This window comes from Dryobates pubescens, chromosome 11 (assembly GCF_014839835.1).
Source record: "Dryobates pubescens isolate bDryPub1 chromosome 11, bDryPub1.pri, whole genome shotgun sequence".
Classification (NCBI taxonomy): domain Eukaryota; kingdom Metazoa; phylum Chordata; class Aves; order Piciformes; family Picidae; genus Dryobates; species Dryobates pubescens.
Genome location: NC_071622.1, coordinates 23166363 through 23454720, shown reverse-complemented (window position 1 = coordinate 23454720; position 288358 = coordinate 23166363). Strand labels below are relative to the sequence as shown.

The 288358-nt window shown below is 38.9% G+C and overlaps 4 protein-coding genes across 5 annotated transcripts; 1 reads left to right on the top strand and 3 right to left on the bottom strand.

Moving 5' to 3' along the window:
• Window positions 1–3048: 3048 nt before the first annotated feature.
• LOC104309716 (pancreatic alpha-amylase) lies at window positions 3049–7681 on the bottom strand. Its single transcript, XM_009911069.2, has 10 exons — window positions 7514–7681; window positions 6772–6918; window positions 6369–6566; window positions 5021–5251; window positions 4500–4633; window positions 4290–4412; window positions 4081–4180; window positions 3778–3899; window positions 3545–3670; window positions 3049–3253 (listed from the first exon to the last, which is right to left on the bottom strand). Exons 1-10 carry the CDS (start codon window positions 7679–7681, stop codon window positions 3064–3066), a joined length of 1539 nt encoding a protein of 512 aa, XP_009909371.2. The 3' UTR covers window positions 3049–3063.
• A 4337-nt stretch (window positions 7682–12018) lies between these two features.
• LOC104309715 (pancreatic alpha-amylase) lies at window positions 12019–20788 on the bottom strand. Its single transcript, XM_009911068.2, has 10 exons — window positions 20568–20788; window positions 18904–19050; window positions 17091–17288; window positions 15200–15430; window positions 14610–14743; window positions 14400–14522; window positions 14191–14290; window positions 13888–14009; window positions 13658–13783; window positions 12019–12528 (listed from the first exon to the last, which is right to left on the bottom strand). The coding sequence occupies exons 1-10, from the start codon at window positions 20733–20735 to the stop codon at window positions 12339–12341; spliced, it is 1539 nt and encodes a 512-aa protein (XP_009909370.2). The 5' UTR covers window positions 20736–20788; the 3' UTR covers window positions 12019–12338.
• Window positions 20789–23736: 2948 nt separating this feature from the next.
• Window positions 23737–38296, bottom strand: RNPC3 (RNA binding region (RNP1, RRM) containing 3). The gene is made up of 15 exons (XM_054165368.1): window positions 38031–38296; window positions 36936–36983; window positions 35827–35945; window positions 34897–34977; window positions 34052–34163; window positions 33531–33599; window positions 32807–32952; window positions 31551–31676; window positions 30522–30655; window positions 29550–29711; window positions 29283–29377; window positions 29150–29208; window positions 28547–28679; window positions 27523–27595; window positions 23737–24477 (listed from the first exon to the last, which is right to left on the bottom strand). The coding sequence occupies exons 1-14, from the start codon at window positions 38250–38252 to the stop codon at window positions 27536–27538; spliced, it is 1566 nt and encodes a 521-aa protein (XP_054021343.1). The 5' UTR covers window positions 38253–38296; the 3' UTR covers window positions 23737–24477; window positions 27523–27535.
• Window positions 38297–137415: 99119 nt separating this feature from the next.
• Window positions 137416–266752, top strand: COL11A1 (collagen type XI alpha 1 chain). Of its 2 annotated transcripts, XM_054165093.1 has the most exons (67): window positions 137416–137831; window positions 150467–150634; window positions 154586–154799; window positions 156527–156689; window positions 168459–168587; window positions 178165–178281; window positions 178892–178987; window positions 181204–181449; window positions 183347–183409; window positions 184860–184901; window positions 185236–185298; window positions 186625–186699; window positions 189258–189341; window positions 189600–189656; window positions 192075–192128; window positions 193541–193594; window positions 193708–193761; window positions 194329–194382; window positions 197607–197660; window positions 197774–197818; window positions 199138–199191; window positions 199279–199323; window positions 199766–199819; window positions 200287–200331; window positions 201599–201652; window positions 202763–202807; window positions 204321–204374; window positions 204457–204501; window positions 205984–206037; window positions 206931–207038; window positions 207253–207306; window positions 209137–209190; window positions 211163–211207; window positions 211333–211386; window positions 211472–211516; window positions 215187–215240; window positions 216033–216086; window positions 220071–220124; window positions 220907–221014; window positions 221758–221847; window positions 224648–224701; window positions 231002–231109; window positions 231567–231674; window positions 232684–232737; window positions 235822–235875; window positions 236014–236121; window positions 238888–238941; window positions 240168–240221; window positions 240319–240372; window positions 245676–245729; window positions 246201–246308; window positions 246495–246548; window positions 246813–246866; window positions 247742–247795; window positions 254085–254138; window positions 254525–254632; window positions 254715–254768; window positions 256887–256940; window positions 257800–257907; window positions 258479–258532; window positions 258622–258657; window positions 258746–258799; window positions 259610–259859; window positions 261996–262108; window positions 262920–262988; window positions 263594–263827; window positions 265987–266752. In XM_054165093.1, the coding sequence occupies exons 1-67, from the start codon at window positions 137717–137719 to the stop codon at window positions 266131–266133; spliced, it is 5424 nt and encodes a 1807-aa protein (XP_054021068.1). In that variant the 5' UTR covers window positions 137416–137716; the 3' UTR covers window positions 266134–266752. The 2 variants fall into 2 exon arrangements, with proteins under 2 accessions (XP_054021068.1, XP_054021069.1); XM_054165094.1 differs by lacking the exon at window positions 178165–178281.
• The last annotated feature ends 21606 nt before the right edge of the window (window positions 266753–288358 follow it).

Genomic DNA, 288358 nt, shown 5'->3' with positions numbered 1-288358 from the left:
TAGAAAAAAAAAAAAAAAATTAAAATTGTTCAAACAGTGGGGGTGAGAATGCCCCTCATGAAGGCTGCAACATTTCATATGCTTGAATCACCATTCCTGGAGGTGTTTAAAAGACGCAGAGATGTGTTGCTAAGGGACAGGATTTAACACCAGACTTGGCAGCGTTAGATAATGGTTGGACTCAGATCTTAAAGGTCTTTTTCAATTGAAATGATTCTATGATTCTGTGATATGGGTTTCTCACAAACTAAACAAACACGAAGAGCACTCCCACTTCACAGCTGCCTGAATCTAACACAGCTCCTCCAAGCTTTTCAAAGAGCACAAAGGAAGAGCCAATTAGGAGCTAAATGGCACTTGGTGTGTGACAGAAGAGGCAAAAGGGCAAGAAAAGAAGAATTGCAGCGAAAGTGTGGGGAAGTATAGTAGAAGAGAGGACAGTTGGACCTCCCCAAACCAGAGATGAAAGTAAAAGAAAAGAAAGGTGGAAACTGAATGGCTCTTCATAACCCAGAACCTGCATTCATCACAGATCACAGGATGTTATGGGTTAGAAGGGACTGCCGAAGATCATCAAGTCCAACCCCCTGCCAGAGCAGGACCATAGAATCTAGCGCAGGTTGCACAGGAGCACATCCAGATGGGTCTTGAAAGTCTCCAGAGAAGGAGACTCCACAATCTCTCTGGGGAGCCTGTTCTAGTGCTCTGTGATTCTCACAGTGAAGTTCTTCCTCATGTTGAAATGGAACCTCCTGTGTTTATATCCATTATCCCTCTTCCTGCCACAAGTGCTCTCGTGCACTGAGGAAACTGAAAAGGATATTGCATAACAGAGCTAGTTAAAGTTTCTGATCCCAATGCAAAAACAATCTATTGCTACCCATCACCTTTCAGATTCTTATCTGAAGGTAATGTCTAAACAATAGCTAGCTTAGAATCACAGTTTCTGAGGGTAAGAGCTGAATTCATGGCTGTAACAGAGAATCCATTGCAAAGGAGTATGAGGTCTCCCTGAGCTGACCCTGCAGACAAATGACAGATTTGCCAGAGTTGTTAACACCCTGCCACATGGGTGTCTCATTCTTTGACGCCACTCCAGTGAGTAGATTCAGGAGCTACATCTTGCCAGCAGGTTCCCTGCCTTCAGCAAGGCAGCACTGACCCCAGTGAACAGCGGGGGATACACAGCAGGTCCATCCTCTGGGCCAGGGACACTACCTGGCCCCTTCCTCCCACACCATGACTGCCTTACCAGACACTCCAAGCCCTTGGGGATGTGGAGACTCCCCCATCACGCATGCACTTTTTCTTCTGCCACAAAAGGAAAGAGCCATTAGAAGTACACCTTCACCTCAAAAATTATAATTCCACACATTCCTCTTGCTTCTGCCCCTCCAGGCTGGGTCATAAAAAATACTTCTGGCCACGCAGACATTTTGACTTAAAAGAAGGGCTGCACTCAACTTTATGTCAGCATCTTCTCACAGTTGACAACAAAATTGGGAAAGCCTGTGTAACTCTCTGAGATGTCCACAGAATCACAGGATTGCCTGGACTGGAAAAGCCCCTTAAGATCATTGAGTCCAATCATTAACCTAACACTGACAAGTCCTTGACTAAACCATATCCCTAACACTACATCTACACAACTCTTAAATACCTCCAGGGATGAGGACTCTAACACCTCCCTAGGCAGCCTGTTCCAACACCTGATAACTCCTTCACTGAAGAAATTCTTCCTAACACCCAACCTAAACGTCTTTTGGCACAAGGGAATAAGTACATGATAGAATTAGCAAGCCTAATGCACAACAAAGGCAAGAACAGGCTGTGCATCAGCTATTGTCAAGAGGGCCGAGTAATGGCTGGATATACATTGTGCTTGTCAGACACCTGGAAGGTTGACCAGGAGCCAGCAATGTGGTCTTGTGGCCAAGAAGGCCAATGGTATCCTGGGTTGTATTAGAAGGGCTGTGGTCAGTAAGAGAGGTTCTCCTCCCTCTCTGCCCTGGTGAGGCCACATCTGGAATGTTGTGTCCAGTTCTGGGCCCCTCAGTTCAGGAAGAAGCTCAGGGAACTGCTTGAAAGAGTTCAGCACAGAGCCACAAAAATGATTAAGGGAGTGTAACATCTTCCTTATGAGGAGAAACTGAGGACCTTGGAGGAGACTAAGGGGTGACCTCATTTGTGTTTATAAATATGAAAAGCATGAGTGTCAAGAGGGTGGAGCTCTGCTCGGTGATGCCTAATGACAGGACAAGGGGCAAAGGGTCATGTTGAGGCATAGAAAGTTCCATGGAAACGGGAGGAAGAATTATATCACTGTGAAGGTGACAGAACACTGGAACAGGCTGCCCAGATGGGTTGTGGAGTCTCCCTCTCTGGAGATATTCAAGACCCACCTGATTACATCCCTGTGTAACCTGGTATAGATGATCCTGCTCTGGGCAGTGAGGTTGGACTGGATGATCTCTCATGGTCCCTTCCAGTCCCTAACATTCTGTGACCTTTAGAATAGCCATGGTGAACATTGATTTGCCAAAAGCAGCTGGGGCTAACAACGGAAGATCCATGGCTTTGATTTGCACAGGCACAAGCTGACTGTGAACCAGGCAACCTGTTGGCTTGGCTTTTGTGGTAGGCTCGAATAACTGATTGGCACTGCCCCGCTTCCTCTACTCACCCCCACACTGTCTCTGTGTGTAGTCACTGCTCACAGCTGGCAGCCCACAATAGCTCTGGGATACAAATGTGTGTGCATGTGTTTTAATTTAGCCAGCTGTTGGGTTGGGTTCTTTTTATTCATTCTGGTTTCTGCCATGTTTCTGTGATATGGGAAATTTTAAGTTCCATAGCCTTAAAACCTGCCACTGCATTGCCACTAGCTATGCTGGGATAAAGTCACTAACCAATTCATTAAGGGAAAATGCATTACTCTTCAACTTGATTGACATTTATTATTCACGAGTTACAGAGAATCACACATGCTTGGATATCAGGGCATCATAGAGAGGGGAAAGAGTAAATGGGCAGGTCAACAGGGGAAGCATCTTTTCAAGTGAGTTACAACTTGGCATCCACATGAATCGCAATGAATGGATCTTCATCAGTGTTACTAATCTGGAAACTGGCCATTCCATCACCAGACACATACAGGACTTTCCCAGTACATTTGTCACCCTCCTTTTGTCCAGAAATAATATCACAATATGTCCCAGCAGGTAGTCCAGTTTGCAAATAGACATTCATGTACCTATGTGAAAATAAGTGAACGCTGTTTAGCCATTGTTTTGAAAACACATATCAAACAAGGCACAGAATTTTTGAAACTGATGCTACTCCTTTACTTTCAAAGGCAAGATAAAGGGTGTGCTTTCTGATCCTAGTCCTGCTTCAATCCCTGTGCTCCCTTGTGGCTTTCAAGACCTGCCAATGACTCTAGCCTAAACTGCAGTCTTTAATTTCATCAGAAAAAGAGGACATTCCCCTGCTCATCACTATCGCTATGCTTCTATCTAGGAACACAACTTCTGCACTGACTTACCAGTCATCATTATTAAAAACGATGAAGCCTTTGTTCCCACGGCCAAAAGCTACTTGATTGCTGCCATTGTCCCACCAGTTCGAGAAAGGTTCACCATCCACCACATTACGGAAGATAACCATGTTCCTGCAAAAGCAAGCAACAGCTGTCACCAGGCCTGAAAGAGCCAGAAAGCTACAAGGAACAGCAAGCAAAAGCAACTGCTTTGACTTAGCTTTGCTCCAGGGTCCTACCTGATTTGTCGCCAGCGATGTTCGCACACCCAGTCATTGCCACAGGTAGTGTCTGCATTGATTGTAACAGGCTTGATGGAGCCATCCGCATTGCTTGGGGGCCCAACCCAGTCATTGATATCCTACAATGGAAAAACAAGTTTAAAATGTCTCACTAAAAATGCAGAGAGCCTCTCTGTGTTGCAAAGAGATGCAACATGGGACTGAGAGAACTCCAAACAAATTTAAATGCACTGGACTGCTTGCTTTGGCCTCTGCAGAGCCTCGTTCACCATGAACGTCCCTTCAGCACTCCCAGCTTACCCGGCCGTCTACGAAATATCTGGGCCAGCGGAAGCTTGACATCACACGTGTGACCCCGTAAGGGTGGGCAAGCATGAAACCAACTGCCATCTTGTAAAGCCTGTGCCACAGACAGAAGCAGCAATGAGGCAGGGAAAGGAAAACTCTGTCAGAAAACAGAGAAACGAGCAAAAGGAAGAGGCATCACCCAAACAGAAGCAATCCCTTACCTGGAATCCCAGAAGGTTAGAATGGAAGCTCCACCAGCCCCATGCCCTCGCTGGTTGTCGTGGTTATCCACAAAGACCAGGGCTCTGTCAGAAGGTACGAAGCCCCAGCCTTCTCCCCAGTTCCTAGTCAAAAACACAAAGACTTGAGGCTACCCTGTCAACCCCTGGGCCCAGCCTGTCCCGGCTGGCTCCCCACATCTCCACCCTTACTTTAAGTAGGCCATCTTCTCTCCGTTCCACTTGCGGATCACCGTCCCCAGCTTTGCACCGTATTTGAATTCTGTCACCCGACCGTTCCCAAAGTAGTCACTGCCTTTGATGGGCTCTCCACCCAAGTCAATCACCTGGGACACAAAGCAGAAACTCTGTATTTTTTCTCCTCTCTCAGAGACAAAAAAAATTGCAATATATAGCCCTCAACATTAGGTCTTGCTTTATACTGAGAATAAACAATATTCCAGTATGTTTGTTTCCGCTAGGTAGATCAACCCAAGATCAATATAATGATGGACAACTGCAAAAACACAATTGAAGAAAGGAAAGGTAAAGCTGAATGACAATCTGTTGTGGAGGCACTTTTATAAAGCAAAAACTGCTTGAGTCTTCACAGTTCCTCCATAGCAATGGCTAGCTGGCCCTTCCTGCCAGCAAATTGAATGAAGATGCATTACTGCCACCTGACTAAAGGACGAAGTTAAAGACAAACTTAAAGGAAATGCTGTGGAGATTACCTCCTGGTAAATGAAAGGTTTTGTTCCTGGAGAAAACCATTTAGTGTTTAGATCATTCAGCTTGTCCAGAAATGCTCTTATGTCCCCAGGCCACATGTGCTTTGCAGCATCAATCCGGAAGCCTGCTACGCCAATATCAATGAGGTGGTTCATGTACTCGGCAACCTTGGAGCGCACGTAGTCCTTCTCCAGGGCCAGGTCCAGCAGGCTAACCAAGCGGCAGTCCCGCACCTGTGCCATCAAAAAAAAGTGTCGAAGTGCCAATTTGTCAGCTTGTGGAACCTTTCAGGTTGCATGTTTCAAACTGCAAAATCAATTCTACTTGGATGTCTAATATGCTAAGTCAAAGGTTTCTCTGCTTTTCACACCACCCCACCAGCAAGCAGGCTGAGAGTACACAGTGAAGCTGGGACACAGCCAGGACAGCTGACCCCAAGTGACCAAAGGTGTAATAGATACTGTAGGACAAGATGCTCAGCATATGAAGCTAAGGGGAAAAGGAGGAAGTGGGGGACATTTGAAGTGATCGCATTTGTCTTCCCAAGTAACTGTACAGGTGCTAGAACCCTGCCTTCCTGGATATGGCTGAACACCTGCCTGCTGATAGCAAGTGTTGAATGATTCTTCCTTTTGCTTTGCTTGTTCAGACAGCTTTTGCTTTACCTGTTAAACTGCCTTTAGCTCAATCCACTAGTTTTCTCACTTTCACTCTTCCAGTTCTCTCTCCCATCCTGCCATGAGAGCAGTGAGTGAGAAGCTGTGGTGGTCCTTAGTTACCTGCTGGGTTTAGTCCACAATAGTCTGCACCTAGACATAGGTAAATTTACTATGCAGCTCAATTAAAAAAAGTAAAAGTTAGGAGAGCTGGCAAAGGATATCACCTTCCTGTGCAGATCCCATCAGAACTGAGGCTAAGAAATGGCATGGTGTAGTGCTGCAAAATGGCCAAAGAAGAGCTGTAAACTTGAGAAAGAACTGCCACACACTCTATCTAAAAAAAATAACAATTCACTTGCACTTCTGTATTTTCCAAAGGGGCTCCTGGTCAAGATCAGCTGACTTTACAAGATGTAAGAGCAAGCTCAGTGGCTGAGCTTGAGTACACTGGGCTCAGCTTAGAAGCAAATTCCTGCTCATGCCCATGTGAAACATGCAGGAAGGGTTCTTGATGTCTCAGTACTCAGAATATTTTGCACAAGTGTCTCTCCTGTACCTTCATTCGTTCGGCGTGACTAAGCACAAGTTGTGTGAGAAACTACTCCCTTTATTTGGCCTTATTGTAATGTGTACACAACAGGTTAAAAATCAAACATACAATAAAAATGTCAGAGTTTTGCCAGAGAGTTACCTGATAGATATCACCATAATTCTCAATATCTCCACTTCCAGTTCGACATTTGCCATCATTGAAATCCCAGCCAGAGTATGGCACAGCCGGAAAATCTCTGTTCCCAGCATTAAAATAGCTTCCACAGGTAGAATGTGTGCCTGCACCACCTGCACTACTACACATGTGGTTGACAACAGCATCCACATAAATACGAACCTGGAAAAGCAGCAAATGTATTTCAGTACATTTTGCAATGAAGGGGAAGTGACAGGCAGAGCTTTTGCACATCACTGTTCACTTGATCTTTATTTCCCCTTTAGGTTAGTCTCAGTTTATGCCTCCTTTCAGGACAGCAGCAGTAACTTCCCTCCGCTGATACAGCAGTTCCTGCTGTTTCAGACACAGATTTGTCAACACTTACTCCAACATTGTTGCACCTGGTCACCATGTCTCTGAATTCATCTTCATTTCCTGACCGAGTGCAGATCTTGTAACTCACAGGCTGGTATCTTTCCCACCAAGGTCTGTTTGGGTTAGTAACGACAATATTTTCATTTGGAGGTGAAACCTGCAGATTAAATGATGTACTTTGATAAGAAATCAGTTTGGTTTATTTCAATATTTATTGGCAAACTCTGCACTCAGTACCTCTTGCCTTCAGAAGCAGGCTAGCACCCAAACCAATCTATCTCCCATAACGTAAGCTCATGCATGCGAGATGTCCACCTTGTAGACTGGCAAGGAAGCAGTCTTCTCTTATTCCTGCGAGCTGCGAGGTCCAACATGGGCCTGCTTTCAAGGACATGCATGTGGGAGGGCTGAAGCCACAGGACTGCTGTTCACTGGAATAATGATGTTCTTAGGAAAAATAAAATTCAGTGCTTATGCACTTCCCTCAGAATGAGGTAAAGAGAAAAACTTAGCCTTGGAGGGGAAGCATTTCGGAGGGGAAGCATTTCAGAGGAGAGCATGCCCCTTTGACACTGATCTGCTAGAAACATTAACAGGCCCTGCAGGCTCTAAGGTTGCATCTAACAGCACTCACTGCTTCTATCCCCTCACTTTCCAGCATCAAAGTTACTTGAAGCTGGCTGTTTCCAATTCAGGCATTTTGATTTATTAATCAATGCCATTTTCCTGCCTACTCAGAGGAAGCAACTTACCTGAACTCCTCCAAAACCATTAGGAGCTAAATACCGCTCGCACTCCAGAGCAATATCTGCCCAGCGCCATTCAAAGAGGTGCACAATAGATGTCCTCCCAGGGAGCGTATTGGGGGTGTACTGCCCCCAGCAAAGCCCTACAGCCACGAGCAGGAGGAGGACTTGCATGATGCCTTCAGCAGAAGGCTGTTGTCCACTGGGAATTTATACTCCTGCAAGATGACAAAGTTCCTATCACAGCTGTCAAAATTCACACAGATCAATGCTGCGAGTTACTTTTTGCCAAGCTGGCTTGGTATCACTCTTCTGTTTTGTCTTTCCCTGGGTTGTCCACCACCTGAAGATAAAATACCTTTTCACAATGGTTATGCATTATCATAAACCAAGCTGTCTGTGAGCAGTGCACCAGAGTTCAGAATTGTATTCTTTTTAATCATGTAAACAAAGATCCTTTATCAAAAGCATTCCAAAATATAAAACAGAGACTTTCAAAGGTGGCTCTGGAAGGTAAAAGGAAAGGGAGATGATTAAAAGGCAACTGGAAATCTAACATCTCTAGGACAGTAAGTTTGCCAGGACTCAGAGATGTCTACCTCTCAGAATTAGTATGAGCTCAAACCAGGGCAGCTATCTGGTCAGCCACTCAGCAAATAACAGATGTATCACACAAAACACCGAGTTTTCACCACAGGAAACACAATGGCAACTAGAAACTGACCTCTTTTCAAGCCTGAAAATTTTCTGGTGTCCTTGCTCAGTCCCTGCTAGGAACTGCTGCCAGTATTCATCACACAGTCCGGCAGAGCAGCTGTTGCTCTACCTGACTGAAAGTGATCAGAGCTGCAAATATTTTCCTCTTCCCTGGAGACTCTCCATAAGGTTTCACCTCACTTTAAATGACCAATGATTCTTCTGAGTCCAGGAAGGAAGCCCAAAATCAGATGTAAGGTGATGCTGCAGGTGGATTTTAGCTGCCTGACAGAAAACTGGATTTGAAAACCAGAACTGTTGCCCAGGTCCATTCTGCCTTTTCGTATGATTTTCTTCTTCAAAAAACCCTTCTGATTTTTGCTCTTGACATAATTTGAGGTATTTATTTGGAACTGACTTACAAGATCAATGTCTCAGTAACAACACTCCATGAATAGTCTTGAGTCACACCAGCAATAGAATGCTATGAGAGAATACATAGACCAGAAAATCCCTGACATTTGTTGAATGTAAGAAAAACAAAAAGTCCACAAAATGGCACATCAACTGCAAGAGCAATGTCAATGCCCTTTACACCTGAACTGCCTCTAGTGTGTTCTTTCTGAACTTGACCATGTCATTGAATGTCACACACACCCTTCCAATTCCCAGAATTTGTGTTTAAGGACAAAAAGCAAAAGCAGGTCGCATTTGCTCACCTGTTCATTTTCATACCACAGACCTTATTGAAGGTCACTTTTTCCACAGAAATAGTAAATACTGTAGATGACCTTGTCTGCTTGCTAACAGCAAGGAATCAGTGAGATGACTGCACCTTGTGATTACCAGTTGGGTGAGAAGAGAGCCTTTCCATTCCAAATGCACTTGAAGTGAGTTTTGACATCACCATTGCCCATGGAGTTGCACTGCTGTGATGGCACATCACTGTACAACATTCAGGCCAACATGTTCTTGTCTCCTTCTGCTTCTGCAAAGAGGTAGTTCTCTCATGGAGCCCCTGAATTAAACCCTTATTAGGAGAGGCTTAGGTAACTGGGACTCTGTAGCTTGGAGAAAAGGAAACTGAGGGGTGACCTCACTCATGTTTATAAATATGTAAAGGGTGAGTGCTGAGAGGATGGAGTCAGTCTCTGCTCAGTGATGCTCAATGACAGGACAAGGGGCAATAGGTGGAAGCTGAAGCAAACATGAGGAAAATTTTTTTCACTGTGAGGGTGACAGGACACTGGAGTGAGCTGCCCAGGGGGAGATACTCAAAACCCACCTGGATGCATTCCTGTGTGAGCTGGTAGAGGTGATCCTGCTCTGGCCAGGGGGTTGGACTGGATGATCTTCCAAGGTCCCTTCCAACCTCTAACATTCTGTGATTTTGTGAAAATATTGAAGAACTGAGTAGTTGGTTGGCAAAAGCACTTGAATTTTATTTTGCTTACCCTGCGCAGCAAAAATTAGATATATAGGAAATGAGGGGGGAAAAAAATAAAAAGAGATAGTAACCACCAAAGATGAAATGATGTCTCACCAATCCTGAAGGCTGCAGTGGTGGAGGTCCAGACTTCCCTATTACCTTACAGGTTTTATACCTTTTCCAGTCCCACACATGGTCACAGTCCCCCATTCAGTTGTCATGGTTATAGCACATTTGAGTGGTGTAAGCCCCAGCGCCACAGTAACTTAAATTGTGTCAGCCCCAGTCCCGTGGTAAGTTGGATGCTCTTTTGGCTCTGAACTGCTACATCAGTCACTTAGGAAGGTCCTCTCCATCAAAAGACCAATAAAACTGTCACAGTGAGCCCCAGCTTGCATCCCAACACTCTTGAACATGGAACCTGTGGCCTTGCCTGGTTATCAGCTGCTATAATCACAGAGCCTGTGGTCTTGTAGACAAACAGCTATCTTCCTGGGACAACGGTGTGGAAACACCTCAGGACAAACAATGTTGAGGCAACATGAAACAGACAAAATTTCTTACAGTTTTCCAGTGAAATACACTATCAGATAAAGAGATTAAGGACCAATCTCCTTAACAGCCTGATGCAATAGACAGCCAACCAGATGTTGTGGGTTTTAGACACCCTTTTATTAGCAAGCTTTCACACTGCAAACTTAGAAAAGCAGGCTTGCTCTTGCGTGTCCTTGTGCGGTCATAGTAAAGTTCTGTCAAACACACCACTGACATCATGCTGCACCAGTAGCATTTCCCCAATACACTGCTGTAGTGTCAACACAAGACCTGCCAGCATGCAACTGACCAACAAACCCTTCCAAATTAAGAAGGCTCAGAGGGGACGGGCAAGAGTGACTTGCCCATGAAGCTCAAGGTATAATGCAGGCTGCGACAGTCCACAGGTATTGCAAAGAATGCCTTTAACACAAAGAGGCCTGGAGGGTAGCTTTTATTTTAGCTAAACAGCTGTCAGTTGAGTGCATCAGCCTGAAGTGTGCTTATCCCTAGCTTAAATAAGAGTGTGAATGTCTCCTTGGTTTATCCAGGCCAGCACAAGGGGTGTACAGATCATTTAGCACAACAGAGATTATTTAAAATTAAAAAAAAGGCTTTTGAAGATAGTCATGAGCTTTAGCTGTTTCATACCACATATTGTTTCCCAGTGACTGAAGATGCCCAGCATCCTAATGACAAGGGTATTAAAGACACCACTAATGGAGCTCATGTCCATACTGTGCTTGAGCCATATATTGCAAGTGTTATATTTTGCTAACTCACATTTGTATTGTGGCTTTAGTATATTTTTTATCCCTGTGCTAAGCGAGAAAAAGTATCCAGCATCAATGATCTAAAAGTAAGTAGATTGGTGTTAAACATTACACACTCCATGTGCAAAATATCTAAAGGCAGCTGGTCAGAGAGCATTTGCCTCTGACAGCCATAGCCATTGCAATGCAGTTGTCTGCCTCACTGTTATTTGGTTTGACCAAATGAAGAGAAGACTGAGAGGGGATCTGATCAATGTCTATAAATATCTGAGGGGTGGGTGTCAAGTGGAGGGGACCAAGATCTTTTTGGTGGTGCACAATAATAAGACAAGGAACAATGGCTACAAGCTTGAACATAGAAGATTTCACCTCAACACAAGGAGAAACTTCTTTACAGTGAGGGTGACAGAACACTGGAACAGACTGCCCAGGGAGTCTCCTTCTCTGGACACATTCAAAATCCACCTGGATGCGTTCCTGTGTGGACTACCCTAGGTGATCCTGCTTGGCAGGGCAGTTGGACCCAATGATCTCTGGAGGTCCCTTCCAACCTCTAATGTTCTGTGATTCTGTGACTAACAGTATCATTGGACTCTGCCCTAACAGTGGCTTGAAGGGTATGAGAGGCCTGTGACACTCAGTGATGTGCACTGTTCAGAGCTGACTGCCCACAATGTGGCTGCTCTGAGATACAAATGTGTGCCTAAGATTTGGCCTTGAAAATACTGCATTTTAACTTATCCAGCTGTTGGCTTGGGTTCTTTTCATTTATTCTATTTTCTGCCACTTTGTGACGTGGGAAATGATCTGCTGCATAATCTTAAAACCTGCTACTGCATTATGACATGATAAAATCCCAAACCAGTTCATTAAGGGAAAAAGAGTTATTCATCCATTTGAACACCATTTATTGTTCTCTAGACAGAGAGCAAATCAGGGAAATCACATCTTGGGGAAACGTTATGTACCCAAACGTACAGATCAACAGAGGCTGGGCAGAAGCTACAACATACCCTGTTTCGGCCAAAGGTGATTTTTGGATATGGTGTTAGTTCTCAGTCCAGACTCCCCACAAAGCGAACTACATTTCCACTTCTGCACAGTGCTGCACAATTTAAATTTAAGTCACTTCAATGTTGTTCTTCCATTTTTTATTAGTACTTTTAACCAAATAAAGCACATTTACAAAGGCAAACAGGCATATACCTCCTCTTCTAGATCTGCACTAGCACCACAGGCTCCTGTCTCTGTATAGCAGCTATTCAGTATCTCATTCCATACAAGCTAATGCACTCTGCTCTTTTATGATGCATTTGGTGCTGGAAAGCCAAGACAATCAGCTTACCTTGCATGCTATTAGCAAAACTACAGAAGAAACATAAGCGCACAGCAGCTCTGGTTACAGTTTAGCATCAGCATGAATTGCAATGAATGAGTCCTCATCCTTGTTACTGATCAGAAAGCTGGCCATTCCATCAGCAGCAACGTGGACTTCAGCTGCTGTACAGGAGCCATCTTCCTTTTGCCCAGAAATGACATCGCAGTAAGTGCCAGCAGGCAGACCAGTCTGCAGAGTTACATTCAAAGACCTTTGGAAAATAGTGAAAGGCAGTAAGGATTATTTGGACTCTCAATTCATTCTAACAATTCATGCTAGAGACTTTCTCAGATGTTAAGTGATTCTGGAGTTGTCACTGTGCAGCACTTCTCTGGACACTCCAGAATCCATTCACCTACTAAACAACGATACTGTAGGACTCCTGAGTGAATAGCTAAGGAAAACAGCAAAGGTGCCTGAGCACAGCACGAACCATAAGGCTGCTTCCAGACACACTAGTTAAAATTATTTTTCACGTGACCTTATTTACATTATGAGCATTTAAAGGAATTTGTTTCTGTTTCACACAGAATTACACTCCTTTACAAAAAGGAAAAGTAATTGCATACCTAAATTAACTAATATAGAAATATTTAAGTATTTAGCAGCAATGACAAGAAGCCTGAGTGTTCTCAGTCTTCAGGAACTTTAGGACTTGGAACACAAGAACTTCAAATTGCACTCTAGTGCAATTTGCATTTTTCCCTATCAAACCCCTGTTAACTTTTTTGGATCATCTTGGAAATGCCTCATATAATGCCCTTTATGTAGATTCAAAATACTTGAGAAATGTCAGATTCCTTACAGATACTGTACTCCTGACACCACAGTAGCCTAAAAGAACATATCAAAATAGCCTAAAAAGATGTTAGCCCTCACAGAACTCAAGTCTTTGCAGGATGTCCAAAAGGAACTGTTGTGATGGCCTGCCCAGGAGGCTGGAAGACACAGTTTACCAACTCAACCACTCCATCCTCCAAATGGCTCATCACCCTAACCCATTTCTAATGATTACTGACCTAATAGATTCCCATTCTTTTAAATCATCTCAGTCTTGCAGAAAAGATTACAACACTTTTTGAAACTGTCTCTTTCAGACCATATCTCTGAGACAAGTTACCTCATTTCTACAAGTTCAGAAGGCCAGCACCGGGAACTGGGAAGTACTAAAAGCACAGTAAAAGGCCTAGCTCAGACCAGAAAGTGTGTTCCTGGTAGGGTGGAGAATGCCAAGTTTAAACTGCCAACAACTGAGACAGACTAAGCAACTGTTTGGAGCTCACAACACTTTAAAACCTTTCTAGGCTACCTAGAAGAACTGTAATTTATTCCTCACTTACCAGTCATCATTATTAAAAACAATGAAGCCTTTGTTCCCACGGCCAAAAGCCACTTGATTGCTGCCATTGTCCCACCAGTTCGAGAAAGGTTCACCATCCACCACATTACGGAAGATAACCATGTTCCTGAAAACGCAAACAGCTGTCACCAGGCCTGAAAGAGCCAGAAAGCTACAAGGAACAGCAAGCAAAAGCAACTGCTTTGACTTAGCTTTGCTCCAGGGTCCTACCTGATTTGTCGCCAGCGATGTTCGCACACCCAGTCATTGCCACAGGTAGTGTCTGCATTGATTGTAACAGGCTTGATGGAGCCATCCGCATTGCTTGGGGGCCCAACCCAGTCATTGATATCCTACAATGGAAAAACAAGTTTAAAATGTCTCACTAAAAATGCAGAGAGCCTCTCTGTGTTGCAAAGAGATGCAACATGGGACTGAGAGAACTCCAAACAAATTTAAATGCACTGGACTGCTTGCTTTGGCCTCTGCAGAGCCTCATTCACCATGAACATCCCTTCAGCACTCCCAGCTTACCCGGCCGTCTACGAAATATCTGGGCCAGCGGAAGCTTGACATCACACGTGTGACCCCGTAAGGGTGGGCAAGCATGAAACCAACTGCCATCTTGTAAAGCCTGTGCCACAGACAGAAGCAGCAATGAGGCAGGGAAAGGAAAACTCTGTCAGAAAACAGAGAAACGAGCAAAAGGAAGAGGCATCACCCAAACAGAAGCAATCCCTTACCTGGAATCCCAGAAGGTTAAAATGGAAGCTCCACCAGCCCCATGCCCTCGCTGGTTGTCGTGGTTATCCACAAAGACCAGGGCTCTGTCAGAAGGTACGAAGCCCCAGCCTTCTCCCCAGTTCCTAGTCAAAAACACAAAGACTTGAGGCTACCCTGTCAACCCCTGGGCCCAGCCTGTCCCGGCTGGCTCCCCACATCTCCACCCTTACTTTAAGTAGGCCATCTTCTCTCCGTTCCACTTGCGGATCACCGTCCCCAGCTTTGCACCGTATTTGAATTCCGTCACCCGACCGTTCCCAAAGTAGTCACTGCCTTTGATGGGCTCTCCACCCAAGTCAATCACCTGGGACACAAAGCAGAAACTGTGTATTTTTTCTCCTCTCTCAGAGACAAAAAAATGCAGCATACAGGCAACACAGAGCAATTTTTCTACTTAAAACAGGTATTGTCTAAGACACTGTTTTAAGGAAGTGTCACTAAGTATACTTTTTGGCTTACAACATTTGATTTAAAGTAATTTTCCTCATATTCTCTCAGTGTATCTAAGAACTTGTCTTCTGTCTCCTTTCTCAATCTCCTTATACCTCCTTATATCTAATGTCCAAAACAACTCTTGTATTTTGCATGTCAATTAACATTTATGGGCAAATGAGATACTTGTAAATTACAGTTATTAAATCATGATGATTTCTACAGATCTTGGGCATGAAAGCTGCTTGGGCATTGCTTCCAATATGCAACTGAGTGTATTGTGTGCCAGCAAGAAACAGGTTTTTTAAGTACAATTGAAAAAGATCACCTCCTGGTAAATGAAAGGTTTCGTTCCTTCAGGAAACCATTTAGTGTTTAGCTCTTTCAGTTTGTCTAATGTCGCCCTCAGATCCCCAGGCCACATGTGTTTGGCAGCATCAATCCGGAAGCCTGCTACGCCAATATCAATGAGGTGGTTCATGTACTCAGCGACCTTGGAGCGCACATAGTCCTTCTCCAGGGCCAGGTCCAGCAGGCTAACCAAGCGGCAGTTCCGCACCTAGATAAACATTCTGCAATGAAACATTTTTCATCTAATAAGGTAAATGTGGTATTCCACATACATTCTGAATGTTGCTACATGCATTACAATACCAAACAAAACCTTTGCCAGCCATTTTTCACCATGCCTGTCTTTGCATCGGACAGTGGCCTTGGACAGTCATACACACAGAAAGAACATGAAGCAGCCTGCATTCACCCAGCTTACACAGATCTGGATACTTAAAAGATTGCAACAGACAGTCAAACCATTAACCTATAAACACCTTTTTAATACAAGTATAGGGGAAATATGTGAGCAAATATTTTTACTCCAGTATATAAAGGAACAGGTCCATTACTATCGCAAGTGCACTCATTTCTTCTCTGCTACAGGGAAGATTACTAGAAAATGTATTTCTAAATCTTATAAAATTCTTGAGTTGTTATGGCCATATAAAACACCAAGCTCTTGCTTTCTGATGTCCCCTTTTTGCCTGTTTCCTGTAAATACAAAACTATAGGCATTGATTTTTATCAAAAGAATCCTTTAAGCACAGACTATATACTGAAATGCTTTTTTTAATTACTCTGATGATGGGTTTCCATGGCTATGCACATCTGCCTGGGGAGATCAAGGTACATCACCCTATGTTGCAAACTGTGCTAAAGAATTTGCTATAAAAATGCTCCTTTAGAACTGCTCAAAAATTCAAGGACTTTCAAAGTCTCCTCCTCTTCTGCTAGTTCCCTGCAACCCTTCTCCCCTGAGCTTAGATTCAAGAAAGATCAAATGCAGTTGAAAGGCATAAGGCATTCTTCAAAAAAGATAGGTATTTATCTTTATAAAATAGTTTTTCATTCTGTAGTACTTTTGAAGTCCTGACCTCATAATCTGATCCAGAGGAATAGATAAAGACACCTCAGAAATCTCTAAATGGAAGGTTGACTTCCAAGATATTAGCATTACTCTATTTCTTTCAGAAATCCTCATCTCTCTTCTGAAACTGAGACAACACTCCAATTAACAATAAAAGGCAAATAATAACTCTTACTTCTCAAAAAAAAACAACCAAACAAAACCCCACAAACACAAGAAACCCTCACAAGATGATCCTTAAATAGATTTTATGAGCTTTAAAGATGCTTTTATAAAGCACACTTTTCTAAATCTGAAATGGAATCACTGGCTCAAGTTGAGCGATCCCTTTAAGAAGTGGTATTTGTGATAGCAACACTAACCTCTGTTACCAACTGGGATGGTTTTTCATGAGGATTTTTGTTTTATTCTTTACTGTATCACACCAAATCATAGAATTATTGAGGCTGGAATAGACCTCTGAGATCATCAAGGCCAGCCTATGACCTAACACCACCCCATCGACTAGACCACGTCACTGAATGCCACATCCAATCTTTCCTTAAACACCTCCAGGGATAGTGACTCCACCACCTCCCTGGGCAGTCCACTCCAGTGTCTAATTACCCTTTCCATGAGGAAGTGCTTCCTGACATCCAACCTAAACCTCCCCAGGCACAGCTTCAGGCCATGCCCTCTCCACCTTGTCACACGTTGCAACAAAACAATGTCTGACAGCAAAGGGGAACAAATAAACCACAGTCAAGGAACTGAACAGTCATGATCTATGTAAAAAACATCTTTGTTTTACCAGGTTTACCTGAGATACATCATGATAATTCTCAATGTCTCCACTTCTAGATTTACATTTACCATCATTAAAGTCCCAGCCAGAATAGGGCACAGCTGGAAAGTCTTCAGCCTTTGCATTGAAATAGCTTCCACAAGTAGCATGGTCACCAGCACCAGCATTAGCTCCACACATATGGTTGATTACCGCATCCACATAAATATGTACCTAGAGCACAGGATCCATATTTTAGTCTGAGAAAGCCATTTCCCACAGCACCACTAATTAATATTATTTCTCTCTTACCTCCTGCCCTATCCCCCTATTTTCTCTTGCTTGCTTCTCCCAACATTTTATTAAAACCATTTCTCTGTTATTACCGTACAGCAACAGTGACCCAACCTGCATCCCAGCAGATAGGCAGGCAACATTACACTCATTTATAAGTAGGGTAGAAAGGAGGACCCTGGGAACTACTGACTTGTCCACATCACTTCTGGGTCTGGGAAGGTCATGGAACAGATCTACTTTCAAGCTATGCTAAAGCACATGGAAGACAGAGTGGTGATTCCAGACAGTCAGCACACCTTCATCTAGAGGTCTCCTTTGATGGAGCAAACAAGGGAAGAACTACCTAAGAACTACTAACTGGACTTCTGGAAGGCCTTTGATACCTTCTCCCACAACGTTCTTCTCTCTATACTGGAGAGAGAGAGAGATATTTTATGGGTGGATTGTTCAGCTGATAAAGAATTGGTTGGATGGTCACATTCAGAGGGCAGCGGTCAATGGCTCAACGTCCAGGTGGAGATTGTGACAAGCAGTGTCCCTCAGGGGGTCTGTACTGTTCCAGTACAGTACTGTACCAGTATTGTTCAGTGTGCTTGTTAATGACATAGTGCAATTGAGTGTGCTCTCAGCACCTCTGCTGACCACACTAACTTGTGTGGTGCAGCTAGCAAGACTGACTGACAGGACCTGGACAGGTTCAAGAAGTGGGATCCCTTGAACCTTAAGAAGTTCAATAAGGCCAAATGCAAGATCCTGCACAGGGATCAGGGCAACTCCTGATATCAATACGGGCTGAGAGATGAAGGCACGGAAAGCAGCCCTGCAAAGAAGGACTTGAGGGTGAAAAGCTGGACCCAAGGAAACAACGTGCACTCATAGACCAGTAGGCCAACTATATCCTGGGATGCATCAAAAGAAGCATGGCTAGCAGGTCAAGGGAGGCGATTCTGGCACTCCACTCTTGTGAGACCTCACCTAGAGTACTGTATCCAGTTTTGGCTTGCTCTGCACAAGGACATGAACCTGTTGGGAACAAGTCCAGGGGAGGGCCACCAAAAAAGTCAGAAGGCTGGAAGGCCTCTCCTATGAGGAAGGGCTGAGAGTGTTTGGTTTGTTTAGCTCCAAGGAGAACTTATGGCTGCCTTTCAGTATTTAAAGGAGACCTATAAGAAAGACTGAGACAATCTTTTTAGCAAGGCCTGCTGTGACAAGACAAGGGGTAATGGTTTTACACAGAGAGATTTAGATTAGATGAGGAAGAATTTTTTTCCACTTAGGGTGGTAAAATACTGGCACAGGTTGCCCAGAGAGGTGGTAGAAGCCTCATCTCCGACAACATTCCAGGCTGGGCAGGGCTCTGAGCAATGGGACTGAGTTAAACACGTCCCTACTCATTGCAGGGTGATCTTTAAAGGTCCATTCCAACCTTAACTATTCTATCAATCTATTCAAAAGAAATTCCATCTTCAGCCCAGGGTTACCATGTTTTCCCTTATAAATTACTGGTTGTCTGTATCCTTTGTTAACACCAGAACATTTTCAAAGCACTTACTCCAACATTGTTGCACCTGGTCACCGTATCTCTAAATTCAGTTTCATTTCCAGATCGAGTGCACAGCTTGTAGCTGACAGGCTGGTATCTTTCCCACCATGGCTGCCAAGGGTCAGTAATGATAACATTTTCATTTGGAGGTGAAATCTGCAAATAAGAAGGTGACTCTTAGTAACAGGACATTGCTAACAGTTTCTTTGTTTGCACAGTATTGTTAGAGGGAAAAAAAACCAAACAACATAAAAATAGAAAATCAGGTGGCTTTAATGAAAGATTCCTACAATACCAAACTCTTGAAGATCCTCAGTGTCCTCTGCTTATGCTGGAGTGGGCTGGAAATAAAAGACTTAGTCCTGGACCTTCAGCAGGTTTAAACAAATTATAAAAATGAAGTGTATGGACATAGTGTCCTAATTATCTCTGTGAATGCAAGCCTCAAAAGATCAAAGGAAGAGTCTGAAATCTGAAGGATTAGGTCAGCAGAGATAGCCCTGAATCAGGAAAGAACTGACTGAAGAACAACTACCTGCCCTTGAAATTGATCTGACTTCCCATTTTTGTAATGTTTTGGATAAAAGCATTCTTGACACAAGACTTGTCACAGTTTTGAGATAGCTATACCTCTTCCCTTTCTAAGATACTTTTCAGGCAACAAGCTTTTCCTGCTACTTCAAGTCTGGGAATAACCACCTGATCCCACCATTTCTTACAAAGACCCTTAGGCTGCAGCCTATTTTGCTGCCACACTTTTGTGACCCGCTCAGCAAGTCTGCATTTGAAAAAAACTGAGTCTCTGACAGCATGGATTAAAAAGATATCCAAGCATATACCATATTCTGATCAGTTTAGGATCAATCAGGCCTGTATGAATGTAAAGAAGGTTGCAGAGAAAAGATACTGTTACTTAAAAATTATGGAGAAGGTCTCATGTAGGCCAACTTGCCAGCTCCTGGGCTACAAAGAGACAGGCAGTCATTTCTCACTGATTTTTCCTGAGCACCCTGACAAACTGAAATAGTTTAATAGGTGACTGCTCTCCAGTCATACTACCCCACCCATCTGACACTACTGGTTCCACCGGAATATGTATCTCTTGTTCAGGCAGAACAGATTCATATTGATACATCTCCATCAGAACCTCTGTCCAGTTCATTTCTGCCTGCTCACACCAGGTTTCCACAAAGAAGGGTCTCTGAATGGCTCACTCTGACACTAGAATTTTACAGAGAGCAACTTGCCAGTTTGGGTGAATAGTAAGCAGCCTTTTCCATTTACTTATTCAAAGTCTTCAGCACTCTGGTATTCTCTTTAGGAGTCATTTTCTTCAGTCATCGTTTCATTTCATGTTTACTTACTTAAATAATATCAAGCAGATAAATGTAGGCTGCTCTTCACAGCAGAAAAAAAAAAATACTTAGTCAGTGATACGCAATTCTAATTCATCTAAATGAAACAGCAGAGTGCAAAACATGCACTTTGGAGCAACGAAATAAATTTATGGTTACATGATGTTGGCTGAAGAATACATTTGTCAGCATTTACTACTTCCATTACCAATTTCTATTTTTCTTTCTCAGTACCTGTCCTTCACTGAAGGTTTTCTCTGAAAAATAAATCATCGTCTAGGCAGCAATTTTACTACCTACTGATAGAAACAGACATACCTGAACTCCTCCAAATCCATTAGGAGCTAAATAGCGCTCACACTCCAGAGCGACATCTGCCCAGCGCCATTCAAAGAGATGTACAATAGAAGTCCTCCCAGGGAGAGTATTGGGGGTGTATTGCCCCCAGCAAAGCCCTGCAATTAGCAGAAGAAAATAGATACCCATTCTGTGCTCTGGGATCGGCTGTGCTCCTCTTACTGCCTATTTACATCCCTGCAAGAGGGTAAAGTACATGTTACAAAATACATATTTAAAGTAAATCCCCATTTCTGGCATCACACTTATTTAACTTTAGTTGACTGTCATTTTCAGAACTGGATTCTTTCTGAACTATATACCAACCTCACATATTAGTATTAACTTTTTTTTTAAGAATCAAATGTTGTCTACTACAAGCTGTCTCTAGTGTGCAAAAGTTGTTGTTTTATTTGTATAAATACAAAAACAACCACAAAAGGCAAAGCAGTACATATATGGACTGAAATAAGCATTTAATTTCTCATTTTCATGTATACTATTTCCCCTTTCTTAGGTGCTGTCATAACGGACACCATACTTCAGTGAAGGTTTTAAACATGAACACAGGGGTCTTCAGGTTTGCTACACCCTGTACCCTTTCCCTATTTAATACATATTGGGGAACGCATTGCTGGAAAAAACCAACCTGAGACGATATCTAAACAGAAGCTTATAAAGAATCTCACACAATTTCTACAAAACCAGCCTGATCTTTATTTCAAGGAAAGGATGGTCCTGCCCAGCTTCCTCAGCACGCATAGGCAATGAACACACCGAACGCACCAAGCACAACTCCGTACGTACGTTCACAGGCTGCCCGACCCCTCTTCTCAGCGGGCACCAGCAGTCATGCCACCACCCGAGCAGCTGGGAAGTCCCGCCCCTTCCGCTGGGGCGGGGCGGGCAGGGAGCGCCGGCCGGCGGCGGACGGGCACGGGTACGGAGCCTGCTAGCCCCGCGCCACCGTTGCAAGCGAGGAATGGATGCGGGCCAAAAAACCCAGGCTCTCCAAAAGCTTTCTATTACACGCGATTATGTGGAGTCACGATAAACTTATATTCTGAAAGTGTATTTGCTCTCGAGATTTCAGAAAGGCAACCGCTCTGCGTATACCTTGATCTCATTTTGGGGAGGGGTTTAAAGCGCTTTTGTCTTTCAGTATAGCACCACCTTGCCGTTTCCCTTCCTCACTGTTTTGAACATTTACTTTAAGCTAGCCTTTCATGCAGTGCTGTAAAGCCTTGGTTCTGTACTTGTAACTCAGCCCAGCCGTTAGAATGTATCGCCTGTCCCTTCTATTACATCATTAAAATTTCTCATGAGGCGTGCAATTCACTTATATATAGAAAATAAATCTGGCTTAGCTTCTGCAATCAGAAGATTTTGATTTTTTGCTACATAAGGAGACAATTTATACAGGTGCACTATAGGAAAATTCATTATTGTTAGATTGAGAGAGTCAGTCTCTCCTTGGAAATCACAGTGAAGAGTCTCACTGTATTTGAAAGTTTAATAAAATGCTGGTGTGTGTCTAGGTCATTAGCTAATTAAGGGTGTGAAATGAGCCTGCATTCACTGCTTCTGTACTATCTCAGAAGCCAGCTCGTTAACAACAACAAAAAAAAAGGGGTCATTTGACTTGAAATATCAAAGAGAATAAAGTTCTGAGGGAAAGAAAAGACACAGCAAGACCCAACCAGCAGCAACTGGTATCGAAAAACCCAGTTGATTCAAGGGAAAGAAATAAGAAATCTGCCTTCTGACTTAAAAGTTCTCTCAATTGGACTGAAAAATTGATAGATTATCAGTATAGTAGGGAGTTATATTTGTTCTCTAATAATATAAACCCACAAAGTACACAGCTTAGCACAGAGCATTCAAAATCTTTTAAACCACTTTTTTCTTTTCTAGGCATATAAACCCTTCAGAAGTTCTCATAAAACTTCCCCTCTCAGTGCAGTTTTCCTGGAATACTACTCAAAATACAGGCAAGATACACCAGTGAACCAGACAGCCAATAGGCTACAAAGAATTCCAGTAAAAGCATTTTAAAGTAATCTGCTAAGTCAGCTCATATAGAAAAAACAGCAAAGATACATTTAGTTTAGTCCAGCATTCAATAGCAGTGATTTAGGCTGTTTGCAGCTGGAATGAGTAAGCCAAAGTCTGTATGCCAGCCTGTTACCACACCATCAACTATTAATTTATATTGTATGGAGGATATTTTTCCTTAAATCCACTGGATTCTCACCACATAAACATTATTGCAATGTTTCCCATGTGGTTTTTGAACTCAACATGAACCTTCCTAGCATGTAACAAATCTTGTTACGTGACCTCTGCAGTTATCAAATGGGGTTCAACATGGCAAGGACCACACCTTCCCTGGTCTAACACTGTTTTAACTGATACTTGTTTCAATGACTTCAGCCTCCCTGATGATATCCTTCCAAGATGTGGATGAACAAGGAAAGCTAATTACTGAGGAAAAAACCAATGCCTAACTTCACAGTACAGATTTATGCCAGTGTACAGTCCTCCTGATTAGTCTCCAAGATAAGAAAAGGATTTACACCAAAATGATGCTGGTTTTAGATTTTCTTATCTTTTTACTCTGAACCATTGACAGCTAAACATCATCAGGAGGTGCATATGAATACATACTCTTGAATCATATAGAACATGCTGCAGTTGCCACCACATTGTTCAGCTTTTAAAAAAAAGATCTTCCCCCTCATGATCACTCCCAAACCTCAAAATGAAAATCAAAAATGAAGAGAAAAAGGCAAAATGCAGAGATGGGAAATAATTTATTAGAGATTTCACAAGCAAACTAACATACATTTAAGTTTTGTGACAGTTTAAAGGTAACTGAAATCTTTAGGATGAGAAAATTTATACTCTGCCTTAAATACTTTAGAAATGCTACTACGCACAGTTCAAGAGTCCCGATGATTACACTGCTTCTCCCCTCAGGCTGATAATACTTGAAAGAGATGGAACACAAAAGGGACCTGGAACATCACAAAGGCATGTTAAAAGTAAGAACAACCAAGAAACAGTAGCGTTATGCTTTCTTTTGACAACTAAATTCAAAGAAGCTTAATATTTAGAAAAGTGATGAATATCTTAAAAAAACCAAACTACTTAAATATAGACTACATCACTTACTGCAAGTGAAACAACAATGTAACATGAAACCCATAAGAGAAAGGTAAGTCACTGGGAGTAATACTACCTCAGTGCAGAAAGCAATCCAAAACAAAATAAACCAACAAAGATTAACAGTGATTAACAGGTGCTTAATATGTCATAATGAAGTATTAGGAATTGAACTATGGGTTTTCTATTTCTTCCACTCAAAAAAAGAAAATGTAAGGAATGTACAAGCAAAGTCAGCTAGAGATTGTTTCCCATATATCAGGACAACAGTAATCATCAAGTAATCTAAAATAATGGTCAACTTATAATACTATAAAGAAATGTTCCACAACATATTTTAACCAATAAATAATTAACAAGACGACATCCTCAATGTGAGCTCAACACAGCTCCCACACATCAGTGAAACACTTCTCACTCATACAAGCTAAGGAAGAAGCCAGAGGAAGAGGTCTATCTCTGAAGACTAGCAACCTTTGTTATGTCTATTCACACAACACAGAAAACTCATTGATTTATTTCCTTTTCCCCCTGAAAAAGTGCCCTTCGTTTTTAAAATTACCAGGTTAGTTCAAGCTCTAAACCACCAACTCCTCCCCATATCTACTCTATATGAAAACTTAGATGTAGTCAAGTGCTGCAGGAAACATTGCACAACAAAAGGATACAACAAGAAAGGATACACTCTGCATGACAGTATTACTGCAGTATTTACGCAGGAATGTTTCTAAAGAAGAACAGCAGAATGTGTTTTAATTTTATTTGATTTCAGTATTGCATACACATAACTTTAAACTACCTATCAAAAGCAAATGTGCCTCTGATAAAACACAGTTTTGACCCTTTACGAGATTTAATGAGGGCTGATGGGTACACCAACAGTAAACTGCATAATCAAAAGTAAATAGATGTTTTGGTTACTTAAACTACTAGGACAACACCAAATTCTTCTGTCTCATTAATTCTCCTTCAGGTCGTTGCCATTTTACAGACTCACTTTTTCCAACAGGTCCAAAACCCAACCATGTTTCAATTCAATGCAGGCATTCAAGTCCCTTCTTCCTTATGAAGAACCTGAGGACCTCTCAGTATCAGTTTCTTCTACATAACCTTTCTCCCAAAAAAATGTATTTCAGCTACAGAAAAAATAGTCACCCCACATACTAACTGAAATCAGCTTCCTTCTGTTTCAAAATAATCACAAGTTTAACTTACATCAATGTAGTCATTAGAGAAAAAAAGAACAATACTGAGACACAAGATACAGATCAAATTTGAAGTCCCTCAAATGTTTGCATAAACTTGGTTGTATGCATAGTTATCCCTCAAATGAGATTCTGACACTGTTCTTCCTTACAGACTCAGATTTCTACCATGGAATTTCGCATCATAAATCAACATCAGACTATTTCAGCAGGAACAGGAAAACATAGTAATGGGTTCAGTTTCATCATGAGTTGGGAAAAGAAGTATTTTTAGTTAAACCTGACGGAACCTTAGAAATCTAGCTGTGGCACATTCTGTGATCTTTACATACCAAAGGTCAAGGTAAGGCAGAAGTTCTGCCCATGATAAACCAATGACACCAAGGCAACACCATGTGAGACTTTCCAGTGCACAAATAACTCTTGCATAAGTACATGTTTGCTTACTCTTAAGAAAAGCTTCCAAGCTGACCATCAAGCTGATTAATAACCAAGTAAGCATCTTGTTATTTTCTTTATGTAATTCAAGTATTATTTAGTATGTTTAGTGAAGTGAGAATTAGATTTCATGTACAAAATTAAATGAAAAGATATGGAATTCCTAAAACAGTAAGTGTTCAGATTTCATTTATAATGTTTTCCACTAGCTAGAATGCTTTAAGTTTCTTCATGGCATTTAAAGGAATCTTAGTAGTTTTCTTCTTGTTAGACAATGAATAAAATATGATTTTTATTTTCCTATCAAGAGTAAGGAACAAGACTGAAACATTCCCACAAACCCTTATTCCTAAAAGAGTACTTTAGTCAAGGCTCATTTGTCTCTTTTCAATGACCAGTGCAGAAGAATGCCTGTAAAAAAAAATTCTCTTTGACAAAATAAAATTCAAATTTTGCAAATAAAAAAAAAATCAGTAACTCAAAACAGGAACTGGCAAATAGCATCTTCAAAATGAGGAAAACAAGCCTCAATGTAACTTGATGAAAAAAAAAAAAATCCTTAGACAACTGACAGAACTAGAAACCTACCATATTTTAAATAGAAATACAAGCTTCAAAAATAACCATAGTGTGGGGTCTCCAACCAATTTTTACAAGTCAAAACCAGCTGTTCAGGGCTTTTTCCAAAGCAACAATAATAAAATCATCCACATAAAAACAAACAAACAAAAAACCCACCACACTAATAAACAAACACCCCAAGACATCACAAATTAAGTAAAATGTTTCAGAAGCATTCAGCCTAAGATTTTAATTCATTTGGTCTTAGGTGAATGCATAACCAGAGTGATGCTCAACTGTAACCTGCAATTAAGTCAAATGCACTTTAAATTTGTGCCAGCTGATCAGAGGGTACAGACTGCTTCCCATTCCTGCACCAATTACTTCACAAGCTAATTCAAGATTTCACTACTCAAGCATAGATAGTTTCAGGCCATGAAACCCCTCAGAGTTAAATTAGAGCTGATTTTGCTTGAGTTACCCTCACATAAAGCAAATATTTAGAGTAAGAAGTAGTGAAGTAGAGCTACATGGTAGGAAATTAAGTTGAATAGTGATAACTTTGTTAAAAGTTACTTTCCCATCATGTTTTGAGAACAATGCCAAAAACCAGGACCTATGCATTCCACAATAAAGGAAGTCTTGGTCAGTGCAACATTAAGTTATGCTTTTGGACACCATATCCTTTCCTAAATCAAACAAGTAAAAAGGACACTGCAAAAGCACTAAGATTTCATTTTCCGAGCACAAGCCCTACAAGGAGAGGCTGAGGGAGCTGGGATTGTTTAGCCTGGAGAAGAGGCTCAGGGGAGACCTTATTGCTGTCTACAACTACCTGAAGGGTAGTTGTAGCCAGGAGGGGGTTGGTCTCTTCTCCCAGGCAACCAGCACCAGAACATGAGGACACAGTCTCAAGCTGCGCCAGGGGAAGTTTAGGCTCGAGGCGAGGAGAAAGTTCTTCACTGAGAGAGTCATTAGCCATTGGAATGGGCTGCCCAGGGAGGTGGTGGAGTTGCCATCCCTGGAGGTGTTCAAGAGGGGACTGGACGTGGCACTTGGCGCCATGGTTTAGTCATGAGTCTGGGGTGACAGGTTGGACTTTATGATCTTTGAGGTCTCTTCCAACCTTGGTGATTCTGTGATTCCAAAGTTAGCAAAGCCAAAGGTCCTTAACAGAGCTGGAATAAATGAGTTTATTGCTGGAAACAGTTATGAGGACCACTTTACAGGGACAGGGACGGAAGGGAGCGAGCAAAGATGCAAATATTTTTGAAGCCAAAACCCCAGAAAACTGCGAAAATATATGTGGACCAATTCCACAGAATTATTCTCCTTACCTGCCCAGATTAAGGATCAGAGAAACTGTTAACTACTGACAGTCTCCGAGTTTCTAAACTGAGGAAGAAGCAACATTTTGAACTTACAACTGTATACCTTGCATTGTATGGAACATTTTCCCCTCCATCATCACTACTCCTAAAGAAGCCCTTAAAAAGATAGTATAATAAAAGCAAACAAAACCTTCCTGATAATTTTTAAATTTTTATTTCCAGACATAGAATCCATACCTTGTGCAGTGTTCTACTTTTTCCTTTTCCCTTCATTGGCATCCTGCTTTGGTCTAGCTGAACGAGCAAATTGCTGAAATTCTGTTAAGGACTACAAGAGTCAATGATAAAGAGAAGCCAACCAAGAAGCAAGAAAAGTAGTAGTATTATTTCAGCAAAAGATAGTTTAAAAAGTGGCCTTTATCTGTAAACAAATTCTACTATAACATTTAAGTTTTTAATACAGCAGGCAAAGAATAGGACCTCATTGATGCACAGCACACTAAAAAATTAAGAGAGCCTGTTCAAGAGTTCACAATACTAAGCAGAAAAGGATGAGTAGCTGGGAATGGGTTAGGGGCAAACAGCTTAGCTACAACAGGATAGATGTTTGTTATTTTGAATCTTCCATTCTAGCAGGCCAATTTCATAACTTTGGGAGGAAAAAAGCCACAAAGAACAAAGGTTGGGGGTGAACAAGAATACAAAGAAAAGGAAATAAACTATGAAAAATTTAAGTGACAAATAATGAAGGACTTCTAGACAAAAACAAACAAACAAAAAACCCAAACATGCCAACAAACAGGACAATGCAATCAAAAAGGTTAGAAATCCTAACACATTACACAAGCCCAAAAAGTAACTGACAGTTCCAGTTTGAGAAGGAGTCCAAGCAGAGACCACTTAACCCAAACAGGGACATTTTTCTCTGTTTGCAATTTTGTGAACATGATTAACCAAGTCAAAAAGCCTACTAAAGACAATGGTCATACAAGCTATATTATCTTCTGTATTGTGTTTGCAAAATCAAAGAGCTGAGACCAGAAAAGACAATTTTATTGTCTTAAATAAAGCACATTTACTTCGCTATTTCAGAAGGGGTGCCTCTGTATTTTTATCACAAAATTAACAGTCCACTAGGCTATGCTGCCTGGTTTTCTTAATGCATTTCTGCTTTCCATAGATTTCTAATAAGCAGAACACTGTGACAGCAAAAGTGAGGACTGTATACAAATCTAATGTATTAAGGCAAGGAAAAGGATACAACCACCATGGGTTTTTCAAATAAGACATATCCATTTGCTTCTTTTAAAGCTTTAGCAGCTGCTTTTTCATTAGGAAGTCCAATGAAAGCTTGTCCCTTCATACGGCCTTCTTTCATCAAACGTATATCAAACCTAGAGGTGAAATTAAGAATTGGGAGTTACTCATGTTTAACCACACTTTCATATTTACCACTAGAAAAATTATCATGCTTCAAGCTGAAGATACAGCAGAAATGGGAGCAGAGCCTACAAAGACTCGTATCACTGGAGACCATCCTAAGCCTGGGGCAAGCATTTAGCAGAAAGTGACATTAGACTGCAGGACAGCAAACTGGTGTGCAACGGTAGTAAATATGACATATGCCAAAGGATCAGACACACACAATCATCTACACTGTTCGCACTGTGTTGCTCAGCCAATAAACAGCAAATTTGGTAGTCAAAACACAAAAACAAAGTAGCAGGGTCTTCAGACAGTGGTCATATGCAGAAGCATAAAGAAAAATCACAAATGGCTAGCTAGTTTTTAAATCACAATTTTCAATAGTATTGTAGAAGTTAACAGAAGAGAGTCATTTTAATCAGGTACTAAATTAACTTACATGTTTCGTTCCACTTCTGATTGGAAGTCCACATATCTTCCAAAAATGAACTTGAGATCCTGAAATTAAAGGCTCAGCGTAAAATGAAAGTTTATAAAAAGCCCTTTGGTAAATACTTAATTTGTTTACCTACCTTTTCTTGAACTTGTTTAGCTAAATTCTTCACATATATCCTGCAGTTTGGATCACCTGGCTCATAGTTTTTGAAAACAGAGAATTTTTCCATTTCTTGAAGAAGACAGAAAAATGGACATTTTAGCTTATTTCCTTACTTTGTATTTTTTGCTCAGTTTAAAATAACTGAATTTTATATATAATCAATTAATTAAGGAAATTGTTATTTAAACCAATTTATTGCATGGAATCAGAGTCATTAGATATTTTATTCTCACAGTTGTACCTTCTCTAGAAAGCCTGTTTTTTTCTAGATCCCTTCTAGAAATAAATTCTGATGGTATTTCATCCTCCTCCTCTTCAGTTTCCATTTTATCATTTGAGCTAGGAGCTGGGAAAATCCTTCCAAAGCCTGTGTTATTGATTTCCTCTGCAGCTGCATAAAGGTCTGAAATTTCAACACATTATGTAAATGATAAGTGGGTTTTATGTTTATTCACCAAACGATCAACAGCAAGAAAAAAAGGACACTCCTTTCAGTAACATTTTAATGTGGCATGCTTTAATTTGTAAAGCAATTTGAACAAATTCTTAAAAAAATGCATCTTAACCCCGGTTTGACAAAAATGCCTACTCTATATAGGCCTACAAAATTAACTGTACTACAAATAAAAGTCATGGCACATGCCTGTTAAGGTAACCAGCCTTGCTGTTGAAGCCTGTTATCCCTATCTATGGTTTATCTAATTTTCATTCCAAGAACCTGGGTATTACTGTAATGTATTAGAAACACAGATTGATCATAGCCCTGTAAGGAGCCATCATGTCTCACTGCTATTATCACCCAGCATTTTAACAGCTGTGCATCACAGAGGAGCTTGCAATCACTTGAATGCTGCTAAGAGCTGGAAAAGGAAAATCTGAAATTAGTCTGTTCCATTCAATTACACTATGTAGTACCAAGAATGCATTTACATCTTTCCTAGAACACCTTAACATTTACAATAGTGCTATTCACCATAGCCCTAGGAGAGACTTTTCAAACCTCTAAACCCTTTACAGTAGAAAAGCAGAGTTCTGTGATTTAACACGGGGGAAAAAAAACAGCAAATGCAGACAAACTGCTGCAGTATTTATAAAAGCTTCAATACAAAAGAACAAACAAACAAAAAATTCCCTGGCCTAAACTTCAGCAGCTTTCTACACACTGAAACCACAAAAATTTAATATTAAATACATTTGGAGTTTGAACTCTTACCATTTTTTTCCTTTTCAGAGTTGTTCTGAAGAACAGCTGGGATGTCTGTAGTAATATGGAATTCAATTTTCTTATGACCTACATGCTGTGGCTGCTCAAAGACATCTGAAGGTGACAGCGTAGGGTGCAAATTACTGTTTAAAACAACATATTAAAGATTCAGACACTGATAAATGCACAAACATAAGATTTATTCCAGAAAGATTTTATGTTATTGTTCTTAATTTCATAAATGTCACCCAATACAGTTCAAGTTTGTCAAAATACTACAGTACAGTAGGTATGGCTGGCAGCAGGAGTAAAACCAAGAATGACATGCCACATTATTGCCTAGACAGGCACTTCTGGAAAACTTTACCAGCAACTTAAATATGAAAAGTAAGTGGTCTTGATGCAGCTCTCCGTGTATAAAATACACACATTTACAAAAAATACAGCCAACCACTTAGACGGAGGCGGCAGTTATTAATAAAAATGCATCCACAACTGATCAGCACTACATCTAAATACCACACTGGTGTGTACTATGACGTAATACTGCCATTTCCAAATCCAAGCTTGGTTCCTAAACCAAACCAGTCTTTATTCTTCAAGGTTTTTAGGGTTGGTTGGTTGGTTTGGGTTTTTTGGGGTTTTTTGTTTGTTTGTGGTTTTGTTGGTTTGGTTTGTTGTTTTTCAATGTTTATCTTAAAAGTATTCCCAGACTATTTCAGGTTGCTTCTGTTAGAGCTGCGATACAAAATTATCGTTTCTTTTTTATATAACAGGATTTTTACTAGTTTGATAACAAGGCATAACACAGCTTTAACACAGGCTGTTGAGCAGACTTCATATTACATGAAAATCTGGACCTTTAAGAGCAATAAAACTAAAGATGAAGATAAGGAAAGACCAACTCTACTACCAAATTTACATATCAGTGAAGAATGCTTGGTCTGAAACAGCAACACTAAGGCAAACATGATACAGAAAAAAAATGGTAAAAGGAAGAATGTAAAAAATTGCAGAAATCACAAAAATACTACAAACCTGTGGGGAGCACACACGGGAACATTCAGTAAGTCTTTAATTCTTTGCTTTTTTCTAACACCACGCTTCTTCATGTTTATTGGTCTTTTAGGCTGAAGGTTTGCTAATTCCATCAATTTGGTCATTCTATTTTAAACAAAATTTTAAAAAGAATTGATGTGGTTTACAGCTTATTTCAAAACACTCCTTTTGAAACCCCTTCCCCCTTCCTTAAAGCCCTTGAAATACAACTTTTCAGAATATGATTATAAACCTAGCTACCCTGACACCAAAACTGTATTAATAAACTATAGTACACAGCAAATTGATATACAGAGTACTTAAGTCATTGATCTAGAGTAGTGAGTTCAGTATGCCTCTTCCTTCCCTTGCTTACATACTGTGGTGGATTCTGAAGGATACATACACCCTACATACTATAGGATACTGAAGCTGTAGAAATGCCAAGAAGCCCCAAGCAGAACCTTTTCTTTTTTTAATAATACTATTTCCACTCAACAGGAATGCCTTTTTCCAAATATATGTATTTTTCTTCACACAGCATAGGGACTTTCTGATTGACTATTCAGGTTGAATAGCAAATAAAGAAAACTGCTTCTTTACTTATTATTAAAAACATTCAGCTGTGACATAATTCAGTCCCAAAACTGTGAAAGATCTTCAGCACACACAATTTCATACACATTATTATTACTCCTAACAATTCACATTGTACAAAGAATGTTTTGGAAGTCGGAGTGAACATATGATTCAGGTTGTGTCATGTAATCAGTAGTAAAGCTTCCATTTAAAACCAGGTTAAGTGCTTCATGAGGTTACCCAGGGAGGTTGTGGATGCCCCCTCCCTAGAGGTGTTCAAGGCCAGGTTAAATGAAGCCTTGGGCCTTGAAGTGTAGTGGAGGGTGTCCCTGCCCATAGCTGGGAGGTTGGAACTAGATGATCTTTAAGGTCTCTTCCAACCCGAATCATTCCATGAATCTATTAAGAAGATGTAGAACAATGAATAATCCAGAGAACAAATTAATTGTTGCTGCTTTATGTCTGCGCTCTTTTGTGAGGTTTTTCTTTTGTTGGGTTTTTGGTTCTTTCACATGGGACCAAATGATTACTTGCATACCATGTCCTTAAGCATCTGGAAAGATTATCTATATGATGCAAACATTAACAGATTCCACCACTTGCAAAACTATAAAGCAGAAAAGTAAAAAATACTTTAAAAGATCCCAAAAGTTTGCAAATGACTGTAAAATGCATACCTCTCCTTTTCCTCCTCATTATCACTTTCATATTCTGATTCATCTCCACTAGATAGTGGCTCTTCCTCTTCAGGCAAAGGAGGTTCTTCAGGAGGCAAAGGTGGGATTGGGGGAGGTGGCACAGGCACTGGTAAATACTCTTCATACTGATAATGGGAAAAAGTTAAAAACAAAGGAAAATAATCCCTAACTGATAGTCGGTTAAATCACTATCACAGCAACACAGAAGTAAGATAAAGAGCTGGTATTTCTATTCCCCAAGAGTAATTGCTTCCTCTAAGCCTCTGTCAGTTCTCCCCAACCCTGCCTCTTTCAAAAAACATCCTGCAGATAGAGCAAGCTAAATCCAAAATGCTGTATGATGTCATTAGCAACCTGAATCCAGTCAGAACTCCAAAGAAACACAAGGATCAAGGAACTTAACACATCTGTGTAAGCCACTGAGCTAATGATACACTTTCTATTCTGTACCTGTAATATGATGCATAATCTCTTTTTTTATATTCTGTCTGCAATCTTCCATTGCTAGTGTCATGCAAATATGTAACTTCCATCTAAGTATTAACATAAACATCTTACTGCTGCATTTCATTGGGTATTTGCAAACCTATAGAGATTTCTCCAACATTTAGAAGTCTGAACTGAGATTTCTTACCATGTGGCTAACATTTAAAATTTTGAATCAATTTTACAATACTTTAAAAAAATACATTTAAAAAGTTACCATAGGAGGGCGAGCAGTAATTGGTCCAAAAGGTGGAGGAAGATTCATTTTATTCATAAGATGAAGTACCTGATAGGATGCAAGATAAGCAAGTTTTCCTTTAAATAAATTAAAACAGTTTCTTGCTAGCTATCGTAGCCTGGCAGGTGTAAAGCAGCACAGTTTTAATGAAGACACAACTACATTTGTTATTAAAAAAAGCAAAAGCTTGCATCTGAGATCCAACACTAATGGTAACTACAACCAACACCCTAAAAAGACTAATCAGAAAAAGCTAAGCATTGCCTCAGAATTAAATTCCAAGTACTCAAATCACATCTAATCAGAAAAAGCCTACCTACTTAAGACTTCAGTGTCAATGAAGTTAGTTACTTCTGATCAATGAAATCTTATTTTCTCAACATAGTAAGAAATTAACACTGGTTAGCATCTTCGCTAAATTATTCACAGAGATAATTTTTGTCATAGTAAATATTAAGATATTTTAATACTTTCCTTTTTTGCTGTTGTACTTTACTTACCTGGACATAAAATTTGGGCACACTTGCCAAGGCATTTGCTATATTTGCTAGAATTGTACTTGAAGGTGGTGGATACAAATATTTGAGGCAAGAATTGATGGGAAAGGTGAGGCTGAGGAGAAAAAGATTAAAAACCAATCTCAGCACCATTGCCACATAAAGACTGATAATAATTAATGATACTAGAGGTGTAACTATTCATTACATCTGAATTATCACTGAAATATTATTTCCCCTAGAACAGTTTGGGCCACTTACATGTCTTTAATGTGAAGATGCAGTTCCCTAAAGCAAGGCAGATCTACTGAGCTTGAGGACAATGAAAGTACTAATACATGCAGAAAGCCAAAAGCAGATACAGCTAATCAATATGTCCAAACCCAAAAGCACAGCATAGCAAGCTGTACAAATACCTTCACATGCAAATGCTGTGTTTACTAGCCCCAAAAGAAATTTTTCACATACACAAGTCGGGGGGGGGGGAGGGCAACCAAACCCAGAACAAGTAACCTCTGATAAAACTAAAGTCAACAGTACTCTGCTGTTAACACTGGGACAAGCTACCCAGTCCTTAAACTCTTCCTCATAAAACAATACATAAGGCTAGAAGGCTATTAAGCAATCCATAATTTCGTGGCCCAAAGCACCAGTCACTACTCAACTGTGAGGATTCAAAACTTGAATAATTGCCATTTCATCTGTATAACAATTCCAACAGCTATATATGAAGAACAGCAGCTTACTATGAAACAAAACAGCACACTGCATTCTGTCTCCTGCTTAACACTTGTTTCAAAATAAACTTCAACAGGGAGAAACAATTAAGACCAAAAAAAACCACTAACCCATGGTTAGGTGCAATTCCACTTTCTATTTTAACACAGGTTGGTTCTTTCTTCTCTTCTTCTTTTACTGGTTCTTCTGAACTAAAAATTAATTTAGTATTAATTAAAATGGCAAAATTTAAGTGCCTTACATAATATGAGAGATGTTTAACCTAATCTATAAAAAAAAGACAGATTAGTATAGTAGAGGGTAGAATAAGTAACTTCAAATCTCTACAGCTGATGCTAATTAAGCACTATCACATATCTTTTATCAGTACAAAAGTAAACATGGAAGTCTAACTTTGCAACTTACTTCTTCAACCAAGTACTTAGCAGACAATTGAAACCCAAACTATCACAGCTGCTGGTCACACTAGCATTACAATTCATAGACATTTTAAATTGTTTTAAGATATGACTTTAACTACTACAAGAGACAGCTAGGACAGTTTTATGTTTGGTCTCCTCATGCTTCAAGCTCAGATCAGCTTAGAAGCCTGTGGCTGTAATAGCACAGTCTTTAATGCTAGCAGGTGTCAGCTCTGACTCTTGAAGAGAAAGAACATCAGGAAAGTACTGCATGTATTGTGTAACAGCAAAAGAAAATCACAATCCTGACACAAAAGAAGTCTTTTTTAAACACAGGGAACCTGTGCAACACAGAGGTCAGCTTAAGCAGGCTGGAGTTTTGCTCTATAAATGAGAACAGGACCATCTGCTCATTCAAGACAGTAATAACTACAAGATGAGAATTACTTCCTGATTATATTGAATTGAATAATATTAATGGGAGGAATGCAGTAATTTTTTACAGATCTGAACCTGCCTGTTTACACTTCTACATGTTTACAATTTACACTTGGATTTCACAGCACTACATAAATAAAATGAATATGGAATTTCCATTCCTAGACCATAAACATAGAAACTAAATTATTACACACATACCTTTTACATTTCTCTGAGACAGAAGGTTGGCTAAGTACTTGCACACTATCTTGCTCCTTCGCAAATTCAACCACTAAGGTGTGACCCAAAAGTTTCAGCTGATGTAGTCTTGACAAAGCCTTCAAAGAATTATAATGAAAAGAAAGAAAGAACAGGAAACATAAGAATCATTTCAAAGCATAACAGTTTTTTATTTGGTTGGTAAACTAGCCATAGGATGCAGTTCCAACTGCTTTTACCTATGTCTGTGCCATTTCAGGCACAGGTATCTCTGTACCATTCCTGCCTTCATAGGCCTGCCTTAGCAGCCACTATCCTGCTAGCAGGAAGGAAAACAACAAGATTATGAGACAATGACACTTATTACACAGCCTAGTAAGTCTCTGTGATTTCAAGTAACCAACCAATACAAGCATGCTTAAGTCCACTAGTAACAGCTGGGATCTTCTTTAAAAAGAAGATCCAGCATTCTACAAATACAGGTTCTGACAAAACATCAACAACTGACACAAAGCAATCTAGATTGACAACTGTTCACCTCACATAGTCTTCCTAACATTTTTGAGCAGTACTTTACAGCATGGCCTAAAAAAATTAAAAGGCAGCATAAAAAAAAAAAACAAACCACACCAAAAAAACCAGGCCTGAGGGAAACTCCTGGCACTTTTTTTTTTAACTAGATTCACATTTAAAAGTCATTATTAGTATTACCTTTTTGGCATTACTATTAAATTTTTTTAACATGGTAGTTTTCTTTTTCTTATCAAAGTTGGGCATTCATGCAAGTCTTGAATTTTGTACATCATTACTTCTAAGTTTTATGGCAACTACACAATTATGCAGGAGGTAAGCAAAAGATATTTGGTTATAGTTTATATATAAATGGACTCCTAGAGCATGCTCTAAGTGACAGGCTGGACTAGAGGCAAGCCCCTTCCAATCCTTTCTTATGATTACAGAAGTGTTCTTTTTATCAAATCCTCCAACCACCTCCTGAAACAGAACTCTAACATTACATTGGTCTGCATTTTTTTTACCCATTTTAGAGCACAACTGCCAACTCATTGAAGTGCTTTGCTAAAACACCCAGTAACAAACACAATACAAACCTTCACAGCTGCATTTTCACTGGGAAAGGTAGCAAAAGCAGTATGTTTCTAGAAAGCAAACAAGACAAATTGTCATGCTGAATGCAAAGTCAAGAAATTACATGTAAAATATATAGCTGCAAGTTCAATTCATCAGTTCAAGCTTACATGTTTGAAAGCTTCCTGGTAGTAGTCATCTAATTCCCACATGAGGCAAAGGTGAAGGACTAGAGAACATTTACTCAGTAAGAATTTAGGACAAGCAGCTCAGGCAGTGAAAAATTAAGATAGGAATACAGGAACACTGTATGTTTCTTTCCTCCCCTAGTGAACAAAAGCCATCCTAAGTTAAGTCTTCTCAAAATAGAGAAACTATTTCAGCAGAACATTTTCATCAAAACACCTCCTAAAATTAGTATTTCTCATGCTACAAAAGTCATAACTATTGTGTGAAAGTTTAAATGGTTTCCAACTAACATTTTGCCTTTTTCTTTTAAAAAGAGTTAAGATTTACAAATCCTCACAGAATACACAGTTCATGTTTAATTTAACTGACTTCATTATTAACCTTGCCACTACACAGTGTTAAAACTTTAATATTTTAATCCTGTTATAATGGCAGTTATCAGTAAATTAATTGTAACCAAGGCAGCATTTTTGATACCATATAGGAAAAAGCCTAACTCTGACACCAGACATGGCATTAATAATCTGCAGTTCTCTAGAACACAAAGCTTTTTCCAAACAGCATTCATGAGTAAACTGGTTTTGTATTTTGTAGGAAGAATAAAGACTACAAGAGGCATCCCTACATCTAGCAACATGCTCTTCTGCCCCGCTTTTCCACAGCCTAAATTTCAAACAACAAACGAGGCCGAGGACACGGGACTTGCAGCAGGCGGGGAGATCAGACCCGTCAGGCGCCCTCTCAACCGCCCCGCCTCGGCCCAGCGGCGCACTCCTGGCGCTCAGAACCTCCGTGCTGCTTCCTATCGAGCGGGAAGAGCCCTGACCCGCACACCACGCTCCTTCCTCTCCCTGCGGCCCCCGCTGCAGCCCTGAGGCGTAGAAGGCCCAAGGCGGCAACAGGTCTCTCCCCGTACCCCCGGCCCTCACCAGACGCCCGTGGTCCGACAGGACGCGCACAGCCACCGCCCCGAAGTGCTTCAGCAGATCTTCCTTCTCCATCGCCGTCAGCTCGGCGGGCAGGTGCCGCACCAGCAGCGTCCGACCTCGCCGCCGTGCCACGCCGGGGTGAGGCGGAACGCCGGGGTGAGGCGGGCCGGCACCTAGCCCCACGCCAGCCGCCCGCGCCTCCTCACAGCCCGGCGCCGCCATAGCAGGGCTCCCGGCGGCAGCGACACCCGCGCGCACCGGGAAGCTCTGGGACAAATCGCGCGAGAGCAGGGGCGGGGAGATGAGCCCTGAGTCTCGCGAGTCCGGCGGCACAGTGAGGTGGGCCAGAGGGAATCCGGCTGTGAGGCGGGCGTTGGGTCGCGGCAGGGCGTGCGGAAGCTCCGCCCTGGGTTGGCTCCTGCACTGATGAGCAGCCGGAGCAGCCGCTGCTGCCCTTCCACCTCGGTCTCGCTGTCACAGCAGATTTTTTTTATGTAGCGGGTCTGCAAAACTTGTAGGCAAACGAAACTTGTTTCCCTTGCAGCTCTCCAGCGCATTTCAGTTTGCATGTCAGTCCCAAGATGCTGAAATAATGGTATCACTTCTCATATGTTTTCCTCGCTGAACTAAGAAGCAGTGTTTTCAGTTCCAGTTAGGGTAGGCTAAGTGAAACAGGTATTTTCTAGTAAACCCTAAAGTGACAAGGTCAGTTTCACTGGAAACAGTATCTCATGGATGCTCAGTCCCTCTCGGCTCAAAATCTCCTCTCAAAAGACAGAGGAAAAATGTTTTAAAGTCTTTTTTTCCCTGATGGACCAGGCCACTGAAGCTGAACATGTCTAGGTTTAACAGAGTATCATGTAAGCCAAGGCAATAAAAATGTGCAGGGTTTTGTTGGGGGGTTTTTTGTTTGTTTTAAGATGCAGAAACCAAAATCTTTTTTGCACCTCTCTCTCCTCATCCCCACATTCAAAACAGATCACTAATGTGGGTTGTTTGGGTTTTGTGGGTTGTTTTGTCTTTTTTTTTTTCTCCACTTTCCCAGATGGCAAATTTGTAGATACTTGAACAAAAAAAGCATCATGATTTTGTGTGGACATTCTAGGTTTAGAAGTTTTTTGTTTATACAGAGAGAAATTTCAATTTAGTAATCACAGTATCACAGTAACTAAGGTTGGAAGAGACCCCAAGGATCATCAAGTCCAACCTGTTCCAACAGACCTCACAACTAGACCATGGCACCAAGTGCCACATCCAATCTCCCCTTGAACACCTCCAGGGACGGCGACTCCACCACCTCCCTGGGCAGCCCATTCCAATGATGAATGACTCGCTCAGTGAAGAACTTTTTCCTCACCTCGAGTCTAAACCTCCCCTGGCACAGCTTGAGACTGTGTCCCCTTGTTCTGGTGCTGGTTGCCTGGGAGAAGAGACCAACCCCCTCCTGTCTACGACCACCTTTCAGGTAGTTGTAGAGAACAATGAGGTCACCCCTGATCCTTCTCTTCTCCAGGCTAAACAATCCCAGCTCCCTCAGCCTCTCCTCATAGGGCTTGTGCTCAAGGCCTCTCACCAGCCTTGTTGCCCTTCTCTGGACACGTTCAAGTGTCTCGATGTCCTTCCTAAACTGAGGGGCCCAGAACTGGACACAGTACTCAAGGTGTGGCCTAACCAATGCAGAGTACAGGGGCACAATGACCTCCCTGCTCCTGCTGGCCACACTATTCCTAATACAGGCCAGGATGCCATTGGCCCTCTTGGCCACCTGGGCACACTGCTGGCTCATGTTTAGGCAGGTGTCAATCAGCACTCCCAGGTCCAGGTGAGACAGGAGTACAGACTCAATCAGTTAAGAAAGGAAGGAGATCCTTTTGTGGAGATCTCTAGTCCAGCCTCCTACTCAAAGCAGGGTCAACACTGAATTCCAACTACATCACTTAGGACTTTCTCCAGCCTGGTCTCAAAAGACCCTGAGGGTGAAGATTCTACAGCCTGCACAGACAAGTTTTGCACTACTAAAATAACCTCTTGGTGATTTGCACCCACCCCCACCCCCCTTTTGTCCATTTTGCAGTGACTATATTAGTATAAATGTGTGGTAACTTCATAAAGGTAAAATTTAAAATTCCTCATTAAAATTTCTTGAGTTGATAAGAAATACATATTTGAAAGGGAAAAAAAAAAAAAAAGAGGTAGCTTTGCAGTCATAAAAAAGCTGTGTATTTGTTGCAAATGTAAATAAACCCTGTCATTTGTGCATCTGACTGCTTAAATGCAACTGGACATACAGCAAACTGGGCTGTTTCATGCATCTGGTATCAAACCTGTAATCACAGGAAACTGCATTGCTATTTGTGCATCCAACTGCTCCCTTTGAAGGGAACTAGAGCTACAGCAAAACATGAGCTGTATTTTGTTCGGTGCTATTGTATTGAGTTTGCTTGGCAAGGTTTGGGGGTGGGGAAAAGGAGCTACAGAGATGGCTTCTGGGAAAAGCTGCTAGAAGCTTCCCTTGTGTCTGATAGAGCCAATGCTAGCTGTAGCCAAGAGGGAGCCACCAGGGACAAGGCTGAGCCCAACAGCAGCATAGTAGCTCTGTAATGACACATTCAAGAAGTGGAAAAAAAACCACAGGAATTGCAGCCATATAGAGGAGTGAATATGCAAGAAACAACTCTGCATATACCTAGGTCAGTGTTGGAGGGTGAGGACATACTCCATGCATCAGAGCAGAGATTCCCTTGCAACCCATGATGAAGACCACAGTGAGGCAGGTTGTCCCACTGCAGCCAGTGGGGCTTAATGATGGAGCAGTTACCCACATCCAGTCCATGTAGAACCACACACCTGAGCAAGTGGATGCCTGAAGGATGCTGTGACCACATGGGAAGCCCATGCTGGTGCAGTCTCCTGGTAGGACCCACAGAAAGAGGAACCCACACTGGAGGAGGTTTTTCTGGCAGGACTTGTGCCTCCACAGGGGGCTCACACTGGAGCGGTTCATGAGAACTGCAGCCTGTGGGAAGGGGTTAGTTTGGAGAAGTTTGTGGAGGACTGTCTTCCATGGGAGGGGCCTCACACTGGAGCAGGGGAAGTGTGTGGTAAGTCTTCTCCCAGAGAAGTGGCAGAGACAATAGAAGATGAAGTGACTGCAATTCCCATTCCTCTGCATCACTCAAGGAGAGGAGGTAGAGAAAATCAGAAGTATAGTTAAGCCCAGGAAGAAAAGGAGGGGTAAACATGTTTTTTAAGATTCGGTTTTAATTCTCATAAATTAAATTTACTTCTCAATAAATTAAACTAATTTTCCCAAGTCTCTTATGCCTGTGACAACAACTGGGGAGACCTCTCCCTGTCCTTATCTCAACCCGTGAGCTTTTCATTATATTTTCTTTTCCCTGTCCAGAGGAAAAGGGGAAGTTAGAGAGCAGCATTGGTGGGCACCTGGCATCCGGCCAGGGTCAACACACCACATCTATGTGAGCATAATCATAACTTCAAAAAGACTGCAAAATGTCTACTAATGATTTTATTTCCATTTAGAGCATATCTGAATACAGTTAAAAGCAGGTAAGGCTACTTGGTGTCTCCTCTATTAAAAACTAAATGTAATAAAGCACACTATGAAAAGAGAAAATGCATTTAATATCTACTAACTCAGGAAACTACTTTCCTGGACTTTGTTTACAATGCTTTCAGAAATGCAAGTAGACATTTTCTTCATGCTTTTAGTACTTTTGTCTGAATAAAGTACCACAACAATGGATAATTCACTTAGAATTCTGCTTTTCATATTTGGCCACCAGATGATGCTGTCAGTTAACAGCAAATAATGCTGGACTGTGGTTACTCTTCATTTTATAGAATTCCACAGTGTTTTCATATGAAAAATGGTAATGATCTTTCTTGTTCTTAAATACATAATGTAGACTAGTTCTATTTCATATAAATCCATAGAGATGACACATCTTAGCAGTAGGTCTGACAGCATTGAATTTCACATGATTCTAGAAGCCAATGTAGACTGCTCTGAATAAAGATTGCAAAAAGAGAAAATTATGCTGAGAAGAGATTTAATGTTTAATTAATATTTATTGATATTTATATCTCATTCTGTCTGTCCTACATAATTAGTTAGAATTTAGTTTCAATTCTTGTATTTATTTTTCTATGCTGTAACTGCATGTAGAATTAAAGAGGATGTTTCTATTTTGCAGCTATTGCTAAATTATGAGGTAGTCTTATTTGTTTCCAATATCTCTTGCCATAAGTCATTTCCTCTTTTTATATTAAAAAGTGCAGTGATTTGATCCATACTTCTAGGTCTCTTAGCCAAGAACTCCCTTAGACTTTCAAAGGTGGCACAAATTTACTGATGATCTTCTCAAAGTCATACAAATGAAGAGCATTCTGTCACACAAGCTCACTGTTTTTCACCATTTGCCATTTCTGTGAAGTCCTACAAACTTTAATTTCTGCAGGAATTCTTCCTTTTTTTAAATGGGAAATGTTATCTACAATAAGGTTGAAATAAATTGCAGCAGGCAAAGCACAGACACTCAGCTAGCTACCTCCTGTACAGGAGTGTTAACGCACAGCTTGATTCAGGTGATCCCCATGTGTCAAAAACTGCACAGGAATAAAAAACACTTACATGATTCAGAACAGCTCATAAGCTAGGCCTGTCAGTTCCAGCACAAAAGAGGTCTGGAACTAGCTTATTATCAGCCTTTCCCACTCTTTGACATGCATGTAGTACAATTCTGCCAGAGATCTGGATCATATTTTCAACATGTAAGCACGGAAATGAGACTTTGAGAGCTAAGTAGTACATGAAGCCTATTTTGCCATCATAGGATCTAACTGAGAAGTGGCTGCATTGCACTACAGGGCCAGCTTCACCTTGGCATTGTTATATTCACAGTAGGCTCTGAGCTGAGGTAGAATTCATTAATTTTAAAAGTGAGTTTCCTTTTTGCAAACTCATTATCAATTACACTGAACCTGAGCCTTGTTACATCAGTGTGCTAAGTCTTATTCTGGTGTATTTCTTTATTAATTTACCTTGAGGTAGGCTTATATAAAGGACACCAAGTTGCAGTAGTATATATAGGATGTTACTAATTTTACTTTCAGGTATAAGCTTAAAGGCACCTTTAAAGACATGTAAATTTGCCTTCCAAAAAAAGTCATTGTATACTCAAAGGCAACAAGTACATGAAGTAGAAGTCCTTAAGTGAAATATTTGCCATTAACATTTGTTGAAAATGACAGTGTTAGAGACCTTTTATCCACAGAGCATACTTGCAGCTGTGCATGCAGTAACACATCTGACAAGACCGCATGTCAGAGAATCATAAAGCTTTCTTCAGGTTTAACCAAAGGCAGACCTAGAGCAGACTGAAAGCCACTGTTTTTCTTCTTCTACCCTGTTACCAGGCAATTTAGACCCTTGTTTCACTCACAGTCTCACTATTATCCATGTACAGCATGAAGTATTTATTCAGTATTAGTAAAGATACCAGCAGTATTAGTAAAGATACCAGCATTCTACCCGAACCTAGATGCTAGTAGGTATATCCCTTTCTACTTTGGTAGAACTTCATTGATCAGAAGAAGCTTCCTTGCTGAAAAGAAGATTTTTCTTTGATAACTTAAGCTCACCTGGAGGTTTATTGACTTACAGCAGCTTACTTATCACTAAGGCTTTGTGTAAACCACAGAAAAGGATGACAAATTTCATGCATTTTCACTGATAAAAAGAAGAGCTCAAAGAATCATTACTACTAGATGTATAGATCTACTTTATACGTTGGCTGAAATTGGAGTCAGGTCATATTTTAAAAGAGGCACAAGGAAGTATGAGGACAGTATCTTAAGCCAGACTGTAAAATGCATAGTCATTAGTGGGTAATTTCTGTTTAGTGCAGAGTGTCTATAAAAGTTCTTTTGCACCTCTGCTTCTTTAAAGACATGACTATAAAAGGCTGCATTTCCCCTTAGGTTCTTCTTGTTGTACCCTAATTAGAAGTTTTTATCTAGTGTGTTGTTCTGATTCTACTGAAGAAGAGCATGACTATTGTGGAAGGTTTTCAAGTGCACAATCAAGTCTACTTGGGATGTTTTGGCTTTTATAAGGCAAATGATGTTTTAAACAAAAACATTTAAGTGTTAGAACAAAAAATTTGTCTGAAGGGGAAAACTTTCTGTACAGTAGTTAAAGCTGTGGGGCTAACACAGTATTTTGTACACTTAGAATGATATTTTTGTAGTGTAACTTTGATACAAATTAGCTGAGCATAACAGAGCCAGCCTCACCAGCCAGGGTCCAACCCCAGAGTACCTGAGCGAGGTAAGTAGGGACCACCATGTCCAACCAAAACTCCAGGTCACAAGACAAGTTCATTATGATGATGCAGATCTGAAATCAAGGGAGACAGTCAATCCATGCACATCAACATCAGTGGTTACCAAGCAGGCCCAAAGCAGCTTCATAGTCAATCGTGAAGCCAAGAGGCCAGTTTGCAGGGAAGGAAAAAGCTCAACAGCCAAGCATAGGTATGATTACCATTACATTGAGACAAGTACTCCTTCAGCAGTGTGGCACAGGCTATTGAAAGACCAATGCTGAGCTTAAACAAAGCTCCTGGGCCAATAGACAAGGGATGTGAGTGGAGGCTCCAGATCAGGATGGTCATGGCCATTAAAGCCTTGAAGGCTCTGAGTAGGCAAGTCTTTTTTCTCTAAAGAGAGTATGGTGACAGTAAAGAGTAGAAGAGTAAAGCTGACCGAGTTGTAACTCTACGCAGTAATGGAAAGCTGTAGTGTTGACTAGGAACTGCTTCTGACATATTTTCTACATTCCCTTTCATGAACTGCAGGTGAATTCAGTGCAAATATCATGTATGAAGTTTTGGAAGGAAATTTCATGAAGGGAAAACCCCTTAAAATTGTGGTAATGTCCTTTTATACCTATTTACTTCTCGTTTTCTTTTTGTTGTTTGGGTTTTTTTTCCCTTGATAATTTTGTAAAAAATTTTTGTAAAAAAATTATCAAAGAGGGAAATGGTAGAGGCATGGTAAGGAAGGAAGGAATGGGAAAAATAACCTTTGTTGTTGTGCGTTGTTTTGTGTTGACTTGCTCAGATGGAATCTTTCCCTTGCTTTTGTTTCTGTGTTCTAGTACTAAGTTATATCCACTTTTTCTTTAGATTATTTTTTTTAATCTACTCAGTCGTGAGGTAGCTTATTTCCTTAAAACTGTACATACTGGGATTACACTGGTTGTATTTTCCCTTGCAGTGGTTTATGCTACTTCCTCCTGATGGTCACTCAGACATGCATAATCCTAAATTTTCTGTGGTATTTTCTTCTTCGTGGTCTGCTTCGTGGTCTGCTTTTTTGTGTGTGGTTTATGAGACAGATTATGAGGCTTTTTCTTTTGAGTCAACCCAAACCACAGACTGTTTTCAGTATCATTGGTAAATACTTGCACATTGCTATCTTATGCAAACTTCTCATGATATTTGTGTATATGCTCTCAGAGGCCAATACTGATACCATACATGCAAATCAGACTTTTAAATGGATGAAAGGTCTGACAGCTGTTAAACATTTTTGTTGTTTGGTGTTTGTAATGATTCGACATTCCAGACTATAACCATCTTTGAGCCATATTTCGAGCCTTGAACTGAAATGCGCAAACTGTTGATGGTGAGATAAATGGATCACTTAATACAGTAAAATACATGTCTCTGCAAGCTTAATGCACCCAGCAGAGGAAAGAATAGATAGAACTGAGGAGCTGGTCTGGAGTGGATACATATTATGGGGAAGGGTCATACCATCTGCATAAACTGAAGAGGTGTTGGGCAGACATCTATAAAGAGGTCTTTTCTATTGTCATGATTTAAGCCTGGCCAGCAACCAGACACCATGCAGCCAGAAAGGAAGTGAAATTCCCACCAGCAAGAGAATTTTTTCTGGTTCAGAATGTGGTGTTTTCTTCTTGAGTACCGAAATCAGCATGTTCAAGTATTTGGAGGAGACAAAGTAGATCAAATGAAAAAGGTCACAAGTTGCAATAGAGAAGCAGAACTGGTATGGTGGTGTTTGGTTATATAATATACCTATATTGGAATGCTGTACAAAATAACTCTTGGCCCCTTAATGATAATAGATTGAAAAAATAGCATGACCCTCAGTTAATGATGAAATCTGACAGCTTTTCTAAAGGTTATTCAAATTCTTTTTTAAATCTATGTTTTAAATTTCAAGCAACATTCCTGCTAGAGAAAGATTGATTTAAAGTGACATAGCATAACCAAGCTCCTGAGTCACGCTTCTGCTGTTAAGAAATAAACTTAGTTTCTTTCTCTTTCTATATAGAGTCTTGTAACATCAAAGGTAAATTTCTATTTAAAAATCCTGTTTCAGAGAGAGCTGTAACATCTCCAGGAAAGCATGTTCTGCTGCCCAAACTGACTTTGATCAATAAAAAGCTACAGTGACCTTGACATTTGTAAGTCCTTTAAAATGCACCATCTATTCTCAGGATATGAAAATCCATCCTAGAACTAATTATTATGTTTGGCACCAATAGACACTACTCTAGCCAATTTAAAATTAATTTGGTGTGCAGCAAGAATGCTTCAAAGCATCCTAAAAAAAATGGAGTACATAACAAATTACATTGAAATTAAGATATTGCTAACTGAAACCACATACAAGCACAAGGTTTGCTGTTTTCTTTTATGTCTTCATGCACTTCACAAGTATCTCACTGAAAGCTGAAGACTTCACTCCTCACTCAGGCAGTATTTCCACTGAGGTCACATAATGACAGTGGAACTAGACCTGAAATGTGTAGATCTAGGGCAAACATATTTCTTAATGTTTTCTGAATCTGAATCTGATTATTTAATTCTAAATGCTCAGGTATTTGGGCTAGATGGTCATCATAGGTCCCTTCCAACTGAAGTATTTTATTCTATTCTGCAGGCTTTATAAACAAAAGGAATGCAAAACTCGTGGCCAGGTGTTCAGCCTGTACTATATGCTGTTCTTCCAGGAACTAAGGACTGCCACTAGCCCCAGGTGGTCTCCCTGGGGAAAGTGAAAGACAGTTTGACTTTACATCCCGTGTCTTTGACAAATAGCAAAAAAACCCCAACAACAACAACAAAGCAGAACCAAAGTAAGTCCTTCGTCCAGATCCTAGGGAGCAGATAACTGAACTCTACACAGAAGGATGAACTGAGAAACTGCCTCATTTGCCTGAAATGCTGCAGCACCTTTTGACAAGGTAGATTGAGCCCGGAAGTTGTATGACTAAAAGCACTTTATCAGCCACTGTGATAAAAAAAACTTGCATTAAATAAAGCATTTCAAACCTGAAATATGACGAAAGCAAATGTAGAATTAAAAAGTGTTGAAAGCCCTAAGACTGTTTTTCCCAAAGTTCTGGGTGAGCTCAGCTGAGTTTCAGCCCACCTTCAAAGATGTAATTAGATAACTATGGGCAGGCTCTTAAGAGGCTATGAAAAACTGTGTATTTCATTTGCAGTTCATATGTTTTCTACTATCCATTTAATTCCCTTGTTTTGAGCAGAAGACATAATGATATTTATGAGGGAGAGTTCATTTGTTTGGACACTGATTAGGCCTCAGGAATAGAAAACTAAAAGGTGGGGGGGGTTTTACCATTATTTTTTTTTAAAGTATGTTAATTTTTTGTTTTCTTTCTTTTGTTTTAACCTTGAGTAGCTGTTAGGAATGCCCAACTAAGTTTCCCCAATATTTTTATCACAAGGTTTGCATTCTAAGATCATACCTTTTTTTTCCTCTTGCTTTTTCTTAAACATTAATAAAGGTCATATGGCTGCATGCTGAATCAACTATAAATATTTCCTGTGAGTTGGATTTTATTTCCAAAGTTGCTGACCTGACTTCTGTATGTGACAGTGTATCAGATGACCATCTGGGAGACATCTGTTAAGCTGTAGTATCTCCCAGGCAAAGGAACATAACCTACAGTACAAATGTAAAAAGCTGAGGTAACCTTCCAGCTCTCTACAAGTGTTCTTTAATGAACTGGAAACTGATGAAGTTGCTTGGATTCTGTTCATATCTATGGATAAGACCCACTTAGGAATTTAGTGACCTTGTATTTGATTACAAAACAAAATAGATCAACATTTTTGTTGTACAGCTATCTAACTTTCTTATAGCACTGTGCCCTCTTAGCTTAAAAAAAACCAACCTAAACCCATAGTTCACATTGCAAACTGAGTTGTCTCATTGCTTTCAGCTATTCCAACAGGCTTGAAGAGATTATTTCAGAAAGTGACTATATTGATTTGACCATATATAGCCAATGTGTTTGCTGTTTCTCCAGATGTATTTTTACAAGTTATATTATGATAAAATAAAATCTTGGAGCAATACATGCATAATACAAGCAAAAAAAAAAAAATCTCAGGGAGATAAAGGCTGCATATCCATAAATGATGAGTTTCAGAAAAATATCCAGTGAAAAATGTCTCTGTTAGCTGTATATTTACTGTATGGCAATAGGCAAATTCATGCCTATCCATCAAGAACTGATTGGTTTGGTGTGGTTTATTTTAGCATTATAACAAAGCAATCTAGGTGGTAAAAAACAAAAAGCTTACAATACCACAGCCATTGTAAGCCTTGGAATAAGTTGTGTTACTGTCTTTTGTATTTGAAAAGTCAAACAGTGGGTTCCAAAAGCAGCAAAGTTGTGTTTTCCTTGAGGAGTATAATACATCTTATGACATTATCTAGTTAGTACCAGCTTTATCTTGTTCATTAACATGGCACAATAGTCTTTCTGCATTTAAATCCTTCACTACTGAGTAGAGTAATTCCCAGTGAATATCATTGCACTAGAGTAATCCCCTGTATATTACACAGTGAAATAAATCTGCCATTGGCACTTAACACTGTAGTTAAGCAGGAATGGACTTGCTAACTACAGATGTTACTACTGAACACAATTTAATAAATATAACATGTTTACTTGGCTTGCTAAGAAAATATAGAAATGAGTTACAGGTTTTGGGTTGTTGGGGTTTTGGTTTTGTTTTTTGGGAGTTTGGTGGCGGTTGTTCTTTGAGGGTTTGTTTGTGGGGTTTGGGTGGGTTTTTTTAGTAATTTTACTTTCATATTATTATGTTTAAATAAAATCCAAAGTTATGATCTTTCAACTAGTTTGATATCTGAAAGTACTTTTTCTGTACACACTGCAAATTCATTCACAGATGACAGGAAAAAAAACAATTTGTAGAAACCTGATAGTGTGTTAAAAATGGCATAGTTCCCTATTCTTTTATGGAGGGAGATCTGGTATTAGAGAAAATTAAAGAAGGAGTATAGAAATCATTATGTCTCATGATAGTGCTATATTACTAGAAAACAGGGGAACAGATATAATTTGTTTTCCTACTTTGTAATACTCCCTTCTGCTTCCTGGTTACTGTTTAGCTGGAAAATGCGAGGACAAGAGTGTGAACATGATTACCCCTCAGCCAGCAATGACCTGCCCATAGACTAGACTGATTATGCTGCCAATCTGCTAAGATTTTCTTAATTGTCTTGGACAGCTGTGCTTTCCCTGATCATTAGGTCGTGCTAAGCTGTTCTCTTGTACAGTGTCGAGTACAGTCTGTACTTTTATTATTTAATTTTAAAACTCAGAGAAGCCTCTGTTCCCATTGTTCAGCAACATCTCTCTACATCTAATGTTACCAGAAGTAAAGTCTGTTGTAAGTCTTCATCTTGCTTTAGTATAGGATTGAATTGTTACTGAACTTTTCGGCTTTTACATCAAAAAAATCCAAATGAAACAGTATTTTTCTATTCCATCCAGGGAAAAAAATGGTTTTTCTTTCCTTTATGCAGCAGGCATCCAGAAATGACAGGATATTAGGTCTGTGGGCTTGCCTAAACTAAAGTCACATCTAAGACCTGAAGAAAGCATCAGGAAGCAGTTATCTGAGTGAAACCAGACGTAACAGATACCATTTTCGGAAATGTAGCATCAGCTAAAAAGTCTGCTAAGAAACCTGTGACTTGCTGAGCTTCTCTTGCTTTCATACATCGCAACAAAGACTGAAGATGACTTAGCATTCCTGACAGTTTCTGCAAATAAAGCTCACCCATCAAATCCAATGCAGTTTAAGCCAGTTGGCACTGGGGCAAGTACACAGAGGGCAAGACAGCAGGGGATCACAGGTGCAAGACAACTAAGCTTGTAACAGATCCACTTAGTCTGTGGCAGGCACCCTCACTAAGCATCAGCAAATCCATGGGCAGGTAGCTAAGTCTGGTGCTATCACTAATTGATCTTATTTGCATAGAAATGTAAAAATGCCTGACCTGTAAATCCTATAAATTCTATTTACATCTAGTCCTCGTAGTTTTATTTTCTTACCAGACCTCCTCTCTGTTTTGTTTACCTTGCCAGTTTGCAATACCACATCTGAAATTAAGTCCTGCCATCAGAAGAGCACAGAGGCAGACCATTTAGGGAGTGTGAGACTGAAGGTCCTCAGCCTCATCCACTGTTTGTTGAGGTATAAAAAGTTCCTTCAAATAATTTTAATGAATTCCAGAAAAGTTATGTGTGTTTTAAATTTTCTCTTACACTATGTTTCTGTAGGATTTGTTACAGAGAGTTACAGTCTGAAGGTACTGCTTTGAGACAAGTGAAGAGTCTGATGTAAAGGAAGCTTAAAGCTGAGGCTGTCAATATTGACTGTACACAGCAGTGTCCAGTCTAATCCAGAATCAAGATAATATGAATACATCAAATCAAACTTTGGGGAAGTCCTGAACAAAGCAAAACAAACAAACAGGTTGTTGTGAACATTTCATGCAATTTTTTTTCCTGAGAAAATCTTAGCTTATCTTAAATAAATCTGCCAGTGGTGCAGTAGGACTTCCTGTATCTTTGAAATTAATTATGTATTGAAGAGATATTATATACGCTTAATGAGATTGTATGTGTGTGCATTGACTTGTCTTTGGTTCAAAATAGAGTGTATAACTCCATCCTGTAGAGTGATGAAGATGTATTAGTCTTTACTGTGATGGTTTTTCATCACTTGAGCCAACAGCTCAATGGAACCGCTGATGGAAAACGAAATTAATTATCTTCTGAGGGATTCGGTTTAACTGCTAAAACCCTTGATCTATTTAGTAATATTTTAATACTGTTTACATTAATCTCACTGACCTTTATTTAATACTGTTCTACCTCTGAAAATGACATACAAAATCCAGAACATATTCCAGTTTCAGAACCTGATTTTTAATGGTAATACAGATCCAAAAATAAATCCAGGAAGGATTAATTTGTTAACCCTAGACAGCAAAATTGGACATATAAAGGTGGACATAGACTCAAAGAATGGTTTGGGTATATATCAGTTACTGGCATAAATCTTGATTGTCTGACTTATCAAGATGATTATTTAGGGCAGACTTGCACAGCCAAAGTACTTCATGAGCTGATCTTTCGGTCTCATTGGAAAGACAGCAGTCAGGGTCCCTTGGCATGCAGGCATTAAATGGTGCTACATGGAGCGGCATATTCCAAATGACTTCCTGAAATAAATTATGTTGTATCAAGGTGTAATTACAACCTTTAATGAAGCAGGTCTAATGATACTGCAGAGTGTGTAGGAAAGAATGTACTGTATCCTACTGCAAAACTTGGGAAACTGAGAAAGATAGAGATGGATGGAATTTCAGAGCATTTTTGATTAATTAAATGCATCATGTCACCCAAATTAGAGGTGAGCTGGACTATGCTTTAACAGCTTCATTCACTTGCCCTAAAAGAGATCCATTGCATCATTTGGGTCCCAGACTTCTGCTTACAGCAGGTGCTGGCACTGGTGTTGCATGCCAGCAAGGAAGAGAAGTACAAAGGGGAGCAATGCACACAGAAAAGGGGAAGAGAAGGTGACAATAGGGTGGTGTAGTTTTGAGAGTTCTCAGCAGCTTTCCCAGTTTGTCTCTGTTCTCACAGAGAACAGAATCCTGTCTCTGCAGGATTCACGCCGTAGAATCCTGCATCATTTGTTTAGCTTCACTTACACGTTCAGGCTCGTTATCAGTCTGTCTTGGATACAATCTTTCACAAGGGTATACACATGCATCATATATGTGTCCATATTCACGTTCACCCATATTTACAAAGCTTAAAGCTTCTGCAGTTAGAACTGAGCAATAAAGTTTTAAAAGAGAAACAACATTCTGCATTTTAATGATGGATTTAAAACATCAGACTATCTGCAGTCATCTGAGCAGATGACATAACAATGTTTGTCTGTGCTCATTTTGCTTGACAAAGAAATAAGCATTGCTTCCAGTGATGAAATCTTCCACTCCTTTATAGAGAAACACACAGAAATGTATGCTATAATTTATATCTTCCAGCTCTCTCTTATTAAGGGTCACATCACCTATCATTGATAGCATGAGAGCAATCCAGCCTGTTAGGGAAAATTGTAGTAATCTTCCCATTTTATGCTATTAAATTCAATAGAGTAGAACTTTGAGAACAGCAGAATATAATTTTCCTGCCAAATGACAAAAGAGAAATTAAGTTTCCTTACCTAGAGTATTTGGGGTGACAAGTTGTCAGAACCGGTTTCCCTGATGCGAAAATGAGAGGCTTATTGTCGTGAAGGAGACAGACAAAGCAGGTAACAGCCACTGATTGATTACCATTAAATCTGCTCTCCTTCCAACGCAAAACTACAGGTTGGAATGTCGACTGGGGAAATGGTGTTGCACAACTAATTAAACTATTAAACTAATTGGAAATGTGAGCCAAAATGTGCACACAACTCACTCATAAAAGGACAATCTCCCACGGATACCCAGGAGGTATAGATGTGTGTGTGTGTGTGTGTGTGTGTGTGTGTGTGTGTATCTGTACTCACCGAAGGCGGTGAAGTTCCTTAGGTTTCACTCCAAAGGGGAGCAGTTCCAAGCTGCAAAGGCTGCTTCTAGGGAGCAAGAGCCCTCCTCTCTGTAGCAGAACTCCATTTATACCCCTGTCGATTTGGCTGTGGTTAATTGATCAATTAGTTGGTTCTTCAAGCAAACAAAAGGACCTTAGAATAAGGGACACTAGAAACAAAAAGCCGATAAAGATCAGCTCCTCACAAACCTCACCTCGAGGTTTCTCCTGCCTGGGGCAGGGGGTGGTTGCAACTGTCACACTTACAGACCACTGAATAAGAAAATAATCTTTGAGTTTTCAGGTCTTGAATGAACTCCTTACTTTTGGTAGCATCAAATCATGGCGATTTGATATTGCATTTATTATGAGGAAGCAATATTTTTTAGATCTTATTCTTCTCATTTTAACATTTCCTGGCACAGTGCTAATCTTCCTATAACTGGCCTGGCTTTGCTGCATTTGGTGATATTCATATCTAAGTAACAGAGTTTATAGATAGATTTACATAGAGGAAATATTCTTATTATTGGTTAACGAGCTTTCTTTTTCTTCCATGTACAAGATGTAAAATTAGGCAGATTTCCACTGCAATGTATTGTCTCTGTTATTTTTAAGCCTGCAAAAGTTTAGGCATTGCATGAAAAAGAGGACCAAGGACTTTATTTGTATAACTAAAAAAAAGACCTGATTTCCATCCAAAATCCTTGTGTTTTCCCAGTTTGCTTGGCAAAATCAACTCATTAGGCAGGAAATTATAAGAATGTGTTGTTGAAATGTTCTTAAAATGTTTGTCTGTTTAAGGTATTACAAAAACCTAACATATCATTGGGAAGATGTAAATGTAATTTCTAAATAGCAATTTGGCAAGCTACCAGTGGCATCTACTGGCAAAGTGGAATGTGCAGAAAGGGGCGAATAAAAGCAAATTACAGAAGGTAAGTTGATGGGCATGTGAGGAAATCACAAGCCAGTTATAAGCCAACAGCAAGTTTTCATTTTAATGAGGGCTCTGTACAAAATAGGATTATGATGCTAATAAATGCTTCATGATTATTATGTAGGGGGAAAAAAAAGCAGCTATTGAGCACATTGGTACACGAATTCTCAGCCCTGAAATTTCCTCTCTAGTGTGTCGTAAGTGGAGAGTAAATGTGGAGGAGCACATCAGGATTGCCCATGTTGCAGGGTTTGCCCAAAGCATGTCTAACTGAGTCATACCAGCAAGATATGCCAGTCAGAACAAGCAAACAAAAAGCATGACACAACTAGGAGGCTCAGTCCTACCGTTCAGTGACAGACAATTTAATACAGCCTGCGGAGGATGTGTAGAATGGAAAACATCTGTGCTCACTGATATATTTAGACTGCTCTCATGTTTAAAATAAGTATTTCAGACTACGAAAACACCCAAGAATTATGTGAAGAGAAATGCTCCCTAGGGAAGAACTTGCATTATTAGAGGCAGACTTTGGGACCATTGTCACAATCAGCTATGTATGCATGTTAAACACTTAATATTGGGAGCTTAGGACTCTTTGTAGGCAACAAAATAAAAAGTAATTTTTCCAGGTCAGATATGACTGCTATTCCATAGGAAAGCTAACATCTGAAATAGCATCTAAGTAGGCTGATTAAAACAAGCTGGTATGAATAAGCCTGTGTTGGCCACAGTCTGCCCCATATGAATAGGATGAGCAATGAATTTTTATAGGATTTCTAAGTGAATAATTTAAGATGTGTACATGTGTTGCAGTAGGTAAGGTGCTCTAGTCAAGTATGCACCGGGAATACAGAGTCCTTACAAAACCAGCTCTTGAGAGTCAGGCTAGGCAAGGCATGTAACCTTTTTCTGAGCTAGTCTCTTTCACCTTTTTGAAGTAAAACTTGGTTACCAATTCCAGTGTGTACTGCCGAGAAGCAAGAGTCTTCTGACAAAGCTCTGCTTATAAATAGCAGATGTTGAGAGCCTTCTGGAGGCAGGACAATCTTTTTTTCTTTATGTTAAGTTTGTATAGTCCTAAGAATGGAACTATTCCTCTAAGTATGAACATTCACTCAAAATAAAATTTTAACAGAAGAAATAACAGCAATCACTAACTATAAACTACTGCAGTATGATAGAAAATTATATTTGTCACATGCCATTTCCTCTTTCATATTTCTTTTTTCACTGTGGATTGTATTAGACCACTGGCCAGGCACACTACATGAGACACTGAACTGGAGAGATATGCCCAGACACTGTGAGCAGCCTGTGCTGGTGCAGTAAACTGTGCTGATTCACTGGAACTCTTATCCTCTAAAGGTAGCTTGCAAAAGTAACTAAAATCCATGCAAATTACTGGATGAGAAACTGTGACTTCCAATGACACAGTGAAATCCCCACTTATTCTCATAAGTGTCTAACACCAAAGATAATCCGTTTAGGCCAGCTCAAACAGTTCTGCAGCTGTCACCAGGAGCTGGGTCAGGCACAGTGCCCAGAAACTTGATGCAGAGATTAGTAAGACATATTCTTTAGCCTTTATCATATTTGTAGTTGGGAGCATAATCTTATTTTCTGCCCCAAACCCAGAAGGCAATTTGCTTGGAATCTCAGCAATCTCAGAGCAAAGCTATGCTTTAGCTTTCCTGTTTTGCCAGGCTGGCACGAAAGTTCAGTGATGGGCAGTGCTCCAGCTACAATGCTGGGACAGCAGCTTTAAAGGATTGTCACACATTATGCTCATTTAATTCATGCCCATGTTACTGCCTGGATTAGAAATGGGAGCAAGGAAATTATTTTTGCTGTAGCTCTCTTCATGCTCAGTTTTGGTTGAATAATAGGAAGTGCCATAACATTGCTCCAGTCCTGACAGGATTTAATCTAGAGAGAGTACCTCATTAAAACAATTGGGGTTTTTTAAGTTCTCCTCACACCATTTATTATGAAGGAGCTCACACTCCACGACATAATCATTTCACTTTGTGTGATAGCTACTCAGCTGCGCTTGTTGGAATGGGAGACTGAGATTCCTGAAGAACTGTGTGAACAAGTCAAAGAAACTGAAGGGGAAAAAAAACCCTCAAATTATTGACTTTATGTGACTATGACAAATGTTCCACACAGTCTTTGTCAGGAACTGGCTTTCTATCAACCAAGCTCTTCCTGGTTTTTAGAGTTTCTTTTTTTCCCCCCCTCAGTTTGTCAGTTTTCTCAACTGACAGACCTGTTCTTATCCCTAGTCATTGATCATATCTTTCATATTGTACACAGGTTCAGTCCTACCCAAGTTTCAGTTCTATCCAGGGCTCAGACAAGGAGTCTTTTCTCCTTTGGTGTTTTTCTTCATACACAAATATTTCTACTCTCACACTCTTCATACATAAATATATCTACTCTCTGTGGCCTCCACAGTGAAAGTTATGCTTTTTTTCTGGGGCATGGATGGACCCTGATAATAATCTTAGTAGTTCACAGAATCTCATACCTGCACTGACTGCGCTAAAAATGCAAACAGACCATTAGCCTGCTATTTCCTGAAGCCTGCATTACTTAACAGCTATATAATCACATTTTTTAGATATAAATTTCTTGGAATATCAAATGCATATTTTTTTATTTCTTTGAATAATTTCCTTCCTGATATATTACTTTCATTTCACCATGAGTTTAAATTTTCTTTTTCATTTGTCTGAATAAACATAAGCTTTATGCAAAGCTCTCTCAGTCCTCAGTATAATAACTTTAGTGAGTTTTGATTCTTAAAGGAATTTTTTTAAAGTAAATGATCATAGTGTTTAAAGAAGTTCTTTCTTGTTTTGATTTTAATAAATATTTTCTTAAATCTTAGTGGATAATTAACTATTATACAGTTAATAGCAATATTTTTAAGTTCCAGTATCTTATGACACTCATTATCAGTTATATCACAAATTTACTGTATTTATTTACTGTATTTATTGTATTTGTACGTAAACCAGTGGTTATCTACAAAATACTGATCTCAATCAGAGACTTTATAAGACTTGCCATACAAACCTAAATAAAACCCCAAACAACTCAATGAAAGCATTTAGGAAAACAAAAAACAAACAAACAAAAAACCACCAAAACAAAACAAAACAAAACAAACAACCAAGAAACACTCTGCTGGGTCAAACAAATAGTCCATCTGGTCCAAAGTCTGCTCTTAGTAGCAGCAGTAGGACATGTTAATTAGGGAGACTATTGTAATCTGGCCATTAACTGCAATTTATTCCTTTTGTAACTTGCCAGGAATGCCTGGACTGGGAACAGGTACTAGTGGATACATAATTCCTTTAGTGTCCATTTACTATTGTACCACCCCTGAACTTGTCTACACCCTTTCTGAACCTGTCCATAGTGTCTACCTCCTTGAATGTCTATGGTAGCAAGTTCCACAAGTTGCTACTTGCTACCTTAAGAAGTGGTTTCTGTAGTTTGCTGCATCTTTTACCATGGATTGTAGCATTTGGTTAAAAAACAGTTCTTCATTCACTTTATTTAGCATTTTCATAGCCTTGCAAACCTTGTTAATGCTCCCTCAGCTTTACATTCTGCATACTGAGGAGCTGCAGCTCTGTTAGCATTTCAGTTCTCATGTAGTATCTGCTGACTTCTCCTTGATTGCTTTGGATGCCTCTCTCTGTACCTTCTTAGCTCCCTCATGCCTCTCTGGAGTAGACACAAGGTCTTCACACACTACCCAAGATGCAGATGCAACAAGGGTTTACACAGAGCCAAAATAAATCTGTCTTGTTCAAAGTGATGCCAGCATTTATAGACTGTTCGCTCACACTGGGCCAGTAATTTCAGACAGCTGACAATGGTAACTGAGAATTTTTTCCCAAGCTGTAATTACCATTTCTGCAATCAGCAACCCGTAGACACAGTTTATTTTTTCTTTACCTCCCATTTGCACACATTGAAGCTTATCTGCTATCTTTTTATCCATGCAATCACTTCAGTGGGGTCTGCACAGAGCACAGCATGCTATCATCTACAGATGTGGAGACTCAGTTGTGCACTCTCCTTTGATCATCAATAAAGACATCAGATAGAACTGGTGTCAGCAGTAATCCATGGAAAAGTCCACTACTGACTTAGCAAGTGACCATCAAGCCTTTCCTACCCACATTAGCATCTACAAAAGAACCTTCCTCCTTCCTGTGGCAACTTAATTTCCTAATAATCAGTGTCAATGAACCTTGTCAAAAAATTTCTGAAAATCAGAATGGTTTACCACCACTGGATCTCCTTTGTGTATATGTCTTTTGACACTGTCATTGAACAGTAGCAGGACACTGCAGCAGAAGACATGCTGACTTACCCCAACAGACTGTGTTAATCTGCATGTTCTCTGGTCCTATTCCTCATAATTGACTTGCCACTTCACCAGGGAGACAACCAGACTCATCTGTCTGTAGTTGCAAACCTTTCAAGTGCACTTTCTGCAGATGGAAGTTCTACTGGCAGCCTTCCAATCCTCTGATGTGGTGGCAATTTTTAACAAGTTCTGCACTTGGTCAGCTGTTCTTCAGTTACATACCTGGATTCCTTCAACAGTCCAACGTGAGTGCCATTTAGTCCTGGTTATCCATCAACATACAACCTTACATATTTGCTCTTGTATTATTTGCTTCAAAATGATCTTCAATTGCAACAAAGCTATGGAAATCTTTCTAGCACCTCCAGGAGTAGAGTAACATCACATAGTGTGCCTTACACCCTTGCCATCAAGCTAGGTTTTCTGGATGACCTACTGCTTCCATGCATTAAGAGTCTTTTACTATTGGAACACCTTTTGCAAAATGTTTTTCAAATCGTTTTGTAAGCCTTTTCAGGCTCTTGTTTACATTTTTACTTCTCTTTTAGGTGAGCTTTCTATTTTTTTAGATGCCAAAGTTTTCCTACATTAGCTGCCTTTAATTTTCTGTTGATCAATATGATAAGGGGAAAGTTTGATCTGTTTGATATCCCCTTGACTTTAGTAACATGTTTTACCTGGTCTTCTAATACAATATTTTGAACAGCACCAGAACAAGGGGACATAGTCTCAAGCTGCACCAGGGGAGGTTTAGACTTGAAGTGAGGAGAAAGTTCTTCACCGAGCGAGTCGTTCGCCATTGGAATGGGCTGCCCAGGGAGGTGGTGGAGTCACCGTCCCTGGAGGTGTTCAAGAGGGGATTGGACGTGGCACTTGGTGCCATGGTCTAGTCATGAGGTCTGTCGAGACAGGTTGGACCATCAAGATCCTTGTGGTCTCTTCCAGCCTTAGTTATACTGAGATACTGTGATACTGTGATCAGTGCTGGGCCCCTCAGTTTAGGAAGGATGTTGACTTGCTGTCCAGAGAAGGGCAACAAAGTTGGTGAGGGGTTTGGAGTACAAGCCCTATGAGGAGAGACTGAGGGAGCTGGGGTTGCTTAGCCTGGAGAAAAGGAGGCTCAGGGCAGACCTTATTGCTCTCTACAACTACCTGAAGGGAGGTTGTAGACAGGTGGGGGCTGGTCTCTTCTCCCAGGCAACCAGCACCAGAACAAGAGGACACAGCCTCAAGCTGCACCAGGGGAGGTTTAGACTGGATGTTAGGAAGTGTGGTAGGTTGAGAGAGGGCCTAGCTCTCTCTCCCCCACAGAGTGAGAAACCCCAGCTAACTCAGTTGGAGAAAAGCAGACTATATTTATAAGCATATATGGAAAGCAGGTTATATATAACACAATATATGCAGGTATTTACAATATATACACAGAAATATACAGCAAAGAGAAGTAACACAACAAAAATCCCTCCCCGAGGAGGGATTCCCTCCCTGTAACCCCCTCTCTCCCCCCCTACCTCCCTTTTTCCCCAAAAAGGGGTTAGAGAGAAAGAAAGGCAAGTTATTAAGGAAAAGAATCATTATAAAGCTTTCAAAAGCCCATGCAGGATTAGTTTTTGCTTATCTCAAGGCCAACTCCAGGTAGTTCGCAGAGAAGCAGGCAGGGAGAACAGGCTGAAACCCAAACTCCCAAACTCCCAAACCAAACTCCCCAAAAAATTCCAACTGCTCTACAATTTAAAGTTGCATTTTGTTCATCCACCAATGAAATTCATTTAGAATATCAGAATGTTTTTGTTCTAGTACTGAAAACATTTAGCCAGTGTTCCAGTACTGTTCCTTTTCTTAAAGGCACAGCATCAAACGGTCACAGGAAGAAATTCTTCATAGAGAGAGTGATTGACCATTGGAATGGGCTGCCTGGGGAGGTGGTAGAGTCACCATCACTGGAGGTGCTTAGGAGGAGACTTGATGGGGTGCTTGGTGCCATGGTTTAGTTGATTAGATGGTGTTGGATGATGGGTTGGATGTGATGATCTTGAAGGTCTCTTCCAACCTGGTCTATTCTATTCCATTCCATTCTATTCCATTCTATTCTATTCTATTCTAAAATGAGTGTTAAAAAAAAATCCCTCGGGCCGTTATGCTCCAGGAAACCAGTTCAGCTCTACAGAAGATAATGGACTAAATAAACTGACCAAAAAAAAGGTAAAGATCAATTTTCTGCATACAGTCTCAGCTTTCATATGATCTAGCATCCAGTGAAATAATTTGAAGCACTCTAAAGAGTTTCACTGCATTTTAAAACAGGCCCCAGGCAACTCATCAGTGCTTCTTTGACTTCACTTGCAGACTTGACTAATGGCAAACGAGTGTAAGAAATGTCTAACAAGAGCAGGCTAATTGTTCCATCTTGTTCACTACTTTGTACTCAGCTAATGACAGGTCTTGAAGGAAAAGTAGCAAGCATTAGGTTGTATAACACTGTTTCTCTGCAAGGGAAAAAATATATTCCTTAAAGCTCCATGATTGACAGATCTTATTATAAGTTTTGTCCTGGCTACTGCTATTGCAAGTGTTATCCCTGTTAAGCTGGATTGTTAATCAGCTTTTGTGTCTGTCAGAATAGGAGCCTGCGCCAGTCAGTTTCATAGGTTAATTACAGGTTGGGCACAAGAATTTATTAGTCTTTACAATATTTGAAAATCAAAGGCCAGATCCTTTTTCTGGGCTATTAACTACATTGATGGTAAGCAAATGTATAGTAAAGAGAGCTTTATTTCTTCAGAGACAGAGAGACCTAAAACAATTTGTCATTACCCAGAGTGACATTAATGTAGCTACCCTGATTCACACATTCAGGATCAAGCTCATAAACTCACATACACACTTTATTTACTGATTTTTCCAGTCAGCCAGGATGTCCTATATTAATCATTGGAGAGTTAATCCCACTTTTCTTGAGTTAACTCCTGATGGAATGTATCTTTGCAAGAGCAAATATTGTATATAACTGGTTTTTGAATTCTGAGTGCCTCTGTATTGGGAACCAACAGCTTTGCCCTTTCCTGTGCTTTCAAGAAGGAGCTTGTTAATAGCTCTGTGAGTTTACACAAGGTATATTATTTCTGTCACAAGATTCATGCATAAATATGCACTTTTTACGAGACTGCAGTAAGAATGCTGTTTGATTGTTAATGTTTGCTTTTGACCCAAGCATTGCATAAGCACAGACTGAAGAGACTTTGGCCTTACTGCTGCCACCTTCACCTTTATGAAGTTTTTCCCAATGCGTTTCTGCCCCCTCTACACTATATCATCCCATGGTTCAGTAAAGTGAGGTCCATTCAGTATGAGAAAGCAGTACATCTGTCACTACACCTTGACATTGGTGGTGTTATGTGGGGTAAGTTTTCTTTCAAATCCTTCAGATAAAGAGTTTTGGCTATTGCATGTGTTTCTGTTACTCACTTCAAGTCAGCTGCTTGTATGAATACCAAGGAAACTCACTTTCTGTCACAGAAAGTAGATGAAGAATGGCTGAGGGCACGGCCAAAGAGAATTTATTGTGAATTAATAACTTCTCAGATGTTTCAGGGGTTTTAAAGCTGTAGTTCATAAGAAGTAGAAACACTTTCATAAATACTTGACCCAATTCTGGAAAACTAAAAGTAATGCTGAAAAAAAAAATTCATTAAGATCTACCCAAACTCTTTTTCCCCCCCTTCATTTTTGTAAAACCAGAATAATTTAACATTTATGAGAAGATCTGCATTGAATTTGCACTGTAGAGAGAGAACTTCCTGTCCCTGTGCCCCTACTCCTTTCTTCTTTGTGCTAATTTTGGGAATGGGTTCTTTCTTAATATTGTTACGATGGAGATATTACTGGTCTCTAAAATATTCTTAGATTGTACTAATAGCATATTTCAACATGATAATCTAAAGCAGGCAGCACGATGAATCACCTGGTTGCAAGTCAAGCCTCAGAATCTGGAAAAGACAAATCTCACTAAAAGGCATCATGGCAACATTTGCCAATCAAGAGACATTCAAAGCACCATAGCTTAGAAGATATTTGTCAGGGATATTCATACCTCCTGAGTCTCCTTTAGGGTATTTTGGTATTGATCATATCCGCCTGATTTATTCGTGTCTGAGTTTCTGGAATGCCATCACTTCGTTAGCTCTCTCCTGATACTGAAAATCATAGAGGTGAAAGAAAGAATTGGTTTGGGTATATTTTGGATTAAATCAAATAAAGTGTCAGATGAGACAGCATTAATAATGCCTTCCAAATAAACAGTAAGTGCACAGCATCATCTCTAATCTTTTTTGTCAGCAGTTACTTCAAGAGTCAACTAATCCATCTGCATCAAAAGCAAAAGAAACACCATTTTAAATTGTTATCTCACCTCTGTGAAGGAGGAAGAAACAGGCACGTGAACTCCGTGAGTCAGCATTAGAATTACTCTCAAATTAATCTGAGACTCTAGAAGTTAACAGATCCTAGTTAAATGTGAAAGGAACAAAACTATTTTTTAATATATCAGGAAAACCAGGGATGGTCGCTCTCTAGCTTTGGAAGGTGTAACAAGGCGTCAAGCAGTTTTGCAGTCCCGTCTCGAAAACCAAAGGCTGCGTTGCAAAAGCACAGCGTCTGTTCTACGGGGCGAACACCGTTCCGTCCCTTCCCAGTCAGAGCCCCATGATGTTCAGTCAGGCAGCCGTTAGAGGTCACTGTTAACAGGGAAATGCGAGGCGTCCCCCAGAGCACCGACAGGCTGATCTGGGGCCGGGCTGGGGGGTTGGGCTCCGCGCTGGGGGTGCGGCGCGGAGCAGGCAGCCGAAAGGAGGCCAGGACCAGTCTCTCCCAGCGCCTCGCCGCCGGCAGCCGCGGGGCGCGGGGGGCTCAGGGGGCTCGGAGCCGCATCACCCGCGGCACCGTTAGCTCGTTAGGTGGGGGTTATTTTAATGTCAATAGGAAAAAAAAAGGAATTTACTCCCAGTACTTGATTTGGATTAACCTTTTGACTGTACTCTCAGACACTGCCTTTGTGATTATCTGAGCAAATTGACACAGGCAGGGGAGCAGCAAAGATGAGTTCTTGGGGGTTTGTATTGTTTGTTCTTCTGCTTTCTCATATTCAATGTTTGAATCTGCAATTTTGAAGGATTTTAACTTTGCGAGTCAGTCAGTTGCTCTTCTCTGTGTAAATTTGCACAGCTCATGCAATCCATGAGGTTAGGAGTATCACTGCTCTGAAACAACGAGAAAAGTGGGGAGGGGAGGAAAGAAAAAAGCAATTGGAGGAACAAAGAACTCATCTTTAGGGCTTCACGCAGCTGAAGAGGTGGTAGTGGGGACCTCCTTTACCATTAACATTACTAAACTATTTTAACACTAAAGGCAATCTGTCATTTTGTGTAAATTCTCTTCTGCTTCTATAAACACAGCCGTAATCAATTAAAGACCTACTTGTGAAGGAGCTATTGTGTGCCGTTCCATTCAGACATTGCTGAGTTGTCTTTTAGACAGCCTGTGGGGAAACACTGGTAAGGTGATGGGAAAGTTCAAAGTGCCTAACTTTTCAATGTGGATTTTGTTATTGAGACTTTTTTCTTTCTCTATTTTTTTTTTTAAATCATACTGCTTATCATAACCAGGGTGGAAAATGGGTGATATCTCTGTATGCATTTATAACGCCTTCTGCTTGGGAGGTTTTGCAAAGACTTTAAATTATTCCCTAATGTAATTCCCTGGGGTACTTATGCATGACAGCAAATCAATTACTGATTTAGAAATACAGAAAGAACAAACAAACCCTATAGAAATTGTATATACATACATTTATATGTATTTAAAATTTGGCACATGGGCCCAGTGCCTAACTATACATCAGTCCAATGCAATTTTGTGCAGTGAAACAGAACCTGATTTACAGTCGTGTGAAGATGAGAATGAATTTGTCTGACACAAGCCCTTTGAAAAGCCAGAGTTCAATTTTGTTTTGAAAGAAACAAATAGATCATTCCAATGATCACTTAATTTTTTAATTATCTCTCATTCATTTGATCACCTCTGCCTGTAGAGTCCATGAATGTTACCAATCTTTGCCAAAGCAGTCAAACCAGAAAACTTGAGCTTAACCTTAGTTACTTAACTTCCTTTCGTCTTTCTCAATGAGGGAAAAGGTAAGGTTAAACAGAAAAGGGTGTATAAGGAGAACAAACTCTTACACTTGTTTTATTAGTTGTGTTTTTTGTGTTGTGGTTTTTTTTTTCCCTGAAAAAAACAGGGAGGACAGGAAAACGGAAATAAAAATTGAGTCTAAATATTTTCCCATTTCATTGTATTTGCATTAAAAATATATATGCAATGACATTTTTAAAATAGGCATTATTTAAAAAAAAAAAAAAAGAAAAAAGAAAGTAAAGATTTAGAGATACTCAGAAAATAAAAGAACAGGCAGATTGTACCTGTAGAACCTGTATCGTACCTGGATTTCTTTGGGCTTTTTGATGCCTTTGCTTTTCAATCCATTGTCAGTCTTCACTGTTTATTCAGGTAAGGGTAAGAGTTTCACAGAAAGGTATCACTCTGGAAATTCATAAACATACTGCTTGGGAACTCAAGAATGACAGTGCCTTATTCCAAGGTAAGCCATTTAAAATCATCATTAGCAGTCTTTTTGGCATGGCTTATATTATTTTGAAGGCATGGTGGAAAAAAGGAAAGGGTGAAGACCAAAAAGAAGTTATCCTCCTTAAAAATTCACCATAGGTTATGATGAAATGTACTTCTCCTATCGTGCCTTAGCATCCACCAGTTAAAAGGCAAACAGTAGCTTTTTCTAGGGCACTCACGGCAGACTGAAACCCAGTCGTGTGCTGCACTAGTGCTAGCCAGCAAACTTTCTAGGCTTCATTTTTCTTTGAATGACAGCTTTTTGGAAGTTATACAGGAGAACCTTCGTGCACATACCAGGCACTCTGTAGATGAGTCAGGACACCTTAACTAAATCCATTCATTACCCTGTCCCCACTGGGACAGGCAAAAGCTGCCAATTTGATGTTGGTAACATGGATGCTGCATTAGGGAATTGGCTAAGCCTGCCAGATTTCATTCCTGAACTTTAGCAGCCACAAAAGAGTATTTCTCTGTCGTCTGTAATTGATTCAGAGCCAGGTCCCAAAAGGACAAGCTTTCTTTTGTGCGCCATCTATACCAGGGTCTAAGGACACACAGAGCTACAACTTCTTCATTTTTTTGTAATTTTTTTTTTTAGTAAGATCACAGGAAATGCCTTTAAAAAGAAATAAAATGCAAAATGTCATAATTTAAACCCCTGAGCTTTCTATGATACATTATTTAGTAGCTTTAATATTACATTCTGGTCCATGCTTTCAGAACACAGTCACAGTCAGTTTATTATTTAATGTCAATAGAGTGTTACCTTTTGGAGATTAAATGAGGTCTGAAACCAAAACAGAGAAGAAATATATTTATACAAAAAAATAAAATTTCAAGCGCTTCAGCTCCCTAAGCACAGTGCTTATTATCATCAGTTCATATTCAGGTCAGATTCCTCCTTCCTTTAAAAAAGAGGCTGAAAAACCCTTTGAAGACTTCTCCCATCTTCCCCTTTTCCACCTGGTTACAAATTTACTGATATTATTCATTACTCTGTGATTCATATTTGCATGTTCTGTATTTACTGCAGAATGCATTAAAGATTTCACAGCAGTAGATCAAATGCTTCTAACAAGCATTGTGAAACATTATATACCTTATCAGTATCAGTCCATCCTGATAACATTCTCAACTCATTCTCTAGAAAATATCCTAGAAATTCAAAAAGTGGCACACTTGGATATTAAAACTATTGGCCAGTCCCAATATATGCTTGTAAGTGGTTTGTACATATGCATGTGTTTCAAATGGTTTTAAAAATACTAGAGTGTTCTCCCAGCTTCTGTGCTTAGTTTTCACCCTATAAGTGACTTCTGTTGAAGCAGGCATCATCTCTCTGCACTTGAATACATTCACTGTATCTTCTCTTTGTATTCAAGCACAAGAATATTCTATTAGAAATGTTTTTGAAAGTGCTTATTGAACATACAGCCTTATTCACATGGAAGCACACAAGTGCTGTAAATGTTTAAGATAGAGGCAGGAACAGAGAAACCTGTGTGTAGAGAGCTAATCATAGTTCAAACCCAATGGTTTTGGTGGTGAAGCTTTCCTTCTTCCCACCCACTCAGCAGGGGTAAGCAAAAGAACTCAGAAAGGGTGAGGCCCAGCCATTATAAATGTTCAGATGTTTAATGAATGTGCCATAGCCTTCACCTACTAACTGCAAGACCTTCTCAAGCAGACTCCAAATTCCTGATGAAATGAAGACTTTCTTTCCTGGACTAGGCCTGGCATTCCTGGGAAACAATGGCCCTTTTCAAGTCCTCTCTGAAATTTCACAGGTGAAGGGAACAGGGCAGTTATTCGATCCCATCCACCAGGAGCCTGTTAGCATTTTAAAAAGTGAGGACAGAGTCTATCATGGAAGCACTGGCACAAACTGGTTAGTGACAGAAAAAGGAACCTAGACCCACAGCTCTGGAGACCTCTGTGAAGCATAGATCTGTTTGTCTTTTATGTCATGCTAAAACTTCTCAATTTTTTTTTTTGAAGCATGAGCTACACAGCCCACAGAGCTCAGGAAAGAAGTCTCCAAGTTGTATCACAAGCTTTGAAGTGGCTTTTATGCTTTCTTTAGCCAGAACTTCACTCTGAGAATGTGCAAGCTAAAGGAAGCATATGGAGAAGACTTTCAAGTAATGCACTAATCCAGGTTCTTGAAATGTTCTTTAGTGGCTTTATTTCAGAAATACAAGAACATCATAGTAATACCAGTGGATTGGTTATCACAATATAATCAAGTTAATTAGAAAACCTTCAGAAGTAGATTTAGAAGACTTTGGAATGGGATGCTGCAAATGTGACCTGTGCATTCCTAACACAGTGCACTCAGGGCATAAAAAGGTTAGATTTGCAGGTGCTGTTTACACCAAACATCCAAATATGATGTTCTGAAGGGGAACACAGGCTCTCAGTTCTGTGAAAAAAAATTGCAGTATGACAGAAGCCTCCAATATTATTTGAGGGATAGGAGGTAAATATTCAGAATTGGCAGTTCTTGAGATGGAATGTATCACCAATTAATTTTATTCCCAACTCACTTTCATTTAGTAATTGTTATATTGAGAACTATTTTGCCTCTGAATGTCATAGGGAATGTTGTGCTTATTAATCTTTTTTAGGAGAACTTAAACGTTACATAAGTACTGAAACTCATTAGGGAGGTCAAATTTGAGCTGCTTTCTAAAGGAAGACCTGAGCAAATGAACCAGGTCATTTGATAACCAACAGTACCAGCAAGAAGTCAATGTGAATGCTTGAGACAAGCTAAACAGTAGCTGGATAGGGATAGTAAGTAAGAGACCAGTATTTCATACATGCCTCTAATCAAACTCATTCAGGCAGCAGGAAGTTGCCTTGGGTTTGTTCAATGTTTATTTTGAACCAGCTACTTCTAGTATTACAAAGGGAAACTTGCTTCAGTGTTTTCTTCACTTTCTGTGTACCATAATGAAGACTAGTGTTCCATTGTTTTTCTCCCACAAAAAGTATCTAACTTCCAGGAAACATATTCTTGTTTAACCTTTTTTTTTTTTTTTTTTAGTGAGAATCGATGAAGAAACCCATTTTCTCATGTTTCAAGGACAGTGAAAAACAATTAGCTTAACTAAAAGCCATCTTAACAGTACAGCCAACCTGCATTTCCATCTCGAGTCCAGATTTTGCATTAGACAAAATAAAGGCCTTCCTCTGCATTTTTCCAGTCCATATCACTAACAAAAGAATTATGTAGCCATTTCAATGAGATGCTCAAACCAAAGTGGACTGTAACCACTCAGAAGAAATTCTGAAGGGAAGCAAACCTTCTATAACTTACTCTGCTATCTCTGTCCTTCATTTCCTCTTCTCTTGAAGCATGCATGCATATGGCCTTCTTTGATGCTTTTAGGCAAAGTCACCAGGAAAGAGATGTTCATTTGTCCTCATTCCTGTGTAAAGAGTATACCTTTCATTAAACATGGATGGGCATACTTCCTGTAATGGGTTAAACCAAACCAGCGGGTTAACCTCTCTGTTCCCCCAACAAAGAAGTGAGGGAAAAAAACAGCACACAAAAGAACTCTGGGTTGAGGCGAAAAGAGTGAGATAAGATAAGAGCTTACTGAGCAAATCAGATAATCAAAATACAAATGCACAATTACCTTAGCCTTTCTGCAGAAAAAAAAAAAAAAAAGCACAGCAGAAAGCAGGAGCCAGAAAGCTAAAAGTCCAAGCTGGAAAGCTACTCCTGAACCCTTCCCTGTTGCGCTGCCATCTCAGCAGAAGAGCCAACACCCAAAACCCTAGAACACAAAAGCAGCAACCAAAAGCAGGACCCAGAACAGGAAACCTCTCATGTTACAACCTGAACTTCAAGCCCCATCATACTTTGCTGCAGCCAACACTTTCCTTTTGAAGCTGGCATGAGTTGGGATGGTTTGAATAACAGCAGAGGAAAACTCAGCCTGTGACACTGCCCAACTTCAGACTGATAGGTACAAGTTAGAATACAGCCAGGCCTGCACTTAGCAGTTAGTTTTGCTGTTGTAAAGATACCAGCAGCATCATCATGAGGATGAACTTCTTCACTGTGAGGGTCATCGAGCACTGGAACAGACTCCCCAGAGAGGTTCTGGAGTCTCCTTCTCCAGAGACTTTCAAGACCCATCTGGATGCATTCCTGTGCTACCTATGCTAGCTTCTATGGTACTGCTCTGTCAGGGGGCTTGGACTTGATGATCTTCGGAGGTCCCTTCCAACCCCTAACATCCTGTGATCCTGTGATGCTTATGTCACCATTGCTGAAGACCTGGACAATGTCTGTATTTGGATTGTATTCCTTGAGATCTTCCCAGCATCCTTTGCCATTACTGGAAAAATATATCTATCTCCCTCCCTAATTTCTCAGACACCAAAAAGCTGAAAATTACACCCTGGGTTTCTTTCCCCATTACTGGCACCTGCCTCTACATCATTAAGCTTGGTAGCAGCACACTCAGGAGGATTCCCTGAAAGGCAGTCCATGCAGGCAAGATGAAGCACAGAGGGAGGCTGCTAAGGAGTTGTTTCTTGGGTGACCAGGGAACAAGGGAGCTCTGGAATGTGCGCACAGGACTTAGGCCAAGGTACTTTCCAAAGAAAGTGAGTCAGTCATGCCACCCTTACAATGAATGGTACAGCCTCCCACAGGGAGAAGATTGCTTTCTGTGGGCTCTCCACCCATACTGGCAGAGAAGCAGGGCTTATTAGCAAAGTGAAGGACTAGTTGGTGTTCAGCTTTCCTTAGGGCAAGTCTGACTGAAAAGGCTGAAAGCACTTGCAGAGGTATGTGAGGCAAACAATGGTCTTAGACTACTTTTCCTTTTCTCCCTCCCCTCACCCCCCTTTTTAAAAAAAAATTTTCTGTAGCATTGAATTTAATAACTACAATGTCAAGTAACACAAAAGGCTTTCAAATGACCTGAGTAGCTCTTTTGGCAACCGTGGTCTTGCTTTACTACAAGAAATCCTGAAGATCTTTCCATCACTGTCACACCTTGGAGTTCCCTTTCAGTTTTTTGAACAGTTGATGGCTTGTGACTCTGAAGAAAGCAGAAGGAGGAGTACCTTACTATTTAGGGTATCGTTAGTCCCATTCACTTTCTTTATTTGTACGTGTGGAGGCTGGCTTTTGCTCATTTACTGGAACACTCTCACCACCACACTGCTGTTTGAGTTGGCAGCATTGTGCTTTTTATTAGAACAAACATATGTGCAGAAATTGATGAAACAGAAGGTTCCCTGTAGTCTACTCCTTCCAGGGAAAATAAACATCATAGGAAGCTTAAAAAAAAAAACCAAAAACCCTATGATATATCTTCCTGATTAGCAGCTTAAATCTAAATGTCTCTTTCTTACAGGCAAGACTATCCAGAAAGTTTATACTGAGCTTTGCTTAAAGGAACCTATTTATCTCTCTATTTTTTATTATTTTCATAAGCTCCCACTGCTTCAGAAGCATGGAATTGATTATGTATCTTGCTTTAATGTTTTGTGTTTCTGTAAGGCTCATCAGTTAGCAAATTAAACCCTCAGGATCTTAGAAAGCAGCTTCCTGCAAGCAGCTTTCCTTTTCCTTTTTCCTTCCTTTACAGTAATGGAAAAGAGTGGAAGGGTTTGTTTGCTTGTTTGTTTTTCCATAAAAGAAGGAAAAATAGTTTTAAACAATGAGAAGGATATGTTCATAGTTTTGAAGGAATTACATCTAGCAAGAGTATGACAAATACAATGACTGACTTTGGCAGAATGTACTGTCTGTTAGTGTTCTTGGTGAGACACAGTGTCTTGTCTGTTAGCAGATACTTTGGATAGTTTCCTTCACTGGGCTACCCAAAATCATCTATTCTCACTTTGGAGTGCAAACCACTGGAGATGGGCTAAATTTGTAGTACCCATTGCCTGTGAAGAGTACCAAAATAGCCACATGAAACATGACCCACACAGAACCTCAAAACACCAGGGCTAAACGTTTGCTGGTCAGATCTTAAATGCGCCCTCTCTTCCCCAGCTCCCACTCCAGCTCTCCCCAAGTTCTGGAGGAGTAAATAGGGCCTTTCATACAACAGCAACAGAGAAAGAATTTTGAAAGTTATAAAAGACTCCCAGTATGTAGTGATACCTCCTACCGTGCTAACCACCATCCTAATGATGAAAAAGGTACACCCTGCATGTGCAAACTGGCATCCTTTTTTTACTGTTTATTGCTTTTTATCCTTCTGTGAGGCTTCAAGCTAGTTCTAAAACTCCCATTGGATCTAGTTGTCTTTAGACATCTCTGATTCTGTTTTAGAGCTGAAAAATACACAGGCATTGTTCAAACAAAGCATTATATAGTCCATCAGTACACTCCACTGTATTTGTCCCTCTGCCTTTCTCTTTGTGCATTATTTAAGGTATTACTCTAAAGGCCCTTGGGGCCATGGGACAGTGTCTCTCTGTACATGTATGTAGGCAGAGCTAGCCTGAGTGTGAAAAACATTCAAAATCTGAAGAATGCTGTCTTGCAGAAGTGTCTAGTCTAAGATTATATCGATCAAAGCCCTTTATTCTATGCACATGTGGGGTTTTGGGGGCTGCTATGAATAAACAGAAAAGTGTTCTGTTCACAAGACCTGTGCTCTTCCTACTGAGATGCTTTAAAGTTTAAAATACTTTTCTATTTTTCTCTTTTCCTATCCCCATTCTTTTCTTCCTTTCCTCATTGGAAGCCATGCAAGAAACCAATGCTGATGATAGGTCAGGGAGCACAGTAATTTAGGTCCTATTAACTTTTGCCAGTATCTTCAACTCTTGCAAACTGGAATCTAGATGATCTGTGGCAGAACACACAGGACTGAAGGTTTTCTTTCAGAGTCACTGGCAAGTGATATTAGTTCCCTCCCCAGAAGATTCTGCGATTGTAACCCCATATGGTAACATGTGGGAGAGGTAACAAAGTGTATGGTGTCTCCTTGGGGGGATGCTAAAGGAATCAAGTGAAGTGCTCATTAGCATGGAAGGGAGAAGGGGAGGCAAATGCTTCCTTTTGTCACACCCCCGGCATGGACCTAGGGTAGATGTTATCAAGCACATACAGGTTTGCATTTCGTCAGAAGTGAGTATTTTTGCCTTGTTGGCTAAGTTCCTTTCAAATTTGTATTGATACCCAACAAGTGGATTCCTATCTCATAGGTTAGGACTAGACGTGAAGCATTGCAAAAACAACCCCCTCAGAAAACAACAAGATGGAAAGAAAAGGTATGGGGACAAAAGCATTTGTTAATTCTGAGGTTTTGGTAGCCATTACACCTTGCTTAAAATGTAGGGCTAGAAAGAACTAGCAGGATGAGGCAGAATTGCAGAATGATTTTCATTAGTTCCAAGTAAACAACATCATATTAAAATCCTCTTAGCCCTCTGCAGGAATAAAATACATAAACAATCTCTCAATCAATTTAAGATGTAAACTAGTCTCACTTTATTAAAAAAGCCCAGGGTCATTTTGACTAAACTTCACTCTTTGCCAACAGCAGAAACTGCCTCATAATTAGTTAAGTACTGGAGCCTCTCTTTTTTCAAAATAGCTGGTACAAATTTTAATGATAATGAAACTACAAGCAAAGTTGCATTCCTCTCCAAGAAAACACAATTTAGAATTGTTATTCTCCCACCGGTAATGTTTTTAATAGGAATTTACTTGAGTTGCTTAGTAAATGACAAATCCAATGTTTCTTGCTAGCTTCACAGAAATAGTAATATATATTCCAAAGGTACATTATTGTGTAGTATTAATGGGATCTGACATGATGAGCAGTAGAGCACTGGCTAATAGAGATCTGCGATTTCCAGCATGCTAATGGTCAGTATGGTCATTGAATAAATTTGTGATAGAGTCTGTGTAGCACCCCTGGTTAATAATTTGAGGATGTAAATAGGAGTGACAATGTCTTAATTTAAATTTATGCTTAAACAGTAACTCTGTCCTTCAAGAAGGTTTGATGAACCTTCAGTAAAATAGTGAGGGTGGCAATTTGTTTTGATCCACTCTTGAAAATGAAAGAAGATGCATTCAGAATGTTCAGATAAGTATTTTTCTGTGCAGTATATTTGTTCCCTGGAGTTTCCACCATAATTATTCTTTTCATGGGATCTCAGCTGTTTTCTATGATACAGGATGTTAAATGAAGGACATCAGCTATAAACAGTTAACACTGCTCTTGACTGGTTGTTATTAACATACTTGGAAGGTTGCTCTAGTTATCTAGTCACAAATGATACCTTTTAAAGGAACCATGTTGAGGGGTGGACAGTTAGGACAACTCTGGAATTTATCTTCTTACATCCTGCAGAGTTCTTTCTGATTCACATCAGCCTCATTTTGATCATATTATTTCTCAACACACATCCTCCATATTAATGAAGTTTGGTAACTGATTTCTAATGATGTACATACAAAACAATTTTTTACAAAGATCCTAATCCAAAATTTGCTGTCCCACTGGGGCCTTTCTTTTGATTCAAGCCAAGATGTCCTTAGAGGATGGATTACATCTATTACCAGCTGTGAGAATGGCAAAGAACTGAATAGCCTAGTGTATGGCAAGTAAAAACTGAAGTAAAAGAAACAGAGAGGCTACAGCATGACACATTTAAAAGCAAACACATTATTGTTCTAACATTATGAGCACATTTATGCCCCCCATCACTGGTGAAAACACCTGTAACTCTTTTTGGAAAACATACTGTCAGTAGAATTGGAAGTACACCACCAGTGTGGAACTGAACTGGAAATGGAGTAATGCCCCTTTATTGCCGTTTCCCTGGCTGACTCTTTAAACTATCCTATATTGTTCTCTGAAAAAGGCATTTTAAGCATGCATTTAACTTTTGTACCTCAGAAAAGATGGTATTTTACTAAAGTGATGGAATTTTTGGGATCATGGCTTTGTTTCACCTTAAGAACCATTGAAAACTGCAGATCACATGCCCAAAATATTTGATGTCCTTCACTGTGGAAACTGGCAAAGGCAACAGTGTCCAACTGAAAACAAGAAGGAAGTAAGTACAACAAATAAAACAAGTAGGAAGCAAGTGGGATTGTTGGCTCAAATCCTTTAAGTACAAGATTATGCAACAAATACCAGGCAATACATTTTAGTAGAGTGAGGACTATAGACTTTTGGGCAACCTGTTATTCATTCCTTTTCTCTCCTCTTCTTCACACGTGTGATGATCTTGAAGGTCTCTTCCAACCTGGTTTATTCTATATGTATTCTATATGTATATGTATTCTCTCATCTTGTGAGGGAAAGCTAAAACCTACTTTTCTAAAACTGTAGCATGATTCATAGAATAATAGAATAATCCAGGCTGGATGGGACATCCAAACGTCTTCTAGTCTGATTCTCCCAGCCTACCCAGATTTTGAAAAGCCCCTTCAGAAATCTTTCTCAAAGGTCCACCAAAATGTGAAATTAAATAAGCTTTGCTCTTCTCCAAACTTGTAGAGAAAAATAGATAGAATGCCCTGGGAACCATTACTTTATGATGTATGCCATTCATTATGGAATTCCCTTTCAGGGAGCACTCTGTGGGGAGCCTGAGTTGTAGAAAAACTTAGACACTTTTCCTTCACCAGGTTAACAGCTGGTCTTATAGAGGACTCTATGATGACTGCAGCAAAACTACGCCAACTTCTGGTACCTGGGATATAGGAGTGTTGATTGACATAGATGAGGTCAGAAAACTCCCTTCCACTTTTGTCCCCTCCTTCATTTAATTCAGTTTCTGAAAGTCATAGGCCTAAATTAAAGAACCCCCAGATTCCACTATGCAGTGTAATAAAAGGCTTAACTGAGCACAATCTACTTGTCTCTCCATGAAGTGTGGAAGTGCAAATGCAACTCTGCTAACAGAGATGGTATCTCTGTAACTCCATCTTTGAGATTCAGCTACTTTTACTGTTAGAATTAAAAAGTGAAAGTGGTGTACTTTAGTGAGACTTTCAAAAGAAAAATCTACCAAGAGTTCAGAGAATATTGTGATTAAAAAAAGGAACACCTAGAAAAAAATCAGTCAGAAGAGGTTGGACAGCAGAAGACACTGCAAGGACCTTTTCTCTATGTGCTCTGGGTCTTTAGGCACCCGTTGCAGGCATGGTATGGGTGCCTGATCCAAAACTTTCTTTGATGTGGCCAGAAGATTTGAGTTCATTTCAAGGGGCATGTTTGAAGAATCCTCAATAAATGTTAAAAATCACTGATGTCTGACAAGTCGTTTTAAGTCTGCTTCCTAGCTAGAAGATATGCACATGAATAAACCTCGATTTGCATGCTTGTTAAGCTATTTTAATTGTCATTTCCATACCTTGTCAATCTTTGTTATTTTAAAGACTGAGGAAGTATCTTGAAACAAATTGAATTGAAACAAATTCCATGTAGATGAGGCATGCCCTTCTGTCCAAATGTATGAGAGCATACAGTGGATGTCACTCTGTTCATCTGCCAACTCTCCACGTCATTTTTTGTTATTTGAATGCAGCGGTAAAAATACAGCAGCACTAAAAGGCTTCAACAAAAGTTCATTTGTGCAGCTTACCAGCCCAATATACCTTTGCAAGAGCTATGTAGGCTTGTAAAACATCAGTGCTGGAAGAGAATATATGTAATTGTGAGAACAAGATTTGCTATGAAAATAAGTTAATGTAAGGTCCTTGTAGTCTGTCTTCAGCTATGCCTGCTTTGATTTTCGTCTTTATCAGCTAACACACACTTGTCAGTGCACATGCACACACATGCATAAACACCCCCTCCTTGAGTGGATGCTAAATAAACAGCCCTATAGGGAGGGAGCACTATATTTCACTGACTGTAAAATAAAGTCCAGCTTTATTGGCAGACTTCAGTGATGTTGGACAATAAAACATTTGTAAGTTTTGCTGCAGACAGTCTGGCTGGCAGTTTCAGCAGCTCTAATTTATTGTGAATAAATAATTTTCTGGAATCTCTGAGGAGACATTTTAATGCTTCAAAAAAAATTAAAATAATCTGGCATGCCATTAAATTTGGTTTCCCTTGTTTTGAACAAAAAATACCCCAAATGAAAGATTTTTTCAAAAACCCCAAAACACCCTGATTTCAAAGACAGTTCTTTGTAAATATCAAATCTCCCAATCTCACACTGGTTTTACGCATCAATAATTTGTATTTCCTTCATCTTTATATTTAAAGGCATGACAAATGCCATCTGTTTGCAATTTCTTTTTTGTGTGTTATTTCTCAGTTCCAGGCAGAGAAACTGTTAAAGAACTCCCAGATTTCTGCTGAGTGTATTCAGACTCTGGGTTTCTGTCGGATCGTAAATTGATTGTTACTTGCAGCATGACAGCGATCAGACCATTTTCAAAGTCAATGTATTCTTGAAACAGAAACCCAAAAACATGGTGTAAAAAACAACTTAAAAATATTTCAGAAGTCAACTGTAAAATATAGACGGAGTCAAATAGTTGATTCAGTTTTGCAGCCATTAGGGAAAATTTAGTTTGCACAGTTGCTGAGTACCTTTTTTTTTCCCATGAGACAATTCACAGTTGCTGCCAGTGGACTAATATATATGTACCTATTGCACTTCTACTCAATTCATATTGCCTTGGTATATCCAAAAGATTCCAAAAAAGAAACTGCATTAATAAAAGGAATAAACTTTTATCACCAATATCTACATCATCAATCCAGAGACTTTTCATTTTGTTCATACTCAACATAAATCTCCAGACAATCCATAGAAATACAATCAAGCTAATTCCCTGGAGATGGGGCCCCAACCACCTCCCCGGGCAACCTGTTCCAGTGTTCCACTACCCTCACAGTGCACAACTTGTTTCTAACATCCAATCTAAATCTACTCTTCTCTTGTTTGAAGCCATTGCCCCTCATCCTATCACTACAGGCCTTTGTAAACAGTCTTTCTCCATCTTTGTAGGCTGTCTTCAGGTACTGGATGTTCTCAGTAAACTAGGTAATGCTATTGGTTAAGATATTGGTTCCTGATGTTGCATTAAACACTTTTACCAGCAATGGACAAAAAGATAGTTAATGACTAATCAGTTTCAATGGAAGATTTTGGTTAGATATTGAGGAAAAGCATTCAAATCATAAGTACTTGGAGAAATACTGTATTTCCACCATAAGGAATCAGTTAGATGAGCATTCTTCAGCAATGAAATATATATTCAATCTCTTTTACATTCTTCCAGCCTTGTGGTAAACTTCCACATTGAGACTAGAGGGACAGGAAATATTGAGAAAAATTAGAAGTCATCAGCACAGAATGATCTTCTCTACTTCTTTGTGTAGGTGCTTATAGAATTTTAACACATACAATATTTTCCTTAGAGGAATTAATTCAGGGAGCTTTTCTGGCCTTTTTATGGAGTGAGACAGACCAGATAAATCAAAGACTTCCTTGTGGCTTTATAAACTGTAACATCCTCTTGAGTGCAAAAATGCTATAGGCAGATTCTCAGCTATTTAATTGAAAAGGATGATGTGTCTTTAAACTGCAGGTCTCTGAACTGAACCCCCACTTCCCACTGTCCTAATCAAGGCCTTAACTGAAGATGTTCTGTCCTCAACCCAAAATGCACAGTAAACAAATCCCCAGTGAAAATAAACTGGGTAATAGATGTTAGCAAGTATAAAACGTATACATTAGCTAGCAGACCATAGCAGGCACTTTGTTGGGTTATTAGATTTACTGAAATACACTGTGCCTGACCTGCAACCTGAGGCTGTGCCCAGTGTGTTTAGCAGCACTGATACTTGTCACTCAGCAAGAGAAACTGGGATCATGGTAAGATCTGGCTCCAGCTGGATTTTATTGCAGTGACGTAAAGAGCTGACGGAAAGAGTTCTGAAGCTGGAAATTTCAACCCACAGGAATTAGGGGATTTAAAAAACCCTGGTGAGATGTAACATTTCTTAAGAACAATAGATTACAACATTTTTATTCCGTACTGCTTTGGATAATTACTTGAATAAGTATGGGGCTTTTGTCTGGCGTGCGTTTAATAAATTAATATGCATTTTGTTTCCTTATTCATTGAGTCTTTAAATTGAGCAGATCAAAATCTCATTCCTTGAGAAAATACACTTGATTATAGATGACTGCCAGTGAAAAGCAAGCAGCCAGCTCCAATGAAGAAACGTGCTGAAAGCTAATACCTTTTGAACTCGGATTCTTTATTTCCACTCTTTATGGAAATACACACATTTATGGCTTGTTTATTGCTTGCAGACAGAAAACTTGTTCATCCTCCTCCCCTCTAACCCTTTCATTTGCTGATCTAGCTACCAAGTGGAGTATAATCTCATAATATCTGTGTATACCAAGCAGATGTTCACTGGTAACAGAAAAGCAGTGTCTGGCATGCAGTTATACTGGGTTTTCAGACTACGCTGAGCACACATACTTGAAAAGCAATGTTTTGTGTCACTATATCTGTATTTCATAATAAAGAACAAGTGCTCACTTCAAGTTATGCATCACCTCTATTGTCATTCCATAGCAATGTGTTTTACAGATGTCTGCAAATGAATTTCAGGCTGAACTCCCTTTGCTTCTGGACCATAAGGAAGTATGATATGCTATCTGTCTGGTATTTAGATATTAAATTTTGTTTGAAGAGCAGCTAGAGTCCCCTTGAATTTGTTTAAAAACTCCTGTATAAAACAAGACCTCTGGCAGTTCAAGTCGGCCAGGTTTTCAGCACATTACCTCCTGCTGCTGGTGATGTACTAACAGCACTTTATTTCCTATGAAGCCAACAGCGAGGTCTTAACTCCATGTGAGAATTTAGATAGGGCTTATCAGTACCTTATCATGGGGTTTATCATGGCACTCTGATGTTCTTAGGTTTATGGTCTCTATCAGTTATTATTGAGAGGGACAGTAATGAAAAAACACCAGCACCAGGAGCTCATCCTTTCAGATTCCATGTAAGCCAAGCTCAGTGAAGCAGAAGGAGAAGAAAATCAAGGAGATAGCTGTGCTCCCTACTTTTCCATTCTTCCAAGTTTTGGACATGGTAGTGCAACCTGTGGGCTGCTCTAATCTCTGACAGCTGGCAAAACTTCCTAAGAGACAGCCAGCCAGTGAGGGTAGCTATAAACCATCCTGGTATCTCTACTTGTGTCTCTACCATGACATATCTGCATTGCCTGTGATGGGAGGGCTGGTAGCAGGAGGCACTATCACACTGACAGCAATGAAGGAGCCTTTCCCAATACTGGGCCAATTGTCAGCATGGGGAAATAGGACCTGCACCAGCTCTGTGTTCACCATTACAAATGGTATCAAAGCTGAGATACACATGCCAAGTTTCATTCTGTTTTTCTGGAGAAACTTGGAAAAAAAGTAAGAAGCTTAAATCCAAGCATTTTTGTCATAGAAATTCTTTACCATGTTTGTTGCAAACAGAAACACTGTGTTCTTCCACACTAATTCCAATGAGCTACCCTTTCAAACTACAGACCACCTCCATTTTATCTTCTGCATTAGAACAGAGTACTTTGTCAGCCACAAAATGAAACAAAACAAAACAACGCAACCAAAAAACCTAAACCAAACAACCAAGAGAGAGATCAACAGACAAGCAGAAGAGCAATATATGGAAATAAAAATCTGCAATAACAAACATGTTGAATTCATATTTTAAAACCTGTGTTACTGGGCTATCTACCCAACTGCAGATGATGCAAAATTCATTCATACTAGAGATAGGTAAAGAGATAGTCTTCTGAAAGTTGTCTAGCACTATTATGCACAAGTGCACATAGGATCTTCAACTGAAATAACCAGATGGGAACTGCCAATTTACACATGCAACCTTAACCAGAGGTTCTGTATGCAAGTGGATAGCAATGTGTGGATACTCGAGCTATGAATATACTCTTGTTCCTACCACAAAACGCAGAAAATTCATTTCAGATAGAACTTAGCGACTGGAAATAGGAATGCCATATGCTAAATTTCTTCAGTCATTGCCAGACTAGTTGCTTAGTGAGCATGGGTCTTCCCTATTGCCAGTGCTTCTTAAAATGAGACAGTTACACTGATTCTTCAGCAACCAGGCTTAAATGTCAGCTCTGCCAAGCTCTTATTCATCATATCTAAGTGGTATCACAGAAAACAGTACTTTGGATCAGCTTGATCTCTTTCAGTAATGTGATATATATTCTGGCCCAAATATTTTCTTCCCCTTCAGTCTAAGCTCCCAAATGCCTTTTGCAGTGGGCAGGGTAAGCAATGAGAATAACAGCTGGCATAAACTAACTTCATGCTGTCCACAGCTTACCCTAGAAAATCCTCAATTTCCCTGTTAGGAATATGTTAGGCTGAACATATTAATCAAAAAGGATTCCACTTTGAGCCAAGGGACTTGTTTTAGTACAACCACTGTCTTATACTTACTGAGGCAGTATGGTAGACACTGGATCTATTTACTCATATCAAGTATCAAGGATAACATTGTTTTGTACAAGTGTCTTAAAACAGTAGCAATGCTTTGTATTGGTGAACCTAACAATAGCTGCTACCTTCCTGTTCTTCTTAGCAGATATTTTAGAAAGATTGGTGGGAAATGACCATTCTTGCTTTGACTCTATTTCATGCAGTCAAACTGTAGAAGGATAAACTGTCATCTACTTTGTATTTGTATCATGATGCTCCAGTTTAAATTAAGCCTTCAAGTTACACCAACAGCTGGTGTTACAATTAAGTACAGTGGTCAACAAGAAACTAAAGGAAAACATGCTACTACTCAGTCTTCATTTAAGTCTTTTTTCAGTCACATGGAATTTCAGAGAAGTGAGAAGTAAATCTCAAAAGGGGGAAAAAAAGTACTGAAGTACTTAATTCAGAATTATTACTGTTAAAGTAGCACATTGTAATAGGACAGTGTGGAAAAGCCTGCTGTAAAATTAAACAGCTGTCTTTTTTTCTCATATTCTTTTTCCACCTTGGCTGCCAATCCCAATTTGAGTGCCTCAGATTGTTTGTTTTATATCTGGCATATTTTAGGAACATTATAGGCATAAAGAGAGTTATTGCTATTACAGTGTAGGACATCCTTGGCTTCTCTCTGACAAAACAGCAGTTCTGTGACAGTCACTACTTCATGGCTGGCCTATAATAGGACCAGAAGGGTTTCCATTAGTTTAAATGACAAAGATCTTGGGAGAGCTTAAGTGGAAAGTTGGCTTTACCATTTTGCAGTTACACATAGGAAATTTCTGCCAGGCTGTATGTTGCACCACTGAAATGGGGTCTGTGCAGCCAAGGAATCTCTTCACCTCATCCCTCCACTTACCACATGCAGATTGCCATCCTGACTGACTAATACTGTGCTGGCCCTGTAAGGCAGCCTTGCTCTTCACCAGAGTTGTTACACTTTAGTCGTTATAAGTGTCTTTGACAAGTGTCAGAACTAATGACAGGTTATAAATGCTCTATTTTGGTTTGTTTCAGGAGTCCATCTTAGTGTTTTTATCCAAGATGTAAATCAAAGTTATAAGACAAGCTTTAGCCAGGATCCTTTTGCCCTGTCTTCTCCATCAACATCCCTGATTTCTCTTTTCAGCACCAATGACTCATAAACCAAACATCACTAGGTATAAGATTAGTCCAGACAACTCTTATCTGTTCAGTGTCTTACTTCACCTCTCTCTTTTACCTAGTTGTTCAGTTTTATAATCCATTGGGAAAAAAGAAAATCTTCTGACTGTTGTCTTTGTTAATGTTCTTGTTTCTCTGTGCTATTTCTAACAGTTGTGCATGGATTTTCCTTCTACCATCTTGCTGTTCAGGGCTTGGAAAAGGTTAATGAAGCCCTCTTTCACCCCTGGTTTCCCTCCAGTCCCAGGTGCGCCTCAGATGAATTAGCTAGGTAAAGCCAGAAACTCAGAAACGCACACCATGTTCTGCTTGCACTAATATCCCTGTTTAATTCACATCACACAATGACACAGAATTCAGGCAGAACACTGAACTTCTATGCAATATTATCATTGAAATTGTTTGCTATGTTGCAGGACACCTTTTATAAATTCACTACCAAGGGAATAAAGTTCAAGTACAGGTAGTACTTTGATATTAAAGGAGCATCTCATAATTTAACAATTTACATTATTGCCCTCTAATTATGATTTATTAGAAATGCATACAGTAAGGTCTTACACTTGTGTTGACAATAAAATTGTTAAGTTACCAAGGAACAAAACTTTTACCTGAAAGCTGAGCAATATAATAAATTAAGTCTGATCTTATAAAGACTGTGGTTTGAAATAGATCATCAAGAATGTTATTCCACTGTGTCTCAATTAAGACAATTTTCAGCTTGTGTCTGTCGCAGTCAGTCTGGATATTCTAGGGCTCCATCTGATGCTGAGAAATAGGCAAGTGCAAAAAGGGACATTTTTTTTCCATAGAAAAGCAGACTTGAATGCAAAGCAGTAAATAATGCAAAGTGTATATACAGCGTATGGAGAGATGATCCAACAGACATAGCTGCCGAAGCCAGAGTTTTCTGAAAACTTGCTATTAACTTCCTCTAATCATACGATGATCCAAGAGAACATTTGAAAAGAAGAATAAATCCTTCACTGACAGCCCAGTTCAAATATATGAATATAGCACATGGGACAACAATTAGTGAACAGAGTCACTATTATCCTCTGCAATCATTTCCAAACAAATGAAGAAAGAAGGCTGCAAAGGCATATGGTACATATATTATAAAGTAACCTGTTCCATTCTTTAGACTTACTATTACTGCTTTTGACACAGCTACAGGAAATAAAAAAGCTACTGGAATGCAGACTGGGAAAATGTATTCCCAGAAGGCTTTGCAAAACTAGAGGCTGGAATCCTTGTGAGTGGAAACAGACTTTGCAAAGCAGCCTACCATTCTCTGCAGCTTGGAGGATCTGCTCAAATGTACTATACATTCAAATGTAGCCACGTTTAGTAGCTGTGCTTTTAGGATACTTATGGAAAGAAAGTAAAAGAAAAGAAAAAAAAGAAAAAGACATATAAAAAGAGGAAGTTTCCTCATGAACAATCCACATGGCTTACTGGTTTGTGCTTTAGAACCGTTGTTCAGGCAAAGTACTGGACAGCATTATGACTTTGAGTCTGGTAAATCTGCTCACTAGCAAATGAAAGTGGTGTCTTCTCTTTTCTGAGATTCAGCGCCATGTTTCTGACAGCTCTGGCAAAAATATCAATACCAACAATATAAAAATATATAACAATACTAACAATATAAAATAACCTTTCAGACCTTTTGTCCAACAAGTGGCATACACACAAAAGAAAATCATAACCAGCAGGGTTTAAAGTTCCTTGGGTATTTAAGCACCCAAATATATGGGGAAGGAATATCTTCAAAGTATAGTATCTTGGGGTTTATTGTGTTTCTTTTCCCATCTTTCACGTATTGTACTGTCTCGCCAGCTATATTTAGGTAGCTGGACATTTTAGAGAAATACTATGTCCACTGAAAAAAAACATATCTGATGATGACTTTGTATCATATGATTCATCTTATCTGCCTAGGTTTAGGTATCTATTTCTTTTTTAGCAAACCAAGTGATGGAAAATGTATTGCTGACACTTGATACTCAAACAACGTTACATAGAGGCTTTTTAAATTTCTTCGAATTCCATCATGCAAGACTGCCTTTCCCGGATCAGCCTCCACACAGGAGAAATTCAAATGACATAAAAGCTTCTGGGGCTAATGTGGATCCATGTAAATACAGAAGACATTATTCTTTAGTAAAAATCCAGATTTATGCTTTTATTAATAAATAAACCCTCTTTTGGTTGTACCTCAGTGCTTCATGGACGTGGAAACAAAGAACCAGACAAGTATATGTTTCTTTCAGTTATTTGCTCAATTTCCAATAAGACAAATGCATTTAGGTTTGCTATTTGTTCAAAGGAATGAAATGTCATTGTATTCACAACAAAACTACAGTCTGCAAAAAAAGATGGTGAAATTTCACTCGATTAAAATTGAGGAATGATGGTGGTAATGTTACATTTTTGCAACTGTTTCAAAGTTAGTAGGTTAGAATAATTGTTACTGTCACCCATATTTCTTCCCTTATTTTAGCCTCTGTGGTTGCAAAGATGTCAAATCAGCCCTTCTGACTAAAACTTCAAAGCAGGGAAGAAACAAAAACTAGAAAATCTTACAGCTAATAATAAATGCCTTAGGTCTAATCCTACAAACATGCATGTAAAGTAATTTTACTTGCATAGCGGATCCCCCTTACTTGTTGGGGATTATTTCCTTTACTAAGATTCTCTATATATGTAGAAGTTAAGAAACCTGGACCTGTTCTTCAATTTCTCTGCCATGTGCTGGCAGTGTTTTTGTAAAGGAGACACTTTTAAAAGATCCCAGACAGGAGCATAAAGAAGTCCAAAGGGAGAAATTAAGAAATGGCTGAAGTGCTGTGACAATTAGGATAGCAACGTCTGTTCTCTAGCTGGAGCTAGTGACTTCTCTATCAGCTATATAAATGCACTGAGACCCCTTTTAAAATTTGGCTTGGTCCTTATTTTGCAGATGAATGGAGCTATTCATTTCAATAGAACTTTTGTCTGTACAGCTCTGGAAAGCTGTCTGAGTAACTTGCACATTTCCAGGTAGCAAATGTTTGTAGAATCAAACAGCCTGAGATACTAAACTGGATGGCCTTGTGCAAGATAAAGTGGCTCTGTAGAGATCATGCACTAAACTAAGAGTGAAACAAACTAAATGATTTGCCATACCAAACAATTGCTTCAAATAGATTAGAAAAAAGAATCAAAGAACAATTGATCTGCCTTTGCCTAGGCCAATATACAGCAGTACTAGCAGGGAAGGAAAAGGGTACATAACATATAAATGTTGATGTCAGGAAAGAAAATGAATGTAAGGAAGGACATCACTGAGAATTCAATGTTTTCCTCACTAAACCGAGAAAAACAATAAAACTTAGTGCTTGTGCATTCACAGATGCTCAGACTGAAAGATCTGTGTCTTTTGCCACCATATGATATGCACTTTATTTCTACAACCTCAATATCACTTATAAGCAAGATTTGACTATGTACTCTTTAGTATCTGAAAAAGACATGTCAAGGATTAACATGGTCAACTCATGTAGTGGAACACAGGACACCTGCACATTTATGACATTTATTTGTCTAATAGCTTCTTCCTCGCAAGCTCTGCCTGTCTCCCACCTAGTTTTCATCATGCTTTCACAGCTCTCTCTCATCCATCCATCACTGCCTTCATTAATTTAATCTCTCTCTGGTCCCATCTCTTTTGGCAACCTCTCAACGATGTTTGCCACTTCAAATCAGGCTAGCCAGGACTTTTTGTTTTCCTTTTCTATGCAGCTCCCAATTCTTAGGAGTTATCCACAAAGACAGCTCCTCCCAGACATACCCTTCAGCAAAGCGAATAATTCGTAAACAAGTAGAGACAAAACTAAAGAACAACTTTTAAACTGAAAAAGCCCTTACAAATCATGCAAGGTCAATGCCTGTTTAATCATTCAACTTATATGTTGGATTAACTTTTTTACTTCTGTATGCCACACTTTGCCTTCTGCCAGTGTAGTTCCTAATACATTGCTGACCTTACCAAAGAAAAGTACTAAGAGCATATTTTAGAATTAATACAGTTCTTGAGCTATTCCCTTACAGAGCAACAATTCCTCTGACAATTGACTGTGCCCTATGGAGATGCATCTAAGACCACAGAACACACAATGTGGTATCTGCATGGAAACAGAAAAAATAAGTAAAATATTTGTTTTCTTACTAAACCTTGGATACATGGGCACTGTATGTGGCTGTCTTTTTCCAGCATAGAAAGGTATCTCTTTGAAGTGAAAAAAATTACATATTCTATTTACAGATGGATTTTAATGAAGCAGGTTTACATAGCTTACAGCTATCTTGGTAAGGACTTGTCAAAACTTTCCTGTGAAAGGAATCTAGAAATAGCCAGGAAATAGCAATAGCTTCAATAAATCATAAACTGAAATCTGTGAAAGCTGAAACTAGTCAATAGCATGAGGTCTAAGGAGGAAGAGAGAAGCAAGGGACATAGTATGATCTGGGGTAAAAAAAAAAAATATAAAAAAAAAAGGCATTTTGAGATATAACTTCTCTGGTGTGCAAAATGACTCGGGAAGGCAAAAACTATTTCAAAAATTATTCTGGGCACAAAGCATCCATCCTTGCCAGAGGTGAGCAAGTATTGTTTTGCCTGACACACCTCCCAGTGAATGCTCCTTTAGGTGTATCAACATACCTTCACACATAGCTTTATGCATTTCAGAAGACAGAGGTTCTTGCAGAAAACATCCTATTAAAAAAACCCCCAACAAACCACAAACAAACACAGTCGAAGCAGTCTTACTATAAAACAAATTAACATATCAGTTAGGGAAGCATTTTGCCTGAAGTTCTTACTTTCAAATTTCCTCACTCTCTTGCTGGTTTAGGAGCAACTTACCAAACAGGAAATATCTATAGTTCCTAGTAAGAGGCCAGGGCCAGCTCACAGGGTACACATGAAGACATGCAAGTGCTACAGGCTTTTCTGGACTCTAATGCAGTCCCATTTCAACATTACTAAGGGAAAAGTGATTTGTTGCTGGGGTACTCCTGAATATCTGATAAAACATCATAGCCTTATACCACCAACTTTCTTTTAAGAATCTCTACCGACATGCTCAGAATATGGACTAACTTCCTAATATTCAGCTTTAAAAATCCTCAATGAAGGTGAACCTTTATAAACCAAGGAACAAAAATTAAATTATTTTTCTCTTATTTATAATGGCAGTCAGGAGGTCACATTCAGTTATCCCCACATAACCCTACTGAACTTGCTCAATGGGGTCACAGTGCTGCAAACCCAAGGAGAGCTTATCCCAGTGTATAAATTTCAGGAAGGAAAAACCTTCACTACAGAGCTCAAAGGAACCCTTGTGCTTTCTGCAGAAAGGTATAAAGGGGTGCTTGTTAATGGTAGCCAACACAGGCCACTTTCTGGAAAAAGAGGGGCGATCTTCATAAGAACCTGTGGCTCTCACACATAGCATGGCAACATTTCTCCATAAGAAAAAATAGCCCTCTAGAATTTGAAAAACACTACGTGCTCTGTACATCTTTGGAATTGTATGGCACATTCCAATGGCATAGCATTTCTGCAGGGAAAATCAGCAGCTCAGTAGCTGACACTATTGCCTGGTGCTTTTAACTCCTCATCATATTTTTCCTCTTTAGTACAAAATTTATTCTTTTCAAAGCTCAACGTGCAGAAATCTTTCTTTTTTTACCAAGCCTTACATTGTGCTAGTGTTATCTCATTATCTGTGCGAGTCCTGTTTATTGCAAATTCTAGAAATTCCTTTAAACTGACTCCTTGTATTACTCCAGAGGAAGAAAGCAGAGGAGTGCTCATGTGCATGTGAGAAAGACAAAAAGAAGACAAATCTTTTGTATGACTTAAAGAGAAAATCAAATTTATTTAAAGAATATTGAAGTAATCTTGCATCTGTAGGTGTCTGTAGATGTGCCATAAAGCCAGGAGTGTGTGGTACCCAATTTTATTGAATATTTTTCCACCCTCAGGCAGAAAGCCCATGCACTTACTGTGTCAGTCATTTAGTTTTGTTTACTACCTGGAAAATAGGCAAGTGAGATCCTTCCTTATTAGATAGTGCAGCACACTGTGCTGACCACACACAATGACCTCAGGCATGGTTAGAAATAAGTGAAGGGCAAGTGTTTGGAGGACAAAGCTAGGCTCTTCTTGGTGTTGTCCAAGGATAGGACGAGAGGCAACAGGTGCAAGTTGGAGTAGAGGAGGTACCACAGAAACAAAGAAAACCTTTTTCACTGAGGGTGACAGACACTGGAACAGGCTGCCTAGAAAGGCTGCGGAGTCTCCTTCGGCAGAGACATTCAGTACACTCCTGGATGTGTTCCTGTGTGACCGGCTCTAGGAGCAGGGCTGGACTGGATGATTTTTCGAGGTCTATTCCAACCCCTGACATTCTGTAAATCTGTGACTCTGTGATTCTGTAAGGCTGGACCAGTTTGCTGCAGATGCTTCCCCTTGCTCCCAACTGCCTGAGAGGGTTTGTTTTCAGGAAATCTGCTCGTTCCCTCCTCCTACCCACCAGCACTGAGGTAATAGGTTTCCTGGTTTTGTGACATGCAGCAGAAGGTGGGTTGAGACTCCTGCATGAAGGCCATTTTTTTTTTCCCCCCTCCCATTTTGTCCCAGTGTGGACACAGCACATGAGACGTTTGTATTGTTTCTTGGGCTCTGCATGCCTGCAGAGGGGGCCAGAGAATTTAGCAGTCTCTGCCTACCTAATCCTAGTGAATGTCATTTTATAAGAAAACTCTTGAGGTGTGTAATACTATGAACAGACACAATGGGAAGCACAACATAATTCAATGTTTTGGTAAAGTATTCGCTTCTAAGGCAATCTGCTCATAACAGTTTTGACTTTAGCAATTCACTGGTCATTTTCAGTGCTGCTGAGTCTGAAAAAAAGCACTGATTTTTCCTGTAATTGGTGGGCTATGTTTTCACTTTAGCTTTTGTGGAGTATGAACTATTAAAGTCTCAATGATCTTTGTATTTTTAAAGAATTCTATCAGAAGTTAAATGCAATATGTCTTTTCCAAAACTATATGGAAAACTAAAAGAGGAACGATCCATCTGCAAATTCTCCATATACCACAGTCATTTATTACTTCATACTGAAATTTGAAATATGAGAACAAAGCAGAGGCAAAGCCAAATAAAAAAAGCCACACAAGAAAGTAACATCTGCAAAATTCCATGAAAAAAATGCACAAATGTTATGAATTAAACCTTTTTTGGCTTTCCTTACAGCTGCACAACCTCACACTCAGCAAGACAGGAAAGGACTATTGAAATATTTCCTATTCAATCTTCAGAAGCCCCTACCATTTTTTTGGAAACATTAAATAGAAGTCTGTGAACTGGCATAGGCAAGAAATTGTAACAGCTGATGCAATAAAAAAGGGAATAATAAAATTCAATATAAAGTGTTAGTGCTTTTAGCTTTCATCTTTAACACATTCTAGTATGACTGCAGTTGATTTTGCTAACAAGCAGCAAGGAGCAGCGGAGAAGATGGTGCATCTCACACGGGGAAGGCATGCACACACTTCACAAAAAAAACATCCTTTATAAGAAAACACCAGCTAGTGGAAAATGAAAGTACTCACAAGAGCAGGCACGCTTTGGTGGCTTTTAATGTTAGTAAAAAATCCCATGGAGTTCTGGCAAGAATGACCTGTGCCTTTTCAAACACTTCTTTCAATGTACCAAGTCATTGTTTTTCAGAACCACAGAACATTAGAGGTTGGAAGGGACCTCTTCAGATCATCAGGTCCAACCCCGCTGCCAAAGCAGGATCACACAGGAATGGATCCAGGTGGGTTTTGAAAAACAACAACAACAAAAGACAGCAGAAGAAACAACCAGGTTGAAATGGTGAAAATTCAGAAGTCATTTGCATTCCTCTGTAATTTCTTTCAGTCTTTTGGTGTATGGACCTTTTCCAAAGTTAAAGATTGTTTTGATGTTCAGGAAAGGAGGTCTCAAAAATCTGGAGAAATGTCCCAGATAAACTGCTTCACAATCAGTAACTGGCTGCTTGCACTGGAATACAGTCTGCTCCACTGAAGGCAGTGTTGGAAGGATTTGGATTCAAAATCAGGGAAACATTTTCCACCACAGAGCAGATACTACAGGGCAAAGCACATATCAGGAAGATTTTCAGTGGTAAAATTCTAGATTCCATACTTGAGGATTTGTGGATCAGTGTAAGAAAATCAATAGCATGCAGCATTCCTCAGTGCATTTTCCAATATCAGCACAATAATGATTGCATTTTGTCAGATATTAAACAGAAATTCTTCTTGTCCAATACATGACATAGTTCTATACTATAAGACTTGGCATGAAGGCATTGTGTAAATACATATGGGCACACTCTGCTTCCAGAAGCAAGGAGTGTGAAAAGGAATATGATACCAGTGAAATATGCTGTGAACCCCTCTCTCTGTAGTGGAGAACGAAGAGTTGCTCATGCAAATGCTTCTACCAAAGTATCCCTCAGAGATCACAGATGTTAGGGGTTGGAAGGGACCTCCGCAGATCATCAAGTCCAACCCCCTCTGCCAGAGAAGGACCATAGAAACTGTTGCAGGTCACACAGGACTGCATCCAGATGGGCCTTGAGAATGTATCCAGATCACAGCTGCCAAGGCATTAACCCATGTGAAAAGCCCTGCAAAATTGCACTTTGAGTTGTCCTTCATTGTACATTGCTTTAGAAACTCAAGCAAGAAAATATCTGGTTTCCAGTAACTGGATAGAAGCTGGGAAGATATCTACAATCTTTCTAGGTAGATGCACTATCTCTAAGAAAAGCTTTAGTGGAAAATAAATGCTGATGCTAGGGAGATGTGGACAAAAACATTTCCTTACACTTACCTATACTCTCACTTACAGTTGTGAAAGTGAAACCAGAATGCATCGCTTTCCCCCAAAGCTAAAGCTACTCTGAAAGATATTGGTATTTCTAGAAGTGACATTGAAATTACAAACAGCCATCAGATAAAGTTTATACAAGGCAAACACTACATGTGCTTAACATTTGATACCTCTAGCAGTGCTATTAGATGTAGTGAATGATGTATTTGTACATAGGTTTGTGATTTTGACAAAAATAGAGTCATTTGCAAGCCTAAGGCTGGATATGAAGAAAAGTGTGTCTGGCAGGTCTAGGGAGGTTCTTCTCCCCCTCTACTCTGCCCTAGTGAGACCACACCTGCAATACTGTGTCCAGTTTTGGGCTCCCCAGTTCAAGAGAGACAGGGATCTGCTGGAGAGAATCCAACAGAGAGTGACGAGGATGATTAGGATGAGCACCTCCCCTACGAAGAGACTGAAAGACCTGAAGCTGCTTAGTCTTGAGAAGACTGAGAGGGGATCTCATCAATGTCTATAAATATCTGAGGGGTGGCTGTCAAGTGGAGGGGGCCAAGCTTTTTTCAGTGGTGCACAATAATAAGACAAGGAACAGTTGCCTACAAGCTTGAACATAGAAGGAGGAGAAACTTTACAGTAAAGGTGACGGAGCACTGGAAAAGGCTGCCCAGGGAGGCTGTGGAGTCTCCTTCTCTGGACACATTCAAAACCCACTTGGAAGCATTCCTGTGCAGACTACCCTAGGTGATCCTGTTTGGCACGGGAGTTGGACCCGATGATCTCTGGAGGTCCCTTCCAACCTCTAATGTATTGTGATACTCTGATACTGCATTTACAAAGACTACTTTGTCACAGGAACAGTAGATACATACATTTGCTTTCAGTGGATTGGTGGATAAAACAAGCTTGGTTGTGAAACTGAAATAAAGTGCAGGCTCCCAGTTTTATAGACAAACAGAAGAAAGATCCTAGAGAATGCCAACTCTAGCGTCTGGGCAGCTCAAGACAATGGCATTTATTTTTCAAACACAACCTAGTTGACATTTTTTCCATTAGTACTAACACCATTTTAACCAGCCCTTATACATGGAGCTGTTACCTGTGTCAATTGGATGATGTCTGATCTCTGCTTGTGGTGATGAAGTGTTTCAAGCTTAAGAAATTTGTCCTTATATAATGGTTCCCGTGGAGCATTTGCCTTAGTCTTTCTGCCCTGTGCACCAGGAAGAAGGGCAGCTTCCAGAAGAGTACACTTTTCCTCATCTGAAGCCTGAGCATATTATTCAGGAGGAATTGAGCAGCAGAAATGGACCCAGCATCACTCAATATCCCCAGTGCCTCTGTGCATTAACACACTTGATTTCACACCTCTGTTTGGAAGTAGATTTGTAAGGATGCTCCAGCTCTTTGGGTTTCAACTAAAAATAATGAGAAGACTCAGAGATCAGATCAGAAATAATATAGACTGACACCACTTCCATTAGAAAACTGCAACATGAAACAGTCTGTGAGAAGAGGGATTCTCTTTCCAATAGTGTGGAAGGAGACTCATCCCATTATTAAGGCAATTGGAAATTGCCATGGAATGTCATACATGAATATATAGAAACAACACAAGACATTGGCTTAATTCCCCTCTTTTGTACAAAACACACACCTTCTGTTGTCTTTTTTCCTTTTCATTATGGTATTGCCAAGCCTGAATGAAAGAGCTTACAGATATATAAAAAGATTTGGATGGAAATGTAATACCTGCAGTTTTGTAATTTGTCATTTCTAAAAACCTAAACCACCATGCTTAGCCTTTTCAAATTGAAATCTTCAGTTATGCCTCAACCACAAAAACATGCCTGTGCTCTCATGTGGATCCCAGCAATTACAGTTTATTTCTATGATCTTAACTGTATAAAATCTCCAAACAGTTATTTTGGAGGAAACTTTTTTCTATGTTGTTATTACACCTTTCAAGACCACTTTCTATGAATTCTATTATTTCAAATAAACAGGTTGGTATTTCAGAAAAGATTAAGAAGTCAGTAATTTAAAGAACTTGATAGTGCCTGATTAGTTCTGTTTTGAAGAATGCCTTAGTAGGTGGCAGTCTTAAATGAATGCTATTATCTAAGCAAGGTCTGGCCAACCTGCAGCTGTTTACGACCTCCCCGGATATTTTCTTTCTGATCTGTGCTAGAGGTGAATCCTCAGTGCTATGAAGTATGTCAAAGTTTACTCTCTCTGGATTCGGCTTGAATGTACTGAACTTTGTCACGCTTCTTCCAGAAAAGACTAACCTCCATTATTAGGCCTTTTTCCCCCCCCAGAATAATTGATTCATTCAGGCTGGAAAGCACCTCCAAGATCATCAAGTCCAGCCATTTCATCTACTCCACCAAGTCTGTCACTACACCATGCCCCCAAGCATCAGACCTAAATGGTTTTTAAACATGTCCAGGGATGGCGATTCAGCCACCTCCCTGGGAAGCCTGTTCCAGTGCCTCACAACCCTTTCCACAAAAAGTTTTCCTAATGTCCAGCCTAAACCTCCCCTGGCACAACTTGAGACCATTCCCTCTAATTCTATTGTTAGTTACCTTAAATATAGTCCATCATCAACTACCTTGATGATGACAGATATGTTTAAAGGGAGATTTCATCTCAGTAAGCAAACAAAACCTGCATTTGATAGGTGTAGTGCAAGAGAGTAGAGAAGAATTCATTTTCTTGTTCTTGGCAATGATCTTTTTAGAGGAAAAATGCATAGATTTTTCTTTGACTAGGGTGCTTGTATAATTATTGCTTACTCAAGCAAGTGCTTGAATAAACATGAATAAACCTAGGATAAATATCAAGCTATGCTTTTCCATGCAGAGTAATACCAGTTCATTTGTTAACCTGTTTTCTTTTTTTCAGAGTTTAACTGTAAGCAGCTGCCCACGTTTTATTCTAATCACTTTTTAACTCGTGTTACCATAAACCAAACTCAATGCATTTAGTCAGGCTAGAGTAGTCCATAATGCTTTCTAAATCAAACAAGCTTTTCTTCAATCAACAGGCCTGAATTTTGCTTCAGTATTGTAAATAAATTCTGCTTAATGTTACAGTTAAGGAGTAAAAAATTCCTTAAATAAACAATGAGCGTGCAGCAACACATGACAGAAAAGATTTTGGACTAGCAATGAACAACAACATAACACTTTAGTAAAGTTTAGTACATTTTGTGTTTATAGGCTTTAAACAGACTGCCTTCTGTTTGAAGTTGATTGCAGCCGAAATGAAATCAGTGTTTGTTTTGTACTTTGCAGTGTACAGAAGATCATAGAGGCAGGATTCTACCTACCCCTGCATTTCCTGTCCCGTTAAAGACTGGCTACTGGAAATACTGGTTTTGTGATTACCAGCAAAACCATTCAGGTCACAGAATGCATTCTGAGTCTCTTTCTTGCCATGAAAAGAAGCAACAGAGGTCTGCATAAAAATATGGTGTTATTTTTGCGATTATTATTTATAATTCCATCTGGATTACAGATCTAAGTCTAGAAGCACAGTGCTCAGATATGTAAGTGAAACAAAAGAAGATTTATGAAACTAGTTGAGTGACACAAGTACATAAAAGTACTTATGATTTCGGTATCAGAAAGCTCATTAAAGAGAGAGGCATTCTGTTGGTGTCTGATTCCATGAGTCTGAGTTGCAAGTATTTATATCTGATTTCTAGGGGCAATCATCTGTTTAAACAGTATGAATTGTGTTGATAAATAGCTGTAAATAATAAATTCCAAATCAAATAGGAGGTAGTTCAGAAATTTACGGTGGTATTGGCTCAGCTGGTTTTGGCTGAAACTTTTCCTCATCTTGTTCCTTCAGCATTAAACTCCTATTAAAAATCTTAGGCATTTGAAAAGTGTAAGGATGTCAGATTTTGTGGTGTTGGTCTTACAGCCAGTTGTGACCCATGTTTGAGACAGAGAGAAGTGCACTGGCAGTTCTGTGGTAGTGCAGCATATTAGTGACCTCCCCAGTCAGTCAAGAGTACTATGAGATTGTTGTATGACAAAGTAAGCACAACTGATTAATTACATCAGATCCTCAAAGGCATTTTGCAGTTTAAGAAATTATGCTGTCTTCCTTATGAAGAGAAGCTATTTCAGGTGGTAGCTACTTTCTCAATGTAGTAGCTGTTCTGTCTTCCCTGTCATGAGGATATGTAGCTTTCCTCAGGACAGTCTACTCAAGACTAAGAACAGCAGACACATTCTGTCTGTTTTCATGGAGGCAGAACAAGGTCTTTATGTAGAAAAGGAGCCTTATATTTGCACCTTTTTAAAAAACAATAAACATCTAAATAAATTGTAGAGCAGACAACTTTAAATAAATTCCGCTTAGCCTTTGATACTTATTCTACATTTCCTTCATCTTTCAAGAGAGATTTAATCAATAGTCGTCTTTGCTATGTACTGGTAAATGTCTGCACAATTTCTAAGCCACAGGCATCCAGGACAGAGTGAAGGAACAAGCAGTACCTGGTTAAGGCAGAAAATAGTGTTTGTAAAAGGTACGATGAAGGTTTTCATGCAGCACAGTTTATCCAACTGTGAAAATATTAGTTGGGTTAGTACTGAGCGGGTGCTCAAACCTCTGTTGGCTGCTGACCAGGATAAATGGTCCAAGTAGAGGAGCTGACTGCAGATTAGTTACATATAGAGAAGACACAAAGAAAAAAGAGAAACACGACTCAAGAGAGAGCAGCATGTGGCATGAGAGGTTAACCCAGCATTTCCTGAGCTATTTTCCCCAGTGCCTGGCTCCTTGGTGAATTCTTCCTCCCACCTTCTCAACTAATGCCACCTTTCATTGTCCTGTAAGTTTACACCATCTACAGTTGTAAATGTTATCACAGCCCTTTCTTCATGATGCCTTCTAGTTCGAGAGGCAGTGGTGTAATTGCTATGATAAATAAATGATTGCAACACTCGGAGGGCACAGGCTTCAACTGTATCATCACACCTTTTCACTGAAAATACTAACTTAAAATCCCAGATAAGAATGAAAACACAAATATTACTTTTTTCCTTCATATGACATTTCCCTCAATCACACTTTCCTGAGTTTCTACACACTCAAAATGTAATTCTCACATTTGATCCAATATTAAGTTTGCATCTCAGGTGGTCTTTCTGCACTCATCAGTTCTTGAGACTCCACTGAATGTCCCTTTGAGACCATGTCACTCATGCCATTGCCATCCTTCACTGTGCTCAAAAGCAATTTGAATGAGAGAGATTTCAGACAAAGTAAGAATGAGTTTATTTAGCTATAGTGACAGGCTGGAAATATGTCTACACTCTAGGATATTCCTTTATATGCTAGTTTTTCACCCTGTTTGAGTCTGGCTGAAGGCCTTTATACAAAACCAGTATTTTGTCACAATTCAGAAATTAATATTTTAAAATACTGTAACAATATTATATCCTAAAGCCAAAAGAAAGTTGACATACACTCAAATCTGTATGAAACTGAATGATCCTGTTTAATCTCAGGCACCATTTGAGGCACAATAACGTGAAACATGGGGTACTTTTGGGTTATTTTCATTGTCATATATTAGAATGGGGTGGGGGTGGGGGAAGAGGTTGATGGTAATTTCAGAAGCAAGCTGGAAATCATCCATTACAGCAATATCAGTCACATACAGAATGAGGTTTTGTCTGGTCCAAATGTGAAGGATTACTTAGCTTTGAACAGTAGCCTGGTTGGGTGTTTATTTACCATTAATCATATATAATTTTCCTCTCTGGGATTTCCTACTTTGTTTTCCTGACATACAAACTAAGTATTCCTGTTCTAAATGTGTTCTTATGATTCTATAGTCAAAGGACAGAGAATCAGTTCTCTAACAAACATTTGTATGTTGGAGGGCCTCACATGGTAACACAGTATTTCACAAAGGTTTGATTTCACAAATCTTCAATAATTTTGTCTTTGCCAACACACCATCACATTTTCAGATGTGCCGACTGCAATGTTTCCTCAGCAGCTTCTCATATTCTCCTACAGAAAGTCTGATTTATGGTCCTTGTGCACAGATAAACTCAATTGATTACTACTAACAGTTGCATGTACATTATTAATGCACCAGTATCTCTATCAGAAAGACATGTTGCCTCCTTGCTACCCCATCTTTGAAATATTTCTATAAAGTAATTAGCAAAGTATTTGATAACCTCCTCGCGCACCTCAGATTACATCCCTATGTCATCATACACATCTTCATCTGTTATGCTCCAACCTTGCCCTACCTTCTGCTCTGTAAAATACACCTGCCCTGTTCAAGTCTCCTGTGTCTAGTTCTTCATACTGTTTAATTTTCAAAACACTATGACTGCAAGGCAATCTGATCTGATCAAGTAGTTTCTATAATTCATTCTTGCATTATTTGAATATTATTTCAATTTGTGGAAACCAGTAAAAAAGTGTCCTTAGCAGCAGCAGCAGCAATTAGCGCTGCTAAGTATGTTTTTAATGTATTTCTGTATTTCAGAGTTGATCATGCTTACATGTTTTCATATATGGTTGCTATGCTATGTGCATGCTGTGCTTCATGCAGCCATTTTAATGTGGTGCTTTTATTACCAACAAATCTGTTATCTTTTCAGCATTTATAATTTGGTTTTATGATCAGTTCACATTTAAGTAGATGCTCTTAACTCATCAATTGCAAAATACTAGTTTAGGAAACCTCTAGAAATTCACACTCCTGTGTTGCAGTAATGATGGCAGAACACAAGTGGAATTGTAATGCCTGTTGGAAGGACAAATACAAATTGAAAGGATTTCAGTAGGACTGTCACTATAATGGAATGAAAGTGACATTTCAATTAGCACATCCACTAATTCTTCAAATTCAAGTATTTATTTAACTCTGCGGTTCTGTACCATTGTGGTTAACGTCTTCCTTTGTGGACTATTATTTTGAGCAGATATGTTATACCTTTCACAACATAATTTTGGGTGGCTTTCTCAGGTGACAAGAAAATTGTAACTCCCTGTTTTCATTCTTTGCCAGGTTTCTGTTTAGATAGAGTACTTTGGTTACTCTGTTCTTTCCAAATGCTACACTTTGCATTTTCTAAAGATATTCTAACAAGGATATGACTTAACAGAAGCCTGGCATGAGATAATCTGTCAGCTAGCCTAATTTCACAGTATGTGTCAAAGCTATACCAAATTAAATTCCAGCCTGGATAAAGGCCATAGAGCACCGTCTCAAAGACAACTGCAGCCCAGTTTTAGGTATAACTGTGTCAAATTCCTTTTTCGTAAGTGAGTCTTTCTATTTAATTGAAGACTTGGTGGGGTGGTGGGTTTTGTTTGCTTGTATGTTTGCATTCCACAAAGCTGCATCTCTACACGGTGTTATTCGGACAGCTCACATTAGAGGCCCACATGACCTTGAATTCCTTTATACTTATTTTTTGGCCTTAAATTTCTCTTGTCAAATGCAAGCATAGTGTTGTACTTCTACTTAGTAAAACATTTTAGGCATTAAATTGTTGGTTACTAAATATTAAACTTGAAAAAGAAAATGGTCCTTTATATTTAGCTAAGGTTAGTCAGTGAAAATTGTAGATTTGAAAAGTGTAGCTCTATATTTGTTCTAAGTTGAATCCACTAAACCACAAGCAAATGGCTATCTAGTCTCCTGCTTCTAGAAAATCTAACAGAATCCTGCAATTACTTGAAATGCTCGCCATCTGCTACAACATATAGCTGTATACCACCTTCAACAACAGTCAGAGAATTCAGAGGAATAGCTATGTCTGTGAAGTAGATTAGCATTCTTTGGGCTTACTTCAGAATAACTTTTCTCATTAAAAATATTGTTCACAGTGGTATAATGAGGAATTGAGAAGCATTCATAATGCGCTCCTACTGTCAAAACCTTTGGCATATAGCTATAGCAGGGAATATTTCCATTAATTTGTTTGATTTGGAGCAGGTCTTTGGAAAAAAAAAATAATTCTCAGTTCTCCACAGATTTTGAAATTTCATAGGGTTGTAGCAGTTTGTTTATCTCATCAAATATCCATGGAAAGCTATTTAAACGGGTTCATCAGCAACACAAGCCAGACTATGTAACACTTGGAACAAGCACTGGCATGTGTTAGGAGCTATTTTCTTAGCTTGGAAAGTCCAGAAAAGTAGAGAGAGTATTAAATATTTACTGAGTAAATCAGAGGAAACACTCTCAGTGGCGCAAAAAGGCAGGAAAATATCCCATCAGCCCTTGAAAGTAGTTGTATGCTTGCTTTCTGCTAGACCCTGCTGAAAACTTTTCTTTGTATCTACTGTATAAACAACTTCCAGTATGAAAACTACCCAGAAGTAAAATAGTGCAGCATGTTGTTCCAGACCCTTTATCTAAAGTACAAGAATTTGATTACATTGCTAGAAAAAATTTAGGCAAATAGATATATATATTTTTTTTTTTTAATAACAAAACCCTAACATTGTCACAATAATTAAGCCTTCAGTAAGGGTCAAGAAGATTTTTAAGACTTGAATTCATTTTGACTTTCCTTATCTGAATAACAAACAAACCAACCTTTAAAAATTAACATCCATTTAAAGAATTTGTTTATAGTAACTACATTATCAAATGAGAATATATCATCACATGAAATTTCCCACCATTTCTATTTTAAACATGGCACAAAAGGCAGCCTCTGCCAATTAGACACGCATCAGCCCTTCAGCACAAAGCCATTTTTTCCATGTGATGTTCTAATGCAAAAGACACAACAACACTCATGAAAAGAGCACTGGGCTTGCCAGGGTGAATATTTAGTTATTCTTTAGGTTGTCATTTGTGGATTTATGAAAGAACAAATGTTCAAAAGGGAGAAAGGCGTTCTCTTGCAAGTAGAGGGATACAGATAATTACAATACAAAGTACAATATAATCATATTTACCGCACAAAACCATCCATGGAAATATATGCATCCATTTTGAGAGTTACAGCAGATATTCACTGTTCTAGTTTTCACTGTGATAGAGTTAATTTCTCTCCTAGTAGCTGGTACATAGCAGTAGCTGCTATACTTTGGATCTAGTGTGAGAATGGTGTTGATAAAATCCTGATGGTTTAGTTGTTAAGTAGCACATCAAGGATTTTTCAGCTTCTAAGGGGCTAACACACCACTGTAACCTGCCTGCTCCCTCAGTGCAGAAGTGAGGGAAAAGTAGCACACAAAACTGAGATAAAGAAAAAAAGAGTTTAATATAAAATGGAGTACTGCATCCAGCTCTGGAGCCCTCAATACAGGAAGGACATGGACCTGATGGAGCAGGTCCACATAAGTGCCACAAAATGATCAGGGGGTTGGAGCACCTCTTACCAAGTATACCACCCAGCTTGGTATGACAGGCAAACTTGCTGAAGGGGCACCCAGTATCTCTGTCTGTATCACTGATGAAGATATTGCACAGCACTGGTCCCAATACAGACCCTTGAGGCACACCACTTGTCACCTGTATCCATGTGGACATGTTTTTTCCATAGAGAGGGTCCAGAGCAAGGCCACAAAAATGATCAGGGGGTTGAAGCACCTCTGCTATGAGGACAGGCTGAGGGAGCTGGGGTTGTTTAGCCTGGAGGAGAGGAGGCTCTGGAGACACCAAATAGCAGCCTTCCAGTACCTGAAGGGGGCCACAAGGATGGGGAGAGACTGTTTACATGGGCACAGGACAGTGACAGGACGAGGGGCAATGGCTTTAAGCTAGAGAAGGGCAGATTCAGATTGGATATCAGGAAGAAGTTCTTCGCTATGAGAATAGTGGAACTGGAACAGTTTGTCCAAGGAGATGGTTGAAGCCCCATCCCTGGAGATATTCAAGGTAAGACTCAATGAGGCCCTAGGCAATCTGGTCTAGTTGAGGATGTCCCTGCTGACTGCAGGGAGGTCAGACTGGATGACCTTTGAAGTCCCTTCTGGATTCTATGGTAAGGGGAAAGCTGAGATACATCCCTTCTTACTGACAGAGAGATTATACAATGAGTACACCTTTGCTTAGGGAGGTAAACGCATTTGTACTGTAAAGGTCAACAGCATAACAAACATGTCTGGGTGTCTTTTATGACACCATAGACTGGAAAGAACATCCGCAAGTAAGACACAGTAGTCATTCCATGGACTGACCTCTTCTGCTAAAGCAATCACTTTAACACACAAAATATTGAATGTGGATGGAGGAAACATCCAGCAGGAGGCAAATTAGAAATTGTTTTTACAGGCTGGAAATATTTACTATCAGTGTGCTACATATCTATCCAGATTTATTTCATTTCCCACCAGTACCAGTATGGGATGACAGATAATAAGGGCTGTGAAGGTGAGAATAAAGTCTCAGAAGTCAGTGCAAGAGTTCCATGTCTGAATCTCTCCGTGCATTAACTATCAAAACTGCTGACTATTTCTGTTGCAAATGAACTGTTGTCTCTATTAGGTATCTCTCATTTAAAAACAGGTAATATCTCAGTATAATTTAAATAGTATCCAAAGTGAAATTAGTTTAAATTTGATCTGGTAGTGTTGTCATATTCTCTGAAGGAACTGCAAGGTGCCTACCTCTAGCGAGACACAAATTGGATCAAAGCCAATGGGAAATCTAAGTTTCACATCCTACTTTCACTTGAGATGAAATCCTGCCCCCTTTGGAAGTGTAAGGGAAGTTTCACTCAACTTTAGTAAGCAGGATTTCATCTATTACTAAAAGGCAACTTCTTTATTAAGCTGTTTGCATCCTGTTGGCTGATATCTTTTTATAAAGGAAACAAGATCAGTTCAGTCGCAGTCCTCGGTTTTGCAAAGCTCAAGGAGTCCAATTAGAAGTAGAGAGACATTTAAAGAGTTGTATTTTGCCACTTAACCAAGAAAAACTACTCAAACCCAGATTTAATTATGAGAATAAGCCTGCCAGCATGAAGTCAAAATAGCATGGTTTAAAAGCAAAATTCTAATACAGCACTGTTTAATTTTGTAGGTTTCAAAAATCTTATCTGAACTATTTACATTAGCTAACTGAACCATATCATTTATCATGGTTTTCCTTTCCTAAGTAAATTTTTAAAATTGTTATATTTATACTTTTTTCAATTCATTTACATGCTAGTTTAATTGTGAGATCCAACAGATTTTCACTGTTTAATGAGTGACTGTCTAATGACTGACATCTTTCTGCCAGAGTTGTTCTACATTGCAAAAGAAACCAAGTTCAGTGTTTCTTGGATGCTCTACAATTATTTTATTCTCACAGAGTGAATGATGGCTCCAGCATAACTAGCCCAGACTTTGGACGCACACTTCCCTGACATTATAACAAATGCTGGACACCTGCCAAACTCAACTTGCTAAGGCTTCATCTATGCTATAATTGGAACAGAAAATACTAGGACCTCCAAGCAGAGAGTTTGCTACAGGAAAACAAACAAACAAAACTCAGGCAGTAGCCAATAATGGCACTTAAAAGATGCCAGAAACGTTTAGGGGAAAAGCTCAGCTGAGATGGACTTCAGAACATGAGAAAAAGTTTAAAAGGAAACAAACATCTTGTAACCATTTGTCAAGTAACGTGCCTGTGCTTGGAAGAATGCTGTCCTTCCAGGAGGAAAAAGACAATACAAGCAATGTTCCCATTAAGCAGGAAAAAAAAACCCACAACATATCACGAGCCACCATGGTAGACAGGAGGGGAAATCCAGAGACTGAGATGTATTAAGTGAAACAAGTATTTGGACATGATCACTAGCATAGTTCTCTCAGATCCTCCTGATACTACTTCTTTAGTACTACTACTTCTTTACATTCTTGTAAAGTCAAATATCCAATGTGTGGAAATAATCTTTTTCAGCAGCCCACTTCTCCTCAGAATGTTCCCTCTAGAGTTTTCAAACCCCATCATTCTCTTCTTTCTGTCTAATTTTACTGGTTTCTTTCTCTCTCTGCCATAAAATCTTTTTCAACCACTCTGTCATATTAAACATTCTGATGGTTCCTGAATTGCATAACAATTCATGCTAATTAATTTAATTATTATTTTTAAAGTTAGAAAACCACAGACTATGTGGAGTATTTTCTGTGAAGGGTAAGTTTCCATGAGAAAATGAGTGGGCAGCTCAGACTCAGGCAGTAGATGAAAATAGATAGCTTCTCTTAGGCAGAAGAGTTTGAAAACTCTTCTATCACTTCCATTATGAAACATCAGGACAAGTAAAATATGTCAAAACAGAAGAGGGCTAAATAACTAGTGCTAAGTACAGAGGCCAAATGTGTGATATTTGGTATAAACTGCTGAAGGGTTACTTTTGCACTTCTCTCAGAAGTCTGATCTGGGCAAAGGAATACAGCCAAGTGTGCAGTGTTGGGACAAAGCAGAAATAATGAAGTGTTAGAGCCCAATAGGGAATGTAGGTTAAGGATTTAAACAGGAAAAGAAGCAAAATGGGAAGGGCTGGATGCAGAACAGCCTGTCTGCCAGGAAAGCAGTAGTCAAGAGGGAAAGGCACCTGCAGTACTCATGTCAGAAGAGGTTACCCAGACTTCCAGTCAGGAAGAACAGTGGCCAATCATTTACTAATATTTTGAAATCTTATTTCAGTTTAAACTCCAGTAAAACCAAGCTAAAATGTCCTGTTCACTGAATTGAGTAGTACCTTTGAAAACCTCTGAAATGATCTAGAAAATAGACAATATGGAGCTGTGGATATCCCACAGGGAACTTTTAATGATGGCAGTACAATAACAATAAATAAAACAAACAAAGAAACAACAACACGACATCTGCTGGAGGGTAGAGAGGCTCTGCAGAGGGACCTCGACAGGCTGGGCAGATGGGCAGAGTCCAACGGCATGAGATTTAACACATCCAAGTGCCGGGTTCTGCACATTGGCCACAGCAACCCCATGCAGAGCTACAGGCTGGGGTCAGAGTGGCTGGAGAGCAGTCAGGCTGAGAGGGACCTGGGGGTGCTAGTCGACGGTAGACTGAACATGAGCCTGCAGTGTGCCCAGGCAGCTAAGAGGGCCCATGGCATCCTGGCCTGCATCAGGAACAGTGTGGCCAGCAGGAGCAGGGAGGTCATTCTGCCCCTGTACACTGCACTGGTTAGGCCGCACCTCGAGTACTGTGTCCAGTTCTGGGCCCCTCAGTTTAGGAAGGATGTTGACTTGCTGGAACGAGTCCAGAGAAGAGCAACAAAGTTGGTGAGGGGTTTGGAACATAAGCCCTACGAGGAGAGGCTGAGGGAGCTGGGGTTGCTTAGCCTGGAGAAGAGGAGACTCAGGGGTGACCTTATTACTCTCTACAACTACCTGAAGGGAGGTTGTAGACAGACGGATGTTGGTCTCTTCTCCCAGGCAAGCAGTACCAGAACAAGAGGACACAGTCTCAGGCTGCACCAGGGGAGGTTCAGGCTGGATGTTAGAAAAAAGTTCTATACAGAAAGAGTGATTGCACATTGGAATGGGCTGCCTGGGGAGGTGGTGGAGTCGCCATCACTGGAGGTTTTTAGGAGAAGACTTGACGGGGTGCTTGGTGCCGTGGGTTAGTTGGTTGGGTGGTGTTGGATTGGTTGATGGGTTGGACGCGATGATCTTGAAGGTCTCTTCCAACCTGGTTTATTCTATGTATTCTATGTATTCTATGTATTCTATGTATTCTATGTATCCAACAACAAAAAACCCCAACCCAAACCCAACAAACAACCCCAAACCAAAACAATCAAATCAATATATGCTCTGTAAAAATTCAGAAGAGTTTATATCCTGAAAAATGCAATGATCTAAAATTACTCAAGCACCTATAATAATTATGCAGGTCCAGTATAGGATAGTTAGAGAATGAAGAACTGTTTACAATTACATCTCTAAACATAGCAACACAAGGGCTAGGAAAATATTTTTCTTTGGATCATTTAATCTGTGGAATTATCCCTTTCTTCCTGTTCAAAATATAACACTGAATGGAATGAAAACCTGATGCAGTGCTGAAATCAAAAGGAAGCAGAAAGAAAATTAAGCTCCCAAAGGTAAATGGGTACAATACAGAAAGAAAATTATATGTTTTAGATCTACAGTCTTACTCTCCAGTCAACTAAAGAAAATGCAGCCATTTTTAAATATATCATTATTAGCCTTCCCCCAACTCTAAGATTTTAACTGCATTCCTGAGAAGCACAAAAAATTCAGATACATTTGAAGAATGCAATGAAGAATCAGAAATTATTGAAATTAACTATACTAAAATAAAGTTACACAAAAGTTTAGGAATAACCATAGAGGATGGCATCTGAAAATGAGCGAGACTGTAAAATACAGGAAGTGTGGTACTACCAGACTCTCTTAGAATAGAATAAACCAGGTTGAAAGAGACCCTCAAGATCATCGTGTCCAACCTATCATCCAACACCACCTAATCAACTAAACCATGCAACCAAGCACCCTATCAAGTCTCCTCCTGAACACCTCCAGTGATGGAGACTCCACCACCTCCTCGGGCAGCCCATTCCAATGGACAATCACTCTCTCTGTGTAGAACTTCCTCCTAACCTCCAGCCTAAACCTCCCTTGGCACAACCAGAGACTGTGTCCTCTTGTTCTGGTGCTTGTTGCCTGTGAGAAGAGACCAACCTCTGCCTGTCTACAACCTCCCTTAAGGTAGTTGTAGAGAGCAATAAGGTCACCCCTGAATCTCCTCTTCTCCAGGCTTGCTTCATTTCATGAGTGTAATGGCCTAAACTCAGAGACCAGTGTCAGGGTTTGGGCACCTGAGAGTGGCATGGGCTGAACACATCATTAAAATTGGCATATTCAGAGTTTTAGACAGTTTAGCTAACTTAGATCAGCTTACTCATGTGAAGTTCAGGAGGAAAAAAAAAAAACCAAAACCCAAAAGATCTATCTGATGCAGAAGGCAGCCCGCAATTAACTTTTAGAAAAGCAGTAGGAAAATTACACAAGGCAACACAAACCCCCTATATATATAAAAGTGTATAAAAATTGGGATCTTATATTGACCTAACTAAAGTGCTTGGAATTAGTGAGCCTAGAAGCATACTAGAAAAATATACTCTTGTACACTGCAGCTAAAAAGAGAATTGGTTCAAATGGCTTCTGAAAGGGCACATCAAGAAACCACCTTTTTCTTGTGGCATTACTTTTATAAGTTGGCTTACTGCATACAGACATACAAGAGATTGAGTACTGTAACTAGAAGAGTACCTTGTGATTAAAAGTTTAATAACAAAAGAGAACATAAATTCCCAGCTGTTGAGAGCAATCCAAGAGGCAGCTATTATTACAGGAATAACTCAAACCTTTTGCTACTCTGTTGGAATATCAGAGGTGTGAGCCCATTCTGTCCAACTTTCAGATGTTCTAAAGAGCTTGGCATACAGAAATTGTCTGCATTTAACATTGTTTCCAGATGTACTCTTGGCCAGCTTTCTTCATCTATTTGGACTGATCTGAACAACCTGAACCTTGGGAACACCGTTATGCTCTGGGATAAAAAAGTTATTCTCTGCTAATAAAGAAGAAAAGGTTGCAAGGCAAAGATATGTGGTGACTTAACATCTAATCTGCCTTTCATCCCAGAATAAAAGGCAGGAGGAATTTTGATTATTACACCCACATTTAATTTCTTTGCATGAACACACTCCAAAATATTCAAGGGGTTAATTAGGCAGCTTCCAATTCAATCTTACAGCAAGGAGTGTCCACTAAATCATAAATCAGCAATTGTGTTATCATATTGTATTTTCCTGGAGAAAAATAGACTAATTGAAAACAAATACAACTGAGGAAATACCTAAATGAAAGCTATAGACACTGCATTTTAACAGTGCTGATTCTTCTCTCTGGTAGGGCAGGCAGGACATACACATATTATTAGCTGGTAGACTATAAAGCTAGTATGATGCTAGTGTGTGACACACACTGGTTCTGTGGGCAGCACAATCAATATCCAACATATCTGCCCAGAGTTTGCTTTCAGTCCACACCCAGAACTCTTTGGTCCAACAGTAACAGAAACTGGAAATGGGCTGCAAGAGCCAGAGCAATTACACAGGGGCAGCCCCCAACATCTGTTGTTCTCCAGAGCCCTATGAATGCCTCCTGGCCAGACTGCCTCCTCCATATAGCCAGACCTGCAGCCAATATTTGACAGGAGAACACCACTGGCTTCCCAGGAAAAAGCATCACTATTAGTGTATCACAGATCGCAGTAATTATTCCACTGACCCACAAAGACTCCACAAGCTGTTATTTAAGCAATATTGCTTTTGACTATTCAAATCCAATCACCTGGATTTAATCCTCCAATGAACTACTCAGATGAAAAATCAGTGTGGTGGGAGAATACTTCTTTGGAACAAATGGACAAATGACTAGCTGGTAATATCAGGAGGACTTCTTGTATGGAATTCACATTATGTGCCACACCATGTATCTCTCATCTAATAACTATATTTCATCACTGTACAAGAAATCACATCAATAAAGAGAACAGCACAATAACAACTGCTAATCAGTTTTATGTCAGTCAGTTCAGCCAAATAAAGTGAGATCTAACCAAAACAATACTGTTCATTTAGCTGCGCCCCAAGTCTTAGTAGTATCTAATGTAATTATTGAGTCTATTTGTACCATTTGTATTTCAGTTGCCATTTTACAACCATTTTTATTTTAGGTCTTTTACTGCATTGATTATTTGATGCTTGTGGAGGAACTATTAATTTGAACTTTGTGATGCATTAGAGGAATAAAATGCTGTGAAAGGACTTAATCTTGCTGATGGATAGCAGCCTGCTCACTGTGCTTTCACTGGGAAGAAATCAGTCTGTTTGCACTGGAACCAGCAGTATTGCAGTTAACTCAGAGGCAGGTGATAACACTAGCTTTTAGAAAATTAACCTGAGAAGATACAGCATTTTTTTCTGTAAACAGATACAATTTGGTTATTCAAATAATTATCCTCTGCATTACTGTTGGCACCTGTGGTGTGGCTCAGTTGGTAGCACATAAGACCTTTAATGGGGAAGGTAGTGAGTTCAAGCCTGCAGTGGGCACTAGTGTTCTCCCTACTCTAGTCATGAGGTCTGTGGTGACAGGTTGGACTCGATCTTTGAGGTCTCTTCCAACCTTAGTGATACTGAATACTGATTTTCATCTATTAAAAAACATTGCTCCTTCCAGTGAAAGGCCATCCTGAGTTCAAATCTATTTCATATCTCCTTTAACAATTGATCTTTTCTTTTACCTAAGAGCAAATATTAGCATTTGAACAGCATAATATTAGTTTTCAAACACTATTACTATTTATTTCACTTCAAAAATGCACAGAATTTGGGTTTCCAAGAACTTGAAAATAATAATTTCAGATAATATAGCTGCTGAAAGTGAGCATCATTCAACCCTTTATTACAAATGGAGAACAGCTTTCCCTCTTAAGGCCTGATTTCTGCACCACAATTTTTTCTTTCTTGCAAAGGTAAAGCTGAATAAACATAAGCTCTCCCACCAGGGGGAATCTCCATCGCAGCAAGATTGAGGTCAGCAGTTTACAGCTGGACAGTCAATATGGCTCTGTCAGAAATACTTCCTAAGGATTGGTGGTGTTTTGGCGATTGTTTTTGCAGTGGTTTGTTGTGTAATTTTGGGACAGGAGGGTGTTTGGATTTTTGGTTTGGGTGTTTTGTTGTTGTTGGTTTGTTTTTTGGTTGGTTGGTTGGTTTGGATTTTTTTGTTTGGTTGGTTTGGGGTTTTGTTTATTTGTTTGTTTTCATACAGAGCAATATTTTCAAAAGTCAAGAAAGAAATGGTTGCATCCCGGTAGGGAGTTATATGCACTAGTAACCACAATCTATTCCCTATTCTTGATAACTGCTAAGTAAACCTTTCATATGCACCACATTTGTGTCCCCTGGAAAGTTCACCAAGTGTCTGAAAGGGTATACTATAGCACTCCACTTCTAACCAGAGACTGATGATAACCCAGGTCATGCATCAGCCAGCCCCCATTGCACTCTACCTGTCTGAATAATGGTTGCCAAAAATAAAAGCATAAAAGTAGAGGGCAGTGCTTTATGCTGATTGTTTTCTGCCCATGCAGAGTGCTTATTTTGTTTGTCTTTAGAAATGAAGTAGGCTGATCTGTTTTCAGTAGGTGGGGAATCAAACACACTAGACCAAAAAGTCAAAGTGAGTTGGATATGTAAACAAAATATATCAAGGGAATGTAATTCCTTGGCAGTGTTACCAGTGGAATCCAGTGGAGCTTGTGTCTGGAAAAGCAGACTCCAGGGCCCAGAGGGATTAATTTTTCATATTTATTTTACTTTACTTTTGCAAACACAGAATTTTGTGCTGTTCAGTTCTCAGTCATTTTCTTTCTTCCTCTAAGAACTGGTTAGCTGGTCAGGGGGAAAAAAAAAAAAAGAAAAAAAAAAAAAGAAAATAGGTACTACTAATTATGCAGTAGGTTGGAAGACTTCCTTTCAACTTGCTACTATGTTTAGGACAAATGGAACTATTGACATTATTCACCACCATAAAGGAAATTATTTCTGTGATGATTCCACTTAGATGGTTTTTCCAAAATAGTATTTTGAATATATATAGTTACTGCAACACAGAACAAGTTTTTAATCCTGTCACATTACTGTTATGTTACTTCACAGCATTGTAAGACTACTTACTCCTAAAGAGAAGGAATGTGGAGCAATTACATACAGTAAGGTCATTTACTAACAAGGACCTGATAACAACGTCCTTCTGGGACACAGTGCATTGTTTTGGTAAACTGGTAATCTTAAATTCAAACTAGAATTACAATGACTGTTGGCATTCCATCAAAGTGAAGTCTTTGTTTGCAAGCATAGCTGTTTTAATTTTGTCAGAAGAAACAAACTCTGGACCCTCTGTGCAAAATCTCATCTGAAGAAACATGTCAGCTTTTAGACAGCAGCCTTTGGTGAAACAGGTGAGGCTTGCAGTGTGCTTTTTTCATCTTCTATTTGAATCTCTGGGTATCTTAGGGCCTGAGCAAGCCTCATGTTTAAAGTGGAGTTTAATTGCCAAAAATCCTCTTTAATCATTTTATAAAGTCACAGACTGCTTTGGTTGGAAAAGACCTTAAAGATCATCTAGTTCCAATGCTCCAACACAGGTTTTAGTGTGCAAAACCAGGTAAAGTAGCTAGAACCACAAAATGAACGTTTCTTTTTAAGGACTTCATTCAGCTCATCTAAAGCAAAGGGGGAAATCTTCATTCATTTCATGATAACCTGAATGCAGCTCTGAATGAGTGCAAGCTAGAAAAGTTGAATACTACTACCTCATAGGTAAAACAGCCAAATGAAAGCCTACAGATGACTCTCCTGCTTTGGTATTATTTTAACTAAAGTACAACTTTTATGCTAAGTTCAGTGAAATTGGTCTAGTTGTAGACAAGTTCAACACTAATATTTTAAGGCAACAGACGTTATCAGATGATGCCAATTCTCTGTCACAGACATGATTAATTCTGACTGAAGTGAAATATTAATCAGCTAGCAGAAGAGAATTCCTTGGCTAATGGCATTCAAAACCAGCTCCAGTAGCCCAGCTGCTGTGGGAATCAGAACGAATATCGTCATTACAGCTCTGCACACAAACACAATGCATTTTTATCTTGCTCAGCTGAAAATGCTATTTTTCTACACCTTGACATTTAACACAGATTAATCTTAAACAATTACAAACTAGTGGGTAAAGTTCTACAAGCAGATGCAAATAACTGAGCTGAGAGGCTTTTCAGAACAGCAATTACACTAAAAAAAAATATAAATCACAGATTGGTCCTAAATTGGAGAATCTGAGAACACTGTATTTGAAGAAGACACCTTTCAATTTGAAGTAAAGACAGAGATGCCAGACATAACACAAAACCCTTCCGTTCTACAGGGCAGAGACCCAGAGTTTGCCAGAGGGTCATACAACACTCTGGGCAACCCATTTGATATAAAATGTGTAGTGAATCCAGAAAGAACAAAAAGTACAAGTTTCTCAGGTGTGTAGAAAGCTCGAAAGAACTTGAGTTATTCTGTGAAGAGAAGGCTGATGAAAAGGTGCAATAAACCACACTCTAACACCTGCTGAAAAAGAAAGGGAGTAAGTTGCTCTTGATATCCACAATAAAACCAGACACCTCCATTATAATCTGCAGAAAGGAAAGTTTCTAGCTGCAAAGCCAATGACACTGACAAAAAGAAGATTGCATGGTATGTTCAGACTTGAAGTTTTTCTACCTTGGGACAGGGAGAGAAATGACAACATTCTAAATCCTTCAAGCCTTATTTGTCACAGAACTCATAATAAAACAAGATTGGACTCAAATACAGACATATATAGGCATAGAAAGTATTCTTCTGAGAAGGAATAAACTATCAAGAGTAAAATGAGCTCACAGTGCCTCAGCACAGTACAACACTATCATAGCGGTTGCTAACTTACACCCTGCTTGAAATGGTACTCACTAAGAATAATGAAGTACTCCACTTTTAGGTATGTACTCCTTTAAGTCTAGGATAATAGCAATTTACTTTGGAAGGAACCTCCAAAAATCATTTATTTCAATCCCATGCACAAAACAGGTCTAATTAGACCAGGTAGATCAAGGTCTTGTAAAGCTGAGTCTTGAATGTCTCCAAAGATTGAGACACCACCACCACCACTGTGAGCAATAGATTCTACTGTAACCATCCTCATTCTAAAAAATCTTGTTTAATATCTCACTGGAACTCCCCCTTATCCAACTTGTGCTTATTGTCTCTCATCCTATTATTCTGCACCTCAGAGACGAGTCCAGCTCCATCGTTTCCATAGACCAATTTTACAGCCATAATCAAAACACATAAGGAGGAAGATAATGATCTTCAATGCTAATGGTACCATGGGGCATGGTAGTTTACTCTGGACCAGGAGACCAGTAGAGATGCATGATTTGGTTCTGGAAAATGACAAAAGATTACTTAACAGCAATGTTTGCTAAGATGTATTTGCTTTTATTCACACATTAACATTGCATAGGGAATTCCACAGTGGGATTCCCTGGAAGCTTTGCTATTGACATCTGTCTCCAAGAGATTCACCCTCTTCAGCCTTCCTGACAACTTGGGGCTTGACTTTCAATCGTTATAGGACTTTCAATGAATTTCACTTGCTTTTCTTTGTGAGAGGTAACAAAACAGTGTAAGTTTTTAAACTTCAGAGAAGTTAACCCTGAATATCAAGAGATGCATGAAAAAGTCATTTAGCAGCACTGCTGCTGAGATAGTTTTGCTAGGCCCATTATAATGGGATTACAATAAAAACTGCAAATGCATTATGAACATTCCTAAATGTTTCAATGGGTAAGTATTGACCCAGCTTGTTCTGCAGAAAGAATCATGTTCATCTTTCTTGGGTTTCTCAAATTTATTGTTTCCTAAAAAAAATAAAATATTGGTTTAATACATTTATTAGTCAGTGTTACTAAAGTGTTCTAGAGGCAATTGGATCAGCTCCCACATATGAAATAAATTTATTTTTCTCAGCATTTGTCAGGTCTATTTCAGTACTGCATATTATGATTTATTAGATCACACAATTGCCCCAAACTGAATTATGGAATCCTTAAGTACCATGTGAATGATGAAATACAACTTCCAGTCAAAGTTCAGCATGAGATTAGTAAAGTCTGGGAATTATAAATCTAAGCTATTATACTGCACAGTCAGAACCTGTAAAACAAAATTCAGCTTTGTTTCCAAATCTCACTTCTGAAGCTTCTTCTTGATTATTTAAAATGATCATAGTAAGTTTCCCACATATGTATCTGTGGCTCATTACCAGACTTTGCACAGGCCCTGCAAACTCTGCTCTGTTAATCTCTTTGCCTGATTAGCATATTTCACACCTCCTGTCCATGTACAAGTACAGCCTAGATATTCTATAATGACCTATATTCATGTTCACCACTTGCTTCTGTCCAATCATAGTGCTAACTCTACTGAGATTTTTCTGCCTTGTCTCTGAATTCTTACCTTTCTATACCCTAAAAAAGTAGAATCCTGTAAAGGTCAAAATGAGTTGGTATTTTGTTTTGTTTGTGGGGTTTTTGTTGTTGTGTTTGGTTGGTTGTTTTTTGTTTGCTTGGTTTTTAAAATTTTTCTAATGTACATCATCTTCCCCATCTGCCAGCTTTCTGCACCAATACACTCATTAGTAAAGAAAAACTTTACAAGTTAAGTGGTGGATAAGATGTTGTCACTAACTTTTATCTCGTACCAAACAAAACAAAGTGCCACTCTGAAAGGGACAGCAGGGATCCTCCAAGTTCTCACAGGTGAGAAATGATGGGGCCCTATGTGAAGGAACTAAAAAAACCCTTTATTCACAGAATGCTTAAGTCTGTCATGTTCTAAAGAGAAAAATTAAAAACAATTAAGGTCATATGCTTTGTCATTATAAAATGTCTCACTTGTTTCAATGAGGTGCACCAAACAGATATTCTTGAAATAACAATACAGCAGATTTCAGTCATACATTTTTCTGTCAGTGATTTATTTTAAATCATCAAAAGATACAGCAGTGGGTTTGTAGTAATGAAAATTCCACTTCTTGTAGCACTTGTGCCTTGGCTCAGCAATTGTCGCTTTGCTCCAAAATATATTACATAATAAAATTGAATTTCCAGACAGAAGTCAGTACTTTACAGTGAAATATATATCAGAGGAAACCTCTCAATACTTTGCTAATTATATGCCATTGGTTCTTGACAGAAATACTTTCTGGGTTACATTTGGTTTTTGTTCCCATGATGACTTTTAGGGAACTCTATACATGCCGCAGGTTTGGGGTTTCACCCCTCCCTCCCCATACTGCTGTTGGTTGGTAGCGGGGTTTGGATTGTCTTTGTGTTTGGTTTTCTTTCTGGGGTTCTTTGGGTTTTGTTTTGCTTCATTTTGTTTTCTCTCTCTGAGGAAAGCATACATCAGAAACAGCGTGTTTAGAAGCCAGAACAATCTAACATTTGACGGCGGGGCAAGGAAAAAAAATCTTCATTTATGAAGAAAGGTGTTGTAGGTGTTGCAGTATTTGAAGTTAAATATTGAATCCATATGAATTTCAAGATCATAAGCAAGTTATTCACAAAAAATTAATAGAACTTAATTTAACCAAAATTTTCATATGGAATGCATCTAAGAAATTCAGAAGAGGAAGTGAAAGGAAATTCCAATTTCATTTAATTGGGGAAAAAAGGCAATTCAGTGTTCAACAAACAATTGTATCAATCACAGAAAGTACTGTTCCATTTTCAAAACAGGTCCCAGTGGATAATGCAATGAGTAACATGGAAAAGTTGGAGCCAGTAAGAATAATCCCAGTGTAAACCATTGTGTGAGGATCTAAATAACTATGAAATAGGAAGGTAAATATATAGTGGTCTGAATATAGTCTAGTGAAATCACAGATGTTCCAAACTGAGAAAAAGATTCCTGGACTTGGATAGCCAAGCTGCATAATGTGTAGAAAATAAAAATAAATCCAATACAAATTGCTCAACTTCAGTGCATGACAAAAGTTATCAAAAAAATGCAGTCTGTCATAGAATCCGAGTTTATTAAACCTAGAATATTACATCAAAGTTAACCAGCAGTACTTGATTTTTCTACAGCAACTTTTAAAATTAAGTTACATCTACCGTTACTTCTTCCTTAAAGAAATTTACTCAATAAATACATTGCTTGCTTAAAAAAATTCCTCTCAGACAAAGTTAATAATAAAAAGAAAGAATTTTTAACTGAAATTGAAAATTTCCCATGGGTTCAGTATTTGTACCAGACTATCTATAAGATTTGAAGAAAACAAAAGAAAATATGAAGAAAATATATTGGCAATCGATACCATTGGGCAAATTGTTTTTCCTTGCTTAGTTCTCTTCAAGGAAGGAATTTATGCCTTCTAACCTTTCACATTAAAAATAAATACATTGTCATAATCTTGCTTCAGATTTTTTCTAGAGAAAACACTTCAGAGATGTCTTTAAAGAGAACCTTCCTGTGCAAAATACAAGTCTGGCACCACTTCTTACTCTTAGATTACTAAATGGGATGATGTTGGAATGCTGAAAAATGAATGGAGAACTTCTGCATAGCTATAATGCACCCCCTCACTACTTCTCAGTGAATGGAGATAAATCAGGCTATTTTAGTCAGGCTTTCTCTAACAGCTGAGTTAACATAGACTTCCAAAATAAATTCAGAAGGCAACTATGTATAGATCAATATACATTCATTCATATTTTTGATGATTAAGAGTTAACTGTCTACCTGTTCTAAATAGAGAGATATCAGATCAATTGCCATGTCCTGGACTAATGTATTTTCAACACGTGAAAATAATCCCCTTCATTTTACAGGTATTTGGTAAAGAAAAAAACACCTTCACTCCTTTGTCCAAAATACTACTACTCAGAATGCCATATAAATCTCAGATATAAGGTGCAATACAAACACAAACTTATCTCATTTCTGGAGGAATTCTTAAATTATATTTACTCTGTGGAAAAAAAACCAAACAAACAACACCACAAAACAAAAACCAAACACCAAAAAACACAAAACCAAAATGCTAGCATTGAAGTGCAGGGAGTAATGAGGTAAAACTGGCAAAATCCATTATTCAAGTGATCGTGTAGACTAACACAGTTCTTGACTACTTTAGTGCTTTGTCTTCCCCTGTGTTAAGCCAGAACCACAGTGTTGCTAGCACCACAGGCAGCATGGGTGCTTTGGGTCAGGCTGTGGGAGGCAGCGAGGGCCAGGGGAACACAGCCCAGAACCCTGCTCACAGAGCTGCTGCCACAGCTGGCACAGCCCCAGAGTGATTCAGCCTGGGCTCATGCTGGTGCTTGGAGCCACAGCTCCAGGGACGCAGTTAATACCTCCAAAAGGCTTGTGCTCTGCCAAGGAACTATCACACTGGGCATTTATTCCATTCTCCATTAAAAGGGCAATCTCTTTGAAGAAAAAAAAAAAATGCAAGCTTGGACAGATTATTTGGGGTTTGCCTCCCTCCTAAAGGCTCTGAAAAAAAAATAAATAAAAATTTCAAACTCTTCCCAATGGATGCCATAGGAAACAATTTCTTCTACCAGACTCCCTCCTTCAGCCTTCTCACTTTCTTTCACCTTTCAGTCAGTTCTCCAAATACCACCCTTCTCACTGACAACTCCTAGCTCTCTGGTCCTGCAGTCATACTGATATCTGCAATTTAATTGAGAGATCTAGCTACAGCTAGATGTTCATGGTGACTTTGGGACAAATAAGGAGTAGCATACTCTGCTAGCTAGCATTTTGCACACACACTAAGCTTACTTTTGCAATCAGTTCTTTAGGATTTTGCATAAACAGAGCGTACCTTTAGGTCTTTATGTATGAAACTAAGCCATGATATTATAAATAACACCATTTTCACTAATAATTAAACTTAACAGACTTATTAGCACTCTGATTACTTTTGGAAAGCTTCACTTTTCATAACCAGAATCTCCTTTCCTTAAAAAGTGTGAACCAAGTGGAAAGACTTTATTTTTAATCTATCCCAAGTCCAAGCCCTCCTCACATCTCAGAATTTTGAACATCTTTATGGGACACAAGTTTCATTCAAAGAGCATTGAAAAAAATATAAACCCCCTACAGACGTAGAGACTTTCCAATCCATGTTCCAGTCTCTTTTTCTCTCATATTCCACTATAAACCCTCACTGGAACAGCAGCCATGCTGACAATAACATGCAGAATAATAAAAATGCATACAGTTAGCATTTGGTAACAAGCCTAAACTCTGACCTGAGCAAGTGGCACCACATTCTGTGCAGCTTCTGAACATCTTCGAATTCAATGCCACCACATTTTCACTGTTATTTCTTAAATCATCTAATGAGTTCTACCTAGTAAACTCCCAATGATACAAAAGGACATGGCACTATGACTGCTAAAAAAGAAGAAAAACATCAGAGGGTCTTTGCCAGCATCCCTGCAAAGTGCCCACTTGCCCCTTTACCAAAGCACTGGCCTTTGGCAGACTGCCCTTGTGCTCTGTTTCCACCTCCATCCATGTCAATCTCCAGTACAAAAGATTCCTGCACACCAGGCCCTGACCCCTGCATACATTCCTCTAATAATGTAAGCATCAGTCTCCCTCTCCTATACTATCCACTCTTAGTCACCTTCTCTGTGGGTGGTAGTGTCAGCAGTTTGAAATGCCTGAGAGAAATAAATTACCAGTTTAATTCTGACATTTCTATGGCTTGCCTTGCAGAGGTTGCTGCGTGCACGTGTCTGTGTGCTCATGTGAATGTTCAAGGAGCGTGTGGTAACTGATTACACAGCAGAGGCACACACCAAAAAAAAAAAGGAAACTTCCAGAAAAGATCACACACAAACCCTTCATCAGTATAAACTGTAAAATTCTTTGAATAAAAACAAAGTAGGAAATTCATTTTCTCTCAGGAAGGTTTATTGTACCAAATATAGAGATGGAATTCACCTACTGAGAGTTGAAATTTGAATTTATAATATTTTTGATCACCAGATTAACTAATGATATTTCCATAACCTGAACTATGTATACCTCACCTATTGCATATATCACCTGCAAGTTTTTATTCTTAAATTAATGCTATATTTTTTTTCATGAGATAAAATGTTGACACCATCATCAGAAGCAAATCCTATGATGTGATGTTACAAGGTAAATAACCAGCTGCTCCAAAGAGGGAACATCTCCTAGTTAGAGCCACAAGTAAACTGTGACTTCTGGATTGTTTGTTTTTTCCAGATGTGCCAAAGTGGATAGTGGGTGTCCAGATCCGTTAGTCTGTTGTTGCGTAAGCATCTGGAAGCCTGACAGGAATTAAAAGCAAATCTGCTGTGAAGAGGCTTGCTTGTAAGTACCTTGATATTTATTGCTTCTGTAACTAATAAATACATCAGTGTTTCATGTTTATTTTTTTGTAAATGTAAGATATACTTTCCATTGAAGATTAGACTTCTAAAGAAGTTTTCTTTTTTGGTACTATTTATGAGCTGCTATCTTGTCACAAGTACATTCAAAATATGGCATTTGATAACACTGTCATTTAAAAGCAAATTCTGTCTGGCTGCACAGATGCTATTCAGCCTGGAGATGAGAAGGCTCCGAGGAGACCTTATTGTGGCCTTCCAGTTTCTGAAGGGGGCCTACAAGAAAGCTGGGAAGGGACTTTTTAGGGTGTCAGGTAGTGATAGGACTAGGGGGAATGGAACAAAAATAGAATTCATATTGGATGTTAGGAAAGAAATTCTTCACCATGAGGAAGGTGAGACACTGGAACAGGTTGTGGAGGGAGGTGGTAGAAGCCCCATCCCTGGAGGTTTTTAAGGCCAGGCTGGATGTGGCTGTGAGCAACCTGATATAGTGTAAGGTGTCCCTGCCCATGGCAGGTGGGTTGGAACTGGGTGATCCTTGAGGTCCCTTCCAACCCTAACAATTCTATGATTCTACGCAACAGGCCATAACGTTCACAGCTGGTTAACAAGTCTGTGTACCAGGGCATTCAATTCACCACCTCACTGGGGATTGTCCTTACAGGACTGTTCACATGGTATGCATCTACAAGAGGTCTTTATGCAGTCAAAGCTGTCCTTCAGAAAAACAGCAATGACACTGCTAGGTATCTTACCTATAACTGCACCTTCAATTTTCACAGTAGAGACTGCCATTGTTTCTTGTTCCTGTTTGACATCTATATGGTATCTGAACAAAGATTTGGTTCCTGTTTTGAACTTTAAAAACTCCCCATCACTGTTTTTTTTAATAATAGCCCACTAGAATTCCTGTTGAAACTGTTAAATACAATTACATATAATGTTCTCAATCCATTTTAAATTAAACAATTAGAAACTATTTCTAATGTTAATTCTTAATGAAGCAGAAAGTGAGCATAAAGAAGTTGGGTCCGTACCTGTATCTTCCCTGCTGGAGACATAACCAAGCCTTCCATATGGTTGCGAGCAGATTATTAATTTCAGTGAATTTCTGAATGATTTAACTTCAAGTTTCACTAGAAATTAAACTGAGATCTCTGTCCTATTTGCTAACAGGTTATTACTTTTTTTAATCTTCTGAAGTCTCTGTAGTTTCTGTTCACTGAAGAGTCAGCTTCATGGCAAGTAATAAAGAACTAGGCACATGTGTATAACCACCTTGTAGACATTACCTGCATTAGCTCTGCTTCAACTTGAAGCTGCATAGCTTTGTTTATCTGTTTGGCGTTCTATTTGTTTATCCTCATGGGGGATATCTATGCTTATCTGTCAAATCCTTGCAACTACTACTTGTATGTGCTTGCCAGAGCATCATATATGCTGTGGTGAAGCTCACTCCCTCTCTGCTCCAAGCACGCTTCCAACTTTTGCCTCCGTATCCCAACTGGAGATCTGCTTATGTGGCTCTGGTTTGTCATTGTCTATTAACACCTATTAGTAATACCACCTATTAGTAATACCACTTCACATCATCTCACTAATCCAAAAACCATCACCACTTAAATACAACACAATCAAAACTTACTAGCATAGCACTGTTAAGCTGCTAGACACAAATGCAAGTTAAAGAAAAAAACAACAAACAACTTAAGACAAGAAACATGCAGAAATAGTTGCAAATAGAATTTACCAATGTTCCAATACTAGAAACATGAAATAAACTTCGGAAGATAAGTATAGATTCCCTCATCATAAAATTTCTAACAACCAAATTCTAGTTTTATTCATGCTAATGTGAATTTTCAGCAAGTCAGCTGTTTTCAAAGATAGCTACTCTGGATTTGCCCTGCTGTGGCCAAGATCAGCATGTGGCCCTTGAACTCCATTCCCTTGTTTACAGCGGCTAATAGGAACTGTGTAGTTATTCCATTCAAAGCTTTCCAACCTTGTTAACTCTTTTTTCTTTTGGGGAATTTATTCCTTGGATACCACTTCAGTTACTATTACTCCTTTCCCTGATAATTAAGATTTATGCCTAGTAAGGGAAATGAGCAATAGGCTGAAATATTTCTGAACAATACTGAAGGTATATTCTTTAAAGTTTAAATTTTTTTATAGGCTCAAGAGTACAAATGTTGTCCTTCAGAGTTTGCCTGACATTCTTCTTGGGTCTACCACAACACTATCCAGCCTTTTACCCTGCACAAAGAATCCTACTGAAGCTGACAGACAACTCTACCACTGAAAAAGCCTTTAATTAAAAATAAAAGTAAAATAAAGGTCAATACAATTTCCATTTGGGACCACTTTTCTATTTTCAGTTTTCCTATTCTTCACAAGAATCAGAAAGGCTTAGTTGCAAGAAAGAATTTTCTTTCTCTTGAGGAAATTCTGAAGTGTACAAGTCAGCACCATTGTGGTTCTAAAGTCTGATTTTGGGCTGAGGAGCTGAACTGTGGTCACTTGTTCTCTGTAACTACCAGAGAACTCAGGAAAACTGTTGAGATTAAGTTATGCCTTTCCAAGGGCAGGCAACTTGCATTGTAATGTGCTGAGCCACAACCAAGGAATGCTCTGGATTCTATTAACACAGGGGCAATTTTGTAGCATTTTCTCTAAATACGTAGCCTTATGGAAAAAAGCTAACACAGGGAAAATGTGGCTAGAAACTTACAAGTTACACATAGCAACTTTGGCTTGAGTAAAAGAAGAATGTTGTAAAGCTTATAATTTAGGGATTAGCAGTTAGATCATAAAGTAGACTAAAGGAGGATTATGATAATACACATTTCTATGTTACTGACACCAAGAGACAAATTAACTAGCTGTAGTATGAATGCATAAAATGATTCTCCTGGGATCAGCTTCCATGCATGTGTTGATGAAGATTTAAGTGAATCCTCCATTCATTTTTTTTCTAAATGTTGTATCTTTAAGAGAACCTGTGACAAACATGGGAAAAGAGGCTACAAAATCATATTACTTGAGAAAAAGGCCTAAGAACCTCTTAAAGAAAACAGACTTTCACTATGAACTGATATATGCTTATGCTTTGACAGTTTCCAAGCAGATTTCTCAACAGCCTTCTCTCACAGTTTTAGATAGCCTGGGAGAGGTATTACATTTCTTTACACCAACAAATGATTACTAGTTTTGATTAGCCTTGGAAAAGATTTGTAGCAAACCTGCAGTCAGTATGAGGGTGTTTCAAAATGTTCCTCTACAAAAACATAGCTGCTATTTGCAATCCACATTTTGCAGTGCTCATAAGCACTGTGACCTGTGGGTTCTGCTCTATGTTGAACACCAACAGAAACTGTCAGAAATTAGACATTTCAGTCTATGGCCTGTTATCTCCTATCTCACATGATATGACTCTTGCCCCAGGAGATGACTGGAGCCATCAACATAGCTAATGAGAATCTCCAAGAAAAATCCTGCTAGTGGTCTGAATCTTCAGTGTTGCCAAGAGGAGTTGTACCAGTTCAAATTGCCAGGGTGCCACAGAACAGCAGAGGAATTGGTAATATAAGATCTCTGGCACTGCCTGGGCCAGGAACCAGGAATGCAGCTTTTTTCAGCTGATTTCCTCTGGAATGACTACATCATGGTGAATATCTCTGTGTCCATCAGATGGTTTGTGCTCAATCAGATGGGTTGTGTTCCTGGTGCTGAAAATGGCAAACAAAGGGTTTATAAAACAGCTCTAGAATGCAAAGCTGTAACAGGACATCCTGAAATTGCTACAGAAAGAGAGTAGGTGGTTCTTATCAGCTGGCTGAAGATAAAAAACTTTCTTTATTCTGAAAGCCAAACATAAAAAATACTCAGACTTTCAGTAGTCCTAACTCCCTCTGCTCTTCCCTGAGAAGCTTCTGTTAGAGAGGAGGTCAAACTCCTCATCTCTCTCTCCTCTCTTAGGAGCAAGAGTTTCTCCTTCTTCATTCTTCATATTCCCTCAATCTTGTCTGCAGAGGTCATCCCTTCCCCATAGGGACAGTTCCAGTTTAAATTTATTCTCTATTAATTTGTGACTGTTCCAGTGACTTGTGCTCATCACTACTGGAGCAACATGAATTATCTACTTCCTCCAAAACCAGGAGGTGGGACTGGAAAATGGGAGAAAACATCTCTTGCTTTAGAATTTAAAACCCCTTTGCAGATACAGTTAAGGATTCGAAGATAAATGAAAGGAAAAGATGATCTCTATGCTTCAGAGATTCTTTTAGTAGCACTTACTCCTGCTAGCAAACATTTGTCCCAAACTGGACCATTTACTTAGTGTTCAGGGTTTTATACGCTAAAGATATTTCATATTCCATTTTCCTTCACAAATTCTTTCACAGTTTGTGAGATTTACATTGTAAATTCTGGAGCTGTGCCAAGACAATATGTTCTTTAAAAGTTAGTGCTTGGGGGGGGGGGGTGTTCTTTTTTGTCACTGTTGTTATGTTGTTTGGTTGTTTTTTTCCTCTTTGGGTTTTGTGGAGGGTTTTTTATTTGGTTGGGTGGTTTTCTTTGGTTTTGGTGTTTTATCATTGTTTTGTTTATCTTGTTGGATTTGGTTGTTTTGTGGTTGGGGTTTTTTTGTTGGTTTGTTTTTAAAATTTTTTATTTTTTTGTTTAAGTCAAATTTCTTCAACATACTCAGACTGTCACTAAAAGAGCGAAGCACTCCTAGGACTATGCTTGCCCAGACAAATGCACATTCCTGTCTGTAAAGACCTAGCTGGAATGTCTAGCACCAGAATTTCACATTTTGTACAGTCAATTCTATTTCTCATACTAAGCCACAAACCCAGGATAGTTGAGAACAGCAGAAAATCTGTTTTAAATTATGTGATACAAATAACAGTAGTAACCAAAACCACAGAAAAAGCACTGATATACAGAATATATGTATATGCAAGGCAACCAAGTATGCAAGGTAGGTATCAGTTAAAATGCTTTCTAAAGGATGAAGTAACAGGTTTCAGAAAAATAATACTGAGCAGCAAAGCAATATATTCACTGAAGAAAAAGGCAATGTGGTGTTTTACATTTCCCATTCACTGAAGCTCTACCAAATGGGAAAGCAATGAAAACAGGTCATACTAGAAAGCCTTCTGTGACAACAAGCTGTATTGCAGCAAAGGGTGTCTTCCTTTGATGCACAAATGGAAGAGATAGCAAAATACAAGCTGCTAAAGATGTCAAGCCTTGCAAAGCAGGTCATTTCAATTTACAACATGATCATTCCTGCTAGTACTGAAGTGACATCTCCCTTGTCCTCAAGTAGAATGGGAAATATAGGGCATCAGTAGTAACCTATCTCAGCTACAGCTCTTGTACAAAGTTCCTTTCATGGGAGGCTCTGCATATGTTTATTTTGGTATAGATTACCCTTGCTTAATTCTCATTCAACAAATAGAAAATATACTTTTAAAGAAAAAAAGAAAAACACAAAACAAATAAAATACCAAAAACCAAACCAATCAAAACCCCAAAGCAAAACAACAAAACCAAACCCCCAAAGTTAAAAGTATCAAAGAAACATAAAACATTATTGACACTTCACAAATTTTGTAACCTCTCAAGTTCAGAAATACTTTCCCTAATATTTCAACATTTTACTTGGTTAATCTGTATTTTGTAGCATCCATTTTGTGTTTCATGACAGTGTAAAGAAAACACAGGAAATGGTACATAATGATATGATTCTGGCAGTGTAATTTTGGTCTTCTGCCTCTCAGTGATCACATTCCTTTGATATGCTACAGTACATTTTAAAATGCTGCATGTAATGGTAAGTCTGGTATGCCACAATTGTGGAGCTTGGTAATGCTTGTTTTGGCTTTGCAAAGTGAGATATCAAAGTGGTATAAGATCAATTTACCATACTTGGCACAATTAAGCTTAAGTTAAATTTGTATCCTAGGTGAATGGACAGTCAAATAAAACCATCCCTCTGGAAATAGCAGGGTACCGTATATAAACTAAAAGAATTATTGGTTGTAAAGCAGTCTGGACTGAATATAACAAACTCAGCTGGTTTGAGCTCAGGGAGTTGTTTCTTTTGCTTCATAACAGAGCTTTTGTTCCAGAAGCTGAAGACCCTATGTTTAGCCCAGCAACAAATTCTTACATGAATCAGCTATGTGAAGGTTTGGTAGTGTGTTCACCAAGACTTCCAGATGCACGTTGTTTTGCTCTTGTATCTTATACAGTATGGTGGGGCTGTGTACTGCCCTAAACAACTAAAATAAAACAAAGACTCCCCTTTAAAACATCTAAAACCCAGTTGTGCCCTAAAACCATGTTTCTAGTCATCTAGAAAACAAATCTACTGTTGTACTAGCCCTCACAAAATGGCTGTTCTAGCCCATTGTAAAGCAATTCATCATGGCTTTTCAGTCTTTCCTATTGGTAAATGGGTCATATTCTGTATGGTTCTTAATTCCATGTTTCAGCTACCAAAATTACTCAGGAACAGAAGATGATGGAAAGCAGCAAGTTGTATCTATTTTATTTCAAAGCATTTAAAATAAATTATAACTTCATGATCTTCTCAATACCAGGAAGAGCTGGGAAGCTTTACCAATAGATAGTGATAACTGCAACCAGGGTTTGAAAATACAGTTAGATGGATGCCTGCCTGACAGCAAACAAAAGAAATTATTTGTAGTAAGAGAGACTATTGTGACATGTATTTTATCTACTCCCAAGGGAGATATGTTGTCAAGAGTTAAGGCTGGGCTGGACACTCAATGAACACATTCGCTTCAGAAAGCACAGTCACTTAGAGGAGACTTAGCCAAGAAGTCGCTCAGCAGAATTAGTTCTGTTCTAACTCAAACCAGCACATATGTGCTCTGCTTTCATAGATTCATAGCATGGTTTAAGTTGGAAGGAACCTTAAAGATCATCTAGCTCCATCCTTCCTGCCATGGGCAGGGACACCTTCCACTAGGCCAAGTCACCAGGCCCCATCCAACCTGGCCTTGATTTACCATGGCAGGGCTTACAGGCAAATTAGTAGCTTCATGGTAAACCACATGGATAGATATTCTTTTAGAGCAAGTATATAGAATTTTTAGTTATTTGCCTCAACTTAAAACATTTAAATTGAGTTATACGTTAAAATTTCTGTGACTGCAAACCAGACTGCCTTCAGTCTGACGAGTCTCATTGTGTAGACCCTGGAAAAGAACTAGTGTAACTGAGAAATTGTAATCATTGTTTGCTTCTAAAAACAACCAAATCTGTTTGATTTTACATAGGGATGTTAGGCTTTAATTTCTGGCCTCTCAGGACTCATTAACTCAGTGTAGTTTTCTCTTTTTAATGATCTCAGTCTCCTAGCTCTCATGGCTTGTATCTTGCAAGCAAGACAATCTCCAGTAATTCAACACTGGTCACAAAACAGAACACTGCCCTTCTAAACTTCAAATAAGCATAACTACAAGATGAAGGTGTACAGGGAAAATGGGAAAGGTACCTTTCTGAGGCAGTTTAATTAAAGAAAGAAAATGCTGGGTGAGTGCTCAAAGGCTTGGAATGTTGCAGGCATGTTACAGGAGACTGGCTGAAATGACAAATGCAGCTGAAATCATCAAAGACACAGCAAGTGAAGTCTATCCCAGGACTCCATAATTCATCACAGGAATACCAACAGTCATATGTTAACAAGCAGGCAGAGACCACTCCAGCTTAGCTTCACCACAAAAGTCAACTTTAGACTAGACTGTTTCTAGATCCCTTTGTGACAGGACAGGACAGTAAGCAACCCAGGATTTTAAGGCAGAATTGTCTGCACCTTTCTTGGGATTCACACTTCAAAAGCAGTTAAAGGTTTGTAATTTCTAAGCTAGGCTTCAGTAGAACCCAAACTGGAAGAGGTAATATTTCAAATAGATAAAATGCAAATCTGTTGAAAGAGAGGTTCAAATGCAATATTTTGTAAACAATTTCCTCCCTACCTTTGGTGTCTGTACATCCAAATTCTGCTCCCAGGTCTAGCAGTTTTCAATTCTTGAACTGCTATAAATTCAGGATTCTTTTTCAAAGTCTAAAGAGACTTTCCTTGTCCCTTCACGTGTAGCTATACAGCTGCTCTCTACCTCTTAAAAAATTTCCCAGGTCCTTTACAAACTCCCCAGCTGCTTACACTGAGCCATGGAAGCCTTGCCAGCTGAGTGTAGTCAGAAACAAATTCCAGAGAAGCCCCTCTCTCCCTTCCCTTTTTATGAGTTCACCTGAACTGAATAAATCATTCATCAGGCCTATTTTCACCTGTCTCTAGTGTAGCACACAATAAGCTGTGATCAAACAAGTGACACAATACACCGTTGATCTCACCATGGACAAAAGATAGTGCTCAACTGTTACTTGTTAACCTTAAAATGGCATGACTGTTGAATTTATCTTGATCACTTTCCCAGTGCAGCAGGATGCTCTGTACTACTCAGTTTTTCCTGGTTGTGCTTCCTGGCAGTACCACAACAATGGAGACTCCTTGGAACTTTTCATATGTGGAGCTCTACAACACTTCAAATCAAGCACTTAAGACTTCAATTTCACACTCAAGTATTTGCTGGGTGGATACAAGAGCATATTTCTGCTGCAGGCAACAATGCCTTAATGGAGAAGAGACAGCAGGGCAGAGTTTATTTTTTGAGACAGGTCATCTTTTCCCATGAAATGGCCTTTACTGGTATTATCACAGTTTGCTGTGCTTCTTTGGTTGGTTTGCTTGTTTGTTTGTTTTGCTTTATTTTTATTACTTTATTTTAACTTTCCCAAATACAGGTTTGGCACAGACCTACAGAAGTCTGGCATGGGCTTGAATTTTTATTAATTCTTGACTCTTCATGACTTTTCTCCAAATTGTTGGAAGTCTTAGGTCTGAATTATCTACCGAATTATGACCCTCAGAGAACACAGTTTTAATCTGATTAAATAAATGCAGCTAGTTTTTAAGAAATTAGGATTAACACATTTTTTGAAGTGGGAGAGCTAGCAAGCAAGGAAAGAAGCAAAACACTGAATAGCTATGTTTAAGGAGAATTTTTCAGAAAGAAAATCATTCCTGCATTTCTTCCTGCTGTCTTCTGTATAGAAAGAAGTCACTGTTTTACAAGCCAGACAATGCTGCCTTTGGGGAGGGGAAGTCAAGAACAGGATAACTCCCTGTTGAAGGGACAGCAGCAGCATTCCCATGCCTGCAGCTCATTCCTGTGGCTCCCACAGCTGGAAATTAAAAAGTGGGCAATGCAAACCTGTGGTCAGTTTTCAGAGTCAGTAGATTGTACTAGCTTGAAATGATACTTCGTATTGTTTAATTCAATTTTTTAGTGTCTGATGTGTGTAGGTGTTGGAAATTTTATTAATATCCGCTGTGACAGCGTAATGTCGCATTCAACTATTTTTAAAACATTGTGTTTGTCTTTCTCAATGCAACATTAGCTGAAACTTTGCAATGCAACTAGAAGAGTTAAGAACAATAATATTACACAGATTAGCGGCAGTGAGCTACAAAAACACATCATAAAGATGTTACCAGAACTTAGGTTCCTAAACAAATAATGGGATGACAAGCTACCATCCCTTTCACATTATTTTTTATAGTAAAGAAACTGCTCCAGAGTTTTCTTGGAAAATTAAGACATATTCAAAGCAGATAACATGGAAATTCCTTACAGGCTAAGTTATGCCATCGAGGAAATGACACCTTGGAGACAAAGTAGTTCTGAAAAATCAGTCCTGACAGAGATGAACAAAATGACAGACCCACAGGCAACTCCCAAAGTCATCAGCTCTACTGCTTATGAAGTCTGCCAAAAACCATAACATGCCCAGGTATTTCCAGCTGCCTGTTCATTACTCTAATTCCTGTCACAATGCATCTTTCTTCCAATACTGTCATTCACAAAACATTCACATTAGGCTCCAAAGGCAAAAAGGCCAAACTCATGCTAATAATCTGACATGAGTCCACTGAAGTCAATAGCTCTGCTTGCTTATATTCATGAAGAAATTAGACTCAATATCTTAAAATGCAGAAAATTCTAACCCTACTCAGTTAGGTGCAATTTACCATAGGTTTGCTGGAATTTCAAGGATTATTTCTAAAGTTTAAACTGCAAGAGTGGAGCTTGTTTTAGGTATGTCTGAGATTGTTTTACTGGGTTTTGGCATCAATATTTCACCCATCTCTTTCCTTGGGAATCAGCAGCACAAGCAACACTGGATGCTGGGGACTGAAGATCCATTTTCATTTAGTGGTGGTTCTCTTACAAAGCACAGGATTGCGAATAAACACTTCTCACTCCCCTCTTCTTATAGGTCTCTCTCTCTTTTTTGATACTATAATTATTTTGTGTCCAATAGAAGAGTATTTACAGTGAACTAATCAATTTTCCCCCCTTTTTTCATCCACTTTAACTCTTCTGCAACTCAAAATAATGGTAACATCATTCTGGTTTATCTTTGTCTTAAGTACCATACAGACACCCATGAAATATATATTGATTCTATTTTTCTTATGTATAAAAAAACCCATTACTCAAATAGTGATTTTAGAAATGTCTAGCTACCTTTTAGTAGTTGAAACTGGGGAGACAAAAAGATAGATAGATAGATAGATAGATAGATAGATAGATAGATAGACAGACAGATCCCAATGGGGTACACAGCTATACTTACATACTTCAAAATTAAGCATCTACCAAAATACAAGGATCAGAATCACAGCTGGCTTGCAGATGTAGGAATAAATAAAGAACACAAACAGTATTTATGATTAAAATAGGTTGGATTTTCTCACCCATTGAAAAGTAAAAGACAAGATTGCTACAGATCATCTGGAATGAATTTTGAGCTCTCTATATACCTACAAATAAAAGGATGTATAAAATTCTCTTGGTATAACAAAGCCCAATTTTGAAAAGGCTACTATTTTCAAATCTGATGATCCTGAAGGTCTATCTTTAGGAGGACTGAAGGATTCTGAGCAATCTACAGATCATAGCTGGAAGGCAAAACAATACTTGGAGTAAATTTTATTTCTTTTTTTATCTTCATTCCTTAATCTTGCTTTCGTATCTGATTAAAATTTGGTAGAGAATTAAACATTCCAAAGACATTTTGGAAAATTACCAGTCATCATCTAGAATAATTTTGGATACAATAAATTAACTGTTAGCATAAAACAGAGTAAACATTGCCTCCTACTCTTCAGAATCTGGAAACATACACTGCAGATGCTATAAGCATATCTAAATCTTGATGTCTCTGAATGTTAAGAACCTATACCAACACCGCACCTGGCACAGCTGTCTGACAGTGATAGGAACAAACAGGCATATTCCAACTTCCAGTACATTACTCACTGTATTTCAGAAATCTGTACCTTATTGTATAGTCATTTGACAGTATTACATTTTGGGATGATCAGATTTTATTCTGATTGACATTTTGCTTTAGCAATCTAATCTCAGTGTATAAACGAATCAAATATTCTTTCATTATACCTATGCAGCTGCCATTATTAAAATAAACAAAATATTAACATTCCCATAATCTATGTGAAAATTGCCAGGAAATAAAATTAGTAAATAAATAATTAAACTCTGGACTCACTAACATCTATTGAAGATTGTTAGCTATTATAACAGTTACTTCTTACAATAATAACTTACTAATCAGTAGCCTGGTACTTTAACCTTGTGTGTCCAAATACAATAGTATAATAGTGGAGGAAGCAATGCAATGGAACTTGCATCTCTTTAGCTAAGAATTCAAATCTAATTTCCATATTCCTATCTTTTTATTGCCTATTTTATCTTGTCTTGTAAAATTAATATTAAACTAAAATAGATTTAAATCTAGAATTTTACATTCTGTACTTTTTCCAGTTTACTCTTTTCATCTTCCTCAACTGTCACTATGCTAGTAGACCTCATGACCTTTTGCTTCAGTCCAGACTGGCTACAAACCAATCTCATTAATTTATAGTTTGGGCAATATGCCTGGCAGACAGCAGGGCTGGGACAACCACTGCTGCTCTGATGATACATGTTGAAAGAAAAACCTGGTAAAGTTGATAAAGTTAACAATTTTAATGGTATTGACTAAAAAGATAATAATTTTCTGGGGAAAAAATATCAAAATGTGCAGTTAAGTTTCTTATAGACTGCAGCAGAGTTACCTCTTTGATACATTTTTTTAAAGCATTAAGGGGAGATGAATGCCACAAAAAGAGAATGGAGTAACATTCAACATAATGATTGCTTAATACAACACACATATAGAGAAAAAAAGGTGGATTGCAATTTCAGTACATTGTCAAACATGACAAAGCATATGCAAAGACGTTCTTCTGGTCCTGCCTTTGCTTACTTGTGATTCTCACAAAGCTGTTACACTCTCCTCTGTTAGTCCTAATATCAGAGGCAAATATTAACATTTTATTACATGAGACAATTCCAATTATACTGTCAAGAGGCTTGCCTTTTCAGCATACACAGAAGCACACACAACACAGAAATGCACTGTCTTGGAGAACGGAATTACCTGCTCTGCAGAAATCTATGCCCATGGCTAGGAAGCTCAAGACAACGTAGCAGTTTTAGTGAAATCCTTGCCTCATTATTCCCTGCCACATGAACTACTCAGTGCCTTCTGGGAACTGCCCTTAACACATGTGGCCAACTGGCCTTCTGAAACTGGTCCCTAAGACTTTGGTAGGGCTGCCTCACGTTTCAAAAGGACATGGTCACTCCTAGCCAGAGTTTTCAAATCCTAAGCAATTAAAAGGCACCAAATCAAATTTAAAAGTTTGTCATGTCTTAGTTTTAAAACTATTGCACTTTCCTCAAAGTCAGTTCTTTTTTTTTTCTGTTGTTGTTTTTTCTCTGATAAATATAGAATTATGTCAAACAAAGAATTATTACATGGAATTATAATGTATGTGATTCAGTTTTCATCAGTTGTTACTATTAAAATGGGCATTACTTTTTGAACTGAGGTGGATAGTGAGAAATATTTGAATAAGTTTGCCAGCACTCTCATATTCCAAGGCAGCTGTCACTTGATGACCCCTACAAGTCCTTTGGCAGGACTTGCTATTTTGAAGAAATATGAATTAAAAATAATGGGGTTTAAATATTTATTGAATGATAAATTACTAATGTTATTTTATGTATTTATTTATTTATATGCACATTATGTTTTGGTCCTCCTCTTCTCAAACCTGGGCAAGTCAGAGGGCAGGCACGAGAGAAGCTACCTGAGGTGAAATGTTGTCTTTATTTTCTTAATGCCCTTTCTGATAGAACAAGATAAATTTTTATTCTATTCCAAAGTACTTTAACAAGTCATTCAGTTGTGAGGTGTCTATGCACAGGAAGTAGAAGGAGAAGACTTTCATGACTAGGCATAAATTAATTTGCCGTTAGCTTCTTAGTTCTCTGTCTTAATTCCCCCCATTTAAAAGGAACTGTGAGGGTGGTAGCATTAGTGTTGCCAGAAACTAATAAACACTCTCCAAGTGTGTGACAGATGCAGACTATTAGTCTGTGCCTGCACTGCCTCCTTGTGTATTAGATAGGCCACCAGTACTCCCCAACACAAAACAATGCCATGAAATAATGCAGAACAGGGGCTGTAAGAGGCCTTTTATGTTTAAACATCTGCATTCTTAATTTGTCACGTCATAATAAAAAATGGACTGTGGCATGTGGATGCTTGTCCATTGCTTCAAAAACAAAGCTGATTAAAACAGAACTGATCAGGGTGACTTTGATAATAAGATAAACAGTTGGCAATGAGAGTAAATGTCCCCTGTTAGTTTCCCCAGCCCACGTACCTGTTTCAATTTATCTTCTGCAAAAGAGAGTCTCAGATATCGTTTTTAAAAAATAAATAATTAATTAAGGAACCCATTAGATATCAGCAATTAAATGCAAATGTTTGACAGTATTGTGTTGCAGCAGCATTACTGACATAATGAAAGGTAATCTAAATGTAGATTTTTTGACAGGTCTAGTGTATAATTGCAAGATCTAAAAACTAGACAGAAATCAAGCAACTAATCCCCACATCTAATATGCGTGTCTCATTTTCACTCGTCTTAAATGAGGACAATTCCAGTATCCATAATATGTCATGGGTTTGGAGATGTACTACACACTCTGCTAATTGCACATGTTGTGGGTACTCTTGAACCAAGTACAGTTATGATTAAAACAGGTTATGATCTCAAGAATAAATTAATGCAAATGAAATAGGAATGGTCAGCTGCTCTATCAGTTATACTGTGATGAACTATAAAGTGTCAGTAGGTGAACTTTGAAAAATAAGGAGTTCAGAAAGAAGCCTGAAAAGCTTTAGCTGAATTACCAGGCTGAGCTGGCAGTGCAGCAAGCTACTTGATATTTCCTGCTCCTTGCACAATAGAATTGAAATGTGCTGTTTATATGCTGCAAAATCCTCTTTCAGCAGTATTTGTGACTCTACCAGGGAAGCTGCAGCTAGATCAGGCTATTCTACAAGACAGACATAATTAAGATTCAACAAAGTCAACTGAGACCAGGAAAGATAGTGATTGTTGCTTTTCTTCAATGAACTTCATAGGTTGACAGAAATTTAACATTCTCTTTTAAGCTAAGGCCATACATATAGCACATTCCCAGAACAATTCCAGTCAAAAGATCTATCATTCATATGTCTGGTCCTACAAAACCACAGAGGAACTCAAGTTCCAGTCATACCATATCCTGTAGTTCCTCAAAGTTATTCTGTATCAGCATCAGTGCATTAAGACCACATAAAGCAGGAAAGGAAGAACTTCAAAAATAATTAAAATTTTTAAGAATAGAAGTATCACTAAAAAGAACAAAGTTTATGAAAATAATCTGTGCTCCTTAACTGTGACAAGATTTTATGTAAATGCAGTCAGTTGCTTTTCCTCTAATATAACAATATAGATGCACAGTGATAAGAAAGAAGACTGGGGAGTATAACACATGACTTCAGCAAGGCTTTTGACACTATCTCCCATAACATCCTCATAGATAAGCTCAAGAAGTGTGCGTTAGACAAGTGGACTGTGAGATGGACTGAGAACTGACTAAACAACAGAGCCCAGAGTGTTGTGATTGGTGGTGCAGAGCCCAGTTGGAGGCCTATAGCTAGTGGTGTTCCCCGGGGTTCAGTACTGGGTCCAGTCTTATTCAACATCTGCATCAGTGACCTGAATGAGGCGACAAAGTGTACCATCATCAAGTTTGCTGATGATATGAAACTGGGAGGACTGGCTGATACACAATAAGGCTATGCTGCAATTCCATGAGATCTGGACAGATTGAAGAACTGGGAGGAGAAGAACCTAATTAAATTCAACAAGGACAATTTTCAACAACCTGGGCAAGAATAACACCATGCACCAGTACAGGTTAGGGGTTGACTGCTGGAAAGCATCTCCATGGAGAAGGACCTTTGGAGTCCTTGTGGACAGTAGGTTAACCATGAGAGCAGTGTGTCCTTGTGGTCAAGACAGCCAGTAGTATCCTGGGGTGCATTTAGAAGAAAGTTCACTTGCCCCTCTACTCTGTCCTAGTGAGATCTCTCCTGGGATATTGTATCCAGTTCTGAGCTTCCCAGTTCAAGAGAGACAGGGAATTACTGGGGAGAGTCCAATGGAGGCTACAAGGATGATTAAGGGAATAGAACAGCTCACTTATTAGGAAAGGCTGAGAGACACACCACCTTTTTATGGAACTGTGTAAGGTTGCACTATGCAGCTCTACCAAGCCACTTCAGCCTGTCTCAACTGAAGAGGCTTATTTACATTATCAATAGAAAAAAAAATAGTAATGCTAATGATTACATAGTCTTTTGACACCTGAGCTAACAACTATGAACTATGATGGTTTGTATTGAATGTCTTTTATTATGATCTGTCTCACTTGAAACAGCTTGGGAATCTGAAAGAATCAATCAATGGACACCGAACCATTCCCTTTCTCAAAAACTTTGGTGAGGCACAGAGAAAGCCTTGGCTTCATCCTTCAAAACCTTAGAAACTGGAGCTGTTTTGTGACTGTAAGCTATTACTGGTAGTAGCAAATGGTATTATTACACTTTTTGAAGAAAGACTCATGGAAATAAATATTCATATATATGGATGTGTTCATATATATTTCTCCCCCTTTGAAACAACAAAAAGAAACTCATTAGCATTTCACCTAGCAGAGATCATTCCACTCATTCCTGTTTGTAAGACAACTTTTTTTACAAGGATTCACTTCGCTGAAGAAGAATAATTCACTTTTCTTCCCACTATTAATCATACAATAGAAAACTCTTGAAAAACCACAGATCTGCACCAGAAATGCGACAGGGATGAAACACCCATCTACACAAATCAAAAGAATTAAAAGCGATGACTTTTAAGACAGACATTTATTTTGCAATATTCACTGTGAACATAATTTGAGAAAGAAATTCATGTTTCAGAAAACATAAACATCTGTGTGAAGCTAGAAACAAAGTAATTGAAGCCACCAAGTTCAAGATCTGCAGATACCAACAAAAAAAGCATACTGTATTTATACATACTGTAAACATAAAAGGAAGAGTCCTTATAGTGCATTAGTTATTGCCAGTGAAACGACCCTTTTATATACAGGGAGAAGTCTCTTGCCTTCGGTGATGTCAAGGAATATGCTTGGTAAAACATAGTATGATTACAAGACAGCCAGAGAACTTCACATTTGCAGTTGCATTTCATTATAATTCTTATAATCTGAACAATGTGAAAGCGCTGCTGCTGTGTGTTTCTTGTAAGCTAAAGTAGTCTAAGGAAATGTATTCTCCTCTCCATAGTTCCTAACCCCTCCCCCGCTTTGCCCCAAAATACAACAATGACCCATCTGTGCACATACAAGAGAGTAATTCCTAATATTTAAACATGGACTAATCTGCCAGCATTGATGTATCAGGGACAGAACATAATGAATGTCACAGTGCTTAGTCTTTCTTTTCACTAACACTGTCTTGAAGAGTAATGAGGAAAAAGAAAGTCGACGGAAGGAACAAACCACTGTGGAGGACAGTTGATTAAAAAAAAACCAACCAAAAAACAACCAACATTATTCACTTATGGTTTTAGCTGAAAACATTTCCATGCTTTAACTCTTTCAGACTCAAGAAATTACTTCTGAAATTCATTCTTCTTAAGTTATATCTAAATGCTGACATCTTCTACCATATATGTTATTATGGTGTTCATAAAGGTTATCTATGCTCTAAATAGTTAGCTATTCTTTGACCTATTTGTTGCACCTAGAATGCAATTATTTCACTCTGCAAGATCATCATGGCAATTAAGACAATTACAAACACTAAAAAAATCAATGAAAATCAATACTCCTTAAATACAGAATTTGGCAGGCTGCAAAATGTGGATCTTCTCCTAAATGGCATGTAACTTTTCTCTTGTAACTGCAGAATCTGATGGCTTGATTTGCTGCCATGCAAAAATAACAGAGCTAGCCGTAAAAAAATATACGTTTCTGGTATTAGAAAAAATATAGAATTATAGAGGATTATCTACTAATATAAGCATGCTGCCTCACCTGAGTTAATGTATTATTCGTCCAATGCCTTGCAGGGATCTAACATTCTGACAAATACTCAGCATTTTGTCATATTTGTTCTGCTTCAGATTGCTGTAGGACCACAAAACTCAGCGGGTATCTTTCCACTGGTATTTTGGGAGCTGAACCACATCTGCTAAAATTTAAATAACTAAAGGCACTGTGTTAAACTACTGTTCTATACACTGTGAGAATACTTGTTCTTTTTGTCCACCTATCTGAAATGCTTCCATTTCCTCCCTTGGGCAGACAGAAATTTTCCATTTTTACTAGGACACAATTCACTCAGGCCAACAGGAAGACTCGAAAATGTCAGAGAAGCAGTGTATAGTAGCCTGGAAGGTGCAAGAATCTTGGTGACAAAATGATGTGCAATTTTTAAGCATCAAGAGGAAATCCGAAACTTCATAGCTTATAAGACTTTCCAACGACAAAGTATTAAGTGAAGAGTATGTTGTTATTGGGACTACCTACTGAAACTGTAACAAAGGGGGATGAAACAGGAAGGAATTAACTTGGTGTATTCTAGGATACACCAAGCAAATGACTGAGAAATGACACAGACCCGTAGGGTAACCATAATAGTACAAATAATCAGTTCTTGACTTCTGGGGCCCTGTATATAATTAGGGTTTAAGACCGTTCTGAAGGAGTAGGATTTGACACAGAAAAATGCCAAAGATGTGGGATTTTGGTGCTCCACAGCTGGCATGAAGTGCCAGAATAACCTCGTGTGTCTCTTCACGGTGAACAGCACCAAATGCAGGGTATTTAAGGGAGCTTAGGTGTTAACTGTGCTATACATCTCAGTCCCCTCATTTGTAAACATAAGGTATCAACTATTTCAGAAAATCAAGGACAAGAAGGGGTAAGTGTACTAACACAGTGCAATAAAATGTAAGATCATATCAAGGCTGCAGACAAAACGTTTAACTGCTCAAAAACATTAAAATAGAAACAATGAAAGCAGATTTTAAGAAAAATAGTATGCAGTTCTACTGAACTGTAACCATAGTTTTCTCTCATTTCCCAGGAGCCAGAGCAGAATCTGATCACTCCAGGGGACCTCAACCAGACCTGCTGCACAATTCACATCTACCATAGGTTTCTACCACCTACATACAGCTCAGTCCCCGTTATTGATTACTGCACAAGTAGGGTAGAATGCACAAGTGACAACCAAAGGTTGCTCAGGGAGGAGCTGTGAAACTGATTTTCACGATGTGGTGAGGTGGGGAATGGCTACGGCTTTTCCTTCACCACCCTACTCCTTTCTTACAGAATCCTTAAAGCGAAGTCCCCGGAAGTCCCCTAAGCGTCTGTGAGAACCTACGCTTGGGACTGTGTGAGTGGGTATGGACCACCGGGGCTGGACCTGCCGCTGCACCAGCTCAAGCAAGCGGAGTTCTGAGGTGCTCGAAGGGCCACCGCGCAGCAGGCTTTCACCTCGGCGCCCCAGCTCCTCTCACGCACATTTCTCCCTTCAAAGATCTCCCGGTCCCTCGCCCCCAGCGCCCCCCTCCCTCTGCTTTCTGCTTGTCCCTAGTCTCGACCCCCGCCTCTCTCTCTCTCTCTCTCTCTCTCTCTCTCTCTCTCTCTCTCTCTCTCGCCCGCCCACGCATCCCCTTTTCGCGCCGCCCGCCCCTGCGCCCCGAGAGGGGCAGCGGTCGCGCATCCAGCATAGCGCATGCTCCGAAGGCGAGGGGCCCGCAGCACAGCGGCGGGGCGCACGGGGGGCGGCGGTCCTTGGCGGGACACCCCAGCGGCGTGCCCTGGCCTGCTCCCACCCCGCCGAGCCCCGTTCTCCAAGCGCTGCTGCCGGGAGACCCGCTCTCTCGAACTCTGGAGGCCGGCGGTACAGCGGGCGACGAGCGACCGGCGGCCGGGGAGGTGCCGATGTGCGGCTGCCGAGGCGGAGGGCGGTGCTGTGGGCGGCAGGGGGAGCCGTGCGATTGGCCTCCGCCCGGCGGCTAACTTGTCAGTTGGGCTCCAGGGGTGGCCCTGAGAGCCTCTCGCCCAGCCCTCTGACGGGATGAAGCCTTTAGGGGGATGCGGCGCTCTTTGCATTTTGATTAAAGCCCCTCATCTCCCGTCAGTCTGAAGGCAGGGCACCAGGGAGGACGGGTTGGTGGGGCCTGCGCAAGGCCGGACAGAGAGAGGGAGGGAGGGGTGTGTGAGTGAAAAAAACCCTTTTGGTACATCACGTATGGCTCTATAGGAGAAATCATCTCTGGGAACATAGTGGAAAAGACGGAGCTGGTATAAACTGAAGGCGCCCGGGTTTAATTCGTACTTGTGGGTGCCCAGCATGGAGATGCAGAGATGGTCCACAAGGTGGAAAACGAGAAGGTGGCCCTGGGACTCAGCTGTAACCGTGCTCATCACCTTCACTATCTTTCTCCAGGCTTCAGAGGTCAAGGGAGGTAAGAAAGCAAAGAGGAGCTGGAGAGTCCAGTTACCTCTCCCCCACACCCTCCTGGCTCGGGATGAAGGACCTAGGCAGGACTAGGGCCGCGTTTCAGGGGAAACCTGTCAGAGCGACTCCCGATACTGGAGAGACAAGAAGGCTTGAGGCCGGCTTGGGGCGTGGAGACCCTCTGGGAGCCCCCGGCAGCACTGGCAGGGGATGTTCCTCCCAGGTGCCGCGGAGGGATGGCTCCCCTTCAGTCTCAGCCTTTAACTTTGGATGTGGTTGTATTGCAGTAAGGGGATGCACTAGCGGGGTGGGAAGATGAAAGAAATACTTGTTGAACAGAGTGACATCTCATCCAGCACTAAATTCAGTTTTGTGAAGCGTGCATATGATTTTCAGTTTTGAACTTAACGGAGTCGTTGCTTTGGTCAAGTTCACCAAGTTGTGGCTGAAATGGAGCGACAAGTATCTGCCTTCTCCTCAAAGAGGAAAGGGAAAGTTGCGCAGTGGAGGCTCTTCATTCCGTTTTTCTCCGTTTTTCTCTTTTCTACTTTTCCCTTTGCAAAGAGTCTCCCTGAGCAAAAAGTTTTCGGGGACGCGAAAATGTATTTGAAGGGGCCCTTTGGCAGACGCTGAGGAGAGCAACTCCCAGCGGCAGCGGCGCCTCGCAGGTGGTGTGCGCAATGCCGGGCCCGGAGATGCCCAGCGCGGTGGGGGAGGGCTCGGGGGCATTGGGGGTGGGCTCGGGGGTCTCAGTCTCACGGTCGCCGTCCTCAGCTTCCTTCCCCCTTTGCAGCCTCCGCGGGGGAACCCAGTGGTCCCTTAGGTGTCCGTGGACCTGGTGGCCAGGGTGCAGCCCGCGGGGTACTTGCAATGGAAACAAGAGCCAGGCAGCAGCGCTGCAGTTTCAGCAGGAAGGAACAGCAGTCTCCCCTCGCCTTCGCCCTCACCCATCCCCCTCCACCCCTCTCGTCTCCGTACTTCTCCCCTCCGTGCTGCTGCCCGGCAGTGTTCAAGCCTCGGCCGCCCGCCGCGCCGTCCCATCTGGGCGCCGGCGAGGCGCTCAAGCTTTTGGAGATGTGCTCGCGCATTGGCGGAGCTGCAGTGTATAATCTCCAGTGACGAGAGCGCTTTCCTCTCCTGCCGGCTGGAAATGCTGCTTTCTCCCTCCCTCCCACCCACCGGAGCCAGTCTGGCGGGGACTGAGGTTTTTATTTTGCTGTAAGTCTGACATCTATGAAGGGGCTTAACTCTCCGAAAGAAAGGTTTAATTTTTATACATTTATTATTTTAAAGAGGTATTTCTCGGTCTGAATTCCCACTTTCTGAATCAACAGGCGTCCTAGAGGGAGCACAGTAAGGTGATCAGTTTCCATTCAAGCCCTTTATACCTGGGCACAACCTTGACGCTGTCAAATCGATCAAGGCTTCTGCCCCCTGCTGGCCCCATCCCTGACAGGGATCGGCAGGGGTCAGGTTTCATCCCTGCTGCAATCCCACAGGCTCCCGTGGAGTTACACCCAGGCTGGATTAACCTCGCAGAGCTTCATTACTAAATTTCTTTAGTGCTAAATACTGTTTGCAAAGGCATGATAAATTTCTTAGGCCTTGTTCCATGTTACCATTCACAGAACAACTGATTTAATTAAGTAGTATTTGTGTAGATTATTTTTATGTGATGGGTTGGATGGAAATGAAAAATCAAAAGAAAATTTAAACCCAAACAGCCCAAGAAAAATCCAGCAGAAATCATCTGTTACTGAAATACTTTCAGCAACATTAGGCAGACTAATTTGGGTTTAGTAACCCTATTAAAAAAAATTTAAACCTGTATAAAAATCTTTTCCTCTACTGTATAGAGAACATTTCAGAAACATGAAACTACAGACTACTTCTGTTTGTAGAAGCATACCAAACAGAATTTAGTTCTTGAACTTTTCTGAAATACAGTATGCCATTTGCTTAGAAACTACAGGGAGCTGTGTGTTTAGGGCTTGATCTGTTATTGAAGTCAGTAAGAGTTTTTCCACTGACTACAGAGGGAGTAGAATTTGACCTAATTTCCCTAACAGAGTGCAAGAAAGGTATTTCTGAATCTTTTTATGTATTCTTGTCTTATTTAAAGTGCTTAAAAGATAAAATAGGACATAATGATTCATATTTAAAAATAGGAGAGAAAATACTGAGGAGTAAAATAAAACAGCAGGTAAGCAATATGACTAAATGAAAATGATGGGTAAAACATGAATCATTGCCCTTATAAACTGCTAAATTAAACCCTATAGTCTTCAATTGTCTTTTCATAAACTACCCCTATGTAAAGAAGATTGCATGGTGTATTCACACAAAGTGTTAATCATATATCAGTGACCTTTTTTTGAGACAACAGAATCCATTCCATGTAGAAAAACCTCAAAAGATTCCTAAAATTCTTGAACATTTTTTTTTTCATGTTGCTTTATTTAACAGGAAAAAAAATTATAAGTATGAGGTGTCTTTCATAGTACCAAGAAAGTGGGTCTGAAGGTCTGATTGGGTTATTTCTCCTTGAGTTATTTCTTCATTAGACAGAGAAAGTTACAGAAGCGAGAAGCAAGTGAATGGGAAAACTAGTGACTCATATTTGGTAAGCTCAGCACCGACCAGCTCTTAAGCAGCTATTTTTAAAAAGATTTTTGCTTTATGACTTGACTAAAGTAAACAGAATTCAGTATTTTAGAAGGCATCCTTTGATTTCCTTTTCCCTTCCTCACCTTTAATGCTAAGTCTGCTTGCAATGTGTTTGGAATGAATAAACTCATTTAGTTGAAATGGCATGGCTTCAACACTATGATTTTTTTATAAGAGCCTAGCATCAATGCATTATTGTGATAGTGATTTAAATTTTGTGGGAAAGAAACTAAAACTCAGTTATTTTTAATCTTTGTGAAGCAAGTAGAAAAGCAGCTCTTAATCTGAGTGCAAAACCATTTAAGATTCCTTATTGAAAATGAGACTATGAAGCTATATATAGGAAATACAGTTTGGACCTTCTGTGTAAGTGACAAGCAGATGTGTTTCTAATATAGAATAGATACTTTTTACAGTCATCTTGCAAAATACAAAGGTTCCTTGTGCTCCCCCCCCATAGTGCTTGGATGCTAGTGGGAGTTGGAGGTGCAGAAGGAATGCAGAACTGAGCTCAGTAGTGATGGCAAAAGGAGAGTTTTCTTTGTGGGTGAATGCTGAACCCTGTTACTTATTTGTAATTGCTTAGTTAGTTACACTGGGAAGATAACAATCTGTCTCTTATATGAACACTGCTTTAAACTAGAAAAGCATGAATCTCTTCTCAGGACTGCTGGTGATAGAAGACACACTTGATTTTAACTCATAAATTTACTGTTAAGGTTGAAAAAGAGTACAAACATTCTTCTTGTTCCTTTGTTTTCCAGCCAGATAGTCTTGTGTACTAATTTTAATTTTACAAACTGCCAGAAATGGGACATAGAGGGTTTTCTAAGTTAAATATTCACAAAGTGAACAAAACGGATTAAATCAAAGGGTGATTTCATTAGAGTCAGCTGATAGTCCTAGCTGAAGGTTTTCTGAGTCTCAGGGATCAGCAGGTGAAATGGTCCAATCTTCCCAGCATAGTGCAGGAGAGATCTGCATGTGTATGTCTGGTTTGCTATATAATTTAGATATATTTTAATTGTTTCTAAGGTGAAATAAGTATTTCAACTTCAGAAGCAGGCATCTGACACAGAAAAATGACTGGTATGTGTTAAAGAGTCTCCTGAGTGTGAATTGTTGCATTTGATTTAGAAGATTTCACAAGGATCCCAGAAAGGACTGGCTGCAGGAAATTATGCCTTTTTACTAGCTTTGCAGATAAGAAGTTTATCAGTGTCAGTTTTGTGTATAAGTTAACAAATATAAATAACAAATACAAAATATAAATACATATAGAATACCCACAAATATTTGGTGGGTTTGGCTTGAAGTGCTCTCTGTGCCTAGCACCTCTTACTGGAATTTTGATAGAAAAACAAAATATTTGAAATAAAACCTTTTGTGGTGCTATGGTGTTTTCTGATTAAAATTAAAAACAACAACCAGCCAACCAAAAAACCCACAAAAAAAAACCAACCAAAAAAACCTCATTGTTCCTGCATGTAGCACTTGTAAAATCTAGGAAAAGCAGGAAAAAAGTTGTCATACTCAGTTTTACAGTTGTCTTGCCCAAAGTTATTTAGTCTCTTCTAAATACAGCCTTTAATTCTAACAAGTTTGCAGCTTAATAAGAGCCGTGACATTACTACTAAAGTGAAGTCATACCTAAAACACACTGAAGCAATTATGATTCTCCTGGATTTGTTTTGTACAGTAGTGAACAGTAGGGTTTCCATCTGCCAGAAAGACTGAAAAGTTGCTTTTCTTTTCTCTGTAGAGCTCTCTTCATTTCAGAAGAAACCATTCCAGCATTGGTTAGTTTATCATTGTTCTATTTGTTGATAATAGAGGGGAACAAATTAAGCAAAGCTTAGGGGTAATTGCTAATGTTTTAAGAATGTGAAGTCTTACGCATTGATAAAAGATTTGCCCTCTGGATGGACACAATAGAGAGCAGTGGCTTAAAAGGAATTAGGAGAACACACGTCTCTTGCGAGGGCTTAAAATTGTACTACTCAGTATTAAATACCAAGTTTACAGTCTGTAGATGTAAGGATTAATTGTTGACCCTGTTATCACAATAGTAGTAGAATCTGGCAAAACTGAAATTCTTTTTAGCAGAAGATTACACATAAGGGATTGTAACATTAAATGTCAGAGCTGATGTCTATTTCACATACTGTATGCATTAAAACTTTTGACATACAGTGAAGTCCCCGATGAATAATACCTTTGGGATTAGTGAAAGTACAATCAAAGCTTTTAGTTGTATGATTAAAAAAAACAAAAACAAAAAACCAAAACAACTTAGCTGATTCTCTGTTAAATTAAATAGGATTACTGTAAATGGCATCATCTGCAGATCTTGTCCCTAGCTGTGTTTTATAGTTTTTTCTATGCTTACAGCTGAAGAATGTGCAAATGTTACACATTTGAAATCTTCCATTGAAGAGGGTTCAATTTCTTCCATGTTTAATTGCTTATTTCTTCCTGTAGCAGGGACCACTTTTAGACCTTGCCTTTTTTTGATATGGTCAATGAAACAGGATATTCCATGAATTTAATACTTGTTTTGCTGATTTTCACAGTTGGATGTACTAGCTCCACTGTCTGTACAAAAAGAACTTTTGGAATCTTTAGCGGAGGCCTCAGCACAGTTAGACACTTGGAGTGCACTTCTGATATAATCTGCTGTGGTGTAAAATAGGAATAACTCCATGGAACTATTGAGACTGATGTTAAAATACTGTAAAGTGATGGATCAATACAGATCTGCACCAGATGATGAACTAGCCCAGTCTTTTGTGGGTAACAAGTGAAACATTCTGTGGAATCAGGATCAGGTCTTTAGTGCTTGATTGTAGTCAGTGTTGCTGAACAAGTGATAAAAATGCAAACTTTCAGTAATAAAGAAGGCATATTTTGTGGTGAAATACATAAAGCAAATATGAAATGTCAATCTCAAGGTCAATGTTACACTCTAGAATTTTGCCATGTAACAAAACCCAGATATACCTGTTCTTGCTTTTTGCTGAATACTTTCAGTAAAAAAAAAATGCCTGCAAGCTAACCTTATTAAATAAGATCTCAGTGTGTAGTTGTATACAGGCAAGTTTTCCACTGGTTTCAGTATGGGATTTAAATGGGTATTTTTTGGTGTTTGCTTTTCTTTTTAACTGTATGAGTGTTAGAGATCAGCTTTTAAAAGAGATCGAGTTAATAGTTGATGAATAGAAAAAATGTGTCCAATACATTCATAGACTGTCATCAGTGTCTTTGAAACACTACCATGTATTTAGTAGATTTTGCAGCATAGAAAGTCAATGAACAAATTTCCAAATAACTGGTGTGGAAGCAAAAGTAAGCCAGTTCTGAGCAGTTTCACATAAACATTTCTCTGTTGGTGAAACAAGGACCATTTAAACCATTCCTGTATGCATCTGGATAATCTCTAGTTCACATAATTATTAAATATGAAAGCACTGCAATAACACCTTCTTCTAAAAATATCACCAGCCAAGATCCCAATTACATAATTAATCTAAAAGCTAACATGTAGCAATGGGTGAGATGGCCTTGATGTCTCCAGAAACATATACATGGACAATATATAATCAGTTTATCTCATAAATTTGTATTTAGATACATATTAAAAAAAACAACAAACACAACACAAAAAACCAACCAAACAAAAAAAACCGCCATCCCACCACCAACCCACCTTGTTTTCTCTTGAGCATGATGTAATTACTGTAGGCAGCTTAAGTAGTTTTGGTTTTGTACCTGGAAGATACTCTGCAACTTGGTTTTGCAGCCCACAAAAAAGAGTTCTTGTTACCCACTTCTGTAAAATTCTTCAGTTCACATCTATGAAAAATACTGAAAACTTCCTAAAGGATGCTGCAAAACTTAAGCTTTTGATGCTTCCTCCCACTACAGTCTTCCATTGCATGTCTGACCTTTCAGTAGAGAGTTTGGAGGCAGGCAGATCTAAGACTGCCAATCCCAAAAGCCTGTGAGGAAGTGCAGGTCTGCCCAGCGATAGCCAGTAGGAAATGATAGGAACAGAAGAGTGCCTTTTGTGCTGCTTAGGCACCTGTGGCAGAACTGCAGAGAAACTTTACTTTGGATACGGAGACTAGAGCCTGCAATGGGAAGGTAAGAGAGTGCTTTCTAACAAGTGGGAAGCTCAGGGAAATATTTTGGGCTTTACATGCTATTGAATTCCTGCTCTTGTACTAATGCTTAACAGATGAAGAGCACAGTAAATTAGTAAGTACAGATAATAATAATAATGATGTTTATTTCTGTTTTTAAAAGGTATATATGATACCTTTCCACAGTAAGTAAAAGTGTATAAGGGTGAAAATCGGAACAAAAATATTCTTACGACAATGGACATAGCACAGATTGTAAGTAGTAGGTGACTCTTGTATTGTATCCTAAAGGTCAACAAACAAATTCATATTCTAACACTGCTAGGAAAGACTTCCTTAGGAGTAATTTGGCAAAGAAGCGGCATTTATTACTCCTCCTGCTCTAGCAAGCGTCGGTCTAGCTGGTAAACTAAACTGCTTTCAGAAACTAGACTAATTACCTGTGAGAAGGAATGTAAGGAGGGGAAAAGTTACAGGTTTCACAGTAGGAGAGCTGCTGAAACAGCTTGATAAATGGTAGCTAAAATAAACCAATGCAGAAGAACTTTGACACAATCTATATTTAAGACTGCTTTTAAAAGAAAAGACATTTCCCTCTTTTTCTGACCTGACAGTACCATTCTGAGAGGTCAGCAACAGAGACTGAAGACTAGTTACCCCTTCATAAAAGTTCTTGTTCATGAAAATATTGTCACCTCTTGGACCATCTAATGTCAGTGAGAAACCTTCATCATCGTAGTTTTTATCTTTAGCCACCTGTAGAATACGTGGAGAGTCTTTAGAATGAGCACTTAGGGATTCAAAGGTAAAGAAACAAAATAACTATAGGCTATTATGCCTTAACTAGGTAGCATAGTTACACAAAATGGTGGAAGAGCTAGCATTTTCTGTTTGTGTTCCTAAATACATTCTTAGAAACCTAAGCAGAGGTAGCTCACTTGGAAAGGCATGTCCACAAACATGCATATTTTAGCCTACCAGGTTATAATAGCTTCTGCTCTTTAAATGATCTGTCACAGTGAAATGAAAAGACTAAACCTAAAAACCGCACTCCATTTAGTATTCAAGATTACTATTTTGGTGCTCTTAAGTTTTAGTTTTGTGATACTTCCACTGGAACACACTGCTGGCAGAAGGAAATATATTTCCATGGAAAAAATATGAAGTAAAATAATAGTTACTGAGAAGCATTAGTCTTCCTAAAATTTTCAGATAACTCTTTTTACTGGGGCAAATAAAGCTCTTTTCTACTCCAGGATTGTATCTCACTAATTATGAGTTATTGATTGTAAAATGTAAGGGCTGTTTGTGGAGTCATCACTGACAATTCTCACTTTCACATTAATCAAAAGAAAGGCATTGCTGGAGAATTATGATTAACTGAGAAGTTGTCTGTTCATTGTATCTGGGAAAACAAGAACAAGAGAACCCAAACCAAACCCCCAAACAACTGTTTATTATAAAAAGTACTATTTATTATACCTGAAAAAAAGGAAAAGTTACAGTTACTAAAGTTAACAGCAGAGCTAACAGTTCCACACTCAGTTTGCTAAGGTATGGCTGTAAGATAAAGAATATTGTTCTCTCTTTTATTATTTACATTTGAAGTATGTCCCCCACCATGCTATTGAGGGACCTTGGATATCATGTAGGTGAATATAGCCTTTAAACAAGGAAGAGTTATTGTGCCTGGGCTCTCTCATAAAGAGAGTAAGACCAATGAGTAACTTTTTTAGGCATTTGAACTAAAGATAAACATTTTAGTCTAAATGGGCCTTCCCCTGAACAATTTCATATGGGAATGAATTTAGTAGCCACCAGTTGCCACTACAATTACTTTTCTGTCAGTCATTTAACTAAATCCAAACATTTTTTACCAGACCTGACCATTCCAATGCAAATTTTCTTGAATCTGATACTTATAATGTTCATATAATGTACATCCTTCTACTTGAGGTTTATGTGGTCTTCTACAGGAAGCATTCCCTTAGAGAGATGTGGAACTGCTAAGCACTTACACTGAAAACTGACGTCATCCTTAAGACAAGGAAGCTTGATGTCACATTGAATATGTCATCAATACAGATTGTGTGTCCAAAGGACTTCAGTCTCTGCATTATTGTACAATTTCTCTTGCTAGCATAACCTGTATTGCAGTGGTACCTGGGAACCTTCTCTAGAGTCATTTTCCATGGAGAGAAGTGAGAGCTATCTTATGTAACAGGTTGCAGCTCAAAGGTATCAGGAAGTCAAAGGGAAGGAAACAAGTTATCTGATCTTGTACAATAAGTACTATTTCTATTATATGACTTTATAACATATCAAAAATGAACCTGCTGTTTTTACTAGGTTCTGCCTAACTCAAGAAGAAATCACTGAACAATAGCAGTAGTTCTTTAGTACAGTGCACTATAAAAACATCAGAGTTTGATCCATATATATAGTATCTATATCAGTAATAATAGGTATTATATATCACAGATTTTATTTCCATTTAGAGACTGTGGAATGAAATGAAAGCTGTGGTATTTAAAATTGTTTGTATATGGTCAAAATGTCATCTGGATTGTTGCAGAGGTTCTTTTTCAATCCATGAGCCATTATATTTGTAAAAGATGTGGTTATTAATTCATTAGCTAGAAAGCAGAGAGAAGTCACTTTCAGCCACTAGCTTGCAGACTATGATCTTCCCTGACTCTGTGAGGTGTCTTCCTACCTTTTCTATCCTGGTCCTTTAAGCAGGTCAGTGCTGGCTGTGTAAGGACTTACCATCCTTTATTCTTCAAAGAGGTTAATTCTAACCAGTTAGGATCTAAATGCTTCTGTTTTTTTCAAGAACTGTTTATTTTTGACTGGATTCCTACATGTCTGTTCTTTGTGGCATATTGAGAGCAACTGTGTCTGGTGCTTTCAGTAAAGGCTTTAAGCAGATCATTTGAACACCCACAGTGAGCTCATCAAGAATTTTGAGACTGATATCCTGGCAGCCTGGTCAGGGCTATTGAACACTAGCTCTGAGTAGGTTGGCATAGTTCAGAATAATGAAAAAAATAAAACATCAACAACTGAATCCACTGAGACAAAATTTCCACTAGCAAAGAACAGTGTTCCTCATATATGTGGTGTATGGCAACCCTACACGTGACACAGGAAAAGGGAGTAAGTAAGGGAGAAGTGCTTTGCACAGAGTGCCCAGTTTTCAGCTTGGAGGTGACAGTAACAGCTGCGAGGACACTACCAAGTCTGGTACCTCCCAACTGAAATAAGGGATTGCTTGCATCCTTATCAGGGCACTATCAGAAGCAACTTTGTTATGAAGAAGCGTATTAAATCTTGTAGGTTCTTGCCTGGTTTATTAAAGACTTGTAAAGAAGTTATTTGCTTTTTAGCTTTTAGTCAAAATGCCCATCTAAAATCTTTTATATGAATGAGGGAAGCAGCTTCTATTACTTGTTATCTCTAAATATTCACCAAGTCAGGCATGTTACCTTTGGAGAGAAAGTAATTGCTTGTTTTGCACAGGCTACTAAATACAATTTGTAATTTCTGTGACAAGTTACATTTCTAGCAATCTTGGTAAATTGTGACTGGTATTTTCACTATTTACATTTTGCTTGCAGAAATAAATGTCCTCTATTGACTATGAACAAAATGTTAGTTCTTATTATCTGGAATTTGTGGTTTGAAGGTTGTTCTATTAGTATTCTCTTTTGGGTCTGGAAGCTTTTTAGCAGCAGAGCTGGCAGGGAATAATGAATAATTTTGTGTATAGATGAATACTCTCCCAGTCAGCCAGGCAAAGCACAGCCATTATTCTAAAAAATAGTGAAGAATCTGGTACAAATTATAGAAAAGATCAAAGGAAAAAGAAATTAGCAGTGGTTAACTTATGCAGTGACTGGGAATTTTTACTAATATTTCCAATGACTAGCGTTAAATTGCTTTATACGTACTGGAAAAATAGACATTGGTTACCAGAAAAAAAACTGTGGTAGTTACTTCACTATGGTAGTAAGTTCAGAATTGTGTGGAATATCTATAGAAAATTCATTATATCCATTGAAATTATTTAGATAGTACTTAACAGAGAGGTAAGAGTTTCAGAAGTTGCATGCTATAGCAGCTTTTCTTTTGAGAATGTTTGCACATAATCTCTTGAATTGTCAGGATATGTAGAGTTAAAGTAAATTCAGGTGTAGATTATAGTAGTAAGTCAACATTGGCTTGCAACAAGCATTGGCTATTGAGTTTGTATTTGATAACGTGATCTGAAAGGAAGTGGAAAGGCCTGTGATGAGAAAAACAAGAAGCTCACAATCATCTTCTTGTGAATATGTTTTAAAATAGAGGAAGCTGTGTGCATTCTAGGCTGATTGAGGGTACCTCAGATTTTTTTTGTTTAAGGAATGGTGGTATTCAAAGATGGTTTTAACCACAAAGCTGAATTCTTCATATTTGGCAATGCCAGGATGAGCTAGTTAAACTTTGTTCACATCTACTACTGATACTGAATACGCTAAAGTGACTTCTGAGATACTACAGTGATAAAAATCAGTGACTCTGCCTAGAACTGCACAAATAGTAAAAAACATGATAGACTTGTTTACAACAGTGTCTCTAATTACAATTTGCATATGTTTTTGAATTCTTTTCACTGGTTTGGAAATAGTTTTTCAAATAGTTGAATATACACGGTGAATTTTGGGCTTGGAGTCGATATTTACTGACAAATAATAATAACAGAGAATAAATTAGCTATATTTGATGCCACAATGCAGTTCAAAGGCATGATGAAGGGTGAGATTTACCAAATACGTTTTACAGCTTTAAGAGTGAAAGTCAAAAAAATCCACTTTGTCTTTCCAGTTAAAGTGGTTATGAGTTTGCCAACATAAAAAATGCAGAAGTCTCAGTGAAGAAATGCTCTCTTGAAACTGTTTCCACTCAAAAAAAAAAAAAAATCAAAAATCAGTGAAGCCATGATCTGTAAGGTAGATGAGAATGAACATCTTAATTTTTAACAAGAGGAAAGATCTGCAGTACGTAAATTGTGTTCTCTCACTGCCTCTATTGAAGTAGTTGTTTATTCAGTACTTGGCCCTTTTGCCATGGTGAACTTTTAGATTAAGGCTTTCTTGTCATCTTTTTATTTTAATAATTTTCTATCAATATTAGTGCAGTAGCAGCTCTGGTTTTCAACTTGAAATAGCTGGACACAGAGCATAAATGCAGCCTCATTGTACTTGGGCTCTAAAGTACAAACCAAGTCTGTTTGAAGTGTATCTTGGAAATAATGAAAGACTGATTTGGTCCATTCAATCCTTGCAGGAAAAGCAGGTACATTTTTCTTCCTCTCACTGGATGAGAAACAAGATTAGCTTCTTTCTTACCACTTTGTGGCTGAGAAAGCAGTCATATGTAATCAGAATATATTTCAGTGTTAGCAACAGACAGGTTTCTGATGGCAGACTATTAGTAGCTGAATGCTTTTGTGCAAACTTTTAGTGACACTTCTTGGAAATCACTCATTGAAAGAATGTGTTATGAGTTTCTATTGCTAAGACTCTGATTTTGGGAAAAGGCGATTTTCAGCCTGTAGTCAAGCAGTTTGAAGATGTGATCATAACAATTACATTGGCTGGAATCAGCTCATGTATGTTTTTAAACGACTAATCCTGTTTATATTCTTGTGTAGGAATAATCTGAAATCGAAATAGGATGAGTTACTGCTATGATTACATGTACACTTTTGCAATTAAATTAATATCCTTTTTTTAGAGGCTGTATATTGAAGAGATGCAAGATGAGTGAATTTGTTTGTTTTCTTTGTTAGCTGAACCTGTTGATGTGCTAAAAGCATTAGAATTTCACAGTTCTCCAGAAGGAGTATCAAGAACAGCAGGATTTTGCACAAACAGAAGGGATTCAAAAGGATCAGATGTTGCCTACAGGGTTTCAAAAGCAGCACAGCTGAGTGCCCCAACAAAGCAGCTGTACCCAGGTAAGATTCTCAGAATTTTATATTACTTTGGGAAATTATCTTACTGCTTAGGTTTGTGTGGTATCAAAAGCACAGCATGCAATCCATCATCAGTATCAAAACCTACTTCTGTTATCCCTAGACTTAGGCCTCCATATGAATGACAGGATGTGCTCTTTATCCACTGAATGAATCTGTTTTCATTGGCCTCAGTTACAAAGCTTTTCACTGGCAGAATTGACCTGTAAGTCATACTACCTGCTCTTTCATGATGGAGTCTGATGGAGACCTTATTTGGTGGCTTTAGCAAGTTTCCTCCAGTTCCAGTAGTCTGTTTAAAAGCAGTACTTCCTGGAGTACTGCTGTGGTGATAGAAATGAGTTGTGGTTGGCCATTGCAAAATCATTCCCAGAAGTACCATCTGTTAAGAATTACCTAAGAGTATCTGGGTATTTGGGGGACTAAATGAGGCTTGTTGTGGATAGCAGGTAATGTGATACCATCTTCTCTAAAATGAAATAAATCACCTTTTGAAAAAGGTTTTTTGAATGTTGAGGAAAGACTTTCACCCCATTATTGTGCTGTCACTTGTTGCTTGACCCAAAATATTTAGGAAAATTCTAATAAGAATATTAAAAACCAAAATCATGGAATGCTTAATTTTTCTGGTTTGATACATCATGAAGAATTGGAATTACTCTGTCCATGAATATATAGATTAGATGTTGACAGAGAAAATGACTTTTTTTTTGTCCTTTCAAAGTGGCAATCATAGCTGTCACATGAGATCTATAAAAGAAGGAAACATACATTATTTTGTAGTAGTAATGCTATACACAGTTCAAGTATAACTTACATGTTCACTTAAGTCATTAGTTTACTTTTTTGTTCATAGAGGAAAATAATATCAAAATTCAGAACAGAAATTTTTGTTATATTTTAACACAATTCTTCAGTTTTTAATATATGCTTTCAACCAAGTAGCATATAACAGAACTATCCAGCTGAAAATACTGTTCATTGAATGGCACATTACAATGTCTTGCTGATATTAGTTGATGTGTACAATTAATTACTTCTTCACCTTAGTGAGGTTAGCAGAATGTGGGCTGCTCTTTCTTTAAAAAATGCAGAAATGATCCATTGTATTTAAAAGCTACTCAAAGCTCACCTTTATATTCTGAGTTTTAGAATGTGTGTCATTGAAGCCAAGTGGTAGAACAAAAGGCTTTAAATGAACATTCAAATAAATGGACGGAAGATTCAACTGGAATCACTGGTAGTTTTTGAAGTTTAGAACAGTACAAGCACCTTCTGTTAAGTCAAAAATGGAGAGCTGAAAGGCTGAGAGTTTGGGTTGACTTGCACTTTTTCATGAATCAAGTTGTAGCATAAAGTGGAGATTTGGCAGCTGCAGTAACAACTATTTATATGATTCTTGAATGCCAGAACAAATAAGTACTTCATGTTGTTGGCTGACATCTACATTTCTATAGCCTTTGACTGCCTCAGTTTAGGTACTTTCAGTTCTGTTTTACAACTGCTATGAATTTGCTTGATTTTGCCAATCTGGTGTAACACTTCTGTGTGCAGGAGACAAGAAAAAGGGTTGGAGGTGATTATGGCAATTACTGCCTTTCCAGTCTTGCACGACAGGCATCCCTTCCCCACCACAGGAAATTCTTACTTTCAGATTATTCTTATAAGATATCTGAATGATCTCATCCATTTTCATCAGTGCTCTGTAGTAGTGGAAAGACAACAGAGAGTCCAAGATAAGACCAAGGTGTGAGACATCATTTGAGCTACCCAATGCAAGTTGTAATGCATCTATGCTTGCTTGCTTCCTTTTAACTCATGTAACTCATCAGAAAGCACAGGTATCTTTTAGCCACTGCAGCTGAAAGGGAGCTACGCATGGCAAAAGGAGGGAGCATCAATGTATCCATCTTCTGTAAATGGATCTAACAATATTTGCCAACTTCCCAGAATATAGTAGGCATTGTCACTGACCAGAAGGTATCATGTAATTGTAAAGCTAACTGCCTAGACTTTTCTTGTACTGTTTGTTCATATACTTTCAGCTGTCCTTTACAAAACCATAAAGGAATGACAGGAGTGGCGGCTCAGATACATACAAAGATTCTAGCAATTTTCCCTTCAATTATTATTTTTGTTATTTTTTGTTACTGTTCAAATAGAACTATACAAATAAAGAACAAATTGTAAATTATTTGATTTACTTTTATAATTATTTTACATATGTGTCCAAGAACTATATATACGTAGCAATACATCAAGTTACACATGTTAGAATGTCATTAATATTTTGACTTTTTGACTTTTTCAATCAAAAATGTGTTTAGAGGAGATTTACTTAAAAATGCACACTGTAGGTGCAAAAAACCCCAAACATTTGAGAATATTATATCACAACAATGGTAACAAAAACTACTGAACTGAGACACTGGACTTGTTTACAGTCACCTTTCTAAGGAAGCTCCAAGGTTTTTTATAGGATTTTGTCTGTTTGAAGAGCACATGTCCAGACTAGCTGAATTCATCTCACCTGCCATAAGCATTTCCAGCCTGTCTTTCAGACAGGGCAAGTATTCAGTGCTTTTCAAATTATTTCTTTGGCCTTTGTTGACAGTCATCTTTTCACTTTATTTTCTTCAACAAAAGAAGCTTTTACCAAAAAAAGCTTAAAAATGGTAGAAAGCATGTAAAGCAACATTGCAGCAGGCAGTATAATAAGAGTAGGTCTAGGAATTCTCTGCCATTTAAAGAACAGTGAAGATTTTTGTATTTTGTTTTCATATTGTAATAAAAGAGTTAATGCCATCAAAATCTTGTCTTCATGGAAGGCTCCATGGATTTTCTCACAAGACCTGCCTTATATTTTCTGCATTGTAAGAAGCAATTCCTAAGTCAGCTTTTGATGTTGAAGTATTTTATCATTGTATTCATTTCAAAAATATAACATTATTGTAATAAAACCTACCATATTATATTATTAAAATGTGTTTTAAGAACGTTTTACCCACTCTTGTGCACAGAAAGTTGTGGTTCTATTCTTTGCCAGCATCATGATTAGATTCTAATCCTTGTGTTTCCTGCATGTTAAATTGCAGCTGAAGCAGCATGACTCCAATGTATATTCTGAATTTTAGAATCTCAGCTTTGCACTTCATTTGTTATTGAGCTTAATAGACTTTCACATGAAGTGAAATACAGATTTACTTCTAGGTTCTAGAGAGGTACCTCTAGGATCAACAGAACAGTACTGCATACAAACCTCAGTCCTGCCATTCCAAAAAAACTATATTCACTTTTAATTTTATTTAGTTTTAGTTGCAAAGGTTGAAACAATGATTGACACATAATCTCCATTTCAAAGAGAAAGAATCAGGGAATAAAAGTTAACGTTCTTCTATTTTGCCTAAACCATCTATTAAATGAAACTAACTGTATTTTTTCAGTGTTATGCACAATATTGTTGTCAAATACATATGATGAGAGCTACTAAAGCAAGTGGCTGTCAAGGGAGATGAAATGCTGAGAACATACTTGCTATAATATGAATAGTTATTTTGTTGAGTGAAATTGTAGTGCATGCTTCTAAATTGGAAGATTGCTGCAAAGAAGATGAGTAGAAAAAAATGCAAGAGAAACTGTCACGGATCTCGCATATATTGTATTATTACATAGATTAGCAATGGATTTACAAGTTGTGTTTTTAAGAACCATTCAGGTATATCTTGCAGAAATTAAAGCAAGGCTAGAAAGAAAAAGAAAAAAAAAAAAAAGGGATGAAATATTTTATTGGTATGATTTTTTTGGTTATGTGTTCATTTTTGAGTCACAAAGCCCATCAGTTTGTATGCAGGACCCTTATGCAAAAACAGAAACTTTCAAAGTGCAGATTCATCTTCTCTGAGTTTGTAACTCTCTATATAACTTTGCTTACAGGTGGAAATTTTCCTGAAGATTTTTCAATAGTAATGACAGTAAAACCTAAAAAAGGTATCCAGTCCTTCCTCTTGTCTATCTACAATGAGCAAGGAATTCAGCAAGTTGGTGTTGAAGTTGGTAGATCCCCTGTGTTCCTGTTTGAAGACCAGAATGGAAAACCTGCCCCGGAAGACTATCCTCTTTTCAGAACAGTCAACATTGCTGATGGCAAGTAAGTGCACCCTCAGTAAAGACAATCTCAGACACCTAGTTTTGCAGGTGTTATTAATGGAGTTGTTAATTTTTTGTACCCAACTTCCCTTTGTAGACAAGCAGTCATTTTCAGGGAGTGTCATTCTAGTGCTTGTAAATGGCCATTCATTGTTTCAATTGCTTTTTATTCATTGTGCTGCAGCCCAGGAAGTGCAGCTACAGCCTTCAGAGATACATAGAATTCAGTTTCATTAAAGCAAAAGGAAACAAATCAGTAAAGAATGAAGGGCAAAATATGTTTATTCTGCAATAAACGATAAATAAAAGAAAAAAGGAATTGTCTGCTAGCCCTTGTATTATTAGTAATGGAATTATACCATGTAACCTAAACCTGATGCATTTCCTAAGCAGGAGTGATAAAACAAAGCAGCAAACTCTTTTTCTTCTTTTTTTTTCCCCTTCCATTTACATGCTCTAAATAACAAAATGTTGACATGGATTTTAAAATTTCACTCAAAATGTAGAGAAACTGGGGAAGAAATCAAAATTAACTTGGTTTGGTACCATTTCCTGCAGTGAGACTGTAAAACTTCTAAATCAATGGAGTCAAGCCTATTGACAGTGAGCTATGATTTCATGCTTTCAGCTTCTACGTGCTTTCAAAATACAGACTGGCAATTTTCTTCTGACTCAGCTATTTTATGAAGGATCTAGGACAACAATCTTCATCTCAAAATGAGCTATATATTTTTAAAGTGTAAACCATGTAATGTGCCTGAGGATGCATGCACAGTTTGCTTTTATAATGATCATGTTTAACCACATTCCAGAGAAAACATGGAATTAGAGTTCTGGCTCAGTGATACTGTTTAGCAGTCAGATCCCATTAGCTTTGAGGTGTTCCTTTTGATACACAGAAGCTCTTTGTAACAGTGATCTAAGCTGTCTCTCTGATTTAGACAACCCGAGTGCCACAAATGCCAACTAAAATAATTTAATTCCAGTCTTCATCTTGCCAGTCACTAATATGACACTTTGTCAAATATTCTTTGATGTTTTGCTCCGTGTTAGTTTACACAGTGGCCTGCTCTTGCTCTTAGATGTTTAAGTTGTCATAGCAGAGAGGGTCACTAAATTAATGCAATCTCTCCTGATAATAAAGACTCATAAAGAACATAATATGGTTGGGCAAATTGAACAAATCTGTACTCCCAAATGTCTTCAAAATAAAATTTGTCAGTATTCTGAGTCACTCCATTCACTTTTTTGGTGATTATTTATATAGGCAAAATATTGTTCCAGGAAAATTGGCAAGCATTTGTAAGCATATGTATCTGGAAAAGCATGGATGTTGCAACTGTTGTATACCTTTGAAAAACGTTTATAGCTATGGTATGTGTTCAGCTAAGGAAAAAAATGGTAAAATTTTGGTGATTGATCACAGAGAAGAAGAGGTAGTTGGAGAAGATCGGCTTGAACTTCACCTTATACAGGATATTCACAATGAGCTATGAATCAGATGCCTTTTTACTAAGGAACAGAAGTTACATACTGAACAAACAAGATACTGTGTACATTTGTATGTACGAAATAAGGAAAGAAACAGTGATGTTTAAAATTTTATCTTTGACTTGATTGGTGCAAAATCTGCAATAGACTCTCTTGAGAAGAATACAATGATCTAGTTTTAAAAACAAAAATTGCAGTAGAATTATGTTTGGGCTTTTGTTTTTATTTTTTAAATAGGTGGCATCGAGTAGCTATTAGTGTGGAGAAAAAAAGTGTTACAATGATTGTTGACTGTAACAAAAAAACTACAAAACCACTTCCAAGAAGTGACAAAACAGTTGTGGACACCAATGGCATCACTGTCTTTGGAACCAGGATTCTGGATGAAGAAGTTTTTGAGGTAAAAACCAATACCAATCAAGTGATTTTGTGTTGATTCAAGTACCTCATGCAAATCAGGAAAAAAAATGAGACAAAAGTTGGTATAATGTAGAAATGACAATTAATGGAACATGTTAGGCTAGGCTGAAATAGAAGTAAGATGAAGATGTGTCTCTGTTGGAAGACATGGCACGGTCTTCTGTCTTTTAGGTGATGTTGTATCTGGAATGAGCTTGCTTTTTTTGTCTTTATGCCTAATACAGAGATATTTGAGATACTTAGGAGAATTAATCTTGGAAAGTTGCATGGAATGATGCTGAAACATTTTATTTCTGTCTCTCTTAAACATTTACAGATAATTGTGCATGCTGACAGTATCTGAGAGAGGGGGAGAGAGACCTGGAATGTTTTCTGTGTAATATGAATCCATTATATTGTTTATCCCACTTATTACTTTTTCCAGTAACTGGAACATACTTTGGCAATACAGACATATATGTTTCCATCACTTACTGGCCAAGAAGTACATATAGGAAGGGTGAACTGCCTTTTAGGAAGTATGTAACTGCCAATCTTGAGGCCTTTCTAGGTAGAATCCTTATGTCAATGATTATTTTTACAGGGTAGTCATGAAACTTCTTTAAACCTACAGCACTGAGTTTCTTTTATAGTATTATTTTGCAACAGTCAAACCTGTCAAATTTGAATTAAAACTGAAAACAAGAAAACAGGATCAATAGTTAACTTATTTCATATGCAGAACATCTGTCCTCAATAAATGTCCCAAGTTGTAATCCTAGCTTGAAGCAGAGCAGATACTTGAGAAACTGCATGGGCATCAGGAGAGGAAATATGAATGTTGAGTGCAACGTTATGGGATTGTTAACTTTCGTTTCCATGAGCATGACAAAACCTGAGCCTTTTGAAGGGGGAGAGTTCTGGGATAATTCAATGGGCCAACCAGTGTGACATACTTGGTATTTGCAGCCTAATTTGCCTGTAATCCCCAGTATAGTTTGTGCATCTGAGGGACATTATTTTCTATTTGAAGATGAATTCCATAGATGTCTGTTGTGAAATAGGTCCAGGAGTTTTGGTTCCCTCATGGGATAATTATTTTCAATTTGTATTTCTCTCTTGGGTCAGAAACCAAGTGCCACAATATATGTATTTGGAAAAATGCATGCAATATTAATAGATGTAAGGAAGAAAAATCCAGTTAAAAAATACAATAGAAGTTGATAAACTGATATTTTGTTAGCTTGGCACAAGTGATGTTAGATTCTAATGGAAACTAAGGCATCAGGCCCTGGCTTGTTCTTGCAAAATTTGTAACCTTTTAAAATGTTGTCAAAGAGGGAAGTGCACAATGAACAAACATTGGTGTTTGGTTTCCTTTGTTCAGTGCAATCGCTAAATAAAAAGGCCGGTCTGCATTTTCAGAGGTGCTGAAATAATCGTACATAATTGTTGGAAAATCAGGAGATACTTGTTTTGATCTTTTGCATGAAGTAATATGTTCAATAACGAAGCATGCTAGGGACCTTCCACCTCTGAAGTTGACTATTCACAGAATCACAGGATGTTAGGGTTTGGAAGAGACCTCTGGAGATCTTCAGGTCCAACCTCCCTGGCAGAGCAGGACCATCTAATCTAGTTCAGGTCACACAGGAACGCATCCAGATGGGGCTGTGCTCTGTATTTTAAACAGCTTTAAATATTAAATAAATTTTTAAAAATTGTTAGAGAGGACTAAGACTGTACACGTAGAAATACAGAAGCAGCATAGGCTACCTACAGGGTAAGAAAAAAGAGATAGCTCTTGAAATTTCCTGCTGTCGCAAAGATTATTAGAGACTCGGAAAGAAGGATGAAACTGTGAGTCATGACAATGAGTAATTATGTTAAGGCAAAATAATTCCTACCCTAGCAGTCCCTTCTCAATGATAGTTTCTTCCATCCACACATTTTGCAGTTGCATATACAATTCCTTCCACGCATTCAAGCCCCATAGAGGAAGAAGAGATGCGAAGGGAAGAGGTAGAAGGCAATAATTTTTTGATTAGCAACTGTTGGGAGAGTCAGTAAGGTTGAAGATGTACTTAGCAAATTGAAATTGGTACTTAAAAATCCAAATGAGCAGATTAATTGAACAACCCCCTCTATAACTACCTTTTTCTTAAAGTTAAGCTTAGGGGAAGCTAACACAGGCACAAGGATATAACTTGAACAGCATTTGTTAGAACTTCAATAAAGCTACTTCTCTCTGGGTGATTTATCATGTGCTGAATGATGAAAAAGGAAGCTAATGATCAATTGTTTGATGAAATCTCCTACACTGGTGGGCCAAGTCAGTCTTTCAGTTCCAGCTGAGACCCACCAAGAAGACGACTTTGAACTTATGAAAGAAATTGTCCTGCTCTCTGTAAAGTCAGTTTACAGACTGACTCTACCATTCAGCACTGAGAACAGCAACATTTCTCCCCTCTGTGATATCAATGTACATCTCTATATTCCCCAGTTAATTAACTTTGTTCAGAGAAATCTGTTACATGCTTGTAAGGCTGTTCTTGTCATTGCTGGGGGATAGATGTTGTCTGAAGTCTCTTACTTCAGTGAGAGGGTTCCAGGCTTTTCTTTCAGGATATGTTTCTGCTTTTTCTTTACAGCCACCATGGGTACATTTATACTTATGTCTTGTGATTTGAATCTTTAGCTAGAAAATTGTTTTCTGAAAATAGGCAATTAGAATGTCCCTCAAAGTCTGGCTGAGCAAAACATACTCATTTTGCCTCACCCTTTCCACACTCTACCCAGTGTTCTTTGTGTCTCATTGGAAAGATTTTACCCATCCTTTAGCTGCTGCTGCTGCTATGATTTGTGGCTGTTTCCTGAAATATGTCTTCTGCTTAAGAGTCTCTTGGTTGTGCCTTAAATGTTCTGTTTATATAATCTGTGGTAGCACATAGTGATGTTTGGTGGTTCCATGGCTCTCCTAGGTAGTATTTCTGTGTTGTGAACCCTGCCGTGTCTTGAGACCACAAAAGGCTGAAGAAACAAGGAATACAACATGTGTTGTTCTATGTGCAGGAAATCTAGTCATAATATTAGATTGAAGTGTCCTAATTTGCTATTTCTGTATATTCAACAAACATAACGTTCCTTGGTAAGTTTACCTACTGGTGCTAAAGCTAAGAGGCATTTCCAGTAGTGATTTCAGAATGACCTTCTGTTTTAACTTTACAAGCAAGACAGAAAAATATCTTAAGTATTTTCCCAATTTTGTGGGGAGGCAGGGTTCTTTATACGAGGAAATTCTATTGTGGCATTACCTGCTGCTTATTCCTGAACATTAGTGCTAATCTGAGATTGTACAGCATTGTACTCAGTTATTGTGAAAATAATAGATGTCACAAACAAGATATTGAATACAAGCAGGCATGAGGTGCGTACAAAGCAACTTATAAGCTGTCAATGTGTCTTAAAATAGGAAAATGATGCTGTCTAGAAAATGTTATACATGGAAGAATTTTAAGTTGTGTCCATCTGTGTTTGTAGTCCAATATGTTTGTAGTTAAATGTTCAATAAATAGCAGGGATCTTTTTGTTCTTTGTTAGCTTTAAGGCTTCATCATTCCCATTTAGTACTGTTGGTGTGAACAACAAAAGCTTTTTATAATAAGTATTTTATAACATGTTATTAACTAACAATCTTTATGTAGATATTTCCTTAAGTGGAAGTTTTTCCTTCAAAATTCCCCACATCAGACTGATGCAATGGTTTCTTTAGGCATTGCACTGTGAATTGTAACAAGACAAAATCTGATGTATGTAAGACTCTTATTTAAAACCAACAAAAGCTTTAACTGCACACAGTTTATGAGATGAAGTCCTTGCCGTAATCCTGATTAGTAGAGTTTAGATTTTGATACTATGCATGAACCTGTTTTCATGGAAAGGGGGGGGGGGGGGTGAAAAAGGCATTCATACCTTTATGTAGAACATAGAACTCCTTTACACAGTTTGAGTGAGCAATTGAAGATAGAGTGCTTTGAAGAGTCCAAATACACAAATGCAGAAAAGCCATTCACCTGTGTGCATCCTCCCTGCAGAAGGCAGCAGTAGCAGAATGGGTGGAGCTTTTACCGACTGACCAAAATTGCTGAAATAGCCAAACTAGGGAAACTAGCCAAAATAAAAACTCCCTCAAAGGCGTGTTGTGTGAATGGTGTGTCTGTCATCAGGATCCTCTGTTTCATTCTGTCCTGTTGAGCTGCACTGCTAGCTAATGTAGACACTGTCAAAATGATTCCTGTGATGTGTGTATCACCCATAGTAATTTCTAGTGACTCACTAAATGTTTAGTGTCAATTAGACCAAAAATTAATGTTTGCCGTCAATGGGATGGAAACAAACAAACAGACAAATGTAATAGGTTCCAGATAAAAATGCTGAGAAGCAGCGGTCTAGCTATCAATACCACAGAAGTGGCCAACTTCTAGCATTGGGAGTGAAAAATACCCCAATAAACACAAAATATTTTGCAAAACTAGAACAGTATAAAGCAAAGCAAACTATTTGGCCAGTTTGTAGGCACCTAGTGAAAAACCAGCACTTCCTACAAAAGCTTTCTGTTTGGATTTTTTTTTATTTATTTGAAACAATAGTTGATTTTGTTTGTTATTTTTGTGTAGTACTTCCATGCTTATGTTCTGTTTTCCTTGTTTTCCTTCCTTATTTTTGAAAGCTGAAAGAGGGGAGAAAAGGAAATCAAAGCTCTGGTAACTTGTAGGAGTTCAAGTTCATTTTCAAGGAATATTCCCAGGAAACAAAGGAAAGCTCATTTAACTAAACCGTTTGTAGCTGCATTTGAGATTAACGGTCTGGACTCCGAAAAATGTTACCTGTTACATCAGCTCCAACAAATTTTACAGATAGGATCATTTAATACTGTGTGTAATACACAGATATTTTAGACATCTGTAAATGAGATTTCCAAAGTAAATGATAAGGTAGCACCTTTGTAGGTCTTTTACCAGGAAAACAGAATGTGCTTGGTCACACAAATGTTGAGTGCATGTATATGTGTGCTGTGGACACCTGCTCTAGATACAGGCATTGCAGTGAAATCTGATCTCTCAGTGGAGAACTGCCGTAGTTTGATCTGTGAAAAGCTGGTTTGGAGGTTTAAAATAATGGCACTATCAACCTGTTTCTTAACAAAGCTGAATCATACTCCTATAAGCATGAAGTTTGAGAGAATCAAGAAGACACTGAGTTATGTGGAAACTTTGACCTGCACAGAATTCTGCTGTCACAATTTATTACTTTTGCAGTGCTTCATTCTGGCAGGCTCTAAATGTCTTTCTCTAGCTATATTGTGCAATGTGCTTGGGTTATGGAATATTATATTAAAGGGCTCTGGAATTCTTCAGTCCCTCAAATCTTTGCAGGGAGATTAAATGAATTCTGCAGCAGGTTTTTCTAAATTCTATAGTAATAATATCCAGGCTGTCTAGACTTTTGTTCTTTGGAGTCTATAGTTGTAGTGTCACATAACTAATTGGAGAAAACTGGTACTTAATACACGGGTTAGGGTTTCTGCTGATTTACTGAAGAGTCCACCCTGCAATACTTTAGCCCACATCTGAAAGTGAAGGTTACTGATGTTTTTCTCTGGAGCTGCCGTAATGCCTAGCACTGGTTTTGTTACGCTGTTATCACCCTTTAGGTAGTCATCTTTAAAATCCAGTTATCCGTATAAGCACATAAGAGAGAGTCGTTTTATCCAGAATGTGAATCGGAAGGATGATATTTTGCTAACTGTAACCCTCCCACTCTAGTTGTAGAAAGTCTTTCTGAACCTCTAATATATAAATTAGATGTTTATGTAATTGCCATTATTTTTCTGTTTGTGTCAAACTGGCAAAAGGGCAATGAACTTTCTCCTAATGAAATAATTCTAAAAAAAATCTCATAATCTTGCACAGCCACATTTTTATGTAGCATCCTCATTGTGCAACTACCAAGATCACTTCTTCTTAGAATTGATTTTTTAAAATGTTTTTAATAATTTCTGAAGCTCACTTCTGTGGAAAGCATCCTGCAGAGGTTCTCAAGTAATAATTACCTGCTAGTCCTTGGACAAATGTCAATTTTACCTGGCATGTTTATTGTTTCATTAAGATCTTGTGAAAGAGATACTCCAAAAATCTGCATGAATCTCATAGGTCAGATGTAGAGAGAACTGAGGAACCAGGCCATACAATTTTAAATACTGGGGGAAAAGAGTCATTTTAGCACTGATTCCTTCATATAGTGCCCTTATATTTGCCTTTTTGACAACACCAGCAGGTAATAGTAGAGGAGATTTGTATCGATGCTACAAGCTTTTATCTGATAAATAGATTGTAAACGGACTGTTTCATGGGGCTTGTTTTCTAATACACCGTATGTAAAACGCATTAGTAAGGTTACATAGGTGAAAGAGAATGTTTCTGGAGAGATAGTATCTAAGACTTTCTACAAAATCATAACTAAGATAGTAAGCCATTAACATTTATTGCTTCTAGTGATAAAAGAATTCATTCATTATTTCTCGTGCCCTCAATGCTTTATGTCCTTAAAAAAAATCTGATACCATAACTAAATGGAGATTTTCTTGTTCCTGTTTCTGCTGTGGAATCTAAGAAGGGCTCTAAAAAGGTGGAATGAAATAAAACTGTTACTGCCATGAGGCTAACTAAGACAATCATTACATCAGGAAAAGTCAGTATAGTTGGAAAGAGAACTTGGTGGTCTGCTGCTTTCCTGCAAGTTGGATCTCTGTTTCCTTTGTTTTGTTAGTCAGTACTGTATTTTTTTAGTGTTGCAAGCTGTTTTCACATCAAGAGGCCGTGTTTTCAAGGAAGATACCCCACCTTGTGCAGTACTACCTTATGAGGGGTGTTTTTCAACATCCTGGAAGTGTACATAGGCATAACATTTCTTATCCTACTGTGTCCCTGTGGAATGCCTGTGAGAGTCACAGAGTAATTTTCAGTGACTGAATTCACCACAAACTTCTCTTGGATGAATGTCTGCAGAGCTGCTCCAATAGGTGGGCATTCAAATGACTTGAGTGTGTTCTTGTAGTTCTGTAGCCTATTTCTCCACATTTGCTGTGTTGTGCTACAAAAAAAGGTGAATGTTTTCTCAGATCTTACTAACTTCTTTACAAAGTCTTGGAGGGTTTTGCAAAACACAGTTTATTTGGTTGAGTACCTTTTAGGACAGTGATACAGAAGTAATCTTCCTGGACCATGTTTGTATGCTTGACATAATTGGCGGGCAAGGTATTTTATGATTCTCAGGCAGCTTTTTTCATACAGCCATGAGGCTGATTCAAAAGCCTCCAATTTAAATTATGAGCGCATTCCCAAAATACAGGGGAATTAAAAGTTCATAAACTTTAAACTGCTTTTATTTCATGTTGCAATGAATTATTCAAAAGTACTTAATGTCCAGTCAAAATGTTATGACTTCAAATGGATCCATTTTACTTGCAAGCAGTGCTTATATGCTTAGTGTGAGCTATGCCTGAGTACCTTGCTGGATGTTTGCCTTCACCTGTGGGCAACTAAGGCAGAGACCTAGCCTTCAGCTTTCTCATCCCTAATATGTTTAATATCTGATAATCACTGTTTAAAATACATTGTATTAAGTGTTATCCAGGATAAAAGATTGTTATAAGGCAGCAGATTTTTCTCCTTGACTGCTAAATAGGCTTTTGGAACTTTGAGGGGCAAGTTAAGCATGCTTATTGTTACAAGTAATATAATGAAAAAGTGACTGTGTACGTCTCTCTGACACCTCACAAGTTCTCTGCCTTCCATCATCACACTTATAGAATAATAGACTTGTAGCATTGTTTCAGTTGGAAAAGACCTCTAAGATCACTGAGTCAAACCATCAGCCTAACCATGTCCTGAAGTGCCATGTTCACATGTTTCTTGAATGCCTGCAGGGACAGTGACTTCACCACCTCTCTGCTCATACTGTTCCAATGCCAGGTCACTCTTTCCATAAAGAAATTTTTCCTAATATCTAATCTCTTCCTCCCCTGGCACAGTTCCAGGCCATTTCCTTTCATTCTATCACCTGATACTAGGGAGGAGAGACCAACCCCCCACCTCACCACAATCTCTTTCAGGTAGTTGTAGAGGCATCTCTGACATCAAATCATGGCCAAGACATCAAACATTTGACTTGTGTAACACACTTAAATATCATCTATCAGCTTTTAAATTGCCTGAGTCTTTTTTTCCCAACAAAGGTGCTCATGACAGGTTCATGGAGAAGGAAACAGAATAATCTGTATAGACTTTTTTTTCCCCCCTCTGTGCACTTTTCAGAGTATTTCCAGGATGATCAGGTGTATTTACAAATTTTACTGTGTTCTCCGATCTCCTACCCCATCTTTGCTCTCCTTGTTTTGCTTTCATGATTCTGTCCTGTGAGAGTTCCTTGTTTCCTACAATTTTCATGTAATAACATTATGCACATATGCATAAATGTTTAGATATCTGTGTTGTTTCAGATCCCCAGCTATGAGAATTGTTAATAATCTGTGACCCTGTTCAAACTTATTTTCATTTAAAGTTCTTTGGACTTGTGCAGGTAGATCACTAAGTGCCTGATTTATGACTGCAAGCTGATTTATGACTTCAGTTAAGTAGACTGCAGGCCAAGTTAAGTATTTTTAGTTTATTCACAAAGAACTTTATACAACTCAATTTCGGTCTCATAAAGCCAAGCAGGTAAAAAATGAAATAATGTGTTTGTGAAGACTGAAGTTGTTCCATGAAAAATTCTCATGGAGAAAGAACCTAGATTTGTTCAACAAGTACCTCAGAATGATAACTAAATCATCATAAGTCCACAATACTGTATGTAGAATTTCATGTGCTGTGATGATTGACCTGATCTGAAATCAGGCTAGAAATAAGGCTAGATGTTAGGAAAAAGTTCTATACAGAAAGAGTGATTGCACATTGGAATGGGCTGCCTGGGGAGGGGGTGGAGTCGCCATCACTGGAGGTTTTCAGGAGGAGACTTGATGGGGTGCTTGGTGCCGTGGGTTAGTTGTTTGGGTGGTGTTGGATTGGTTGATGGGTTGGACGCGGTGATCTTGAAGGTCTCTTCCAACCTGGTTTATTCTATGTATTCTATGTATTCTATGTATTAAGAAAGCACTTCACTGACTAGTGAAACAGCACTGCCAACACATCACATACAAATACTGAAAGAAACCATTTAATTAGCAAAAATAGAAAACCAGAAACAACAACAACAAAAAAGAAACCAAATAATTAACTGGAGATATTTTTATAGCAGATGTTGAAGGAAAAAGAAGAATATTAACATCTGAGATGCCAAATGTAAAATCAATCAGTTTCTTGGCAAATTCATGTGAATAGCCAGTTGCAATTTATATATACTGTGAAGACTTTTGAGGGCCTCCTTCTGTGTGGACCCATGACAGGCTAACAGACTGGACTGGGAAATACAGTTAATAGGTCAGGAACACGTTTAACTAATTTAGGGACACCTAAGCCAATTGGTAACAGCATGCTGAGTGCTTCTTGAAAACACACAGTTTAACAAAACCCGGTGCCAAAATTCCATGGCACTCAAGAGCAAAGCAAGCTGCAAAATACTGGCTCTAGTCCCCATCCTGGGTTCTTTTAGCATGTCATGCCCAAAAGCAGCAGTTTTGGCACTACTCACATCAGCTGGCACACCGTTATACATGGTGATTTGTATGGGCATCTCAGAAAGCCATGTTCAGGGGCATAGAGCAAGACAATGAACAGCGCAACGGGCTGAAGACTGGTGTTCTACATGTGTATCTGTAATGATTGCTCAAAAAAAGCCACCTCTTTTGTCTTTCAGCTGCTGATTCTCTCTTAACTTAATCCTCTACCTCACTTAGTTTCAATTTGGCTGGTGAAGGAGGAAGGGCAGAGCACTTTGGAAACATTTTGCTGGAGATGGGGAATGCCTAGCACAGGCTAACTGCACAAAACCTCTCAAAGCAGTCAGACTCTTGAGGGAATCATCAAAGGGGGAGTTTCTCTGATGTGTAGCAGGATTTATAGGAAGATTTCCAAATCAGGAAGCATTATTGAGCTAAGGAAAATAAAAGAGATAGTCCAGAACCACTGGCAGGTGAAGACACTTAAGAAATATATTTAAATTCTAAATTAATCTGAGATGCACATAAGCCTGTAAAGTAAAATGAGAGTATTGCAAAAGTCCAGATTTGTAATGTATAGCTGGTATGTATTATGAAATGAAGTATTTAATATCTTTATGTTAACTAAGTCAGTAAAAAAAAGTAAATCATAGCACTAGGAAAATTGCAGAAGGTTTTTAGATTCGTTAGATATTTTTTCACTCTGAGGGATGTTTGCTTCTTTCTGTGTTTTTTCTTTTTGAAAGAAAGGAGCATTACAAATTACTCTTTACTACTTAATATTTTAAGTATTCTCCCATTTGGTTAACTTGTTAAAGGCTACTCTTCTTAGAGATGTGAAACCATTTGGGAAGGAGGACATTATTGTGAATTTTTCCAGCTGTAGAGTTATGATATTTTCTCTTTAAAGACAAAATATGCACAGGTATGCTAACCAAATTGTTCCTTTGTTTCTGATCTTGGTAAAAACAGAATAAATGACTTCAGAAGTACATCAAAGGTTTACAGTCCCCTCCTTCTGGGGAAGCAGCAAGAGATTGAAGTTAGTGGGTTTTGCCCAAGAACACATGCCAGTTTTCAACAACCTTATTTTTATGACAGCATAAGAAGCTCCTGACTGAGGGGATTTATAGTGGAAATGTTGGCAGCCTGGTGCTCCTTAGCTAGTACACTACACTGTGTTAAGAAGCACACTGGATACTGGACAGCTTTCTGTGGAAGATGATAAAACATGCAAGGTCTCTGCAGGGGATCTCAGCAGAGCCATTTTTGTTATCCATAATGATGGGGCTCTGGCCTGTGATACTGGTTTTATGCATTATACATGGGAATAGAGATGAAAATACCATTTTGATTTCAATGCATTCTGTAGTATGTATTTACACAGTGCTTACTTAATTATTTATTCCAATAACTGTGTGTCTGGTACAATCTTGTTTATTTCATTTTCTGCCTTCACTGGGAGTACAGATGTGATGCAAATTCTCCAAATTAGGCTGTTGATCACTTGCATGCTGAGCTGCATGCTGGTCATGGGAAGTGCCCTGAATTAAATCTTAGGAATTTAGACTGGTTCCCAGTGAAGAAGTAAACAAACAGCACTAAAATGGCAGAGCGGAAGTTACACCTTCCCACTGTCTGCTTTCCAAACAAGAGACTTTCAGACAGAATTTGCACTTAGTCCTTTCAGTATTATGGAACAGACTGCCCAGAGAGGCTGTGGAGTCTCCTTCTCTGGAGTCCTGGGCACATTCCTGTGCATTTGGGTAAACCTGCTTTAGTAGTAGATTTGGACTAGATCATCCCCAGAGGATCCTTCCAACCCCTGCCATTCTGTGATTCTGTGACTAATTTACATTGTTTTGCCATGTGAAGGATAGTTGACATGTTTCCCAGAATGGCAGCAGAAATGAAGTAGATACAACCATAAATGTTGCTGTATTATATAAGTACTATGTACCTAGTTTGTTTTCTGAATTAAAACTCTGTACTTCTGATGAACTGTAGACCATTTTTTGTTTTGTTATTTAATCTGCATATGTTTTCCTGCAGGGTGAGATCCAGCAGCTGCTGATTATAGCTGACCCCAGAGCTGCATATGATTATTGTGAGCATTACAGCCCTGACTGTGGTTCCCCAGTGCCCAATGCTGCTCAGGCTCAAGATCCTCAAGTTGATGAGGTGAGTAATGAACCATGTATTACTAGATCTATTGCATGTTAGTGGTCATGCTTGATCCAAGTTACCCAAGGAGCATTTTTAGCTAAATGGCACGTGTTGTTCTAGGTATGAAGGTGGTTGGCTGAAGGAAGCTGTCACACTGATATTTGAATAACCAATATGGTCAAATCAATAAAATTATAATTGTTCAAAATCCTTCAAAAATTATAGTAGTATGAGTTAGTTTAGTTGTCCCTATTTGTTGGGCTTTAATGCAATGTGATTTACCGCTCTGATTCTTTTTGTGTTTCCTGTGTGAAGATCTGAAAGGCTTGAATAGGCTAGTGCTTTTCTACTTTGAAATAAGTCTGAAGAGTGGTCAGTCAAATAAACTGATCTAACTGGTCTTTATGGGAAAAAGGTTGTTAGAATCATCTCTTGGTCTCTATAATGAAGAGGAATATATCTAAATATTTTAAATGCTCTAAGTTGGGAGTACTGTCGACTCCCAAGAGTTAACGTGGCTTAGAGAGACTTGCTTTTGGCCACCAGTGATGGCAAAGATGGCTCCTGTCCTTTAGTGTAATGCATGTGGAAAAGGCTTGGAGCTCACAGAAATTAGCTGGGATCAGATTATAAATTCAAAATCTGTTCGAAATGAAGAAAAAGAATACCTGTGCTCAATTATTAGCAATGGCTACTGGTGAATTATTAGAGTGTAATTCAATGTTTCTAAAGGATGTAGAATATGAAAAAAATAGCCCAGGGGATAAATTTCCACCATAATGGTTGATTAGTTAAATCTCTTGCTGTCAAATATTATGTTTATACTATACCAAACATGTTTAACAGTAGCACCAGTTGACAGCACTCATCTGTAGACAAAAACAACCCTACCAAACTTCATCATAACTCTAAAACCTATGTGTACGTATGTCATTATACACTGATCATAGAGAATTCCCATTTATATGTTGAACATCTATTGAAAACAGTCTGTGGGCTCTAAACAAAGAAGGGAGCCATAGAATCTCAGAATAGTTTGTGTTGGAAGGGACCTCCAAAGGTCATCTAGTCCAACTCCCCTGCAGTGAGCAGGAACATCAAATCAAATAATTGGCACTGTTCTCCTTGAGCATCCTGAGTAGAGCTTGTCCATAGCCTAATGCTACTGCCACTGTAATCAGCAAATGTCATTGCAGTCAATGATGTTTTGCAAATATCATTGCAAAATTTCTCTTAGGGGTAGTGGGGCTTTTAATGTGCTTTTCTAAGGCCTGGGGGTTCTTGTCCTATGATAACACAATGAGTTTGTGCAATTATCTATAGAGAAAAAAGTAAAATAAAAGTATTTAATTTGTAATTTAAGATTTTAAAAGGAATTTGAAAATAGTTGAAAAGAGCTAAAATAATAAAAAAATGGGTAACTTACAATTCCATTTGCTTCGGTGTATTGCTTTGAGTGGTGACGGTCATGCTTTCTGAGCTAAGACACAATTTCCTTGTTGCTACCCCTGAGTTTTTGTGAGTAACTTTGTATAAATATTGCCAGTCAAGTCAATGAATCTCTTTAACATGTTGTGTAAAGTCATCTGAAATAATTACATCAGCAATGCTGCCAGTGTGATGAATATGCAGTAGAAGAAATGACCAACTGGAGTGCCCAGAATTGTACAATTATCTGCTAAGCAGTAATAAAGCAGCTTGTTAAAGCAGTCTACTTTATTATCTGCTGAAATGCAGACTGTCAGATCACACAGACAATTCATTTTAAGGAAATAAATGAAACAAGTTTTATTTAGGCACTGGAAGAAGTTCCAGAAGACAACAAAGCTAATTTTTCTGAACTGCTGATTACAAAATTAAATAGGGCATTAAAAGATGCAAATATAATTACCTTGAGGGCTACATTGAGATTTACCTTTTCTTGTTGCATTCTCATTTTACCTTAGCATCAGATTCACATAGTGGTTTGGGTGATGCAGCAGAGAGGGTTTTACTGCCTACTTTTCACATGCAAGGTCCCTTCATCCCTGAATTAAGTGCTCAGGCTACCCTAAATAAAGCTCAGGAAGAATCAAGCATCTCAAAATGGTATTCAGAAAACCATCAAGCTGTGAATAAAGACATAGATCTAGCTAGCCTACAAAGGGAGGACATGGCTTAAATTCTGCCCTTCTCTGCAGGTTTACTTAGTTGTGCTATCCTGATCACCATCTTGTTCAACTACCTAACCAAGGTCAGCCTCCTGCTTCTTCCTCTTCCATCACCTCTCCCTTCTTATAGGAGCTTAGGTAGAGGTGATTTAAGGACTTCAAGATATAATATTTGGACCTGGATGCTGTATTTTGTACCAAAACTGTATTGCCTAGAAGTTGCTTTAAACATTGTGCTGAATCTATGGTTGCTTCTGGAGGAAAAAGAAAGGTCATCTGACTACAGAAAGCATTCAAATTTGAACATGGCAAAGGAGAGAAAGTACTTCCAAGTGGACCAACTCGAAGTATTGGTGAGCACAGCTGTCAGTTCTTAGAAATCTCAAGCAAAGATTCCCTGTGCTTGGTTTACAGCAGGGAAGATGCTGACAGATCTTTTAAGGAGTGTATTCTATCCTGTAATATACTCATTGTCTTACATCAGAAGAGCATTGCCAGAGAGTTCAGAACATTTGTGCAATTTAACAGCTTTTCGATAAGGAGAAGTAATTGGAGAAGAAACTAGCCAAGAACTTTAAAAGATAATTCTGACAGAGTATTAGCATTTTTCAGCCTAGTGTCACAATTGTTTGACTATGTAAAATCTTCCTATGGCCTGCAAACTTTGGAGAGTTTTTGCACAAAGCAGACAGAGTAAGGGGCAAATTGCTGCAAACAAATCAGGAGGAAGCAGGGGAGAGAAAATCAGTAAGAAATGAGAGTTTTCAGTACCAGATTGTTATCTTTCCATCACAGAGTTTTATGGAACAGTGTCTTATTGTTAATAATACGATATCTTTGTGAACCTTGCAGTGTATCTGAATGACTAATACCAGCGGCTCCATATTAAGTCACTGAATCTTAGAATTCAGTGATAGGATAAATTACTATGGAACCACTGGTGCTTGCCATTGATGCTTTGCAGGGCTTGTGAACATAGTGGCAAATCGGCCATTTGGCTGAATAGTGTCTTTGGAAGAAAAGGGGCTTCTATTTTGTTGATTTTATTTAAGATTTATGTTCTATTTTGCTGTTCTTTTCAGAGTTGGCTTTTTTTTATACTGAGCTTTAAGATTAATTTAGCAATCACTGTTTTATACTGAATGAGTAGTTAGGGTTTAAGGATAAATATGAGGATGAAATAATATTCTAAGATTATTATGGTTACTTTTCCTAAGAAAAATACACACCTAACAAATACCTTGAGAATAGTTTGGTCTCTGTCTTTTCCAAATCCTTTCTACTATAAATGAAAACGTATGAAGTTCCATTCCAGTTCAATCACATATGCTTGACCAGCTCACAGAAAACAGAGCAGGGAAAGACTCAGCTAATCTTCATCTTCCTTGATGTTAAGGAGAGTCTTTTCTGAAGTGTCATCATGTCTGGATTTCAAACGAGGTGACCTAAAAGCTAGTTAGCTGACTTAGCAGGTGTTAGAAATAGTACTCTTCCTAGCTGTCTTTGTATAGATATGGAGACTTTTTCTTCAATTACCATATTAAAGAACTTCAAGTGTCTTGTTCTTGGAGGCTGTCTTTGGAAGCTGAATGTTTTGCTCTTATATCCTTGTTTTTATCACTTTTAAGGATGGCGTAAGGACTATCTGGTAGAAGAGGCCAGCCTTTAAATCTTTCAACATACTTTTTGCCATCTACTACCATTTATTTTGCTTACTATCCTTTATCTCATTGAATTTTGTAAGGTGTTAATAGGCCTAGAATGGTTTGAAGTCATCCATGACTCTTTTGCTAGCTAGGAGATTTAGCATAATATTTAATTAATGGAAAAATTGAGCTTATGGCAGTTTTTTTGTTTAGGATTTAAATTGTTAGTTCCTTGAATTTTGGAAAGGTAAAGCAAAAAAATGCAAACATTTATGTCTTGGAATTCTGTGGTAGGTTTTTAGAGTGTGGGTAGCTGAAGAATCCATTTTCAAAGAAAGGCTGTCTTCAGAATATTTAAAGCATTCCGCAGCTGAAATAGGCCTGGCATGCTGCTAATCTTCTGCTTCTAAAATTCATCTGATGAAGAAAACAGTTCATCTCTTTAATTGAAATTGCATGATGATCTGGTAGTGTAATATAATCACTCTGGTAAAGAAAGCATGAAGTCATAGTGGAAAGATTTTGTCCCATCAAGAAGCAGCAGATTTTATTCTTCCTTTAATTTGTAATGAAACAGCCATATGCAGTATTCGTTACACGAAGGGCTGTCCTGTAACTGTCGGTGGTTGTACAAGAAAAGAAAGAAAACTAGCAGAAAATTGCATCTCATTTGAAGTGTGTGTTACCTGATGTCTCTTAGATCACACCTCTTGCTAAGTTCGGGCTATTCTCAAAGTTGATGAGTCAATTTTTTTGATATGCATGGGAAATCACTGGAGAAGTTAAGACAGTTGTATCTGTCCTGCAAATACTATGAACATATGGTGAATTTCACTGCTATTTCCTGTATCCCCATCCCATCATCTGGCAGTAACAGAGTTTAGGGAAACTTTCATAGACAGTTCTTTGAGCAGGAGTGAAGTAATGCTGCACAGCTGTGGTATGTGTATTTTGCACTTAGCTAAGTCTGTACCCAGAGAAGGATCATCAGAATGATCCACGAGCTGAGTGCCCCTTTAAATCTTGTTATAGCTTCTTGATTCTCTGGCTTCGTTCCTCACCAGTAATATCTTCCTTTTGTGCATCATTAACAAAACAAATAATGCTGTCTTCAATTACACTCTTAATCTCTGTCATGCTTGCTTTTATTTCCTGATTTGATTTCTTGCTAGAGTTAGTAGTCTTGACTAATTTTAAAAGTGGCATAAGTTACTTTTTCGATTTCATTAATTTTGAAATTCTAGATGCTTTCTGCTATGTTTTAAAGAATCTTACTTATTCTCTTCCTTTGACTAGCAGTGCAACCATGACAGATTTCTGAGAACTCCCAAGCTTCTGTAAGCTAATAGGAAGGCCTGAGATAGAATAGAATAGAATTAACCAGGTTGGAAGAGACTTCTGAGATTGAGTCCAACCTATTATCCAACACTATCTAATCAACTAAACCATGGCACCAAGCACCCTATCAAGTCTCTTCCTAAATACCTCCAGTGATGGTGACTCCCTGGGCAGCCCATTCCAATGGCCAATAACTCTTTCTATGAAGAACTTCTTCCTAACATCCAGCATATACCTCCCCTGACGCAGCTTGAGACTGTGTCTTCTTGTTCTGGTGCTGGTTGCCTGGGAAAAGAGACCAACCCCCACCTGGCTACAACCTCCCTTCAGGTAGTTGTGGAGAGCAATAAGGTCTCCCCTGAGCCTCATCTTCTCCAGGCTAAGCAAGCCCAGCTCCCTCAGCCTCTCACTCCTAGGGCTTGTGCTCCAAACCCCTCACCAGCTTTGTTGCCCTTCTCTGGATACATTCCAGCAAGTCAACATCTTTCCTAAACTGAGGGATGATAGCATGGCTTTTGCACTCAGAAATGGTAGCATCCAAACGTGAAAGCACTTTTCTCAAGGTTTGTTGAGGCCTCAAATTGAGTGGGTTACCTCACTATCTCTAGTTGTCTGATAAAGGTGACCTTGTAGCTGTGTAGCTTCAGGAAAAAAAAGAGCTATGTGCCATGTACCCAATCTTGACTGTTACTGGCAGGGTAAATGTGACTTACCAGCTTCACTGAAGGTGAATGAAGTCTCATTATTCACTCCCATTAAATCTGTTCCTGGTGTTTCAAAATGTAGTCCTTATTTAACTGGCCAGTCCTTCACCAGTCTTTTGTCTTCTCTTAAAAAGTGGAAATAGTCTTTATCAGGTTGAGTTGATGTATGTTTCTAAAGTACAACTTTGCAACAGTTAGGGGTTTAGAGATGCATTCCTGCATCTGGACTGTGCCTCAGGCAGTACACTAGGAAGCTTTTGCATCTATTTTTCACTCATTCTAACAGGACATGGGGCAATACAGTACAAAACAAGTTCTCTCTGTCTGTTGACTAGTGTGAAAAACTAGGTTTGATGGGTTTTATTTCTGTCTGGAAATGTCTGGAAAGGAAGAATTGCTAAGGATTGGTCTTGTCCTGCCTTGTGCTGTGACTATGACATACTGCCAATTAGAAACTACCTGACTATAGCTTCAGCATGGTGGCCGCAGGTCCTACCTTGTAAGTTCAGAAACTTCCTTAATACCCCTCTGATACTGTGCTCTTAAGATGAAGTCGTTCATGGACACTATTTTCACTTGCTTGGCAGTAATCTGATTCCAGCATGGAAAGTGGCATTCCCCACTTCTCGTCTATTCCTTCTTGTATGCCATTGCAAGCCAAGTGTGCCCCTGTACTTGTGGGGATATTTTGCATGTGTCAAAAAGTTTCATTTCCTTTAATGGAAAAGAACAAAGAACAATAACCAAAACTAAAGTATTTTTTGGTGTAATCATGCATGATGCAACAGATACATACTCATGCTTTTTTGTACGACTGTTTTCTAGTTCTCATTCACAAATGTCTGGCTCAACTATTCCTCTGGCAGACCTTAGCATAAATATAAATTTATTCACCAGTTTCTTTTTTTAATACTAACATACTTGGCACAGACATTTTTTCCTTTCTTTTTTAAAGTTTTTTTTCCAGTCAACATTTCTGTTTAGTTTATGGCCTCTGAAGAACTTTTTGTAGCACGCTGTTGTAGTTTTATTAGTTACATAGTTGGCACAATTCAGCACAGCCATTTAGTTTACCTTGAGGGAAGCCATAGTACTGAGCTTTAAAAAGCATCACAGACTGAACATTTTAATTGTTAATTGATCAAAATTAATGCTGGAATGAATGTTTCCAGTCTCAAAATAGGTCTACAGTTCTTACTAAAAAAGAACCTATGTGTCTGGAAGTTATTAAAATAAACTCCTAACAGCATATTTAAATTGAAATCCAGCTAATGAAACAGTAGTTCTCTCCAAAATGTTCCTTCACTAATCCCTTAAGATACTGGATAATATTTCACATGGGTAGTCTCTATGGTTCCAATACCTATAAAAATTACATAGCAGAGTGTTTGATTGATGTTGTTTGGCTGGAGAAGCATTTGAAAATATGTAATGGGCTGTCACTGCTAGGGTGGAAGGACTGAATTTGAAGAACTATATTTCTCTAAAGACGTCTTTTCTTACTTGTGGATCACCCTGGCTTGCATAGAAGACAAGTGGATCAGATTTTATGCATTTGTACACATTTTTATAGTTCCCAAAGAAATACAGCAATTGCAATGCTGTTCTCTATTTCAGAAGGGCTGGATTTGTCCATGTTGCTCTTTCTTTTCTTTACTTCCTTTATGTGACTGCTTCTGCTCCCCTAGAGAAGTGTCACTGCTTTCTTTTTTGAGTGTCAGTGACCTATTTCATCAGAAACAAGTTGTATTAAATTGCATTTGCAGAAGTGTACAAGCCAGAAAACACGTTTTTATACATTTACACATCTGTGAAAATCTATCATCATTGCCCAAGGCTCTTGAAAAATCTCACTTACATGTCAAAGATGTTTCATTGACTTCACTGGGTTTAGAACTGAATCTTAATTTGCTAATCAGGGATTGAATAATCCCTTATTACTTACCAGATTTAAGTCTAAAATGCTGATTGTTCTGAAAAGTATAAATAGATTAAACTTACTTCTGTAATGCCAGTGATACCCCTCATACAATCAAAGCATTGCTTCCATTATATACCAGGCAGATACAAAGTGCAAATGTATTTCCCAGGGAGGATGTTGTCCACCCAAAATGTTTTAATTGGAAGCTCTCTTATTAATGCACAATATCACAGAATGTGGTTGTGGACAATTACAAAACGTATGTTGCATTGTTTCCATGTTTGTAAAATCTCATGACTAACCAAGTTATGTATGCATGGGTGTAGAACTCAAACAAAATACATCTGACTTCTTACCCCTGTGTCTTCTCTTTAAGAAAAGCTGTTGGTTATAGCAGGATTGTGAGGTGTCATGAGTGAAGTAACAGAAACCCACTTGAAGGGACTTTTAAGCAATTAAGGCTTTTCAGTGCTAGTTTCATGCTTCATAAGGATATCAACCTCTCCATATTTTCTGCACACCAAAATCATAAGTACAGGAATTCTATCGAAAGGCTTTTTCAGATAAAACCGTTAAAACAGTAGTTTAGTCACTTGTTAGAATATCCTTTGGAATATGGAAATCTGCTTTCATCTCTAAAAAGTTAATCTCTTTCTGATGATGATGAAATTGAGGACTTCTATGAATCCTCAGAGTCATTTGGCAATGTAATGTACAAACCCTCTCAGCAATCTAGTGAAACAGATGTCTTCATTTTACAGACAGTGATGCTGACTTGTAACAGGAGAGATTTCAGAAGTGTCTGTCTCACATGAGGCATATTAGACTGTTTCTTCCTAAACAAAGGAAGCAGTCACTTGGGCAGATTCTGGCTGCTATTTCACCTCCCTTTGGTTCCCTGGGAATATAAAGAGAATTGGTAGCAGCCATGAAACTGCTTTATTTACAGGACCAACCAGTTCCTGTAGCTTCAAGCATGACAAGAGTGGCGAGATAGTTTACAGATATCCTTGCTTGTCAGCTAAGATGAGCAGTATTTGGTGCACATAATATTTTGACCAATATCTTCATGGCATAGTCAAGGTGACAGCTCAGGACTTCCTGTTAGCCTGGATTGTGTTCACAACATTAAACAGGGCGATTCTGAGCCCCTTTTTTCTCGTGAAAGTTTTGTGGGCCAGATTGTCATTTGATACTAGTTATTATAGATATAGAGCTATTGGGCAATGTACAGCAGCTAAGGATCTGACCTTTCAATGAAATTATACTAGTGATGAGTTTGCTCAAGCAATGTGCAGCATGGAGCTGCCCTGGTTTTGAGAACTCTCCAGCAAACAAGAGGAGGATGGCCATGGTTATTTGTGAGCTGTGGCCTCTCCTGTATCTGGAATTATTAACCCTATACATCTCAGATATTGGCATTTCTCTACTCTCCTGGTCACCTGGAAAAAAACACAGGTAGGAGAGTGTAGGTAAAAAGAGGCATTATTTGCAATTTAAACATCAAATAAATATATGCTTTCATGAAGATCAGTTGGTGCTCCCAGTAATCTAAATGGTAGTTGATTCTTCTGTGCAATCCAGTAAAAGAGAGGTTTTTTCCTGGCACTTCTGCTTGATTTTTTAAAATTAATTTTATATTGTGCTTTGGAAGAAATTAGAAATTGAGGGGGTTCCCCCCAAATGAATAACTCTATTGAATAAATTGTTCATACTACCTTGATTTTTTTATGCTTTACTTCTAAGTGTAGGTTAGGATGCTTTCCAGTATTGTTAATCCAGTTTGCTGCTACTAACATGGAAATGCCTGATATTTTTCCATTTGCAATGTAGTACACACCAGAAGATTTTATCGAATATGACTATGAGTATGGGGATGCAGATTATAAAGAAACTGATTCTGTAACAGAGGGACCCCCACTGTTTGAAGAGACAGTAGCACAAACAGAGGTAACAGAGTCTGATCTGTTTGTTGTGTGGTGTCCAGCTGTCCCCTGCCACATGGTTTGTCAGTTTGTGTCTCCTATACATAAGCTTAATGTTTTCCTTTTGCTCATTTCTTTACTCTGTAGCTGTAACACTTACTGTCTGTCAGAGATGGAAGGTCCACGGCTGACAGAATTCATCTCATGTTTGGTTACCCTTCTTTCATTCGTGTGTTTTCAATTCTCTTTTCATTTTATTTATGTTTTCCCATTCCATCTTTCATAACGTTTGCAGAAAAAGAAAGCCATGGTCAAAAAGAAGAAGAGGACAGTGGCCACTGTCTCAAAGGACAAACTCCAAAAGGCCACAACAAAAAAATCTGAAAAATATGCATCCAAGAAGAAGAAAACTTATCAAGCAACAGCAAAAGCCAAACTAGGGGTAAAGGTAGCCAAGAAATAATCAAGATCTTTACCAGGCCAAGACTGGAAGATCTCTGATAATAAGAAAAAAATATACCTAACCCCACTAGATGAAAACATCTGGCTAATACCATAACCTCCATAAAAGTGATACCTCTGGAATTTTTCATACAGAATGTTATTTAATCATGTACTTTTTTCTTTTCTACTAGGCAAATGTTGTCGATGGATTTCAAGAGTATAGCATAGCTGAAAGTGACTATGGGCCCCAGACAGAAGCTCCTTCCAGAACTACTGAAGCAAATGAGGTAATAAGGACTCTTGAGAAAATGATAGGCAAAAATACTTGCCTACCGAGTGCCAATGGTTAAAAAGCACAACACATTTTGAGAACACACATTTCTGTCTGTGTGTAGATAGGTATATACTATAACAGCAGTTCGTGCAGTTTTACATTTTCTCAGCCAATATTAGAACTTACTGTTTTCTTGGGCAGAACTCCTGTGAATTCTGCAGACAGCTGCTGCATCTTTGGAGTGCAGAGAATTGCTGAATCTGGACTGTAGAATTGATGATTCTGGAAGTCTTTCCATGATATATGCTGTGGGAATGCAAGATTATTGCATTCAGTGTGGAAGTGAATGGAGCTATGTCTAGTCTAAACTAGGTTAAATACTAGACATAGTCCTCCTGATCTTATTTTTCTTGTTAATCTTAAGATGCAGCATAAAACAAGCCTAACAAAAGATGGGGAATGGCTGCAGCAGAATATTTAAGTTGAGTCAGAAGCCATCGGTTCCTTTTAAGAGTTTGTCAGCTAACAAAACTAAATGATTTGCTTTTCACTGAGGCTCAACTTAGATGAAATTTATTTTGAATTGCCAAATACAATGATTATTTTGACATATTTAGAGACCATGTTATCAGAAAGCCACAATAACAGGTCTAAGCATTATTTTAAGAGTGCTACAGCTAAGCCAGTGTTGATTAATATGCCTGCATATTAATGAATGCTAATTCTTACAAAATGATGACTGATTAAAAGAAATACTCTTTTCATTTTTCTTTTACATTCTCCTTTCAAAATGAAGATATGTTGCTTAAAAGATGTACAAAACTAACCCTCTCCCTTCTCTGAGCATTTGAAAAGTGAAAAAGAAGAGAGTTCCCATTTATTGGGGAATTTTGGTTAGGTTTTTGGCTGAGTTTTTAGTTTTTTGGTTGGTTGATTTGTTTTAGTTTAGGTTTTTGTGGGGGTTGGTTGGTTTTGGTTATGTTTTGGTTTTGTTACTCCTATGTATATTGGAAGGTAAAGGTGATTTAAGGTATATTTTACTCATTCCATTGTAGTGTTCTTGTGTTACATCTCATGTTTACTTCTCACAAGTTGATTGACAGAAGCATGTTTAAATCATTCTGCTTTTTGGGCAATGAGAGGCTAGTTTGAAGTAGTAGGGTTGTAACAAGAGAGGTCCAGAGTGCTAAATGCTCTCCTTAAGGAGAGCCCTCTGCTTAAGGGCAAAATTTGGCTTAGAACTGGTTCAGATCTGCATTTAGTTTATCTGTCAGGCAAAGCCATAGTGCTGTAGGTAATGGAATTAGGCAACTGTTAAGTCAGAACCTGACCTTCTATTTTAATTGCAATATAATTAGATATCATGATTAGATCAAGGTATCTTGATTAACTCCTTCATATTTTTTTTTTAAGATCATACTAGTTCCACTTGTCTAGCAACTCATATTAGCAGTACTTGATTTCTTCAAAATCATCCTTTCAAGAAACCTCTGTAACAGAATACAGCAACCTCTCTCCCCCCACCCCCCCCAAATGGTTTTGTACATCTCAAATATAGCATTCTTGTAAAGTGCTTTGGTGCTTGTATGGTGATTGCTTCATTTGACAGTTAACATACCTGAAGATGAAACTGAGTTTAGCAGGTAGAATTTGACAAGGAAAAGAAAAAGTGTGTAAATTGGCATGACACACATGAACCATGACTTAAAGTGATAAATGTGCTGAAAAATCGTTAGTAAAAGTTGAAACATTTAGTTCAGCATTGTTTTTTATAGACTCAAAATCACAAGGAAGGCTGAGCTTAACTAAAATGCTGCTTTCCCTTCCTGTATGATGTTAGAGTAAAAACATCTGAATTTATCACGGTTCATTCATGAATACTTGCAAGCATGAAAGCAAGCAGGCATATCTAGCTGTGTTGGTCACTAAAGGAACATTGAGCAAGCAGTGCACTTAGCTTCCTGGATACTGAATTCAAAAGGTTATAAAATTAATCTGAAAGGTGTATGAAAGCATTACTTCTTTGTACTGCTTATACAAAGACCTTTTAATTACTCTGAAAGACTTCCAGTCCTTCAGACTCTAATTAAAAGACAATGTGCTGTAGTTGTACTGCTCTTTCTTCTGTTGACAAGTCATCATGGTGGATCAGCATATGCTTACGTTGCTTTACTAACAATAACACACATATTCCTCCTGTTCCCAAATCTTTGCTACTGGTACGAATAGCAAAATCCTGTTGAAGAAGTGTTTGCTGAAGAATACATAACTGGAGAGGATTATGATAAAAAAACTGAGGAGACTGAATATGGAAGCAGAGGAGTAGACATCAGTGAATCTGATCTGCTGGTAGATGGAGATTTAGGCGAATATGATTTTTATGAATATAAAGAATATGAAGAGAAGCCAACTGATACCACTAATGAGGAGTTTGGTCCAGGTGTTCCTGCAGAGACCGATTTCACAGAAACCAGCGTAAGTTGACTGGGGACATAATGCAGACTAAGTGAATTTAGCCATCCTGTTGCGTAGTCCCTGATCCAAAGCCGCTTGTACAGATTAAGCGTATTCTCACTTTTGATAGGCTTTGCACAGAGCCCATCCTTTTGTTTTAGTAATTCTGAACTTTTAGTTAAATGTAAAGGGTTTTGTCTCTTGGGGGAGGAAGTAAGAGAGGGTTGAAGATGGGAGGGAAAAGAAGGAAGAGGTGGAAATCCAAAAATGAAGAGTTTTAAAATTCTTTCTTAACTAGAGCTAAAGCTGGAAAGAATGTTAAGTTGTAATGCAGGTGCAAGCACTGTAATTAATATTTTTACATGATTCCCCTAAGAAGTTAAAATGCATGTAAGTGGTAAGATTGTCTTCTCCTACTTCATGAGTAGGAAAGTGAAAGTCTGAACCCTGTCATAAAAATAAGCTTAGTCAATGGTGACAGGTTTATGACCTTGCAGGAGTGATCTAATGGCTCAGTATACATAAAGGAAGATGGGATGGTGTGGTGGGTCCTGTGAATCATGCTTTATTTTGTGTGTTTTATAGCTCGCTCTTTCCCTCTGACTTGATCAAAGTCTTAACAGCAAGGCTTTAGTTTTCCTTTAGTTGTGCCAGGATCCTCATTTACCACTTTACTAGGCTATGGAAGCTGCAAAAAAACCCAAACTAATGTGACTAAGACTGAAAGCTAAATTAATTCCCACTTGGATTTTTAATTTTAAATGCCCTGAATATAGTAGGAATAGAGAATTTTGTTTACAGCATTTGCTCAGTCTTTATTTGTTCCTCACAGACTCAATCTTCAGTTTAAAAAGTATCCGATAAATGACAGCAAGTTTTGTGATGTTCCTTTCTCTGCCAACTTTGAAACCCATACTTCTCTATTTAATTTCTCACTCTCTTTTTAAACCCTTTTGGGGTCATTGTATTTTTTTAATGATCCTTATCAATGCAATGTGATACAAGGTGACTTTTTTCCTTCTAGCCCTGGTAGGGACACTGTGGCAGAATGACACAGAAAATGTCAGATTATCTGCAAAGCAAAGAGCCTATAAGGCACCGTTTGTGCATGCATTAATCAAATGACAGTGTAGACTCTATCACCTGGTGTAAATTTCAACCTAAAACACCTTGGTACAATACTGAAGGAGTCAGGAAGCTTAAAATGGAACCCAGGCACTGACTTGTACCAGCTTTATTTCAATTCTCCTCTGCTGAACCAGCGAGGTTATATTATTTTCCTGTGACATATGGATGTATTTGGAACAAGTGAAGCTCAACTTTTGATAAAAAAGACAATATGAAACCTCCTCGGTACCTAGAAATTTTCGAAAAGGGATGGATATTTCCAAAGACATCAATTTTTATGACCACTTAACTCCTTTCTCATTTATTTCATCAAATCACAGACTTTTCTCAGACTAATTTAAATGGTGTGGATGTCTAATAGATCAAAAAAGGAGCTTGAAAGGCACTGTCTATATGGGACAAAGGGATCTTTCTTTCCAGCTTACTTTAGGCTAGCTTAACTAAGGAAGCCATGAAGAATCATTGTTAATTGCCCAGAATATGTCCATTCAAATAAGAAAAGAAGCAACTTTGTGACTTAGATACGGAAGTCCAAAGTCCTAATGCAAATTATGGGATGCAACCTACTGAAAAACTACAAGTTGATAATATTAAATAATTAGAAAAATCTGCATGCGATTTCTGCATTTTCCATTTCTGATTGATATGATTTGTGCCTGCTGATGTATTTTTCACATCACCAATCAATTCCAGCTTTAGCTTTCAGTTACAGGTTGCTGCAGTTCTTTATTGTACCAGATCTTTAAACCTTCTACTTACTCTCCTTTTTGGGGCTGTTTTTACTGCCCAGGTGACTGGACATGGGGCTTATGGAGAAAAAGGCCAAAAGGGAGAACCAGCTGTGATTGAACCTGTAAGTATATATGTGGGTGAGTTTTTCTGCAGCGCTATGTATGTACACTGCTGAAACATCATTGTCAAACCGTATTGTTCATCATAGGATGACTGTAAGATTATCCATGCTCTCTGAAACAACCACCTGCAGTGTGGATGGTATAAAGTGAGGACAGTAGCCTGTTCAGCCTTCACTTACGGTTACACAAAGGACAAACCACATGCTCCTTAAAACAAGGGCAATTGTTTTGAGAAGAGGAAAACAGAGCATAGGTCTGCTCTTCAGGCCAACTACTGCTAGGACAGCACTGCAGAGAGAGCTTCCAGATTAGGCACAGGTAACTTTCATTACACCTTTCAGCAAGGGCAAGGAAGTCCCTCTGAGAGGTTAAATAAAAGCTTCCATGTTTGACCTTTGCTAATGCAATCAAACTGCTACAAGTTTAATTAAATGATTCAGAGCTCACAACTTGGTCATAATGGATCATCAGCTTACAAAATTTTTCTCATCTTTAAATAGCAGTACAGTTACTTAAGTGGCTTTTACAGCAGGACAAAGTTATACCCTAGCGTCATGTTTGATAGAAATTAAAATATAACAATTTTTTAAAAAATCAATTATACAAAAGTAATAATATTATAATATCTGGCAGAAGTTGAATGACAGTGTGGTTTACTCTTTTAGAATTTTCAAGGACTGCTTTCAAATATATATTGAACCCAAACAGAATTGAAAGTTTAATCAAGGGGGTAAAAATGAGCTTAGGTAAAGCCTGATAAAATGCCATGATGTGTTATTGTTACCTAAATGTGAAAGGTCTGGGTTCTGTGATCCAAAAGCTCCCTTGTAATTTTGTATTCATATCCCAGGATTAGCATTTGGCTAAGTTGCTGTTCACCAAAATTAATGAATGTGTTACAAGTTAAGATTGTGACCTCTCAGTCATGATCTGTGGAGAAGCTCAGGAATGTGTTAGCTCATGAAATGCATGCCTTCTTTAAACCATTGCAAAATAGATTTAGTTTGCATCCGTGGTACTAAAGAGATATTCACTGCTCATCTTTAGCATTGTTCACTACAGCTAACTTCAGGCTTCCTTGTCCAATCCTCCTTCCCATAGAAAGCCTAGTACAAGTGAGGCCTTACTATGATCTAAAATAGGGACTAGCATCTACACTGAAAAAAAAGGGTCTAGGGGGTGCTGTAAGATCCACAACATAGAAAAAGCCAGAGTTGCACACTTCAGTTTCTTTAAATAAGTTATTTTCAATGGAGTACTGCGAGATCCCTTCAGTCTCAAAGTCTTTCTCCTTTTAAAAACCCACACCATTCCCATTCCACTTCTAGTAACTGCAGAGACAAGATCCACAGAAAAGTTTAACAAATCGAAGCTATCTTTTCAGTTCAGTTTTTTATGTAGTTCTCTAAGACATGACAGATTTACTATCTTTTTTTATGCCCCCCCTAGGGTATGCTCATTGAAGGACCACCAGGACCAAGAGGACCTGCCGTAAGTAGATTATTCACCATTTCCTTTTATTGCATTTGATTTATCCACTGTGTTTTGGCCTTAATGAGTTAACACAGTTAATATTTGTCTTGACATAGTTCCTAAATGATATGTTGCATTTTTAGGAGGAAATAAGAAAGGGTCAACTCTAGCCTTTCAAGGACAGCATTCTGCAAGCCGGGTGCACTTGCATTTCAAACTTTGACATGCAAGAGAAGTATGCTACCTTACAAATGAGTGTAGCCAAATACGTGTTGGGTGAAATTTTCCTGAGAAAAAATAGTTCAAAGATGCTGCAAGCATTCAGCATAACAATGTCATTCATTTTCCATAGGGTCTTACAGGTCCCCCAGGTCTACAAGGTCCTGTTGGTCCTCCAGGTGACCCTGGTGAAAGGGTAAGTCAATAAACAGATCCTGCTGGATATTCATGGTATGTCTTGCACTGATTTCTACAAGAGTAAGTGGGTTTGATGCTGCTCTGAAATACATACACATAGGTTGAGAAATTTCAGTGTAACTGAGACTAATTTACACAGCGAGGAAATGAAATGAATATCTGGACAAACACTTCCTAAGTGGTAGAAAAATGTTATGCAAATAGAGGAAGAAGGTTAGGTTCCTATTTGTATATGTTCCTCTGTTTTGATGTTAATTATTGTAAAATACAACAAAGTAATAAGTACAACATTTCAAGGGGATTTTTAAAGAAAATCACTCTGCCCTTAGCTATAGCATGGAGAGATACAGAGAAAACAAACTCTGCAGAATCAGAGTGCACATGGAAATGATGAATGATAGATAATACTTAGCTCTTGGCAGAATTAATTTGCCATATTAAATAGCAGGCTGCATAGGAACTCTATGCAGACATATAGATAATTGAAATGTAAGCTATAATTTTAGTCTTACATGTTTTGGATCAACTTTCCCATTATTTTGTTCTGCATTTGAGCAGCAGAAGGAACCATTTAAAAAAGTTCAATGTTTGTTGTTCTGTCATTGCAACCCTGCAAAGAGAGTTATTCTGGTGAATAAGTACTTTGCTAGTCAGACCTGCTGCAGGCGAATCGGCACTCCTGATGCAGGTCCTTCCTGCCCTTAACAACTTCAGCTAATAAAGATGCAGCATGCAGATGACTGGAAGGAAAGATGCAGTTCTAAATGTAACTGTTGTGATAGCAGCAGTACTTACCCGTGCACCACGATGGATCAATAATCGTTGAGTGTCAGTTATGCACGTTAGTACCTTTCTTCCGTTCCAGCTTAGCTCTTCCTAAACTGTGAGGGACAATTATGTTTCATAAAAAACAGATTTCAACTCATGGCTGAAGACCTTATGTAGCTTTTGAAAATAAAGCCAACTCAAAAGGTTTACAAAGAATCAGTAGTGTTCGTTTCCTATATCAAATAAATCAACACAGTGCCAATCTCAGCTCAGCACAACCTATGAAATCATGAGCAGAGCTTGTGTAATTGGGTACTCTATACTCCATTTTTAAATATAATTTGTAAGTAAAATAATTAAAGAGAGCAGCTTTCTTCCCTATTGCTGAGTGTCTTCCCCAAATTCTGCTTCATTACTAATAATGAATAACAATCCCAAATGACTTGCCTCAGAGTGCATCATGAACACCAGTGTAAGTGTGAGTGACTCACAAGGCTTATCTTATATAGCTGTCTTGTTCTCATCCCTTTTTTCTTTCATCCCTTTGTTGTCTTAGGGTCCACCTGGTCGCCCTGGTCTCCCTGGTGCTGATGGTTTGGCAGGTCCCCCAGGTACCATGTTAATGTTGCCGGTAAGTTGGAAGAAGTATGTAGGAGATTCCTTTCCTCATCTGATTTTATCTTTGCATATAAAGATCATATAAAGTTTCTTGTATGGTGTAAGCATTTGAAGTTCATATAGTAGCTTTTTTCTCTCAAACAAAACATATGCTTTAGCTCCTGTGTGACTGCCAGTTTGGAGCCTACATGAAGTATTGCAGTCACTGAAATCCTCCTGTTTTCAACAGTATCTATTATTTGTAACTATATGTCCTAAACAAGGAGTTTGCTGTTGTGCAAAGGGTATGTACTCCCTGCAGGCATGTGTGCTTCCAAGTCTTTTTGACATGGAGAATTTTAAGTATTCCATGCTTAAAATTGAGCTTTAGTCCCCTTTGAAAAGTCAGTGCATCCTTTGAATAGAAATATATGCACACAGCCAGCTTTGCTCCCACTGGAATCAAAGCAAAACACCATCTGTTTTAGCAGGTGGAGGAACAAGCCCAAAGCTGTTAAAGTATCTTGCAGCTTTGTGGTATGAGAAGTACTATGTGCATGGAATTCATTATTCCTAAGTGTATGAGTGAGTATGGTCTGACAAGGACTACCAGCCCGAAGAATTGATAAACCAACTGTAAATGAAAGGGTAGCAGTTTACTAAGTAAAGCAAAGTAAGTGAAAAGTCCTGGAGCTGTAATTGTGCAGCGTCTGATGCAGAAGGCAGGACTCCCATCAGTATCAATGAGGAAAGGATGATTTTCTGTTTGTGAAGCAGTCATTAGCAGTTTATTAAAATAAGCTAATAAACGATGCTTGCAGCAAGTTCTGTTATCATAGCTGACTGTATAATACATGTATTTATTTATCAGTAATGAGTTGATGGGGAAATGCTACTACCCTTCAGGGCAATTATTCTCAAATCATTCTTCCATCTGGAATTGCTGTGCTATCAGAGGAAAAGTTGCCTTCTCAGTTTGCTCCATTAAAGGAGTGGACTAATACTTTATCGGTCACTCCAGAAAACTTCACTAGCTTTATTTTTAGGTGTTAATGAGTCTCACCAAGTCAAATTTCTTAGGAAGCAAAAGTTGGCTTCAAGTCTCCCACATTCTAGCCTAGTCATTTAGCCACTGTCCAGACTTCTTTTCCATGTTTTTAAACCCCACTAAGAAGCCACTATCCATTTATGACAGATGACCTGCTCACTACTTTGAAAGCCATCCCTAAAAACCATAAAGGAGTATAGAGCTGGAACTAAACCCAGCAGTGGCAGACTGCCTCATCACATAGATACATTCAATACACCAAATAACATGTGGGAGGCAGCTTTTGCAGGACATGTGGCTCTTCCATCATCATGTCTGGGGCTTGAATCCATCAAAATGGGTTCACCTTGTCAGCACATGCAGACAATGAGTTTGGGTATTCTTGCTTTAAAAAATATTTTGGAAATATTGATTCCACTGTATGTGGATCCCTACAAACCATTTGGTCTCCTTTAAAATGGTAGAAGGCTTGGTAATTCTGATTTGGATGAAATCAAGTGCTCATCTGTGGGGACTTAAAGCAATCAGTTTTCCATGACTTTCCAATAAAATCCACTCTCATTATAATATGACTGCAGGAGAAACACCTCAGTTACCATGCCAGCTCTGGGCACAGGTAAACAGCAAACTGTTGTGGGCAGTGAAAGATTCATGGCCAACAAGAAAGCTGGTGAGGGACTTTTTAGGAGGTCAAGTAGCGATAGGACTAGGGGGAATGGAGCAAAACTAGAAATGGGTAGATTCAGACTGATGTTTGGAAGAAGTTCTTCACCATGAGGGTGGTGAGACACTGGAACAGGTTGCCCAGGGAGGTGATGGAAGCCCCATCCCTGGACGTTTTTAAGGCCGGGCTGGATGTAGCTCTGAGCAACCTGATGTAGTGTGAGGTGTCCCTGCCCATGGCAGGGGGGTTGGAACTAGATGATCCTTGAGGTCCCTTCCCACCCTAACAATTCTATGGTTCTATGATATCCAGTGTGCTGATGCCATAATTTTGGAAAGCTGTGCTTCTTTTTTCAGCTTAGTATCCCTGCAACATTGCAAAGCTTCTGCAACCAGTTTCTTGAGCAATAACAGTCTAGGAGTGCAGGAATGAGTACTTCAGTTTTATTCTGTAACTAATTTTGAAACTGTCAAAAATGACACAAACATTTTCATTTTAGATGCCAAATATTTTTCAGCATGAATTCTGTCTTAAATTGAATTGCAGTTTTCTATGGGTAGCTACCAATATTAATACATATTTTTAATGAGGGTTTGCAGGCAATGAGTGTCTGTTTTGGCCTCTTATTGTAAACAACAAAATGATGACCAGAATCTTACAAAGTCAAGAAAATGTTTGCTTAAAAGGGAATAGAGTTGTACATCAGTTCTAAACTATTGTCAGTGACTTCATACTACATCCAGTGGCCTCAATGTAGCAGTCAAGAGAATGAACTGAAGACTGAGCCCCTGTGTCTTTGAGATGTGTTTCACAATTGCAACCACAAGGATGGGTTTGGTGTGATGCATTCTGAATCCTTTTCTTGTTTTCACACTTGCAGTTCCGCTTTGGTGGAGATGGTGAGAAGGGCCCAACAATCTCAGCTCAGGAAGCTCAAGCACAAGCTATTCTTCAGCAAGCTAGGGTGAGCACAATGAGTCTGCAAACAGAACTGCTACAAGGATGCAGCTTCAAAAAAAGATTCTGTTTTATATCATGCAGTATGTGAAGTAAAGAGCTCTTAGCATCATCTTACCACAGTAGTTATCCTTACTGACTGAGAGCTGAGTCAGTGATGGGGCCTATTTTCTAAGGCATTATGAAACTGGATTAGTATAGAATTTGCATGCTGACTGGTAGCTTTTTCATGATACCTGTTGTTTTATTCTGTTTGTTTTCTCAGATTGCTATGAGAGGTCCACCTGGTCCCATGGGGCTCACTGGCAGACCAGGTCCTGTGGTATGTAAACAAAACAGGAGCCATAGGTTTACGAACATAGTAACATATAGACCTCATTCTGGCTTTGCCCTACACCTCTGTATTTCTACTTATTGTATTTGAAAAGAAACTGATAGACTTGAAGCCATACTTTGTATTCTTGGACAAGTTCTGCAATCCAACCTGAACACTACTTGATTTTTTTTTATTGTGGGTTTTGGAATGTTTGGATAGAACACACTGGTTAACTTACAGAAGTGGTGAATAGTTTTGCACAAGTGATTACATTTGCATTTATAACATTTCTTCTGGTAAACATAAAACTCTACAGGAGGTATCAAAGCAAGAGATGTGCAGAATGACCGTGGCTCACTATTTAAGCTGAATTGTGAATGTCCTTAAGAAGCATTCCTATAAGCAATTAAAATCCATAACACTAACCAAGTTCCTGACCATCTATGGTGTGAAATTACAGCAGTACAAAGAAAAGAAAGGTTGCCTCAGTGGCTCCCCCTGCTATTCCTGCTAGTGACCAGTTTTAAGAGCAAGGGAAACTTGGCTGGACATAATTACATGCTGTTGAAGGGATATTTTTTTGTGTGAACTCAGTCTGTTTATCTAAGTGAAATTTACCATATTCAGGTAAATTTTAGCTAAATATCCTACCAGAATCTCACTTGGTGCCTGGAAACTGAAACCATAGAGACCTATACAAGAGTAGTTATTTTCTAAAGTAATTGTTCCAAAGTAAATAATTTATACCAAGCAGAGAATTTGGCTTAGGGACTCATGACTGATCATGGCTGGGTATCTATTTAACAAATCAATGCACTGCTTCAAGCAGTGGCTGTAAACCCATTTGATCTATGCTGACAAAATGACTGTAGAACTGCTGTAAGCGAGGAATGCCTTTGTAAAAACTGCTATAATACTGACAGCAGTTTTATCCTTTTATCTGAGGTATAACCTGGCTTCTTACTCATGCTTTCATGTTTAAAAAGCCTTTATGAATTTCTGTATACAAACTAATGATTATTAATAAGTTATTTTGTTTCCAAGCCACCAGGAGGCCGCAGAAATCCAACTCTTTGATCTGGCAGTATTTTTGGCTTACGATTCCAGAAGCAACTGCAGGTTCTTGGCCTCTCAACTATTTGTGTGCCCAGCCTATTTTAAGAATTAAATAGTTGGAGCTTTTACTCTTAATATTAATTGTATTTTGGTAAATTAATTTAGTAGCCAATAAGATACATATAGAAACATATCAGTTATTAAAAGTCTTAAACATAGAAGGGTAAAAGCTCCAGTCTAGCTTCAATAGAATCTGTAGTTCTCATGCTTAATTAACATAGCATATAAATTTCTGCCTACAGATATTAAACGTAGTCAGTTGTATGAATTAAAAACAAAGCTTGCAGGAGGGAAGCCGAAATAGACAGTTGCTACCTACCAAAGCCACTGTTCTCTCCCCTGCCAGTACCAGTTCAGGATCTGATTTTCAATTTGTTTAGGACTTGATTTAATACCTGCAAGGCCAGTGGGAATCTTTCCACGCCAGAATGTTAGACTCAGCACTAAGCCAAGCCATGAGACCTCTTCTTTCTTTGAATGAGGAATATAAAGCATTATCAATCTTCAAAGCCTGCAGAATTTGTTTCTTATTAAATAAATTTGGTCACAACCTGTTTCAGAGGTCAAAAATGCAAAATTTCTTTTGCCTGTAATAGTAAACTCCAGTGTGTTCTTCCCCTGAGCCTGTATTCTCTGTGAGCATCTTGAGATTTTTTTGATTTGTTTTGTCTGTGTTTGTGAGATCCCTATTATGAAAACACAAACATACTGTGACTAGTTCTCCAGATTCATGTACAGTATGGTACCCTGGATGAAGATCTGTTTTAGGCCTGTTTATAAGTAAAACTTACTCTGAAAATCTGTATCCTCATTTAACAATAGTAAAGAGAAACAGTTATATAGATTTTCCACTTCTTCAGGGCCTGATGCACAAACACCTTGAATAAAACATCACTGAAGTTCATGATAGGATTTGACAAGGTATTTTTCATTGACTGTAGTGATCTTTGGATTGAACTCTGAGACACTGTTACTTTCTATGCAACACAGAGAAGTAAAAGAAGTGGCTTTCCTTTATCTTGCTTTTTGCATTGCTTATGCTCTTACTGTGCTCATGTTTATTTCTCAAATATTAAAACAGAAGGAAGAGTTGTGTCTTTGGTAATAGATTTTAGGGCCAGTTAGGCCTAGTTTCTAGGCAATGATATATCAGGATATATCTGCAGATTCACACCTCGTAATGAGTAAGGGCATTATTTGTTTGGGTTTTTTTCTCCCTGTAACTGATGTAGAGAAATAGAAAATAGCTTACTCATTTGAAGATGGGTTTTGTATATTTAAACAATATATTTTCCTTTTTTCATCAAGGGTGGACCTGGAGCAGCAGGTGCTAAGGGTGACAGTGGTGAACCAGGTCCCCAGGTACAGTAGGAGTCCCTTCTATATTTGAGCGTGTTTAGGAAAAAGCGTTATTATCACTTGGAAGAAATCCATCAATGATATGCTTTTTGTGTGCAATGGAAGAAAAGTAGCTATTACAACATTATCCTAATACACCGCTCGATTGTTCATTTTGAAATATGAAAGTAACAATATTTACATAACAAGGAGTAATTATCACATGTGGAATGTTGTCACTTGAAAACCTGCTTTAATATTGCCACTTCAGGCTCTTTTTTCTGCTCAGTACGTCAGTCTGCCAGTGTATGACCTTGGGCTTTGACCTTATCTGGTCTCAGAAGGTGAGGGAGGTTGAATTTAGTTGGTACTTAAACAGGGTATGTTGAAGAAAGACATGAGATGGCAAGAATAAGTCTTGAGGAATCAGTGCATGCTTTTCTTCCCAGCTGACTTACATCAACTCCTGTGTGGTGGTGTTAAAGAGCACTGAAGCACATTGAAGTATTTTAGCTTAAACCTGAAAGTAGTAGGGGATTCTTAAAGAAATCATGTTAGGAGTCTCTGGAGCAATGATTTTGCCAGAATCAGGAGTTATCTTGGATTTGCTATGTTCTGAAGTGCCTGTCTGAAAACTCCACATGGATATTTGCAGGGGAAAAAAACAAAGCAACAACAACAAAACAAAATAAAAAAACCCCAACCCAAACAAACAAAACATACCAACCAAAAAATCCCACAAAAGCCACAAACAAAAAAGCACTCTGAACAGCTGATCAGTCTTCCAGTTTGATTATTTACAATTTTAGTACTTTTTTCTTTCCCTCCTTAGCAATTTTGGCTGGCTAGTCTTTGCTATTGCTGTTTTCACCTGGAGAAGATGCATTTGCATGGAGGAGGGGAGGCCTTCCACAGAAACATATGCCCATACATCTATGAGTGAAAGTTACATGTGTTTGACAAGTCTGGGGTAATTTCATCTCCCTCTAATTAAAACTGTGCTGTGTTAAATTAAGACAGCATGGGAGCTGTTGACCAACTAAACCTTTGTCAATGCATGAGTTAAGGGTCTGAAATAAACACTCTATAGTTTTTGACAAATAATTATTATGTGACTAAAATAATTTTGGCATGAGAGGAAGAAGGGTTTTTAAACCACAGAAATGAGCTCATCAGAGCCATAAGAAGAGAACAAGAAGCTCTTCTGTTAAAAGGACTGCCATCAAAAGTGCCATCCTATGAAAACTAGCTTTAAAGCTGGTGATTCTGAGGTTAGTTTGGATACCAATATTCGCATAAAACTAAAGGGAATTTGGAAACCAGATTACTTTTGGGCTAAACTTGCAGCTTTGTGTATAAAATAAATCTTACCTTGTTCTTGAGGTGAAGTGTTTAACTAGGATTTTGCTGACATGAATGTGACTCTTTAAATTCAGGGTCCACGTGGTGTTCAAGGTGCCCCTGGTCCAAGTGGAAAAGCTGGGAAGAGGGTAGGTAGCATATAGATCAATCCTACTCTAGGTAAATACTTTCTATTTAAATATACTTAAATATTCTATGATTCCATTGCATTTTCAAATGTTTGCCCACTGGGTTTCTGCAGGGACGTCCTGGAGCTGATGGTGCCAGAGGAATGCCAGGAGAACCTGGTGCAAAGGTAAAAATGAGACCTGGAGGCTCTATTTCGGTCTTGGAAGGAACTAGACAGGTTTTATGTAGGTTCCACAGTTTGTGCCAGGCCAACCCAAAATTCTTCTGTCAAGTGAAAATACTTCTCAGATAGCTGGGTCAGATGCAAGAGCTTAGAATGAATAATCCATTTAAAATATGGTAATTAATGGTAATGGCTGGTAGCCTGACCTTGAAGTAACTTGATTCTTGGGGCACGATTCCTATCCCTCTGAGTAAGTTTCTCATTACAGAGTTTGTAAAGTCAGTTTTGCAACTGCAAAGTGCAGCTAGAATCAAGCTTTTCATTTCCACGCAGACTTCGTTACAGAAACAACGTAACTACAGCACAGTGAAAAAGTTGGTGTGGCATTTTCTTTTGCTTTAATGCCTAAAAGCGAATGTTGTGAGTGATCTATGTGCACCCCTTTGTATGTTTCGCTCAGTAAAAGTGTACTGAAGATAGAAATTCACTTCTAGGGGGAAGGCACAGTTTATTCAGAGTAATATAGAATGTAATACTCATTTACCAAAGCTGTGATTTCTTCTTTCCTAGGGTGACAGAGGATTTGATGGCCTTCCTGGCCTCCCTGGTGACAAAGGTAACAGGGTAAGAAAAACATGTATTTATACAACAAATTGGTACTGCCACAGAAATACTACACTAGTCACTAAGAACAGCACCAAGGACTATGGGAAATAGATACAACAGGATGTCAGCTTTTTGTGCTTCAGAACAGTATCCAATACATTTGAGTAATGTCAATCGATAGATGATAATTTATACATATACATTATTTAAATATACTATATATATAATTGATATATATAAAAATGGTTTAAATAGACAATAATGAATATGTATATAAATGATTTAAATATACCTTCAGAATTCTGATCACATCATCAGCTAGGTTTTGCTATAATTTTTATTAGTTTTACCTATTGAATTTAGAGTAATTATTAAAGGAAACAGTAATGGAGAAGGGAAATCAGCATGAAGTTTCTGTATCAGGAGCATGAAAAATTTTAACCTGCCGTGAAGCTGGCTCAAAATCTCCATTTGGGTATGTGAATTGCTAACTGGTTAGTGTGGCTTATTGCAACAACCACAGCTTAAAGAAAGATCAGAGAAGTTAGGAAAATTTAAAGTAATGTTTCAGACAGCTAATATACTTGCTCCTTAAGACATTCCAATTGGTAGGATGATAGTGCATCTTTCCCTGCAAAGTGCAGAAATAATCACAGCAGAGTATTTCTGCTTTAAACTGTACCTTTAATGTAGATGCTAGGACAACATACTCTACTGAGTGTACCTCCCTTACTATGGTTCTGGTAAATGCAGTGCACCATAAAAGAAACAGTGAGTAAGAATGTCAGTGAAACCATTCCTGTAGGTGCTACAGCTTTATGGTCAAGGAGTGATGGTGGCTGTCTCCTTTCAATGGGTCAGCACAGCTGCTGTACTTCCCACAAATCCTCAGCTGTGTTGGCTGCTGGCCCATGATGTAGTTATTTATAATAGCATGTGAGGATAATCTTTTGAGTTCTGTTTGCAATGGGAAAAGAACTTCTAGTGTCATCCGAAGTGTCATGATCCTCTTTCATGATTGTCTTTTAATTAGAGTGTAAAGCAACCGGTGCATGACGTAATTGAGATCCTGCTTGATGATCTGTTACCGGCAGAGGGCGCTAGACATTAAGCGCCTGCCACTGCTTTACAAGCCGAGCAGGAGTTATCTCTCTGGCAGGGAAGGTGTATCTGCTATCCAACCTGGAATACTGGAATTGTCCCTTGGACATGCCAAGTAATAAAGAGATTAATTTCTTTTATTTGAAAACGTTCTATTTGTTTCATAGTTCCTAAACAAATGAAAAAACCCTGAAATACAAGAGCAAGTTTTTGTTGAAATATGCACAATAGTAATGAAAATAATGGCTTCCTCTCATGGTTTCTTTCATCCATCATTAAAAATCACTACATTCTCGTGTTTCTGTGGAGTTCTTCTGTAAAAGTACAAATGGTAGTCTCTACAACAGTAGCTAAATTCAAAGCCAGGTCAGCTAGCTGTAGTTCTTTGGATCACCTATGCTGACAGTGCATAATGCAAATACTAATTTCTCTTTGTCTTACAACAACAAGCATGAAAAGAAGGACAAGAGAAACAGTTTTGCTGCTGTAGTTATGTTTCAACTGTAAGATAATTGATGTTGAGAACCCCTAACTTCAGAATAGAAGTTTTAGGATTACTTTTTTCAATTAGTAATGAGTGGCAAATTGGATGTCTCTCTGAGGTTATTCCTCTTTCAAACAAGTTGTCAGACAGGAGTTACTGGATGAGGTTCTCTGATAGCAAGTGTAGGGACATCATACTTCATGGCATAATATTCCTTTTAGCCTCAATACCTATGACTTTGAACTTTTCTTATTACATTTACTGGATACATAGATCTCTTTCAGTATAAAAGCAATACACTGTATGCTAGAAGAAAAGGTCTAAGTAAAAAGAAAACCAGGCTTTAAGAGAACATTTGAAGAGAAGAATTAGAGAACTGAGAATGCTGTTAATGAAGGGAAGTTTTGTTCTTGCTGCATGACAATATCAGGACACTGAATGCAAGCTCCTAATCTAACAGTACATGCCATGAGATTTCAGGATAACACAGGCAGCCCTTGAAAGGATGAACTGGCTCAATACTTAGAAGCTAAAGTCAGTCTTTAACCTGGATATTAATTTATAGCCAGATCATGTGTCTCATGTGTTACCTTTCAAAAGCGTCACATAATGTGCAGCAGCAGATCATTTTGAGTAGTTCCAAAACTTAGCAAAATGTAGAAGCTACTGTATTCATCTTACAAGTATGAAAGTACACTTCACAGAATTTAATTTTCTCTCTCTTGCCAACTCCAACTTAGAGAGGACAGAAAGGCAGTAGAATTAAATCCTGACATCCTTAATATGAGATAGCTCTGGGATAAGAGAGCAAGTCACCTGAAATTCCCTAGGAAAATTTAAACGAGTAAAGAATGGAGCCTCTACAGAGTGGATCCATATATCTCTGCTGACATCCACAGCACTGGTCAGGCTCCTTGGAGACACTGATAAAATTAAGGAAAGCACTATGAATGCTTGGTTGTGGTCCAATGCCAGAAGGAAGTCACCGTCTAAAAGCTCACTGCCCAGAAAGAGGTCAGTCAGTGGTGTTTGTGCTATGCAGCACACTAGATCTCTTTAGAAATGGGGAAAGAAAAATAAATTCTGAAAGTACAGCCCAGAGTCTACTGAGACTCTGCATATAGATATTTGCAAAGCCCAAGGCTCTGAGGCGAAGTGTGAAAGTCTGGCTGCCTTCCAAAGACTCAGACAAATCAGTCCCAAGGCTCTCAGTGTCTGGTGCCAGGGTGCGTGATTCTGAAAGGTGGTAAGTGAACCTCACTGTGTGTGGATCCAGCAACTGGTTTATTAACTGCTGACCCACGTACACATGCCTTATTTTACTGACAGCAATACACTGGGGAGGGGGAAGGTGCAGATGAGACAAAGGGAAATATAGGTACATTGTCTTTTGTAGCAGTAGTTTGTACATGTTTTGGGGCCAAGAATAGTTACAGAGTGGAATGTTACAAATACTTCATTGTTTCAATAATGTTCAATTATTTTTATACTAAAGTAATAAAAGATTTTACTGAGTACCATAACTTTCAGATTTGTATCATTGGGCAGAACATGTTTTGACATGTTTGACACAGCAGACATTTGTTTTCATTGCCCTTCCTATCCATTATTGTTTCCAGCAAGAGTTGTATTATATTAATGACTCCTTTTTCTGCAGGGAGACCGTGGCCCGCAGGGACCTCCTGGCTTACCTGGTGAAGATGGATCAAGAGTAAGTTGCTATTTACATAGTACAATCCAGAGTGAATCCTCATGTAATGGGAATAATGTCATGACAAATGTTCTCTTTTTTCCCCTATTTCTATTTGCTTTGTACAAAACCAGGGAGAAGATGGGGAAGTGGGACCAAGAGGTCTTCCAGGTGAAGCTGTAAGCAATGCTTTCTTACTCTTCTGTTTCTGTTACAGTCAATCTCAGATTTTCCCACTGTTCTGTATTGCAGGTATAAAAATTAGTGTGCATGTAAGTCTGGATATTGAGAATGCTGATTCTGCCTGAAGAGCAAGAAAATAATAGTTTTGTTAGGGGTGAAAAATTATTTACATGAATAAAGTTAGGGATATATCCAGCCAAGTATACATAGCTTCCAGAATGACAAAGGCTGTTCCTCATCCTATTGTTTGAAATCAGTCATTGCAGTCCTTGACAGATGAGAATATAACCAAGCCCCTGGTGCTTTGAAAATGTTTCCCAAACATCTCTGTATTAGAAAATAAGTCCTGCCTTCTACTCTTTGCCCGCCCCCTCCCCACCCCCCCAGCTACTGAGCTTGGTTGCGTATTTTTACATGTGTTTTACGCACAGAACTGCTGTCAGTTGGAATTCTGCAGGTGCTGCCACTGCAGAGCAGACTTCTGCATTGCAGGCAAGAAATCAAGCCTTATAAAAAGAAATTTTACCTAAATGTATGATACACTGCTGTCTACTCACAAAGTAGATGACTTCCTAGAAGTCACTGCAGAGTCCGTGTTAGCGATTTGTGACTATATCATATATGTGGAGACTAAAACCTCAGTCCTGCCTGATACCATGATTTGAATGATGACACAGATGATAAAACTAATATTTGCTTCCATATTGTAAAGCCGAAAGACTGTTACAGACCAGATCTTGCATACCTTACTTTGAAAAACAGCCCTTGGTCTTTTGTGGAGTTTTTTAGGAGTAAGAGGAACAAACTGATTTTGGTTTCCAGAATTCCTTACATTTATTATAATAAAATTCTTAATATTTTATTTATTTTACCTTTACTAGACATTATAGCTATATTTTATGTTTAGAATAGTAGTATAGAGCATGGCAAACCATCATGTTTTCTAAAGACAGCAATACAAAGTTGTATGCTACTATACAGGTCAGACTTTCAGGCCAAGACACAGCTGAAGCTTCAGTGGAAGATGTTGTGGCTATGTTCTGCACCAGGAAATATAAATAGTTATCACAGTATCTCCTATCTTTCCCTGAGATGACCATACAGAAGCTAAATCAAAGCTTGTCCTTGCACTGACATCCTGGGCTTCAGGAACATCTCTTATCAGTGATTATTATTTTCTTTTCCCTTTCCTTTCTTTCTCCCCCAAACCCCATGCTGCCTTCCCTTGTCACATTTGTTTGTCCAGTCCTGTTCCCTGGGCCCCTCTGTTCAGAAAACATCAGGCAGGTGTTAATAAGTATTTCTTCTCTTATAGGGTCCACGGGGATTACTTGGCCCCAGAGGCACACCTGGTCCCCCTGGACAACCTGTACGTATGAACTGCTTTGTATTTGCAGTTTCCAGAAGAAAGATGGAAGTCCACTGAAAGTGACTTACATTATATTGTTTGTTGTAGGGCATTGCAGGTATTGATGGACCTTCAGGCCCGAAAGGAAACATGGTGAGTAAGTAAACTGGGAATTAAAAAGGGAGTGGGTTCTAAAAAATCCTTTCCTTATTCTCTCATCTCTGCCACTGTGCCATCGCTTCTACCTAATGAAACTTTTCTGTTGAAATAATCAGATCCATGACCATTTTGCAAAGAAAGATGAGCCTTCTATTACTTAACCTGCAGCCAAAGGACCTAACCATTATTTCTCTAAAGCTCCCTTAGCACCATGGACTCCAGTGTTTAGGGTCCTATGTGTGGACTATTATTCTCTGCTAAGGAAAAGACCATGATATTCATTAGCATGAAAAAATATCATACTGGATAATAAGTTGCTGGTAGACTTTAAAGGGGGAGGAACAAAGCTCAGTCTGTATTCCTGTTAGTCCTTACAATGAAGATCTGTAGTGCAGAAATGCAAACCTAACGCCCTGGTATTTTTTTTGCATGGCAGGGTCCTCAAGGGGAACCAGGACCTCCTGGTCAGCAAGGAATTCCAGGCCCACAAGTAAGTGTAAAATAACTCTCAAGAAATACGGTGTAATGTGCAGCCAGTGTTTAATAGATGGAAATAACCAAAAGGTTAGCTTTTCATGTGAAAAAATGATAAAGCTTCAAGGATTTTATAAATAATGCTGCAAATGTGTTGAGGGTAGTGAGAGCAGAATTTTCAAGCAAGCTTTCAGAGGGATTTTTCATTCAGGAGAAAAATGACTCATTCAGCGTTCCTGGAATGCAGCAGGAATGGCCACACCTGGAGGAGGGTTCTGAATAGGATCTTGTTACAGACCTACTGCCAGAGTAGTGGCTTGTGCAAAAGGCTCACACAAAACTCCTGATGTAACTCATAAGGGGGGGAAAAAAAAGCCATTTATATTTGCCAGCGTGTTTAAACAGATTAATGAGGGACCTTTGGTTGGGTGAATACACGTATATTGTTCTCCCAGATTTCTCACACTGGTTTCTTTTTAATAGGGGCTTCCTGGTCCACAAGGTCCTATTGGACCTCCTGGTGAAAAAGTAAGTTACAGCATTATTCTGGCATTTAACAGTCAGTTCTGTGCAACAAACTTCCTTATGAGCTTAAAGGTTTTGCTGTGGTTTACCAAACAGTAACCTCACGTCTAAAAATTAGCAGATCTTCCTGAAATCATCAATTAAATGAATAGCCAGTGGAAGCCTAGCATAAGCTACATTTCCTCCTTTTATTTGGGATTAATTTTCTGTTATTAGTTTCAGAATCTCATCTCCAGTGCTAAACCGTGTGTGCCTGGATGTTAATTAATTTCACAGTCAGCTGTGAAAATGGTTTTTATTAATTTCTCTTTGATAACAAAGTTTTAGCTACTCAAGTCTGATTCTGTCCTCTCTTTTCAAGGACTATATTTAGCCATAACTCCTCAGTGTAATTGGCACGCTGTTTTCTGTTCCTGAGCTGATTTCTTCTGTTTGGTTGCTTTGGTTTTTTTTTTAAACACTAGTTTAATTTTCTGTTAATTTTACTTTTTTCTTTTCTTTTCATTGAATTCTTGCTCTATTGATTCTGCTTTGATTTTACTCCTCTTCACTGTTTTATCTCCAGTTTTTCCAAAGTATATATTATAGAAAACAATGAAAAAACATGCCTTGTGCCTAAGAAGCCTTATTCTAGCAGAATGCACTAGGCCCATTGGCTCTCACTCAGCCGTACCAGCACTGCAGTTCTGTAATCTGTGCTCTTTGCCTCCTGATCTTGTTGGTATCTTTCATATGGTAGATCCTATTATGACTGAAATTCTAATTAACACTTAATTGTGTGCACTGGAGAATTCTTCCCCACTGTATGTTGTTTGTGCATGTTCATAGAGTAATTCCTGATGTCTGTTCATTGCATTTTTCAAGCTGTAAGAACTAGCCTTGCACTTGTATATTGTATGATAACATCTTCCTGGGTTTATTTTTGTTCTATTTTTTGGTTTATCCCTGATAACTGTATCAAAAGATGTAGGGATGACTAAACTTCATATCTTAGAGCCCAATGTATTGGAAATGGGTGGGGTTTGTTTGGGTTTGTTGCCTTTCCTTTCTTTTTTTCCTTATGGTTGGGCTTTTTTTTACATTATCATTTTCTTATAGTTACTCTACACCTGGGGTGGGTTTGCTGGTTGGTTGAAAATACTAAAATGATTTAAGGTAGTTTACTGGTTTAGAGTGTAGCAGTCCTCAACAAGTATGGTCCTCCATCTTCCTAGAAAAATTACAGAATGCTGCTATTGTTCTTAAGATGTGTCTCTATTACTGCATTTAGGGACCTCAAGGCAAGCCTGGCCTTCCTGGCCTTCCTGGTTCTGATGGGCCTCCTGTAAGTAACCAAATAGTTTGCCCTTGAGTGCTTGGATACTTTTGACCAAGTAATAAATATTGCTGGATACTGGTGTTGCAAAAAGCAAATGCAGAGTAAGAGCACAGGTAGTCCTAGTTGGCAACAGCACTGGAAAATCCATCCAAAATCTCTGTATTGTTAGAGCTGTTCAAACTCAGAGAATCACGTTTTGGAAGCAGCTGCATAAAATGGCTGTGGGCTTTTACAGTCTTGTCCCAGATGTTGAAATGCATCTGAAACATCTGCAGGGATGTGTATAACACATAAAGGGCCAGACACTATTTCACTGTAGTCCCACTATGTCAGTACAGCAAAGCAAATCATCTGTAAAAATACTCACCACTTCTTCTCTAAGGAAACATAGACTAGACTAGATCATTCTCAGTTTCCTGACCTAAGGTGAATATTACGTGCATGGGCCTCTTCTGTCATTGTCTACACTAGGCCAGACCTAAGCCAAGCTTTGGAATTTTACAATTGCTAAAGCTCTGTGAATCTGTGAATTCAGCTTAGCTCTGAGGACACATTTGCTTATATGAACAGAGAATGTAACCACCTGTGTAGTGCTGCTTACAGTTCAGGCATTAAACTTCACTGGAATCATTGTTCATAATGACATGCATATACATTCGTTTTTTTACCTCAAAAACATCATCTTTTTCATTTTTGTATATCACCAAGAGCCATTAGACAGTCAATGTGACTTCTCAGCCTGTGTCTCTCCTCCCCACTGCATTTTCCCCTACCATTTTTCTTTTAGGTTAAATATGCGGTTCTTAAACCTGACTTTCATCAGGGTTTTGGTAGGGTAAGAACAACAGAAGTAACTGCAGGGGTTTCACTACACAGATACTTACATTACAGATACAGAACTGTACTCTGGACTCTCACAATCTCTTTTACCTGCCAAAGTACCATTTTCATGGATAATGTTAAATATGCAGTAGTCATCTAGCTGCAAGTCTGTATCTTGAATCATTGTCTAAACATTTGAACTTTCCCTTCTATAAAGTAATTGTGCTTTTATAATAAATGTCTCTACTGAAAAAAATAGTATTTTTCAAATCAGATACATGTCTCTTAAATTAGGGTCATCCCGGCAAAGAGGGTCAGTCTGGAGATAAAGGTGCATTGGTGAGTTTGAAAAGTTTTCAGCTTTATGCTACATTTGTTGCTCTGAGAACCGTTTAGGAATATCATAGAAAATCCATGATACATTGGAAGCATCTGTGTACAATGATATTTATTATATTCTAAATATTGCAGATATGGTAATTAATATAGAGATTGCTCTTTGAAAGTAAAACTGATTGAAGAGGTGACAGAATGGCAGTCAATAAAAGTTGCACACACTTCTTACAAATAATTTGCAAATAGTTTGAGCTGACAGTTCCATTGTGTAGAGTACTCACTTGGGATCTTCAAATCCTTGCTTTTTGAAGACTTACAAATGTGAGCATAAACCTTGTGTTTCTTAGGTTACCTTCACCTCAGTGGCAGTGAAAAGTAATTTCTTTCTTTATGAAGCACTGTAGGGTCTTGGGGCACTTTAAAGAGTTCTCTTTGCGCAATATTTACCCAGATCAGAATCCTTTATAGCACTTGGAATCAGTTTCAGGTGCAGTACTGACTTCAGTGGCAGTACTAAAAGGTTGTACTCTGGATTATCCAAAGTGAGATGGAGGAATGAATAGGACATTTCAGAAGGTACAATTCCACTGACACCTGCATATTACTGTTTGTGCAGAAATGTTTTCTATTAGAGGCTGGCAGATTTTATCCTGACTTTTAAGAAGATAAAGCATTTATGTTTTGAAAACACAGGTGTGTGACCATCTGTCAGTTGGTTATTATGTCTTTTGAATTTACTGATCAATTCCAGCCAAACTTGTTAGGAAGTTTTATTTCTCAGAAATATTAATGATCTAACGGTGTTGTGAAAAGACACAGCTGGAAAGCAGAAAAAGACCTTATCAGTGTCCCCATTAGGGAAACATTGTGTTACTTGTTTCAGGCTTTAGAGAATCAACAAAAGTTAGCCTCAGGCACAGATATGTATGCTTCCAGGCTTCCTTGCTTCCACTGTTTACAGAATTCAGTTTCTTCTGACCTTGCCATTGAATTGCACAGTGTCAAGGCGAAGCACCTTTAAAATTCTCAGCAAAATAGTAAATAACAGCATTAGGACATCAGTATTGATAGAACCATGAGACTTTCAGGCTTGGGTTTTTTTAAAGACCATGATTTTTATTATTAGAATTATTTTGATTTGTGTCAGCATTATAATTAACATACACATTTTCTCCAGCAAGACACCACTGCTTTGTGATTGGCATCTTTTTGTTTGTTTTGGCTTGCCTGTCACATTTTCCAATTATGCTAGTTTCAGATAATTTGTATTGTAGATACAAGTTTCCCAAATGTACAAAACAGAACCAAATTCATAATTCTATTAATAATTTTATAGTGACATTGAAGGGTATTTTGTCATCTGTGACATTTCTTAGTGGCAGGCAGCCCAGTGGTATTTTGCTCTCTCACACAAAATTTCACAAAATAGTAAAAAAATAAGTATTAGCCTCAGAAGAAAACTGCTTTCTAACCAAGTACTGTACAAATGAGCGTTCTTTACTCCAATATATTTTAGGGGCCTCCAGGTCCTCAGGGTCCAATTGGCTATCCAGGCCCTCGTGGTGTAAAGGTAAGGTTTCATTACCAGATTCCTTCCCTTACCTCTTTCTCAATATCGGCATGTGGGTCATTCTTTATATTCTTTCTTTTAGGGAGCTGATGGTGTCCGTGGTCTCAAGGGATCCAAAGGTGAAAAGGTAAATCTGACTGCATTTAATTCCTTTCCCTTGTTCTGTGTTCTTTGTTTCACTGTAATGTCTTCTGTCTCCTTCACTGCAGTGTTTTCTCTTGCAGCAGCGGGTTTTAGTTTTGCCTCACCCTAAGGACATACCAAGCCCAATTCATAAATCAGTGACCTCCATGGTTGTTTACACTGGTACAAAGTGAATATAAACCTCTCAGCTGTTAGAATGCTTTTGGATCTTCATCATACCAGTTTAAATAATTTCTCTCTAAGGTGCTCTTGAGTAGAAAATGAGACATCCCCTCTCATTAGTAGATGTTATAGTGGGTACTGAGAAGCTTGTGCATTAGTGAAAGCTGTGGTTACCACAGTGCTATTTTATCTGTTTTGATAGAGTTGTAGGCTATGTTTTGTAATTTTTTCGTACATATTCCAATGGCTTTCTAGGTTCCAGGTATTTTTGTCCAAGATAGTTGCTGATAGAGCTTCTGTGGCCCCAGGAATGCAAAAAGCAAACTTCTTTTTCAAAGCAAGGATGAAATAAAAAGTATTTCCTGTTTCGTTTGTTTGTTTTTAGTAACATGGAACACAGTATCCCTCTTTCCTGGTCTAGTAACAGTCCAAATATTACTCAGATTCTAAGTCATCAATATTACTTCAGCTTGTGTCATAGTAATACATTTTACTATGTATTTTTTCATCACAAAGACCTTGGCTGCCAGGATATAACTAAGGATCAGATAAAAATGCAGTCAATAATCTTTTTTGGGTGGATATTACAATAATAGCTGCATGATGAATTGCTCTAAGAAAGAGGGAATCAAGAGCTGATCAGTTACGCTAAAGCAAGTTGTGAACAACTCCACTCAACAACTCTGGAGATTTCTGTTTGTATCTGAACTCACACAGCTGTAAATGAAACTTGTCTGAGAACTGTCTGCTCATACTTCAGCATGGAGACCTATGAAAATGCTTGCAGTAAACTCTCTGCCACAATTTGTCAGGCAGCAAATATGTATCTATGACTAGAAATAGCAATAATGTGTACCTGGTTTGCCATTGTATATGAAGTCAATCTTAATGTCCACTGTTTTTTCTACTTCAATTACAACCAACTATACAGACTACTACATAGAGAGGACTCCTTCTTTTAGGTTATGGACATTAATACATCTGTCCCTTTTTTTTTTAATTCACATGCCACATCCAGTCATTTTCTTGATTCCTTTCATGATACTATTAAGATACTCATTTAAAAGATAATAAAATTGAGGTTCTGCTATCAAAAAGATTAACACTGAATGATCTTGCATTGTGCACTGTTATACTTCCTTAAAATTGCAGTAGCCGTAATAATTTTTTTTGGTATCTGAAGTCCTCACATTTTCTATGCAAATCGTTTTAATCTGTAGAATATGTAATTACTTATTCTGTCTGCAGGGGGGAAAAAAATCCTATTACTAAAAGTCATTTTATGCATTTCCCTCATTTTTAGGGTGAGGATGGTTTTCCAGGATTTAAAGGTGACATGGGCCTTAAAGGTGACCGGGTAAGCATTTATTCATAGCCCATATGTTCTTTACAGGTTTTTATTATTTTGAAAGCATCACTGAAGTCCACCAGTAAATTTAAATCAAAAAGAAAAGAAAAACTAGTAGCTTCAAATATCTCTGTTCCCTGTGCATGCACAGATTTGAGCCAGAGGTTTGGTTCTTGTGAATCAACAGTAGTGCAGTTATACAGAGGAAGACAGTGTTAGTCCTGGATATCCTTTTCACCAAGCTGCTTCTTAGAAAATCTCCTTTACCAGGTTCCACGATCTCTAGTATTACTATCTGAGGAAAATTAATCTATCCAGGATAAAGATGTTTCACTTCCAACCTAGCATCTTGCAACTCTCTGTCAAGATAGCTTCATAGGAATTGTTGTAGAGTTTCTAAAAGAAACTTCTCACAAGAGGTTCCTGGCCTGTGTCTGTTGTCTGTACACAGAAATAATAGCTGATACCCAGGTAAGTACTTAGATACAGACATTTTTCTTGCTACAGACTGTCACAGTGCTTTCACAAGAATTGAGGGAAGGAAAACTATGAAGATACACAGCAGTTCTCTTCAGGCAGGATGACTAGCCTCTTAGACTTGTGACAGTACCATTCAGTGCCTAATTTATATGTATTTACATTTATATAATGAACATAGCAGTGGCATTTTCCTAATTGGAAACTGAACAAGACTTTGAGCAACCTTATCTGGTTGAAGATGTCCCTGTGCATTCCAGGGGCCTTGGATTAGATGACCATTAAAGGCCTCTTCCAACCAAACCATTTTATTATTCTAGTCTCTGTTTACATTTACTGAAAACTTATTTCAAGTAGTTGTTGATAATCTCTATAGTATATGCACAAATGCAATGGTTCCATATTTATAAGATTGTGTATTTTAGGGAGAAATTGGTCAGCCAGGTCCACGAGGAGAAGATGGTCCAGAAGGTCCAAAAGGTCGAGCAGGTCCATCTGGGGATCCAGGTGCTGCTGGCCCAGCTGGGGAAAAGGTCGGTAGCCAAATACCAACATAAACATGCCATTACCTCCTAACATAGATAAAGCCATGATCCCAAAAAACCCAAGCAAGTTGGTAATATTTATTGACTAATTTATTGTCAGCAAACAGTCACTGGGGTATGCTGTGTCAAAGTAATTTTTATACAAGTTTGCAGAACCACTAAGGAAGCTAAACTAAAATTTTACATTGCCTTCTTACTGCAGGGCAAGCTTGGTGTACCCGGATTGCCAGGATATCCAGGAAGACAAGGTCCAAAGGTGAGCTGTAAAAGAGCTGTATGTGTTCTGCTTTGACACTGGTCACAATGGCAGTTACTTGATTGGTGCATTTGGGGAAGCAGGATGTAGGCATCAAAGCAGGGGCCATTTTTCACATTTTCTTCCCTGCCAATCAAGTTCTGAAGTAAAATCTTTTAAAACATTGGATTTAAGGCAGGGTTTTTAAGGAGCTCTACCTTTTCTTAATTGTAGTGCCTTCAAACTTTGCCATCCTTTGATGAGCTGTGTTTTTGTGCAAGCATCACACTGGCATGCATTAAACAATTTGAACAGAGAAAAACTGCTCATGCACTTGAAAGAGAATGAGCACTCTATTGACCACTAAATGGATGCTGATGGTGATGGGTATTTTCCATGTGGTATAAACATTCCATTTGTGTCATTACTACTTGTTCCATGGAATAAGCCCTATTTCTTTGAAACATATAATTTACAAATTTCATCATGTTTTCCTTTGGCTTCTGTTGCAACAAACATAGCAAACTCCAACCTTTAGCTATCTTTTCTGTTTCGATTGCAATAGCAAACCATATGGAACCATAGAATCAATTTGATTGGAAAAGACCTCCCAAGGTATGGATGGCTTCTGGTTGAAGAGAAGGCCTACAATTTCTTGAAACACTTCTATGAAACTTACTTTCAAAAAGTTCATCCTTACTAGCTTTTAAAAATGGGCATGATAAATTCATTGCAAGCTCACTTCTCTAAAGCTAGCAAGAAAGAAAAAATGGAAAATTGTTCTACAGACATTGCCCAATGTAGAGGAGGCCATTAGGGAAAGGTTAGTCATACAGAGAGAATGTGAAAGAATCCCTTACACCTTCCACACTAAACAAGTAACCTGCAGGAAAATCCTCAACCTTGCTCCACTTTGGGATCTATTTTTATTTTCAAATTGAAAATGAGATTTTTTGGGAAGACATACAACTTCCCGGTTGGTTAAACGAGGTGGTTGTTTGACTCTGGCCTATACTTTGGCCCTTTCCAGTCCAATGAATGAACTGTCTGAAGGATACTTATTAATTAATTAAATTAATTAAATACTCAGTGCTAGTGAAAAATTTCGAAGCCATCTCTAGGAAGTATTCCTGAAAACTATTCACCTTGAGAAACATAGTTTTTTGCTTGTTTCTTAATTCAGATGTCTGAGATTCCACTCTCTTTTTGTTCTCCTTCAGAACTCTGTTTTGAGAAATACAAGATCAAAGAGGTTTTACATTATTCAGTTCTAAGAATAAAAATTATGTAATGCTTCAAATAAAAGTGGATTCTTTTCCCAGCAAAGCTCTGATCAAGAATTATGTTGCTTCAAAACTTTGTCACATTAAAACTGAAAATAGTTCCCAAGCTACATTCAGTTTGCTTTTCTAATTTCTTGCTTAAACTTCCAAGGAAGAGTAATAAAAGCTGCAATACATCAACTCTCTACAACTTTCTTTTTCAAAATTCATTCGTGGTCCAGTTCAAATTAGCATAAGGGATAGTGAAAGAAGTAGCAGAAAAGCTTAGTAATTGTGTGAAGCAAATAAGAAATCTTGTCCCCAGTACTGTCAAGAAGATTCACACCATTCTTTTTCTCAATTGTCCAATAAGATGACAAATAAAGTCCATTCTATATATTGATTTATTTATTTCTTTTAATGCATTCCGGACTTGAGGCATTATGGTAAGTTGACAGCTGTCACCCCTGCAAGTTTGATGTGTACAGCATACATGTTTGGAGGTGTGCTTTACAAATCAATTACATGTTGGCTCTACTACTGTTTTGCTAATGATATCCTCTGATATTTGCACTGATTTCTTACATAGGGCTCAACTGGTTTCCCAGGATTTCCAGGTGCCAATGGAGAGAAAGGTGCAAGGGTATGACATTTCATGCTTTCTTGACACTAACTTTTGGAACTCACTCTTACTGGAAGTCACTGAAACCTAAGGGTACAAGCTACTATCTAAAGAATATAAAAATAAGCTTTTCACACTGAAGATGAATGTCTGCGGTTACATAGAACAGGACATACTGGCACACTAGTTCCCATTCCTTATGGTATTAATCTAAATATACAGGAACTCGGACAGTTTCTCACTGTCTATGCTACCATAATTATCTAGTTGAAAAAGAGAAAAGAAATCACCTTTGCTGAAGCATCTCTCCTGACAGTGTATTTGAGTTGGCAAGAACTATTTTCCTGTATCCCATGAATTATCCTGCTACCATGCAATGTACCCTCCAGGAAATTCAACTTGTATTTCATAAGTACTCTGATTTGCTGCAAGCTTTTTTATAAGCCAAGCTTCAAACTACAAAATAGACAAGATGAGGAGCATGTACTATTACGTATATAAAAAAGAAAGAGATGTAAAATGACAGCTTTTGCTGCTTCATTTACTTGAAGCAGGTGAAGGGAAATCTGTTATGCATATTCTTCAAACTATAAAAATGAAATACAGGTTAGGAAGAAGGTCATTGTTCTGAGTCTCTAAAACTCAATTGAACTTAGCAGAATGATGTTAGAAATACAATTTGAAGAGTATGAGTCAGAATACACAGATATCATCAACTTAAAAGTCAAACTGAGGTAATGCATATCATTGTTTCTAAGAATCTATTCTAATTTGCAGAACGAAAGCAGGCAGAAATTCACGATGTTGACATGAAATACATGAAATCCAGTTGAATTTGCATTTGCTCAGGTCTGGTTTAAATTGCTCTTGTATCATTTTAGCAGAAATAAAGACATTGTTATGGGCACACAACCAATAAAAAATGTTCAGGTCATCCTCCTTTGAAAAAAATGAGATGTGACTGCTAATAAGGACACCAGATTCTTAAAAAACAAGCAAAAATAATAACATCAAAAAGCAGACTTACAATTATGGAAATCTAGTTATATTGATCCGTTATCAGGCCATCATAAAGCTTTCAGTTCAGCTAGAGTACTAACCATGTAATTAGTACCTTCAATACTTTAGTATTACGCTTATCATTAATTGGACAGCAGCTGCTGGCTTTGTCATGTGATAAGTGAAATAAAATCAATATTAAAAAACAAAGCCACAGGGAAGGAAAAACAACAAAATACCAAGAAAACTCTGAAGAGGTGTGTGCATTTATTTGCTTTCCAATGAAAGCAAACTTTATGCTAAAACATCTATGTTTTCATTGCTGTTGCATTTGCTTCAGAGATTAGAAGTTACCAGTCATCAGATTCATTTTTCTACCTCTAATGCACTGTCTTGAATTTTAACCCTGACATTAGAATGCACAGCTATAGTAATGCAAAGCCTAAGGAAAGAAATACGTTGAGTATGATTAGGAGACTTATTGAACCAAAAAATTAAGGACTAGTATTCTGTCATATTCTCTATTCCTCTGTATGTATGCAGAATCCTGCTGGGTATTACAGTCATTATTTCTGTTATAATAAAAAAAAAAGAAAGAGAGGCTTGCCCTTTGTTTTCTCTATTAAGCTGTGGAGCTGTCCATGAGAATCTGGGAACTTTGTATTCAAGGCTATTATTACATTGGAAGAGTGACAAGTTCTTTTACTGCCATCTCCTCTGCTATTTTAACATAGTTTAAAATGTTCTAATGCCTGTGATAGAATCTGACTCTGAGGTAAATTTAGTGCACTTAGCCACACGTCCCAATGAACTCAGAAAGATCATCAATCTCATCAGGAACCATGATCCCATAAATTGAAATGCAAAGTAGATACTCAAAGATAAAATAACATTTAAACTTAAGTGTGTTGTACTCTACCTCCACTTCAGTAAAAGCCTTCATCTCACAAATGCAGTGTCTGCTAAGGTGATTTCTGTGAACTTTTCTCCACAGGGCCTACACGGCAAACCAGGCCCCAGAGGTCAGCGAGGCCCAACGGTACGTACTTCTGCTTTGCTGTTTAGAGGCTTTCCTGTGTTAATTGCCTGTACAGTACTGTGAAGAGGTATTTCCATTTTAGTATCTAATATTTACCTTCAAATGTATCTGTATTAAATTGACAGGGTCCAAGAGGCTCAAGAGGTCCTAGAGGTCCCACTGGCAAACCAGGTGCAAAGGTACTTGTCAAGCACACTGTGTAGATTGCCTACAAGTTGCTTGTTTTAAATAAAACAGAGGTCTAATGTTGTCTTACCTTTCTAGGGTACTTCAGGCAATGATGGTCCTCCTGGCCCACCAGGGGAAAGGGTATGTGAAAACTGTTGCGTACCTGCTGTTTTCCTCACTCTGTAGGAGTGTGATTTGAGAGTGGAAGGGTTGTTTTATGATGTTTATTCTAAATATTATTATGTTTCTTTATTGTTCTCCCTCTCATGTCTGCACCTTTTTGATCAGAGTAACCAAAACTAACAAAACTTCAATTCCAATAATGCTTTTCAGAAATATGAATGGGGTAGCTAAGTTTGCTGTGTCTTCCATCTGCCGCTCAGCTTTGTATGTGAAGGGCACTGAGAATACACAAATTTTTGTATTCTACCCATGCACTTTGCATGTATCCATGCCAATTACAGCTGTACTTACCAGCTCATACTCTTAAGAATGCCCCAATTACTGCAACTAACTGCTTGTTCAGTGGATTTACAAAGCACTCAAGCCACCACTAGAAGTGTTTTTTGTTGAAGAAGCTGATTTTTAGTGTGTTCTAATCAGCTAAGTATTCCTTCAACCTACTTTCTGTATGATTGAGAAATCCTATTATTTTTTATAAAATCAAAATATTATTATTGCTGTGATCTTACCAATCACTAGACAAACCCAAGATACAGTCAGCTCATTATGTGGTAACATGCAGAAAGACAGTATTAATAAATCAGATTGGGAATAGCAGCACTTGCAAAACAACTCTGATAGTTTAAGTGAACATATCCCCCTCCAAAATATTTTTGCAAGGTTTAAGATACTTCTCTTTTGTGGTCGTATTTCAGTAAAGTGCTAACTTTTTTATGTAAAGAATTTGTAAACCCTTTCTCAGTACCCATCTTCAAGTCTGAGTGGTCTCCAGAAGTCTTACTCTTCAGGAGAGATCTGCTTGTGCATCTGCCCCTGCTCCATAACGTCATGTTGCTAGGTTATTTGCTTTCTGAATATACCCACCCTTGGTTTAACAGTACAGGCAAAACAGCAGCAAGATTTTTCACTGGAATGACTCAGAAAACTGGAAAAGGAAACAGGCCACAGGATCAGACCACATGGTTTGATAGCAGTTTGATAACTGCAACTAAGGACATCCATAATGATAGCAAGAGGACACGTCATGGCTGTGTTCATTCCAGAAGCAGAGTATTACTTAACTATTCAAGAGCAGGACAGGAGTTCTTGTACTGAAGAGAAGAAGCAGGATAGAACAGAAGGAAAGTTGAGAAGTGGAGAACTAGACTGTTGCCAATATATATGGAAGGCAAGGGAGCCTGCAGTAAGAAGTTGAATGTACCTGGGTACCATGCAAAAGACAATGTATCAAGTGGAACGTGGCCCCCAGAATGAGTGGAAGGGTTGAGTGGAATGGGACCAATGTGATAAGTAAGAGAGAGACACAGGGGAAGGAAGCTGATAGTCAAGAGGGGAATGAGGTGACCAGCATGTTGGATGTGGAGATCTAGGCAGAGCCACAGAAAGGAACTGCAGGTTGGTTTACACTGAGGAGGAGCATCAAAGGCAGACTACCAGAAGGTGAATGGCAGAGCCTATAGAAGGAAGAATTTGCTGACAGATCTGAGAAGTTATGAGGAGAAGAGGCTGAGGGGGGAACTGAAGACAAGGAACAGATCAATCCAAGACAAAGGCATTCCTGGGGAGATCAGAGCAAAGAGATGAAAAATCATAGATCACCACATCTCTCATCAGTTGTGTTATATAAGTGTGAGGTATCTATTTGCTTCCCAGCAGGGGTGAATGTCAGCTAGAAAATAAAACTGTCATTTCTACTCCCTTGAGACTGTTTCAGGTACCAGACCTGTAAACATTAAGAAGTTCTTTCTCCTGTGTAGCTATTGTTAGAATGAAATTTAATGACAAAAAAGCAAGTGTAATTTTGATAACATGCTGTTACTACTCTAGGGCTTTTTCTCACACAATGCAGTGGCTTGAAATCTGCAAGCTATATTGTGAATTAAAAAAAAAATTGTATCTTCTTCCCTTAAAAAGGCTCAAGATATGAGAATTAAAGTACAGTTGGAATTTATGAGACAGAAGGTGCAGCTGACAGTAAATTTGAGTTGTGCTCTTATAATGCAGCTCCTGAGAGGGACACGTTTTTTATATTTTGCACAGTAGCTGAGTCAATTTTAGTAGTTTTCCTCTATAAAGTGCCTCCCTTTTTGGGGGGAAAGCTCATGCTTTGTTAAACCCAGAAGCAAATGAGGAAAAGTCATTTCTTCACAGAGACAGCAGAATGGAAAAAAAAACCCAAACAAACCCTCCCATGGAACATGCTTGTGTGTTATGGAGGTTTCAGAAACAACCTTACACCTCTTCTGGAAGGAATAAAAACGACAGATCGTGGTTTTACTGCACTAAGATTTCTTCCTTTCCCTAGCACTTCCTAGGTGAGTCAGACTTAGTATTGCAGTACAGTCAAAGTCTGCCATGGAATAAGATTCACTTAAAGGCAAATTTTCCCAGCCTGGGCTCTAATGAATCAAGCCTTATGGAACTCCAAAACAGCTGGCACTTTATCAGAGGAGCTAAAGGGTAGCATAATTTGCCAGATGTGGCCTCCTGTTTCAAGTCTTTTGCATCAAACCATCATTTCCAACATATTTTGACATCTGATGTCTAAGCAAGGCCACGTATCATATCCCCAGTAGAAGAGGATAACATCTTGTACTGTATGACTGAGGTCCATGGATCTGCTGTGGGACCATGCAGAATAAGGACCATTTATCAGGTTGCTACTCTTTCACTTAGTGCACTAAAAACTGAACAGGACTAATCGTTTTAACTAGGTGACATAGTCCCTTGCAGAATCTCAGCAATGCATTTTGGTTGGTGACAACTTTAGAAGCAGTCAGGTAAGCTAGTCCTTGATGTAAGTGTCTGTGTATAGACATACGTGGGCGCACATGTGTACGTGTGTCCTTGTGCATGCACAATGCACTAACTCACAGAGTCATCTTGAACTACATTTGTAAAACCATGCAGCATGGAAGTTTTCTCTCTCCATATCTGTGTGTGTATACAAAGCTATATAGACAAAATGTTGCTGTCTCATAAGCTGTGGGGTCTTAACTATCTCAATTATTTTTCATGATGCTAAGAATATTGTATTTAGACCTTGGTAATTCCAGAAAGCTTCTGTTTGGAAGTTTGACAGAGTGTAAGAACTGCCAAAGATGAGCTGGACTGAAAGTCAAAAAGATCACCAGACTATCAATTCTTTCCTATCTTTCATGCAACATGCAAACAATGTTTCTTATTCACAGTTGATTCCTACTTTATTGTGCACTTTTTTTAGGAGTCAGATGCAGACACACCTTATATTAGTAGCTTTTCTTTTCTCTGACTGGATTCCTATACAGGCAGTATTGCTCTCAGGAAATCCCCTCCAGTGTCTGTGTATGTGCATTGTTGCTACCAATATTTATGACAGTGAAGCTGACACTTTATACTTATAACCAGACATTGAGGCTTGACGGGGCTCTGGGCAACCTGACCTAGTTGAGGATGTCCCCGCTTACTGCAGAGCATGTTGGACTAGATGACCTTCAGAGGTCTCTTCCAACACAGAGCAATCTGTGATTCTATGATTATCCACAGAGTTCATATATTGTGTAGTTGAAGTTTCTACATTTTATAATTGAAGCACACTTGTCTATCCAGCTAGAGTAAAACTTTACTTGTTTGGTTGTCTTTATACTAGGGACCTCAAGGGCCTCAGGGACCTGTTGGATTCCCTGGACCAAAGGGACCTCCAGTAAGTATCTTTTTGATTATGTGCTACAACAAGAATGTTCTGAAACAGATATTTGAAGATTGATTTAAATGATGATTATTGTATAGATATGTTCAAAATGGTGCAGCTCACATGTCATTCAGCAGAACATACTGAACTGCACATCTTCTAGTGTGTTGATGCCAATGACCAGGGGACAGATTGATACTTAGCAGGTATATATTTTCTTTTAACAACTGATTCATTGAGGAAAAACTGAAGAGGAAGAAGAAATACATTAGTTACAGAAATGCATAGAAGGATTAGCATTTGAATTGCAGCCTGATGAGCTAGTTCCACTGCTCTTCTGATGTGTTTCTGCTCGTGTGGAGTAAATACAAAAGCACCAAACCACCTGTGATTTTTTTTCACTCATGCTTTTGTTATTTTCATTTCCAATGCCAAGACTTGAAATTTCATCACATACTTCTGTAATGCTTAGATTTGTTTTGACCAAGTCATTAAGCAAAAAAAAAGGAAGGGAAATAGAAAATTTCCATGATTTCTGGATTTACAGTAAACTGCTTTGAATACACGTGCATTTGACAACAGTCACGCTCCAAGCAATTGCTAACACACATCAGGAAAATGCATTACTGAACATACAATTAGCTGAACTAGGAGCAATTAAGCCATACTGAAGACTCGTCTAGAAAAATCGGAGAGATGGGAGATTCTGACACCTAAGTGCACATTTTGCACATTTATTTATTTTTTTATTCTGAATCAAGGATGGCTAAGAAATGTTTTGATTTCTGTATTTTACAATTGCAGGGACCACCTGGAAAAGATGGCCTGCCTGGGCACCCAGGACAGCGGGGTGAGACTGTAAGTAAATGTGCTCTACTGTGTCGTCATTGTGTGAGCAAAGCTAAACAGAGACAACAGCAAAAAGGGGAAGAGGCTGGGACTAAGAGGTTATACAACTGTAGCTTCCTTATGGTTGGTAGTTTAGGTATAAGAAAGCTTTCTCTTGTTTCCATGCCACAAGAGTGAGGCTATTATTTTGTATGCCTGGTTAGTAACATCACAATGCACTTAGACAATAGAAGTAAAAGAAATGAATACTTAGATCCCAATTTTAATAAAGATTTGTTAGGCAATTACTGTATGGTCCTTTTCTCACTCAATGCCATGGAACATAAATAATAACAGAAGTTGTTACTAATGGTAAGTAGCTGGGAAATGTAAAAGCCAATACCTTTGGAAAGTAGGTTCAGAAATGATTCAGCTTGTGAAAAAATCCTTTAATTTTGAAACTATATCCTATGTAATTCCACCAAGGATCATAATGAGTAGATTCTGGCAGAAAAATTTAAAAATGCATGCAACAGTTTTAATGGAATTATTAAAAGCAATCTCTTTACTTCTGTAGTGTGAAAACTTTACTCTTATCCCACTGAAGTAAAATAAAATTCTTACTTGCATTTTTCAGAGGTAGAGAAAGCCATAAATGAATTTAGAGATCCATTTTCTCAGCATGTAGAATGTGTTTTGTGTTCCAACTTCACTGGAAATCTGTGCTGGAAGGAAGAGCACAGAGCTTGCAGTAACACATCATTGTGAAAAATCTGTTTAATTCTGATGGTATCATAGCACTGCAATACCTTGCAATGATAGAGAAACATTATTGAAGACTTCTTTGTTCTTGTTCTTTGCATTGATGCAGAGACTAGTCTTGTGTACCACAGGAACGAATTTGAATCACTGTTTGGAATGCAGGAAGCTCAACATTGTTCTTTTGTCTGATAAGAAAAAGCAGTTATTATTTTTCCTTTATTCTTACTTATTGAACACAAGCCAGTAATGTGCCATTATGGAAAAGAATGCTGATAGTGTGCTGGGCTGTAGTAGGATGGTTGTTCCCTTCTTTTTAGCCCTGGTGAGGCCGGGAATATTGTGTCCAGTACAAGAGAACAACATCTACTAGAAAGAGGCCAGCAAAGGGCCACTGAGGTCATTAAGGGACTGGGGCATGTCTCCCATGAGTAAAGACTGGTAGACCTGGGACTATTTAGCCTAGAGAAGAGAAGGCTCATGTTAATTTTTATCGAAGTATATAAATACCTGAAGTGAGGGCGGAACAAAGATGGAGCCAGGCTCTTTTCAGTGGTGCCCAGTGAGAGGACAAGAGGCAGTGGGTATAAACTGAAAACCAGGGGATTCTATCTGGACATCAGGAAACACTTTTGAACTGTGTGGGTGACCAAGCACTAGAAGAAATTACCCATAGTCTCTGTCCTTGGAGATACTCAAAAGCCATCTGGCAACCAGTTCGCAGTGGCCCTGCTTGAGCAGGATAGTTTGACCAAATGACCTCCAGAGGTCCCTTCCAACCTCAACCATTCTATGATTTCTTTATTCCATTCATGATTAGAAATTAAAGCTGCAAAATACAATGAAGCTATGGACTCTGCTACTGTGTGATGTTTGGACCATGTCCCTCTGGGTTAAAACAGCAACATGGTTCTGTAATTCTGTATCTCAGCTGGGCTTATTAGGGTTAGGCAGGTACACAACTTGAGTAATACAGGAGCAAAAGCAGCTGTTCATTAGCATTATCATCTGCCCTGTGTATATGTACATTGGGGCAGAATTATTTCCAATCTATTTTTCTCCCATGGGTTCTGTTTATACATGTTTTCTTAGAAAAAACAGATTTTTTTCTTTTTAAAAACAGAAACTGGGCTTGTTGACCTTAAACCTGTTGTCCACAACTGCTTCCATTTCATATTTTAAAAATTGTACAAATCAGAAAACTTTCATTGCACCCACTGGTAAATCAGGGTCTTAAGAATCCTGTTTCTTATTTATGCATGTATCTCATCGAAGTTCAGTGGTGCCATGTGGGCATTACAGCTATTAGAGAATTAGGCAAAGAGGCATATCCTCAAGATGAACAAATTAGACAGCCCGAGTCCCAGACTGCACTCTGGAACTTGCTTTGGGAATAACAAACGTATGTTGACATCAACTGAGGTAAGTGTTAGTGGAGAAAAGGCTACAGCTTTTTTCTCCAGTAAGCCATATGCACTTGGGAGAACTGCCATTGTTTGCTCAAATTCTAGATGTAGGATCATGCTAAAGACTGTGGAATGTAATTGGAGGAATAAGCTAGATAATGCAAACCAATATTAAGCTAGTTTCTCCTGAGAATGATTGGCAATTTCAGATTATCAGTCTCAGGTTGGCAGGAGGCATCCGCTGCAGCGATTGTTAGATTCTCTGCTGTTATGCATGAAAGGATTCTGTTTCATCTACTAGAATTAAGGACCTTTCTACTACAATAAACTCAGTTTTATTAGAGTCTTTCACAGAAAATAACAAGGAAATGGAGGCCACTGAGGCACTTGAAGTCACACATATGAGACATTAGTGTACATTTTGTAATACTAAATGCTGCAGCTGAATCCACGGGGTGTTCTTGAGTATTTGCTGCTCCAATCTCCTTTTTGTAACACTTTTTCGTTTAGAAATCTGAATCTCCAGCAATAGGTAAGCTGGTGACATTAGAGAGAAAGCATAGTAGTAAAATCATCACTGGCATCAAGAACCTCTGAATATACTACCAAGTGTCCATACATTCTGCAGACCTGAGAATAGTAGGTGTGCTCAAAGTACCTTCAGAGAATGGGTAACACTCAACATTTCTTTGTCTCTCCTTACAATAGGCTTCAGAGGCTTTGTGTAAAGGGAGGGACTCATGAATTATTCCATCTGTAGCAGTTCTGATTTCCAGTTCTTAGAGCAAAGGGCTATTTCTGTATTTGTTTTTAATCTGGATCATTTCAGAGATCTGAGAGAGAGAGTGCCTAAACAGTTATGGGCCAAACTGAACCATGATAACATCTGGCTGGCAGCAAGAAGAGAATCAGATTGAGGAAGGTAAAAAAAGCTTAAACTGGATCTGATGGAATGGGGCAACTGTCAGTGAGACTGTGCCCAGAGGAATGCTGAGCAGGACTCGGCAATTAGAAACACATGGCCCAGATGACGCCTTTGTTTTTATACAGGTGAGCAGAATAGGAGGCAGATAAGGCTGTTAGGCAGGGGGTCCTGCTTAGAAAGCTGGATGTGATAGACCAGTGAATGCATTCTCCCAACTTTATGCAGCAGTACACTTCCAATATTGAAAGAAATAATTTAGAACATTTCAAAGTGAGGTTGTCATTCAGTTTATTGACTAATTTTGGATGGAAATCTGTAAAATTTGCCAGTGTTATGAAAAACTGTCCCAAAAACATTTCCTTTTTATTCTCTGATTCCCAGTTTTTGTCATCCTATCAATGTCTCATTAACTTCTTTCATCTGGTGGCACTCACGCTGCCTTTTTACTGTTTGCAGATAACCTTCATCTTCCCTGAATGTATTTCTTTTCACCTTCTTTCTGTCTAACCTTCCCTTTATCTTTAATGCTCCCTCAAATTAATCCACCTTTTGTGTCTTCTTTAAAAATAGCACTTGTATGTCTGGCTTTGACTCATATATATGTAAAAATGTATTCTGAGCTGTCTTTCAGCTGCATCACTTAAGCATTCAGACTCACCTAATCAAGTTCACCTAGAGAGATCTGTGAAACTGACTGGAATTTTTACTGCTGGGCCATCTGAGTGTGATTTGAACTCACAGAGATAAGAATGATTAATCAGTATTTCACTTCTAAGTTTACATAGGAAAAAAGAATTTCTCATTTGTATTTCTTGGAGAGAGCTAATTTGTGACATGCAATTTCTCTTTGCTCTTCAGCACAGATAGGAATTTTGCCTTTCTATATCTTGTCCTGGGTAATAGCATTCTGTAATTATTTCACAGGGTTTTCAAGGGAAAACTGGTCCTCCTGGTCCTGGTGGTGTTGTTGGCCCTCAGGTACATCATTTAATTTCATAATTAATTTCCTAAATCCAATGTTATGATGGCTAAGGCTGTTGCTTTTGCTGTATCAAAAAGACCATATCAGTGGCTATATTAACTTTTTTAACCCATGATGCTTAACAGTTTTGTAAAGGTGATTTCCCAAAACATGCAAATGTTTGGATAATTTTTGTACTTCTTTTTTTTTGGTGGGGTTACGAAGTTGATAGTTTACAGAAGTCAAGGCAGAGTTCTCTGACATTAAATAATTTAGAAGGAACAATACAGCATGTGACTTTCTTGTCAGAGGCCAGAGTTTAGATTGCAGAGAGATTCACTATCAAAATGTCATCCGATCTCATCTTATTTACAACAAAATCCAGCATTTTGATTTAGAAAGCTTTAAGTAATTCCCTCAGTAAAAATTTTTCTGCTGGTGCATATGAAGAGATACTTTCAATTCTCTTACCTTCCAAATCATATTACTCAGAAAAACAACAGCCTCTGTAACCTCCTCCCATACATGGATACACACTATGTTTTAAACTTCATTGCTTAAGGAGCAAGGTCATGACTTCACTCTTTGGCAGCTTTACAGCCGTGTCTGTAAGCAGAATGCAATGCAAGATGTATTTTATAGAATAAAGATATTTTGTAAGTCAGCTTTGCCTGGAAGGAAGGTGACAAATGTATGCTGAACAGTAGCAATATTGTTTCATAACAGCTGGATATTAAGAATTCCACTCCCCATGACATTAATTACCTTGGGGTGACTGAAGTTTTACTTTTGTGCTTAGGGTCCGACTGGTGAGACTGGCCCAATTGGTGAAAGAGGTCATCCAGGTCCTCCTGGTCCACCAGGTGAACAAGGCCTCCCAGGTGCTGCAGGAAAAGAAGGTGCTAAGGTAAGATGTGGCTTAAGGGAACAAGTTGGAAGGGGCAGCTAAATTGTGGAGTCTCACATTTCAAATCATCATGCAGAACAAAACCAGAACATACACCATAAAATCATGACCAGCACAATCCATGCAGGAGGATTTTGAAGATGGAAGATTCCAGGTTTAGACTTGTGTCTGCTTCCATATAAATAATGAGAATTCTCTTGAGACAATCGTTACTATTTTTGTAATAGAAAAAACCCAAACCAATTTACATATGCCAAACATCACTATGGAAATGCATAGTAATGACATGGTCACACCAAGGGGAGAAAATCAGCATTTAAAGTAGGATGTATGGCTGAATTGCACTGACAAAATTTACCTCTTCACTTGCTTTTTGAGGGGCACAAGAAAAATACTGCTTACCTGGTTAAAATGTTATACTATTCAATCTTCCCTTTAAAATGGACATTCTAAATTTTGAATGAATTAATTTTAATGACTGTATCTTCATACAAATTTTTACAGCTGCATTTTTCACTGTTCAGAGCCAACATTGTTTTGTCAGAGTTTTTTATAGATGTAATCCTATTGACAGAATATTGTACTGAAAATCTTTAAGGGAGGAATAGGAATAGGTGGGGGCACAATCTGTATTGTCATTACTATAACTTGATCAGGTATTTCCTTATCATTCATTTATTGACTAACATAAGCATTTTAAATATGATTTTTGTTTTAACATCAAAATGGAATATGTTTTCAAGGGTGATCCAGGCCCTCAAGGCATTCCTGGAAAAGATGGACCAGCAGGTCTTCGTGGTTTCCCTGGAGAGAGAGGCCTTCCAGGTGCTCAGGTATGATATAAGCACTAGAGCAAATGACATGATGCTTCTAACTGAAAAAACCAATGGCTTCATTCTTCTATTTCATAGAACCTTCTGTGCCTTAAAAATAAATGCATTAGGAGAACAGCCATCAAGCATCCAAACTTGTTAAATATCAATGACTATATAAGCAAGAAATTGGGGGCTGTCTTTGGTTGCAAAAATAATTTAAACTTTCCAGTGTAAGAGTGTTACAGTTTTTAGTCAAATCGATAAGCTGGAAATATGATAGATATGAATATGATTTATTAAATATAAAACATTATTTTCCTGAGACAATTTGATTCAGGTTCATTTGCCTGGTCAAAGATAGGTTAATTACACACAATAGGATGCTAATAAACAATGGAATAACAGTCTAGAAAGATCAGAACTTGGAATACAGAGGAACAAACCTGGAAACTTCTTACAAGCTCGAAACAAGCAGCAATGCTGCTCCAGGTGGCAAGAATGGACCACCTTGGGTTCACAATGGAGCTAACCAACAGGTAACAAGCTATAAACCTTAGAAATAACCAGGTAAATTAGCATAAGTTACTCACAAACCGCTGAGCTGTTAAGTACCAAAATCTTTGCAGGATGAAGCGATGCTCTGAGTTCGTATTTGTAATCCAAAGGGCAGGGATAATCCAAAAGGTAGTAACCAAAATTAAAGGAAGTGAGAGAGAAGGAGATGTGCTGCTGTGGTGAGGATCTAGTGAAGACACTATGCTGCTAGGACAAAAGAAGCTAATTGCCCTGAAGACAGGAGCAAATCAGTGCTTGACGCCGCCTTGAATCCCATAAACAAACAGGGCAGGAGATGAGAGAGTTAAAAAACAACATGTGGGCTCTTGAAATCTTCCCCTGTAAATTCCCTTTTTGAAAACTGAACAGCCCAATGGCACATTAGCTATTCAAATCCTGCCAATCAGTTCAAAATGTCTGGTGGGCAAAACTGCACATGCCTTCTCTCATAGCCTCTGACACGTGCAGTTGCCTCTCTGAAATGTGAGGCTCGGGGTTCAGCTCCCACCCCCTCCAGGCAGCCTTAATGGCACTTGCCTATTGGCTCCTTGACCTCAATCTGGACCCGGCAATAGAGAGGTAGGAGAATGGGCAGTGGCCAAAACAGGTTTAGCTGGCTTGTTAATGCCTCTTCCAGAACATTCCACTGTGATAGCATTGGGCAGTTCTATGTTTTATAAGGTGGGAATGATTATTACTTAATTGCCTTTATGTGTCCTCTCTATAGCAGACAGCAACTTACTTAGCTATACAGACATTTTTTGAACAATGTTATACAACCATACAACAACCACTAAGTCTATAGCAGGGTCTCAATTAGAGCAATGTAACTCTGAGTCCAATTAGGTTTTGTCCAATGCTGAATGGGTCTCTGATGGGGAGTTGTCTCTTCTGGTTGTCCATTGTCAATGAGTCTCTGAAGAAGTGTCCTTGCTGGTTGTCCATCCCTATGATTGTCTTTAGTCCCTGAATGACTGGTCTTCCTCATTCCTGGTCTTGGCCTCCCTGTTCCCAGTGCTGGTCAGAACTGGACTCCATCCTGTATGGAGGCAAAACTGGCCTTGGTCTGTAGCAACCAGGCAGGTTAAATTAATAGTCAGGAACAATCCATAGCACACTGATATGATAGGTCCTTCCAATGGCATGTAACCCTTGGGCTTTGGCCAATGTCATGGGCACTATACCAATTGATGGCAGCTTCACTACTAGAGATTGGCCCACCTGTAGTTGTAGCAATGAGTGCCTTGGTTTGCCCTCTGGCCCACCTAGTGTGTGAATAGCATCTACCATTGGTTCAGCTGGACAAAACGCCTTGATCTTGGGGCTACCGTAACTTCCCCATTTACAGTATAAACCGCATGGGCTAAACGCTTGTCCCAATTTCCTTTAGAGAGGTTGGCATGTCTCTTAATGAGACCATTTGTCCTTTCAACTATGCCATTTGCCTGGGGGTAGTATGGGGTAGGGAACACCCACTTGACCACTTCACCTTGTGCCCAGTCTTGTACTACGACTGTGGTGAAATGCGACCTGTTATCATTCTGTATGCATTCAGGCATTAGCAAAATTCTAAACCAATGTTTCAGAACCTCGATGGTTTTGGTGATTGGCCTTGCCTGAGTGCCCCCTTTTAATGTGAAGCTACTCAGCCAACCTTTCCCCATCTTTCCCCTCACTACTTACCACATGGATGCATGCCAGGTCATCCACCTGCTGGTTCCACTTCGCAGCAAGGGTGTCTTGCTTGGAGTATCCTTGTTACATGAAGGCGAACTGGGCCTTGTCCTCCTCTCACAGCAGGCCCATGGAATACCTGTCCTTGTTGTCCATCATGGCCATCCAGGTGTGGGATGCAGCTTGAATGGCTGCATCACAGAGGTCAGGCTTAGGACTGCTACGGTGAGAGGGGCTGCATTGTTGTTCAATTGTTGGTAATCAACTGTTAGTCGCCACTGTCCATTAGGCTTCTGCACTGCCCAAATTGGAGGACTGTAGGGAGAATGAGTCCAGCAGATGATCTGCCTCTGCTCCAGGTCTGCAATGGCTTCTGCAATGCCTTGTCTGGCTGCCACTGGTAATGGATACTGGTTAATGCAGGTGATGATAGACTGGGGTACAGCAGGAGCAATTTGCGAAGTGTTAATACAAACAGTCTTTGCCCCTTTTGCCCCCATACCATAGAAACTAAAAGACCACAGGGAACCACAGGCAAAGAGATAAACTGGGGTTTCAGTTGTGTGTTTTTTTCTTTTGTTTTTATTAGGGTCCAGCTGGTCTGAAAGGAGGGGAAGGCCCACAAGGCCCACCTGGTCCAATTGTAAGTAAACATAATAATTTTATGGAAATATAAATAATGTCATAGAGAAACCTTTTTTTCTTCTTTACATGCTATGCTGTTTTCACCAACAGTCTGTAAAACAGCAGATAGGTGTATGTCATTCAAAGTGATAAATACTTGTTTTTCCCTAATTATCCATACTAAAAACATTTAAAGAAGGTGAATGTTGTGAATAGCTGAAGCCTTCTGCTCTCAGTAAGTATAAGAGGGTACTTAGTGCTCAGTACTTGCCACTTACATAGGAAGTATGCAAGGAAGTTCTGCAAGGATGCACTGGTATTCAGAACACAGTACAGTTATCCCAAATGTGAATTGTGTAGATTTTGACAGTCATTTCATCAACTGACTTCTTTCATTCAGTGTATCTGAAGTAAAAATAAAAATTATAAAACTGGACAAGTATTCCTGTTAGACAAAAAAGTCATGGAGAAGCTGAAATTCTGTGCCTTTCAACAGTGAAGCTCTCTTATCTTTCTGCAATTCATATTGAGATTACAGTAGACTAAATGAGGGGAGAAGACCCTGACACAATCTCATATATCAGTTCTTGCTTTTGGATTATTTCTACATTACTGGAAAAGATCTGCTGTAGCATGCTTCAGGGTTTGCTTCTTGCTTTATTAATACTTGGTTCTTGAATTCTTCAGATGAATTCTTGAAGTCTTAATTACTTTAGGCTTCCCTTCTTTAAATCAAGAACTTACATTTGTGATTTACAAGTCTTCTTAGCCATGCAGTACATACACATTCCCAAAAGGCATCAAAACAAGGTAGCTTGGAATGGAATAGAAGCTAGTAGAGAGTCAAAAGTGATACCATCCCACCTCATCTGAAGAACCTGAACTGTTAGAAGAGGAATCAAAATCAAGAAAGCATAGACCAAAACAGTCTCTTCAGTCTAAAGGTCATGTCTTGATTTTTTTGTTAAAGGAGGCCCTAAGGCTGGACAAATCTCTCAAGCAGATAGTTAGTTCAGGTGCAGTGAACCAAAACTCTTCTAAGCATGCACAAACCAGACAGCACAAGCATGCCTGACATTTAACATAGCCCACTTTTCCCAGACAGGATACCCACACAGTCGCCATGCCACTACTATCCTAGTTTCTTGTAAATACCATCCCATAAGGTTGTGAGGCAAAAGCAGACATCTTGGTCAGTGCTGGCAGTCCATGTTCTGGAGTACACATGTCTGAGTTTCAGTTCAGATGAACTGAACTGTGCTTTTCTAATTTGCACTGGATGTGCATACATTAGTGGGTTAGTTCAAACTGTCAGTGAATGTCTCCATCTTCCCCATTTACTCTCCTTTGGTTCAAATCACGGAGGTCTCTTGAAGCTTATGAAAGGTATTAAAGTATTCCCTTTGTTGGAAATTCCAGGAGCACTTCTAATGCCTGCCAAGAAATGGAATTTCAGTGTGAGACCAGAAATAGCAGGTAGCAGTGTTCAGAAATACACAGCATGTGAGTGTTAGGAGCGTAGGACCAACTGCTCCTTCACTCTGTAAATCCATTCCTGTTGGGGCCATGCTTCCTGCTAAGGTAAGCATAGTCACAGGAAGAATTCCCTAGGAAGCTCAGAAGTTTTTGTGCATTGTTTCCCAGTGTTTGAGAAATAGAGACAGTGGTAGCAGGAATTGTGAGCAGACTGAAAAGAGAATCTGAATAATAAACTACTATTTTTTTTTAATTCAATATACCTTGAATTCACTGTATTGCAAGCAGGCCACTTGAGGAACAAACAGCGCCAAGCTGCCCTGAGAGTATTCCAGAAGTCCTCACTAACATTCTTTTTCCATTTGATCTTTCATTACAAACTTGTTATTTGGAAAGTGTTCTTCAGTGAAAAACAGACGCATAGATGCTCTTAATACTGGGTGCCTGTGCATCTGCAAGGACCATAATTAAACCACCACAGCGTCCTTGTTTTTTCACAGTAGCTCACAGGAGACCATAAGCATCAAATAAACCTGAAATATTTTCCCATTTATTTTTAGGCAACAGAGAGTAGACACAGAAGTGTATTTATAATGGAGTCTTCACTTTCTGTTTATAATAGGAAGGTATTTCATGCTACTGGATGCTTTTCCTTCAGTTCCTTGCCAGTTTATTCTTACTAGTATATATAGTCAATTATAAGCTTTGCTTGGCTAGTGCTCAGGTCTGTGAGCATAGATAAATGACTGCTCCAAATGCTGTGCATGACAATTACTGTGCTGAAAGGATCTGAACAAAATAGAGAGGGCCATGAATACACTCCAGAGCAACCAATTTTTATTGTGAGGTTTTTGTTTGGCTGTTTAGGATTTTTTTAACAGTTCTCTTTTATCTGCTGTGTTTGTGTCTCCTGTTTGTTTTCTTCCCTTCTCATACTACTGTGTGGAGTGGTGAATGCGGATGAGAGGAAGTTCTTTGGAATGTCAGGCAGTCATTTTTCATTACCTCATTTGGGAATAGGATGCCCAAACAGGACTCAGAATAAGCCAGCTGCAGGCTACCCAATTACCAGTACTGAGCTATCTAGAGCTGTCTTTCCTCTGATAACATTTTTCAGTCATGAAAATTGTCACTTGTTGAGCATTTTGTTACCCATCAGTAAAATGTATTGTTACAAGGTGATGGATAGGACAGCTAGAATTGCATAACTTTTCACAGAAAATGAGACAAACCCAAGGGTACTAATGAGCATCCAGCCTGCAGAAGGGAAATACAAGACAAAGCATGCTCTTGCTATTCTGTAGAAAAGTTCTTAAACAGCTCCACAGATTAACAAAAAGATTCCAGGCTGTGAGTACCTCTGCAAGACCACAGGTTAACAAGGAATTCAAGGGAATAAGGAACAACAAAACATAGAACAGGATTAAAAATCTGCCTAAAATGCTTTTCTGAGTTATAACTACAGTTTAATATGTACTGCTTTGATCAGAGGCCCTTCTCACAGGGAAATGAGAAGATCCTTGAAAACAGAAGGTGTACTTCATGTTCATAACTCATGCAAAGTTTAATTATAGTAAATTAAAATGATGCAAAAATGATGTCTATTGACTGACATAGGAAAGATCTGAGTTATCTGGGACTTTTTGCCTCTCAATTCTTGCATCCTACTGATGAGATGACCTAAAATGGTTTATCTTATGAGAGCTGACAAGATCAAAGACCTTGGTAGTATGGCTGGAGGGTAGTGAATTTCGCTTGTTGACTTCACTGAACTCCGAGGAACTAAAATAACAGAAATAGGACTGAAATGTAGGCATCCACTCAGACTACAGAAAGCCTCCCAACACCTGGCAGGATGATTCCCACAGAAACTACTTTTTTTTTGTCCAACACTCACGCAAAATAAGATCTTGCTGAGGCAATATGCAAAATATCCAGAGCAACCCTTCAGCATCCCTGCCCCAGTTATCTCAAGGGAAAACCACCTTATTATGGAATTAATACCAGTTATGCTGATGGAGTCAGGCAAAGCATGTCATGAAAAAAAATAAAAAACTTTGGGCCTCCATAGGTGAAAGCATCTTACAATTCCCATTTCCCAAAAGCCAGAAAATTTGGTATTGTGTAAACAGAGGTGGGGAAAACTCTGGTTAGAGCCTCTGGTTCCACCTATTCCTTATCCATTCTATGGATACCCACTTCCACTATACCAGCTGGAAAAGTGAAATTATCAATCATCTTAAATTGTTACAAAATATCTTATAAACACCAAGCTCAAAAGCTGGGGAAATACTCCTGTGCAGCAAACAAACCTTTAAGAATGCTCTACTGATGCAAAAACTGTGAATTGTTTAAATGACAGAAAACAAAGATGCTGCAGAAGTGTGAAAATATACAAATGTAGGGGGAGAGTACAACTCTCTTTGCTTCTCAGTTTCCAGTGAGTCTACAAATGTCAGTTAACAGGGTTTCTATAGATTTAATAGTTTGTACCATTGGACTTGAAAGCCCAATATTAGCTTATATGTAGAACATAATGCAACAGAATCTTCCATCATCTTTTTTCCCTGTGCTGCCCCTGTCTTTACAACACAGGGAGTATCACAGAGTCCTAGAATAATGGAATGGGTGGTCCAGGCTGGAAGGGACCTCCAAAGGTCATCCAGTCTGACCTCCCTGCAGTTAACGGTGACATCCCCAACTAGATCAGGCTGCCCAGGGCTTCATCAAGTCTTACCTTGAATATCTCCAAGGAAGGGGCCTCAACCACCTGCCTAGGCAACCTGTTCCAGTGTTCCACCACCCTCATAGTGAAGAATTTCTTCCTGATATCCAATCTAAATCTGCCCTTCTGTAGTTTAAATCCATTGTCCCTCATCCTGTCACTGCAGGCTCTTATAAATAGTCTCTCCTCATCCTTCCTGTAGGCGCCCTTCAGGTACTGGAAAGCTGCTATCAGGTCTCCCTGGAGCCTCCTCTTCTCCAAGCTGAACAACCCCAGTTCCCTCAGCCTGCCCTCATAGCAGAGGTGGTTCAACCCCCTGATCATTTTCATGGCCTTCCTTTGGACTATTTCCATCAGGTCCATGTCCTTCTTGAGGATTCAAAATGTACAGCACCTCAAATCGTCAGGAAGTATGGGGGCTGGCAAAGCTGGATTTCCTGTCTGAGCTGTCAGCCAGTGGTGGTGCAATAAAGCACAAAGAAGCTCTACCATTCTTAAAGCTCTGCCTGTACCCAGGAGAGAATTGTGCTTCTGTCTCCCTGCGCATGCTAACTCTAAGAAGAAGCAGGCTAGGACCTCTGTATCAACACACAAAAAGTTTGCCCCTGTGCTGTCATGAACAGATTTCAAAACTACAGAAGCATACTTAGTCAGAACCACGAAGATACTAGGAATTAGAATGCAAATATCCTTTTGCTCCCTGTCATTTTTTTTCTGTGGCGTGCCTCCAAATAGGTGTCCATTTCTTTGCTTGTAAGTTACAGAGAACTTTGTAGATGACTGTTTGAAAATTAATCCAACTTACAGAAAGGTTTGAAAACCAGTACTCCCTGTTGTGGCTTTTGACTAAATGATAAATATATATGGATAGACCAAAATGTCATATTTTGATTCTGAAATTCCAATTGTTTGGAGTAGAAGTTCTAATCTACTGTTCTCTGTTTCTTCGCATCAGTTTAGAAAGGTTTTTTTTAAGTACCAGAACACCTTGTTCCCTTTCACCACAACTTAAAAGCATATGCTTAGAAATTGCAATAAATATGACAGAAAAAAAAAAATTTCAGCCTAGGTACCTTTTAGTTTTCAGAGCAGTGCAGATTTTTATGTGCCTAGTCATTCCCTCCATTATGTCTAGTTAGCTCCATCCAGCAGAAACTCTAAAAACACAGCTCGGATTGTGAAAGTTGTGGTGCTTGGCTCTGTGGCAGACTGGCATACTTAAAAGAAGAGTTGGCTGTTTGTTGAGCCGCTGCTTATGGAACTTCAAAAGAAAAAAATGACAGGGGAGGTGTAAACAAAATTCTTGCCTGTGGGTGCTTTGGTAATTTCAGACAGAAAAGGACCCAACTTCCTTAAGACAATTAAAGGAATACAACAGTGACAATTACATGATTCATTTAAAAGTGAGGCTTATTGACAGGAGAGTAAAAATCATTCCTCTTTGCTATTACTCTCTTCTAAAATACATTGTAGAATACCCAGTTCCAGTGTTTACCCCACATCCAGCACTTGTTTTTCACCCTTTTATCTGCAATATTAGATTGTTAATTTTTTCTGTGCTCATCTGAAGACACCTGTACATCCAAAACTCCTCTGGGTGTGACACATCCAGTTATTCATTATACTTCAATAGATGTTTCCACAGGTGAGTGGAAACGTAGAGACAAATGAATCATCTCAGCAATGCACGGCACAAACTTGACTGAAAATCAGGGCTGAGGTGTGGGTTGTTTCTGTATTTTAACATGGTGAATATTCTTTCATCACAATAATACATTAATGGGTTTTGGAAACACAGGGGGGAAAAAAGTCCTAAGACAGGCTGCAGCATACTCCTATTATGATACAAAAACAATACAACAAAGTCTATGCATTTAAAAAAAAAATTAAACTAGTATGGAGTAAGAACTCTTTGAGTTCAAACTTCAGAGTACAAACTTCAGGTTAGTTCTTTCAACCTTTGTTTGTTTGTTACTTGCATACTTGGTGAATGTGATTCCTTCTGCCTGCTGGAATCTCACTAATAGGTATCTTCTTAGTTGACCTGAGTGATGAAGGGTTTCAACAGTTATCAGAGCTAAATCAGAATTATCTTACACTTTCTAAATTTCTTTCCAGGGTTCACCAGGGGAACGAGGAGCAGCAGGCACTGCTGGCCCAATTGGTCTACCAGGTCGTCCTGGACCTCAGGGTCCTCCAGGCCCTGCAGGAGAGAAGGGTGCTCCTGTAAGTAATCACAGGGTCACATAAAACCATCACGGCACAAAATCCTCATTCCAAAATGTTAGTGTTTCCCACCCTAGCATTTACCTTTTAAACACATGCTCAGGATACCTGACCTTTTATATATACCATTAAGTAAATTTATTATCATAGCCTCTAACACACAAGAAGGGTTGAACACATTCTTGTCACAGCAAGGAATGAATGCAATAGAGAAGTCTGTCAGATGAGTCTTTCATTTAGACTTTGCATTCAGCCCCTCTGCATTCAAGTGCAAATATACTTGGCATCAGATTCCACTATTACTTGGTATAATTTTGTGATACCTTCTCTTCCCTTTGTAGTTTCCATTCTGTTGTTTGGGGGGTTTTTATTTATTTTGCATTGGTAATGTGACTCTACTGAAACCTCCATTAGGCACCTGTAACAACGTGGATACCTTCTTTTTCTTCAAAACCAGGGTGAAAAGGGCCCTCAAGGTCCAGCTGGACGTGATGGGGTACAAGGTCCTGTAGGACTTCCTGGTCCTGCTGGTCCTAGTGGCTCTCCTGGAGAAGATGGTGACAAGGTGAATCATTAGAATGGATATTAGTGCATCTGTGAGAAGATCTGTCGCTACGGTTCTGTGGTTGTAGCGTTCTTCACAATAAGTATGGTGATGCAGCAATTCTTGTCCCTGCCTCCCCAGACTCCCTCCACTCACTGCAAAAAAAAAAACCTAAAAAAACCCTTCTATAATCAGATGTCTGAGGGGCATTGGGATTTGTGTTCAAGAACTAGCAGACTAACATTTATTCTAGCAAAGAAACAAGCATGTACATCAGCAAAGAAAATCAAGTGAGATGATGTTAAACTTGATTTTTGCCTGGTTTAGAAACTTGTTTTTCAGAATAAGTAAGATCAGACATTCCCAGTAATGTATAGTGATTTAGTGAGAGTTCAAGGGTGTCAAAATAATATGCTTGCAGCAGAGATCCTCAGCTGACTTTTGACAGAATTTAGGACACAGCACCTTTCGGGCTCACCTTTCATGTTTGCTTGACCTGTTGCTGTTCTGTTAGTTTGCATAGGGCAAAGGTAAGGACTCTGAGGTTTGGTTTTGCGATGCATGAATATTATTGATCCCACAAAGAGTATTTTCTGTGAGTTCATTTAATTATCTTCTATTAGTGTATAAAGATAATGTTGTTTTTTTCCTGACACGGTTTCCTGTTGACTTTAATAATTTTGAAGTTTTGAGATCTTGCACACTGCAGTGAGACACAGTTGCTCTGTCACATACAGTTAAGACAGGTTTATGCTTTAAGTTCATATTGGAGACAACATGGGGAACACAACTTCCTTTATTTAGCACTCAGTTCAAAGCCAGGTCTGCTGCTCTTTGCAAGTATAGCAGTTTCTGGATTAATATGACATACTATTGATCAATACAGAATTGCCCTCTGTGGGCCTTCACACATAAAACACAGATTAATCCTATCAAAGGGAACCCTTAAAGATACTGTGACACTGAATTCAGCTAAGTTTGAAGGAGACCCTTTTAGAAAAAAAGTTTAACTTTTAACTTTCAATTACAGGGTGAAATTGGTGAACCGGGTCAGAAAGGGAGTAAAGGTGACAAGGGAGAAAACGTGAGTAGCAAAGTCTTTTGTTGGTTCTGTTCCTGTAAATAAAGAGTATTCATGCGTGAAGTACAGAGGTAGCCCTGCTACACGGATCAACAGGAACAAAGACACACTTCAAAAACACTTCAACATAATGTGGAGCTGTAGTGCAACATTAGAGGGTTCTACTGCAAGAGCCACGTATATATTATTTCTCATATTCCTTCAGCTTACAGAATCAGTTAAAAACAGATGGCAAACTACATTGCTAAGCACCTTTCCTATATCATCTAATTTAATTCATTCTACTTTTGAACTGGGAGAGACCCAGTTAACTTCACTTTCTGGACTGTGTAAACATGTCTAGCTTTAGCTTTGGAACCATAATGAGGAAGAATATGACGATTCAGTAGAGAAATCTATTAATGTAATTCTTAAAATTGTAAATAATACTTAATTCTTGGAGAGCACACTTAAATAATTGTAACATGTGCAAGACAAAGTTTGGGGTTTTTTTGAAGATAAATGTGTACTTTTCAGTTATTTCTGTGAGAGAGACTTCTGCAGTTTTCACTGCAGAAAACATACTTTTGACTTCTATCATAAACCACAGTTTTGCAAGAAACATATGTGTGACCAAACTGTAAACAAATACTGCTTCAGACTAAAATTTCCCCTGCTTAATCTGAGATGAATAGTAAAATTATTGAGCAAATGAAAACTTTTACAAGTCAATTTTGACACTGTGGACTTGTTCCCAGTTAACTAAAATTCCATCTTGATCTATTTGCTGTTGTAGCTGTAAACCAGTTGTGGGATACGCAGAGATAGATGCATCTCCTCTTTGTCCACCTTTTTCTGTGCACACAGAAAAATTGTGTTTAAAGAAGGCAAGAGGAAATATATGAAGTAGCACATGGTCCAGTTCCACTTCAGGCTTTGTATGTGATCGCGTGCTTATCCTTTTTTCAGTCATTTTAGCAGAGCTACATAGGCTGAGCATTTAACTGTGGACACAACTCTCAGAGTGTGCACTAATGTATTTGGGCATGATCCAGCAGACCTGCTGTCTAAAGACAGTGTCTGCATCATAATCATTTGAGAGCATAGCCTGTGCCCTCAGTTTCAAGGTTTAAGGCATTTGGGAATATTTTACATTTTCCTGAAAATGCAGGACTCTGTGTGAACATTACCCCATTTGAAGTCAAGTATATGGAATCCTATTTGCCCTCAATTCCAGTCATTCATCCATGACAATTCCAGAACATGTCAATTTCCTACCTGCTTTCCTTTCAACATGCTAACAGGTGTTTATTGGGGCAGGGAGGAAAGGCTTTGTTGGACATTTCTGAAAGATCCTGAAGAGGAAGTAAGTACCTAGATCTGAAATCACAGGGCATAAAGAGGAAAGATTCACAGTATCTAGATGCTCACAAAAGCCTTGGTGCACATTTAATCCAGCAAAGAAGAATTGATCCCTCTTTCCTCTTTAAGAGCTGGAAAAGTCTCCAATTCTGTGTTGAAACCAACAGGGTTTTATGTTGGGGGGATTTAACTGTACTAAGCCTAAGAAAAAATACTGTGTTGCCATAGTCTAGCTAGGGGCAGCACAATTTTGATGTACCTCCTCCCTTGACCTTCAGCTGGCTACCACAGCTGCCTTTATTGACTGGAGATTCTCTCCTGATGATTCTGATCAGTCTCTTACCATTTGCCCTCCAGAGGAATAGGAAAGAGTTTGGCCACATGTCCAAATAACCTCTCATTAATCAGTTGCCAAGTCCCTTCCAACAACACCTCACATCAAAATGAGTATTTCAATGAGACTGAAAATACGGAGATCTCGTTCAAGCCCGACAAAATGAAGGAGGAGGTGAAAGCATCCTGCAGAGGGTAGAAGCAATCCATTCCAATACTATTCTTGCATGCTATTTCCCTTTCTCATTGTAACTCTCCCAGTCAACAGAAGCACTCCTAGGAGTCCCCTCATTTAGATATGTCACCATAGAGCTTAAAAGCTTTACTTCACATACTGCCATCAGGTATGTGACAAAACAACAATTCCAAAAGAGAAGAAATACATAGGTGGATGCTTCAAATTCCCTAGGAAATAAGATAGTCTAAAATATTAGACAAGGACCCCAAGGAAAGAAATAAGAGTATGAGACTTAAGAAGTTCACTATTTCTCATCTCCCTGTAAAGGTAAGAACAATCTAAATTTAGCTGGGTGTTTAAATCCAAGCATTATTCTGCACTAAATTAGAATTCCCAGCCTAGAAACTGCAGACACTTTCCTTGCCATCTAAAATGGCAGACTAGAATGCAGCCATTTCCAGCTGTAAGGTTTTATGCTTAGCTTCACACTCAGCAGCCTAGCCGCTCTAGCTGGTGCAAAAACCAGACTCATCACATAGTGTTAACCCCATCAAAAACTGGTATCATGCATTCCCATTCTCCTTTAGATATCTTCATTCCATCACATCTGAATTTCATGCAATATAATATAGGGAATTATTAGTCTGTAAGGAGACTGAAAAAATTCAGAAGTTCCATTCAGAGCCCTGGGTTTGGTTTTTTTTTGGCCATTTTGTTGAAAAGAGACTTAATGTAAGAACAAATGTGATTCCCATGCTCAACAAGAACTTAGGCTTTTTCGTGTCTCTTCCGTGCTGTTGCAAAAACTATTTTCAATTTCATATAAAAATAATGCAAATTAAATTTGATTGGTAGATGGTGCTTTAAAGGTTGAGTTTTTCCACACAAATCTCATGGGAATCTGATGCTTTTAATTGTGAACAAAATAGATTTTTCAGTTTGATTCATGTTTGCACAGGTATCTGTTTTAACTATTCTGAAATATTACAAGTGACCTTGCAATAAATGTTGATACTAAGTCTATTATAGGCATGCAGATCTGAGGTTTTGACCAAAAACCAAATACTGATTGTACTGAATGGGAAAGACTTGTGAATAATGCTACATTTTCTTTGGAGAAATGTAGAACTGCTTAACAGACCTTGATCATGCAAATAGAGTTGTCTGTGTATTTGTGTTCACCTCACTCCTGGTGCTGTAATTAGTAAATTTTCCTTTTGGTTGGTTTGTTTCAGGGTCCTCCAGGTCCACCAGGTCTCCAGGGTCCTGTTGGTGCCCCTGGTATAGCCGTAAGTAGATGTTCAGAGCAAACTCTAACCTTGACATAACGCATCTGATACTTGAAGTTCTTTGAACTGCATGCTCCTTGCTCCTTATCTGTTATTGACAGACCTGTGATATTTTTGCTTTTCACTGTTTCCAAACAGGGAGGTGATGGGGAGCCAGGCCCAAGAGGTCAGCAAGGGATGTTTGGGCAAAAAGGTGATGAAGGTCCTCGAGGCTTCCCTGGCCCTCCAGGCCCTATTGGCTTACAGGTAAATTCCTTTATTATTTTGCCCTCTCCCTGTAAGGACCCTGATTTTTGTGTCCAAAACTGAGTATTTTCTTCTGTTAAATAAATAATAGCATCAGTTAAGAACTGAAAGATCCCATATTCAGAAAGTTTGTGTACAAACAGCAGATTTAAAGGTGAAGGAGACTGGTAGGATGCTCTGAAGCTGAACTCCTGGCTAACATAGCCTGTAGAATTTCATTCGTTTATAGAGTCCAACAGTTTCTGTTTTAACAAGAGCACTTCTTTGTACTGTAGGTACACATTTCAAAGAAAAGATTCACCTTGGAGGCATATATAACACATCCTTGCCATTTACTGTCTTTTCACAATAGGTTTGGGCAAGATCGTGTGTTCCTTATCGTTCCAATCACAGACACTCCTTGTGTTCTGAAAGATGAGCAGAATTCTGTGATGATTACACATTGCTGCCATCCCTGGCAGGTTCTCATAGTTGTATGTTTATTCCTCTTTAAAATGTATTTTATGACTGAAAACCCACAACACAAGAATACAATAAACTATAGGCATCTCATTGCTGCAGCCAGAGAATGATGAAGAATCCTACTCTTTCAAAAATATAATTTGTTTTAGTATGACAAAACAAGAACAAGACATTCAGAACTTCTGATTCATTGCCATGTGAATAAGATTAGAGCACAGAGCACTTTGAAATGCTTTCTAATCCATGCATGAAGCTGTGTTGTGGATCATAAATAGTCTCTTCTAAAAACATGGACAAATGCAACGATAGTATTGGACTGTAGAAACCAGTATGGCTTCTTTCTAGCTACGATGTGTGTGTTGACTCATCTCTTTCACTGAGCTGAACCTCAACCCACAACCTACCATTTTTTAATCTCTATTGCGCCTCGCAGTCCACAAAACTTAACAGTGATTTTATAAAACACTGCAAACCTCCATGGAAGATAAACAGTGAGTTGATAACTGCACTAACATATATATCTTGTGCACATGAAGGCACACTGCTTTTGAAAGCATCATTCTTTTCAGAAATAACAACTCAGAAAAAATATCCATAAATGCTAATAGGAATTGCTTAGGTTTTTTATTAAAGAGTGAATAAAATGATTCTTGTTAATTTCCTCAGACCCAGGATATAGTTTTGATTCCTGTTTTATGAAAAAGTCCACCTTCACAGTTTAAGTTTAACAAGCACTAAGCTGCATAAATAAGAAAATCAATTAGGATGAGACTTAATCCACTGAAACATTTCAAACAAGGAGCTTTATTTCTCTGATTAAGATTTTAATTGGAATATATTGGTCCATGGACTAGGATCCCATATTTGCTTAATAGTATTGAAGAAATCAAAAGTTTGTTTCATTTAGTAATGCATTTCTCATTGTAATTGTGAGCTGTTGAGGAGTAACAGCTTCATCTGTGTAATACTCCACAGTAACTGTATCATGCTTACTGCAGTTAAATTCTACTGACATGACCTACATTGGACATTAAGTAAAAAGTATTTTTGTTCATAAAAGTGAGCCTTGGTAATTTTGAACATTGATTGCTGTGATTGTGACGCTCCTCACTATTGAAATTTAATAGTATTTATAAAAATAAGGATGTTTCTAACAAAGGGAGCTGAAAGCAAAGAAAATCTGAAAAACTCCATGAGCCTGTCTGGGTTATCTCATAGTTTAGAGCAATTTTACTGAAATTTTGAAATATTGGATGACAAACACCTTAATTACATCTTGCCAGGAGGAACTAAAAGCGCTGCAAAAAAAGCCATGTTCAATGATGCATGAAATATTCTTTCAGTGCAATCAGTGGGATTTTTCCAGTGTTGAAATAGGAGTTCAAATGGCTTGGGAAAGTCTTTTCCAAAACAAGTTTAATTGCCTTCAAAGTTTTATAAACAATTCTCCTGCAAGCAGTTGAATGAGCTGTTCGGGTTTAGCGTGATCATGAATCATAACGGAGAAGGCATTTTTAAGCTAAATGTCTTTTCATATTCATGGGGTAGAACTAAGGGGCCTGTCAGCAACTGGAAGATCTAGCTTATTTGAGGTGGGAGTCTTCTTTCAGAGTACCAGCTCTGTAAAGACTTGCCATCTAGTCCCAGTCTAGGCATCTGTTCCAATCACTCTTTAGAGCAATTAGCTACAAAATTGTGTTTTAAACTCATCACAGAGTAGGAAAAAGGTTACATTCAAATTTGATTTGTTAAACTTACTGCACAGTTGCAAAAAAAGTAAACATCAAGAAAGTTAGAAAGTAATAGAAGCAAGTAATTGGCAGTGTTACTGAAGAGAGCCTTATCAGATATCAGCTTCCATTTTAACAGAATATAGTCTACTATTTTCTAAACTAAAAGTTACATGGAAACCCCACTGTGTCATCACATGAGCAAAAGCTGGAGGTATCCTGCTGTTTATCTAACAGGCTTTCACAGCAACAACAGTGCACTAGACTTCAGTGTTTTTAAAACCAGTCACCCTAGCATTTCTGGGTCTGATTTATTATTATTTTTTTTAGGACATTTTCTACCTCACTTGGTTTAAGCATCACAGGACTGCCTATATATATATTTGCTGTAACATGAACAAATCCTTTTTGTTTTAATGCAGATAGCTTTACTTTTCTTTGTTCTCCCTCCTGTGCTCCCACAAGTTTCCCATTTCACATGTAGCTCTGATTTATATTGTTTCATATTGATTTGTAATAATTCATCATTACAAGTACCCTACTAAGATTTTTTTTTCTCTCTCATGTGTTTTAGGGTCTGCCTGGCCCACCAGGTGAAAAGGGTGAAAATGGTGATGTGGGCCCAATGGTAACTATCAATGCTAATAGCTAGCTAAAGGGTGGGTGTCAAGAGGATGGGGCCAATTTCTTTTCAGTAGTGCCCAGTGATAAGATAAAGGGCAATGGGTACAAACTAGAACACAGGAAGTTCCACCTAAACACAAGGAAAAACTTCCTTGAGGGTGGTGACAGAGCCCTGGAGCAGGCTGCTGAGAGGTTGTAGAATCTCTTTCTCTGGAAACTTTAAAACCCCTTCAAAATCCTGTGCAACCCGCTCTGTGTGAACGTGCTTTAGCAGGGAGGTTGGACTAGATGATCCCCAGAGGTCCCTTCCAGCCCTTATCAACCTGTGATTCTGTAAGACTTCTTCCCAATGGTTGTTCTGGAGAACATAAGTATCATCCAAGTATTACTGTCTTTTTTTCTGTAGCTCATAATTTGATAAGCTATTTCTGAGTTTGGTGCCTTGTGTAATATAAACTCACTCTTGGATTTACTTTGCTTCCCTACATCTATCTCCTCATCTCTAATATCAAGAATTATGTAATTTAAGAAAATACTCTGAAGAGCAGACAGCAAAGCAAATGTTATGTGTCTGAGACAGCACAGTGATAAGCAGGTTCAGGAGAGCAAGAAAAAATCTGAAAGATCACTGCACCAGAGAGTTTGGAGCTGCTTTTCTGAAATTCAAGGCATTGCACCTTAGCTTCAGGTAATTCCAGGCCAGAGATGGTAAACACTGTTTGGCTATATTTGCTCTCTTTGTCTGGGTGATCTTGACACTACGTTTTTATACTGCTGACAGAATGCCTTCTGGGCTGACTGAAATGCAAGCTATAAACAGTATGCATTTTCCTCCAACAGCCTTTGCCAAGCCTGGCTGCTTTATGATTGCCCAGCTGTAGGCATCATGGTGTAGGACTGTCACATAGCTGTTACCAAATATGTAAGCTGCTCCAGGGGTTTACACAGTGGAATGGATATGCAGGTAACCTGCAGGAAAATACAGTCTAGGAAACCAATCTTCAGGAGTCCTAAGCATCAGATCATTTCCAGCTCAGGTAGTATATAACATAGCCTGGAAGCTCTGTCACCTTGTGAAGTCATGCAGTGGGCAGCAATCTGGCCCTGCTGTTTCTGTGGCAGTGCAAAAGTCCTCTACAGACAGAGGATATTATTTTTCATCAGCCAGAAAAGCTCCACTGGGCTTATTCTTTATGATTGTAACTCTATCAAATTGTCTCTTTGATACAGGGTCCACCTGGCCCTCCAGGTCCAAGAGGTCCCCAGGGTCCTAATGGAGCTGATGTAAGAATTAACCTCTTCTTTATTCTCTCAATTCAGTAATTAGCACTGTATTTGGGATAGCTGTATTTGGGATAACTGACATCTTTTATCATTGTAGGGTCCTCAAGGTCCCCCAGGCTCAATTGGCTCTGTTGGAGGTGTTGGTGAAAAGGTGAGTGTTGATAATAACCTCCTAAAGAGAAACCTTTGCAACAGGAATATGGCTGTGCATTTTGATTCTTCTTTGCAGCTAGATAGGTATATTTCAGTTCCTAATTATCCATCATTAATCTAGTAATTATTGATGGTGACCTAAGGATACTAATGGCTAACTTACCACAGTTGGTCTTTTTATTCCACATTTTACATCACAAAAAGATTTAACAAGTCAGAACAGCGAGTTTTGGAGCATAAAAGGTAGTTTTCAGGTGAAGGATTAAATAAGGGTTATGGATATTTCCTTAACTACAGAAACATTACTGGCTTCAAGTGTTTTTCATAGTGCTGCTTAGAGTATCATATAGCCTTCTATCAGGAGTGTTAAAAAGAGAAGCTATTATCAGTGGCAAACATATTACAGGCTTTTTAGCAAAGACAGGCAAGGGAGATGATGAGGGATTTGCCTCCCTCTGTGTCAATGACAGCTGGAGTGCGTGGAGCTCTTCCTGGTGATGGATATCGAGCCATTGAGAGCTTATGGGTCAGAACTAAAGAAAGGGCAGGGACGGCGAGCATCTACAGGCAACCTGACCAGGAAGACCAAGTGGATGAGACCCTCAATAGACAGATAGGAGCAGCCTCACATTCACAAGCCCTGGTCTTCTTGAGGGACTTCAACCACCCTACAACACAGCAGGGCATAAGCAATCCAGGATGTTTCTGAAAGGCGCCGATAACTCCCTTCTCCAAGTAACAGAGGAGCCAATGGGAAGAGATAGATGTTGTTCTCATCAACAAAAAGGGGCTGGTGGGGACTGTGAAGCTTAGGGGCAGCTTTGGCTGTAGTGACCATGAAATGGTGGAGTTCAAGATCCTTAGGGCAGCGAGGAGAGCACACAGCCAGCTCACTACCCTGGAACTCAGGAAAGCAGACTTCGGCCTCTTCAGAGACCTGCTGGTAGAGTACCACAAGATACAGTCCTGCTTGGAAGATGGGCCCTGCCCCCAGTGGGAAACAGTTCCTGCTTTTCAACAAAAGATGTGTTTTCTCATTTTCTTTTCTTCCCACAGATTTTTTTCCACAATGTTTCTCTTACTATGGCAGCATGCTCTAGCCTCTGCATCCCTATCAGGAAAGACATATCACAGCACGGATAATGCACTGCACTGCTGATTGTAGAGTGTAGGAAAACATACTGGCATCCTCCCTCTCACTGTTGGGGAGTGAAGTAGATATGCTTACTTCAGTATTTGCAATGGCTAGACTAGCAGATATTTTGTCATTAATACTAGGGTTCCAAAGCCCCCTTCCAGAAAGTTAGTTATAAAAAATTGTTGTCACGCTTAGTGTCATGTATTTTTCACTGGCTTCTTGTTTCCTCTGCTGTACACACAAAGGCCTAAATGTTCAAAGACATCTGCAGTACAAATGTGCATGTAGCTTTGCATTATTAATGCTTGTAGCCTCCATGGAGCTGTCTAGAAGTCTTGAGACTTACACTCAACTAAAACCACTTAAAACCAGCTTCCATCCTGGGATTATTGTCTTTGTTGTGCTTATAATTAAGAAAAAGCAGATAAGCAAAGCATCCCAACACGTGCTTATCTTTAATTTGGTATCACAGGTCTGACATGCAGATCTTCCAAATACCCAGTGAGCTGCTCATGACTTCTCAAAAGTAGGACTGAAATGTTTTGCATTACATAAGAAGTCACCACACAGACAGGAAACAGAACATGTAACATTAACCTCACACTTCTCTTGCACAAAGCCTCATAAAATCTATGTTAATTTGTGATACTGCACTGAATACTGCACCATTTTTCCACCCCCTTCTCTTTTCCACAGCAGAGCTAATGAGTAGTCAAGCAAGATCAATGCCTGCACTAAGTCTCCCAGTTTAGATCTGTTTTACTGTATGAAAAACTATGATAGTAGTATAAACCCAGATGAGTGTAGTGATTTTCTGCTTCCTATTACATCATTCTACAATTATTTTTTTAAATAAGGAGGCCAGTGCAGTACAAGAAGTGAAATCAGTACCTTACATGTTTAGTCAATCATTGATTAAAACTGCAGATGGAAGTGAGAGGACAAAAATCAATGGAGTATTCTAGCCCTAAGTTTATGAACCTGTCTGGTAAGTTTGCACAGACACCTTGTGTGCCTATCACTTTTCCACACATCTCTGTGCAGACGGTTGCTGAGGTACTTAAATGAAGACGTGTCTATGACAGTTCATGCTACCTGAATATCTGTCCTAACAAATTACTTCTAATAACTTTCCATGGGTCATTGACTGTGATCACATCCTTCTCCAAACTCTCCAAAACATTTGTAAACAAAAGCTCTTCTAGAAAATAAACAGCAGCTCTAGACTGTCTCTCTTGATTCCATCCCAGAGCCATACTGTATAGAACACAGACCCATACGTGCACACTGCTGTGACAAGATGTGTCTGCTGGAGGCAGGATTTTGCTCTGTTTTGTGAGGATGGCAATCCTTTTCACAATCCAGCCAGTTGCAAAGTTCTCTCTCACTCTTAGAAACAGATCACCATGTCCCAGAATTTAATTCAAAGATGTCAGCCTTCCATCCACTATCTCTGTGCTTTGTATGGACAGTTCTTTAGAACTACTCTGAATAAGGAAATCAAAGGTCTTTGAAACTACTCTGCTTTGACCGACAGAATTGTTTGCTTAATGCAAGGAGGTTTTCAGAATTAGACATCTCTGTGAAATGACAGAATTCCTTCCAGTTCAGAATGTCTGTTTCCACTTGTTGAAATTCTGTCAGAAGAAGACTTTGCCTAAGAAAGGACACACTAACTTTAAAACATACGACCTGGTAACAAAAGAGGAAAAAATTCCAGAGGCAGAATAAATCTATTATTAGATCATAAAATCTGTGAGATATTTCCCATGGAGAAAATGCATCAGGTTCTGAATTTTTATCATCCGTACCAAAAATTCAAAGAAAGATACAGGCACATGATAACCTACAGAGTGCACAGTGTTTAGTAGCTATAAATGTGTACTCTGTAAATATCAGCTACAATCTTATCTGTCAAAACATTAAGTGCCTTAACAGCTGTCTAAAACAACTACAACTTTCCATAGTACATAATATATGGCATATAAATATAATTGTCAGAAGAAGAAACAACTGCATGAAGGGAAGAGTCATAATTTTTAATAAAGCAATTATTTAGAAGTATTAATGTGAGCTGAAACTTCAGCTGGTCTCATCTTTCACAGATGCCCTTCCACAAGAACATTCTGATATTTTCTAGCCCTTCCAAGTTTGCTGTCTTCCACACTGCTGTTTTATGGGGAGTTACTATGCACTGAGCTCAAACAAGCTGCCTGCATCTGCCAATTTCAACTCACATGCTATAGCAGGGACCTCAGAGATCCTAGAAGCACAGTGTCCCCCTCTTGACCCCAAATATAGGCCATCTTTTCTCCTGTTGCAAGGTATCATATAATGAAGATGTGTTTGACAATGGCAAAGGTAAAGAGTGGATTACAAATCAAATGGGAATCATCATAACTTGCAGTAACATTTGCCTGAAGCTTAGAAAGGGATTACACTGGCACAAGTGCTTGTCAGCCAAGACTTTGTACCATTAGCACCCCTGTCACTCAGACAGTTAGTCCTGCAATGGGACACCTGTTGAAAGGGTCTCTATTGTGGATGCTGTTAGGTAAGATACATCTACTGACCTGAGTAACACTAATTTGATTGCTAGTTCCACACAGGACTGAAGTTTATACTAGCTGTTTTTTATTTAATAATGTATGTGGTATCACAGAAGCAAATGAATGTGAAAAACTAAAAGGGATCATCAATTTTTAAGTTTACTGCAAATTTAAGTATGTCTAATAAAACATACTACAGTTTCTAAAGGCAAATTTATCCTTTAAAAGTGCCCTTTTTAAAGGGCATTTTAATATTGCTGGTGAAATTGTAGTTATCTGTTAATTATCCTCTTCTGGAATTCACTTGGCTACGCCCATCTTCTTCCATTCATCTAACATAATATATACATGGGGCAAAACTCTCATCCCAGGGGGGCCACTATGCTGCCATTAGTTTCTGTGAAAAAAAGTTCAGTATCTACAGTGCAAGACTGGCTTAAAATTAACATTGTAAGATTTATGCTTTTATACTTCCCACATGGGAATGACAGCTATGTGTCTTGCTTTAGTTGAATTGTCATGGGCTGAAGAAGGGCATGCAGGTCATACAGGATGCAAAAGATACACAAATTTATGCCTAGTCTTGCTGTGAGTTCAGTAGGGAGAACTGGGTGAAAAGTATTTTCAGCACTGAAGTACTTTTGTGTATGGGCATAATCATTGGCAAAGTTCATTTGGTTTGGAAAAGAGTATTACTGGGGTGGGAAATCCTCCCATTAGCAGTTACACTGAGAAATGCTGTGGAATAAAAATAGCATTTTTAGCTCAGCACTCCATGACAGTCACAAAGCAGATCCTGTTATCCTTTCACAGATTTGTGTGTCTGTACTGCTAATAGCTAAATACTGTACTAACAGAATAGTTCTCTATAAAGGTTTATTTATCAGACCACTAAGCTAGAAAATAATCAGTCATAACCAAAGTTTAACATTTCAAAGACAGTCCTTGAGCTAATACACAGTGTTAGCTCAAAAAGAGACTGAGTTGACATCAGTCTTCATCTGTATAATATCTGACTTCTTCATATGGTGCTATCTTCAAAGCCATCTGCTTTACTGAACAATTCCCTTCACCAGTAAATTCAGAGTGGACATCTCTCTGGACTGTGGTGAAAGTTTTACTCCTATGCTATTATTTTAGCCATACAGAGAGGTTTTATATATTTTTTTCTTCCAACAGTAGCTATAGCAATAAATCCTTACTCCACTGACATTAATTTCCAATTAGTAGTTTCTTTTTTGCAGAAACTTGCTTCCATGCAAAATGTGGCTTCCAGGTATATAGTCAGTGTACATCTTTGGCCTTTCTGTGGCTAGAAAGGGAGATGACAAACAGGAAATTTGCTGTATATGGGATAATAAAGGTGAATATCATCCACAGGTCAGAGGGAAAGTCAGTCTTCCCTAGCTCAAGAAAAGCTTTGTTTGATACATTGTCTCTAAAATATCAGATTTCAGTTCTATAAAACCCTATGCAATAAAAACCCCTTTAGGCAGCCCAAATAAAAGACAGGTTTTGTAAGCTGTTCACATGGACAAGCATGAGAAAATCACGTAATAGCAGAAATCAGTATTCTTCCTAATGACTTACCAGTTTATCCTCACACATCTACAGGGTGAACCTGGAGAAGCTGGTAACCCTGGACCTCCTGGAGAATCTGGAACATCTGTGAGTATTTTAGTCTAGTCTTATTAACCTTTGTTATGATGCAATACTGTAACTGGCAGTGCTTACTTCAGAAAGCATTTCATAATATCACTTGTGTATTTGTGTGTCTTCTTTACATTCTCAGCGAAGAACTTTGCAATGCAATTTGTTTCTTTATAATTACATCCTCTTCTTGTACTAACAGCTAGCAGACAAAGCTGAAGACTTCCTTTTTTTACTTCCAGAAGTGTTGTCTTTACCATGCATGTTTTTCACTCTGAAGTCAGTTCATTAATGCTAACTGGGTGCAGATGTTGGCACTCAGCCAAGGTTCACAGGTTTCCAATGGGAGGTTAATGTCCCGATTTCCCATTCACGTGCCAGCATTTATTCAGGAGTAACACTGCCTAGGTCTGAAACACGTTTCCCATTGTAATCTGGTTTTAGCCATTCAATTTCCAGATGACATTTTGGTGCTCATGTTTTCTACAGGGTCCAAAAGGTGAAAGAGGAGAAAAAGGTGAGGCTGGTCCACCCGGAGCAGCTGGACCACCAGGTGCAAAAGGACCTCCAGGTGATGATGGACCTAAGGGTAACCCAGTAAGTGAGCTTAATAATTTTAACACAAAGCGCTGTGAAGCACTGCTGAAGCTGTGCTACATGTAACTATCTATCATTTTTGACATTTGAACTAAATTCATTATCTGCTTCATAAAATATTGGTGCACATTGCTTCCTGCTCATCAGCAGATGACACATTCCTGGTTTTTTCCTTGCTTTATCCAGGGCCCAGTCGGTTTTCCTGGAGATCCTGGTCCCCCTGGGGAACCTGGTCCAGCTGTAAGTATATTTTTAAAAAACAGTTTTAGGTCCCAATCTTGGTTTCCCTGGCTTGGGAATGAGGTCGTCACTGTAAGATCTATTGCTTTTCTGTTCATGTGTGTCTTAAGGTTTGAAAACAGGTTTAGAATACAAAGTTTTGCAAACGAGTGTCCTTAGGAATATGCTCTGTAGAAAACCGCTGCTCTTACATTCATAGATGAAACCAAATTACTTAATTGAGCTAAATTCTCTATTTTATTTGTTTTCCTGCGAATTCTGTAGGGTCAAGATGGTGTTGGTGGAGAGAAGGGTGAAGATGGTGATCCTGGTCAACCTGTGAGTTGTTCCTGTCATTTTATTTTAGCTGCATGTGCTCTCCTATACTAAGAAAGTATCTTTTCTATACATTTGTACTCTTACAAATCTTTTCAAAGTTATCTTTCTGTTACAGTAAAAAATGTCTATATATTGCCTTGCAGAGGTAGAGCTGTCCATATTATAGTATCAGAAGCAAGAGCTCCATTTCTTTTAGCAGTAGAAACAAATTATGTGTTAAGGATTTGTGCTGCAGCTGCTGAGCAGCACTAAAAATGGAGCAACTGTGAGTATAAGAAAGGAATGCTGCATCAAATTAAACATTAGCTGACCTGGTGACATGAAGCAAAATCCTGATGTTTCTACTTTAAGAAAGTTAAGATGTATCTGATCAATACCTGCATTAATCATCAGAGATTCCCACAGTAAAACATCATTAATTTGTTTTTTTGTTTTATTGCAAAAAGGGCTTCTATTTTGGAAAATCTCTTCCTAGCTCTGGAAGTTTTGCTTGTCAGGGAATTACTGTATAGTTTAAAAACAGAAAATGCTGGTACACTGAACAAGATTGACTAAGCCAAATAGTTATCAATGCACAAAACATTTTTCAAGAGAAAGCCAGCCATGGAGTTAGCAGGCTAGGACCACAGGTTACTTCTGTGCAGCCCCTTTCAGAAATGTTTTCTTGCAATCAGAAAGAATGGTTGCATTTTGTACAGTAACCAAACCTGTTAAAAATTTGCAAAAGATTACCCCAAGGAAGGATTTGTTGAAAATGCAAGACTTCACTCTGTGTGTTGATGGGACTTACTTTCTGTCCTTTGAGTGGGGCCAACACATTGCATTTACTAAAGATAACAACTTCATACCGCTGATCTTACCATTTGCCGTTGCAGGGTCCACCAGGTCCTTCAGGTGAAGCTGGCCCTCCTGGTCCACCTGGAAAAAGAGTAAGTAACATCTTGTTGTCTCTTGCACACATTTCTATTGGAGAGAGTATGTTCAAAATTATTTCAGCTACTTGTTTTCCATGTTGTGACACTCATATATGAGGTTTGAGAACACATGTTAGTGTGGGCTACACAGAACATGGGAACAAAAATTGCAGAGGGAAGAATGTATTCCTTATCTAGAAATGAGGCTTTTATTTTCAAACAAGTGAGTTCAGTATGTGCTGGATTCATCTGCTGACAGGAGTGAGTGATGCTGAGCAATACAGGACATCACAGGCACATGACTGCTGGCAGGCAGCAGGAAGAATGTGGCTGCTTTGGTGTCTTTAGTCTCTGAAACAGAACAATTTCAGTGCAGGTTGTGAAAACCTGTGTCATCCTCTCTGAATGCAAATTTACCCGCTGATACTGCTGTGATTTACAAAACCATTCCATGATAAAGTCTTCAAAGCTTCACAAGCTTTACAAATGTAGCTAATCAAAATCAGTAAATAATGGTACACTTACAGAACTGTGGTAGATGCATCAACCTTTAGGTCTGCTTCAGAAAGCAATCAGATGCAGTTTTTACACTTTAAAACCCAAGGGAGGGGGCATCATTAAATGTAAGCTGAGAGCCATTTAACAAGATGTATTCAACTGCTGCATTTAATAGGCTTGAGTGACCTGGCAAGCCTAATTAGTTTATCTGGTTTACACAATAATCTATTTGCTCCACCAGCCTGCACAACATTTATAATACTGTAAAACATTATGGTAGCATTAGCAACCTCATCACTAGAACTGAAATACGGCTCGACTGTATATTAGTATGTTTGACATCAGATTAGCACTTCCTGCTTTATTACGCAGAAAGGCAGTAGTTCATCCTAACAGGTTAGATAGACTGCATCTGATAGTACCTGGACCAAAAAAGCACTTTAGAAACACAAATGCCATGTCTCCTGTGGTTTGACACAGTTCCAGTTTAGGGAAAATGTGTGGCCCAACATTGCCAAGTAATCCCATGTAATCCCATTCCTGAATTCTGGAGAAAGAGGTTTTGTAGAATCAGGTTCTACACTGCTTGAGTACCTGAATGTTGCTAGCTTGTAGAGAGTCTGTGTTGGATTATTACACCGGAGAGGAACAGCAGAAGATTGAAAGCTTCGTGCTTTGCTGGCAGTAGGAACACACACACACACACAAAGTTCATTATTTCCCCTTCACTTAGATCAAGTCTAAATCAAAATAAAAGGTTAAAACCTGTGGATGGAAAAAAAAAAAAACAGAGGATCATGAGAGCAGCCACAGAACGTGCTTTTCAGACCTAACAGTTGCTCTTCCAAGAAAATATTTCCATCACTGCTTTTCAGGAGATCCTAACACCACAGATACGTTCAGTTTTAAAAGGGAGAGACTAGCCTACAGAATGAACTCCTGTATTCAGATTAATGATAACATATATTTATTTACAGGCCTAGAACATCATCTAAAAGTGGCAAAACTGAGTGACTTACAAGCACCTTAAAGGGTGTTATAATTTTCATTAGATCATAATTAATGTTTTTCAGATCCTGATTTCTGAATGATCTGTGCAGTACCAGATCAGATAAACGCATGTTCAGAAAGCTTCATGCATCTATGTAGTTACAGTGTAAGTAATCAAAGTCATTGTGTGTGCAAATCTCGCATAGATTTGTGCACACACTGTTTATAAAATTAGAGCTAGCAAACTTAGCCAGGGAAACATAGCTGGAATGGTTTTGATCACTAACAAAGGCCCACACCACCAAATGATGTAAAAATGTTACTGAATGACACTTTCAGGGACTAGTTTAGTATTGACTGAAGTCTGGGTTCTGATTCAATGATACAATGCTCCATAATGAACTAAAACATAATTTTAAAGAGTATTTTGTTAATGAAATAAAAGACTACGCTCATTATTTCCTATACACAAGAATATACACTCTGCTTTACTTGGATACTCCAAATTCTGACGTGGTTTAAACCTTTTAGTAAGGGTTTATGCTAACAAGAAAAATATAGAGTCAATGTTGGAAGTGTTTGGAGAAAACATATTTCCATTGCTTTCAAAAAGCTGTCTTATACTTGAAACCCCCCAGGAAGCATATAGTCCTAAAAGAAGTAGAATGTCCTCAGAAGCATTTGCTGCTCTTTCTTAGGCAGAAATAGTCAGCTAATGGAATACTTACAGCAGAATGAGAGTAGTGTAGAAGTAAAAGCGTATCATAATTGGTATTGAAGTCAAGCAGAAAATAACGTTATCAGTTATGTAATATATACACACACACACAGAGATATTAAAAAAAATATATTCTTTCATACAAAGAACACAAAGACATGAGCAAATCACCTGCAGAATGTTGGTACTAAGGTTAGCATCCTACCTGGCCACTGCTAACAGGTTGATGGTGTGCTTCTGAAGGATGTTCAGCAGCAGTTAAATAGAGCATTTCAGAAAATGGGAAGTCACCTTACTCTATTTCAAGAAATCTGTTATAGCCATTGGGAAAGTTGATCAACTTTCCTGGTCTGCCGAATTCAACATGGTGTACAGGCTTGGTAAGAAACAAGCATTTGTTTCAATTGGTATCTTGCCAGATCGAGACATCAGATGCTTGGCAGAATGAGTAGTAGGTCACTGGCTGCCATACTCCTTTCACATCTGTAACAGTATCCAGCATAATAGGGGTGCTGAGGTCCTTCACAGCAGGTCACCCATGACTTCTCAGCTATGCAGGACCCAGTTCAAGCCTTGCCAGTTCTTTCTGACTTGGCTGCTTTTCAGCAGTGCTTCTTCCTTGTACTGTGGACTTTGCATCATTACATGCCTTGAGGTTGTCCACTATGTAAATCAGCCTAGATGTGTACAGTGTATGCATATTACATTCCAGGCTGAGCAGACAAGTAGTTTAGTACAGCTTTGGGATTAGGAACTCCTCTTCCAATCTTTTTCCTTTTCTATGCATGTTAAACATTTGTAATACTGCCATCCAAACTTCTATATCTGTTGTTACTGTTATGTTCTGAAACTTTGTTCTGGACTTTGTTTTTCTCAGGGTTTTTTGGCTATACAGTACTGAAAAGCATCTCTAGTTTGATTTCATTAATTTCTACCTGACAAATGTTAAAAATAGCATGAGAAAAAGGCACAATAAAACATCCATTCTTAAACCACACAAGATATATTATCAATAAAAATCAAGGTAGACAGTACGTGCTTCTTTTCCTCTCAACCTTTCAGTGTGCTGTGTTCTCTGCTGTTTGGCTGTTCTCTCTATTGGTGTCAGTTGGATGTGTAGATCCCATACACTTAAGGCTGCCTGTATCAATCTAGAAGTGCTTGGATATAGGATACCCTTTTGTTCCCAACTGGAGGTCGTCAATACCATAGCGAAGCTAGTTTCTAACTTTTGAGAAATGGGAGTTTATTTGGTTATTTGCCTTTATATACAATGTGGAATGATTTAGAAAGAAAGGAAGAGTTTCTATGAAGGAGATTTTCTTCCGTTTTTGGCTACAACATCATGCTGCCTCAGCAGGGTGGATGCACCAATTAAAAAATATTATTTTGTCTCCTAACTGCAAATAGACAGAACGCCTAACAGTAACAGGTTTGTATTTCAACAGACTGATGAGATATGCTCATGATTTTCTGTGTTGGCAATTTTGTTTTATGTTGGATGACAGACAGCTATAAATGACAGTTTTAATGAAATGATAACATAGAGAAGAGCAGACAGAAATGTCCTCCAAAAACTTGAGGACAAGGTCTTTTCCATATGAGCTCTTTTAGCTCCTCAACTCTGCATAAAACCTCTAAGGCAATATGTCTAGTTTAAAGTGTAACGAACATAAAAGTCATCATGGTAGCTGGGGTGGTGAGGCTGAGGAACCATGCCTTAACTTAAAATTATTGTTACTGAGATCTTCTTTGTCAGTTAAAATTTATCAGACACTCCAACAACTCAAGTGTAGGAAGGCAAGATAAATAATAATTAGCAGTCTTTGCAGAAGCAGCATCTGTGCCATGCCAGCAATCCCAACCTGTCAGAAAGAGCAGTTCATTTAGCTGTTCTGGTCTTGGCACAGCTTTGGCACTGTTTGCTAATGAATGCACCTCCTTTGTTCAGCAATCGTGACTCATTGCATTTGTAATTTAGCAATCACAGTGGGCCTAGCCCTGCTAATTCATGGTGCAGCTGCATTTCCAGATTATGCAGAGAACCTGTTTCTCAAATGCTAACTCAACCCTTTTCAGATTCTTAGATAGGGAAGGTTAATCCATATGGGAACTGGAGTGCAAGAACTTCCAAGCAGTAAAGACAACTGGCACCTAGATTAATTCACATTAGAAAAAATGAGTCCTGTTTCTAAAACGTTCCTGGTTTTATTTACATACCTGCAAACAGCAATCCACCCAACCAACCACAACCTGCACAAAGGGGCATATGCACCAGAGATTATTATTAGAACAGTAGTGACTGAAATTTCTATTGAAAGAATCAGCAATTGGACCGTGCTGCCCAGGGCTTTTTAGCTTCTCTCTGTTTTCAAAAGGTAAAAGTCATTTACCACTTGCAGCTCTTAAAAATACCAAAGTCCACTGTAGGTAAAGTTCATTTTGAATTACCTTTGATGGAAAGCCTGGACGATCTCTGTTGTCCAAAAGTTTCATGCAGTGCTGCAGACATTCAGTTTCATCCTAGAGAAAGCTTAATTTCAGAAGAAAATTACCTTAATATAAATATGTAAATAATTTTAAAATGAATAGGCATTTCCAGGAATTAAATTAAAACTGGTGCAGTTGCTCGAGGTATTTGCCAGTAGTAATGAATGGTGAAATATATCAGACTATAAAAAGGTTGGGCTAAATTCAGTTCTAGTATGAAAAATTGCTGTTAGGTCAAGCTTTCTTCTAAAGCCCTGTGCTCACAAAGCACACAGGCAGATGTCTGACTACAAGAACAGTTCTTACCTGCAGGCTTTAGAGGCCTGCATTTCAATGTTGTTATGAAGTAAAAAGCAGTAAATAAATGGCAGTGATAGAATATTTCTTGTTGCCGGTCCTTAGAACAGGTTTGTGGGTTTTGAGGTTTTGTTTGGGTTTTGTTGTGGGCTTTTTAAATATAATTTGTCCATTACAAACGGCTTGTGGCATTAATGAACAGATGAATCCTTGGAAGAGAGTTTTGTAGCTTTAGAAAATCACCTTGTCTTTAATCATGGTCACTTTGCTTTCCTTTTGCTTTAAGCTGCTCAGTAGTTGGCAAGAAATAGCTATTTGTAATAAAGACATTTCCCAGGCTGAAAATGAACCTTGTAGGAAAACACTTTGTCCATTATCTTGAGTGCATCTTTTCTGAACTAAGAGAAACAAGAGAAGCATTTTTAGAAGACTGCATGAGTCTGTTCATGTCTGAAGCTATGCACATTAATTCCCTGACCAGAAAAGCAGCCCTGGATGTTTGGGGAGAGAAAAAAAAATAATTCATTTTCCACTGAAACCCTAAGAAAATTTAAAATGGATGAAATCAGCTGCCAGCTGACTGCAACTCCTGTTTGTGAGGTCTTCCCCTCAACCTTATCTCTGCATCCTTCTGCAGTTCTACCTTGTATCTTCGTAGTCAAACATTGCATTTGTGGAGCAGTAACAGGGAGGTGATGCCAAGAGCTCTTTGTAGCTGGTTGTGTCTGTTTCATTCCTTACAGTCTCCAGCACGTGATTTACAATTTTTTTCCTTTCTTATTTACTGGATAATGTTAAGGCATCTATCAGGTTTTGGCTAAATATAATCAAAAGGCTTGCTGAGCTCATCCCCGACTTTGAGAATAAAGCAGTCTGTGTCATTCTGTGCTACTGCACAGGGTGACAGCCCCTTTGGGAATCACTGTATAAACTACAGTGAAGAGACTGAAGCCAATGCAAAGCACCTTTAAAAGTGCTACTGTACATGTCAAACATTATTGTTACTTTCCTTTTATATCCCATTTTGATTTTTTTTCCCCTAAGATATTTCTTTGGTTTTAATCTCATCATATCAGAAGTATTAGGTGATGGATATTCTTTTAGATATTCTAAAAACCCAGAAAATTTTGTGAAGGAGAAAAGGGCTGATATGACCACTTGGGATTTTTATCCTGTGAACAAAACATTGATAAAGCAACGCAATATCTTCTTTTTACTACTTACCAATACAGTGGAACTTGCACTCCCATAATTTTTTCACTGCTAATATTTTTGAAATGAGATTATGAGCTCTGCCTCCATGTTTTACAGGGACCTCCTGGAGCAACTGGTGCTGAAGGCAGACAAGGTGAAAAAGGGGCAAAGGTAATACAGATGGGTTTTTAATTATTTTTTTTTGAGCATGGAAATGTAAGCTATATATAAATAAAAAATAACAGCTTATAATGCACTCTGTGTGAAATTTAGCAAAGCAGTAATAAACAAGCAGTCAAATCCAAATGAATACATGATGTAGTAACTGGTGGACTCAGTACAGGCCCCACTGAGCTCACCTTTGTGGCAGAGCAAGCTGAGCCGACTCTACTGGCACCACAGCTTTATAGGAAGCTATCAGCATCTTGCTCAGAAAATCATCTTCTGCATTTAACAGAGTGAGGGAAACTCTTCTCTCACTTTGCATCTTCTGTATCTCTACAATGACAAGCTTGGTCACCTCTTCCTCTCTCACCTGTTGCATATCTTCTTCCTAGGGTGAACCTGGTGCAGAAGGGGCCCCTGGAAAAACAGGTCCAGTTGGTCCACAAGGACCTGCAGGAAAACCTGGCCCAGAGGGTCTCCGGGGCATTCCTGGCCCAGTGGTGAGCAAGCAGAGCATATAATGTTTTAAATGTTGCACTTCTTGTATATCCTCTGGTAAAGTAAGCTTTGTGTTTTCTCTAGGGAGAACAAGGGCTACCTGGAGCACCAGGTCAGGATGGCCCTCCTGGCCCTCTGGTGAGTAGCCTTCCTTTCAGTGTCCAAACAGAAAATACACCATTATCGTGCCTGTGCATTCACAGCAAAAATGAATGTACACGCTAGCTCTTAGCACAAAGTCACTATACTTCTGTGCTGCTAAAATCTTATACACAACTGCCTGCTAATTTTGCTGCTTTATTTCAGCAGGCAGCTGTGCTAAATGCTGTTAAGTTATACCAAGTAAAAAGTGGAATAAGGCTGTGTAAAACTAAATTCTTGAAAAGCCCTGAATAAAATGAAAAATAATCAGGTTTATAGTCCAAAAACCTACTTCTGTCCCCACATCAGCAAAACTTAGTATGTTACATTATTTTTTTTCTTAGCCGCGGTAAATTGTGTAGGTCTACTGATTTTTAATGACTGCTAGTGTAGGAAAACATTCTTCATAGGGTCAAAGTTTCAATCGTACCTATTCCTTAGAGAAAGAACTACAACTGAAAGTGTGTGCTGGATTTTAAGATAGCAAAGTTTGTATGTAGAGCTTGCTGAGGTTAGCTCACCTTCCTTCCCTTCCTTCACAACAGACTGTTAGCAGGAGAAGAATATGAAAGCAGATTTGCAGTAGAGCACAACACACTGCAGGTGAAAGTGTCTGATTGTGTATTCCAAAAGCTTAGAAACTTCACTTTTCATTCATAAATTATGTATTTTCCTAGGCTTTTGCATCTAATGGCATCCTGAGGTAAAGATGGGAAGGATATGTACTGAATAATATTTTGTACATGAAGTATTATAGCACTTCTGATTCTGTGCCAGGTTGAAAAGGTCACTTAATACTGCTACCCCTATCATCGCTTCACAGATGTCCACTGCCAGCAGGAAAGTGGTAGTGAGGAGATACTGACTTAGCCAAGCAGCTCTATGCCTAATGTGTGAGATGAATTGCCTCTGAGAAACAAATGCCTTGCATACACACTGCATGGCCTGTATTTTTCACCTCACACTGTACCAGTTACACAAAACCAGCACTCCCATTCTCATAGCTTCTAATCCCAGCAGCATCCCAGAAATATGGAAGGGCTTGTAGAATGGCTCCACTGACCCTGTGTTGCTTGTTCCCAGCTCTGTCTCCTGCCCCAGGAGTACTGTTTACAGATGACTACATATAAGATTTAGAATAAAAAGGTTTTTGTATCAGGTTCACAATGTAGCATATGTCCCTACTATGCTGCAGAAAGGAGGACTTACAAAGTAAGCACCTAAAAAGGTATTGGTTTAACATCTGTGTTATGTAGAGGTATTATCCCTATCCAGCAAATGAGGAGTGGAGGCCCAAAGAGTCTAAGGCAATTCCTAAAAACATTTAAGATTGCCCAGAGTAGTATTGCAAAACTGTAGAAATGTGTGTAACTGCTAGTAACACTCACAGAAGTGACAAAGAGCCATAAACTTGTGCGTGTCAGTGGAGTTAGCACAGCAAGATTGCACTAAGCAAAGTTGAGTGGAAAAGAATATTTAGAATATCGAGATTTAAATGCATTATTCAAGGTCATATAGAAATTTCTGGTGGCAAGTCAAGGAAGCCATAATCCCAAGACAATGCCTTGAGTGCTGAAACAAAATAGGAGGTTGTCTTCCAACAAGCCAGTATTGAGGAGCAGTTATTTTAAGTAACCTGATTTATATTCTGCTGAAGTCTTACTGAGCTGTAGTAAACTGAGAGAAAACACATTAAGAGGATACATTCCACTGTGTTGTGAAATAAAGGGCTGAAAAAGGTTCAGCAATTAAGCTGAATAATTGAAGTTACACAATGGAACTGGAAGCAAAATTAGGCTAATCAACAAAACCATATTTCACTATATTTTAAAATACCACTTGCTTCACTGGATGTTTTGAGTGGCAAGAATTTAGCTGACCCTCTGCTTCATAGATTTCTTCATGGCTTTAAATGCTACAGCAGCTTTATTACACCTTTTTAAATGTACACTTCACCTTCGTCTTGGGCCCTAAATCACATGCCCTCAATCACAGCCATCCACAAGTAGAGGACTCTGTACTTTGACTTACACTGCTTCAATAATATTTCAAGGAAACATGACCTGTGCAGTACGTTAAAAATTATTTTAACATTAATTCCCTTGATTTCTGTAGGGTCCACCTGGCTTGCCTGGCCTGAAAGGAGACCCAGGTTCCAAAGGAGAGAAGGTATACTCTGTTCATTCTTTGTGCCTTGTCTGAAAGGCTGTGTAAAACTAGCAGGGCTTTTTATGAGAAAGCAAGGCTGTGTCTATCAGTCAGCTTCCTACAGCCTTAGTATTAATGGTGAAGTCTTAAACCACATCTGATATCCTGGAGATCTATAGAATGGCAAAGCTTACTGCCTGGCAATCTATGGACCACACAGTTCTTCCCCGCAATGGAAATCCCAAAGACACTGAGGTAGAGAGCTGCTGGGTTTACAAAAACAAAAGCAAGGAATAAAAACTAGTCAAGGTTTTTATTTTTAAACCACACAATGTAACTATTTAACAGCTGCACTACTTGATTGTGAAATAACGGACTGAGACATCTGGGGAAGCATTTCCTATGATACGGTTCCAACCGCACGTACTGATTGCTTGTGCGTTGGAGAATGGCGTAGGGAAAGGGGCATGAATATAGCTGGATCTTGTGAATGACAGGTATTGGTGGTGTGCTTGGATCAGCTGTTTACACTGCAGCATCACATGTGGAAATGAATGTGCAATTCTCTAATATGCTTATGTATCTAAACGTGGAAGTTGGTACCAATTGGTACCCACAGGCATTATTATTTCCCTACCAGTTTCAGCAGGGACTACGTTGCACTTCGATCTCTTTCACTGAACAGGCAATCACAGCCTGCAAATCACCTTCAAGTCTAAAAGGCCAACTAACAACAATAAATCTGCTTTCAGAATCATTTGTTGTCAGGTTGATTGTAGACTAGCAGCAGTGATGGCATTTGCAAGCTCTGATTTGTTTGCAAAGCACAGTTACTTTATCTCTATTGAGTTTTAACTCTATTTTCTTCTCCCTTGTTTAGGGACATCCTGGTTTGATCGGTCTGATTGGACCTCCAGGAGAACAGGGCGAAAAGGGTGATAGGGGTCTTCCTGGCCCACAGGGATCCCCTGGAGCCAAGGGTGATGCAGTGAGTAAAACACGTGTATTTTCCTTGAAGTCCCCTGTGTGTAAAGAGTAGATACTCAAATTTTTTTTTGGAGAGACACAAAGCTACTACAAACATTTAAACACACAGAGCCTCCTGCAAGGTTACAACTTTCCCATGCATTGTACAGAAACAGTTAAGTTCAAGAGCTAAAACGAAGATCATAGAGTGTTTCAGAAGATGAAGACAATGCATACACCTAATTACGGAAGAAATGAAACTAGCAGCACTAATCTCATTATCAACTGCACTGCCCAAAGTATCTTCTTTCTCCTAGTTAGTAGCTATGTTTTAAGGCACTACATAACAAAAAAAGTTTCCAAGCCACTCTTGAAAGGGAACACAGTCATGACTGGAAGTACTGCAGTGTAACAATCACAAGCAATTCAGACTGTCAGATAATATTTTACAATATTTTACAAACTACTTTGGACCCTGGCAAATGGCCTAAATCAAGACCTGTCAGGGCTGAATGCTCAGCTGGACTATCATCTAGTCCAGTCCAGTATTTAGAATGTTTTAGTTGTGTACTTACTGCCTTATTCTTTCTTAGGGAATTTCTGGTCCTGCTGGTCCACTTGGACCTCCTGGTCCTCCTGGTTTACCTGTAAGTAATTTCATCCAGTCCTCCTCTTCAAAACACTCCCATGATGTGTGGAATACACTCCAACTGTAGTTCTGTGTTCTTGCCCTTAGGGTCCCCAGGGTCCAAAAGGTTCCAAAGGATCCAGCGTGAGTAATTCTCCTCCATACTTTTTGTTCTTAATTTTTGTGTGTGTTACTTTTTAACGTTGTGTGCATTTCTTTCACTGCTTTGTAGGGTCCTGCTGGTCAAAAAGGTGACAGTGGCTTACCTGGTCCACCTGGGCCTCCGGTAAGTAACAACTCTCATCTGATGTGCATGCACATTGCACTCACATTAAGACTCAGTTCTGACACAGGTATAAAACAGCATTTCTGAACTTGCAGATAAGGAAAATATTAATGACTGTTTGAAAATTCAGTTTTTCAGGAAACAGTTCCACCAGACACAGAAATACATTGCCTCCACTGAAAAAGCCATGAGAAGCTTTAAAAAAAACCAAAAAAACCCCACCAAAACTACCAAGAAACAAACAAAAAACCCCAAAACCCCCTCACAAACAAACAAAAAAACCCTTGCAATAATTATTCAATGTGCTGTACTGAAGCACAAAAAATGGAATGATAGTGGTTTCCCCCTGTTGATACTCTTCTGCTTCTATTCTTTCTTTTTCATACCATAACAACCTAAAATGAAAACGGTCCAAATTTTCAACTTCTTTAAATGAAATACTGCTTTATAAACTCCAAGTTTAACAATTTCTCATAGGAAACATCCAGAGTATTCATCTGGTATAAGGCTATGCCTGTGCTTGAGGGAACTGCTAGGTATGAAGAGGCATTCCTGCACGCTTAACTTACGTGAGGGCAGCGCACTCTTCCCCAAAAAGCAATGTGGTGACAAGAGCACCACAATGGTTTGGCTTTCTGCAATCTTATTTTTTTCTGCAAGTAAGTCAAAACTCATAGGCACAGACCTGAAGAAAGTACAGAATTTGAGAAAGCCCACACAAAGGATCTCCAAGCCGCATTCTGTGGTCTTCCTCTGTGTGCTTCTGCAACTGAAACAGAAAAGGTAACCAGACAATTGTTTTCCACTCAGGGTCCTCCAGGTGAGGTAATTCAGCCACTGCCAATCCAGTCACCCAAAAAGACAAGAAGATCTCCCGATTACATGTTAGCGGATGCTGGGGATAATATCCTGGATTATTCTGATGGCATGGAAGAGATTTTTGGCTCACTGAATTCACTAAAGCAAGACATTGAGAATATGAAGTATCCAATGGGCACTCAGAATAACCCAGCTCGAACCTGCAAAGACCTGCAACTCTGCCACCCAGACTTCCCAGATGGTATGTTAATATTGCACAACAAAGACAAAAGAAGGCTGACATTAAACCCATTGGTGCAGGTATCAAGTAAGAGATGTTCTCTTGGTAAAAGCCAAACTTCTTTAAATGCACAGCCTCATCTAGGCTTAGATTTAAATTTTTTTCCAGTGATAAAGAACAGTTACTGTTTTAAAAGGTCAGCCTTGAATTTCCAGAACCACCCAAACAGGAAAGGGATGAAAGATTGATACTGTTTAGATCAATGGACAGTAAAGTCACCAATGGCAGAATGCTGGGACAGCTAGTAGCTTCTTTTAAAAGAAAGAAAAATTATTTCAGGAGCCGCACAGTTTAGCTTAGCATAATAATATCAACCAGCATTGGCACTGTAAGATTTATTATTGACTGTGACTCTCTCAAACTTTACTGCTCTTTTACCCTTAGAAACAATCATTTGGTTTACTGCCTGACCATTATTTGTTCTATGCCACTCAGCAAACGGACAAGTGGGTGCTTCTGATACTGTTTAATGCTGCTAAGTAGTAGCTTAATCAAATGCAGAGTAGTATGAACGCAACACTGTGCTCTGTGCTCTGAAGATTTAATTATTCTTTGTTGCCTTCTTTTTTTTTCCTACCTGACTTTGCCCCTCTGGAAAGCTTTAATGAAAGCCAGCCTTCACACAGTTTTCATCCTTTCCTCTTTTTTTTTTTCTTTTTTTTTTTCTTTTTTATTGCAATGGATATTTTTCCAAGGTCAAGCCAGTATTTTTCTGGTTTTAAATGGGAGGGAAAATAGATGTTGACAGTTTAATAATATTTTATTGCTTTCACTCTAGATAAAAGCAGATGGTTGCCTTGAGGAATAGTTAAGCAGTGTGTGTGCTATATGAAAAGCACATAGTTTCCAATTCAGTACTCTCCATAATAATGAATGTTTTTATAAGCATTCACCTTCTCCGTTTACCAGCAGTTGTTTATTATTTGGGGCTTTCTTCATAGAAATGTAATCTTGTTGTGGTTAAAATATAAGTAAATGGATTCATTAAAATACAAACCGCTCCAGGGATAAGACCTACAGGTAGAAAAGACTGTTTTCAACAAACAGAGCCTGCAACAATAGCATTTTTAAATACCATAAGTGCATTGTGCACTGCATTCAAAAGGCAGCACTCGTGAAAGGACTTCTCATTTCTCTTTGAAACCTCCACTATTTGCTTGAAACTGGATTAGAACAGTACTGACAGAAAATAATTTGCTGTCCTGCTGTGAAACTAGCTGGAGATAAAAACCTACATCACAGAAATCATCATTATAATTAGAATGGTAGATTTTACAGACACTGTTTTTTAATGGACCTTGGATTGACTGTGGCTGTCTTTCATGCCCCGCCTTCGTTAACCCCAGCACTGTATGGCCTGAATTCTAAACTAGAATGCCAAACACTATGGAAGTCTTATGCTAGTTTTAACTGTCTCTCCCACGTGTCAACAACTCAAGTATTTGTTAAAGGGTTTTATCAACTAAAACAGCCTGAAGTTTCATTAGCCTTACAGTTCCATAACCCAGCAGTAAAAAACATCTTTGCTTGAGGTCAGTGCCTCTCAGAAGAAGCTTTAGGTACTCAGAACAGCTGCAACTTCACCAAGTCCTGTGTGGCTGCCTTTTTATGTAGACAGGTATGCAAATGACTTCAGATTTTGCTCTCTGGCCTAAGTGCTGGGTGGTTTCTGCCTAAAGCTGTTTCTGCTCTGTTGTTGAGAGTGCTGTCACCACAGGTACAAATTAACCTGCTAGTTGAAGTATGGAAATGGACAAATTGTTGAGACCTGCAATGCATGTTTCACACATAAAGTCCTTCCTTCCCTAGACTGAAGTCTCTGCAGTTCCTCAAAAATCTCAGCAGTATCCTGCAATAGAGTCACAATTAGAAGTAAAATTAGACAAAAGCAACAGGATGCAGATAAAAATAGATCTTTGCATTACCTTCATAACCAATTGCAACAAATCACAGAACAGAAATGAAGAGGTTGCTTTCTCATTGTTCAGATATAATAACTTTGGTACAAACTTGGAGGACTATTCGGTACCAGTAAAACACAGATCTTCCAAATATCATTTCCATTATCTAAGTCAAGGATTTTCTCATTTGTTTTAGGGGAATATTGGATTGATCCTAACCAGGGCTGTTCTGGAGACTCCTTCAAAGTATACTGCAATTTCACAGCAGGTGGGGAAACCTGCATCTACCCAGATAAGAAATCTGAAGGAGTAAGTACCAGACTGTGTTTTCACATAGCTGTTGCCAGACCCTACTGTGCTGTTGCAAAGTTGAACTGAACCAGATCATGACATTGTCACGTTTCCTGTATCTGCCTTCTGACTTCACTGGAAACTGCATAAATCTGAATAAAGTGGGGAGAATGGTACAGAGTTAGCAACCAGCACCTTCACACTTGGTTTAGATAGGGAATCTGTGCACCTGCTTGCTAACCTTTCACCACAGTTCAGAATGCAGCATAGCTGTGCAGCCAGTTCAAAGGGCATCATCCTGTGCTTAACAACCAAAAGCAAAATTCTTACCATGTTTCTCATGTGGGTTCATTTGTATCTATTCATTTATATTTGTGCAAAGTACGTATAAAACACTATGTGTTAACAGTGTCCCCACTCATTGTTATCAATTACCCTTCTGGGGCATATGGTGTAGAGGAAGACTTTCTAAAAGCTTGCCTAAATGAGAGAAATCCATCAGCATCAACAAAAGTGAAAACTATTCAGACACTCTTCCCAGGAATAATTTATTTGGAGCAGTTTACCTGAATCTTAACAGATGACAACAATTTCCCTTCAACAGAACTGTCTTAATAAGCTATCCCTTGGAATTCCATTTAAAGTCACTAATTTGAAGGCATTCTATAGAAGAAAAGCATCCTATTTTAGAGCATCAAAGAGGCTGAGATCTCAGAAAGAAGAACTATTCTTTACTATCTGCTGTGAGATTTATCACAGGTAAAGTAAAACCTTCAAATCTGTTCATATACATATTAAATATTTCTCTCTCTGCTGTTTTACAACACAGGTTAGAATTTCATCATGGCCAAAGGAGAATCCGGGATCTTGGTTCAGTGAATTTAAGCGAGGCAAACTGGTAAGTTGTCACTGCGACAGAACAGTTATTCACAAATCAAGTACATGAAGTTTATAAATATTTAGATAATTAAAAGACTTTTCAGACCCAACCTTTTCACCCTAAATATTAGAGCAGCTATATGGCCTCTTGCCACTGAAGAGCAGAAGCCTGCTCTGTATTGTCCCATAATAATCCCAGTGGTCATCTGCAAAACTGATGGTGAAGCTCTGGCTTTTGGCAGACCACCCATCAACAGTGAATCTTAGCAAAGCAGCTGGAGCACAGATCCCCTGCTCCATTCTAGGCAACAGAAATATACTGAGTATGCCAAGATGAGACTGCTGGCTGACATCACTTTGTAATTAACTAAAACCAGAACCCTGAAGAGATTGTGCTGGTTTACTCTACATAGTAGAAGTAATTCTCTCTTTCCTATTGGAACGAGGCTGTAAGGAGTGGTTCTTCGGCATAAATGTATTGCTACAACATGAGTATCTGCTGAGTCATAGCTTTACTGAACTTTAAAACTCCTTAAAATATTACATGTTGGTTGACTTTTTGTTGAGGACAGTTATTATTTGTGTCAGTAATAATTTTGCTTCATGTAACCTCATATTTTTCAGCTTTCCTATTTGGATGTTGAAGGCAATTCCATTAATACTATCCAAATGACATTCCTTAAACTACTGAGTGCCTCTGCCAGACAAAATTTCACTTACAACTGTCATCAGTCTGTAGCTTGGCATGATGCATCATCTGACAGCTATGACAAAGCACTGAGGTTCTTAGGATCAAACGATGAAGAAATGTCTTATGACAACAATCCTTACATCAAAGCTCTTCATGATGGCTGTGCTGTAAGTAGACCTTCAGAAGAGTCTTGGAAAATTCAGCTTGTCAATTTCAACAAATTCATTTTTTCTCACAGCTTTCTTCTGAGAAAAGCTTTCTAAATGCTTCAATAGACTGCCTGTTAGTAAATTATGAACTGCAGTACACTAGTCCCTTATTTGATTTTCATATACCTACAAAAACACACCCAAAATAAACCATAAGTCAGGCAACAGGAATAGAACCAACCTGACAAGGGCACAGGCTGTCAGCACCAATGTGCTGAAACTAGAGTACAGGGAACAGAAGCAAAACAAAAGTACCATCAAGAGAAGCAGCCCATTATCACAATGTATTTATACTCAGAGCACATGCCGACAAAATATTTAGTTGCAACAGTCAAAACATCTATGAACTAAGCCATATGTGTGTGCCCAAACACAGTGAATTACTTGCATCGTGTGATAAGTAATTCTGTATTTCCTTTCTTCATTTTTTGGTAGTGAAAGCCAAGTGAACTTTGGGGATTGTACCTTTCAGAATCCTCTCTTAGCTCAGATAAAATCCCTGGAGCTGTCCAAACATGCATCAACTCTCTAAACCCTCTACAGCAGGGTCTTTGTAGGCATAGCAACTGTTACCTCTTTTCAGAAACAGAATGGTTTGTATGGAACTCTTTAAAACAAAGACACAAAAGGAGCAAGTGACAATTGAAGCCTCATTAATTATTTTGGGGTTTGATATGGGAACATTTTGAAGGCAGTTCCTGAGAAGTCAGTGACAGAGAATAGTAAAGTGCCAGGATATATACCTGGCTCTGAGACAGAGACACAGCTCAGGTGTCCTCTCAGTATCACAGGATCACAGAATTGTAGGGGTTGGAAGGGACCTTTAGAGATCATCCAGTCCAAGCCCTCTGCCTAAGCAAGATCATCCAGGGCAGGCCACACAGGAACATATCCAGGTGGGGTTTGAATGTCTCCAGAGAAGGAAACTCCACAACCTCTCTGGGCACCACTGCGAACAGACTGGCACCTTCATGTTGACACCCTCCCCTAAGGTATTTGTAGACATTAATAAGATTCCCCTCTCAGGCTCCTCAAGACTAAACAGCCCCACTCTTTCATCATAGCAGAGATCTTCAAGTCCCTTAATCATCCTCATAGCTGTACCTTGGACTCTCTCCAGCAGATCCCTGTATCTCTTGAACTGGGGAGCTCAAAACTGGACACAGTATTCCAGGTGTGGTCTCAGCAGGACAGAGTAGAGGGAGAGGAGAGCCTCTCTAAGCCTGGTGGATGCACTTTTCTTGATGCACCTCAGGATGCCATTGGCCCTCTTGGCCACAACAGCACTTTGCTGGATAACTCAGTAATGAGATTCCAATGCAAAGCTGCTTCATGTCAGCCTTTCTGTATGTCCTGTATTTTTGTTCTGCTTTTGTTATCCAAAGCATGTGAGTATGGAGCTCCAAAGAGAGCTGGAAGTGATTTAGATTATAACTGTCACTAAACTGAGAACACAGATTACCAGACTGGATGTTCAGCTGAACTCCAAGAACCTGGCACAGCTAAAAGGGCTCTCAGCAAGACCTAAGAGACCATCTGAATGAAGTGCAGTCTTGATAACTAACATGATGACTTGGCAGGATATTTGCAGGAGGCAGAGAGGCTTTGTTAGGAAGCAAGGGTGTGCTTTCAGACCTGGTTTCTAAGTGCATCAGCTAACAGTCCTGTCAGACTACTATTTTATTTCATGGCTAGACAGCTGCTGTAGTAGTTTGTGAGACAGCCTTTCTTCCTTGAGATGGATCTTTCTTCTGTCTTTCAGGATGAGTGATTTTTTTTTTCCTCAGGAAGATGTGTGCACTGCTCTGAGAGTGCTGTAAATCTTTCTTAAACAGTGTAGGTGAGAATTCAGAATTCTTTAGATAATTTTTCATTTGTAGCCCCTGCCATGACATGTTTTAGTAAGCCAAGTCACTTTCTAAAATCAAAAGCATCCTGTGCCACATTTTAAAAATAAACTGCTAAGAAAACATAAGTTTTAGTTTTTGTAATATCTAGTGCACGAGGATCAGTAATTTATAAATTGTGTGCTTCAGACATGACCTCTGAAGATTACAATCTCTGCTTCCTGTTCCGGTACATAACCATGTTTGCTTGCTTTTCTTCTTTTTTAACAGTCGAGAAAAGGCTATGCAAAGACAGTGATTGAAATCAACACCCCCAAAATAGACCAAGTGCCTATAGTCGATGTGATGATCAATGACTTTGGTGATCAGAACCAGAAGTTTGGATTTGAGGTCGGTCCTGTCTGCTTCCTCGGTTAAGCTTATGACAAAACCAGATCAACAAAAATGTTGCACTTTGGTGCTACCAACCCACTTTGTGCCACATGCAAGTTTTGAATGAGGATGGCATAGAAAAGGTCTTGCTGTGCACCTATGTCCTATCTAGAAAGTAATGTTTGCCCTTGTAGGGCCAGAATCACATGACTTAAACTTACTCTGCAAGGATGCTGTGACACAGACAGACAACATAGGGCTGGCTTTAGGAACATTCCCCTTTGGATTCCTTTGGTGCTGTAAACAAATGAAAGACATGGTGCTCCTTCCACTACAACAGAGCTGTTAAGACAATGTTTCATAGCCTGGAATTATTCTCTGTACAGTTCTATACTATTAGTTATCTGTCCACTTCCAAAACTTGCATGTGTCTCTGAAATGCAGCTGGCTCTTATTTTATCATTACAAAATGGCATTGTCAATACTGTGTCTGTATTCCCCCAAAACAAAAGCTGTCATTGGCAGTGAAGCCATTCCTGATGAATAATAAAATCCCTTTGTATATATTGCTGTTGAAGAGCTTTGTTATTTGAAGTCGCCAACAAAATTTAAGGTGGCAAAACTGGAAGACCTTGAGCGGCACACTCCAACAACTCTGTTCTGCTGATCTGTGAGGAGGAAGATCAACAATGAAAGTACCTTCAAAGGTGCTGTGTTCCATGGTGCTATACCTCAGACTCTATTTCCTTTTCTAGCTCCATAATTTCATAAGATACCTGTATATACCTAAAATAAACTATTTTATGTTTTGGGGGAGGGAAATATATAAGGAAAAAACCAAACAACTTCTGTGTTAAGAGAGCTGTTACAAATCTGTGTGGAATAAATTACTCCTTTAGCTTGCCTTTTTTTTTGGGGGGGGGGGGGCAGGGGTGGGGGGAGGGAAGGGGTTTCTTTTGTTTTGTTTTAAGCTCCTCCTCTGAATTTGTTTTCACTGTGCTTATTTGGTCTGCATAAATATTCAAACTGGACTCTAAACAGTTATTTATGACTTTCTGCAGCATTTACTTAAGATTTTTCTGTCAGCAATGCTGGATGTTTGCATTCTGAACTGGACACCAGAAGTTCCACAGAATGGTCCTATCCAATATTTGCCTGTCTCATTAATAAGAATTCTTTGTCCCTGTTATTTTACCTGAGGGCCAGGGATGCAATATGTCTAGGTCATGTGATTCTACATAGTTGCTAAGCAACATACAAGGGGACTGCTTCCTACAGAGTTGTCTTTGACACAAACTCTTACAACTTGCTGTTCCAGTCTCACAAAACAAAAAAATGTTGGTTTGGCCTTCCCTCTGAACATCTTATTCAGGTAGTTGGAAGTAGAAATTACATTTTAGCTTTACAACACAAATCCTTTTGTAAGTATTTTTCATAATATATGTAAGACTTGAAAAGAAATGTTTGTTGCTATTTCTTATAAATTGTTAAATTAAATAGTACTAGTTTCTGCTGCCTCCTTTCCAGCTGATAGATTCTTATGCACGTTTATACATGTACAAGTCAGATTTCAAAAGCCAACTTCTTGCTGTTCATATTTTATTTTTGAACCAAAGTTTGTAATTGTCACCTCAAAGAGGAAAATACAAATTTTATTAATAAAAATCAAGTCTTCTCTACCTGGATGGGTTGTTCGTTTTTTTTCACTGTCCAGAATTCACACACTGCCCTTACTCTGCCCTCCAGACCATCCAGACTCAAAAGAAAGTAATTTTAGTACATGTCCGAGCCAGCACTGAGCAACAGCACTGGGAACTGAAGTGCTAACAGAAAAGACACTGCTCTGGCCATAGGCAGTATGCAACAAGGCTGATAATTTCACAGTTTATAGGGATTTGTAGCCACAGCACTCCAAACACAAGATGGGAATCTGATACCGTTCCTCGAGCCACTCTCTTACAACCTCCAATATCTGAATGCTTCACAATCTCATGCTTATCCTTATAGGGTCTCACAAAATAGGATATTTTGTCAACCTTATTTATGAGAAATGAATGACAACAACTAGATTAAGACCTGGAAATGACGGGAGCACAACATTTCCAGTACCTTGTTGTAGGTATTGGAACCAGAACTGGTGATGGGCTCAAGCAAGAGACATGGCATATGCCACATTTGGCCTCTTCCAAAACAATCTGTATTTTTTTTAATCTGCTGCTGTTCTTTATAAACTTTGGTTATGTCCACAACAGCTGTGAATTCAGCTCCCAACAAATCTGGCAGAGAAGCAGCTGCTTTCTGGGCCAGGTGCTTTAGAGCAACTCTGTCAAAATACAGATGGTTGTGATCTGGCAGAACCAGGATTAGGCTGCAGCAGAACAGTGTTAGTAAGAGTCAGTGATGTATGAAAGAAGTCAAACCAACCCAGATCTTTTCCATAATTAGTCAAAAGACCTTGCAAGGTTCATGCTGACAGTGTCCCAAAGAAGGAAATGAACCTGAATCTTCTACACCTGTCAGGCAAGGCCTCATCAGGTTTGTTCTTTAGCCCTCCTTAAGACCTTAGCCTGGCTATTTATCCTCATCATGGTAACACACCACCACCACCAGCTATCGTAACTCCTCTTTGTCCGTTCTCTGTTTCACTAGGCCGGTCTTGCTCATCACTGCCTGACATCTGGATTTTGCCTCCAAAATCTGACAAAACAGAACTTGGGTGTTCTGTGATCTTGAAGGTTCACCCACCTCAGAGTGGACTTGCAAGTTTGCTGTGAGCATCTCTCTAAACAGAAAAGCCACAGTGAAGATGGTATATGGTTTCTTCACTGCAAATACAGATATTGCTATTGTTGCATGAAAATGCAGGCACACAGCAAACACAAGCCAACAAATACTACAGATTGAGGCAATGTTCTACCCAGAGTACCATGGACGTATGATAGAGCTTTGGCAAGCTACAACTAGAGACTGTCTTGTGTAGAGGTTCTTTTCTCTCTCTCTTTCCCCCCACTCCTGGCCCTAGAAAACTTCCTAAAAATGTAATGAAGGCATTTTTTTTTCAGTCTAAGTCAGTAGTCATTATGGCTAGCATCAACAGTCACCTCATGACACAAAAAGCTACCATCTGTTTCAAAAAATAAGCACAGATATTTGTTTAAGATTCTTGCCACTGGGAACAGCTCTGTTAATTTAAAAATGAAGCTTCACATGCTAATGACTGGTAGGAAATGCCTTAATAGCAATTAATTTTCTATTACAGGCACACTCATTTCTCTGTGAATGAGCATCTTCTACTGTACAGCCACCAAAAATAGCCTGAAAATTGCAAAGACAGGATATTAAATGTCACAGGTATTACGTTTACCCAGAAAGGTGTCTCGTTTGTGTTCCTTTTCTAGGCACATGCATTATCAAAGAGGCTCATAGTGCAGTAAAAAGTGAAGACAAGATTATTGCAAAAGACTAGAGTGCTCTAAAACTATTTTTTTTCATTTTGTTTTCAATAAGGACATCAAAGATTATTGCAGTGAGGAAGGCTGCAAGCATACAGATATTCAGACATGTTGCTTTAGTCAAAATTGGGCTGGTTTTTTCTAAGCTGTGTGAATGGAGGCTCTGTTCTAAGGAGAAACAATGGAACCAAAGGCTACAGGGCTACTGTGAACATGTTTTGTCTAGATTTTCTCAGGAGCTTTGCCAGACCTTGACTCAAGGTGTCTCAAGGGTGGAGAAGTGAACTCCATCAAAACACATCTAACTTCAGTAAGACAGCCAGGAGTTGTTGAGAATTCAGCAGTGGGACTGGGATCTAAGTGTCCTCTCTGCTCCCTGGTATGATCTAAGAAATTTTTAATGTTTTTTCTTACGATCAAAAAGACATTGTAGCTGAATCTTGCTGAAGCATAAAAGAACTCCAGTTTGCACAGTGATTAAAATGCAGATTAAAAGTACAATTCAGTCCATCCAACACACTGCCATTACCTCACGCACTACTAAAGCATAACTTACGTCACTAGATGAGCAAGGGCCCAGCCAGCGGGTTATGGTAAAATCCACAAGGCAGCAATGCCTTCTTTCCTCTTCCCTTTTTCATAGTGCTAGTTGCTGTGTTAAGAGTTTACTTCCCAAAACAAACGTGAGTCTGTTGTCCAATTTGCTTTCATCATCATTTGGTAATCTGCATTTTGATGAATGCTGCAGCCTACCTGGTTGCTTTTCAATGTCTGCTGGCCTGGTACAGTCTAATGGCAGCAGCAGTTTTCAATTTCCTGATTGTCAGCCATTTTGCACCTAAGTGACTAATGTTACTGCTTCAGTTTCATACTCGGCTGGGATTTTCAGTGCAACACAAGGGTCAGCAAAGATAATCACTCAACCTCCTTCACAATTTAAAACAGAAAACATCTGCCACAAACAGTGTCAATAAGCCCTCCACAAATAAAACATTAGGACATTAATCGCTTTCCAAACAATGCAGTAAGCAGAACAGCTGATGGAGCATTTATCACCCTTTCCTCTTCTGCCTGCATTAAAGATGACTAGATGTAAGTGCCTGTCAAACGTCTTTAACAGCTTGCAAAGACATCTTCTCATTTTGTGTTCCAGCCTTTGCTTTATGCCTTAAATGATGGTCAGCAAAATTACTTGCAAGAAGAAAACCAAATTAATTATTCTCCAGTCTCAGAAGTTCTCTAAACCAGATCTTCTGCTGTTTTTTAACTATAGTAAAGATATAATGGGTAATTAACCTTTCCCAGCTCCACAGGGATGGGACAAGGCTGCCCAGAGTCCCAAGGTCATCCCTAAGGACCAGAAATGAACACAGAATCCTCCTGTTCAATCCCCTGAAATATCTCAGAACCAGAGATCTTGGAAATGGCCATAGCACACGCTGTACCGCAGCAACACAAGGCCATAGTGTTGCACAGCCTGCAGAGGCCCAGCCTGCTAGCTGTGTAGTTCCTTAGCACAACTGAACAATAAACACAACTACAGCTGAGCCCTAAACCTAGGATTTTAAATGGAAAATATTACTATTGAAATTGTGATCTGAACTCAAGATGTAACTAGCAAATAACAATCACAACATGCCAACACAATTTGTACTTCTGAAACGGGTACTAATTTGTTAGTCTTTGTGGAACCTTCCACGGAGAGCCTGGTAAAGCCAGATGAATGAAAAGTGACAAGATTGAGAATTAAGTTACTGGCATAAAAGCTTCTGACAAATATTAATTAAAAAAATAAAACAAAAAGGCGAGGGTTTTTATCCTATTGATACAGCCTCTTGAGCTTATGTCCTTTTCTTACCAGAATATCACCTCAATGGCAGCTCACGTGAGAAAGGAGCTCTGGTTTGTGGACCTGTTGCACAGCATCATGTGAAGGCTCAGGCTCTGGAGAATGCATAAATATGTAACATTCACAACAGTCTCTATTCAGTAACTTTCTGCTTTATAGATATGAGGCCACTTATCCCTTTGTCATTCCTCAGAAGGATTTAAAAAATACACAGTTTGCTCTAGGCCTGCAGATTTCCTCAATGCACAGGCATTAAGATTAAAGATGTTCACTGTCAGGAAGGGCCAAAAATAGAATTTTAGTTTGTAAGCTTCCACAGCACTGTAATTTCTGAACACAACAAAGTATGTTTCACCTGCCAACCTCTCTTCCTTTTTCTAACTGGGATGTTTCCATCTAAAATTACCAGGTGCTTTTCTTCAAACTGACTGAAACTATTTGACTGGTAGGATCCACACCAAGATTGTTTCCCTATCTACTAGGAGAGAGCAGCTGAGTACAATATTGACAGTATAATAAAGACATCTGTATAAAATAAAGACACAAAACAAACCCAAAACATCAAGCAGAACTCGTTCTCAATGTACAACAGAAAGCAGAGAAATGGGGGGGGGGGGGGGGGGGGGGGGGGGGAGGGGAGGAAATAAGGAAACAGTGGGAAAATAAGTGGGAAAGGGACAATGGGAACAGAACTGAGGTTCCCTCCTGTCTTCCCTCCTTTCCTACCTTAAACAGACATTCTTGAAGTTGTTTCCTCTGTTCTGCCTCTGTCCTCTTGAAGCAGCTACATTTGTTGTGGCACTGAAAAGTACAGGTCATCTGAAAAAGGGGGACAAGAGGTTAAACTTTTAAGGTCAGACAGTTGAAGGAGGAAGAAAGGACAATGTGGGAGGGTGAGCAAGCTGGAAAAATCAATATACTGCCACATTTCCAGACTCACAAAATATAAAGCCTGCCTGGGCCATCCAGGAACAGGTAATGACAAGAGCCACTCAGTTTCCGTGTCCTTCTCTTAGCACAGAGAAGCACACAGGTCATACAGCCCTACTGTCCCCCTGAAGACTGTCTCTGCAACACAGGTCAGATGAAAACAAAAGGGAGATGGGTGCACTTTGATGACCATGTAAAACCTCCTTCTGCACATCCAGGTTGGTCTGAACACATTAACCTCGAAACAAAACCGTCATACTTTGAAGAACCCCATTTGAACTAACACATCTTTCCAGGACAATTTTACTGGAGAAAGCAAAATAAACCCTAAAAAAAAGGGGACAGCATACATGAACTACTGATACCTGGAAAATTTCCTGATTACTTGATTCTTGACTATCTCAAGACATTGTGTAGTTTTGCATATGTGCATTCATCTCTCATGTTTTGCATAATCTTTCTGATGCATGCATACCTAAGTGTACTGTGTAGAAACCGTAGCTTGCCAGTGGGATGACTCGTTAAATTTAATGAGTAGATTAGAATTATCTATTATAAGACTAAGATAAAAAACAAATCACAAATTTGAAAGCCAACTAAGGGCTGAAACATATGCAAGCACCGTTAGTTAATGTGCTCTTAATATGCACAACAATAAATACTTCACACGGAGATCCAGCAAATCTGGAAGCAGGTTCCCCAAGCGCAGTTCAGCTGTGATGGTGTACAGTATGATGCATTTAACTTTAACCAGACACATAACTCACAGGAAGCACAACCACAAAAAGGTACCTCAGAACTCTCTTGCTCTTGCTACACTAGAATATTTTCATGACACAAGCAGTGATAGCCAGGCAGCATTCATCCCTTTTCTGTTTAAACATGGTGAAGGATGACAGAGCCTGATGCATGCTTTCAAATCCCTGTAAATAAACATGGGCTAGACAAGGCTGGAAAAAGGCATGAAACAGGAAAGAGTAAAGCCCAGGGCTTGCAAACGCTTTATACATATAGCAAGAGAAGATTACAAAGGGAGATTAAAAAGGCCAGGTACAGCTGAGGAAGTATCACAGTATTGCCAAGGTTGGAAGAGACCTCGAGGATCATCGAGTCCAACCTGTCACCACAAACCTCACGACTAGACCATGGCACCAAGTGCCACGTCCAATCTCCTCTTGAAGACCTCGAGGGATGGCGACTCCACCACCTCCCCGGGCAGCACATTCCAATGACGAATGACTCTCTCGGTGAAGAACTTTCTCCTTGCCTTGAGCCTAAACTTCCCCTGGTGCAGCTTGAGACTGTGTCCCCTTGTTCTGGTGCTGGTTGCCTTGGAGAAGAGACCAACCCCTTCCTGGCTACAACCACCTTTCAGGTAGTTGTAAAGGGCAATGAGGTCACCCCTGAGCCTCCTCTTCTCTTTAGTATTTACACTAAAGCCCTGTTTCAGCAGGTGGTAGTAAAGATACTTATTTGAATGGTTTTTCTGTACAAACTTCTCCTCTACCAAGGAGAAGTTTGGGCTGGAACCAGTAGAAAGGGTTTATTATGCAGCCCGTTGCTACAGTTTGGCTCTGGCAGGAGCGTAGAAGCAGTGCTAAGGCTGCAAGGGTCTGTGCCTGCAGGGCAATCTGATGAGCCCACAGCTGAGAAGAGCCAGCCCAAAATGACTGCACAGGTCTCTGAGCACGCAGGAAACCCCAAACACAACCACCACTGGTTGCCCGGCAGGCAGCTGAGGGAAGCATGGCTCCAGAGCCACCTCTCCTCCTTCAGCAAGCACATTTGTTGTTATTCCACTCGATGGGTTTAGAGCTTCTTTGCCTTCAATTAAAGCAACAGTATCTACAAAACTGATGGCACATGCTCTGAGAGGGACGGTCTTCTAGGCCAGACGCTTCTTAGCTCAAGGTGGGGTGGGGTGTGTGTTTTAGTATTACAGAGATAATCAGTAAAGTCACAATAGCTTTAAATCTTCACAAGTTACTGTTTCTTTAGGTCTTGATGTCCTTGGTGTCTTCTTACAACCTTTTGTTTTACTTTGATGGGAATTCCCAGCACAAGCTAGGCATCATCAATCTTTTGGCTCCTCTTCAAGCCTGTAGTCACTAACAAGGCATGCATTATTTATATGAAGTAACCAGCTTTACACAATACTGCTCCTGATTAATGGTTTCCTTATATTCAACCCTACCTTAAGTAGTTTCACTATAAGCTAGGTATTTACTCAAACAGTTTCATTCAGGTAACAGTGCCACCTCACACTCACTTGTGTTTTCTATCTTGTCAAACCATGCAAATGCTTCCCATAAACCAGCACACACCTGAGGATTATTCCCTGAGAGGCAGAATGTGTACAACCTAAGGTAAGCAACCTTTTTGAAGAGTACAGGGAAGAAAAGGGGTCATCTGTTTTCTTTGCCTAGGTGTTTCTGTGGGAGAAAGGGCCGCACAATTCTGCAAAACCTGACAGCAGCTATGCAAGCACTTGGTATTTAAACAACTCTATAAGCTGGCTAGGGACGTGTCATTAGTTTTGAAACACCATTTAAAGAGTTTTTACGCTGAGAACCCTTACATTGAGGCATGACTCATATTAAGCAGCTTTGTGGTGGATGTAGTAGCTCATCTTGTAATCTCTTCCTCTGAAAGCTTTGATTGAAAACTAAGCCCCATTTAGAGTTTTATGGTTGAGTCTGGAAGCTTCCTTCGGTAAACTCATTCCTGAGTTAATTGCTGCTGGAGCTCATCACCCATATAATATTTCTAGACTATTTCCCCCGTTACCTTCATCTTTTTGACATGATACCTACTAAATAGTGTGATGGAAAAGTAAAAGCTTCTTTAGTCAAAAGGGAGAAGATGCACACAATGCTATTACTATCCACAGGGCTGCTTTAGCATTTGCTGAAATTCAAAGGGCATTTCATAAAAACTTTAAAGATAAGCAGTTTAAAATAAGGAATTCTTTCATTCATCTCCTTCAAGGATCATGGCAAGGATTCCTCTACCCTCACAGTTTTAGGCTGTTTCTATGTAACACATACAGTGAAGTAAGGGACTTGCACCAGTCCTACACATAGACAAGCAGCAAATTAATAGTTGTGCTCTAGCCTGGGCTTTCTTCCCCTCAGTTCTCCTTAGCCTGAATTGTCTTAGGCTGAGGGTATCCCAGGGAAACAAATGGACCAGTAACTCTTGCTTGAAGTATTCAGCTGCCAGACAGGCTGGTGGGGATTCAAAGTTAAAACATTCCTGAGTAGTGGAGAACTCCAGACCATGGTAATTCTTAAATTAACACAAACCAGGCATCTTATTTTGATACCACTGTTTCCATCTGAACTGTAAAAACCCTAAAGTTCTTACCCTTAATGAGCTCCAGTTATGCAGAAAATACAAGGACACATTTCAAGCACCTAGGGATGAAAGGAGAGAAAGGTCAGGATAATGTTAAGCTGTATCTCTCCTGAAAATAGATGCAAATTCTCTGTCTGCTATATGCTTCCAGAACATCAGAACATCTGAAAATATATACACAAAAAGCAGGGGAGGGGGGAGGGGGGGAGGGGGGGGGAGGAAAAAGCACCATAGAGCAGTGTGCTTTTGTGGAAACATCTCTGAATTGAAAAGTGGTGGCATGCAGTAAATACCAACCTTGATGTATCTTACAGGACTTAAAAAACACTGTTTCAGTAGGTTTAGGATTGCTGTACACAGGTGCAATACATTCTATTTTTCAGCTTCTTAAAAGCTTTTAGATGCTGTTAGAAAAAACAATATCCCCTCAATCAATAACTCATCATAAACATATCCCAGTATAAAACATACCAGAGGTATTTTTACAGAAGTGACTCACATAAATATAAATTCATATGGAAATAAAAATCCACTCCTCTCTGTAGTGATATTAACTGCTTATAAAAAACCCCTTTTGGTCTAATTTCACATCATTTTCATGTTTTGTGACGATAGCAAACCAAGACTGCAGAAAGCTACTGAAGGCTGATAGCAGGGGAAGAGGAATCAGAGTCATTCTACTCTTCTGACTGCTATTAGGGTAATGCGATCAGGATCTTCACAGATGCTAAGAATCATTTTGCTGATTGACTTTTCTTCAAACCTAAGGCTGTGGGTAATCAAAGAAAATACAAACATCTGGCTGAGCTTTTGATTGCCATGCTCACTGATAGGGAGCACCCAAACAGGCAACAATTAGTCAGCACAGCTTGTGTCAAAAGACCCCTCAAGTTAATTCAAATTAAGTCAGAACAAATTGAATCCAATTGGCATTCACGCGTATTTGTATGCACAGGTTAAATAAGCTTCTTCTGCACCACATTGCCCTTTATTTACAAGGAAAGCACATGCAAAGTTACATGTTTCAAGGAAATATTTTCAAAAGCTTTTTAACTCTTAAAGCCACATTTCTGGGAAATCTCTGTGTCCTTCAGATGGGCATTTCCAGATCCATAATGATAAAAATGGTTTTGCTCTCTCCGTATCTCTCACTTGCTAATAAATTTCACAAATTTGAGGAAGTTATTAACAAGCATTTTGTCAGCAACAATCTCAATAATAACTGAGTTGTACTTGGATAAACTTCATAGCCAAGGTGATGACTGAGGTAACTACCAGACTAGATTAATCCCATGCAGCATTACAAAAATTTTATGTTACATTTGTCCCCAGTACTTATCATGCTCAGCATTTTCACTGTGGTTCTTTTGACATTACAGCCTTATCTTGCCACCAGTCCCTGGCTTCCAGCCTTTGGTAGCAGAAGAAATGTAATTCTGGAATCCTAAGAGCATGAATGGGAGAGGAGAGTTTTGCCTTTCACAGCACTGAGGTTTAAAAATGCACATTCAATTCCTCACTTTACTAAAGAATCAACATTCATCACCGCCTCAGGTTTGCTCTTCAGCTCTTGTATAAAAGGAATTCACAGCATCTGTGCAGATAGGAAGGTTAATGCTCTTTTGGAAGCAAAGTTGGTTTGTCACCCCGCACCAGCTGATGGGCTTACAGAATCTAAGGACATGCTGAGATCAGATCAGATGCAGGAGTGTTTTAGAAACACTGGTCATTTTTATTTTACCTGAAATACATTGAAGAGTAAAAAAAAAAAAAGTATTTTAAACCTGGAGTACCTTTCAAAGCCAGAAATACTGACATTTCCTTGCTGCAAAGACTGGATTTCTGAAGTCATTCATATGCCTTCATTGTCACACAAATAAATCAGCCAAATATACTGCTTTGGTGAAGCCTCTAAGTGTTGGGAAAGAACACATGCTGTGAGGAGGTGTCCTTAGGCCACCGGTAATTAGCTCCCCTAAGAACACCATGCCCATGAGATGCAGTTAGGATTAGTTAATGTGCTGCACTTTGAAGATGCAACAAGATTTCAAAGAGATAAATGGTAGCAGATTATCCACTACACTGGAATTTCTGTATAACTGTTTTCAGCTCTCTTAATATAAAGTTGCCAAAGAAGTACTCAGACCAATTTGCAAGTTATTTTTGGCAACTATTTAGTTATTGCATCGATTACTTGAAAACATAAAATACAAGCTTTCACTATGGAGAGTGCATTTTTTCCATTGAGAAAGGAGACTGAAAATCTGTTTATTTGTTTACTCCCTAAAAAGTAAGTTTGTGTACCCTCCACTCTTGCCTTGAATCCTTCTCTTCATATACAACTATGCACATATTTTTAATTTGTCTCCCAGATAACTGCCTGGCTGCTCATCTCATCAACATATGGTAGCTCTGCTGGCTGGTGGCACAGACCTCCTTTCTGGGGACCGATTAAGTACCATCTTGTAGCCAGCACAGTTATTTACATATCTTAAAGGCAATTATCAAGTATTGCCACCTCAGAATATCTCCATTGATGAAAAAGTTTTATCCAGATCTACTCACAGCACTTGATCTTAATTATGCTCACTCTGCAGTAGGGCATAATTTCAAAACTAAAGCTTGGTGCTAAATCTGGCATTATCATTCTAATCCTCCCATTCTGATCTTGAAGCTTCCAGTCCCTTATATTCCAAATAGGGATCTGTGAGAAAACAAAACTATTCAATGCTTACATTTTCCTCACCCTTCCAAAAGGAAGAGGAAAGGTACACTGCCGCTCTTATTTTATTTGAATACTGATTTCCTCTTTCAGATGTCCAACAAGAAAAGTGCACAAAATGAGTGTCCTTCTCTTGAGAACAAAATCTAAGGACATTTCTGAGCTTAGAGGATCCTTCTTGCCAAAGTTTGAGCCTCTAGCGATGATCTTACAGCTGTTCAGTGACAGTGCTGGGGTTTGCATAAATGTGTGAAGTCCTTCATGTACATAAGCCAAGAAACAATGCAGAGCTGCTCATCTGAGCTTTTCTAATTGCTCTCATACCAGCACCTTGGGAATCGATGCAGATGGGTTTGTCATAGTACTTTGTTGGCATTTTTTATAACAATTGCCTCTTCCAGCTAAGCAAACCCTGGAGAAAAATAAAGCTATGGTGAATACAGATGCAATGTTAATTAACAGACACTCTAACTGGGAATGTTCTAATAAGAATTTTAAAAAGATAAAATAGTTTATTGACATGCCATTCAGCCAGGAAACATTGTGAAAAGCAAGTTTTATTTCCCTGAAAATTTGATCCCCTACACGAGAATATATTGAGCTGAAATGCTCAGAAGCAAATCAAAGGCAAGGGCTTTGTGTGTGCACCTATGCATTATTCCTCTGGTGATGATGCCTGGGTAGAGTGAATAACTTGGATAACTTCATAATCTTACTGGTAATATCTGGGCTCTAAACTGCTAACATACAAAGTGTTAACAGCAGCCTTCTGGCAGAGATTTACTGATTAGAGAGGGGAGACTAGAGGGGGACTGTTTACAAAGGCCAGTAGCAATAGGACAAGGAACAATAGTTTGTAATTAGAGCAGATTTCAACTGGATGTTAGGAACAAGTTCTTTACCATGAGAGTGGTTGAGCACTGGAGTGGGTTTGCCCAGAGACGTGGTTACGGCCCCATCCCTGGAGAAATTCCAGGTAAGGCTCGACAGGGCTCTGAGCATGCTGATCTAGTTGAGGATAGCCCTGCTTACTGCAGGGGGGTTGGACTAGATGACCTTTGGAGGCCCCTTCCAACCCTGGTGATTCTATGATTCTATGACCAGGCATCCCACATTAATTATTAGTCATAGAAGTTTTTACACTATCTCATGTATGTAAGCAAAAGAAGGGAAAATATCAGCAATGGATATCCTTATGTTCTACTACTCTGCAGAATGCCAAATCACCTGTATGTAAGAATGGATTAGAGAAACTCGAATGAGCTCCTCTGTGGGAAAAAACCTTTTAATAGAAGCAGAAGGTAAATGAAAACAATGGGTTGCACTACAGTAGTGTCTCTGAAGACATCTGATCTTGTCCTCAAATTACAAGCAGTACTAATATGTAAAAGTTAAACTAATCCTGTCCCAGCAGTGTGGTCAGAAGGTAGATAAACAGATTTTATTAATGCTCCATTAGAACGGATTTTACTATGCTAAGTTCTTTCTCTCCTTAGGGTGAGGCTGTACCTAAAATAAATACCACCTAAAAAGGAATTGGTAATAGTGATGATTGGTTTGGTTTGTCTTCAGCTAGTTAATTACTTCAGTCTGCACTCACTTTCCTCTCTCCTTTTTCCATTTCCTGGACCAAGGGATTGATTTTTTTTTTATTGCTGAAGCAAAAGGAGAAAGAGAAAGGGAGGGATGAAATGAGAGAGGAGACAGCCTTCATTTGTCTGTATTTCTCTGTTTCTCTGAACTTCCACTTTGCATTGGGATAGTTACAGTGATAAAAAAAAATTCTGATTAATAAAAGCAACCTTCTAACGTTCTATTGCCTTTAGTTCCCAAGAAAAGTCAAAAGATCATGCACACCTGAAGTACAATGCAATTAATTAGCAAGCTCTGGGGATCATTTCACCACAGCAATTGATTTCTCTTCACCACTACAGCCACCTCTCCTTGGAAATGAACCATCTGTTTAACAGCACACTCATAAAACAAGGTAACAAATTACCTCAACATTTCCTAGGGAGTAACTTTTCAGTCTTTCATTAGAAGACAGGTCAAAAACTTCCCTTTTTCTATTTTAACTGCAGCTCATATGAAATGTATTACAAGAAATGTATTACATAAAAAGAGAATCCATCTGAAGATTTCATTCTATATATGGCTTAAGTTTAGGTAAACACATAATAGAATCCTGAATGACTGCAGACAAGAAGGATTTGGAGTTGTCAATCAGCACTCAATTTAAAATGTAGTTGGGTATCTGACATGTATTAGCATGTGTAAACAAAAGAAATGCTTTTGATAAGGAAACAGTACCTAGCACAGCCACTATAATCAGAGAGGACATTTGAAAGTGTGAGCACTTCCAAGAAATTCACTGGGTTTTAGTGACTGTGATGCAGGGCTGTTTTGAAGGGCAGAGTTTGAAGATCTGGGTTTTTTCAGCCCACGCTGTAGCAAACTAGTGGTATTTAATCATCTTCAGAGATGATTCTTGAAAAATCACCAGATGATACCAATGTGTGGGCTGGATACCTCATGCTTTAAAGATCCAGGTCAGCATTCATGACTGATACTTTTTACTTTTCATTTTCATACAGTAGCTGATGCCTTGTAAATATATAGCCAAGCACTTAGAAATTAGAAGGTGGTCTATGTAGAAATACTATTTTATTAAGAAGTGGTAGAAACCAATGACAGAGTCACTTAAGAACATTTGGCAGCATTGGTTATAGCTGAAATTCATTTCAGGTACTGCCTATTTTAAGACAGCCACAGATGTCCAACTGAATGTGACCAAAGAAGCTGTCATCAGAGTGATCTGATAAAATAGAGAGACATTTTTGTACTCTGGCCAAATTTCAACTTGAATGCTTCAGACACACAGCAGAATAATTAACCAGCATAAAGGAACTACAAACTTTAAATTATCTTAATCCTCTAGATGTGATTGGATTATTTTCTCCTGTCACTCAGTTCATACATATGAATATGTTGCTCACTGCATTGTTACTCAGTTCCTTCCACTGAAGAGGAAAATGAGCTTAGCCCCTCTACCTTTGGAATATCACTTTTCCTCATCTACAAACATTGTATTTACAAAATAACTGCTTCATTACAATGTTGCACCTTCCCATTAGTCCTCAAGTAGGAGGTCAACTGGAACATTGTATGTATTTGAGATATAGTTTATAAGGGAATATTCACAGAGGTATCCTTACATTTAAGTTGCTCTTAAAAATGAAACGTTGCTAGATTTCCATTTCTGCTATTAATCATCTCCACCTCCCAGTACCTTTTTTATTTAAATGTATTCAAGTGTCTAACTGCTGCTGAAAGTCTTTAAAAATATAATTAAAAAAAAACAAAATCTACTTTAAAAAAAAAAAAATCACTGAATTTACAGTCCAAATGGCTTGAGTCACACCTAGGACTCAGACACAACTTTGCTTCTCGTGCTTTCTCTATGGCTGTTTCCTAATTATTGATGTTGTGGTGCCAATGTCCCTAAGTCATTTAAATAGCTTTCAAAATGTAATCTGAGATCTCCTATCCATTGTTCCACTCTAAAGACTTCTCTGTCTTCTCATGTAACATCCTCTTTATTCTACGACCTTCAATTCAACATACAGTTGCCTTGAAATTGCTGCATTTCTCTTCTTGCTTCATGCCCATTCAAAGACTGTTTGAAAGAGTGTACTTACATAGAACATTTTGCAGTCTCTTAGGGATATTGGATTTTACTAAATACTTTGCAGATTTCAGATCCTTTATTGATCATTGGAGTAGTTCTTATACTTCTTCCTAGCCATATCAGATTTAAATTTTATCCTTGTTTTTATTGAAATAAGTGTGATTTTTTTTTTCTCCCTATAGCATCATCACCTCTAATATCCTACACTAAGTAGCAGGTGGTCCTTATCAATCTATTTCCAGCCATTATTTATTCCTTCAAAGGCTGTTTCTTTTAAAAGTTAAGTATTTTTGGTGCTATGTATTTTATAATGCACTCATCTAATCTTCACATCTGATGATACTATTATCACAGGATACTGTATGTTCAGTACTTCTCTCTTAATTATCATACTTGGGGCTTATGTATTAGAACCAGAGATAATTTTTCAAATAATCTTTGATTCACGTATTTGCTTTCAACACAGGGAGGAGACAGTACTACACTACCTCCAGATACACTCAAGCACTATTTAGTAATTGCTCATAGGAACAGCAGTTTGAATGTCTGAGCACCCCCAAAAATCTGTAAATCTGCCTTTTCCATATATTCCTCAACCTCCTGTAGTCTATAGGCCTTATCTAATAAAGTGTTTAATGCTATGCATGCTGAAGAGCTACCTTCCTACACTGGGAAAAAATATTTTTTTCTCAGGTAGGAAAAACATACATACAAGAAAATACATTGGAAAAACCCTCAGTTGTATCTTCTTTTCAATACTGATTTTTCTCTCCTAGCACTTCATAGAGGTTAGCAGAAAATTACAGAATTTTGAAGTGAAATTCCAGTGGTGGAATAACTTGTGTTCCTAAAAGTATTTGTCAAGATAGTGGACATTTGTCACCAGCACGTTGCTTACACCTGATTTGCTAAGTGCATGCAGCTCTTACCATACTACAGAAAAAATTCTTTCCATAAGTTTCTGATATCTATCTTGATAGCCTAGGAAAGAGATGTTTAACAAGACCCCAATGGATTTTACAGCTCACAGGTCATTAAGACCAAAGTCTCTCACAATGATCACCTTCTGTTCCAAGAGTTGCAATGGATTTTGAAAATAGTACTTCATAGCTGTGTTAATATTATGGACTAAAAAAAGCCTTATGGTTTGCAGCAGATTTGAGGAGTTAAAAGCAGATTCAGCAGTACTATTTTTACATTGCTAAGCAAGCATAAAGCTCTGTTTTAACTTCTGAGGAAAAGCAGTAGTGAGAAGAGTTTACCTATAATGGAAAAGAGAATGCCTGTCTCCAGAGACATTGCTGCTGCTTCTAAAGCCATGCAGGAAACTGCACCAGTCACCTAAATTCTGCGGAGTGCTGAAAAGAAGATGAATAAGCAGATTTCTATTAAAAACTGCTACTAAACCTGGAAGTTTGGAACCCTGGCTTCTCTTCCTTGGCAAGCTCTCTCTACCTTTAGTTAGCTTTGAGCTGATTTACTAGACCTAAGTTTTGTCTTACCCTCTATTACTGTTTTGAGTGGCATTAATACAGGAAAGCACACAGTGCTTCCCAGAAAACTTCTGAAATATTTAATCATTAAAAATAACGAAGATTTCATAGTTTGCTTTAATATTTAACCCACTGCAAACAAACCATAACTTTGTCTTCTGCAGGAATGTTATGGCAATTATGTTTGCTTTTGTGATTGCATTTCCTATGCAACTTTTTCAATCAGGCATTCAAATTACAATTAGAAAAGATGAAGGGACTCTATCTGACTGACACCAAAAAGGGTGGGATGGAAAGCATTTTAAGAGGACAGACTTCCATTTTCAAAGCAGTTTCAAATGAAACTGGAGGAGAATAAACCAAGTGATCAAGACACACAAGAGAGCAGCTGCTAGGTAACAGTACTACAGAAAATATGGGAGACTGTGAACCACAAGAAAGTCAACAATGACAGCTTCCTAAAGGAGGTGTTGAATGGTCAGCATTCAAAAGGTGTGTGCAAGGAAGGAAGTTAGCTATCTTTTATACACAGTAAAACTACATCAACCATTACAAAATTAATAATTTGTAGACTTGGTTTAATAAATTGTATCTATTATCTGGATGCTATGGAATTATTTCTTTACTATCAAGACCACAGTTTGATAAATGTCCCATTCATGTTCTCTTTCACTGCCTGATGACTTCTATTGTATCTCTGCAAAGTGCTATTATTCTCTTTTATTCGTCTTCTGAGTCCTTAAATTCTTCTTGTGTTTTACAGCGTTGCCTCACTTCTTGCAGACATACCTATCTACAGTTAACATTCAATAATGTTGACTTAAAAGCCAAAAATCTTAGATTATTGTTCACATCAACCATGTCCATACTGAATTGAGAACTACATAAATTAAGGAAATAAATATACCTTGGTTTTGACCTAGCATTTGCAGGTTTTATGGACTTTTTAGTTCTAGTAGGAGGTAATTCTGTTTGTCTGACATGAACATGTTTCTGTACTTACTGCGACCAGACAGGGCCTAATTCTCATTGAATGTCAAAAGAAGACAGATGTCTAAATGCCATTTTGGGGTATTGAAACTGTCTCTATTTATTAATACTCATATTGTAAGTGGAAAATCTCTTTCGCTCTGCCTAGACCTCTGTGCTTGTATGACTATAAGCATAATTATATAGATATTAGATTAAATTCAAAGTCTTAGTATGTTAAAACTAGATACAGAAAGTGAGTTGTGAGTAACGTGAGTTAAGAGCCTCCAGCCACTGGGTGTCAATGTTGATGCATATCACATCAATAAAGAGTAATTTTATAGGCACCAGGAAACAAATGTTTCTAAGTAGATAGTATAAATGGATTACTTAGGGTCAAAATTTTTATTCCTTCCCACCTACAGAACTGTTCACTTCCAGTAAGTGCCTTATACAAAATTACAGACAGACATACGCATTTTTCCTGTACTGTTTGTGCCATGGAAGTTTTTTCTTCCTCAGTTTCATTGCATCTCAGCTGTGTCAAAAACTGCACTGAATTCACAGAAGCAGTTTGACTACAAGGACAAAGGCAATTTTATTTCTCTCTTTATAAAAAGCAAAAACTAGCAACTGTTTGGAAGAAGTGTTTGAGGACTTTGAAGAACACACATATCTTACTGACAATTCTCCACATATTATGTTCTTTAGCTTTCATCTTCCTTGTTTATTCAAAGAGCTCTCTAGGCCTACTGATTTCTAGGACAATAAGGAATCTCTGCTTACTCTGGTGCACATTGCTGGGATCGTTACTGGAGATCCTGCCTTCAGTCAAAATGTCTCCTGTCAAATAATAGTCAAGGTTTACTATACCAGAGATTACCATACCAAGGTTTACTATACTATTTTCCAGAGGTTTAGCATGAGTTACATAACAAAAATAATGTAAGTGACGATTTAGCATATTTAGTATTCTATTCTACCACAGAAAAATAAAGTATGAAGAAGCTAATTTAGATGTTAGGAGACTAACTCAGAAAATTATCCTAAAGGTGACTACAGATCTAAGAGGAGTTGGCATTTTTATCCTGACAGCACGTCTTCTCTGAAAGAAAAGGAGAGGGAAAACCTAACTAAATACACAAGCTGCAAACTCCATAGGGATTTCTTCCAAACATTCTGCCTCAGTATTGCTTTTTAATACACAGCATTTTACTTGTTTAAAGCTGCTCAGCACATTGCAATAAAGGTGACTACTTTCAGCTCTTTCACCTTACCTCTCTTACTTATTTCTCATACTATTCTAGCATAATTTAGTTAAGGCCTGTTCTTATGTGAATTAATTTAGGTCAGACTCCTCCCAGTGCTGCTGCTAATTAACTTGCACTGCAGCTGGGTAATTCTGTAACAGAAGGATAAACTGGCAGATACTGATCTCTGCTCCTTTCTGTAATTAAAATAAATTAGGTTTTCAATCCAAGATATATATAGTTGGGACTTCATGTATAAGAAAAGAGTCAGAAATAAAGTAATACCTAGATCCACACTGTGTCCTTTTTGTGTTCTTTTCAGCCTCCAACCACTCACTGCAACAGGGGTCCTTTGGGAAGCCTTATGGCTCCAGAATTAAGGGCATTCAGATTTCTGTGGTGGACACTTTGATACAGTGTCAGAAGACATGCTTCATGGTACAGACCTGTCCTTTTGAAGTCAGTGGAGGAGCTCCCACTTAGAAATGGCATCTAGGAAACTTGTTTCTATGAAATTCCCACATTGCCCTAGGACAGCAATACTGAGGCCACACAGCCCAGGCTCAGAGAGTGGAACATACCAGGGCTTGAGTCAGCTATGCCACAAGACAGTTATATTGCAGTTGTTTAGTTGAATAAATACTAAATTGGATTAAGACTCTGCTCTCAGTGTATGTTAAATGTTTGCTCATTACAAAAAGTATTATATTATGTGCCATAGGTGTAGGCTTGGTTCAAAAGAGCTTTAAGGTGGTAAATGCCCACTGATTACACAGACATTTGCACTAGACAAAAGAAAGTGGGCTGAATGATCCTGCTGAAACTGATATCAGTCTTGTGGATGCACAGCACCTCTCAAAAATCACATCATCCAACCAGCAACCATCCAACCAACAATACAGATCTGAGCTGCTAAACCTGGACTCCCATAATTGTAAATGATAACTTAAGCTGTTTGCATACCTGTCTTTTATAACATGCTTGCAGACTCCACCTTCTGTATACTCAGAGAAGAAAAGTTGTAGGAGAACTCTTTTCCTTTGGACAAAAGGAGTTACCATGGGGCATCAAGTGTGAATGTTTGGTGCTATACTGTAGCTTTCATTGCTGATTGTTCAAATGGGCTCGAAACCAGGAAAGCTCTGTGAGTGCTTCATCTTTCCAAGCATTTTTTCTATGTAGCACTCTTCCAAGGCCACCTTGGCTTGCAAATCATTCCACTAGAAAATATGGGACTGTATCTTCTCAATATCCTTTATGTTGCATTTACATGAGCCCTAACTGTCCAATTAAAACATTTATGTGGTTCTCCAGTTTTGTTACTCATAACTGTTGATACTAGCAAAGACATAAATACAGCTGAATTATTACAAAGAGTGTTTTCTGGTTGCTTGCTAACATTTTCTTCCTAGCTATCCATAGTTACAACTAAATTCAGCAACCCTGAGGCAGCATGCTGGCCACGCTGGTTCACTCCCAAAGTGAGACATGGCTGCAAACCAGCTTGCCTTCCAGGTGTAGCTTGGACAGCACAAAAGGAAGTAGACTGGCTACACAAAATGAAATCTGCTGCACTCTCTGAACATTTCTGACACCTAGAAAACTGGGCAGCAAGACCCCATAGAATGTACCTGTAGTTCAGCTCATAAAAAGCAACTTACATTGATCTGTTTCCAGAGTCTTAAATGTTAATTAAAATACACCTGCTGAGCACACCCAAACATTGGTCACTCATAATCTTATAACTATTTTGAATTGGTCTAATTTCAAATCATAAACAGTTACCAACACCCTTCTTTGTGTCTTTTACATACCATGACTTCAACAGGTCTTTCTCTTTTACTGAAGGCTTAGTGGGTTACAGATACAGCTGCTACTGATTTTATTCATTCTACACTACGGAACAAATTGGCTGTGTCTGTTGGATTTTACATCTAAAGCATTCAAGCATTAATATTCTAGAAAAGAAAATATTTCAAATTTCATTAACCTTTACAAGAATAACACAGAAAATATCAATCAATTCTCCCAACATGGCCAGCAATGTAACTGCCCCAGTTGCTCAAACTGTTATTATATGTGTTTCAGTTCAATATCAGTTTCTGTTTAAATACATTCTGCAGAGTATTGGATTACTAATGGGTCATTTTTCTTGATCTGACATAGATCAAATACTTACCAAAACAATAAAATATCTAGTGCTGTAGAAGCCTTTATATTAAAACACAACCTCAGAAGTTAAAATGCAACAGGGCAAAAAGAAATGCTCAGCAAATTACAGCTTTCCCAGGCTTTGCTGGATCTCCAAGTCAAATTACTTATATTATGGAGAGCAGAGAAATTCCTTGCACAAATTCCTAATATCATTCAGGTCTCCCTCTCTTCTTTCTTTTTTTCTTTTTTTTTTTTTTTAAGGAGAAAATCATAATTCTGTGATCTCTAATATTGCCTTCACTCCCTTCAAATAAATCCTTGGGAAAAAATCCAAGGGCCATGCTTCTGTAATACAAAAGTTCATCAGTTCTTTGTTTTCTTCTTGTTATAACCCTGAGGAGATGGT

Excerpts from the sequence above, each read along its gene's own strand:
- LOC104309716 (XM_009911069.2), bottom strand. The coding sequence starts at position 7,681 with ATGCAAGTCCTCCTCCTGCTCGTGGCTGTAGGGCTTTGCTGGGGGCAG. Across the intron at positions 4,634-5,020 it reads AACCTTTCATTTACCAGGAG|GTGATTGACTTGGGTGGAGA; the intron begins GTAATCTCCACA and ends TTTGTGTCCCAG. Across the intron at positions 3,254-3,544 it reads GTTTTTAATAATGATGACTG|GTACATGAATGTCTATTTGC; the intron begins GTAAGTCAGTGC and ends ATTTTCACATAG.
- COL11A1 (XM_054165093.1), top strand. The coding sequence starts at position 137,717 with ATGGAGATGCAGAGATGGTCCACAAGGTGGAAAACGAGAAGGTGGCCC. Across the intron at positions 246,867-247,741 it reads ATGGTGATCCTGGTCAACCT|GGTCCACCAGGTCCTTCAGG; the intron begins GTGAGTTGTTCC and ends TTGCCGTTGCAG. Across the intron at positions 254,139-254,524 it reads AAGGTGAAAAAGGGGCAAAG|GGTGAACCTGGTGCAGAAGG; the intron begins GTAATACAGATG and ends TCTTCTTCCTAG.
- LOC104309715 (XM_009911068.2), bottom strand. The coding sequence starts at position 20,735 with ATGGGTATCTATTTTCTTCTGCTAATTGCAGGGCTTTGCTGGGGGCAA. Across the intron at positions 15,431-17,090 it reads ATTATCATGATGTATCTCAG|GTGCGGAACTGCCGCTTGGT; the intron begins GTAAACCTGGTA and ends ATGTTTATCTAG. Across the intron at positions 13,784-13,887 it reads CATCGCTGGCGACAAATCAG|GAACATGGTTATCTTCCGTA; the intron begins GTAGGACCCTGG and ends TTGCGTTTTCAG.
- RNPC3 (XM_054165368.1), bottom strand. The coding sequence starts at position 38,252 with ATGGCGGCGCCGGGCTGTGAGGAGGCGCGGGCGGCTGGCGTGGGGCTA. Across the intron at positions 35,946-36,935 it reads GTGAAAATGCAGCTGTGAAG|GCTTTGTCAAGACTACATCA; the intron begins GTTTGTATTGTG and ends AATTCTTTGAAG. Across the intron at positions 29,209-29,282 it reads CTAAACAAGTTCAAGAAAAG|GATCTCAAGTTCATTTTTGG; the intron begins GTAGGTAAACAA and ends CTTTAATTTCAG.